This window comes from Primulina huaijiensis, unplaced genomic scaffold, assembly GCF_012295235.1.
Source record: "Primulina huaijiensis isolate GDHJ02 unplaced genomic scaffold, ASM1229523v2 scaffold11357, whole genome shotgun sequence".
Lineage (NCBI taxonomy): Eukaryota > Viridiplantae > Streptophyta > Magnoliopsida > Lamiales > Gesneriaceae > Primulina > Primulina huaijiensis.
This window is the reverse complement of record NW_027342327.1, coordinates 1-226,927: the sequence shown is the minus strand read 5'-3', so window position 1 is coordinate 226,927 and position 226,927 is coordinate 1. Positions and strand designations below refer to the sequence as shown.

The following is a 226,927-nucleotide window of genomic DNA, read 5'->3' as shown; positions in this document are numbered from 1 at the left end:
GACCCAAATAAGAGACTCGTCTCACAAAATACGATCCGTGAGACCATCTCACATAAATTTTTACCTTCTTTTTCTTTAGGCGAATTATGCATATAACTCCTCGTTCAAGTAATTGACATGGGACCAAATTCCCCCGATTATCTCGAGCTCACTTGATAATTCTACCACCAACTCAAGCCTATTTTGGTAAATTCAGTTCCAACCTCCTAATCCCTCGACATACGCCGGACAGAGAAAATCAACGGTCAAGAGTCAAATTCTACAATATTCAAAATGTCAAACTTTGGTCGCAACTACAAGGATTTGAATTCTTGACCGTTCGATTTTTCCAACATTAATTTTTGTATCTTTAAAAACAAAATAATATATATTTTTATTTAAAAAATTAATTTCTCCCAAAAAATATTACAATAAATAAAAAAATTTTAGTCATACACAATAAATTTTTTAAAAACATCATACAGTTTTAAAAGATTTGTTTTCAAAAAATAAAACCCAATATTTATTTATTATAAATATAATATTATATTTTATGATCTTAAAAAATCATTTATAAAATACCAATAATAAAATCAAACATGATATATATATGTAATAATAATTAATCTTTGATTTTTCAACTTTCTTTCCCATCTGACATTTCTTTGACCAAACCCATTCTCTCTTCTCTTAATGCAGGGAAGAGAGAGCGCTTTTCAAATCTTCATCTCTTTTTGTTCCTGAGTTTTTCTGCATTTTCTTCTGATTATTGGATGAAGAGATAATTTCTATGTGTATTTTAGAACCTGGGTCGTGTCCTTTTTGATTTAATATTGGTTGTGGAGAAGGAGACATTTTTATTTTACCTTCTGAATTTCCATCTGGGATTTGATTTTCATATCATTGGTGTTTGTTTGACGAGAAGGGTAAAATGAATATAATGCGTCGTCTCAAGAGCATTGCTTCCGGCCGCTTTTCTGTTTCAGACACCGTAATTTTCTTTCCTTGTACAATTTTTTTGTGAATTTTTGTATTTGATCGTTGGTGCCTTTGTCTAAAATGTTTCGGAAGGAAGTTAGAAAAGGAAATTATTTGGAATGATGCAAAGGTACTACTGAGAGATGTATCCCAACAAAGCTTGTTGATTGGGATGTTCAAATTTTATGCTTAATCTTCTAATTGCAAATTTATTACTATTTATGATTGGATAAGCTTTTACACACACTTATATCAAGACGGATTCTCTTAAATGAGCAAAAAGTATTTTTTTTTTGGCTTGCATTTGATGTTTCCTGCATACCCAAGATGGCGAGCCTGAATAGTTTTTCATTGAGCAGCTACATTGATCATTTAACAAGACAATAGCCGGTTTATAGATTCAAGTTTTTCCAAGAACGGGAGCATATTTTGTTTTGTTTGTGTTATATATGGGATGGGAGAAGGAACGACTGTGATTATGGAAAGTGGGAATGTTGATACTTGTATAGGTGCTGCTTCTAAGTTTCAAAGCTATTATCATCTAGTTGAATATGCTATTTCCAACTCACTTTGTGATTAGATAACGTTACACCTTATACTATTGTCACTTATTTTTACGGGCAAGGCAGGTGGGTGAAGTTTGGGACAAGAGCCCGAATGAAGACTACTCTTTATATCTAACTTATTATTTTCTTATTTTTTTTTCATTGTTAGGGTAGTGTTTTCGCATTATCGTGCTCCTCCCTGAATAATTAATGAAATAGGAAAGGAATATAGAGGCATGCGAACTTTTTTAAAGTTCTTACTTTTGGTGCAGGGTGCCGATTCTAGCATTAAAAGAGTGAAAGCAGAGAAAGAAATGGATCAAAGATTTGCCTGTGAAAATGAGCTGGGAGAAAAACATGCTAGAACTCAAGATAGGCAAGTGGACTCCTCTGAGTCTGCTGCAAGCACATCAGATGTACGTGGCAGGCATGAGAAATCTGGATATGACAACCTTCCAAAGTGCATACAAGAAATGAAAATTCGAGACAATAACCATGATGACATTATAAAGGTTGGATGTCAAAATTTCCACCTTCTAACCTTTGGTATTTGCAACAATCATTTCGTTGTAATCTTGATTTTTAAGTAGCATTATTTTTGTAAACTTATCTCAGATTTTTATTACAGGATATGGAGCCTGCTGTTGTTAGTGGAAGTGGAACCGAAGCCGGTCAGATAATTGTAACTTCTATTGGCGGTGGAAATGGACAACCGAAACAGGTGAGTTGTCTTTTGGTAAATATTACCACATTACAATCGTTTTTTCTCTGTTGTAATTGTATTGGTGTTTAACCATATAACCATAATTTTCCAATTTTTTGAATTTATCTTGCTCTTTAAATTTAAATATTTTTCATCTTTTTCCTCAGACGATGTCTTATATGGCCGAGCGTGTGGTTGGCACCGGTTCATTTGGAGTTGTATATCAGGTATCTTTGCAGGGACTATGTGCCTTTTGATCTATTGTTAAGGGATTGTTTGGGTTTGTTGATTCGATTTATAGATTCTGAATATTAATGGCATTCATTTGATATTCTTTGCATTTTAGGCCAAATGCCTTGAAGTGTGTGAATCTGTTGCAATAAAGAAAGTTCTACAAGATAGGAGATACAAAAATAGGGAACTTCAGATAATGCGCTTGCTTAACCATCCTAATGTCGTGCAACTAAAGCATTGTTTCTATTCTACCACCGGAAAGAATGAGGTCTACCTTAATCTTGTTTTGGAATATGTATCAGAAACTGTTTATCGAGCTTCGAGGCACTACACCAGAGTGAATCAACTCATGCCCGTCTTTTATGTGCGACTATACACATACCAGGTATATGTGCGAGCTGCAGCAAAGGCAGTATGACTTCCATGGGCTCTTTGATTTCCTTGACATTCCGTTAAATCATATGTTGATTGTGTTGTTTTCTTGCAAATTGCAGATCTGTCGTGCACTGAGTTATATACATAATGTTGTTGGTGTGTGTCACCGTGACATAAAACCGCAGAATTTGTTGGTACGATTGTTATTTATAATTTACTTTTCTTTATTCAGTGTCATTTATCACGGCATATTTATTTGTTCTTTGTTATTTTAAGGATATGCTCACTTTTAGTTGAGAGGTGATGTATCATTACCGCAACGATACTCTTAAATTTAAATCGTAAAAAATTATGCAATCGTCTATACATTTTGTTCACCGTCGTGATATTAACTTCTTTCCGGTCCCCATGCAGCGGTTAGATATTGTAAGATAAAAATGATGGTAAAATGAATACCATAATTTTACATGGAAAATTCCTAAAAATATTAGGATAAACACAACAACATGATGGAAAAATTTGACTTTGATATTTTGTGGTTTGCAATCAATCTCTCTCTAGCACCATAATAAAATAATCAAATTTTCTTTTAATAATAAGAAAAACTATTTCATAATAATCTAAAACTCGTGAAATTTTTAAGATTGCTTGAAGGATAAAGATTGAATTTCGCAACCTTCCAAATTTGATTGCGACCATCTCTTTTTCACAAAGGAAAGGGCTGCTACCCACATTCACTTAACTCAAAACTCCTGTGAGACCGTCTCATGGATCAATTTTGTGAGACAAATCTTCAACCCGACCCAATCCATGAAAAACTATTATTTTTTATATCAAAAGTATTACTTTTGCTTGCATGTATGAACTGGGTCACCCGTCTCATGGATATATATCCATGATCCCGTCTCACAGGACATACTCTTCATTTAATGATGGTCAACTTATAATTGTCCATCTCCATCCATTCACATTTTGCCCACTTAGATATTTGATTGAGAATCAGGTCTAACTTTATACAATTAAACCATCTTTTATGTCTCCGATGGAAGTTTGGAATGGTGAGCTAGCTTATTATTTTCGCTCACAAATGTTTGGAAGTCGTGTGTATGGTATGTACAATGAATAAGTAAGATTTAAGTTGGATTAAGAATCCGGAAAGTGTCTCTTTTCGAGTTGTGCTAATGGAATAGAGGGGTATCGCTTGTGGGGTTCCACTACCTATAGCTGTATTATTAGTAGGATGTTGTTTTTTGCAGAAGAAAAAGCAAAGGGAGATAAAAACACGATGAAAGAAATTTCAAATACTATTATGGTTCAGGTGAAAGATAAGTTAAATAAGGATCAAAATTCTTTTGAAACAGTACCAAACCAAGAAACCAATTGAGTTAGACATTTTCAATAGTCCACTAGGTTGGTGTGAACATTGTGTTACTGAAAATGACATTGCTTATTGTTTATTAACTGAGGATGGAGTCGTCGAGTTTTAATGGGGCTATTCAATACTCGGATTTATCTTTCTCGATGACAGTTATGTGAGAATAATTAGAAACATTAGATTGGATCAAGAATTGGGATCTTGTTACACTATTATATGGAAGAAAATTAAAGCCATTGCTAGTGAATGGGTATGCAATATCGAAAGTATTGCTAACAGTCAAATGAAATGAGATGTATAGTAATGCTATTGAAATATGAGTGGATGTGAATGGACAACAATGAGTTGTCCATCATTAAATGAAAGTAGACAACATCTCATTCTTTTGTGAAGAAGATAGGTTTGCAATGGAATTTGGAAGGCTACAAAATTCAATTTTGAAAATGCTTACGCGTTTTGAAAACTATGGAGCTCGTTATAATTAGAGTTCTCCTTTCTATCATTTAAATCATCCCAAAAAGATTTGACTAGACCCGTAATTTTAGTTTGGCTTTTGTTCTGTCCAATAAAGTTTCGTTCATCTACTTTGTCGCTCCATTTATTGGGGCGTGTAAGCCATTGTTAATCACCTCTTGAAGCTATCATGTTGACAAAATGCATCAATTTCAACATGTGATAAAGTTTTGTCCATACTGTCAATCGTTAAACACTTGATCTTTTCTTAATTCAAGTTCTATCCGAGTTTTGAAAATTTTGAAAACTGGAAAAACATATGATTTCTTTTAAATTGGATATTCCATCATCTCTTAGAGAAATCATTACGAATGATACAAATTACCTCGATCATTCTAGGTATACAATTGGCGTTTGTTGAACATCAGAATGAATCAGTTCCATGATGTTGTTGCTCTTAGTGATAAATATTCCAAACTTTAATTTTTTGTTGTATGTTGCTAACATAATGTTTACAAAAGGGTAACGTCACCTTTGTAAGCCTGATGATAATCTCCAACCTTCGTTATGGTACATGTCCAAGCTTCCGGTGCTACAACATTGATGGTTCTTCTCCCGAGCTAGTTGATGCACAATTAGTTCTACCTCTTTATTTTTTTTCCCCAAAAAGTAATTAAAATTCGGTGCAGATAGTCATAGTAGCATCATATATTTTTATCTTGATTGTACCGATTCCTTGGGTTTCTAAAACTTGTTCATTCACCATGAGTTTAGATAATCCCGAGATAAATTCATAATGATCTAACTGTTCTCTGTGAAACATCACGTGTCATGTTATTCTTGAATCCAAATCCATGCGTCGTAAAGTTCCTTCAACAATTATTACCGTTTCGCTAAATAATACTTCATCATCATCTGATGTACTTGCTATATTTTCTTGAGAGTTCTCAATACTTTACTTGTTCCCATATTTTCCTTGAACTGCCCTTTTCCGTCATATCTATAGCAATAAAAGTTCTTACTTCGGGATTAGGATCTACCGTGATTATGGCTCCATTTGAGTCACGCTCTGTGGATCTCGCTGGTTATTAATAAGGTCTCTGCTTGGTTTGAGGTTACTAACGTGTTTTCCTAGTTCTTCCGCTGATTTTCTTCTTTGAGAACCATGGCTCTGCCATTGTTGAAAGCTGTCGTTTGTCAAATTGATGATGAGTTAATTATATGAATTTTGGTAGGCTTTGATATAAAAGATCAAGATGTCCAACTTCCTCTACTTTATTGTCCATAGAAGTGTGTTAGGCAAATGAAGTATTTTATATGTTGATATGGTTGGTAATTATTGAACATTCAGCTATTCAAAGTAAAACCTTCTTTTAAGAAAATCTCGTTTTTTAATGACTTGTTCATGTACAATTTTGTCAGTATCCTAAATTTCTTTTACTTTCATCTTTTCAACAATATTGGATAACACTCCACTAGATAGAGCCAAATGTGAATTGGTAATAACATTACTGACCATATATTCCACTTGCTATGATATTTGATTTCCTTTGGTCTATCTCTGAAAGCCGCTAAGTGGCGATCCTTAAGTAAAGTTTCTTGCATGTTCATTTCCTACAACGTGAAATTGCTTGTATCAAACTTTTCTGTCTCGGATATTGCCACCATCTTGTCTTCAATAAATTTGCTAAACTGAAATTAGATTGGACTCGATGGAAAAAATTCAAAAAAAAAAAATTGATGTTATGTTGCATCTGCAGAACATGCTTAGAAAGGTGAATAGAAATGAACACCATAATTTTATGTGGAAAAACCTATAAAAATATTGAGGTGAAAACTTCGGGCAAGATGGAAAAAGTTTCACTCTGATATTTATGTCAAACTAGAACTCTGTATATTTTTCGGATGATTTAAATGAGACTCGTGAGAGAAGAAGAAGCTCTATTATAGAGAGTTCCTTTACTTTGGAAACGTGTAATGCGTTTTCCAAATTGAATTTCGAGTTCTTCAAATTTGATTGCAGTCTTCTCTTTTCGATAAAAGAAAAGGCTGCTACCTACTTTCATTTACCGATGGTGGCTGTCCATCCCCATCCACTCACATTTATGTGTCCTCGTTTTCGATATGGTTTTCATTGTAGTTTTTAGTTTGTCAAATTTTGTTATCCCTGAGACAATTTGGTTGCTGCAGGTAAATCCTCATACGCATCAGCTCAAGCTTTGTGATTTTGGGAGTGCAAAGATGTTGGTATGTATATTTTATTTTACATAAAAATCTTGATCCAGTCAAACTATACAAGAATCATCTGAGTACTTTTTTTGGGGTGCAGGTACCTGGTGAACCAAATATTTCGTACATCTGCTCTCGGTATTACAGGGCTCCTGAACTTATCTTTGGAGCCACAGAGTACACTACCACAATTGACATATGGTCGGTTGGTTGTGTTATGGCTGAACTACTTCTAGGACAGGTTGGTGCATTTCCTACTTCTCTTCTGATAAAAAAAAGTATGTATGTGATCTGTGAGCCACGACGTGATTGCAATTCATTAGCCAGAATGAAAAACTATACCTTTCTATGGTTTAATTTTCTGTAGGCGGATTCAGTGTATTTATTATGTTGTTGAACTCTGTATGTAATTGAAGGGAAATCTTGTTTTTTTACCTTGTTACTCGTGTTTATAATGGGTCTTGATAGAAGTTGAATTTTGACATGTTATTCGAACATTGCAGCCTATCTTTCCCGGGGAAAGCAGTGTAGACCAGCTTGTTAAAATTATTAAGGTGCGGTTTTCTTAGCCGTTTTGCTTTATTACAATTGGACATGTCAGCCTTTCTTTCTTGCATTGCTGAGTTTCGTTAGTTGGTTGTTTGCACGATAGGTTTTGGGGACACCGACCCGAGAAGAAATCAAGTGTATGAATCCAAATTATCGTGAATTTAAACTCCCTCAGATCAAAGCTCTCTCGTGGCACAAGGTTGGTTGATAGGCGATAGATCAGACATTGCACAATACTTATTTTAATCTCATTCGTGAAAGAATGAGATGAAACAAGTATCTAATCAAAGCTATTTTTCTATAGATGTTTCATAAGAGAATGCCAACAGAAGCAGTGGATCTCGTGTCAAGGCTGCTTCAATATTCGCCTACAATACGTATCACAGCTGTAAGTGATACCCTCTCGGCTCTCCCTTATTTTTGTATTATCGTTCAATAGTGAACCGAGGAAAATAAATAGCATATTCGAAGTTCGGAGGCATCTTTTTTATATTATTTTATCCTTTGGTGATGTTAATTTCTTGATTATTTGGCCCTTTTTTTTCAGTTGGAAGCTTGTGCACACCCCTTTTTCGATGAACTGAGAGAGCCTCACGCATGCTTGCCAAACGGGCAGCCCCTACCTCCTCTCTTCAACTTTACACCTGCAGGTAAGTATATGTTAGTCGTCTGCTGCATCCCATTTTTTAAAATGACACGATTCCCCTTTCAACTCGACTATCTATTGTTTCAGAACTCGCTGGTGCACCTCCTGAACTTGTGCGACGACTCATACCCGATCATACAAAGAAGTAAAAAGTACAAAGTGGCTTCCTACTACTTTTAACATCATGTTTTGGGCTTGAAGCTGAGTGTTTTGTTTGAAAATTGAAACGGCTAGGTAGTATCATACGACACCTCCAATAGAACGAACATATACGTCGACTAGTGTAATTTTGCAGTTGATTGACATGGGAAGTGAGAATTTGTTTCATGTCTTAGTAGATTGATAGCATCAGTTCCATGGAAGGTTTCAGATAGGGTTAGTTGCCAATTTTTTTTGTATGTTCTTTGCACCATTGTGTCTCACAGAAACGAGTGTCCATAAATTATTGACTTTGTATAAATAAACTTTGGGAGTTCTTACTCAAGTTCAACTGAAAACCACAAAACCAGAAGTACAAGTACCCGAATTCGATTGAGAATTAACTTTTTGAGCTCGCACTCTGACTCGAGTAATTTTTGAGTTACTCAAGATCAAGTATTAAAACTTTGCTCACAAAAAAAAGTGTACATTTGTAGTAACGTTAACGGAAAGAGAACAAAGAACCTTGGAATTTTTTTTTCCAAACAAAGTCAGAAAAAGTGGAATAATATTAATTTTACTCCATTTTGTTTAATATATACTCCTTATGAATAAAATTATTATTATAAAGCTATCTATTCTAATTCTTCTTCCCAAATACTTGTTTCTCTTTCTTTCAAATATTTCCAATTTTTTACCCCTTCTAAAAAAAACTATATTTTAAAGTTATATTATATGACAAAATATAATAATTTCAAATTTAAAATAATTTTAGCCAACTATTTCACATGATTCGATATCTATAATAATATTTTCTCCCAAAACAAAACTCAATATATATCTTTATTTATTTATATTTTCCCCCTCACAACACTAATATTTTATCTTATACTATATATTAAGTTTGTGTCTAAAATTTAGTATCATGGTGAATTTTTTCAATCCCCTTTTCTGAAACGACAAATTAACTGTCATTTTTTTTTAAAAAAAACTTATAAAAAATAAAGAAAATTTAAATATGCCATTTTTTTATACTTATGATACATGGGGTTTTCTTTATTGTATATTTTCAATATTATTAAATTATGTGAGTTTCTTGTATATTTATTAGAGTCCATCCTATATATCGAATAATACAATTTTAGGTACGATTGTGAGATGCTCTCACGGATATGATGAAGCTCTGAATCAAGTGAGAAAGGTCGTTCGGACAAAGCCCAAAAAGCGAATAAATAATGCTGGGCCAAGTCCACACACTAGAATACCACAGCCCAAAATGGAGCCATTATCAAAGTGAATCAACCCAAATCGATTCACTTTCGCCGGAGGAAAATGGGAGCAGCGGACACAGCCGAGCAGCCGCCGCCAGAAACGACCTCCGACGCCTTGCTCGAGGTGCTCCTTACCACCTCTAAATCTCTATATCACACTGATTTTTTTTGTTCAGCTTAAGAAAAAAGTTCGCGTCAAAACGTGGAGTTTCTGATGTATTAATTATTGGTTATTTATGGTCCTGTGTTTAAGTGCGTCCTGTGAAATGGATCGATGCTAGAATCTTCAATTACCGAAAAGAACCTATACTTATATACTGAAATCATTTTCCCAAACTGTAAAGGTTGCTTTGCTTAGAGTAGAAACCTCTTAAAAGGGTACATTAGATTGTGTGGCAGACATTTTCTATATATTTTTTAATTTATTCATGCACCCGCTGATTCTTACTATAATCTGAAATTATTGGGTTTATTTGCTTGCCACATGGTGTTTCTAGTATTCCATTGGATTTTGTAGAAAATAGTAATGAAATAGATGTTTAAATTAAGCTAAACAAATGCTATCTTAGAATGGTGAGCTTTTGTTACCTATTTTATAGTTTGCTCAAGTGTGTCACACAATCTTAAAACACTGCATTTGTGATTGGATCTCGATTTCCATGTATTCACGCTGTTTGCATGGTTAATGTTTTATCGAGCAATGGTTTTTCTGAGCAAAACTAACTTATATGCATAATTTCTCAGGCTGCTAGATATGATGATATAGATGATCTCATGAGCATAGCATCCCAGGGTGTTTCTTTAAATTCTAAGGATTCAGAGGGCCGCACAGGTTATAATTTAGTATGCACTATGCATTTTCAAGCTTATTGATGATTTTTGAAGTATTCACTGAATCGTAAATCACAAAAATCTTTCCAGAGCTGAGAAATTGGTTCCACACTAATGTTTTTTCATGTTTATTTTGCGGCACAAGATTCTCTTTAACATGGTCTTCTTCCTATTACTCGTCAATTTTTTTTGTTTCTTTTTTTTTGTCAGCTTATTGGTTGCCAAATTGTTTCTGCTGTTTGGTTTTTTTCTACTTGCTTATCTTGCCTCCTGTTGGAATGTTCAGCATTGCACATGGCTTCAGCAAATGGGCATATCAACATTGTGGACTATCTTATTCACAATGGTGTGGTGAGAGAACCTTGACCTTGTTTTAATACTATTAATTACTCGTCTCAACATGCTTGATTGTTTGTCCTTCTGTTTGCTGCTCTTATGTTTTATGGTGGGAGAATGTTCCTTATTTTTTAAAATTCTTATTTGTCATATTGTATGGTTCAGATAACTGTTTTCTCTTTAGACTGGAAGAAGTAAATTTACGGTGAAATAACAAAAGGAACTGATGCAACTCTACATCTAACCCACATTTGGATGTTTTTAGGTGATTCAATTAATTGTAGCGCAGCTGGCACACTGCAAGCTCAGCTTGTCTAGATCTAAAACAAAATTGAAAGCTGAAAGCTTCATAATCATAAGTCATAACAATATTAATCCAAAATAGTCCGTCCGCATTTGTGTAGATATATGTATGGAAAGAACTTTAATAGAAATCGTGGAAGACAATAACCGCTTGGTCTAGATCTATCGGAGAATTATTCTCCTCTGACCAATTTAGTGACCACCGAAACTCTCGATGGGTGCTTCCCCAAAATTGATTCTACCCAATGAGTGAGAATGATGGCATGTGATGGTGAAGAGAATATTTGTGGTAGGACACAAGAATATATGCATGCATAATGGTCTATGGAAGAGTTTAATGTTTGCAAGATTAGGTTGTCTAGCTTTTGATTGTTTACAATTTTTATTGTTGTTTGGATAAATTAAAATAATCCACCAATGATCTTTAGAATAATCATCTTCCACAAATCTAATCAGTAATCAATTCTTAAATCTTAAAGAAGTTTCATGGGTTTTACAATAATGGTGGTGTTAAAATCAGAAGTGAGGAAACTTGAACTGTAACAATATTGCATGCTTTTGGGCTGAAAGTGACATATATTTAAGTACGCGCATGTGTGCGTGTACATATACCCGCACATGTTTTTTCTTTTCTCTATCCGTATTATATGTGTTGATTATTCAGGCTGTAACATAAGGAAAGAAAAATGAGTTGCCTTTTGTTTGAAAACCAGGATATTAATGCTTGCAACGTGGAGAAAAACACCCCTCTTCATTGGGCTTGTCTCAATGGCCACATTGAGGTAATATATGCATTACATTTTACATTTTATGCCGGCGATGAGCTTGAAAGTTGTGCTGAGAGGAAGGTGCACTTGGTGTAATTTGAAGCGGGAATCAATTTTAAATCACTTGATTACATATCTCTAGTCCGTAACCTGTCCTTTTCAGGTTGTCAAACATTTGATTCTAGCAGGAGCCGATATCTCATTTCTGAACAAGTGAGTGATCTTCAACGTGCTTCTTGTGTTTTAGTTTCCATTAATGATGGATAGTTGCATTTTTCTATTTCCATCTGAAATCTGTTATGTGTTGGACGACAATCAGCCACGAGAGAACTCCCATGGATGAGGCAGTTGGTAGGGGGAAGATGGATGTCATGGACGCCATGAATGAAGCGGCAGCCCAGGTTGAACTTACAGGAACCAGAATTTCATAATTTAGACTTTTTTTTTTATGGATCTTAAGGATAAATTATGTATGCATTCAAGATTTTCTTGTAAATTGCAATGAGGAAACTATGTTTTCCATGATCATATGCTTGTTGGCCAAATATAGTCATGTTCTTCTGTTAAACTTTATTTTTTATTTTTATTCAAATGGCATTTGCGAGGATCATGTTATTGAGAAATACTGTGAATAGCATATATATATATACACGAAACCACCCTATATATATATACGAAACCACCCTATATATATAGGGTGGTTTCGTAGAAAAATAAATGAAAGTTACCAATTTTTGAAATTGAAATTGAAAGAGAAAAAACAATTTTAAAAGAGAAACACGCATATAACACCAAGTGTGATTCAAGGGTATTTAAATTATCGGTTTTTGAAATTGAAATAGTTAGAGATAAAATAATTTTGAAAGAGAAATATGTATATAATATGAAGTCAGGTGATTAAAGTATTTTTGAAATTATAAAAAAGTCTTTTTAGCACGACAAAATTAGTTATTTTATCCTTAAGAAGTTCAAGTTAAATTAACAATATAGATATTATCTTTATCCCCAAAATAAACTGCATATATATTTAATAAATTGCTACATATTTGTTTTATTATATTTGCACTATTATTTTTTAAAAATTTCACGTGTTATCCAAACATAACTATAATCTATCACAAATTGTTTAATGCAATTTTTCATATTTTATTTATAATAATAATAATAATGAAATTAACTTCAAAAACAATGATTTGGAAGGGAAAACGATTATAAATGTACACAAAACGCTTAATGTTTTGTCAAATAGCAACTTTTGATGGAATTAATTAAATTTTTAATCTCAATATTGGAAAAATACATTTTAATGAGAAATTCATTTTCTTTTATTTAACATGTGCTTTAAAATCATACGAAAATTTGTTGCACATCACTTAATATCAACAATCTAGGAATGTGCTTTAATATATGATATAAAAATTTGTTGGGTATTAATTGGTACGAAACATTATAAAAAAAAATTAGATAACTAAGTTTGAAAGTCGTGAGTTCGATGGTTGTGAGATGCTAAAGAAATCAATTTCGAAAAATGAGATATTTTATGAATAAAGATACTTGAAAAAGCCCGTAAAGAAGGAGCTGAAGAGAACTCAACACAACTCCATTCCACATCGGTACTGAACCTGACATATATGCTGACCAATCAAGATCAAGAGTAGGTCTTTTGTGACACGATCTCACGAATTTTTATCTGTAAAACGGATAAATTCTACCGATATTCAACATAAAAAATAATATTTTAATATAAAAAATAATATTTTTTTTTATTAATGACCACGATGAATAAGACGTCTCACCCCAATTTTTGCTCATGATCAATGCCTCTCCATCTCCTGTCCTTCGCATAATTTTCCAAACCTTTTTGGATTTTTCGCTGCTCGTTCTCTTGCGATTCTTCTCGCAAGGCAGCGGCTAGAACCTTGGCCAAAACGACAGTCTTCAAGTGCAGAACAACCTGGATGGCTTGCGAAGAAGGCGATCAGTACTCCAATTTTTTCGTCGCCGTTCACGGCGCCGCGGGATTCCTGGCGCCGTCGAAAGAGAAGGCGCTCCATATGCTAAGAACTGTCTACACCCAATATGCTAGAAGATGACTTGATAGCTGACACAGTTGGAGTAATCTGTGTAGATTCCAAGGGACATATAGCTGCTGGAGCCTCGAGTGGAGGTATTCCCCTTAAGGTGACATTGTTTTTAAAACTTGAATCCAGCCCTGATTAAATAATCAATCTTTCTGTTGTTTCTCACTTATTCATGTTTCACTGCTCGAAACATATCCTGATTACACAAGTTAGGTGTATCATCTTCATTGTATGTTCTTCAATTGGTTTCTTGATTTCTTTTCTTGGTTAACTATCAATATTTATAGAATCTTTAACAATCTATATACAAAGGGGACCGTAAATACTTATCTTTATTGCAGGTCCCAGAGTGGTCCAGTGTCTGCTCGCACAAAAGTTTTACATACTTTTCATAGGGATGATCAATGTGGAGGCGAGAAAAGTGCTGGAGTTTTGCTACAAGCGGAGGTTTCTCCTGCAATGGTGATATTACTGACTCAAACATCTAATATTTAATTTGTGAACCATCAAGTTCACTGAACAGCAGAAGAAAGCTTATACAATGATAATGCCTCATTAACTGGTCGGTTTTGTAGGTTCCTGGTACTTCCATGTGGCTGAAAGCTGTGGAGTTTGTTGCTCTGCCTATACTTCCTCTTCCTTTGGAGTAGGCTATTTTGGAAATTCTATGGAGCGACCAAAGGTACGCTAAAAGTTCTTATGATCATGCTCCATACGAATTTAATCTTTTAGACAATGTAGTGTTTAGCATGACATTTGAGAATGTGAACGTCGACTACTGTTCTTTTACGGGCATTTATTATTTCATTCTTAACAGGTATCCATCCTGTCGTAATACAAGGCTACAGCAACAAACTGGAGTAGACCACTTAGCTGCAAGAGTTAATCTAGCCAGAGATTATTTGTAGACAAAATATCGCAGTGCCTGTACCTCAGAAAGAAATGGTTCTATTTATGATATACATGCTCGAAACATGCTGAACCAAAGATTTAGGATACCAGAAATCTAGCCCGAAATCATTTCTAGATTCCGGTGTTGGTCTATTGTTTGTATTCTTTGGATTCTGAAATCAATTTGGTGCTTAGATATTATCCCATTGGTGATAACCCGACAACCCAACGCTGCAAGCATAATTTTGACGTAATTTCTGTGAGGTTACCAATCAACTAATAATGAGGGCAGTTAAAAATATAAGTCCAGTCAACCAAGGATTAAATGCCCAAATTTCCCATAATTAATGTTTGATTAATCTTTCTGCCATTAGTTCTCAGTGTTCTGAATTTCTGCTGCTGTGTGTCTGTACATTTGTTTTTTTACCAATGTGGTAAATATATATACCATCGTTTTTTTTCTCCCAACCGTCGCAACTTTAAATAAAATCATCTTGTCTCCCTACGCTTATATACTGTTTGACAAGTCATATTGCCAATGCTCCTCCATTGAATTGGTTCTCCTCGGAAGAGTCTGAAGGTTGAGGCTTAGGTTTACTAACTCGAGTAAATCCGTAACCAAGAGAGCTTCCACTTGCCTCACAAAGCTGGAGACACACAGAGAGAGAAGAAAGAATTGTATTAAAAGACATCAATACTCTTCTAAGATCTTTCCGAGCAAAATAATACGTAGGTAAATTACATGAACAAGAGTTTAGGCCTAAAGATGTGACAGACACTCTCTAAGGCAAGCCTAAAACTTGGATTCGCACTACTTGCCATATTGTTGTACGAACGAATTTCTCAAATGACATCAAATAATTTTCATCTTCCGGTTTTAACTGATGTGAAAATCAGAAAAAAGCTCGAGTTTCCAACATCAAACAATGGATAAGAGAAATTCATGTAGCTGACTCCAACATAAATCTGGTAATGAGAATGATTACGCTAGATCTACCATAAGGTGTGTAGATGTAATTTAGACCTTGTGTATAGGAAATGAGACTTCCAACAATTTGATGTTAATTAAATAATGTTGCATACCTCAGTAAGCTCAGATAGATGGCGGGATCTAAACTCGTTAATTGCAGCAGCTATCTCTGACGTCTGCAGTTTAGCCTAAAATAATGTGCAGCCATTAGTGACAAGTTTTTTGAATAAGCAAGCCAAGTAAAAAGCCAATACATGCTTGGAATAGATTAAAAAAAAAACCAATTTATGATCACCATACATAAAGGTTCATCTTCATTTATACAAGGATATAGATCTTAAAACAATTCCCATTTTGACAAAATGTCATTTTTTTAAGAAATTAAATTTGACTAGGGTCAATGACCCAATTTTTCCGTGAGAAGATAGATAGTGGTTTGGCCAAAAAGCCGCATCTCCCTACAAACTCTTTTTAACAAATTAAGCAATAGAGACCAATACGAACTAATTTTCTACACCAAATATGTGATGCCACAAAAATCCCAATGCTCTTAAATGTATGCATCTTCTAATTTGTTTATTTTCAGGAAAAAAAAATATATTTCAACATGTATATTGAACTTATGCATATCCAAAGCGTGTGTCCAACAACCAACTCTCTTTTAAAATCAAATTATATCGACAACCAAAAATATATTATGATGAAAAAGGAGGAAATTGCTCCAACAAAATAACAATAAAACAGAATAACAGTTTTATCGCAATCTAGATGATAACAAATTTATTCCAATGAATCAGCTCTGGTCATAAAGGGTAACAATTCTTTCATGGGTTGGTATACTTACTTGTGCAAGGACAGCAGCTGCTAACTGCAAACTTGGTTCCAAAGTCTCGGGGACAACCTGTTACAAAATTGTTATTTGCAATGATAAAGAAAGATATTTTAAAGAGCATGAATTCCTTTAAAGATTTTAAACTGCCAAAGCCGAAAGCCGAAAGCCGAAAAATACCGCTGTTGCTCCAGCCTTTTCTAAGTTGAGGCCATGATCAACATCATGAGCACGGACAAATGTTTTAACATTGGGAAAATACTTGCTCAGAGCCCAAACTGTTCTATAATTTGCTCCAGGACTATCTAAAGTTACAGCCGCAGCACATGCTCTTTCGGCTCCAATCTTGTGAAGGACCTGGAAACCATAAAAAATAAGGTTACAAACAGACTTATTTTTCAACTGCACCACAATCAACCTTTAATCATTTAAATTACCTCTCGACTACCAGCATCACCAAAATATACAGGAAGGTCAAGTGCTCGACCAACAGTAACTCGGTCGCTGCCGTGATAACACTTAAAAATAAGCATTCAAATGTAAAGTTCATTTGTGGCTTTTGCAAATTAGATTTGTCTTCTTTGACCATGAGCAAGTGGATTTCATCAAGGTTACAAAAATACCCAAGTATTTTAGAGAACATAATATCGTAAAGTATACAACATATATATGAAGGGACGTATGGATTGGTGCAACAGTTTTCGGGATGTGCTACTTTGCCCGTCTGCATAGCACCGTGCATGTGATACATAAACAGGTCTCTTTCGAAACACTTCCTGCTTCTTGAAAACCGAAGTATTGATAGGAATACCGGGGGAGTAGGAATGAGGGACAGTAAGCTTGGGACAGGTGCCTTTTCCAGTTAGGTCTCCAATAAAAAAAACACGACAAGTCGGATGAGCAATATGTGCGGAAACCCTTAATCCATTCATTCAGGATAAAAAACGGGCCTAATTGACTTACTAGTCGGAAGGCGGGAACGTAATGAACATGGCACATCCAATTTAGCTAGTTCGTCGTTCCTATTTGGCGGCTACCTTTTGAATTGTTAGATAGTTCTAGAGTCGATAATGGCAGGTTGCACATAAAGGTGATCGATACATTCAGGAGTGTCATGTCCAAACAAAAATAAACTACTCCCCAAACACAGAACATGTTCTCTCAAGAATCGAAGCAGGAAGATGCTACACAGTACAATCAGATCAGAGCAAAACTCTTTGATTTCATGTGCAACATTAAAATCACAATCCGCCACCCCATATCAACCACCTTTAGTTGTTGAAGATGCTTGTGGAGTTATGACCTTGTCTGTACACAAAAGTTCTTTAACTTGTATAGTTTTATGACAAATACCAGCTCTCTGAAAACTAATCAATGGCAGACAGCGAGAAATTGACTTCTGTCTTCTGGCAATAGAAAGGAGGATTTCTACCCCAATAATTATTTCTGCCACAGAAATTACTTTGCGTATTTAATAGAGTTTGGGAAAAGGATTTACACCTTCTGACATCAAGTGCAACAAATGGAATCAATCTTTCAGAAAGAAGCTGTGCTATAATCTGTAAGATTCACAACAAAAATCAGATAAGCCTAGAACAAAATTAGAATAAGATTCACAGATGTGATAGGTGATAATCACTTCAATGATTTTAAAGAATCATGATTAGTTGGATATATGCAATACCTGACCAACTCGTCCAAAACCACATATAATTATATGATCTCGCAAATCATCTGTCTGAAGAAACCAGGAAAATATTATGATATTTCACTAGGATACATAAAACACTGAAACTAATGTGAACATGCTTGCGGCTACAACATATTGCTTTCTTTATTTATGATATGATCTCATAGGAAGAAATATTTAAGTAGAACACCGACACCCAAGGGACTTCATATGCAGGATTAATGAATAAAAGAGACAAGAAATAATAAACTAAGTTGTGAATTTTTCCCACGTGGTCAGACCAAAATATTTTTCTACCGCCATCATTTAGCAGTCATCAAGGAATACCAACTTGATGGGATACAAAATAAGTTCAAGCAATTCTAAACAAGAAAACAGTGCCAACTGTGATAATGGTGCCATTTTCAGCTGACTTATTCAATATGACAGAATATTACAGCAATCTACCTCACTTTCCACAGGCAATAAACTCCGGACGTCATGTAGCTCAAACCGTGAGGCAATCAATTGGCCTCCAGCAGCTAACAATGGTGTGAGGGCCATGGAAATTCCAACCACAAGAAAAAGCAACGACGACATTTGTGTAGACATTATACCCTGCAAGAAGGCCAGAGAATTGGTTGAATTAATAGACCAAATGGTAATTAGTTTCCCAGATTTTCAAGTCCCATTTTTTGACTCTGCTCTCTATCAATTAGTTATAATTTTGTGAGGAAAGACAGTGCTGCTTGACAGGAATAAGGGAAGAACAAAGAACATTAAGCAAGTGCTTATGGTGCTAATTTCTTTCTGTTTTGGAGAAGAATTATATTTTTGGTGGAAGTGGAAAAACATATCATCAGCCTGATTTAAATATACTAGCTTCATTGTCATGATGCAGTATTTCATTAAGTGTTAAAATCATTAATCAGCAACAAGAAATAAGATTACTACTCTATTTCTGAGATACAAAAGCTACAAAGATATTCCAGAAATTTAATGTTTCATGTGCACCACATTAAGCTAAGCAGCAAAATCTGAAATCACACATAATACGTGAGAATCAAACCTGATTAACTGCTTCACCAAAAGCTACAAACGCAAATTCTCCACCCGGGGCAAGTAGAAGACCAACTCTTATTGCTGATACGATTGAAATACCAAAAATCCTGCCAACTAGCACAACCAAGATTGTCTTGCCGACTATTAGAAGTCCTAATGCTCCAGTAACAACTGGAAAGTTCGAAACTAGAAGTTTTGGATCAATGGACATCCCAACCTGGAACATATTATGCATGCTTTGAGTCATAACGGCTGGAAACTCTGGAGGTACTCTTAGTAAAAAGATACCAAATTAAACATGAAGCAATTGGAGCAACACCATGGAAACATTCAAATGAACAAGAATTGGAAAGATAAAACAATCTCATGAAATGGAACGTTCTGAAACACACATTACGTGAGGCAATATTTTCTAAGACAATGCACTGATACAAGGAATAAATATAAATTTTACAAGAAAAACTCCCAGAGGCAAATGTAAATCAGCAGTGAAATGTAATCAAACAATTGATGATAGGATTAACAGGCATTCCTGATTAAAGAGTATACCGTCATGAAAAAGAGACCCAGTAGAAGACCACGGTATGGAGCAATGTCAGATTCGACCTGCAATGAAAATTCGGTTTCTGCTAAAAGCAAACCAGCCAAAAATGCTCCCAAAGCCATGGAAAGGCCAGCCTGTTTTAATCACAAAATGAATTGTATCATAATTATTTAGAAAACTCACAAGTTACTCAATTAAGATGAGCACATATAATAACATCCAAAAACTAGAGTTCTCTTACCCTGGCAGTTAGGAGACTAGTCCCCAGGATAACAAGAAGAGTATTTGCAGAAAAAATTTCTGCATTTTGATTCTCCGCAATTTGCTTATAAATCGGGCGAAGAAGCTGGAATGAACAGAACACATTTTGTTCGTTATAAAAATATAAGTATAATAAGCAAGTAAGCAGCTACCACATATTAGAGGAGAAAATTCAAGTTCCCTACAGTGCATTAGCATCCCACATTCACGTGATAACGTTGTGCATACTTTGATAACAAAGATATCATACAAGCTCTATTCACACTTGTTGTCAAAATGACTTTGCTAAAGCAAAAACATCCAGCACCAAATGCAAGGGTGCTCCAATGTGTCAGAAGATTATCGTTGCTTACCAAGCGCCCTCCAGCAATTATTGCTGAGATAGCTACAACTGCCTTGATGGCTGCCAATCCAAGTGCTTCGGCAATGGCTTGGAAACCAACCTAAAAACCACAGAAATATCGGCAACCATAACTTCATAGGATGCCATATCAACAAAAAATATAGCTGGTTCTTACAATTAATATAACAAGCATACAAAATCAAGGAGTGCAATAACAACTGTGAAAAAAATTGCTTTTATGAACAACGTTAATTAGCATTACAATAAAAATATGCATATGGGACATCATCTCATTATTCATACGAGTCTTTTCAATCCATATTCAACAGAGCAAATTTATTACCCCTCCTTTAGATGAACTTGGTGATAAAAGTGGAATCAGGATAAGCAAAACTACCACAGCCAAGTCCTGAAAAGCGAAAATGAATAGCATGTATAAATATTCACCACCAAAGCTCATAAATGGGGCTGAGGGAGTGGGAGTAAAAGAAGTTTACAAAATACAAGCAACCGTAAGACGAGGGAGCCCGATAATAGCAGGTCTGAGAAAATATGAAAAATAATACTCAACAGATAAGAATGCAAATACCTGAAAGAGTAAAACAGAAAAAGTGGCTCGGCCATGGCGTGATGTGCTCTCACCACGTTCCTGCAGGACCTATAGATATCCCGGATAAAACATTATAATAGCTCTGAGGCGATAACACTAGAATCTGAAAAGTTGCACGCAAATCAAACATACTGCCAAAAAAGCACAATATTACAATAAAAACCATTAGAAAAGGAGGGTCAATATACAACTCCATAAAGACTTGCACATACACTGCCTCAATGATGTTTACCTGCAAGACAACAGCAGTTGAAGATAATGCAAGGCCATTCCCAATGACAATTGCAGCAGGACTAGGCTGACCAGCAACAAAATGAGCTAACAGGCCAGCAACAACAGCTGTCACCAAGACCTGCATTTGTAGATACACCTTAGAGAAGTATTGAACAGGAAATTTGTGTTCAGAGTAGATATCAGAAGACAGATATGGGGTCAGAATTAACAAGTCAATGCATTTTCGGTCACCTGAGCAGAACCCCACCCGAAAACATATTTTTTCATGGAACTCAGCCTTTCAACAGAGAGCTGCAGAAATGCAATTTGTCATAGATTGTGTCTCATCACTATTAATTGTTCACGTGAAGGTGATGCTTCTGCAAAATTCAAACTTGGAAACTTTGTAGGCCATACCTCAAGACCAATATTGAATAACAAGAAGACAACTCCAAACTCAGCTATTGCCTTCGTTTCATGTACATTATGGATAATAGATAGACCATAAGGTCCAATTAAGATTCCAGCAGCCAAGTATCCAAGAACAGGACTGCCTACATTATGCAGCATAAAGAAGATACATCAGTAATAACAATTATGTTGTGCAAATTCACGCTGGAACAAAGGCTATTTGATTCGTATGACATGGTCGAATTCGAAAACATCACAAATGTGACCAGACATATTACTACATTGGCCTGCAAGAGTAAGTTTAGCAAATTTGAGTATATGATACCAAAAGATAAAAAGAGCATGGGACCAAGATGATGAAGACAGAGATGTTGACATAGGTTGCGATAATTCGCTATTTACTCGGAAAGAATGTATGGAGGCTTCTAGAACACTTCTCTTTTTCTTTTTTCAGTGGGGTCTGGGAGCAAACAGACTCACGTTCAGTTTACCTCCAGGAATTTTCAGGAAAAGTGGTACGAATATAACACTGGCAAGTAGTAACCACAGCATGTCAAATAAGGAAGCTTCCTCCTCATTTATCTGAAAGGAAGATAATTAAAATTACAAACTGGGGTAGTATCCCACAGCATGAACAAAGAAATAAAGGGGTTTTATCCAATAAACCACATGGAAAGGAAACTAAGTCATGCCTCTTGGCGAGGAAGCATTTTGACCAGTTTCTTCATTTTATGGCGAAGCTGTTCAATGCGTGGAACTAGTGGCTTTGCAGTAGCTGATACTTCATCAACACTGGTACTGATAATATCTGGCTGCTGAATTAGCTGAGCAACCCTTCCACCCCGTTGGATATAGAAGGCAAAACTGTATTTTATTTCAGGAGTTCATGAAAATAAAAAAATCTTTTACCATTAAAACAAAGCTAAAATGAAGCAAATTATTTGATTGCATTATTATTAAAACATAATAGCTTCGGTCAACTTAGATAAATAAATTAATGTTTTTTTTAGCAATTGTACTAAAATTGCCGATAACTAATAACCTTACCCAGCTCCAACTAGCAGGGACCCAAACACCAACTTTGGGAGTTGCTTTCTAGCAGACTCTACAAGAACGTGAAGAACTGAAGCTGGTGTGAACTCATCCCCCTCTATAGAAGAGAAAAATGAGGCTGAAAAGAAACGAGAGGATTTTTTTATCAATGCTTTTGGAGAGGTCAAAGGTGAACCCTCTCTTGTTGCTTCTTTCTGTATTTCCTGTATCTTACTTTTAATTGTTTTCAACTTCTCTGCATCTGCTTCAGGGTCTTTTGGAATGTCCAGGCTCAACTTTTCGTTCTCTGTGTCACTCGCATCTGACAAGATTAGTTCCTCTGACTGGCCACGTGGTAAAGGTTCAAGTATCTCAGCAACTTCAGCTAGCACTTCTCGTTCCTCAAGAATGCCGTCTTCAGATTTTTCTTGAGATATCTCTTCAGCAATTCTGTCCTCAACTGTAGAATCTACAGCATCACCCTTGGAAGAGGCAAGTTTCTTTACGGCTCTCTGTAATGCAATATCAGTATCATCAACGTTTTGTGTGGCCTTCAGTTCACACGCAACTGCTTGCTCGGCAAGAAGCATGATGTTTGTAACATCTTCCTCTGCTTTAGACACTCTAATCTGTGTCTGCTCTGCAACATCGTTCAGCCTGTCCAATTCCTTTTGCAACTCCTCTTTCCTGTTTTGTAACCTTTTGAGCTGAGACTCACAATTTTCTAAATGATTGTGACACTCTCTTATTTCATCCTTAGCAGCCAAAAGTGTTTCCTCATCTTCCATCGACGAACTTGATTGTTCAACTCCATTTTCATCCTCTGAAGCACTTTCTCTCAATTCTTTAGGAGAATCGTTGTTCTCTTTCAGGATTTTCAGTGAATCAACTGCCGCTTGGAGTTTTACCTCAGCCAAAGAAAGGCGTGTCATTGCTTTATGAACGCCTTCCTTAGCAATAGCCTCTTCATTCACTATATCTTGAATATTACCAAGAGAAATATTTACCTCGTCCCAAGCCTTTACAGCTTCATCTTTAAGTGCTATAGCGGCTTCTGATATACTCTGGGCTTTTTCCTCAAACATGATACTATTAGAGCTTGAAACTTCCAAATCTTTCAGTGCCTTCTGCAGCAGCTCCTTCAATTCATCCAAACCAAGACTCTCAATTTCTTCTTTCCCTGATCTTTCTTTGGAAACATCAGACATAAGGCTAGCTCCATTATTGCCACTCTCAATCAATTCAATGTCTCTAGCATTATCATTTACATAAGCAATCGAATCATTCGCCTGACAATGAGGCAAACTAACATGCTTTGGCATTTTAAAAATAGGGCCACAGTTGTAAAATGGATGACCATTGGCATCACTATACCACAACCAGGGATTGCCAAAAATTCTTATACAGCCTGTGCACAAAACGCTTTTCTTCAATTTCTTACGTAAATAATATTTAGGAACTAGTCTCATATTTCTTAACAACTTACAACTAAAACCACTATATTTTAAGCTCGTTGACATATTTAAGTTTTCCTGTACCCTCCAACTTGCAACTTCACCACAGTGAGTCACATTGGGTTGAGATATACGGTATGCAACATCCATCATTCTTTTCCTTTTATGATGGAAAACCCATAATCATCTGCATATTCTTCTTTGATTTCCTGAAAGTTACCAGCACTAGATCAACCTGAAAAGGAGTGCAAAGAAAGAAAGAACTCTACCAAATCACAATAAGTACATTAAATAGTCAATTGCATCGATAAAATCTCTTTAGTTTTTATTATTGAACATGGACATGAGTCATATTCAGTATGATTCACACACCACGGGATTGTCTTTTTCCCAAACAGTTTCAGACCTTAAGGTGAAAAAATAAAAGTTTGATTTTTTTAATAAAATCATATTTTTTATTGATCATAATTAAATATATTTCGTGGAGAAAATCTTGTTATATTTTAATATAAAATTCATATTTTTTGAATAACTTTATTTATTAAACATGAATCTCTTAGAGGCTCCACCAATGTTTGTCACAAAATAACCATAATCATCAAACTGAAACAGCCCCTAACTGCTAAAACAAAAAAATATTTTTTTTTTTAAACACGAAAAAAGTAAAATAACCTTTATTGAAAAATAAAAAACACGAAAACAATTTAATCCGCTTAAATGAAAACAAGAAAACTATTTATATTCTAAACGCATGCAATGTGTACTACATGCTCCTCGTAAAAGTTTATATATGTAGACAGCGAGACAGAGATAGAGTTATGGTCATAGAACGTTGAAATCATCAGTTTTGGAATAAGGACAAAGGGCAGAATCTGTGATGAAAAACGCAGGGTGTTCTCAGATTTTTTTTTTTTTTTTTTGTGTTTTATATAATCACAGGGTTTTAGCCTTTTGTGACTCATCAAGGATGAAAGCAATTCGCATTCCACACAACTTTATTGCAGTATACCAATCCAGTTCAATACTATCGTAAATATAAGGTGAAAATACCCCAACTAAATCCTAACCTCACACCTCCACAAGTAACTAGCACAGAGTAATTACACTTACTGCATACACCAATCTAAACACACACAATCTACATCGAATGAATTTCAGTTAGAAGCTTAAGCTCACAATCAGACTTTTTCGTAGTGCCCTTACTCTGTAAACTACATTAAACTCGCAGAAAACACTGGACTTGACGAATCATCAACTCCTCACCAAAAATCCACAAAAAATAACTGAAACTAAAACAATGCGTCGATTAACTCCAGAATGGAGCAAGATACACATACACACACACCTCTGACAAAAATGAGTAAAAATAGGATACCGAAACTGAAGGATTAAGCTTGATGAACAGCCAAGATGCACGGATCCATCTGCAGGTTCACTGCGGAGAATGGGAATATTCGTATATTAATTCTAACTAAACTCAATTTCCCGTGCGGATAAATAACTCATGAATCCAAATATATATATATATAAAAGAAAATGTGCGGAGGCCATGAAATCACGCTCTTTTTGCCACCTTGTCCTTTGCAATTGGTGAGAACGTAGTTTTGCGGAAGAATCTTTGGAGGCAGCCAAGTGTACGTTTCATTTTAAATATCCGATGGAAAGAAGAAATTTAGAGTTGAAATTTTAATACTAAAAAGACTATCTTTTATAAAATTTTAAAAAAAATCAAATTTAACTTAAAACAATTTTATTATATCACCGAAAAAAAATTATTTTTGATTTTTAGCTAAAACAATAATTTTACGTGTCGTAAAACTCATATTCCACGTTAATTTTTTCGAATATGTTTTTCAAGAAGGGATCCGTAAAACTCATATTTCACGTTAGTTTTTTCGAATATGTTTTTCAGGAAGTGATCCTGATAAGAAAAATTAATATTAAAATCATTTATTTATCGGTCTATTTTTGATTTTCAATCTTTTGTTTTTTTTTTCCGAATCGTTGTCCGATTTTATTTTTACTGACTTTTCATAATCTATAAATTTAATGGCTCATTTAAAAACATCAGTCGCTGCAAACACTTTACCTAAAAAATGATAGGTCCATGCAAACCTACTTATATTATACGATTGGGGAAGAATTAATTTTTGTCAGTATTCCAACTTAAAATGATTAATCTCTTGCTAAATGGAATTTTAATAGTTGAAGAATTAAAGTTTCCATCAATTTATTATTTTTATACTTGAACATTAAATATATACTAGAGTATTACTCTGTGTGTACAGTTTTTTTTATCATTATCGATGGACTAAAGTAAAATTTGACAAATTATGGAGAGATTAAATTGATATTTGAATTGTTGAAATAAAAAAATTAAAATAAAAATGTGTGTTGAATTTTAAAAAAAAAAAACAAAAAACAAAAGTGTAATATTATAATCATATAGGGGTAAAGTTGGAAGAAAAAGTTGATTTCATTCATAGGTGGTTATTATCGTGTCCTCAACTTTAATAAAATAGAATAGATATTGATAAGTGCTAAGTGTCAGTCATATAATTTGAATTTTTATAAAAATAAGATTGTTTGGAAGTTGTTCCTCCATATGCAATGTATGATGCCACTCATTACAAGTTGCAAGTGACCATTCAAACTAACATTCAAGATTATACTACAAAATCAGATGTCAAAACATTTTTCGGAGCTCGAGATTCGGATATGGAGGGACGAAAACGATGCTCGAAAATTCTACGTGGACGAAATTTTAAATTTTTATAAATCTCAGAAGAAGTAAAAGTATATAAATCTGTGAAAATGGGAGCGACTAGAAGTGAAAATGGTCATTGGAATAGTTTACCATATGGGATAATATCATAATGGATCAACACTCGCCTTAAAGAGGTCATATTTTATGATAATGCTTCCACTAAAGTAGGTTACAATCACCGTATTCTAAGAAGAGAGAATTCAATTTCTTGCAGTAGTTTTAACCTGTCAACGTGAAATTATCTACAAACCAGGCCAGCTACCCACCGGAGCGAGGTTTTGAGTCGGATGAACGTAGGTTGGAAGATCCATCGAAGGTTTTAGACCTTCCTCCACCTTAGCTTTGATCTTCGAAGAGCGAGGCAGCATACTTCCCACGATAATCTGGAATCGATGGGATAAAGCAAGATCTTCAAAAACCCGAAACAGATAATTTACTGAGCGAATATGATACGACCATGATGATGCGGAATGTTTTAGGAGGACAAAAAAAATTAGAATAATAGCAAACAAGCCATTGTAGTATAGAATCCCATTTCTCAGAATGATCAAAGTTGCAGTTAGTTATTATATAGAGCTACCTGGACCGGGCTAGCTGCAATGAGAACTCCCTCAACACCACCACCTATAACATGCCCATCAGGACCAGCAAGAGTGACATTCAGACCACCACTCGGGCCGTCAGTATCATCATGCATATATGAGCCAGATAAATTTAACATATCAAAACACCCCTACAAGAAGATTAAATGAACATGTTACTGCCAATTAAAGAAGTTCTGCAGGTGAACCATATGTAATCTTTGACCAAGAAAAAGTTGCTACTTGATCAAAACCAACTAATATAGATGTATTTTTGTCCTCTCAGACTGTGTGCAGTACATTGTTATGTATAATTCATGATAGAGGTGTGATATTATTTCACGCAGCTGCAGAGATTTTTACAACTTGAGACTATGAAGAAGCTCAGATTTTACACCTCATACGTGATAGTCCCACCCGAACTTGAGGTTTTACAATTTACAGATGAGATGGCCCCAACACCTGATAATATGACAATAGCCTGTTGTCCCAGCCCGAAAAATGATAGTATTTTTCTTTTGATATCCTGCAGGAAAAGTCATTATGTTGTACAACAGTAAATTCTCCATTCTGAAACTGTAAACAAGAGTAGAATAAAGATTTCTTTCAACAGAAAATGAACAGCACAACTATTACATTTGAGTGGAACCTAGAGCGATGCATATCTATCACACAAACATGGACTGAAGCACAGTCACATACGCCACACTAATCTTATGTAGGTATGACTAAATACAAATGAATATTCATGCATGGAAAATATAATGGCTTATGCAGCTTATGGTGCAAAAAATGTAATTAAAAGTAAGGGATGGTACGTACTTCTCCCTTAACGATGTGGATGACATGTGGAGTCAAAGTTCCACCAAAATTTAACGAAGATGCGCCTGGGATTATCAAAATCACCAGAACAATCAACCAATTAGAACCACAATTGTCGAAGACGGTTATTGAAAATAAACAAAGTTCCATGTTGAATCAATTTTTAGAAAAAACATCTCAATAATATCAATGATATGATATGGCTTTTGATTGACGGACCATAAGTCATGCAATTACCAAGACAAGATAATTTTAGCTTTCGACCAGTCAGTGGTGGCCTTCCTCTCCGTTTTTCAGTCCGGCTTACTGTTAACATAGGATTAGAAGTGGAAGGAAGCAATGCCGATGGAACGGCACCATCCCGCCCATATTTCCTCGGCCTTCCCCGTTTTCGGCGTACGGGTTCGCCTTGCAGCACTGCAGAAGGTGGTCCTGCACTAACTCTTTGTGGTGATATTGTTGATGAAGTATCCAAAGCTAATGTTGAACCAATTAAGCTGCTACCGATGTTAGATGGAAAGTGTAGGTTAGCATTAGATAATGGATTCATAATGGTTGAATCAAGAAAACCCGCCACCGGTTCCGTGCTTCCTCTGTGCATGTAATAGGAACCACCGGATAGTGTCATACGCTCCCTTTGATCCATATTAAATATGAATCCTGCCTGCCTCGGAGCACTATGAAATCCAAACACCTAAACACTCGATGTTAAACAAGTGCACAACTTTTTATTGAGAAAATTTTGAGAAGCCCTGAACTCAATATCCAGTAGCTTGATTGATCCTTGGATTCTAATAACTCGTCAACTTCAGCACTTGGTTAATTGTAATATATATGATCCCCTGCTACAGAATATGGTAGTGAATGAATACACAATTATGTAATTGAAGATCTCCCGTGAAAAGATCTATTAAAATAAATTAAATTAAGACAAGAAAGACAAAAGCTAGCAAGGGGGGAGATAAAGGGAAAGTGTAAACTAAAAAAGGTTAAAAAAAAATTAACCTTACCTAATCAAGAGAGACAAGAAAAAGCCTTTATTCTGAAAATTCAAGCGAATACAGAACTCCTCACCACGCAGCAATCTTAAGCAGAAAACAACTAAAACCCACATAAAAAACAAAGCTCCAATGTCTCACAATAAGTTACATTCATATAATAGAGCAAAATGGCTGCAAGAAAACTGAGAGATACACAAAGTTTGGAACTTCACGTATGGAAAGCTGTACAAAGCACAATATTAAAAGGGTTGGAAGAGAAAAGAATGTGTATCAAGAAAGGTTACAGCACCGACAAACTGCACTGCTCAAAAGAGGAAGAAAACGCCATTGACGATCTCACCAAAGTTAACAAACAGCGAAAGATTTATAATCTAAAAATGCATTGCGTTCTCTTCAAAACTTTCCCTTTCCCTCTTGCACCGATAATTTGGAGTGTCGTGTAGTGTCGTTGTCTGTGGTGTGTGTTGAGGTGATGAGCCGAGGAATGATGCGAGATTTCAGCTTAGTTCCGGATGATGAATGTGAAGCATTAAAGGAGAAGACAAAAATGTGAGCCGGATACCCATGGCGACGTAGCATCACATGACATTGCAATTTGCAGTTGATTTGTCAAACCTTGAATCTCACTCGCATGTGGTGGAGCGTGGAATGGATGAGAAATTCCAAATATCTTCCAATAAATATAACAATATACAAATACACCGACGCACGCATTGAGTGTTGATACGATATTTTTTATAATTTATTTAGTTTATATTTAAATAAGGATCAAAATATAATTATAAGAAATAGTGAGTGACTACACTGAAATTTTGATATATGAAATAAAAAATAAATAGAATAAAAAAAGAATAAAAAAAACTCAAGTAAGAATTGAGCATACAACATCATGGCTAAGAAACAAATACTTTATCCGTTAAACTACATGTGACTTGCATTAATTTTTAACACTTTATTAATATATATAATTAGTAAAACAGCCCATGACACCAAAAGTTAGTTACTCTAAAAGTCTCTTCCTTAATAATATAGTATAGATTTATAATTATATTTGCGTTATGTCAGCAAATTATTGTTTCCAAAATATTTTCCATTCACTCCTTAAAATTAGAGTAGGTCTCTTGTAAGACGGTCTCACAAATCTTTATCTGTGAGACGGATCACCCTACCAATATTCACAATAAAAAGTAATACTCTTAGCATAAAAAATAATATTTTTTTATGGATGACTCAAATAAGATATCTTCTCACAAAATATGACCCGTGAGATCGTCTCACACGAGTTTTTGCTTTAAAATTATGTATCTCGCTAAATGAGATGATCACATTTTGATGTCCTTATTTTTGGAAATACCAAAATCTTTCGAACGATGAATTAGAGAGTGTTTGACTGAATTTATTTAAAATAATTTATGAGTTTCTATAATTTATAATGTATAACGTCTTATTTTAAAAATAAATTATTAAAATGTTTGAAAAAAATAAGATTGTGAATCTTAAAAATGTTGATGGGATTATTATTATTATAAAATCTTTCAATATGATTGCTACCAAAAAAAGACACAACACCATAAAATAATACAATAGTTATCTTAACATGTTATTTATTAAAATTAATAATTGTAAAATTATTATATTAATGATATTAGTATTATTATGATAAATATAAAAATAATTATATTTTAATAAATATTTTAATTTGACTGTTAAATAATTATATTTTAATAAAAAATTAACGGCATAATAAATATATGTAAGTAGAAAAAAAAATGCAAATCTCAAACTTAATAGTTGTTTTCATTTTTGGTGTAGAATGCTTGTGGATACTCTTGTGTTTTTTATATGACGTAGAAACTGGTAGATGTTACTCTTTGTCGTGCATTGGATAAACTTCGAACTACAATATCATGCAAAAACAAGTTAAACCGCACTGGACAAACTCTGTGTGACAGGCTCGTGCGAGAATGTGTTGGGAGGGAGAGTCGAACTCCTGACGACTGTTCAAATACTCAACTACTCTATCAACTCAAACATAACTTGAATAGCCGTACTCATGTGCTATTACTATTCAAATCGCGGATGCATAAATGTAGTATTTTGGGGTCTAAATATAAAATTGTGAAAAATAAGTGATATGTTGTTGCTTGCTTGGAATCCATGATTTGAGCGCTTGGGATGGTGACCTAAATATCGGGTAAACTAAGATGCAACAAGAGGGACCATTTGAGTGGACTTGATTACGGATACGAACCGGGTCTGGGGCTGCATGTGACCCGCACCGGATTTGGATAGTCTTCTCAAGTCTCTGTCTCAACTCTCAACCACATTTGTCTTCTAAAATATCCATTCCATCATTTTGCTTTCCATTTTTATACCTCATGGAGGTTTTTATTCGGATTATTGCAAATTACCCCCCAATTTTTTAGTATATTGCATTTTATGGCAGTTTACCACGGATTATTGTATAAAGATTTTAAATGAATCTAGAACTAGAGACCTCTTTTGAATTGAGACACTGTGATAATAAAACTAATTAAAAATTATTTTCCGTACGTGATGATTATTAATGATTTTTTATAGTTAAAATTTTGGAATAACCTGGTGTCAATATTATATAATTGGAGAAAAAAATATCTCAAATTTTATTGATTATACAATAACCAGGAAACAGTATTAAATAATTTGTGTTATATGGAAACTGTTATTGATAAACAAAAATGAAAATAAAAGACTTGAGGAAAAATAAAAGTTGGAAAAGGGCCCAACCGGGTTCGAACCGGTGACCTATTGATCTGCAGTCAATTGCTCTACCACTGAGCTATGGACCCTCGTTGTGTGCAAGATTTCTTTTTTTATATATAACCCAAAAGTCATCAAACGTTTAAATAGCAGTAAAATATCAATTAGGAATCTAACTTTTTTGACTTATTTTCTAATTAATAATGATTAGTGTAACATAAAAGTTATTGCACTTTCGTTATTTTCAATTACAATGGGAGGTGAGATTTTTTCTGCCTAAAGTTTTATGCCACTACACTTTTAAGTGGGATGATATTACTCTTTCGTTTTATGCTACAAACATCCTATTGCATGAATGCATTCGTATATCATTTTGCAACCATTTTCAATCATACTCCGCTTTATGGAATAAAATGTTCATAAAATACATAAATTGAACTGTACATGAGATTACTCAAATTATAATTAAGCGATATGATAAAAAAAAAATGATAATATTAACCTTTGAAAATTTGAGAATATTTAAACGTGGTATTGGTAACATGATACAATGAAAGGATCACATGAAACCATAACATAAAGAATCTGTGATAGCAGAGACAAGCTTCACCACCACCACCACCACCACTACTACTACTACTACCTCTTGAGATCCGAGAAGCCACACGTAAAACTTGAGAATAATTTGTAGATCTTCCTTCATTCATGATATCGAGCTTGGGATTTGCAGCACGAAAAGACTCTTTCGTTCGCCCATAATACACAGATTTGTTTCCTATGAATGTAAAGAAATTCCAACCAAAAGCTGAACCACCAACGATGTATGTACCTTGGGCCTGATGATCGGAGATTATGGTTGGGTCTCTTCCATCAAGAGGAATGTGTTCAGCAGATTTTGCATTTTCTTGAGGTTCCACAGGCTTCGGTCCATCACGAGTGTCACCAGACGAATCATTTGGCACGGTACTACACTTTTCCAGGGGAGAAGATTCTGCTGTAATTTCTTGGTACAGATCCATCAGAACTTTCATCCCTGCAGATTATATTTACATTTTTGTAAGGTACATTCAGATTCAAGTAGTAAAATGGATTATCCGCGCATTTTTCTTGTCATACTGAATTTTACATCATGAAAGATGGTTTCCTACAATGAATTTTGGCACAACAATGCAAGTCAAGGGGAGAAAAACGAGTTAAACGGCAACTTAGTTGCATTGTTTGTGCTTATTTTCTCGTTATGCCTGCAAAATTTGTCACACTTACTAAGGCCATGTTTAATGAACAAAACTTCTATTCAATAAGTCATTACAGAAAGATAAGAAAGCTAATAGCCTAATACTCACGAAACAGATTAGCAAAGTAATGAAATTCGCAATACAATAACAGGAAGAACAAGAAGTACTCTTGAATGCAAACTTTAATCACAAAAAAGAAAAAAGAAGGAAGGAAAATGGCGTCAGAAGCATAAAAAATAGAAACACACAAAAACTCATGAACCGGGGGATGGACTAAGTTATAAAAGCAAAAGCTAAGGTGTATGCAGTTGAAATACACATCTGGTAAAATGCAAAATTTTGCAGATTACTGGAATAGGCAGGGTTCAAATCAGAAACATGGCACTCAGGAACATAGGGCACCATAGATGATTACAGTTTCGATCACATTAACTAAAAATTGTGGATAACGCATTCCACCATTTCACCCCCAAAGAAACTCTCTTCTCCTCCTGGCTCTGCTAAATTCCAACATTGGTTTCTGAGATATAAACCACATGAATCTTAAGAAGGGATATATATCCAAGAGAACACAAAAAGCTATTGGTAAACATATTAACCCAATTTGGAACAAAAAATAATCCACACCTTCCCGAATCTTATCAGCGGCATCGCAATTATGAAAATCGGGAGTCTTGAGCACCTACAAAATCACAAAAGAATCCATCTATCAATTAGTAAATTCAGATTCCCATCATATAAAAACCAATGTAGTCCAACAATAAGGGAAAAACTATCAACTTGCATCATCGCAAACAATTGAAGTCTACATGGTTCTAATACTTTATCTTATACAAACACTATATGTCAAAGGCTTATGATCCCCTCTTGATAATCATCCTCAACATTGTTTTACACCATTTTTCGTGACAGATCACAATTACCAAAAGTAACAAACAGAATACCGATGAAAACCGAATCCTTAGTCGAATATAGTATCCTTTGGGCTAAAGAATATAACTTCGTGTAATCCTACATATACCCAGTAACCCAGAATATCGAAAAAATCGAAAGAACCACAGGAAAACGTTTACAAACAAAATTCACGGGTGAATATAAGACATGCCACGAGCATCTAGAGACCCACACATACTCCGAAAATTCAAACAAAACCCATCGAAAATTTTAACTAAATTCACAAGAAAATATGGTACAAAAAATAAATGAGGAATGGAGATGAGCCAAAACTTGAGACCTGGATAAAATGGGGTCGAAGATCTTTGAGAACAACACGCAACTTGTAATAAGGGGATTCTTGAAACTGTTCGAGGGTTCTCTTCCTGCCTTGCTGAAAAGGTTTCGGCTCCTCCATTGATGCTCTTCCCACTCAGTTCTCAGCTCTGCGTTTGAGAGAAATGGGGAAGCTGGGGTTAGTTCGAAGAGCCATTAATTTTTTGTTCCTTAATTCCAACTATATTTTGAAAAAAATAAAAATTTCTAAATTTGTTTTCAAAACATATTTTGTTAATTTTTTAAAAAAAAATATCATTACGGTCTTTTAATTTTAAAATACAAAATGTTTTTTTTTTAATACAAAATGTTTTCGACTCATGCAAACATATAATCATTTAAAAAAAATTCATTAGCAAAATGTTATTTTATATCTAGATTTAATATATATGAACGATCTCACGGATCTATATATATATTATACAAATTGATTTGATAATAATTTACAATAAAATAAATATAAATACATTAACTGGGTCGGATCGAAAATCCACCCTGAGATGATCTCATATGATTTTGTGTTATATTTATATATAAATTTATTCAATATATTTTCAAAATATTAGTTGAAATAATTTAATTTAACATATTGATTTCAACCTTTGTCCGATGTTAAATATTGTTATTAATTCTGCTAATTTATAATTTTAGTTATTCTTGTCTTAAACATAGGTAATCAATATATAATCTATGATATCACATTAAATGTTTATATTAATTTTTAAATTTTTGTATATAATTTTTTGTAGCGAAGCCAATTTAGGTCATTAAAATAATGTAATTAACTCATTATTATTATAATATAACAAATATATAGAAATTTAATTTAAAACTAAAAAATGAAAATAAAAGAAATTCTAAATTATGGGGAGAATATAATTTCTCAAACTAAAAGGACTGAATGATAATAATTATGATCATGATAAGAACATGGTCACATGGAAAGCAATCGAAAGTTCCAGAAATCTTGCAGTTGAAATCCGAAACATCGCTTGTCGATAGAATCTTGAAACGGAGCAGAAAACCCTCCATCGTCTGGGTTTCGGTGTCTTAATTTTAAGTGGAAAATTGGGAGAAAATGAACCCAAGAACTGATAAACTGGTGCGGCGCACAGCAATGGTGGCCACTGCCACTGCTTCTTATTTCCTCCTCACGGCTGACTATGGCCCTCAACCCAATCTTCTTGACCCCGTAAGTGTTTTCGGTGACATTGTATTTCATCGATTCGTGTGACATTTGGTGGGTTTTTGTTTAATTTTTCTGGTGTTTAAAGATAACGTGTTCTGTTCGAATTGGTGGTGATGTGCGTGTTTTGGGGCAGATTGTATTCGTTGTTCTTGATTTTATTTCTTTGTTTGTGTGCATATCATGCTGTAAATGCAACAGTTTGCAGAAATTTATTGTGAAGCTTTTGCATTTTATCTGAGATTAAGATTATGAACCACGGGTGATTGAGATGAAGAAACTTGTGGTTGAACTCGTGTAGATATTGTTGATACCGGTTTAAGTTCTTGGCGGAACAACGAATACATTTAGGGGATATTAATGTAATTTTGAGGATGAGGATTGCCTCCCACTGGGTTGGCCCTGGTTAAGTTTTATTGGAAGCAAGATTGTGATTGAACTGATCTCTATTGGTATTGTTGCGGCATTTACGGGACAATCTCGAAAAAAGAAATTGATGATAACGATGGGTTTAGCCGACGAAATGACAATAGAAGGTCGGCTGAAATGACAGTCCAGTATGTCCTCTCTCCGGGGAGAATTTATGTGATTGATAACATAAACTTTGTTGAAAAACCAACCAAGAGAACTTATGTGTAAAGTCATTTTCAGTGGAAGCAAATATTTGATGATTGATTAACGTTGGTTTCTCCTGAAGGGCACCTACAGATGCCTATTGCCTGTATAAGATTGAGGTGTGGCTCACAATCTAATGTTGTCAGTGTTCCTTTTGAAATTACAGATAAAAAATGCGATATTATCGGCTCAACGTTCTGTGAAAGAGTTTGTCTTTGGGAAGGATAAGAAAGTTCAACAAGAGACCAGCAAGCTACCTTCCCCTGCTGCAGAGAAACACCCATAGGCTGTTAAAATCTGTTGTAAGATTTCTTGGTCCAAGTTTGTACTAGTTGTTACTCAGATCTCCTTTCGGTGTTAAAAGCTTTTGTAAACTTCCATAGTGGTGAATGTAAAAGTTGCATTGTAGATTTTTTGCGCCGAATGCCACTTGCTAAACAACTCGAGTTATTTAACAAGATTGAAATCAATTAACTCTTGGGTAAGTTCAACTACATTCATCAAGTATTGGTTGCATGTGTATTCCTAAGTAAGTCGAGTTATTAAGCAAGATTGATATCAATCTCTAGGGTACATATTCAACGATTAAGTGAAACATAAGATTTCCCACCCTTAAATAGCTCTCAACAATTAAGTGAAACATATTTGGTATGTAAAATAGATCAAACGAGTCCAATTTGCATTTCAACTTGAATCAAAACAAATTTTTTTAGCTTAACTAAAACATAAATATCAGAAAATATTGTTCTAAAACAATGACTACTTTTGCTGGTAAATATATTGCTGAAGCATAATATACCGAGTCAATTCCGCCATGAGCTTCCAGAATTTTGCATGTCTTCATGGCCAAAGGTACGAGCATCTGTAGTGGCTGCAATGTATTTCAATATATAACCTGTTAAACATATTCCAGTAAAACTTTTATGGCATATTAAGATAGTAGCATGGTTGCACAGCAGCACATGGTTTAGACCCAAAGAATCTTCTAATGCTATTAAGTTTAGTCATGGATGCAGCCGAAGAGAACTCAACCAAGTCTTGAACCATTCGTAATTAGCCACACTGGATTGTACATAATGGACCTTATAGGTGAGAAATGTTAAGAAGGTGCTCACAGTGCGACCCCAACGATCATTGGAGTTCACATCAGCTCCTTTTTCAAGAAGTAGATCAACTATCTCTGTGCAACCCTCACATGATGCGAAGTGAAGAGCTGTTCTCTTGTCATAGTCGGCTAGGTTGGCATCAACGCTTTTCTCCAGTTCTTGGATGACACCAGCTTTATCGCCCTTGCTCAAACAAAACAGGGGAACGAACCCTGTCCTGGATAAACTTCTGCAAACACTAAGCTGGCGATGTTAAAGGAAAGGAAAAGCTCAAGAACAACCACAAAGCTTAATATAGACAACCTCAAGCATGGTCAACCAACCGTGTTACCGTAGCAACTGCTGATGGAGGACAGTCCAAAAGAGTCCCGATCATTGTCGGACAATCCCATAAATTGTCGCATTGTCTTTTTTGTTAAATTACAAGTGAAGAATCGAAAACTTCGGACAATTCGTCCAAGCTGATTGACTGGATAGTTTTTTTAAAAAAAAGAAAGGAAAGAAATTTATTTACGAAGTTTGGATGTTGGGTTTTTCTTAAAACAGAACACTTCATATCACCGCATTTTCTTTGACTGTGGCGTGATATCTCCGGATGGTTACACTTACATGGGAGTTTCTGCATTTTCGTTTCTGAGCAGTAACTTGGTTAAACTTATAATCAAAGACTAAAAAGCTTGAGGCCTCGACTTGGTGAAACCAATTAAATTTTACAAAAAAAGCATACTAACTTAAAAAAATATTCTTTTTTTTCCATTTGACAGATATATCATAAAAACATATTATGACGGGTGAATTTGGTGTGACGAATCTCTTATCCAATCTAACGAAAAAATATCATTTTTATGTTAAACGCATTGTTTTTAACTATAAATATAAACCAAATTAATCAGTCTCACGATATAAATTCAAACCTCCTACTCTAAATTTATACGATCATTCGTATACATTATCGGTAGAAATTAAATTTCAAAATAATCAATTAGAGGTTTATATAAAAATTAATTAAACTCCGAAGATAATGTCAATCAAAAAAAAAAAACAACAACAACAACAAAAGCACGCTTTTCATATAAATTTAATTTCCTCATAAACTTGAACATTTATATGAAAATGATAATGTAGAGTTATGAACGGTTTCTATCTTTCGGATTATTATGTGATACACAGAAAGTATTTTCTTTTATTATAATATCATTAGATTTTCTGATTCCATAACGTTTTTATGGAAGTTGACACATATGTTGATTAACAAAAAACTAATATTTGACCAAGTTTCAAATTTAAGACGACGTCGTAGGTTTGAGATCTAATTACAACATTTATTTTTTTCAACTAAACAAAATAAAAGGAAATCCGATATCACTTAATTAATTTGGTGAAACATGTCCAATATATTGTAATATAATGAAAATGAACGGAAAATTTGCAAAATAACTTTGGTCAACTATTCGTTTAAGAAAATGATCTCTTCAAATATGTTTGAAATACACTTGAGGATGTCATTTTCTTAAATAAATAGTTGATCAAGGTTACAAAACAAAATACCCCGTATCATTTATCTAAAAAATCGTTACATAAGAGTGAAAGTATTAAATGACCTAATTTTATTAATTTAAAAAATTAAAAATATATGATATTGTAAGCTGTAACACCTCCATTTAATGGAGATATTAAATTGCATTCATTTGATGAAATTAAATTCCCTATTGCAAAAGTCCCTTTTAATCACAATCATAATATAGGAAAAGGAACATGAATTATATTTCTCGAAATTAATAAAATGAAAGGTGCAATGCTTGAAGTTCTTCTTGTCAGCGCTGAAGGCATTAAAAATACCAGTAAAATTGGTAAATTTTTTTATTCCAATATATATATATAGAGTAGGTATGTCTCGTGGATCTTTATTCGTGAGACGGTCAATCATACTCAAGGGCGGAGCTAGATGAACATATACCCGGACTGTCCCAATTTTTTTTTTAAAAAATTATATGTAAATTTTGTATAATTTTGGAATAATATGATATCAGCCCGGGTAGATCAATTTAAAATAGTAAAAGATTTTAGAGTTTAAAATTCTAACCCGAGCAGAGCCATATTTCTGGCTCCGCCATTGATCATACTCATATTTATAATTAAAAAAAATAATTTTTCGTTTGGGACTCAAATAGAATATATTTCTCACAAAATTGATCAGTGATACCGACATTTGAGTTTTTGTGATATATGTAATTAATTTTTTTTTTAAAAAAAATCTTATTCACAGGGAATTCAGCTTACCATGTTAATATGGAATGTTGTGGCCAAATACGTAGAAGCAAGACTGCAACAGGTTTATTTTAGATCATCGATATTTTTGAATCTATCTCGATTGATTTTATTTTATTTTATTTTATCTAATTCGAACTTATTATGAAGATAATATTATTATTTTTAGGCAAAAACTTGTGTGAGACGGTCTCAATGGTACTATTTTGTGAGACGAATCTCTTATTTGGTTCATTCATGAAAAAATATTACTTTTTATTGTGAATATATCGGTAGGGTTGATCCGTCTCACAGATAAAGATTCGTGAGACCGTCTCACAAGATACCTACTCTTATTTTTAATATCGTTCTTTTGCAGTAAATCATAATGTAATTTACTGGAATGAGAAGTTTGTGTTCGAATTATCACGATCGGAGCTGGAAACTCACGGTTACCTCAAACTCAAAATTGTGGACGACGAATACTTTACCGAAGGTGCATTTGTTGGTCAAACAATGTAAGAATTTCACCAAATGGAGTGTGTGTGTGAAATACTCGATTTCGACGAACAAATATTTCTAATAATCAGCACTCTTTAATTTCTCATATGTATTTTTTTTCTAATAGATTTTTGGGTTTATTTTATCCATTAAATAGAATTTTCCTCAAAGGAGTATTTGTGGAAGGAAAATACAAAGCGTTGGTTGAATTGAATCCATCTCCATTCAATGTGGTGCTTGCTGATGACACAAAGGCCAAATGACGCTTGGATTGAAGTTTATCCCAAATGTTAGTTTCACTCTCATCCCCCGATCCCGTATAAGTTCACCTGACATGTTTGATTCGGTTTATAAAATATTATAACATACTATTATAGTAACTAGGAAAAGTCACGTGCGTTGCACGTGGAAACACACTTCTATTGTTGATAAATGTTGTTAAAGAAATGAGTTAAGAAGAGATTATAAGTTTGCAAATAATTAATGATTTTCATCTATTTTATTTAGTCAAACAGTAAAATTCAATGTAATATAATTTATACAACATGTATTATCAAGTGAAAATATTATTTGTTAAAAAAATGTTATGTATTTCAAACAAAAATGAATTTATAATTGTTGCAATATATATTAGTAATCAATCAAAAAATATAACATAGAATTGATGTCATAACAAAAGTATTAAAATAAATATGAGATAAAGAAAAAATATAATCTATAGTGTTGATCACATTATTTTACCACTATTTATTTAATTCAAGAAAAATAAAAATATAACGTAGATAATGCATTCTAAAACTTAAATCAAATAATTGTGTCAACCTTTTCTTCTTTTATATTTTGGAATTTTCTATCTTTCACGAGTTTTTCCTTTTTCATTCGCCCTTTCTTCTTAATGAAAGAAGCAATATTATCATCATCTTCAATAACAATTTTTGTGGTGTTATCGCCATCAATCATTTGCATTTTCATATCTTTATTCTTTGATGATTCTTTTCTTGGACGACCTCTCTTTTTTTGTATTTTTTTATGCAGAAAATCTTTCTTTGCAGGAGAAGCTATAATTTCATCATCCTTAATCTCCATATTTGTATTGTCGTGGTCTTCTATTATTTGTATGCCAATATCGTTAATGATATTTGTTGGAGATCCTCTTTTATTTTTAATATCTTCTTGTTCGAAATCTACAGATCTCTTTTTGCTTGCAACGTTTTTGTTGTTGAAATTTGTGCTTGGATTTTGAATGCCTTCAATTACAAATGCTAATGTTCCGTATTTTATTTCAACCGACTTGTCCATTTTGAGAAGAAATGTATATTCTTCTCTATTTGGTGTCTCTAAAAGCTTGTAGTATATTGAAGTGTTGCCATCCTGTAGAAAAATAATATTTTTATTAGTAAATGGTAATTATATATATTCTTTGGAAAAAAAATCATTATTTGTATACCTTAGTGATGGAATCGATATAATCTTCAACGATGCAGCCAATAAAAACATTTGCGACATTTCCGAACAATGTAACACTTGCAGTGGCAGTGCCATCATTTACGCTCATCGTTATTCTATATCTACAATAACAATTTAATGTAAGGCATTATTATCAACTCATGTAAACTTATAAATATAATGTTTAAATGTAATTTTACCTTGACACAATACTGATATTGAAGTCTATGCAGTTATTACAGCTCCGGGTTTTCATTGTTTTGTTGACTGATTTTGAGCAATTACTACATGCTTCGTACCATGGATTCGCCTTATTTTCTACCTCATATATGTATGCCTTGAAGCAATAGAATTTGTTCTGTATTTGTTAATAAGTGAGATACAGAACGTCAAATTAAATATCAATTTGTGATTCCCTATCTAATTTTTTTTTTATAAATGTCATTAATAAAATATTTGCTCCAATGAATAAATATTAAAAAAAATAATCGTGAAGTAATAAAAATAAATTGAATAAGAAATGGCACGTAACCTTTGGTAGAATATTAATCTGATCGAGAATTTGCCTCAAAGTAATTTCTTCAGCATCTTTAATTTGATGTGTCATCCATAATTCTTCTAGACTTATTTCTTTTAAGTTGTTACCTAACCTGTAGTAGAATGATTAACATAAAGATATTTACAAACTTGAATAGTAAAAAGAAATAATATCAATATTATAGATTTGTTAAAAACAATCGAAAATAATATTACCATATATTTATTGTTTCTTTTTCTATGCAAGATGGATTTGTGAACATTGTTGTTGTTGTTGATTTGAACTGAAACTTTCCTATTATCAGTCATAAGGAGAAGTAGTGAGTAATGCTAATGAATAATTTTTGTAAATATTGATTATAAAATTTTAAAAAAATTTACCTTCAAATATATGTCTTTTCAAGTTACAGAAAGCTATAATCGGTTTATCCATCTCTATCTCTTGTAAAAATAGTCCTTCGTTAATAGCAAGATCATCCCATAGAGTAATTGTTAGAGTATCTAGCCTTTAAGAAGAGGGAAAAATAGTTAAAATCAATAAAAAAAAATATATATCCAATCATATATTGTAAAATTTTAATACTAAAATAAGGCTTTAAAAATATTAGTGTGCTTTTTTTTTTTTAAAACATAAAGAAAGAATAAATACTCACGAAGGATTTATAAGTACTATCTCTCTTCTATATCCGATGATGTTCATATCTTTTTTGTGAAATTTATTAAGCTGTCGAACTTCCTTCAGAACACCAATTATATCTGCAAAATTTTTACAACATTTGATAATTTCATTACATAAATCTAGAAAGTCTTTATTGGTCACATAAATCGATACATATATCTTCATTAGTATGTGATTCTCTGCTCGCATCATCGAACATTGTAAATTCGGAAGTCCCATTGGAACAAGTGAATTGAGTTTGTAGTTCGTCTATTGTCATCTTCGTTTGGAAAATCAATTCTATCTGTTTGTTGACATTCGGATAATTGTTGTTGACTTCTTGAATAATTGGATTGGAGATGATATAAGTTTTGTTTATCTTCAACTGATCTTGAAAAAAATCTATTGTGTTCGAAAACATTATTCCATGTATTTTGGTTCCCTTCATGAAAACGGAATATGTTTATTTAATTATTATAACAACAATTTAAATATAGATGAATATGGATAAGAAGAAATTACCTCTTCGTCCACAAAGATCAGTTTTCTAATAGGCTTCGAATTTGATTTGGCGGGTATTTGGCTTCCCTGTCGTACTACTTTAACCTTTATGGAAGCATTGTTTTGACTCGGTTGCAACGAGATGATAGGACATATGTGCAAGGTGTCCATTCGAACTATATGATTTTGTACTCTTTAATTGACATGACACAAAAAATTTTGAGAATGAAATATATTAAACAACAATAATTTAAATAAATAATAAGTATATTGGAAATAATAGAAATTGATAGATATTGGTCTACCACATTATGATTGAAATATAATATTTTGGCATGGTACACAAATCGAACGGGTTCTTAATTCAAAATGTTTGGAAAATGAAATAAATACAATTATTTAAAAGCAATGGAACCTTGGGTTACAAAAGTCGATGCTTTGATTTCTATGTTTTTAATTCAATTCATCGAGTCTATTCAACACAAATAAGTTTAATAGAACGCACGAAGATTAAAGATCAATACCTGTCAAATTTTTATTTAAGGAGTTTCAACTTTGAATGAATATCCAACCTACCTCCAAGTCCCCAGCCTTCTCTGAATTTCGAAACGCGTTTATGCAAACTTGTAGAGAAAATTCCTGTGTATTTTTGTTGAATACATTTGAAAGTATTACGCTATATATAATTATTAATATAATAATATNAATATAATAATAGAGTCTTAATAGAATCCTTCTTATCTTGTGTTAAACAAATCTTTCTTATCTAGAGTTCTTCTTATCTTGTGTTAAAAAGAATATGTGTTAAAAAGAATCCATCTTATTTAGAGTTCTACCGAAATAATAACTCAATTATTAAAGATAATATAATTTTATTTAAAATTACTTAATAAATTATTATAATCATGTTAAAATAAGTTTATGTTTTTCATAACCTTTCATGCTTATTTTAAAATATAATTATAATTGGAGCATGTGAAATTTTATTATTATACAAATAACATATGTTGTCCTACTTCAGTCGGTCATTTATTAAGTTTTAAGTAGATATATTATAGCTATGACGTATCAAATATAAGAAAAATCAAATCAATATTGCTAATATCTTTTTTGTATATATATAAAATAACTAAATTTGATATTATATTATGTTTTTTGATAAATCAAAAATACAATTTATCTCGAATTACAAAATTTTATCTTTTTATTTATTACAAATTATCATCTCGTATTATTTTTTTATAAACCAAAAATACTTTTTTTCCTCGATTGAAAGAATTACACTACATATATAATTATTAATATAATATTAGAGTCAATTATTAAAGATAATATAATTTTATTTAAAATTACTTAATAAATTATTATAATCATGTTAAAATAAGTTTATGTTTTTCATAACCTTTCATGCTTATTTTAAAATATAATTATAATTGGAGCATGTGAAATTTTATTATTTTACAAATTACCTATGTTGTCCTACTTCAGTCGGTAATTTATTAAATTTTAAGTAGATATATTATAGCTATGACGTATCAAATCTAAGAAAAATCAAATCAATATTGCTAATATTTTTTTATATATATATAGAATAACTAAATTTGATATCATATTATGTTTTTTGATAAATCAAAAATACTATTTATCTCGAATTACAAAATTTTATCTTTTTATTTATTACAAATTATCATCTCGTATTATTTTTTTATAAACCAAAAATACTTTTTTTCCTCGATTGAAAGAATTACACTACATATATAATTATTAATATAATATTAGAGCCAATTATTAAAGATAATATAATTGTATTTAAAATTACTTAATAAATTATTATAATCATGTTAAAATAAGTTTATGTTTTTCATAACCTTTCATGCTTATTTTAAAATATAATTATAATTGGAGCATGTGAAATTTTATTATTTTACAAATTACCTATGTTGTCCTACTTCAGTCGGTAATTTATTAAATTTTAAGTAGATATATTATAGCTATGACGTATCAAATCTAAGAAAAATCAAATCAATATTGCTAATATTTTTTTATATATATATAGAATAACTAAATTTGATATCATATTATGTTTTTTGATAAATCAAAAATACTATTTATCTGAATTACAAAATTTTATCTTTTTATTTATTACAAATTATAATTTCCTACTATTTTTTTATAAACCAAAAATACTTTTTTTCCTCGATTGACAGAATTACACTACATATATAATTATTAATATAATATTAGAGCCTTATTAGAAATCTTCTTATCACCAGAGAAAGCAAATAAAAAGTCGGCAGTCTCTCTGTAATAGAGTATCACGTAGAGTATAAAGAAAAACTCCAAAAAATTGAAGTGGCATAGCAGTTGAAGGCTATAAAATTGTATATATAATAAGTAAACATAAAATTAGTACAAAGAGTACATAATTGGAGTTAATTAAGAGCCGAGTAGCAGCTCTAAGGCCATCGCTCAAGTTCGGCTTGAAAACACACAGGAATTCTCAAGTTCAACTACAGTTCAGTAAATTTAAATTAGATTCAAATATTCTTCAAAATCAGCTCAAAAAATTCGCAAACCAACTCAAAGAAGAAGAATGCACATTTATTTTGATTACTCGAAATAAAAAAACAGTNATCATGTTAAAATAAGTTTATGTTTTTCATAACCTTTCATGCTTATTTTAAAATATAATTATAATAGGAGCATGTGAAATTTTATTATTTTACAAATTACCTATGTTGTCCTACTTCAGTCGGTAATTTATTAAGTTTTAAGTAGATATATTATAGCTATGACGTATCAAATCTAAGAAAAATCAAATCAATATTGCTAATATCTTTTTTTATATATATATAGAATAACTAAATTTGATATCATATTATGTTTTTTGATAAATCAAAAATACTATTTATCTCGAATTACAAAATTTTATCTTTTATTTGTTACAAATCATCATTTCCTATTATTTTTTTTATAAACCAAAAATACTTTTTTTCCTCGATAGACAGAATTACACTACATATATAATTATTAATATAATATTAGAGCCTTATTAGAAATCTTCTTATCACCAGAGAAGGCAAATAAAAAGTTGGCAGTCTCTCTGTAATAGAGTATCACGTAGAGTATAAAGAAAAACTCCAAAAAATTGAAGTGGCATAACAGTTGAAGGCTATAAAATTGTATATATAATAAGTAAACATAAAATTAGTACAAATAGTAAATAATTGGAGTTAATTAAGAGCCGAGTAGCAGCTCTAAGGCCATCGCTCAAGTTCGGCTTGAAAACACACAGGAATTCTCAAGTTCAACTACAGTTCAGTAAATTTAAATTAGATTCAAATATTCTTCAAAATCAGCTCAAAAAATTCGCGAACCAACTCAAAGAAGAAGAATACACATTTATTTTGATTACTCGAAATAAAAAAAACAGTGAAAGTAAATAGATTGAAATCCACCAGAGAAAGACAACAATATAACTCTTGGTGGATAAGAATGATGAATCAAGTCAAGAATCTTACAATCTGAAGTTTAATAGTTTTTCCATCTTGTTCCACCGTGCGTATGTTCTGTGTAAGTTAAAAAAATTAGACCCTGACTGTTGAGAATCTTTGGATTGTTATAAACGAAACCATCACTGAAGGGCTCCAAATTCCGACAAATGTCATAGGAATCTTTGAAAATAAATCAAGATAAGTATTCAAATAATGGTAAAATATACACAAGCCAACACCAATGTCACCCAAATTATACAATCGAGGTCGATGAAAATTTTACGAAGGTAGAATGAAAAAATACACAATAATAATAATTTAAAAGATATATATTTGTATCGACAAGAAAAAAATTAAGGTTTTCGGTGGTTGTGAGGAGATTTTATTCACCCCTTCCTTCCATGTGATTCTTCTTGTTTCTCACTTGGTAAAAGAGTTGATATGATATAATTTTTTAATTTTTATTTTTTACAATATAAATAAATGAAATTTAAAAAGTTACTAATAAGTATCTATCGAGAAAAAAAGTAAAATAAAATTAGAAATGATGACTGTTTTAAAACATTTTAAAAATAAATATTAATGTTTACTCCTTCAAAATCTCCGGGGGAACCTGTTTTATTTTCTCTAAGCCAACCCCTGCATTCAAAATTTATGATATAAAACAAATAACAGCAAAAAATGGCTTAAAATTCAAGTTTAAGCTCAAAATACTCGTGAAGGAAACCAAGCAAGATAATGTTTATAGATTGCATGAAAAAAATATTACATGATTACAATTAAGATGGAAAAAACCACGACATTTTGTTCTCTAGGAACTTCAAGCACTTCCCATGCTCATTCAAAACTTGAACCCGTGCTTTTCAAGCAACACAGAAACATATGCTAATTCCTGAGCAAGATTCATTAGATTTGGACTTGAAGTAAGCGTTTCATATATACTGGGAAGAAGGGGAACCTGAATATTACGCACATAAGCTACTCCAAACATGTCTGAGCGTAACATACCTCAGATACACATGTACAACAGAGATTATGCACATGTGATATGCATAAGTAACATGACTTCATGCTCATAAAAATTTCATATAAGGCATGCAATAGCGTAAAGATTATTTGTGTATCATTAGGAAGTTCCATATATTCTCATATTATTAAATCAGTGAAATAAACTAAATTTGTAAATTATTTAACAAACAAGAATCACTCTTTACAGATGCAAAATTAAACATAACATACTGGAGAGCAGAAGAATTGTAATGGATTTGACAAATTCACAGTTTCTAAACAATTGATTCTTTAAGGAGTTATTCTTGACAACCCTTTACAACACATGAGACTGGTAATTTTAAGCGATTTGCAAATAATATAGCAGTTTGGTATACGAGTGTGTCCCGAAAAAATGCTGACAAGATAGTATATATAGAACCAGGAAAACAGAGTGGACCTCATTTTGTCTGCTTCAACCCTTTTTAGGTTGGGCATTGCTGGGAAAAAGCTCTTGCATGCTTCCATGGCTGTCAATCTGAAGTAATATATAGAGATAAAACATGTTTAAACACCATAATCATGACTTGTCCTACATAAAATAGAATATTCACTCTTGACATTCTGAAAAATAAACAGAAAAGAAAACAAGAAAGTTTCAAAAAGTAAATAACACGGAAGAAATCAATGAGTCTAAAGGTAAATTCTTTCAACTCCCATTTGTCAATATTAGTAATATAGTGTGGCTCAACAAAGCTTAGTTCATTCAGCAATAACCAGAGTCTAATATGACCGGCATATTTCAGAAAGAATAATTTAGTAGAAATTTTTATATGGCATAATTTTTCTATATCAGGATAGCCTTATTGCTATACGTCTTTCGATTAATTCGCAACATGTAAATATGCTATTCCAAAGACTAAAGTAATTGAATCCCACATTGAAACTTAAAAAACATACAAAAATATGTGAGAAACAGATAACATCATTTATGTAGGAAGTTATTCCAAGGATGTAGGACAAGTCAAATAGTGAGCTTTGTTTTATTTGCTGAATTTTTTGTTCGAAAATGGATTTTGATGCTCTTCGACGCCAACTGGAAATTGTTTTAAAAAATTGTGAAAAACATAACGAAAGATAAAACCTTCAAGTCCGACATACTTAAGCTTTGTCCTTTCCCCCACATTTGTTGCAATGCAGTCTCTTTTATTTTTACTCTTTACCCTTGACCGTGGCCATCTCCTGGTCTGCAAATTCAGATTATTTAGTAAATATATCAATTTCATACATGCAAGATCAAAATTATTCTGACAAATAAGTTAATGAAATTATGGACCTTGATGAAGAACTTCTTTGTATACAACATTTTTTGTTCTTGCATCATCAATATTTGTGATTGAATTTGGCTTTATCAAGACTTTTGTAGCGGACATTGAAGTGCCTCTAGATAATGCAACGTATAATTGGCCATGCGAAAACACAGGTTGTGATAGGTATATACCAACAATTGGTATAGTTAGACCTTGTGCCTTATTAATTGTCATTGCAAAGCACAAACGAATCGAAAACTGTTTTCTTCTTAATAATTGGAAAGGATATCCCTCGTTCTCAGCAGGAGACAAGGGTATTCTTGAAATAAAAACATGTTTTCCAGCATGATGTCCAACAGTTATTTCTGCATGGATGACATTGTCTTCAAATTCCTTACAAACCATTCGGGTTCCATTACACAGGCCTTCAGATGGATCTAAATTTCTCAATAGCATAATTGTACAGTTTTTTTTCAAAACCAAACGATGAGGAGGCATTCCATTTGGAGTCAAGGTATTTAAAAATTCTTGGGGATAAAAATTTTGAGTATCGTCAACAGCTTCATCATAGCTTGAATATGTTTTACCTTCACCTGGGAAAAATTAAATAATTTTCTCATTCAACTTGTCAACATATTCATTTTTTGAAGTAAGTATTGCTCGACTTGTCATATATGCTGTTGATTCGGCATTTTCTATTAGATTCGGGAAGGATTTAGAATTGTATGGAGAGAAGATTTTAACGAGGAATAAAGTTTTATTGGAGAGAGAAAGTGAAGATAATAATAAGAGAGAGAAATGGTTTTTTTAAAATTACAAAAAAATTTATTTCAATCAAATTTAATTTTTATTTTCAACAAATATATTGATATTTGTGGGAAAAATTATTTTCATTTTATCTATAACCAAATAAAAAATATATTAGAAAAAAATATGTTAACTTTAGGTATAATAATAAAAATAAAAATATTTTAATATTTCAATCAAACTTTTTTTATTTTCAACAAACATGTAGATTTTCGTCGAAAAAAATATGTTAACTTTATCTATAACTAAATAAAAAATTTATAATAATAAAACTCAAAGTATTCATAGAAAAAATTTGTTCTCAAATTTGATGTTTATCCAACAAACACGTATTTTTCCAATTTTAACCTTATCATAATAATTGATTTTACTAAAACATACTTACTAAATTACTCAAGTGTGTACAAAATAAGGACAAAGTTGACAATACACAATGAAAAACTTTTTTTATTTTCAACAAACATGTAGATTTTCGTCGAAAAAAATATGTTAACTTTATCTATAACTAAATAAAAAATTTATAATAATAAAACTCAAAGTATTCATAGAAAAAATTTGTTCTCAAATTTGATGTTTATCCAACAAACACGTATTTTTCCAATTTTAACCTTATCATAATAATTGATTTTACTAAAACATACTTACTAAATTACTCAAGTGTGTACAAAATAAGGACAAAGTTGACAATACACAATGAAAAACTTTTTTTATTTTCAACAAACATGTAGATTTTCGTCGAAAAAAATATGTTCACTTTATCTATAACTAAATAAAAAATTTATAATAATAAAACTCAAAGTATTCATAGAAAAAATTTGTTCTCAAATTTGATGTTTATCCAACAAACACGTATTTTTCCAATTTTAACCTTATCATAATAATTGATTTTACTAAAACATCCTTACTAAATTACTCAAGTGTGTACAAAATAAGGACAAAGTTGACAATACACAATGAAAAACTTTGACCCTGGTTCACACTTTTATAATATGTATAGATTTGAATTAATCGTTTTCGTAAAGTGATTCTAAGTATTTTTTTTATATTTCCTTCACTTTTATTATTATTATTATTGATTTTTTTTTATAGATAGCTTTGCAAATGAAAAAAGGAGAAATCAGACAAGAGGAGAAGGATGATGGGAAATCAAAATGCTGGACAATTACAAGTCTTTGGAAATTGCAATGGTGGAAGAATATCATTTCTTATAGAAATAAATTTTTTGTTTGACAGAAAACTGAGAAAATTATTAATAATATTTTTTATTAAAATTTACTGAGGTTAAAAAAAAAGAATAATGTGAAATGTACAACTAAAATATCGTACAACGATATTAACAACAATTATATCATAAGATTTTGTTATTATATCGTGAGATTTTGCTATTATTTCGTGATATTTTGTATTGAATTTATCATTAGATTTTAATAAATGAAATTTTTGTACTGAATTTATTGTGTTGTAAGAATTGATGTACAAATTTGGTTGTACATACATCATTACTCTAAAAGAAATTGCTTTTCACGGTTTACATCTTTGTAAAGCGACAGAATTGTATGAGCTAATGGATTATTTTATTTTTATTTATTCCATTACTAATTTTTACCACCCTTAATTATGATAATGATTGATACTGTACTGTACATTCAAGTCATCCTTGTAATATTCTATATCCGAGTTAAATAATAATAGGCTATATCGAGCTCAAGTCAGCTCGATAAACTTAACGAATGATATCGAACAAGCTTTTTATTGAGATGGGCTTCAAATAGATCGCGAACGACTTGGTTCATTTATATATCTATATGTAACACTCAATTTCCATATTAGTTTAAAGAGAAGGAAGATCAGAAATAACTATACTAATATTGTGGAGGACCGATCAGTTCCAACCTATTAATCTAGTAGTAGGAAACTCGTGAAAACAGGTGCGACATTTCCAAACACTTGGGCTTCGAAGATGGCAGCATTGGGCGAATTTATGTTAGGCTTGGAGTAATAGTAGATTAGTAGTGAGCTCAGAGGTGTTAAAACAGACCAGACCAATCCAAAACCTGTTATTTGAACGGGTTACAAAATTTACAATCCAATTTGTCTAGGCGGGTCGGCTCGTCAATTGTTAGTTGTAGTTGGCAGGGATTAAAATATTGTCAATACAATCCACCTATTTAACGAAATTATGAGTGTCACGACCCGAGCCCGAGCTTGAGCCCCGCACCTGCGTGACTGCACAATGGACTCATATAACAACTTCATATTCGTCATCGCTTTACGAAAATGATTAACTCAAGTTGTTATAGAAGTCCATTGTAAGCCCATTATAAGCTCATTTTAAATTTTTAATTTTTAAGATGTGGTACAAAAGGTATTACAATCACTCATCCTTCAGAACGCGACGTCCTCGTCGCGGCCTGACTCCTCGATCCACCAGCGTCAAGAATCTAGAGATGGATCCTATAGGTTCAAGAGGTGACTCCCGTCATGTGGCACTTTGCCCCGCATGTTCAAGAGATGGCTATCATGCACGTAGCACTTTACCCCCACATAACACTTATTTCTCGGTGTTCCTTGCCCGTGACCGCCTCTGATACCATTATATCACGCCCCGAGCTCGGGCTCGCGCTTGTGTGACTGCACAATGGACCCCTATAGCAACTACTTCGTATTCGTCATCGCTTTACGAAAATAATTAATCCGAGTTGCTATAGAAGTCCATTGTAAGTCCATTATAAACTCATTTTAAATCTTTAATTTTTAAGATGTGGGACTAGAGGTATTACAATGAGATTCTAAATTACATATTAAAAAAAATTTATGTTACAATTATAGATTTTTTTACAACTACAAAAAAACCAACATATGATTAAGGTAAAGTAAGTCACTCTGGTCTTTTCATAATTACATGTATATCCTTTATGAGAAATTTTAGCCTACTCATAGAGAAATATCTTAAAGTATAAATTTAAAGGTGTATATTTATCTTAACATGTGGGATCTACTAAAAAAAAGTATGGCCTTCATATGGATAAATATACACATTTAGATATACATTAGGACATTACCCTAAAAATAGGATCATATTTCCCTTTTATCTGCCTATATATATATTTTTTAACATCTTGGCGTCATCTCACCAATTTTTAGTTTTGTGATTTTCACGATTATGCTAACCTGAGAACTCCAAGCCACTTCAGCGACGAGAGATCATCTGTTACATATGGTGTTATATTTCATTCTACAATCAATATATATGGTATAGTTTTCTTTGTTTCGGTAGTAAAGTGTTACATAATTGAAATTATTATACCATATGTACGTATATAACATGAAATGTACGTAGCTGATGATTTGGTCCGACCATATTTTCGCTATGCTTTTCTCAATTATTTAGGAAAAGTCCAAAATAATCTCTTATGTGATATCAATGATAATTAAAAAAAAAAAAAAAAGTGAATGAATACTCTTCTTTCTCTTTTCTTTTTTCCCTCCAGGAGAGGTCAAACAGATTGTCAAATTTGGTCCAAGTTGAATACATACATAAATTAGCTAGTGAAAATATAAAAAATTCCATGACATTTAAAAGTTTTTATTTATTGATTTTCCGTGATTCAGAAATTTTGATCACAAGCATGTCCTAAGTTATATTGCAAACTTTTATAACAAAAAGTATTGGAAAAATAATATATAAATATTTATTTTGAGAAAATATTATTCATAAAAAAATTTAAAATTTCCACTCCATCGCACGTTCTGATATTTCAATTGGAACACATGATGGTGTGCACGTCCATCAAATTGGACAAACTACAAAATAATCATTTATTAAAATAATATAAACCATTTATTTAAAGTTTAAATCAGTTGGGATAAATCATTCATGACATTATGTACATGTTTTAATATTGTTTCACACCTTAAAATCAATACAAATTTAAACAAAAAAATTTTAAAAAAAGAAGAAGAAATATATTTAACAATTGTCCCCGCATCAAAATTATCATATTTCCGTAGGTTTCTGATAAGATAATATTTTGTGACAAAATTTAAAATAGAAAACGATTAATTTAATAAATTTGAAACCAAACTAACAATTTTAATAGAAGAGTAGATCTCTTGTGAGATTATATCAATGAGACAGATCAACTCAGTCTATACATACAATTAAAATTATTATTTTTCATAGGTGAGATCGGGTCGCAGATCTGTCTCACAAAAATAAGGCGTGAGACGGTCTCACATGAATTTTTGTGTTAATTAAAAACTATTATTGACATTTATTTTTTAAAAAAGCTATTTTACATTTGATCAAATTAAAGTTGATGTTTGGCTTTAATATCCTCTCAATGAAACTTCGTCATCTTTAGAGCAACTATGGCTTGTAGTTCAAGAATCTGACCACATGGTATTCGAATGGCGCATGAACAAAATTTGCTTTCTTTAAGGTAAAGTTTTTGCAGATATTATATAGGGGACTGTTTCAATTTCAAACTTCCAACTCTTTGATATTCAAACTCTGTTTGCTCTAATCAAAAGGTAAAAAATGTAATTTATCAAGATTTTTTTTTAAAAAAAAAATCCGAAGTTCTGATATAAACAATGACAGTAGCTCTTTTTCTTGATAAAGATCTTCAATTATAGAATATTTGCTTTTTCTTTTTCAATAATTTCTGGCAGTTCCCGGCTAGTTCCCCGCATTCAAATTTGGAACACAAGATTTTCAGATTCATACCCCTTCTTTCTGTTTAAATTTATTCAAGTGAAACAAAAATATACAAGTTTTCTCTGCGGATTATGCGTTCTTTGTTTCGAGAATCTCGTATCTTGCATGACATGATGATATTTAAGTGATTTATTATTAAAATAAAAATAAAAAAATATTTCGTTGCAGAATTTGATTCCCAACACATTAAATCAGAAGGCCATATATTGAAAAATCAAGAAAATGGACAGAAGCGCATTAAATTCTGATGAGAGCAATGATTTGGGATATCGCCCTACACTTTCTACTGGTCAATCATTCACAGAAACCACCAGTTACTCGGCTTCGAGTGGCGATTCTTTCGCTTACTGCAGGACTAATTCCGAGACCTCGGCGTTTTCGGGGCATACGGACGACATCACCTGTTCTGAGGCAGCCTCTCCATTCAGCTGGCAGGGCCTCAAGTCTCCAGCTAGAGCTGCACTGTCAAGATTATGCATGAAGCAGCACAAGGAAGGAATGAACAAGGAGATACTTGATTTAGGAGAGATTTTTTGTGGTTTTTGATCAAGTAATGCATGAAGCTATCAAGAAGTGGTAACCGGAATCTATCATGGTTGCGGTTCGTGGGTCATGCAAGTTCCTGTATATATAGTACATACGATATATATAAGTATAAGTTTTGCACATTTTTTTTGGTATTAGATGATGAGTTTAGTGTCAAAGGTTTGTGGCTTTGTGTATATTTTACAGATTTTGAATTGATGAAGGAGAGATCTTCAAAGATATTATTAGGAGAGGATATGTCTGGAAGTGGTAAAGGGGCGCCCACTGCTATCACAATCTCAAATGCCATCACAAATCTCTATGGTAAGATTCAAAAGTCTACGGGGATTTTAATCGAACACGGGTTTTATATTTTCAAAATTTTGTTTTTATTTATGGGCTGTATCTAATTGTAGTATCATGTGATGTAGCTTCAATATTTGGTCAGCATCAGAGATTAGAGCCTTTGAACATTGACAGGAAGATGATGTGGAAAAGAGAAATAAATTGTTTGTTATCTGTGTGTGATTACATGGTGGAATTGAGTCCAACTTTGCATAGTTTGAAAGATGGGACTATTTTAGAGGTGCGTCTATGTATATACACATTGAACAACTAGGTTTTTGGGCAACTTTTCACACCATTGGATCCAAGAGTTTGTTTATTTTTTCGCTGACGGCGTATTTTCTTTTTTGAGAGGGACGACTGCTTCTTAATGACGAAGGAACAATGTACTTGCAGGTAATGATAAGTAGGCCAAGACCAGACATTTACATCAACCTTCCTTCCTTGAAGAAACTTGATGCAATGCTACAGGTAAATATTCGAAATTCGGAAGGATAGGCTCTGTCATTTCCCTTTGGGGATGTCTTAAAACGCCGTTTCATATCTTAAAATAGCAATAAAAAAGCGCTTAGTGCAAAATCTGGAGTCAAGCAATCAAGAAAAAGTTTTAATATTCTCACCATCTGTCTTGAACTTTCTACACAAAAACTGTTGTGAAACAAATCTCAAACTTGGACCTTATGAAAAAACATTATCTTTTATATCAAATATTTTAATTTTCATGATAGGTATAAATTAGATCGACCCGTCTCATGTATATGGACTCATGAAACCACAAGAGACCTACTCAACTTTTTATTCATTCGAGCATGAATGTTCAGAGGTGAAACTGAGGATGAAACTAATATATTGAACAGGACATATTGGAGAGCTTTAAGGAGACTGAGTTTTGGTATGCTGAACTTGGTAGCATATCAATGAATTCGATGCATTCAGGGTCGTTTAGGAGGATAATTCAACCTCAGAAACCTGTACACAAAGAAGAAGAGAAGTGGTGGTTGCCTGTTCCATGTATACCCACAGATGGGCTCTCTGAGGAATCAAAGAAGCATTTACGCCAAAAACACAACGTTGCCAACCAAATCCACAAGGCTGCAATGGCTATAAACAGTGGTATTCTTGCTGAAATGCAAATTCCAGAATCGTACACGGCCTCTGTTCCTACGGTAATAAATTCCATTCTAAACGTTAAATATTATTGTCACTTAGAATGTCCTAAATCTTGCCTTATGATTTGGTTTTGTGTTATTGTAGAGTGGAAAAGCAAGTGTAGGAGATGCGCGCAATCTACAAATACATGTACAATCCTGCGAAATTCTCAGCTGGTCATCTTCTTGACTCACTCAACATAAGTTTGGAACAAGAAGCCCTCGAACTGGCGGACAAGATCGAGGCCTCCATGTACACTTGGCGCCATAAAATTTGCACGGCTCACTCAAAATCATCATGGGGCATGGTTAAGGACCTTGTGTCTGACTTAGATCGAAGTGACAAGAATCATCTTTTAGCTGGCAGAGCCGATACCTTATTGTTATGTTTGAAACTCAGATACCCAAAACTTTCACAAACTACACTGGATATGTGTAAAATCCAGTACAACATGGTAAGTCTCTTTTCCAAATTCGTTAATCGAACGACTTGATACTCATTTCGACACAGAAAATATTGATTTGGTTCACGAATGCAGGATGTGGGACAAGCAATTCTAGAGAGCTACTCCAGAGTGTTGGAAAGTTTGGCATTCAACATTGTTGCCTGGATTGATGATGTTCTTTTTGTAGATAAAACCATGAAGAAACAAGACTAGGCTTTTCAAGAACTCCTAGGAACATGAAACAAAAAATGTAAGTAGACACGACTACGAGCCAGTAGGCACACGCCTTGTGTGATTTGAACTCGAGCAAAACGAGCCCTCTTGATCGACACGAGTATTCAGAATGGAAATTAGAAAATCTTTGACATAGTTAGCTCCTTCATTCAATGCCAGAACTATACAACTGTTGACATGGATAGGAGGAAATGGACGCTTATGTTTACTAAATTACGACATGTCTAAACAAATGAAGTTCAGATGGGTTCCATCGAACATAAATTCTAAATAAATTTTACATTTTGCATCCATTTTTTTTAAGTATTGTAGCATGCATAGTTCGATGTTCTTATTCCTATTAAGTATAAGTAATATTTTAAAAAAAAACTCGTTTAAAAATCCTTTTTTCTTCTTGCAAATAAATTTTAAGTGAAATCTGAGTCTAATGATCAGCAATATCAATAACTTGTTTCTTCCATTCTGACATTTTTACTTAGCATACCTGTGCTCTAACTTTCAATTTACAACTCATCTTTTTCGTTCTGTCATTACAAAACCAAACATATACTCCAAACTATAAACATATGAATGCAGACACTCGCTAAAACAGTCACAAAATCAAGAAAAATATAGCACCCCACACCAACACCTTGTTTCCTTCTATCGGGTTAGATTTACTGAACACATATGGAAGTTGTAATCACTCGCAGTATCCCCCATTCATGGGAAAAACTGGAAAAGAAAACGATCATTTATTCGCGAACTCGTAAAATCAAGAAAAATTACCACACTAGTCAGCATTACTGTATGTCCATAAGCTTCACCACATCAAGCTGCTCTCTCCAAATGAGGACTAAAAAGGACTGTTACATTTTCATCCAAGTATCATCAACTCATCATTTATGATAGTATCATTTGTGAAGGTCAGAACAGTATCTTCCACCAGTTCATCAAAAATCATTTCCCCCATATTGTAACAGGTAAGCTCAATATCTGATCGGATGTTCAGGCATTTTCCACATTGTCCCATGTCTGTTTTGACAAGTTGATCCAGAGAATGAGACATAGGAGGCCAAAAGAGATGACATTCGACTCGCTTCCATACCTTGTTAATCAGATCCATACCTGTAGGAACTGGCATTATATTATGTGAAACACTTGATCTCCCAGTCAAGTACTCGAAATGTGTCTCACACGCTTCCTTTAGAACTTCATTAGAACAATCAAAGAGAAGTTTCTGATCATGTCGAGGTCGGCTAGAAAATAACTCAACTTCATCAAACAATGAAGGATCGAGAACTTCAATGAGAGAGAACCATCTTAAAAGAAATTCATCCCAGTTCAATCCAGAACCAAGCAACACAGCTTCCACATATTCAAATGCTGATTCTTCACCCTCAAGCGAAATTTTCATACAAGTTCCTCGTTCACTTGCACAAGATTGCTCTTTGAAATGGATTTGACGAGGTTCAACTTCTTTTCCAACTGAATGCCACATTTAGTTAACATCAAGATGAAAGATAGAAAGCGAAGAGAACCCAAATTATTTATGAGGAATCTAACCTCGTTGAGACGTGCTTGCAGGACTGATATCATCATCTGTGAATAATGGCTCGAGAACAGATATGGGACTGGCTCGATCTGTATTGTCAATTGCATCCTCAGAATCTTTGTTCTCCACGGCTCCTGGAGAATGCACAGGGGGTAATACTGGAGGAGAGAGTATTTGATCCTCTCTAAATAAATCCTTGAAAATATCAAGAAAATGGCACTCATTCAAAGAAAATGGAAAGGAGAACAAGACACTAATGAAATTTTATGGGAGCATAGAATCAACAAATAGGAATTTTCACCAATTTGAATCCTTGGTTAGAATCTTTCAGGCATTGGGGAGAACTTTCTTCACTCTCAACTTCCCGAATGTCTCCTTTCTGAACATCTATTTGGTTTGCATTGCCAGATGGCTCGCTAGAAATACTAACAATTCCATCCGCTTCATCAGACCTTGATTCAGTCATTTCTTCGATCCCCAAAAGTTTTGAAGAATAACTAGGAACTGTAGCTCAAAGAAAAAAAACTCAGCATCAACCAGAGGAGTTACTGGACTTTACAACTATTTTTACTGTATAAACAAAATTCACCTTCATGAACAGTGATATGCTCTGTACAGGATTGAACTTCTGAAGAATTATCGTGATCCTCCCCGCCTGGAACATTGATATTCGTATTGGAAGATTGTACTTTATCACAGAGGGGATATGACATAGTCTCGTAGCTTTTCCTATCTGAACTTGCTTGAGTGATATGATTTTCTTGTGCTAACCCACTAACATTGTTTTTAACTATGCCACGCGGAGATAATCTCATCTGGGCAGTTATGAAGACATCATCTACATGTTTTCTCGGGCCGCAGAAAGGAGAACTATTATATTCAGGTAGACAAAGAATCCCACCTAAGGATTTGGGCAGCTGCTGACTCGTTGATTCTGCATTTACAACTCCATTATTCAGCATTTCACAGAGATGCTTCTTAGCTTCACTATAGATGTTAGATTCCCAAAAATTTGGATATTGGCATGTTTCCTTCACCGCTTGCAAACTCTTATCTCTTGATTTGCTGGTTTGTTCAACCCTTTTAAGAATGGTAGATGGATTCGCAAATCTTTCGGAGTAGAAATGGTTCCTGTTAGGAGAGCTCCAGCTGAAATTTTCTACCACTTGACTTTTATCCTCGTTATTGTTCCTATTTTGTTGCTTAGAACAAGATTCGTGGATAATACTATCATAAGAAAGCCCATGTCTCTCTTTTCCCATTGCATTCTTAAGCTTTCTTTTAATTTCAGAGAAAGAGAACTGGGACCTATTTCTCTCGTTGTGTGCATTATTAGCAACATTACATGGTGAATGTGGTGAATATCTGGTAGCAGTATCAGGGCTCTGTAACCTTTTAGATCCTGGTCTTGAGATTACAATTTCCTCATCTCTCTCAGAAGCGAAGCTATCAAGAGATTTGGTCCTTCGGCGGAAGAAGTTGAGCTGTTTACCGCTACTAAATCCATCATCTTTTAAGTTGGTTGGCTTTTCTTCAGACAAATGGGTTCCAGTCACTGAACCGAGCATTTGATCTTTTTCGAACCTAGCAACTTCTAAATTTTGTATGCGTTGGGCCAGAGCAGAGTTTGGATCGTGTAGCAGTTTTAAGAACAATTCCCCGTTTGAACTGAAGGTATCCATCAATTCTTTCGAACGACATTTCCCTCCTTCCCCTAAATTTATACAGTCATTTACTCTCTGTTCTACAAGTGCCTTTATTGCTGCAACTATATTTTCTCTAGCCACGACAGCATGACCAGCTGGACTATCAGGTTTGCTACATAAATCATGATTCGTGCACTTTGCGTTTCTCTGATTAATCCAGAATGCTAACTCTTCCATAGTCATTTCAAGATCAAGAATGTCCGATGATTTTCGCAAATGGGCTTCACAAGATTCTTCAGGCATCAAGCAAATTTCAGCACCAAATTTGGAAATTCCCATATTGTCTGAGTAACTACCATACGCTTTGTTTTTTCGCCCATGAATCTGTTTTACTTGAGATCCTTTTCGCGAATCATTTTGCTCGAAACCTGTATCAGAAAAATTTGACTGCTTTGTTGAGCCTTGCTCGTTGAACATTTCCTCTACCATAATTTCCTTCACTATAGTCTTGACAACAGCCATTGCAATCTTCTTTTCTTCAACATCCTGAGATTCTGAATGAAATAAATAAAGCAGACAGATAAATAATATTTCAACTAGGAAAAGATACCTAAACTTACAGAAACTACTTCAGATTTTTCAGTATGGCCAGATAGAACTTCAGATTTTTCAGCATGGCCAGATAGAATTCTTTTTGTATTCGAAGGAGCAACTGCAGAAACACAGGGCTTGAGTTAAAATAAAACAGTTATTGGATTAAAAATAACCTTGATTCTATGAAAGAGTAACACTTGCAGGTGTAAATCTTACCAACGCATTGCTTGCTTGTTCGCATTCTATTTCCAAGCAATCTATTGGTGGAACGACCATGACCGAATCTAAATATGCTAATTAAACCCCATATACAACTTGCTTGATTCCTTTCACCCCGTGATGGGCGTCTCTTTGATCTCTTAGCCATAGCAAGTGATGTTTTCACTTCAGTATCATAGTTATCTATCTGCTGAAAGCTAAATAACAGGGACGAAAAATTAATTCACAATTGATTAATTAAGTTGAAAAAAAAAGAGGGAAAAAGGTACTCATAAGCAATATCAAATAATCCAGATAAACATGAGTCCATCTCTAGAAATTCATCATAGGGCTTCAAAAAGGGCTTGAACTTTTGTTTAAATGTTTTAAAAAAATCGCGATATAAAAATGTTGAAGCTCCTTCCAACTAATATTTTCAAAAACAAACTATGTTGGTATCCACAAACAATTGGACAATAAAAATTTCAGCTTTGATTCAGGAATAAATCCGTAGATATGCTATGAATTGATTTCATTATGTCAGCCAACAAAAAATGCTCTGCTTCGTCTTATCTAAAGAAATCAACTTCCATTCCACATCATAACATTTTCATGAAAAAACTTGTATTCAGAAGCAAAATCATGTTCTTATAGAAAATGTTCTAATCATGGCAAAATTTGAAACCGCAATCTCTTGTCATATAAAAATTTCTTCAAATTTCATTCACAGTTGTTTTGAAAATGTAACGCGTACTTAAGTTTTACACCCAAAAACTCTTGAGCTCACAGAAAAGACACAAAAAGAACTAAATCAGCAAGGAAAACAAAGATTCTATGTATGTATATATAGTACTTGAGAACTAAATTAAAATGAAAATTCTCAAATTAGGATTGTTACCTGAAAATGGATCTGACATACAGACAGATGTACAAAAGAGTATAGCTCAAGTTAATGTAACTTTCTGTTTCTGTCAAGAAAACAGCATTTTACCTTCATGGATCTTCTGTTTCTACCTAAGATTCAAAATGCATACTCCAATTAGAACTATTTTACCAGAAATTTCTTGCAATATTTCATGCATTTGAGAAATTTAAGATTTGATTAAAATATGCAAGTCATCCAAACTTGCCTTCAATGAAATCTTATATGAATAATATGATCACATCAAACAATCAACCAGCGACCTATGTGTAAGCATGCTTCAAAGGCTATCACGATGACCAATCTTTAATCCCTTTAAATTCTCAACATTCAACAACATACTCCTTCAAACATAAAATTTGAAGCCCATTTGGGAAATGAAAACTCCCGATAAACTCTTTCTCTGGGAATCCGGTATTTTGTCACAATAATTAGATCACACACATTTTACACTACACCTTTAGAACAAGAACAAAGAGCAAAAGGGAAAAAGATTAAATCTTGGCAGCATTTACAAGCATACCCACAAACGCAAACCAAGAAAAATGCAGAAAGATGGAACTTTACTGCTTAGGTGTGAGCGTATCTAATTCCAAACCGACCAAAAAGAGAGTGGCCCAGCTAGGAAATCCACCAACACTCATTACAATGGGAGCAAAATGATGTGGGAAGCAGCCAGTAAAGTCTGAAAGACGGGAGGAAAGAAGCAAAGGTTGGAAAAAGTGAAAGTAACAGTGCGTGTCTGCGTGAGAGAGAAGACATGACTCTCAAGCTTTTTGTAAATGGAAGGAGGAGTAGAAGCATTGTATTATATGCCATTGCCACACAGGTGGGATTGAAGGGTGGTGGGGCCATGAAATACAAGGAGAAAGCGATGGAGAAAGGGTCTCTTTCTCGTGCAGATTTCTAGGGAACGTATATTTTCATTGTTTTTCCCAATTTTTTTATAAATCCCGGGCATCTTGAATCGAATGTTTTCTTCTTGTTGACACGAAATTTTGCAAATTTGGAACAAGGTTTTGGAAGTATGTACAAACACAGGTGAATGTATAATCTCGAAAGTGCATAGTGAATATTATTCTATATAAACCTATAATCTATTATAGAATACTTTAATGATATTAAATTTAGTTTTAAAGACTCAAAATAAATCATCTTTTAAATTTTTTAGTCAGTTTATTTTTAAAATAATACCTTACAAGTTAGAAATCAAGCTGGTGGTCTTTTTATTCTTGGCTCACTATTTCTTTTTATAATCTCCCCAAGTATAAAGCTCTAGCTGCCCCTTACTCCATTCCTTCATATGACCAACGAGTTGTCGTTGCCCGCGAACCAGCTTTACGATTGTCCTCTAATAACAGGTCAGCAAACTAATCTCTACGATTGACATGCAAGCTTCTTCGTCTTCAAAATCTTAGCCGTCGGAGATGAAGAATGATAGTAAGTACTCTCAGTAGGTGTTTGAGCTACTACATCCCTAATTGTTTTGACCAGGCCAAATATCCATTTTTTTCCGACAAAATATATGCTCAAAATCAAATAAAAATATTTTGTAGTCGTTTTTGGTTTCATTGTATGTTTTTTTTCCTGGTTCATCTCATATGCAAAGACCATGATTAGGAACTGTTTGATCGAATGATAGGATTTTATTACTAATGTGTATGAATTATTCTTTTTCTTAAATCATCAAAAAAATTTATTGAGAACAATAACGCTTGGTATAGTTGCGAACTACCTGTTTATTATCATAAAGTCGGATAAAATCGGCATGTCATATGTCAGGAGTTTCGGATTTAATACCGATATTTTAGCACTTTTAAGACACGCGAGCTTCAAGTTTTTCTAAGTAAATATTAAAAAAATAAATTTAATCAAACACCCATAAAAATAAATTCAAAACATGATAATTGATGAAACTTCCGGACGTACTAGTACGTATTGCGTGCTTTTACATAATTTTTTATAACTAATTGAATTTATATTAAAATAGAAGAAATAACACAGTTATAAAAATTAAAGAAAGTTCATCTATATTTGAAATTATCACATGTTGTAATTTAAATCAATTATATTTCAATGGAATCATACCATAATTATGAAAAATAAAAAATACTGCAATTTTAAAACGATAAATTAGAAAACAAAACAAAAATAAAATGAAAATTAAACAAAATAGAACATGTCATGAAGCTTTTGTTTCTATTATATCGGTTTTTAATAATATATTAGAGATATATGTATACACGAAAACTTAGAAATTATCATCCACCTATTGTCATTTGTCTCCGTCTCCATTCAATTTACATTTACAATTGTTATTACCATGTCTTTACATGTTTTTATCTAATATTAGGATCGGAACATATATTTTATGATGCTAAAAAAACATATATTTTACGCCCAAAAACTTTTGTGAGAAAGAGAACTCTTATTTTGGAACATTTACGAAAAAATATTATTTTTTTATTTCAAAGTATTATTTATTAATGTAAATATAGACAGAGTTGACCTATATCATGAATAAAAATCCGTAGACTGTCTCACAATACACCTGTTATGTTTTTTGTAGGAATGAATTGTTAACTCGAGACAAAATGAATATATATGATATTTAAAATACTTTTAAAAAATTCTGCATAATGTAAGACAACTAACAACTTAGTGAAATATTTATTTTTTTTAAATAATAANTCTTTTGTGAGACGGTCTTACGAATCTTTATCTGTGAGACGGGTCAACTCTAACGATATTCACAATAAAAAACATTACTCTTAACATAAAAAGTAATATTTTTTTTATGGATGATCCAACTAAGAGATGCGTCTCACAAAATACGACCCGTGAGATAATATTTTTTTATTGATGATCCAACTAAGAGATGCGTCTCACAAAATACGACCCGTGAGACCGTCTCACGTAAGTTTTTGCCAATTTTAATATAACAAAACTAATCAAGTTACAAAAATTTTAATTTGATTTTAATCAACATTGTTGAATTTTAGAGATTGATCATCTAAATTTGAAATGTTAAGGTATTCGAGTTTATTAAATATTAAAATCATTTATTTCTTTTGACTTTTCTTTTATAAATATGTTAAATTCTTGATTCATAAATTTAAGATCTTGAGAAAATAAACTCGGGATAAATTTAATTTAATAAAATGTGATAATATTCTTGTCAATTTAAATTATATCGATATAATTTTAAATATCGAAAAAAAAATACAAACCCATTATGAATTCAATGATTTTAATCTTGAAATATATATATAATTGTTGTAAAAAAAGAAAAAGAAAAACCGAGTGAGTGACTTCTTACATGGTTTGAAATTAAAAACAAAATATTAAATAGTATTGAAAACTACCAATTTGCACAATTCAGCTGTGCAACCAATAAATTGGTAGGAAATAGTAAATGAAAACAAATAAAATTTATGTGACTTCATTGAATTTCTCTCTACTGAAAGAGATGTCCATTATTTACAAGAACTATCATAAGATGATTTCTCTCCGATCCGACTCAACTCATAAAAAATATTATTTTTTTATGTCTAAAATATTATTTTTTATTGCATATAGAGATCATATCGACCCAAGAAAAAACGTGTAAAAGAGATTATATAATATTTGAAATCTCTTAGATATGTGTTTCTGTTGTCCGACCGAGATACAAATCGAGAAAAAATGTAGATTATAATTCAACTCAAAGTTAATTTTAATTATTACAATGTCGAATCCTTTATTTATGATTTAAAAAATGTGAAATTACAACAATTTTTAAAAACAATGTTTGTATAAAAAAAATTATTACAACACTATTTGTATAATTTTTTTAAGGAAAATAATTGTGTGTGTTTTTAAGTGAATTCTTCTTCCATGGCCATTATGGGACCACAAAAAAGCCCTCATCACACCCACACCAACTTTTTATCTCTTCACTCGTACGTAGGATTCTTAAAAGCGTGTCCACGAAGCCAAAAAAAAAAAAAACGCGTAAAACGTCAAAAAAATCAACCGCTTTTGAATAAGTCGCATTTATTGTCATTTAATTACTTAGTCATCATTAAATGATTAAAAAATCATTAATTATTACTACCAATTTCTTCGAAATTCTAGCTGAAAATATAGCATTGAAATATAATATACTGGATTGGGGGTATAATATAGTAATTTAATGTATTTATGAAATAGTAAAAAAGTTAAATTGCAAAAGAAACCATTTTTGTTTAATAATGTAAAATAATGACCAATTTTTAACCAAGTCTTGTGAATTGAGTTGTTTCTTGAAACGATTCAAACTTCAATTTGTATGTATATTCTAGGGGTTATTAACGTGATACAATGCTATGGGACCAGGATCCTCTGCTGTGACATCTCCATATTAGAGGATGTAGTGCAACAAATTTTTTTTATAAAGCTTTTATATATATATTTTTTAATTTTTTTGGATTTTTTGTTTTAATCTTTTTTTTTTACTCCCACTCAAAATTTTTATTTTAAAATATTTTTTTGCTCTTTTTAAAATATATTATAATTATTTTTAAAATATATTTTGAACTAACAAAACAACTCACCATATCACAATAACATGACAAGTGGAACAAGCAAGTGAACCTTCACATGCATGCCTCTAAAATATTTAGATGGTTTGATAAGAATAACATGCAAGAATATAATCGTTGATATCTCCAAAAGAATTTTAAAAGTACATAAAATAAATTAAAATCAGATGGTATTGGTACTCGGCTGATAATTAAACAATAAACTGAACTAGAAATGATAACTTACTGAAAACCTTCAAGATATTTAACATGAACTGCAAGATGAAAATACAGCCATGATAAGTTCACCTTCAAGTTCTATATCATTCTCTATGTGCAGCTTCTGACATTGACATTCCTACCAGGACTTCAATCTTTGTCTCTTCACTATCTGTATTCACAAATGTTGCATTTATTCTGCAGAGTCCTCACCAAAGCATAAGAAATCAGATCAATAACAAATCTCCACACAAAAGACTGCCTTTAACCTCAGATGCTTCAGGCCTTATAATAGCTAGAAAGGCAACCATTCTGTGATTAATTTTGCACTCCCACCAAACATTTATTGTATACGGCCTATAGGCGGAAGTAAAAAAGATAGTGGCTGATTTCATGCAATGTCTTCGGAAACTTAGTGTTCGCATGAGATAGATCATCAGCTTGTTTGGCATAAACGATCAGTTCACCAGGTGAAAACTGTTTGAAAGAACACTTAAGTTACAGTTCTCAACGGGTGAAACTTAGAAACTAACATGATCTTCCAACCAGTGAACTCTCCAATGTCAAAGAAAGACCGATAGATAATATAGAAAACGACCCTCGATGATTATAGCTTTAGCCGTTCAAATTCTTGAGGGGAAACATTCGCAAAACAGCTCCAATAATATCCAAGCTAAGCACCGATTTTTATCAAATCCTTTTCATGATAAAAATATATATATATAGGCCATCCGGTCTTTGGTTTTCCTATTGGGCCTCCCAAAAGGATGGGCTTTGTATATAGTTTGTTTGTCTAGCCCATTCTAGACAACAAAAAAGTTAGTAATTCACTGAACATCTTAGATATTTTTATTTCTTTTTAAAAAAAAAAAGATGAAGAAAACTATATTGGGATAGATTGATGGACATGTATATATTTTTAAATTTTTTTGGAAAATGAAACTTGTGATACACTAATACTCATCTCCCACATTAATTTAAAATGAATGTTTGAAATTATACATAGGTCGTTGTAATGTATTTTTATACCAACTTGAGTTTATCATGTAGATAAAATGATTATACATCTTAAAATGACTTGGGCATAGAAAAAATTTGTAAACAAATAAATCGCTAATTACATTTCAGAATTAGGAAATTTGGATGACTTCATATGTACTAGTGCACCGACGCATGCGTTGCGTACTTTTATAATATTTTTTATAATTCATTTGATTTATATTTAAATAAGGATCAAAATATAATTATAAGAAATAGTGAAGAACTACACTGTAATTTTGATATATAAAATAAAAAATAGATTGAAAAATAAAATAATAAAAAAATGATTTTAGTAAGAATTGAACATGTAACCTAATCCCCAAGAAATAATGACTCTATCCGCTAAACTACATATGACTTACATTAAAATTTTAATATTTTATTAATATATATAATTATTAAAACAGATCATGACACCAAAATTAGTTATTTTAAGTGTCTCAAACTTAATAAAATAGTATAGAAATAATATAGATATATATACGAAAGTCAACAAAATTTTAAAATAATAGCAAAGGAGCGAGTTGACTTTGTGGGCTTTCCAATCAGATTTGAGGCTTATAGGGGGCTCATGCGCACACCGGAAGCAGAGGATCATACCTCTGTCTCAGAATACTGTACGGGATCACACGGATGATAGGTCACTCACGATACTCGATTCATGTGGACATTGTCTCCATAATAGGATGGATGACCAAGATTTGTTCATGCATATGTAAGACCCATTTTTTTTTTTTGAAATTGTATATGTGACAAGATCTTACTCATTGAGATGAAGTGAGGGTAATGCCCACATAGATAAGATCTCATCTACCCTTTTCTCTTCTTGCATCAAGCCAGGGCTGTGTTTGGCAATAAACTAGGTTTTCTTTCAAAACACTCCATTTTTTTTAATTAAAAAAATAAAAAATTCAGACAAAATCCTCAAACGAGACATCCGTGCCTATTTTTTTTTTTTTTTTAACACTTTAGATTTTTAAAAGCTTAAATAAAAAGTTAAGATAGATATGATGAAATATTAAGTTATTTGTTTATAGGAATATCATATTCGTCATTTTCACTTTTGTTTGTATTGCGGATAATCTCTATTATATTATTAAAAATCTCTATAATAGAGACAAAAACTTGTTGTTATGGTTTATTTTGTTTTTTCAGTTTATAACTTTAAAATTTTAATTTAATCCCTCGCTATTTTAATAATTATAGTATGTCTGCGTCTAAATAAAATCGATTCAAATTACAACATGTAATAATTTCAAATTGCAGAGTTGGAACTCAATTAATTTTTACAATTATGATATTTTCTCTATTTGAATATAAATCAATTAACTATAAAAAATAATGTACAAACATACCACACGTACGTCGATACAATGACTTTTATGTATAAGTAAGGACTCAAGTTCTTGATGGATATATTAACCTAAAAGCAAATTAGTCAAATGATAGATAATCGATAAATTATCGATTTTTTTTAAAATAATAAATTTCATCACGCAACTTCAATCTATAGTGCCATATGTCTTGGATGAGACTATGCTTCACCATATACACAAAAATTTTTGCGAGACATATTTTTTATTTAGGTCACTCAAAAAATATCTTTTAATGTAAAAAGTATTACTTATTATTATAAATACGGACATGATTAATCCATCTTATGAATAAAAATTCGTGAGACCGTCTCATAAAAAATCTACAACACCAAATATGGATAAAGCACATCTCTTGAATAAATGGGTTCCACATGAAAACATGTGATGACTGAATATGATATTAAATATCATTAAAAAATCTCATACGTATTGTAGAAGGAAACATTTGGAAAAATGTACTTTTAAATATTGTATGGCCAATAAAATATAATAAAATTGCACAAAAATATTTCCATACGCAAATTATTCGTTATTAAGCAAATTGATACACATACTTTTATTAATTAATAGCTTAAATGGATCATCTTTGCCGAATCTCATTCAATTTTTTTTTTTAAATTATTTGATACCCCATGGATGAGCTTACTACCCCTGGACCAAGTGGAAGGCAGACCAATGACGGCCCTATGTATTTCCCTATAAATATTAGATTTGAATGCTTAATTATTCATTCGCTATATTATTTTTCGACAGTAAATGTATAAAACTAAATAAAATAATTATATTAAAACTTCTTTTATGTATTTTGTCAAGAAAATAGAGAATCTCAAAATGAGAAATGAGTTTCATTATGACAAACAAAACCAAATAATAGATCACAAAAACTCATATGAAACGATCTTACTGGTCAATTTTGTGAGATGAATATTCTATTTAGACCACTCATTAAAAAATATTACCTTTTATGATAAATATATTATTTTTTTTATTGTAAATATATACATTATTGATCTTTCTCGAGAATAAAAATCTGTGATATTGTCTCACAAGATACATATTAACACTATTAAAGAGTGTGAGTAGATTAAATAGATGAGCACTTTATAATCATGAGTACGATTTTTTCGATTAATAATTTATTAGACGAGTTTATCATATAAAATTTATAAGATATGGTTTACCTACACGGTTGCAAGCTACCAAGTCAAAATTCACCGGATTGATAACGGTTGCCAACTCTTACGATGATAAGAAAATTAATAATGAAAAAATTATAGTAAAGGATTCGATGTATCACATCAAGCAACGAAACGTGCGGCGCACTTACTGTAAGGGCTGAGATCACGTGCGTACACGCGCCGCCGTTGTGAACGGCCGAGGAATCCCTGAGTGGGAAAGTTCGAGTACCGTTTCAACGATGGAGACAAGCCTTTCTTTGCCGTACAGCGTGGGAAAATCCCGCAGGTAATAAAATCAACCACGAAAGGCAAACAGCCCTTTACACATTTGACATTTCCCATTTATATATTTGAATCTTCCGTGTATATCTCTAATTCTTCTTAATAGTCTCCAGTTTCGCATCTTCAGACAAAAAAATATTTCAACAAGTAGAATTCGGCAGCAATTAAAATTTTGAATAAATATGCCAGCTGACCCTTTGATCCATTCTTTTTCAAGTACGGAAAATTTTATTTTCTTCTTCTGACTTTTGAACTTTTGTATTATTTGAGCTGATGGAGATGAAGAACAGAGCTTTCTACTGTGCAATTTTTGCGTTGTTGAGTGGTTGTGTAGTGTTTGCAGGCGACATTATTCATCAAGATGATGTCGCTCCGGCGAGGCCTGGTTGTGATAACGACTTTGTTCTGGTAAAAATCCTTTGTTTTTTCTTATTCTTGAAGATATATATATTTTGCATTTCTTGGCATATTAGCTGGCTGTTTTGTGCGCTTTCTTGGTGTTTGACCGAGTCCTGGTCTTGGCACCGGTAGAACGGGGGTGTAGACTTGAGATTTCTTTTGTTCACCCATTTATAATCTTTCACATTTGTATCTTTTGAATAGTTACCCTTTATCGTTTTGGGTGTCATATCTTTTTGTCTCTCTGTAGTTATGGAAGTAAATACTTTGAATATTATGCCATCTTTTCGTTGTTTTTTGCTTTTGTCTTGTACTGTTTGCTTATTAATCAGGTCCCATGTAATAGTTGTCTGCTCAATTCGATAGTTTTCACATCGGTACATCGATGTGGTTCTATTTCGTGTCTTTTACACCTTATGTAACAAAACGAGGATGCAATTTTCAAAGGGACATAAATTTTGCTGTACAGTGGGTCATAGGTTCAGCAGCATTCTAAATTTCTATGATACCACATGTTTAATTGTTGTTTCTTCACTTTGTTGCATATAACGGAGCATTCTCTTGTTATGATGCTGAAGTTTTGACTGGAGAAATCTCCATATTTCATAACTTTTGCTCCATCCATTGGTCGAATATTTACAAACAACGTAATTGAGTTAAATTATTAATCTCTTCTTACGAATATTTACAAACAACGTAACTGAGTTAAATTATTAATCTCTTCTTACTTCCATTTATATTTGTAACCTGAATAGGTTAAAGTACCATTGTGGATTAATGGTAAAGAAGTGGCAGGGTTTGTGGGTGTAGGAGCCCGATTTGGCCCCACCTTGGAATCGAAAGAGAAGCGGGCAAACCTTACTCGAGTCGCTCTTGCGGATCCTCCTGATTGTTGTCGTGGACCTAAGAACAAGGTTTGTTCTTTGTAAATTGAAAGTTTATGAGTCATAATATGCATTTTCCTCATAATTCAGCCTTTTGCTATTGTGTAGATTACAGGTGAGGTAATATTGGCGCATCGGGGAAATTGCAGCTTTGTTACCAAAGCAGACAATGCAGAAGCTGCCGGAGCTTCAGCTTTACTTATAATAAATAATCGGACAGGTTTATTTTTTTTATCAGCCTCGTTGGTTGTGGTTTTCTAAATTGGAGTCTAGTAGCAGCCTCTCTGTAACTACAGCATATGTGATATTAAACTTCCATAGGCTCGATACAATTGTGTGAATTATATTTGACTATGTATGTATGTAGTTGTTTTGTTTTCTTGTGATTAGATTACTACATTTTCTTGTAGGAAACTTTTTAGAAGTCATGATTACTCTTCTCATCTTTGAACTTGATGTCCCAGTAAAACAACTATGTATGCTTCCAGCTGATACGCCCCTACATCAAAATTAATATGCTCCATTATGATCTGACTGCTAAATTCTCCAGAGCTCTTCAAGATGGTTTGTAAGGCAAACGAAACCAATGTAAATATTCGCATTCCAGTTGTCATACTCACATCGAATGCTGGTGCAACCTTGATACAGAGTATGAGGGATAACTCAAATGGTAATTAGGTTTTTCGTTTAGCAGTTTAAATTATTATCGTTTTAGGGTTTGTGCCTGTGAGGTATTTTCATAGCATTGCACTTCAAAGATTGCATTTGTCTTAGTTTCCATTCAGATGTACTCTCCAAAACGACCAGTGGTTGATGTTGCTGAGGTGTTCCTCTGGCTGATGGCTGTTGGTACAATATTATGTGCGTCTTATTGGTCTGCGTGGACTGCAAAACAAGCAGCTATTGAGCAGGAGAAGCTCTTGAAGGTAGTGCATTCTCATTTGAAGTTAGTACTCTTCTTCGTGGTAAAATATGGACGTGGCTGATTGTGTAAACATTCTCATGCAACTAACATTTTATACTGATCTGGCAGGATGGTTCTGATGAATACCTCAGCAATGAGGCACATAGTTCCAGTGGTGTCATGGACATCAACATTGCATCAGCAATTTTGTTTGTTGTGATTGCTTCCACGTTCTTAATCATGCTCTACAAGCTGATGTCCTATGTGTTCATTGAGATTCTGGTGGTTGTATTTTGCATTGGTGGCATGGAGGTATTATAATCTTTCGCAACATACTGGTTCTTTTCAGGGTTCATGTGTCAGTAGATAGGTATTTGCATTAATAGAGGATCATGATTTAAAGGTATGTGCATATTTTCAACGAAACTTGGGAAAAATGTTTAAAGTTCTGTAGAATGTAGGACATAATCAGACCATTCGAGTTCTTTAAAGGATTTACAAATTAATACAAAGGTTTTGGCAATTCAATATAGGATGTTTTCACCAAAACTTTTAATGCCGTATGATACAGTGAGGAAGCCTTAAGATGCTTTGTATGAGTTTTGATCATGATTAGTGGTTTGTTTCGAAGAAGTAATTATTGAATATATTCACTAGTGTCAGATAAATGAAGAGTGCATTCATTTGCATGCAAAAATATTTGCTGTTTTACTGAATACTGATTTCTTTGTCTTGTTGTGCTTACAGGGTTTGCAAACTTGTCTGGTGACTCTGTTATCATGGTATGTACTGTGTTTTCCTCAACTTATGCTTATTGCACTTCATGGGATTTGATTTGATGCTTTGGCTTTTGGAACACTGGACTTGCAACGATTCAATATAGTTTCAGATGGTTTGAACGTGCTGCCGGATCATATATAAAAGTACCTTTTCTGGGAGCCATATCTTATCTTACACTCGCTGTTTCTCCTTCGTGCATAGCATTTGCTGTTCTATGGGCAGTTTTCCGACGGATCTCCTTCGCTTGGATTGGTCAAGATATACTTGTACGAGTGCAGTTTCTTTTCTTTTTTGCTTTTTTGTTTACCTTCCATTTTCATCGCATTTTCCTATGGATACATAAGAAGCACGTGTTTCAGTTATGTTCCTGACTTGTTTTCCTCTGAAACAGGGCATTACCTTGATTATGACAGTTCTCCAAATAATACGAGTTCCAAATCTTAAGGTAATAACCAAGATTCGAATTCTTTTAGGGTGCGCTTGTATCGAGGGATTTGAAGCAGTCAATTTCAAATCCATTTGATTGCTTAAATAAATTTATTATGAGTGAATTTCAAATCCACCAATTTGTTAATTTATGTAGAAGTAATGGTAATTGTTATGGATTTGATGAGTACATTTCAAACACATTCTTCAAATCCCTCCAAATTAAATCTTTCTATCCAAGTGCAACCATAGATCAATTAAGTAGTTCACACTGCGGATAAACATAATGTGTTGTCGAACGTTTCCATGTCATATTCAGGTGGGTACGGTTCTACTGAGCTGTGCATTTTTGTATGATATTTTTTGGGTCTTCGTTTCCCAATGGTTGTTCCATAAGAGCATCATGATAGTGGTGAGCACGAATTTCGTTTGTTGAAACTTATAAAGCATACATGATTTTTTATGGGATAAAACTAAAGTTTGTTGCTGGGTCTCATAGGTAGCTCGTGGTGATGGAAGTGGAGAAGATGGTATCCCAATGTTACTAAAAATCCCTCGAATGTTTGATCCTTGGGGCGGATACAGTATCATTGGATTCGGAGATATTATCTTACCAGGACTAGTAATAGCATTTGCCTTGAGGTTTGAGCTCAATGGCTGTCAAGTCCTCCACATGATCGTTAGATTATTAGTGCTTCTTGTTCTACGACCCTTAGTTCCAATAGCTGAGCTCCAAGATGAATTCCTGTCTCCATCGTACTCTTTTAAGAAACAAAGTCTCAGTTACATACATATAACCCAATTCATGATAATAACTTTATGTCAACTTTATTTAAGCAAATCGTGGTTGTATTAAAGTTCGATATTCAGATCTGTGAATTCCTCATAGTGCTTCTTAACTACCAAGATTACACGGCTGAAATATTTCGATTAATTTTTGTAACCCCTTCTTGGGCCTTAAATATTCACATATCACCAAGTCTGTTAATTTTTCCTATGCATCCTTGCAGATATGATTGGCTGTCCAGGAAAAGTCTAAAAGATGGATACTTTCTGTGGGCGATGATTGCTTATGGTTTAGGTATGGTTATAATTATATTTATAGTTTATTTGAAACGAGAATTCCACTAATGACAAGGATTTGTATTCCAATACGTACTTTTCTGGCATAAGCAGCGCATGTCCTAATCCACTCTTTGTTTTCTACTCGATTCAAAGATATATCAAAATTGAATGGTGAGGAATTTTCGAATGTGAACACAGGTAGAATGGCCTAACCTGTATGACACCCTCGTGTCCTTTCTCTTTTATGGTTCGAAATTGAAACACGACAAACTTAGGGGGGTCGATTGAATCTATCCTGAAAAAATGATTGACTCTTTACTTTGGAGAACTTGAACGTTATACATATTGCTGAGGAAATACTCTTGCGTTGCTAATGTGTTTCATTTGATTCACACTAAATTTTGTTGGAAAATAATTGCTTGTAGCACTCATTTCTCAGAGCTTTACTTTCGACATTTCAATCTTATGATCTTAGGGCTTCTCATCACTTATGTGGCTTTAAACTTGATGGATGGACATGGACAACCGGCTTTGCTTTACATCGTCCCTTTCACACTAGGTAGGTAACAATGAAAATGATGGCAAACCTCATTACAAGGAAAACGAGTAGAGTACATGACACCTCTTCTGATAGATTTTTATCAAATCATCAGCTATAACTTCAAATATACCTTTGTAATGGTGTAGATTCACATCCATTTTCACATCCATTTTATGTGATGGTATCAGGCACATTCATAGCATTGGCCAAGAAGAGAGGCGATTTGAATCATCTTTGGAACCGAGGGGATCCGGAAAGAGTATGTCCACACGTTCAACTTCAACAAGATGACCGATGATTACTTCAAATTTAAATTCAATGCGGTTGATATAATGATCAACACAGTACCCCATGTTTATATTTTGTTACATGTGTTTCATCTCCTGTTTCATATATATGTAGATTATAGTGAAACATGTTAACGTGTATATGTATATGTACATATGTATGAAACAGTAGATGAAACATCAATTGGATCACAGGAAGTTTAGACAATGATTAGTATTTCTTGGTTCTAGTGGTAAAGGAAATTAATTTCTTTTGAACGACATCTTGAATTCGAGACTTGTAAACTGAGACATATACTGAGGGACGAGAAATTTCTCCAACTCGATTCGATACTGCATAAAAAATTTTGGCCTCTTTATTAAAAGATACGTGCTTAGTTATTTTCCCAAGTATGGGGACCGAATGAGATTGTGGGGTTTGATTGGTTCACACTTTTTTTTCGTTTTCTTGTTCTAAAACTGTAGCTTAAATTATTTTGGCGCACACGTTGTACACTGATCAACTCAATGATCACCACATATACTGAAGGAAAAGGTGAAGTACAGGTATGATTCCCTTATCTTTATGAGGTCAAGTAATATGATGCATTTGGAAAACCACTGTCAAAAATGATTTTGACATGGAAGGAGCTGAGAATAAACATTTCACAAAATTTAACTTTCAACGATTTATAATGACTGATCCTCGCTTTACCGAAAGGTCGAAGAAGTTTATCGCTCATTGAAACCTGAAAAAGCTTCTTGACGTTCAAGTTACACGATCTTTTGTTTGTATATACAATATAACACTCATTGGCACAAACTGAAAACATTACTTTTTTCTGTGAAGATGGACGAACTCAATTCAAAACAGCAAAATTTTAATCTCTCGGAATGAGGAAACTTGTCTCTGAACTTCAATCTGTATTCTTTGTAACGTGCTCCAGATCTGAGGAGTCCTGTGGGTATGCAGATCATGCATGACTTCTTCGGATATGGGGTTCGAGTTGGAGAACCATGGATCCTCCTTTATCCTGAAGTGCCCGGGCACCATAACAGACACAACTTGTACAAAAAAGTGACCAAAATATATTTTGGCCAGATTTTGCTTCGAAGTTAGAAGGTGTACCTGGATGATCATCGCGGGAACCGATCTAGGCCTGGAAAGGGGTAGGAAAAAAACCACTATAAGAAGCGAATTTTTGGTGCTCTGGCAGAGATTCGGACAGATTTAAGATGGTTATGGTGGGTTTAGTACAAATTGAGTTCCAGTTATAGCACTCTCCACGGGTGCACGCAGCTTCGTAGCAGATGCTTGAACAGGGAATCATTGTATATATATGTATATGCATATTTATATATACACACAGTATTTTGCCGCACACCAGATAAATATAGTTCATATTGGGAAATCAAGGTAGAACACAAAGGGCAGATTCAGGAAAAAAAAACAGTATCAGACTTACTGGTGAATCTTCTCAAGGAACCATTTCCATTAATCGCCAATGGTAACGGTATTCTCTCTTGACCCAGAGATAAAATTTGTTGCATTCTTTCTGGCCAATCCGAATTTAACCTTCTAGCAAAGTCTTCGACCTCCCTGATCAATGATGGTTATAATTCTTATATACATAACAAAAATGAAGTGTAGAATAAGTAGTAAAACAATTTTCTTCTAAATGGCAACAACTCTATGTTTGGTCAGTGCATAACTTCTTTTTACCGGGAAGGTAAGAATTGCATAGGAAGAAAAAAACTTGCGTAAGTGTTGCATAGGAAGCAAAAGATCCCCAAGAGCGACTATAGGAAGAAAAGAATTTAACCTTCTAGCAGAGTCGCTTTTTTCTTTCATAGCTATACTCAAGATATGGCAACCAATATACCAACTATGATTTACTTCCAAACTCCATCACAGAGATACGCTAACCAATCAACACGAGTATTGCATAGGAAGAAAAAAAACTATAGATAGCAGTGTTCAGCAGGACTCTGATGTAACTATTTGTTTTTAAAATATTTAAGATTTGAAAGCCAACACTTCTTTCATAACATTTGAAACGTGCTAAAAAAGTAATATATCTCACCTATCAATTTTTTCTTTTAATGCAGGGTCAATGTCATCATCTATATCACAATCATCAAACTCAATGTCAGGTGAAGATCTATCTTCTTCAATGTCCCGCAGTTTTGTTGCATTAAAATGGGTAGGCAGGGAATCGCTATGACTCATCGGATTTCTGCATGCAGAATTAAGCTCATGTGAATCCTGCAATATGAGAAACTGTCAATCTAAAAATGAAAGTGAATTCATCAGCATGCCTGCTGTGTGGTGCAAGNAAAAAAAAAAAAAAAAAAAAAAAAAAAAAAAAAAAAAAAAAGTAATTACTTCTATTACTAACTCTCATGAATTTTTTGATTTATACTAACTCTCATGAATCATAACGAAATAAAGAACCCATGATGATGCAGCTAATTCAAGAAAGTAAAATCGATGCAAACCGTGTCATTCACATCCGCAGCATTGCTAGTAAAAGAAGTGCTGCTTGAAGTCCTGGTGCAGTTTACAGAAGCAGATTTTTGAAGTTCTTTTCTCCTCCGATTCTTCTTTTTATGTTTGGAATTTCTAGAACCCTTACAATCTGCAAAGCATATATGTATAAGAGTCCCTTCAAAATGATAGAGTAGGGACAAAAAAGAGGGAAGTATGAAAAGAAAATGATGCATGGTCTGAAATGTAAACAACAGTTGCTTCTCACAGCTAAGGCATACAAAAGCAAAATAAAATCAACAAGACGCAGGGAACACAGACCAATACAAAGATAATTCATAAAAATTTGTAAACACAACAAATATAGACACAAGGAGTAACAAATCCACTAAATTAGCACCACAAAGTAAAACACAAAATAACACAGAAGAAATTGAAGATTAAAATCATGATAAATGAACTTCAATGATAGGCAAATTGGTTGAACGGGTACATGGTCAATTTGCCCTTAGAGTTCTCTTCAAACTGGATATTTAATGAATGATAAATCTATCGGGTAATACAACCCATTTCTAAATACTGACAAAAAGAACTGGGTAGCTTATAGAACATTGATGGAACATGGGTAGAGTTGCAATACAAACAACCACCTAGATTTTTTTATTACAGCGGTCAGCGCTAGCTCTGGCACTCTGGAACACAGGCAAACTGCTTGTGTTAATTGTGAATCATTTTTAATACATATATTTACATACAAAAGTTACCAAACTATACACATCCTACAAACCAAAATACAATTACTCTGGAAACAGTGATTAATTATATAAGACTTCAAAATCTTAATCAATAATACAGGGAGCCACATATAGCTTTTTTGTTCATATCTAGGACAACAGACATCAACCCAACTTATTCAGGAATTGTGAATTTAAAGGCATCAATTGATGCAGAAAGAAATAAAGCCGATGATAACTACCTTCACCGTCTCCATTAATGAATGACAATAGATCATCAACTGAACGCTCATCTGCATGCTCCTCTTCTACCTCGACATTCTACAGAAAAGATTCAAACCCATTTACTAAGTCACAGCTCGAATACTTCAAAGAAGCTTATTCTATTTGGATTTGGATAATCTCCATTCAAAAGCACACAAATTTTAAAAAAGCAATAAGTTAGCAACAATAATCCACAATGTAAGGTCGTTATCACCTTTAGTCTCTCCTCCCTTTCTTTTAATTCTTTTCTCTTTCTAGCATACAATCTATTCAATAGCCGAATCCTTGGATCATCCATGGTGTTTTTTATAGGCTCCAACTTCTCTTCCTAACCAATGCAACAAGTTTATATAAGACTGCGAACATGTACACATATATTCTCCCCCAGGAAGCAAACGGAAATTAAGATTGTAACTGCTTGAAATGAAAAGACACCTCAGTGAGATCGTCAGGAAGATGAAATATCTCGCGTATCTGTTCAGGAGTCTTCCCTTCAATCACCCGTGCAAGTGCTCGGCTGGTGAGGTCGACCAGAGGTTTTAATTGCAGGCTGTCAGCTGCAGATGTCAACTCGCACAGCCTTTTAGTATCCATTCGAACAAACTTCTCGTCAAAGGACTTCCTCTCCTGCATCAAAGAAGAAGAAGTCACGAATTTATTTCCCTGCGCCTGATGATACGAACACCTAAAAGACTTTCCTACGTAAATCAAGTAAAAATAAAAAAATTAGAAAGAGTGTAAGGTACTCAAACATGTGGTAACCTTGTTAGAGTGGCCTGGTACTTGATGAAAGTGGCAATAGTCAAGTATTAACCTCAGCATGCCAGGATTAACCCGTGAAGGAAGAGAAATGGGATAATTCTTAGAAGATCCCATGCCAGAGTGGATTTCATGACAAATGAATGGACAAAGCATGGCAACCTCTTGCTCCACTTGCTGTATCGAATCATCAGAAGTTCGAAGCCACACACAAGCCTTCAGCATCTGCTAGGGTGAACCAATAAGTAATCAAAATAAGCAAAAATTAGAAAGTAACAGGAGACAACATAATCATACTGTAACTAAGGTTTCGCAATAAAGTAACTTGACTAATCATTTCCTCCAATGAATGAGCAATGCAATGAAGGTAAAGACATTTTATATTACCATACATAAACACAAAAGAAAAGGCAAATCAAATAAATGTATTCAAAATGTGAGAAGAAAGAAACATCAGATGAGCGAAAAAAGAAATGTAAAACATACCTCGGGTTTGACAATTTCACTATCAGCCTCTGTCATTGAAATGAAAACAATTTAAAGCCAACAAAAATACTCACGGGTATATTCCTGCGTCAAAAGGAAGGGCATTAAACAACAGCCATTTATCCACCATTACTAGAGGAAAGATTGGCTGGCATTGGCATTCATCTAAAAACATAATCTCATGATATCCTTTACAAATAAACTAATGATAGAGAGCCAAAATAAAAGGATAAAAAAATTATCACATTATTGAGTAGCGAAACTTGTCATTCATCAATACAAAATTAATCTAATAGTTTTATACAGTCGAAAATATCCAACTCCTTGAAAAAGATACCAGTTTCTGATAAAAAGCTATTAGAAGATAAAGACAACTATTAAACAAATTTAGTAAAAGTACTCATTGTGAATAAAAAAATTCTTAATAAACGATGGGATGAAACAAATTTCCAGAGTGACATGAGCGTGCAGGTACACATACACAAAAATTCCATGTTCAGATGCAAAACCCAATCCCCATACACTTCTAGCAACCAATGCCTAGGTCTTCCACGTTATTGAGATCACCATAAATTACCAGGTACAAAACTGATAATACACTACTGTACCCAAAATATCTTACAGCCCAAGATCCAGGCAAACTCTGAAAATAGTAGCATTTCATCCGGTCAAGTGTTCTACCTGAGATTTCGGGAGCTTGAGTTGAATTTAAAGAGTGGGCTCCTCAAATCACATGTAATCATTTTTTCATTAATAAGAGTTTTTCAAATGCTTTGGTGTCGATGATTTCTAATTATATTTAAAAAAATAAATTCTACATATTATAACTATAAATTATATAACTTGAAAATCTGGAATGCATTTGGATATTAGTTTCTACGTAAATATATATGTTTCATTTGTATTATTTTAGCATTCATTTAATTGATGAAATTAGATTAATTGATAGCAGAAGTAACCAATTAGTGCATCATGCCTTGAACAACAAAGTTATACATTTTTAAAGCAGCTATTATTTCCTAATCAAATACAAACGAAAAGTCTAAATATGTGAAAAATAATTATTTGTTGGGAGCATAATCTAGAACTCAACATAGACACGTTGAAATTTGCAAACAAGAAGATTCCTTTGGGAATTCTTAATAAAAAATTTAAAAATTAAAAGTAAAATATAATTATTAAATTCAATCACCTCAATCACAGTTTACTGTGAGATCAAAATCAAATTAAAGGAGACTATGAACGATGAATTTTCTTTGTATAGTTTGACGATGAAATTGAAGGAGACAATGAACAATGAAATCCTTTTATCTTTAAAATTGTTGAGCTTAGCGGGATAAATAATTCTTTTGGTTTTTCATTGACACTAACTGAATGAAATATCATTACCAACTATATAGTTTTTTTGAGATCCCCGGTCTGAGGCGGCCGTCTTTTTAGTCTCACCTCAGTTACTTGTTACAGACCTATGGTCAACCTCAACAACAATACCAGTCTTCCATACTGACACATCCAAGCAGGCTTGAATCAATAACAATATGGCTTCACTAATAAGAAATTAGAAATTAAAGAATTAAATCCCAAATTCCAACTAATCACACAAAGTCAACCAGTCTATAAAGCTAAAGAATCCCTCAAAAGCCCATGGAAGAACCCTCTAAATGAGGCAAACGAAAATGCAAACCCCTAAAGCAGTATTATATTGTTTTTCCTTTTGCTGACATGAGCCATATAACAAATCTTGAGACCAACTATGTCAATCCCACTACTTTCAAAACATCAACGAATCATAGATTTCAAACCCTAATAAATAAAACAAAAGATGAGGCGAACAAAGAAAGAAAAAGAGGAAGCCAACAAATCTTACTCTGCAATCAGATTCAAGCCATCATTACCAACTACGACATTAAGAAAAGCCCCCATCCCCAGTTATTACTCGACATCCCACCTCCCTCAAAAAAACTTCGAATTCATCAACAAACCCAACAAAATAAGTTTGAAAAGAAGGATGAATCAATCTACCCAAACCAAGACCCCTCATTTATAGTAATAAAGGTCAAAATGAGTCTGCTATCAATTAAATCCAGACAAATCTCACACCCAAACAAGCAGAAAATCCAAACAATACTTTGAAATTTATAAAAAAAAACAGAAATATAGTACACCCATGTACCTGATGAAAGAAAATTACGCTGGACGTGTGGAATAACGGCTGTTCTGCAAAAAAAATTCCAGAAAAATGCAAATAAGGATTGAAAGGTGGCCGATTAAAATCGACTAAAACAGTAAACTTTCTAGGTTTTCATGGTGAAATATACATTGTTCAGTTTATCTGTGTAAATGGGTTAGATGAGGATTTCAAGATTTATCTATCTACCTACCGACTCTGATTCTTCCTCTTGGAGATGTGAGGGGAGGGGAGCATCGTCGCGGCCTACGCCTTTAGAGGTCGCATTTGCTTCACGCGACTTCAGACTAACAAAATGTAATTCCAACAGTTTACGCAGGCTATAGTTTTTGTTCGTTTTTCAAATATTTTGAAATTAGGTGTTTTGTGCTCTCGAGTTTGGATAATAACATTTCAAGTGTCGATTGTGTTGGTACTTTATGAGGTGCAAACTGACAAAGGCTTAAGGTTGTGGCAGTTACTTTGCAACAATATCTGATATTACAACAGTACGTAAAATCGATGTTATAATTTTATTCAGTGTCTTTAAGACGATTTTTGTCTCACACGATGTTGATGGTATATGACAAAATACAACGATTTTCGTTTTGTAATATGAGCACTTCAAATTACAAAATCGGGTGACTTTGTAAAAATATTTTTAAAACTTTCTCGTATGAAAAACGAAAAAAATAAATGCAATATGAACTTGATGAAAATATCAATATTTTTTAGTTTATGATTGTCTAACATCATTCTATTATGATATAGAGTATATATAATGTTTCAATAGTTGGAGGGACCTTTCTGCGAATAATTGTGTCGATGTGATGAGATTCGATCTGATTCGTCGTATTCATCTCATATGATATAGGTCACATCCATTGGATCGCGTATCATTTCAAGATATTGAATCGGGTGTGTCCATCTCCAAGTCAATGATCTAGATCGCACCCATATTGGATTATCACATTTATTCAAGGCATCCCTCGATCAGAGACATTATATCAGATCTAGAGGTCTAGATTGCACTCTTATGATGGAGCACAACTATTGCATGTACCCGATCGCCAAGCAATGATCATGATCATCAATCATCACACCATTTCAATATCACGTGTCCAATTGCATCCAACGGCTCTCAACCGCCTCCACGTTCTAGTGGCGCCCAATCACATGCCCACGTGTACAATGACTTGAACCATGTGCCACATCATCAAACTCATTTTCCGTATAATTAAAATATCTTCATTGCTCCTCGCGAGGACGTATACGTGCGAAGTGAGCCATCGATGCACCTTTTACGTTCGTATGGAGGCATAGGCTCGGTTCGTGTCTTGCACCTCACTCACTTTTGGTTGACTTAGCTTGGTATGGCTTGACTTGAACTAACCATAACATAACACATAAAATGATATATTAGGAAGACGTGGAAGTCATAAAAGGGGCATTTCTCAGTAAAACCTTAACGGGCTTTGTTGCCAACATTAAATAATTAATTTCTCATTTACCACAAATCGATTTTTAGCAAATTAATATTCCAAAAATATCTACTCAAAATATAGATTCCAATTTTCAAATCAATTTTGGATTTTAACGAATGAATCACACTCGATTAATTTTTCGAATGTTAATGAGTCTCAAACCCATTTTTCCCAACAATCCCCCACATAGATAGAAATTAATGCATGTATGTATAGCAGACTCTTAGAAAATTCAATCGAAAGATCATTGCATCAAGAGAGGTAGCTCGTGGATTTGAACATTCCGTAGTATAATATCATTGGAGTTACTAGCTGATTAATGAACGTGATTTCTTGAACTACTCAGTCGTTGTGTCAAGCAATACAATGATACACACACAATAATCATTCTCACATGTTTATAGTTCTCATGGTTGTTTAATTTTTGTCATGGACATTGTCTTGGATTGCTAAGTGTTTCATTGAAACGGTTCGTCTTCACACTTACATAGGTGACCTCTATAACAACTATCATTACATACTCGAATTTTTCAAGTATGGAATCATGAAAATTTTAATATAACCTAACTACATATAGTAGCAATACGTTTTAATCTTAGGAATGGAAAATGAACTTCGTTACATAGTTCGTCGCAATTGCGATAACAACAACTTTCATAACTTAGTTGTCCAATTGAATCAAGATCTTGAGATCTTCAATCAGCAAGGTTGAGCTACTGCTATGAATGTTTTATCTGTAAATTTTTAGCCTTATTCATCTTAATGAGCAGTAGTATATTTGATTTATATCCGAACCTTTGTCAATAGGTCATAAAATTATCTTTTAATTTAACATTGTCGACTAAGATGACTTTACTAGAGATCAAATGCTTAATGTAATATGTCTAAGACGAGTGTGGCATATTTATTTGTTTGTGGATTTAAAATCTTTCGTGTCACATATGCATTTTGCATCACAATAGCCTTTTAATAATAATGTATATATATATCATATAAATGTTATTAGTTTGTTGACCTTGCGAGCAATATCCTGATGTGTACAATTTGTGATGTACATCAAACTTCTAATTATACGTATATCCAATAAAAAACAATTAATCATTTTTTGTGCATAATTTCATTTGGTTCAGACACTTTTATATTTACAAAACAATTGGTTTGGACACTTTTTCATTTGGTTCATACAATTTTGATAATCACCGTTATTGTTGGTATATCCAATAAAAAAACACTTAATAATCATTTTTTTATGCATAATTTCGCTTATGTTCGAAATAATTTTTTAAATCCTTCCACGAGAGGTGGTTTCTCAATTCTCGTAGTGAATGCTCACTTATCTCCATATCCTCGACATGCAGATCATGCAATACTAATTGCAAGTCTTGGAATGAAATATTTTGGTGTCCTCTAACGTAATTACTCTAAAATCTCAAACTTAATAATATAATATAAATATATTTTTAACCAATAATCATTCTATTTCTAAGTTTCTATAAAAGTTTAATTTGTACTGTTATTTTTTTTTGCAATTTACTTTCTCAAACTTCGAGGTCTTCACGTAATCTTCAATATTTGGCCAGAAAAAGAGGCATCCATTAATGATTAAAAAAAGGTTTATTATGTCTGCTTCTTGTGAAGTTTATCGTATCAACAAAAAGTATCAAACTTTATTTAAATATTAGACATGTCTCTCATGAGATTTATGAAAAATAAAAAATAAAAATAATATTTTATAATATTAATTACACTCCACCAGTACCTCTGCAAATAAAAAATAATACAGATTACTTTTCACAGAATTCTAAATTTAATGTTTTTTTTAAATACCACAAATATAGATGATTGTAAATGTAATTAGCCCTAAAAATCAATAAATCGACGAAGAGTAATACTAAAGGTACAACGAAAATTGTACGACAACTCTTCTATCATAAATATTCAATACAAAAATTTTATTTATCAGATTTCATGAAATATTAAATACAAAATCTCACGATATACTTGTTGTAAATATATTTGTACGATATATTAGTTGTACATTTATCATTATTCGTCGACAAAATCAAATCTTCACCTCATTAGCAAATTCTAGAAAAATATCTATTTCAGCAGTATTTTTTTAATTTATAATTTAAAGAATCGTTTGTATAAAATTGTTTGCTTTGATTCTAGGTGAGACATTATGTATTCATGTTATTTTTCAAGATTGTTCGTTTCCAAATATTGTTCATTTATGGAATCATTTGCTATCCTAAGGCATTCAATAGATACGTAAATGTCTTGTTCATTTCTTGAATAATCCCCAATTCTTAGTCATTTCGTGTGAGACGTTTTACAGATTTATATATTAAAGATGAGTCGACTTTGATATATTTTTCATGAATCAGATCAGGTCGAAAATTCATATCGTAAATTTGAATCCTAAGACGATCTAATAGAAGCTCTTGTGCAAACCTCAAGGATGAATTAGGAATCTGAATCGTTTGATTTTTTCTAAACTTTTGACACAGAAATTTTTATGCATCCATGTATATTATTAAAACACTATTGTGTTTAATTAGGTTCGAAATTTGTATTCGAATTTCTTTCGCACATAAAATAGTTCATATTATTTGGCTTGAATATGATTCGAATCAGAGTTTGATTTCGAATTAGACTTGAAAAAATCGAACATGTTCATGTACTATTCGAATTATGGTTGGAAAACAAATTCTCAAAATAACAATTTGCAGATTATCGAACAAAACAATCTTACATCGTTCAAACATATGATAAGTTTAAGTGGGATTTGATAATTTCGAAAACAAAATAGTGTATCACGTACCAACTTGTTTAGTTAACCAATCAGCACGCAGGAACGGTAGGAGTCAGCGTCCAGGACAGTTCGACGAAATAAATCTCAAGCAAGCTGGATTTATTCATTGCGAGGGTCCCCGCCTTCGCCTAATGATTTGTTCGCGGCCATGACAAGTCCTCTTTCGGATGGTATACGGAGGAGCTCCGCCTCAAACACACCGGCGAAGCTAGCTCGCTCCTCAAGCTGCTCTACCGACGGTTATTCAACCTCTAGCCACCGCTCCTCAGCCCGGAGCGCCGCACGTTCCATCGCCAACGCACTGTTTGGGTGCTTCACTGCTCCTGATCCGCCGAAAAGCTCCAGCAACGTGTTCTCTGATTCTTCAGGTACAGACACGATTAGTAATTGATTTTTATGATAAATTTCTAATCGAGACTTGACTATGTGTTTAGTTATGTTTTTCGAAATTTGATTTGGTGATCAGTAGTGAATTGTAATCTACTAGTGTTAATCTAAGTTGATCGAAGATTTAGATAGGATAGAATCACTATGCGGATTGAGGTATCATTTGATATACCTTTATTAGGCGATTATTCTTAATTATTTCAGGAAAAGAGAAAATATCATGCATAACATTTGAAAATTCCGTACAAGGGCAACCGCCCAATCCCCACTATTACTCCCTGCAAAGAGAACTTGTATTCTCTGGTTGACATGGCTTGGAGCTCTAAAATTGTTGTTTATCGAGCTTGTCGCAGTGCTTGTCCAGTGCGATATACAAGGTTAGCGTGGTTTGACCACTAACACTAAGTGTACGTTCGTGTTCTTTGAAAAACCTGTTAACAATATGAAAAGAAAACACAGCAGATCAAAGCATAAAATAAAGCAAACCGAGGCCTGTACGAAGTACAATGTCCTTAAAACAGATTCGTCCCCTCCTGTATATGCTTCGAAGATCAACTTGGACGTCTGTTTTCCAGCATACAACGGAACAACCAGTAATAACCCAGCACGAGTCACTACTACGACGAACTGAAAAGTACTTGAACTTTATCACGAGGCAGAACAGGAGGCAGAGTAGATGAGCAGCAGCCGAAGCAAAGAAGAGAGTTGAACTAGAAATGAGAGTGTGATGTATGTCTTGAAGGACTTGAGGATGTCTCTATATATAGAACTTTATAACTCATGCAGCGAAGATGCTGATATAAACAGAATGTGGACAACTCATTGACTAATGGATATTGATTTGTATAAAAATTTTACATTTAAGAGAAATTCTGGAAGTCGTAGGACATGGCTGATACAAATATTGGTGGTAGGATTTATTTGAACAGAAAGGGTGAATCTTAGAGCTTGGAATAATTTCGAGTCTATTCAGCTATACAGAACCAAAGGCACAAATTTGTGATTCTCCTTATTTTCCAGCAATATGTTATTCATACATATACCCTTCCATTGCCATGTATATTTCAGCTAGACACTGTGGATGCCAGCCTCACGTAATAACTAAATAGATACACTCGAGCCAATTCAACCACAACACATTTACGCAACTATAATGTTTGTCTGATTTCATCCCCTCAGCAATGAAATCACATGCATATACCAGGGCTTGTAAGTGGAACATGAAGCGCATTAGATCCATTTTCTCGGATCCCTTGGGAACTTTTCAAATAGTACGACATATCAGGGGACTATCAATTTGAAGTTGTTATATGCTTCATTTAATGCAATTGTAGGCAAGAGGAGGTGAATGGAGCATGGTTGATAAATGTTTTTTGCTGTATCAGGTGCTTCGAGTTCCGGCAGTGACAGGAGACGGAGTATCTATGGTTCTTCCAATGATTCAACTCACTCAAGAGAACCTGGAAGTGTCATATTCACCATGGAAGATATTAACAAGGCCACCAAAAAATTTTCGCCTGCCTTGATGATTGGACAAGGTGGTTTTGGGACAGTGTACAAAGGTCAACTTGCAGATGGAACTTTGGTTGCAGTTAAACGTGCTAAGAAGGTTAGAATATGTGCTTGTCTCTTCCATGTTTCCTGTCCATATGAAATAACCAGGGAATGAATATGAAACCTTTGTCTCCCTTTTTACTAGTGTTTCTAAGTTTCTTTCCTCTCCATAGATTGTGTATGATAAGCATTTAGGAACTGAATTTCAAAATGAAGTTGAGACCCTAGCACAAGTGGAGCATCTGAATCTAGTGAAATTGTATGGGTTTTTAAAGCATGGAGATGAAAGGATCCTTGTTGTGGAGTATGTCCCAAATGGAAATCTTAGAGAGCATTTGGACGGTAAGACTTTCTTCTTTCCAGACTAAAGGTTACCAGATTTTGCATCATCAGTTCCTCCCTCTCAATCATCTTACACGCTTTTTTTTTATATCCCTGCATGCTTAGCGGTCAGCCATTTATTGCATATGCTAGTGCTAACATCGGATTTGAATTCAGGTATCAAAGGTGACAGTGTTGATTTTGCTGTGCGGCTAGAGATTGCAACTGATGTGGCTCATGCAGTAACATATCTTCACATGTACACAGGTGTAAAATTTTTGCAGCTTTTTTATATGTTCATTAAAGGAAATCCCGTTTACGAAGATCTTTGGTTTTCTGGAAAATGAGTGCAGATCACCCCATAATTCACAGAGACATAAAGTCTTCCAACGTTCTCCTCACCGAAAACCTACGAGCTAAAGTGGCTGACTTCGGTTTTGCACGACTACGTTCTGACGGTGAATCAGGAGCAACTCACATATCAACCCAAGTTAAAGGCACTGCAGGCTACTTAGACCCTGAATACCTGAAAACCAACCAACTCACAGAAAAGAGCGACGTTTATTCATTTGGTGTGTTGCTTGTGGAGCTTGTCACGGGCAGGCGTCCAATTGAACCAAAGCGAGAGCAGAAGGAGCGCATTACTACAAAATGGGTGTGGCCTTTCTCCCTACTGCCGGTGTTCAGTACATTTTACATAATTGCATTGCTATACATCTATATTTATTCTTTTCTGTGACAACCAACTTGGCCATATATTGCGAGGAAAAGTAAAACAGCCACTGGCTCATAAGTGATTGCATAGTACTTGTAAGTAACAGTTGGTCGAATACTATTTAATCGTGCTTAAAATTTGGCCCTGAGTTCACTCTCCATGATCACGGCCAATGCAAGGAAGGCTCCAATATCAACTACTTTACATCTACCATTTCTTAGCTAAACGGTTATAATTCAAGGCAGAGAAATCTATTTTTGTGGGCTTGTACAATTTTAGAATTCCCACCATGAAAGGGTGTGGGATTAGGATATCATATCATAAGAAAATGTGGAATGATCTGTGACCAACAATAGTTGAAGTACAGTTTAATCATGCCAGTTGTGGGTCTTAAATCTTTCATCAGAATGTGAGTTCGTGGGCACAAAACGTAACAATTTCCCACTTAGTGAAATATTTGCATAATGGTCTCTCTATGGTTTGGGATAGACTCTTATAGGTTTTAGATAGACAGTTATGACAAGCTGACGTTCAGGAAACCATATCAAAGCAACAAAGCTTAAACCGCGGACCAAATTCTTTCCCCACAGCATTAACAAATCGAGGTGTTCTGAAGCTATTTCAGAAGGTAGCAAGTTTTTCAATGCTCTGATAACGCTTCATATGCATGCAGGCGATGAGGAAGTTTTCTTCTGGAGAAGCAATACTCACTTTGGATCCAAGGCTTGTAAGATCTCCTGCTAATATCTTTGCTCTGGAAAAGATTCTTGAATTAGCATTCTGTTGTTTGGCTCCTAACCGACGCAATAGACCTTCCATGAGGAAGTGTGCCGAGATTCTCTGGGAGGTTCGGAAGGATTACAGGGAATTCTCAGCATATGATGCCCCTCCACTCTCATCTAAATCTCCAATGAGTGCCTATATCAGAGAAGTGTAAGTAAAGCAAGCGTCTCGAGGCGCATATTCTGCATAAAAAACTGCATGTTCTCCAAAGTCCGTGGCGGAAATATGGAGGTATCTCAACCATTATCAGACAGTACAAAGCGATGCCACTTATTGTACAGAGGTCGTATAAAGAGAAAATATAGCTTCCAAGAGTGTATGGCGCGATGTCAAGGTGATTTAGTTAATGTGTGTGGGTTGTGCATTTAATATTCTTTTGAGATACTGCATATATTTCCAATATTTTTCTGCATATGTTTTCGATATATTTCTTGAAATTTATATTGTTTATAATTGGCCTGTCTTCATCAAAAAATAAAATAAAATAGGCCTTTGTCAATTATTAATGATATTAAAAAGTGAGAGTATTATTTGTAATTTCCTTGAAATATATGTTATTATTTTCCATTGATATTCTTTTAAATTTTATATTTTTTCCCTGCCCTTGATTTTCACCAAGATTCCTAATTAGATTTAATTCAAATGTGTCACCAATTTGTTTTTTTTTTCTTTTTTCCTTTTTTTATAAATTTAAACTGCAATTACCCATGGACAAAAACTTATGTAAGACGATCTCATGGGTCGTATTTTGTGAGACAGATATTTTATTTGGGTCATCCATGAAAAATTATTACTTTTTATGTTAAGAGTATTACTTTTTATTATGAATATCAGTAAAGTTGATTCGTTTCACAGATAAAAAATTCGTTAAACCGTCTCACAAGAGACTTGCTCTTATTCATGATTCCTAAAAGAACAAATGACAAATATTAAATTACATCAAACAAAGATGAAATAAACTCTATTAAAAAGTTGATAACATAAAAGGTGTTCAATCAAATTAATTAAAAATAGAAAAATATTACTTACAAAATATTTATTTTACACATGTATATTATGTATGAAAAAATATTTTTTAAAATATACGCAACACATACTCCAATCATCAAGAATATATGATCATTTGACAAATAATATTATCTAAAAAAAATTCGTGCGATACGTGATACTTGAAAATTCCAAAAAACAAATTTTATGAGTTATCTGTATTATATGGCGAAAACAATCCGAACTTAAGTGGACCTATTTTAAGTTAGTCAGCCTAAAGATTGATCTCATCAAATAATTAAATAGATTACCGGGTATGTTGAATATAATTTGGGACCGATACTCAAATTATATACAAATTAAATGTAAATATTATATATATTTCAATAAAAATGAAAGATTTATGATATTATTTATCATAATTATTTTGATAAAAACTAAATTAATTTGATAGTCTCTTAGGAACCATTATAATTATTATTAAATTTAAAAGAATGAAAGTTCATTAAAATTTATTGGGATAGTAAAATCATGCATAAATAAAAGTGTTGTACGTTCTATCGTCATGATCAAAATTATCATTTTCAAGTCTCTAAAAGATATCTCAGTTGGTGAAAAAGATAAATGTTTGACTAACAACAATTAATTTGATCTTTACAATCAATACTTTCCGGATACCTGTCGCATAGAGTTTATCCAATGCATTTTATTTGACTAACATAATTTACAGATACTAATTTAACACAGAGATTTACCAAATAATATCAAAATGTAACGGTTGTATGTTCATGATCACAAAAAATGTTTATTATCGATTTTCAAGTTATATAAGGTGATAATTGGATTTTCGTTCGAATGCACAATAGTTATATTGGGAAATATATTATGGAAAATCAAAAAATATAAAATTTGATTTTATTTATTAAATTATACTTAGTCATATAAAAATAATAAAACTATATTATATAGCTAAACATTAAGAAACGTTCAACCAGCCGAGCTCCAATTGCAATATCCCCCCATTTCAAAGATACGTCTCCTAAGCCATCACCCAAAAACCCTGTTTCTTACCAAGAAAGCCACTCTGCAATGGCGTTTCCTTACATGGAAGCAGTCGTTGGTATGTATCTTTGAATGTAATCGGATAAACTCCTCACGCCCATCGGCGGAAGTGTGAACTTGCAATTTCTTAATCGTGTTATTTGTTTTCTTGATTTTTTTTCGTTGGATTTGATGAGCGAATAAGTTGGTATTCTGTTTTTGTCTGGTGATATGATTTAGTTTCTTTATTCAGTTGTTTGCTTTTGCACAGGGTATGGTTTTCCTAGATTTCTCCGTGGTTTATTATTTCGAGTGCGTTCTTGAATATGGGTGGGTTTAGGGTTTTTAATGACTTATAATTATAATTTTCTCAAGGGGTTGTTTACTCAAGTGGGTTTTGGATTCAATGGGAAGAAATGTATTTGAAATTGTAACTGGGTAGAACCTTCGGGAAGTGTGATGGACAATTATGGAAATGTGCAGCTGAGAACTATGGAATGAGTAAGTGTAGTTTAGTATGTTAGTGCTTTCGTTCTAGTGTAAATGGGAATGAGTGCGCAGGAGCAGGAAGACGATGCAATTTTTTATTTGTAACGGTAGAAATGTGCTGCTTTTTTTTGGTGTTGCGAGTTAGGAATGGTACTGCCATATCCTTTGACCCGCGTTCTTTGTTCTAATTCAGCTCTTCAACCATTCAGGTTTTATGATAATGGTGTATATTTTCGAGACTTATCTTGATATAAGGCAACATACTGCTCTTAAGTTGCCAACTCTGCCAAAGCCTTTGGTTGGAGTAATCAGCCAAGAAAAGTTCGAAAAATCCCGTGCTTACAGTATCGACAAAAGGTTGTGGCAACTTTTTTAGTGAGATTTTTTAAGTTCTAGTATTTATTCTTTACTTCCTAAATGTGTATTTTATTACTTTTGCTTCTTTTTTTCAGCCATTTCCATTTTGTTCATGAACTTGTAACCATACTCATGGACTCTGCGATCTTATCATTTGGCGTATTGCCCTGGTTCTGGAAGGTATGTTGTTGTCTCGGGCTTTCTATATCGATCTTGAATTTGCAGCTGACTTGGTTGGTGTTGTTATCATGCATTCTTTGGTTTCTTCTGATTGCAGATGTCTGGAGAATTTTTGCTGTATGCTGGCCTCAACGCAGAAAACGAGATACTGCACACTCTTGCGTTTTTAGCTGGTGTAATGTTTTGGTCTCAGGTGCACACAATACTTGAGTTCCCCTTTTCACTTTGAAAGATAATAAATGTTAATCGACGCTGTTGCTTGCACTTCCGCCGATCACTTTTATTTTTGAGATATATATTTTTTTCTCATACTTTTTCTAACCTTTTGTTTTAAAATCCCCACACAGTTAACTGACTTACCATTTTCTTTATACTCAACCTTTGTGATTGAAGCCCGCCATGGTTTCAACAAGGTATTCATTTTTCTGACCCTTGGTCATGTTTTTTGTTCATATGAATTGTAGTTCTTTTTCCTAAACTTCTTTGATTTTTCTATTGTGCAGCAAACAATATGGTTATTCATAAGGGATATGATAAAAGGAATTGCCTTGGCTGTAGTGATTGGTCCGCCTATTGTGGCTGCCATAATTTTTATAGTTCAGGTCATTCAGTTTGTAGCATTTAAATGTTGTCACCTTCAAGGATAACCGTTATCTTGATGTTGCATCATAATTTCTACCTTCTTCCATTAATTTTATGATGTTTTCAAAATGCTTTTCACGTTTTCTTTTGACTGTCTTTTAATCTACTTCCATTCTTCATGTTACCGCTGATTGACTGAGATATGTGTTTGGATGCAGAAAGGAGGTCCGTACTTGGCCATATATCTGTGGGCATTCATGCTTGTCGTATCTCTTGTGATGATGACCGTTTATCCAATTCTGATAGCCCCCCTATTCAACAAATTCACTCCTGTAAGTTGTGGGAAATTTTTTAGGATAAAGAGCTGGTCATATCAATATTGTTTTTCTATAAGGTCATATGCTGAATAGAATATTTTCTGCTTGTATAATGCCTCTCTCTCTATTTTTTTTGTGAACAAGCAGCTTCCAGATGGAAATCTTAGGATCAAAATCGAGAGCCTTGCTTCATCACTGAAATTTCCCTTGAAGAAATTGTTTGTTGTTGATGGATCTACAAGGTCAAGCCATAGTAATGTGAGAAGTTTTTTGTTTCTCTTCCTTCGTTGTTTGCTTGTAGAAGTAAATAGACCCGTCACCCGTGAAACCTCCAAGTTTTTCATAGCGCTGATCAGCTTAGACACTTCAAATAAATGAAATGGACTTCAAGATTGATGTTTGTAAAAATTTCCCTTCATCTTTTTTTGCTTTGTTGGATCATACATTTTTTGTCCAGGTCTTTAGTGTAGACACATCGTGTTCATGATCCATGGAGTGGGAAATGAAGAGGAATTAGTTTGTGTATCAGGTTGTTCAATGAATGGTTCTAATTTCTATGAAAATTAATGCAAACCATTCGCGTTTTGATGGTTATAGAAATGACTATTAAATTTTTATAATAGTTCAACATAGAAAACTGAAATGGTTTACAAAATGTAGTATAATGAGAAGAATAGGACAACAATGCTAGGATCTGTACTCTCCCTACTTACAAGAGAGAGGAAGATTTTCTGTTTCACTCATTTGATATTTATTAATTAATTTTATTTCTTGTGCCTTTTGATTCGGTCTTCCTGTCCTTTCCATCTTCCCAAGATTATCTTCCGGACTTGTCTAATATTAAACATTTTCTTCAGGCATACATGTATGGATTTTTTAAGAACAAGCGGATTGTACTTTATGACACGCTGATACAGCAGGTATGTGGACCTCCCAAATGAAACTTTAATCTTTTCTGCCTTCCGACACGGTCACCGTTCATTGGAATGATGGTTCATTTCAATTTACTACTTCAATTTCAAGAGTTTGTATTAAATCAAAATCTGACAAATGTTTTTGGTGTTTGCTTGTGATAATGTCTTTTAAGTAACTATTCATCTATTTTCTGTAGCTTAATTAGTTACTCAATGAGTATAGGAATTACTGACACACCAGTTAAACAGTCTTTAGCTTGGTGTGTGCATCACAAATTTACCCATTCATCCAAAAGAGCTTACTTGATCTAGCATGGTGTGCATAATAACAATGTCTTAGATGACTAAAGAAAGGATGTGTTCAAGAAGATATGAAAGATTTATAAGAACAAAGAATGAAATATAATGATGTATTAACATCGAATTAAAGCTAAAAGTGTTTCTTATACTGTTTATATTGTGTCTTTGGCAGCCAATCAGTCTTCTTTCAACCGTACAAGTCTTCCTTCAACCCTAAAATTTGTCCCTTTAATTATCGAAGATTTCCCATCCACAAAACCTAATTGCATTCTGACTTTTTCACATTCATCAATGTCCCCACATAGTTGTAAAAGGCGAGCGACGCTGCACCTGGTGCCTTGAACCAAGGCGCAAGTCAGCACCAGGCGCGGAGGCTGCACCTAGGTTCAAACCCGGGCGTAGCATTTTACTAGGGCGTCTGTGCGTGCCCTGAGCGAACCACATTTTTTTAATAACATGACAAGTCGCATTCTGTGTCTTTTTTTTGGGCCACAAAGCCCATTTAGTTTTAAATAAAAAAGAACGGAAAGCTCACCCTAACAGCAGAAGACCGATGCATTGTAGAGAAGAAAACATAGAGAAAATAACGAACAAAGAAGAAGAGAAGAACGACAAATGAAGAAAGCAACAACACAGAGAAAAGAACAACATAAAACAGAGAAATCATATTTTTCCATATTTATGTCGAGTTCGAAAAATGCAAAAAACTGAAAAGATCCGGGTTAGAACTATGCAAAATTGAACCATCCAAAAAACACTGATGTCGTGGAATGTGTTTTTTGTGAAAAAATTTTAAACGAGGAATTTATCGATTCAAGCAGCATTTTGTTGGTGTTCATCGAAACGCCAAAGCATGTCCAAAATGTCGTCAGCATGTGAGAACCGAAATACAAGAGTTTATGATTAAGAAAAAGAAGTCAAGCAGCATATGGACATGATGCCTCATTTCGATGAAGTTGCATATCAACTTTGGAAGATATGAGTTTTTTCCAATCCCAAGAAAGGTAAACAATCAATCACAAGTTTTAAGGATTTTTGTCGAGCTATGACGTACTACATGTATGATTGGAATCCTCCAACTTATCATGAAGTAAAGATAACTTATTTGAATAAATAAATTGAGCATACAAAAAGTATTTTGAGAGAGCACTATGAGGATTGTGCAAAATATGACTGCACTTTAATGGTTGATGGATGGACATATGGAAAAATTAGATCATTGATTAACTTTTCAGTGAATGATCCAAGAAAGACTATATTTCTAGAATCCGTGGACGGTTCCAGATTTTCTCATACAAGACTGAAGATGTATGATTTACTTGTAAAATATATAGAGCAAATTGGTCATTAGAATGTTGTTCAAGTGGTTACAAATAATGCTTATGCAAATGTTTGACCATATATGACCTCTCATTAATTTACATATATTATCATTTATTTATAATATTAATGCTAGATTTGTTACATATAAATATAACATAAAACTTAACATGCATGAAAACTTTTGATGTTGAAATACAAACACATGTGTTGAACCCACCCCATATGCTACCCATTATTTGGATTTATTGTTTGAAGATTTGTTTAAGATTTCTGTGTTGAAGAAGGTTTATGAGAGGGACATTTGATGATAAATTGTTACATATAAATAGGCCACAAGTCTTGAACATGACGAGAGAATTTTCGCCAAAGAGATATGGTTAGGACTAGAAAAAATCGTTTCACCACTGGTCTTTTGACATTGAAGCAGTTTCAAAAACAGAAGGTGAACTTAAGAATGATGGGAACACAAGTCGATTAACAAAAGAGGCATTAGGTAAATGTGTAACAGAGATTATATTGATTTCTTCAGTTTGTAATCGCATTGTGTAGGCCATGGAAGTTGGTGGCCCGTTCGTTAAAGTGTTTCACTTTGATGGTGAAAGAAAACCTATAATGCGATATATGCATATATAAGGTCATTGATCGAGTTAAGGAAGCTATTGCTTAGGTTTTCAACAACAACAAAGAAAAGTAGCAAAATATTTTCAAAATTATTGATTACAGATGGGCGGTTCAACTTCATAGGCCTTTGCATGCAGCTGGTTATTTTTGAATCCGGAAATATTTTATGCAAACCCCCGAATAGAAAAGGATGCCGAAGTTATGAAGGGGTTGTACGGGTGTATTGAAAGGATGTGTAAAGATGTCAATATTCAAGATAAAGTCATACATCAACTCACAATGTATAAAAATGCTAATGGACTTTTTGGCATGCCTATGGCCATTAGACAGAGAAATAAAGTATCACCAGATAATAATTGTTTTTTGTTGTAAGATCACAACTTGATGTTTAAGTATTTTTATGGTAATTTGAAATTTTGGATTTCTTATTTAAGACAACCACCATTCACTGTAAAGGCCTATGAAGTTGAACCATCCACGTGCCATCAATGATTTTGAAAATATTTTGGTACTTCTCTTTGTTGTGGTTGAAAGCCAAAGCCATAGTTTTCTTAGCTCGATCCATGGCCTCATATATATATCCCACTGCAGGTTTTCTTTCACCATCAACTAAATGAAACCTTTTAACGAGCAGGCCACCAACTTTCACGGCATACACAATGTGATTCCAAAATGAAAGCATCAATATAATCTCAGTTACACGTTTACCTTTTGCCTCATTTACAAATCAACTCGTGTTCCACTTTTCTGAAATGAACATCTTTCCAATTTTTGTTTTTGAAGCTGCATCAAATCAAAAAAGCAGTTGCGAAACGAGTTTTTGCGGTCCTAACCATATCTTTTTGACTTGTCAATTATGTCATCACGTTAAAGACTCTTGGCTTATTATATATGTAACCATTTATCATCATGTCCCTCTCATAAACTTTCTTCAACACAGGAATTAAACAAATTTTCAAACAATAAATCCAAACAATGAGCAACACGTGTGGTCTACTACATGTGTTTGTATTTCAACATCAAAAGTTTCACTGAATGTTAAGTTTTATGTTATATTTATATGTAACAAATTTAGCATTAATACTATAAATAAATGAGAGCGTATATAAATTAGTACGAGTTCGTACCTGTTCAAACATTTGCAGAGGTATTATCTTTTCAAGTAAATCATAAATCATTCACTCCTGTATGAGAAAATCTTGAATCATCTACATATTCTAGAAATACAGTCTTTCTTAGACCATTCACCAAAAAGTTAATCAATTATCTACTTTTTTCCATATATTCATCCAGCTGCCATATTTTGCATAATCTTCATGTTTTCTCTCAAAACGCTTTTCGTACGCTCAATTTCTTTATTCAAATAAGTTACCTTTATTTTACGATAAGATGAACACTTTCAATTATACGTGCATTAAGTCACAACTCGACAAAAATCCTTAAAATTATCATAATTTACAGCATTGAACGGAATGACTGCATCATACATCCATCTAGAAAATTTTTGCACTACAGTGTACCTCACTTTTTTTTTTCCATCATATTGTTTTGAATCTTTGGATATTTTTTACTTTTCCTGACTCACAATTTGATCCAAATTATCGACAAAGAAATAATCAAGTGGACCAACTGTCTTTGTATTCTTAATTGAGAAAATAGGAGGGACGGTGGAGCTCACTGTAGAACTTGTGATTGGTTGTTTTCCTTTTCTTGGGATTAGAAAAAACTCTTCATCTTCCAAATTTTCAAGTTGGTTTGCAACTTATCGAAATGAGGGATCATGTTCATATGTTGTTTAACTTTTTTCCCTTATTCATAAACCTTTGTATTTTGGTTCTCACTTTGGCGTTTCGATGACCTCCAACAAGATTCTGCTTGAGTCGATAAATTCCTCCATTTAAACTTTTACACAAAAAACACATTTCATGACATTAGTGTCTTTTGGATTGTTCAATTTTGCATAGTTTCTACCCGGATCTTTTCGATTTTCTGTATTTTTCGAACTCGATGTTAATATGAAAAAATATAATTTATGTGCTCTATGTTGTTCTTCTCTTCATCGTGTTGCTTTCTTCTTGTGTATTTCTTCTCTCTTTTTCGTTATTTCCTCTGTGTCTTCTTCTATTCACTGCGCCGGTCTTCTGCCGCTAAGGTAAGTTTTCCTCCTTTTTTATTTAAAACTAAATAGGATTGGTGATAAAAAAAAAAAGACCACAGAAGTCGCATTCTAAGAAAGAGATTTCTGTTAATTTTTTTATAAAAAAGGTGGTTCACCAACACTGCGTCTGGGTTCAAGCTCAGGCGGAGCGTCTGCACCTGGTTGCGAGGCTCGAGTCGCTCGCCTTTTGCAACTATGGTGTTGACAATGATATGATAACTTCTGGTATTTGTTAAAAGGAAAATATGAATTTTAGAGTAAAAACAAAATCACTAATTCCTGTGACCCTTTTAGCCTATTGTGAGGCAGATAGTTGGATCTTGTACATATGATGAACCATGGACCGAGTTTTAGCAATAATAGTAGCATTTGGTTGGGCTTTCTGCTTTACCCCAACTTGAAAATTTTGAGAAGAGTTTTTGCAAGATTTTTTTTTAAATGTGTAGTATAAAGTTTTTTTCTTGATGCGATATTTTGTTAATTTGTTTGGTCTATTTTATTCTTTTCTTTTGAAGTGAATGAGATTTTTTGAATTTGAAAATTGTATTTGTGTTGTCTTTTTATTGGGAATGATGAAGTGATACTGGTAATGACAAGGTGGTAGCGAGCAACTAGTGATTGACGTGAATGTTGATTTCAAAATAGTATTAAATCAAATTGCTATGAACTTTCAGTGAGAAACATCTGTTACGAAGTTTGGCAAACAGGGCAAATATATTTTTGTGGTGGACCCACCCATTTCTTGTGCATATTTAAGTTTATAGGTCCAGGTTCAGCAAATGATCATTAAGTTGTTCAATGCCAAAAGTGTCGTAATGGTTGAATGTGAATGATCATTCTGTTTTCAAGCTGTCTTTTGTTTTCGTCTTGCAGTGGTCCTGCATCTGTTTGAAATTAGATGCTCTAATCATTTGCTTCTTTGTGTTTCCTGACAATTCACGTCTTGACTGATTCAATGCAGTGCAAAGATGATGAGGAAATTGTAGCCGTAATTGCCCATGAACTGGGTCATTGGAAGCTTAGTCATACCATGTATTCCTTCTTTGCAGTTCAGGTATTACAGTAGTTGTAGATGTCGCTAATTGTCTTATTGTGCGAGTTGCGGTTCACATATCAAATGCTAATCACTGTGCCCTCTTTAATCTGTTTGATTCAATTCTTGTGCTAAAAAGAATGGGGGTAGAAATATTCTTCTTGGAGTAAGACAGTATCATCTTACCTTTATGGAGTTTGATCATCACCTGAATGTATCCATGAGCAAATATTGGCTGGGTCAATATTTTAACTATTACCATGAGTTTTCTATAGATTATAGAATATTGATTTACACAAGGACAAGATGTTCTCTCTGGCCCATGTACGAGCTAATGTCTGCTTTGTGTTTCATGTCATCATTACTTCTCTGAAAGCCTAGTGATATGGATAGTTTTGATGCATCTTTAACTTCGATGCAGGTCCTCACATTGTTGCAGTTCGGAGGGTATACACTCGTCAGGAACTCGAAAGATCTTTTCCAGAGTTTTGGATTTGATACGCAGCCAGTCCTAATTGGACTTGTTTTATTTCAGGTATGAAAGCAATATACGATAGTAGTCAACTTTTCAAATGATTCAGTTGAACGTGTGGCTAATCTATCTGTACAAATTTGAAAATTCACTCTTTTGGAAATAAAGTTAATCAGTGTGCTAGGACCTGTACATGTGTTGAATCTGTCTTTGTCAATGCAGCATACTGTGATTCCTCTGCAGCATATTGTGAGCTTCTTACTTAACCTAGTCAGCCGGTCTTTTGAGTTCCAGGTAACTTTTTGTTATGTAGACGTGCATCTGTATGGAATAACAAATTCAATGTTTGTTGTACCGAGTTTGTCGATTCATCAGTCAAATCTGACTTCCTGTTTCATTTTTGAAGGCTGATTCTTTTGCCAAGAAGCTTGGATACGCTTCACCTCTTCGAGCTGCACTTGTCAAACTGCAGGTGATTTCTTTTGTTTCCCCTTTTATTTAATATTGAGCCTCACTTTTATCGAACTTCTCTGATTATGAAAACATATAGAATGAGCAAGCTTTCGGTTTTCTGGGTGGGGATTTGTCATGATGGTAATTTTAACAATTTCACTACTCTTCTAAAAGAGTTTTAGCTAATGATTATGCTATAGTTTTTCACGTCTCTGATGATTTGTATCACATGTCGGGCCACCTTTTACCCAGCAACTGCAATTGAGAGTCAACGTAACTGCTTCCCTTGGCATTTATTTTAAATTCATTACATGCAAAAACAGCCAAGTAATTCACCCGTATAAACTACCCACATGTATGACCCATGTAAAGAGTTCAAAGATTAGTCCCAGCCATTTTTTTTCCTTTTTTTTGTTCCCTTGTCACTCCGTACATAGTCATCAAAAGCCTAAAAGGAGTTCAAAGTGGGACTCGTTTTTTACACCTATACATAACTATACGAGCTGGTTTTTTTGACAGGAAGAGAACCTTTCAGCCATGAACACTGATCCTTGGTACTCTGCTTATCACTATTCTCATCCTCCCCTAGTAGAAAGATTAGCTGCCATCGACAAAACCGATAAGAAGGAAGACTAAGCACAAGCATGGACAGTTGGATCATCTATACGCATCATGATAGAGTGGTCTCTGATCACCAGGAATGAATTGTAATCGTTTGACCTATGTCAAATCTATGAGAAATTTTCCATTCACATTAAATGAATGTTGAGCATAAAACAACTTGTGATAATCATTTGAGGTGTTGAAAAGTCCAGAATTTTCCAGATTAGAGTTTCATAGCTCCCCCCATGAAGCGAATTTTCCTTGTTTTGTCTTCAGCTAAAGATCTTGTGGCCGGAATCTTGCCCTTCTCTCGGTTCATGATTTCTTTCTGGTAGGGGGTAAGTTTTTACATGATATCTTTCTTTAATTATTTTTATATTAAAGTTAGAATACAGTCCTATAACATACCTCCATAAATTTCAATAGTAATTGATATGAATTTCTACTATTGATATGAATTTCAAATACGTCCAAGACAAGTGATTTGAAATTTCATTTCATAAATCTTTTTCCCAAATCAAGCCTCTTGTTCCAATTTAAGCACATCAATTCAAACACAATATTATATTATCAATTTACGATAAAGTTAAATAAAGATAATCAATTTATCGAGTATAAAATTTTGAAGGTTATATTGTAATTTGAAATCTGATTCGAACAATTGATTGATTTACATACTAAAATGAGGGAGGGTTTTGCAATTAATAATTTGGTTCTGTTTGATAAGTGGTATGAAATAATAGAAAGATGAGCGATACGAAAATTGATAAATATTGACAATTTACATAGCATATCAGCTCTCATTAACTACACCAGAAATTAATGGATTATTAAAAGTGTGCAGCTAATTAATTAGCTAAATTTATGGACGGGGTACAAAGTTGGTTGCCTTCTTTTATTGCTCCATTGTGAGTATTGATTGCCCGTCAAATGTTTCTTCGACTTTTTTTAGAGTACAACTATGATATTATTTCAGATTATAAAAATATAATATAATTGTTCGTACTATTGACATGATTTGAGTGTGTACTCGAAACTTGTTTATCTCACGTAAAGAAATTACAAAGAAACAGTTAAATTTACCTAAATAAATTAGAAAAACTACCCGAAATCAACATGACTCGAATCTGATACTAATAAATCTCATAGCTTCAATCTTAACTATTGGGTCAAGACCTTATCGACGGTTATTCGGACGTTAGTAAGATTAATAGAACATGAAAAGTTAAGAATTATTGGAGAAAGAATTTTATTATAATACTAAAAAAATTATATAATTTAGATGATAATAAATTAAATTATATATCACTATCATATATTAAGCATCGACCTTTTAGTGATTATTTCAGATAAATGAATTGAAGTATCCTCTTTTGTTTGATAAAAAAGTTATTTTAGTATACTTGTAGTCCAACTATAACTATCACATTCTAAATCAAATATTTATATTTTTGTCAAATTCTCAAAAAGTTAGTTTATCCGTATCTATATTTTTTAATGCGTTGCAATATGATTAAAAACAAAAATGTTGCACGGTCACCATAACTATAGATTTTGTTAAAGTATTGCTCGATTTTATATTTGGTTTTAAAGTCAATGTCACTTATTCAATTCTCGTTAATTGTTAGAGAGCATGCTCACTTAGCAACAAATTAGCTTAAATTTGTGCATGTATCTCTTGCACATATTGATTCGATAATATATTATTGATTTTTAGCACACGACACATTCATTAACTTTGAGTTTGTTTCTTATTTTATATACTATTTTTCATAAAAATAAAAAATAAAAATAGGTAATCACCGAAGATGAAGGATTGAGATTAATCCCTCGTGCTATTGATTATTGAGTCAGAGTTGGGCATTCCGTCTTCGAGACCCTATAAGAGTTGGACTTCAAGAACAATACTTGATTTATTAACTCGCCTTCCTCTTGCTTCTTTCTCAGATAAGAAAGATTTTTGTGTCGAGTAACTGGAATATTCTGAGATCAGATGAACAGGCCGACTCTGTCTTTAAACCCCCATCGGACGGGATCTCTACGGGTTGGAAGATGAATTCCTAATGCTTACATGGAGAATGAAATTCAAAATAAAAAAGAAAATAGGAATTGGGTGAACCTTAATAATAGAGTATATAGTAGGTATTAACTTAGTTGTTACAAAAGTTTCTTGGCCAACGATCTTTTCTTAGCTTTATTTACTTTAAAGTTTATTCATTGACACTATTTTTAAAGCACCAAAGCCTGAATGCTTTTTCTTTTTCAATATTCTTTTGCATTTTTTATGTATAAAGATTCTAGCCCATCAACCAACTAGTGGGTTCGACCACCTTTAGTAGTTATATTTATAATATTTTGACATTTTTAATTTTTACGGCATATTTATAATAAAATAAAACAAAAAAATCCAAAGATATGAAGTTTGAGGAAAAAAAATATTCATGCACATAACTAGATTCATGACATTATAATTTTTAAATGCTTGTAGAATATTATGAATATATGAACATAGAGAAGCGAAAAAAAACCCAAATAGTAGGATGACACTAGCGAGATCGAAGTGCATATCGAATGTCATATAAATCATCTACAATCCATACATATGGATAAAATAATCGATTATCATTTCTCATTCTATACTCATGTAACTTACCATGTCCAAATAAAATGTCATAGAAATCACCTCCAATCGAAATTTGACGATGGAAAAATCAATTATTATTACTTATTTTATGCACATATAACATGATCTAATCTGTTTAAGACGAATCGAATTTGACTGAGGATCCGTTTACCCTAACTAGATAGGATCTAGGAGCCGGATCCCATCCTACCGTTTGAAGTGGGGCCCAACAAAAGTCGCTCAAATTGAGCATACTCCTCACCCATTTTAATTCAACAGCCCCCATTCATTCATTATTCACCGCCGATGAACACGTCCAATATGAAGTAATCACACACGCATTTGTGTTTTTAGCGCATAAATTTTGGTTAATTTACTGTTCTTCAGCAAATATGGGAATTTGGATTTGTGTAATTTGACTCTACCTGCACTTTTTGAATGCCACGAGTTTAATTTCTTCGCTCATTTGATTTTTCGAGCGAGATGTCAGTGTACGATGCGGCGATCGTCGATACTGAGCTGTCGAAGAAAACCTCCGTCTTTGGGCTGCATCTCTCGGTGGTTATTGGAATAGTGATCGGAGTAGTGATTGTGCTCATACTCTTCCTTTTATCTCTATGCTTCACCGCCTATCGCCGCTGCAGCAGTAGAAAGGCGGCGGCCAAGCTCTCTCACAAAGGTGGAGGAGAGATCACCCCAGTTTTGTCCAAGGAAATCCAGGAGATAGTTTATAACGCTGCTCCCAATCACCAGCCAGTCGTCGCTCAGGTATAGTGCGTGTATTGGAAGTGTGTTATTTGTAATAAAAGTTATCATCTTGCTGTGATAATTTATTCCCTTCTTTCTTTCTTTCTTTGTCTAAGATGATACTTTAACGAGAGAGTTAATGATTTCTCGATCTATTTTCTTTGAGTCACTTAACTTCAAATTCTAATCCCAAATATAGTGTTATGGAATTTAAATACACACTCGAAAAAGTTAATAACGTGGTCATGCGAAGTTAAACGGACCTTTGAAAGGAAATAATTGTTGAGCTCCATCCATGAGAGCTGGTAATTGAATGAAACGATGATTCTCCCTTTCGGTGTAAAAACTTGGATTATTTAAACAGTTAGGTTGTTCCTAACCGAATAGTGGTATCAATTGATTTCCATTCTTTTTATTCTTTCAGGTGGTTCCGGAGATACAGATAGATATTGGGAATGTAGAACACAAAGTTGTGTTTTCTGATAGAGGGCCATCTAGTGGTGAGAGCAGAGCTACGTGTGGGACTGAAACTGGGTCGGTTGGAGGCAGTGGATCCTTGCCCGAGGTGTCACATTTGGGTTGGGGGAAATGGTATACTTTACGAGAGCTCGAGGCTGCCTCTAATGGGTTGTCTGATGAGAATGTTATTGGTGAAGGTGGATATGGTATCGTCTATTATGGCGTGTTGGTCGATAGCACAAGAATTGCTATAAAGAATTTGTTGAATTACAAGTACGCAAATTTTTCTATGTCCTTCTGGTTTTCAAAATCATGACACTTGAGAATTCAGTTCTTTAATATTTGCTGTACCTTGCTTTTGCATTGCTAATTGTGTAGCTAAACAAACATGATTTATTAGTATATTTAGGGATTTTCCCTTGCTTCTTGCTGAAGAAAGCTTTGCCTTTTGGACTAAAAATCTGTATAGGTTCTTTTATCCCTCATAAGCTTTATCTCGCATGCTTTCAGGGGTCAAGCTGAGAAAGAGTTCAAAGTGGAGGTGGAAGCAATTGGACGTGTTAGACACAAGAATCTTGTAAGGTTGTTGGGGTACTGTGTTGAAGGAGCTTACCGGTATTGACATTTCATTTTTCAGTTACTCCTATTCATTTTAACTATCAATTGTTGATTACTTTTTAATTTTTGCTTTTTTCCTCCTTAGGATGCTTGTCTATGAATATGTGGATAATGGAAATTTGGACCAGTGGCTTCACGGCGATATAGGAGAAATCAGTCCTTTAACATGGGAGATCCGTATGAACATAATTATAGGAACAGCCAAAGGGTATGATAAAGATTAATTGGTTTAATGCTACAGCAGTGCATGACTTTTTAATTGCTTATACATCTTCGTTTCAGCTTGGCTTATCTCCATGAGGGTCTGGAACCAAAGGTTGTTCATCGTGATGTCAAGTCCAGCAACATACTGCTTGATCGTCAATGGAATCCCAAGTTGTCAGATTTTGGGCTTGCAAAACTACTGAATTCAGACAGACCTTACGTGACAACTCGTGTGATGGGAACATTTGGGTTAGTTAATTTTGCAGAACACACACACATATTATATATGTATTTTCTGTTATGTTTCCTCATAGTGGATAAGTTGCCTCTGTAGTTGGGCAGTAAGCTGATCTATTTTTCTGTGGTGTACTAAGTTACGTAGCTCCCGAATATGCTTGCACTGGTATGCTGAATGAGAAGAGTGATATCTACAGCTTTGGTATATTGATTATGGAAATTATAACTGGAAGATCTCCTGTTGACTACAATCGCCCTAAAGAAGAGGTTAGTTGTGTGTTTTAACAGCAAGAAAATCTCGACAGTTGTCTTTTTTCTCTTATTTCGTTAGGTTATTAATTTCTAATCATTATTTATGGCTAAAAATTGCAGGTCAATCTGATTGATTGGCTGAAGATGATGGTTGGAAACCGGAAATCTGAGGAAGTAGTCGATCCTAAACTTCCCAAAAGGCCTGCTTCAAAGGTGCTGAAACGAGTTATTTTGGTAGCCCTTCGATGCGTGGATCCTGATGCTCAGAAGAGACCCAAAGTGGGTCATGTGATACACATGCTGGAGGCAGAAAACTTCCTCTCTCATGATGTATGGCTTACAACTGAAATGTTACTTTCATAAGAGAAAAACGAGTGGTTTCCATGTTTATTTTTGATATTCTTCCTGTCACTGAAAATGCAGGAACGACAAATTGTTCAAGATTTGTCCAGTTCTCAACGAGAAAGATAATCGTCCTGCTCGAGAATTGATCATCCATTAACAAGTCATTGCAGGTATCTCTGATTTTAACGTAGGGGGGACATCAGCAGAAACCGTGGCTTATAAACAAACTCTCGGTGATGATATCATTCTGTGCTTATTTATGGAATTTCACGGCCACACTTCATTTTTTAAATCAAGATTTTTCCTTCTTTAGTTGCCTAAAGTAGTGGATGCTTCATGTTTGTAAGGTGAATCAATAAATTTATTTGTTCTTGGATAAATTGCAGCACATTGTATTGGCCTTTCTTGGCAGTGAGCAAATTTGAGTGCCACAGAACCCGTTCCCCATGCTCAGTGTGGCTTTAACATTGTTTCATCTTTGTCATAAGATACTCTAGTGCGGACAGAAAATGTGGGCGAGGGGGAATGATTTCCGTGAAATAAATGTGTCTATTCAACTATTTATACTATTATAACGGGTGATCAATGATCTAAAATTGAACGATGTTATATGTACATCAAATCTTACATCACGAAAATAATACCCGACATGGTCAAGAGATTGGTCTTATTTTAGAAACATAATTCTGCGTAGATTTTGGCTGTTCCTTTAGTCCACCAAATCCAAATAAAAAAAAGGGTTACTTACTTCTGTATGCATCCAATGAGATAAATAAATACGACTAACTTTATAAAGATTTATCAATCTTACGTACATTCCCTCTAAATTTAACAATTATATGTATATTCTTTTTGTTTTTTTAAATCTAATTTTCCATTGTTCCCTAATATTCAAGAAGATTATCGTTTTTGAAGTTAATTTGTGTCCATATAAGATTGATTTTTAAATTTTGTTTAGTCTTTGTTTTTTCTGTATATTCAAAGATCATTTTGCAAATTTTTTTTTAAAAAATCATAATTATAAAGAATATTAATCATAATTATTGAACTTTTAACACTAAAATCTAGACAATTTTGCTTGGTGCCTTCTTTCACGGGCAAGTCAACTGTAATTATTACCTTTTTTTTTGTCTCACATCAATATTTTAATTTTGCAACAAAATCTCAAATTTTAAAATAATCCATCTCCCTCAATTGAAAAAAAAAAGTTACAAAAACTATTTTTCTCTAGGGCAATAAAATATTTTATATAAAATAATATTTAATAAAAATCAAAAGACAAAAATTATTCACTCAAATTAAATAAATAAAACCAAAACATTATTTAAACATATAAAAAAACAAAGACCATAAATATCGATATGAGTCAACCTTTGCCAAGGCCAAGTGTGTGGTTGCAGATTCATAGAACCATCCTACCATCCCACCTCTTTCAAATGAGTCAATTAATTTCACGAGTAACCTCGAGTTATTCCAGTTCAAAAGTTCACACGCCAACGCCACTTTCTCTACCTGAAATTATAAAGAGATCGAAATAAAGTTATATTTTTCCACCGAATAACACGGCCCAGAGATGTAAGGGGATCACTTTCTGTTTTCACAGACACCGACACTACCTCCAAAGAAGAACTTGTACAAAGATTCAATCTTTGAACTGGGTTTTTGATCTTGCGTGTTATTTTTTCTTTCTATGGAGTCAAGTTCGGGTGCTGGTGATCATGGTGGGCATAATATCAGAGGGGTGCCCACTCATGGCGGAAGATATGTCCAGTACAATGTGTATGGGAATCTCTTTGAAGTTTCCCGCAAGTATGTTCCGATCAGGCCTGTGGGTCGCGGGGCTTATGGCATTGTTTGGTAAGAATCAAGAAAATAATTTGTTTTTTCTTGATCTCGAGTTAATCTGTTGTGCTTTGTATGTTTTAGTTTTCTGAAATACATTGATTTGGTGTTGATGATTGGAATAAATTTTGATTCCAAGAGTTTTGATGGTTGTAGGTTTGATTTTCTTACAGCTCTTCATGATACTGAATTTGGGAATTTTGAACAACTGTTTCTTTTACTCAGGATACTGAATTTGGGAATTTTGAGTTATTTCTCATTTTTCTCCCTCTCGGTGTTTGCTAGTGTGTGTGAAAAAGGCTACTAGAACATCGTCCCCTGCATCCGGAGGTGCAAAAATTATGGAAGAAAATCTGATTTTGTTATCATTGTTGCTTTCAATTTAGTATTTTTGAATAAAATATCTAAATATTTTTGGTCACTTGTGATTATGGGGGTTGGATTCGAGCACTGGTTAGCATGTCATAACATGTGATGTGTTGCTATTGCTATCTGTTTTACTTCTATTTCCCGTTCATTATAAGCATGAAGGAAAATGTGATATTTCATCTGCTTCAGTGCTGCTGTGAACTCGGAGACACGTGAAGAGGTGGCCATTAAGAAGATTGGCAATGCATTTGACAACATAATCGATGCGAAAAGGACCCTTCGGGAAATTAAACTTCTGAGCCACATGGATCATGACAATGTAATTATCCTACCAGCCTACAGAATTAAATCTTGATAGAGCTTTTTTATCTTGCTTGGGTCTTGGCAGTGCTTCCATTCTCTTGAATGAATTTACAAGTGTTTTTTTTCGTAAATATTTCAATAACTTGTTTTAGTCACGTGCTGTGCAAATTTCCCTGGAATTTATTAGACATGAAAACTTAAAAATGTGATTTGTTCTTGTTAGGTCAAAAAGTTATGTAGCCTACATAACAAATACAAAGAACCAGTCCCCTACTTGAAGTAAGTAAAATCCCATGAATGAAGCAAGAGAATTATTAGATCTATTGATGTATGCTAATGGAATATCATTAAGGATAATCACAAGTAATATTCTAATCCCACGATCAGTGCCTTTTTTATTTTGATTGCCTACAAGACCCTCCAATCTTGTGAATATTCTTAGCTTTCAAGTGTAAAGATCAAAACCAGGTTTTCGAAGAGCTTAATGTCGAAGGTACTTAATGAGAAGATGTGCTTCAGTGATTTCGTAGAAATGTAAGAGAGTGCAATAGTCCCATTTCTATCTTGCTCTTAATGATGCTTTTGTTGATCTTTACGTGCTTTATGTGATCATGCTGAATTGGCTTGTGAGCTACATTGACAGCTGATTGGTTGTCGCTCAACTACCTGATAGATCCAGATAGCAGAAAGTTTCAAGTCTGCCACATATCCAAATGAGTTCATTTGTACTTTGGGCTATTGACATATACTTGGCGTCGACGATGTTTCGTGCAACGACATAGTGCTTTTGGCTTCTCCAAGTCACCGAATCTTCTGGACCTGTGGGGTAATAGTAGACTTACTACCATCTTCAACTTCGCCTGCCAAATCTTCCTCTAAGAAACCAACTACTTCTCTAGCTCCAATTTTTTGAACAAGAAATCACACCAACATATCATTTATAATCTCAGAATTTGATTTTTCGCATCTATATGCCTCTTTGTAGGGGCATGCATAAATTGGCAGAAATCAATTTTTCCCTATCAAGTGTTGATAGCGTTCAGTATTCCAATAGAGACCTTCATCAGCTATCTCTTGCTCACAATGCCGTTCTAATAGCATAGAAGCTAGTTTGCATCCAAGCTTCCAAGGTCTCCTTAAGTAAGTTGGGTGTTCATTTTATGTGAGATGGAAATTCCTTAATGTGGATGGAAGGATTTGATAGAACCAACATAGCGTTTATGAATTTGATTTTTCGCATCTATATGCCTCTTTGTCGGGGCATGCATAAATTGGCAGAAATCAATTTTTTCCTATCAAGCTTTGATAGCATTCAATATTCCAAATAGAGACCTTCCTTAGCTATCTCTTGCTCCCAATGCCGTTCTAATAGCATAAAAGCTAGTTTACATCCAAGCTTCCAATGTCTCCTTAAGTAAGTTGAGTGTTCGTTTTATGTGACATGGAAATTCCTTAATGTTGATGGAAGGATTTGATAGATTTGGATTTCAAATGGTTAATGATGATTTCAATTTGAGTGTCTTAAGATCACCAAACTTGGATATGGTCGCGTGTGACTACCATCTCATCTACACATGCAATCAACGTTGACTGCTTAAAAGACTCACAGTGTTTATAATTGATAGGCCAGGTATAGATTTTGTTATATGATCAGATCCTCCGGTGTCCACGATCAATGCATTTGTTGGGGCCTTTACAAAATAGAAGTGGAAAATACCTTTGTGAATTATTGATGCTGTAGAACTTGACAACCGGACTCCTTAACCGTGGACGGATGTGTCATCGATTTCCGGGAACCTCCATTCATTCAATTGCAAATGCTCGAGGACTAGCACAATTTGTATTCCTATCCTGTTTTTATTTTTATTTTTTCATATTTGACTTCGTAGCTTCGAATCTGAGCTCTTGACCATGGATTTCCCAACTTTTATCTATTGTGTGATTTGTCTTCTTACATCATTCACACCATAATTATGTATATTTCTATGTTTGAGACTTGGAATTGTTGCTTTCACATCTGGACTAGCTGAAGCAGACCCCTATGTTGCTAACTCCATTGCCATGTTTTGTGAAAGTAATGACAGTACTCCCTACTTTCTTCATGCCGGCTTTGGAAAATACATTTTTCAACTTGGGCTCAAGTTTTGTACCGAGTATACGTCCTCCAACTGCATCAAGTTCATATTTCAACCTTGACAAAAATTGAATATCCGACATTTCTCCAACATTTTGTTGGACATGGTCCCGTTCAGGGTGTCTCCATGTGATTTTATGGAATAAATCTATTTCTTTCCATAACTCCAATGGAGTAGTAAAATCCTTGGTAACAGATTTTGTACCTCAGTGTTTCGGAGTATTTCAAAGCTGCGAAATGTTCTCAAAATCTGAGTTAGCACCCAGGTACTAATTTTTCTTGTTGGCTCAATTCGTTAACGCCCTAATCTTATCTGTCCTCACTCACTTGTGGAACCGATTGGTAGAACTCCCATAATCGTTCTCATTCAGTTTGTGTATATCGAGGTGGTGTTTGGATTGATAGATTTCGAATTACTTGACTTGATCTGATGAATGAAAATAAAGTGAATTTCAAATCCACTTCATGTCAATTTATGGAATTTCAGTATTATTTTTGGTGGATTTCAAATACATCTGAGATGAGTATCATTTGAAATTCATCTTTCAAATTCTTCCCGAAATCAAATTCTTCCATCCAAATCAAATCCACTAGTCCAAGCGCAACTTGAGGGATTTTCATGAGAGGTAGGGATAAAAACTTAACATTGTTCAAGTTATCATTAAATTCTCCGGTGAAGAGTACGGATCTGGTAGTGTAGAACATATAATAAAGATAGAAATGTGGTTTTCTATGTTTCTTTCTTCTTGATTTCAGATAAAAAAAAAAAAAAAACCTACAATATATACAAAGAGTACAAACAACCAATTCCCTTAGAAATTAAAATCCCATGAATTAATGAAGGGGTTTATTGACCTACTCTATTTTTGTAGCTAATAATCACACAATCGGAGCCTTTTTTCCCTTTTTTGAAAAATCTCTAACAGTTATTAAACAAGATAAAATCAGGAACTGCTTATATTAGATGGAATTTGGAAATCATGGAGAGTTTTAGGATGTGTACACATATATCCAGAGTCATTTATTTTTCACTTCAAAGTGCAAGAATCTACACTAATTTGGAACAATAATGACAAGGAGGCGTTTTCTTTTCATTTGATAGACTGGCCAAAGAACATTTGGTTATTTAGTTTTACGGGAAAAACTTGTCTTTTTATTTGGTGTCTGTGATCTCAAAAAATTATTGTGAATTTGTGATTTCAAATATAACTTCTTTATTGTTTGGAGACTTGTGGGGTAAGAATCATTTGTTTTTGAAATGGGAAGCTCTAATAGAATAAAAAGTACATACAAAAACTGGTTCTGCTACTTTATAATAATTCTGTTTATCCTTCGACAATCTAGAAAAAAACAATTCGAATCACATTGCTTTCTTTACATTTTTTTTATTATGCTCATCTTACTTCAGTTAGGCCTACTTTATTCAAATTCAATGGTTTCAGGTGGTCAGATTTCTGCACATTAGTTGGCATATCTCGTTGTCAATTGACAGCTGACCAAAGAACCTTTTGCCACCCTCTTAGATATATTGCTATGGTGTTCTTATCGAGTGACTGACATTCTCTTGTGCAATGTCTTCTATTTTAGCATGAAAATAGATTAGTCTGTAATTTTTTCAACTTCTTTCATTTTCCAAGCTGTTTTTTTGGTAAAATTATTAAATCCAATTATTTTCATTTTAAATTTTAACTTTTATGCTGTTACTGTTACCGGAGTATATGTGACTGTCTCCTGTTGATAAACTGAGATACGTAAACATGCCCATTTGAAAGTAATGATTGTTATTCAAATAATGAAATGGATAGATAACCGAGCAGAGAGGTAAAAAAATTCCAATGTTCCTTAGTACATCGCTGCATATCATAAGATATCACTACACAGTCTACACTACACAATAGACACACTAGCACCAGACCCTCAAAAGAAAAAAAGAAGAGGTAGAGGAAGAAAGGAGTAAGATGGCAAGGAAAAAATGCTGAGGATTCTCTCTTGTCATGCTTGGATAGTCTCTTACATCCATAATTTGATCTTGTCCATGCTTGGGGGTGCATGTTCAAGTCGATATTGTTTTCGACCAAGCTAAACAGCATAAAACCGAATTAAAATTGTAATATAACAAAACCAATTTAGATTCGGCTATTCTATCAATTAACCAAGATAAATTTGAAAAATAAAAGAGCTGGAACATTAAAAGTGACAGTGGAAATAGAATGAATGTGACTTGATGATGAAAGCCAAAGATCATCTTGTGAGCTGGTTAAAATTGGAATGCTTGATAATGAGATAAATGCCATAGACAAAAAAGGGGGGTGGGGCATGAGCCAAAAGTTAAATTTAAGAACCAAAAAACCCCACTCAAAATAAGCCTCTTAGGAAAATCAGTGGATTTGGTTTGTTCTCCTTTTTTTAAAACAAAAGTATTGAAATGGGACCTTATTAAATGGAAACTTTTAAAAATGAGTGTCTTTATTTCTTAACAAACCGAATTAAATCAGTTTACTCGAGTGGTCAGTTTGTCCGAATTTTGTTTCTCCTTATCCATGCGTACATGAATTTACGTGGCATACTAATGCCATCAAAACAATGTCCTATTAATGCCTATTTTCATTTTCTGCGGCCTGGAATATTTTAAACAATCTTTAGTTAAACAATTACCTTAATTTTCGGTTTTGCATTCTGCTCAAACAGGTTATTGCACTTAAAGATATCATACGACCGCCACAAAAGGAGAACTTCAATGATGTCTACATGGTTAATGAACTAATGGACATTGATCTTCATCAAATTATTCGGTCCAACCAGCAATTGGCTGATGATCATTGTCGGGTTAGACCTCATTTTCTTGTGGCATACAGAATTTCCTTTTCGGGTGTCATAGTGATAGAACATTGCGAACACGTCATTTCTCCGTGTTATAATTTAAAGCAAAAAATTTTATTTAGACTCTCCTTATGAGTTGCTTTTACATTACCGAGCGCGATCTTCTACTTCGCATGGATCTTTTCTTCTTTGACCACTTCGTTAAATATGAAAGCAAAGGCATCACTGTAGAAACTAAATGGGAGCTACTAGCTACACTGTAAAAGAAAATTTAGTTGGTGTGCTTATAAAAGATATATTTTAATTCACTTTTAATTGAACTTATCTTTGTAATGCTTTAGACTTCTTAATTTTCATCCAAATTTGCAGTACTTTCTCTACCAAATTCTGCGAGGACTCAAATATATTCATTCTGCTGGTGTGTTGCACCGTGATCTGAAACCAAGTAATTTGCTCCTCAATGCCAATTGTGATTTGAAAATTGGAGATTTTGGGCTTGCAAGGACGACATCTGAAACCGATTTCATGACGGAGTATGTTGTTACTCGCTGGTACCGCGCACCAGAACTGCTTCTAAATTGTTCAGAATACACCGCAGCAATTGATATATGGTCTGTAGGTTGCATACTTGGCGAAATCATGACAAGACAGCCTCTTTTTCCTGGCAGAGATTATGTACATCAGTTGACACTTATCACAGAGGTATTTTCTTATGAAAAAATGATACCAGATGTATTATAAATTTTTTTTTTGGCTTATTTGAATTTTATCTTGGGCATTCGGGTTTTCTTGAAAGCTTTAGTATATTAAAACAAACTGATTTGGTTTCTTCTTGTTCGTTTTCATATGGTTTTTTGTAATGTATTAACAAACTGATGTTAGTTTCTTCTTGCGGTTGCTCATTATGTTTTCGTAATCGCAATAGCTCATTGGCTCTCCGGATGATGCTAGTCTCGGATTTCTTAGGAGTGACAATGCCAGAAGATATGTGAGACTGCTCCCGCAATACCCGAGGCAACAATTTTCTGCTAGATTTCCTAACACTTCTCCGGGGGCTCTGGATTTATTAGAAAAAATGCTAGTTTTTGACCCAAGCAGGCGTATTACAGGTATGTATGCCTTTTAAAGTTGTTTTTTTTTTTTAGTAAATAGTGATCTAAAGTTACATTTGCAACCTTTAGCTAAGCCCTGCGCAAATGGTTATAATGTTGTGGTATTGACCATGATTTTGGATCCTAATACTTGAACTATCTAAATCCTTCATCTCTATCAAGGCACGACTTTGGAGTCATCTGAAAGGTGGGTGATATGAAATATGCCTCAATCATGGAACTTCCACATGGCTCTTTACTTCAACAACCTTGTCTGAATGATTCTTTTATATTTTTTCATTGAAAAGCAGAAACTCAAAGTTTAATAACAAATTTAGTTAAACTTTGGTGGCTTTACGTGTTATTGGTATGCTACTCGCAGTTGATGAGGCACTCTGTCACCCGTACTTGGCGCCTCTTCATGATATCAACGAGGAGCCTGTTTGCCCTAGGCCTTTTGTTTTCGACTTTGAGCGGCCATCTTTCACTGAAGAGAACATTAAGGAACTCATTTGGAGAGAATCTGTGAAATTCAATCCCGACCCAACTCATTGAGGGAAGCGATTATGCAATGTAGCCCGTCTCTGAATCACTCTTGACATATGTAGAAATCTACTTTGGACCCCCAATGGAAATGAGAAATAACTTTACTGAACTGGTGAGATACGTTTGTTACCCTTGTACGATGTTAAGTCTGTAATTAAGATGCAAGAATTATAGTTCTCCTTGTTATCTTTGCCGTGAATGTTGTTCAAAGAGCTGTACTAAATGTTTCTGCTGTCCAGAAGGATTTGTTGCTATAAATTGGTGTCACTTGTAAATTTTGCGTGATAAACTCAAGATTTCTTTTCGTTGATTTTGCACACTTCATACATTTACTGTTTTTGTTTCATATCTACTGAAAGTTCCCAGTTTTCAGATTCTCAAATAAAGAAATCTTGACATCGTGAAAAAAAATCATTCAAGAGTCAACCAATTACCGAAGTACATGAGATTAGCCGGTGCATGAGCAACTTTCATTATACAATAAAGCCAAAGAAAGCCATGGAATAAATGGTACACGAGCTCAGTTAACTTTTGGGTTCTTTGTTTCGATTTTGCTTTTGAGTTGAAATTATGAGACTTGAGCTTCTTCTTTCGTACCTCGGGAGCTGAGCCACTACCTTCTCTTAAGGGCATACCCATTAAAGCCAGTAACCTGTATGCTTCTTTATCCGTCTCAGCCGTGGTTGAGATACAAACGTCCCCCCCCCCCCTCCCCCCTCCTTGGCTTACCAAGTACATCATAACTTATCTCAGGGAACACACTTTGTCAATGAATAAATTTTGATTAAAAATTTTAATTATTTTGAAAACATATTAAAAAAATATTTATATTAAATTTAACATACATATAATAATAATGATAGTAATTTACGGACACTTGATATACCAAAAATTCACGAAGAAGTCTTTTAATATGTTGTTAAACATAATATTATATAAAAAAAATTATATTTTATTTAATATATCGTAGAGTAACGATAACTAAATATATAAAATTAATACAAAACTCAAAATCATAACCGATAAATAAAATGATATAATCAATACAAACACTTAAATATAGTTTATATTTTCAAGGGACAACATATTCAAATTTGAATTTCAAAACAGAAATCGAAAAAAGATTGAGTTTTTTTTTAAATTTCCTATTTGTTTTCAAATATTTAGTGTGGTTGGTTAATGCATTAATAACGATAAATAATCCTTTTATAACATATTACTTTTGGCGAAAAATTTCCAAATATAGCTATTAACAATCTTGATTTTGATGATAACAAAACTTGTTAATATATTTATACGAGTATCAACGAACATCACCTTATTGTGATTCCACTTAGACCTTTTATGAGTAGGATTTGTGCAAGTAGATTTTATGTGGCCTCTTTCCAAGCAGTTAGAGCATATGTGTGTCAACGCTTTGTCTTGTAGAAGTCTTTTGCACCTCATTTATTATTTATTACCATAATTTTATTGTTAATATCGCAAATATTTATCATGTAAACTATAAAATTAGTGATACAAATTTATTTAAAAGATTCGCAAGACCGTCTCACAAGATACATACTCAACTAAAATTTACCCAATCTTTATTTATTTTTCAATAAAAATTAAATATTTATAGTATTTTGTAATATATTTATTTAATAGTCGATTTTAAATAATATTCATTATATTTTAAATAATAAATTTAATTAATTTGATTATCTAATAAGTTGTAGTTTTATTTTCTGACATTTAAAGTTTAGAAGAATAAATTTCAATTCAAATAGTAATTTAAAAAAAAAAAAAACCAACTGCCAAAGTACGGAATAAGATCTAGGTAGTCTAATCATGGTTTCAGTTTTTATTGGAATCAAAATCGTCAGTTTCAAACCAAAATAATATCAATTTACTATATTAATATGTACAAGGAGTCAAAACATTTAATAAAAACTTTTACGAGACTGTCTTACATATCAATTTTGTGACATAAATATCTTATCAATTTCGATCCATGAAAAATATAATTTTTATACCAAAGCATTAATTTTCGCTTTCAGTATAAATCGGCTCGACCGTCTCACGAGAGAACCTTAACATAAATTGCTTAGAAGTCCAATTACTTTTATTAAATTCAATAAAATTCACATTTTTATTTTCTATTTTATTTTATTAACTTATTTTTCATTTTTTTTTATTATTTTAAACACATTGATTTCGAAAATCATATATAATATACATATATAACTCTTAAAAGATAACGAAATAACGCGTCGAGCATTCCGACCTAAGGAAAAAAAATTCAATAAGACGCTATCTAAATTATTAATTAAACAAATATTTATCAATTGATAATTATATTATTAAATATAATATATTTAAAAAAATATTTATAAATATATAATAAAATGATATTTTTTCTCAATTAAATTATATATTAATAAATTAGAACTAAATAAATAATTATAAACATTAGTACGCAACTAAAATATATTTTGGTATATCGATAAAAATAATAAGAAAAATAACTTTTTTTATCCATGTTTAAATTAAAATACATGCATTAAAGTCACGAAATTTATCAACGATACCTAAATCAAGTGAATAAATTTTTGGTTATCGGAATAAATAAGAATAATTGGGCTTAAATCAATTTAAGTGAAAGGAAAACTTAATTTTTAATTGAATTATGTATTAATTAAACTATTTAATAATTTATTAATTTGTAAATAGTTAGTATATTAAAATATTTTTTATATGAGTAGGTCTCTTGTGAGACGATTTCACGAATCTTTATATGTGAGACAGGTAAACTCAACCGATATTCACAATAAAAAGTAATACTCTTACCATAAAAAGTAATACTTTTCATGGATGACCCAAATAAAAACTCCGTCTCACAAAATACGATCCGTGACACCGTCTCACATATTTTTTTGCCTTTTTATATATAAGTAAACTAAAATTAATTTTATGTAAACCAAATAACAATTCAGCTCTTAATAATTATTTAAAACATTATTTAAAAATCTTTGGATTCATTAAGACTGCGCGTGAATGTGCTGTGACAATAAATGACGACCATTGCCACGTCAGTGCGGCAGACCGCATGCCCTCAATTCAATCTTTTCGCCTTCTTTCTCATCTCCTTAGCTGTCTGTTTCTCTCTACCAAGAAACCCCGCAAGCATTTTCTTCAATTCTGTAGTACTATAAAAATATTTATATTTAATAGAGAAATAACAAAAATTTAATAGTGTTTGACTTTAGTGATCTATACAAGTTTTGTTTTTAAACCATTTGGATTATTATATGTATCGTATTTTAATTCCCTTTACTATTTTCCTGAAAGAGAAGTCCTTTTTCTTTGCGTAGTAGGATAAATGTTCATATTGCTATTGTTTTTGTAAAGATTGAAATTTTATCGCTTTCTTGATGGGAGTGTAAATGGGTTCACTTGAAAGTGGACTGCCATTGAAGAGGGATCAGCATTTCGTGCGTTCTTCATCTGGAAGGGGCATCAATCATGTTCAGAGCAATGGATTTTTGGGGCACAGGCCCAGATCAAGATTTGCAAGACTTGTGCTTTTCAAGAAGATTGACTATCTACTGTGGATTTGCACAGTTGCTGTTTTTTTCTTTGTCGTGTTCCTATTCCAGATGTTCTTCTTGCCTGGCTCTATAACGGAGGTTGAAAAGTCTCATAAAATCCATGGTTTGTTTAGGCAGAATGGGGGTGTGAGTTATGGGGACTTTTCGTTTTTGAAAGAGTTGGATTTTGGTGAAGATATAATATTTGAACCATCAAGAATCGTCGCCAAGTTTCAGAAGGAAGTCAATGAAGTCAACCGGACTGTTGCTTCAAGAAAGGTTACGAGATACGGATACAGAAAGCCGAAGCTTGCGTTGGTAAACATTTTATTATTCTAAATTTTTTGTTTGTTTTGAGTCTGATTTCACATAGGATTTGCTGAATAACTTCATAGTATCTGCTTATTAGCAGTAATATAGCTTATGGTGGGAGCAGCATTACTAATTGGGTGTCTTGATTTGTGTTCGTAGGTTTTTGCAGATCTGTCGGTCGATCCATATCAGATTCTAATGGTCACTGTTGCTACTGCGTTGCGGGAGATCGGATATGAAATTGAGGTGATTTTCGACTCTGTTATTCTTGCAATTCATTCAAGGAGAGGAGAGAGGACAGTTCTTGGTTCTGGTTGAGCTTTTGAGAATTTTGTCTTGTAGTTTCTGATTGTCTCGCTTTTTTCTTTTATTTTGGTACTGTATTATTATGAATTTGACTGTGGTTATTATTCAAAATTAAGTGTTTTATGAGGAAGATGGACTGCAGATGACCAACATGTTTGCATGCCAATTGTATGAGCGGAGGACAAATGTACATATAGTGACATGTAACAGTTTTCAAAGTTGTGCATTGTCATTGATTCAAGTGTTTAGCTAAATTTTGCTGTGCTCAATAGTAGTATTATTCTTGAAGGCTCAAAGAAAATTTGTCACAATTTTATGCACATTTCTCTAGAATTTTAGCAAGTGATGGTGTTTAGAACTCGAAGGTAATGTAATTTGGCTTGGATTTATTTATATTTGGTATTTTCAGGTATTCTCACTAGAAGATGGTCCTGTACATGCTATTTGGAGAGACCAAGGACTTCCTCTCAGTGTCATCGCGACAGATGAGAATGCGAAGTTTAGTATAGATTGGCTGAAGTATGCACTGCATTCTTGATTTTAAGATAGATGCATTTCATATCAATTTTGTATTTCATTTGTTAAAATGGCTGAGTATCAAATATTTAGTCGCCAATGGAACTGATATTTGTTCGGGCCTATGTATCTTTATGATGATACTCCCAAGAAAGAACAAAAAAGTTGTTTTAAAGAACAAGGGAAACTGTGGGATGATATATAGTCTGATTTTTTTCTACTGCTTTGCAGCTATGATGGGGTACTTGTGAATTCTCTGAAAGCTGTCTCTGTTTTATCTTGGTGAGCACCATCACTTCATTTAGACAACCCCCCAAATAATATAATTCACGATTCATTACCTTTGCATTTATTTTGTGATGTAGCTGAACATTCTTGCCTCTAGTTAAATAATGTTTGTGTCGCTGAATATTTTGATCAATTCACCATTCAACTCGAAAGAATAATAAGATTATCCATATATGATTTTCTTTATTGCACACATAATATATTTCACGAACTTGTTGGTTATAAATGCGCCTATTAGCATTTTTTGGAGACTTGTGGTTTTTGTTACACAGAGATAAAATAAGACTGAGAAACAGCAAGAATGAACCCCATCAGTCTCTCTGTTAATCTTCAAATCTCTCTCTCTCCCTTCCCACGACACACATACAAACATACAATAAAAATCATCGACTACCTGGTGTCTCTCAATGTGGTTTTTTTTATGATGTCCAGAGAATCTACATATTAGACTATATCCCATGTTTACAAAATCTAATCTTGTCGACAATTGCTCGTCTTCTTTCCTTTATTTTTACCATCGTCTTCTTTCCTTTATTTTTACCATGTATAATAGCTTACCTTTAGCTGTTCACAATATCCCTTTTCCATTAAAATGAAAGATTTTACTTTTACTTAACAGTCTTATGCAGGAACCTTTTAGAAATGTACCTCTCATATGGACTATCCATGAACAAACACTTGCTGCTCGGTTGAGACAGTACTTTGCTAGTGGCCAGAGCGAGTTGGTTGATAATTGGAAAAAAGTATTCCGCCGACCCACCGTCGTTATCTTCCCAAATTATGTTTTGCCAGTATGCACTGATTTTCTTCTCAATGCAATTTTATTCATCATAGTTTCACATGCTTGTAAGCATATTGTTCATCCGAATTCAATTAATCAAATAGTAAAAACTTCTCCGTTCCTCCCTTCCTAGTCTGAAAGATAGTTGAGTTGCTATTGGATAAAAAGATTTGGATTTACAATGGTTTTAATTTTTGAGAATTTGGAATCTGTCATGTTAACAAGGGCGGAAATATAAAATATTGAGTGGAAGAGACACTATTTACCCATTGGTTTGCTTAAACAAATGAAACCATACACAAAAAGAAAAAATATTAAAAATCAAAGGATTGAAAGTTGTTTATGTCCCTTCCTGCACATGTGAAAAAAATTCAAAGTTCTCTTTCAGTAACAGAGTGTTTTTGAACCTTTTCCTTTATTTTCATCTTCGTTTCTTCTTCTCTATACTGTTTTCCCTTCCTTTTTCTCTGAACCTCCATGTCATATTTCTCTTTCAAAAAACCACAATATTTTGACCATGGGTTTGAACTATTTTTACGAAATGAATAAGTTTTTTTTTTTTTAAGATTTCCATTCTGTATTTCAGTACACAATTTGAATATCAGAACCTGATTTGTTAAAGCCCAAAATAAATTTATAAAAATATAAACGATAGTAGCTAAACGTATGTAAAGGAAAAAGAATTTCTCTTGTTTTCCAAACCAAAAATGCGAGGCAGTGCACTGGTTGACTATTTGTGTAAAGGTGCACTACTCCTATGCTCGTCCTTGCTTTTTATTTTGCATCATTACCTTTTTAAGGGTATTAGTTTTATTTACTGGTCATCAGCCAAGAAAAGGACCTCTTTAAAAGTTTCAAGGACCTTAGTATAAGTCCCTCCTTAATTTCTGAAGATATTGGAGTATTCTTTTCTGTATTTATCTAAAACATTTAAACTTTAAAGCAGCTGTCATTTGGATTGTGAGAATAGTTCCCATTTCCGTTTAAATATATGTATTTTAAAGTTTTTACTCTATCGAAATGTTCAGTAGAGCCATCCTGACCGTTCTTTAACATACTCGATTTAGGTGGCATATTCGGTATGTGATCCTGGAAACTTCTATGTCATTCCTGGTTCTCCTGCAGAACCCTGGAAAGCCGATAAGCCAATGGTGTCCTCTAAAGTAAGTCCACGCCTGATGATGGGGTATGAAGCTGATGATTTTGTTGTTGCCGTTGTGGGAACTCAGTTACTGTATGGGGGTCTATGGCTGGAACATGCACTTGTTTTACAGGCTTTATTTCCAGTTCTTTCAGAATTTAACGATTATGGTTCTCGTATTAAAATCATCATCCTGGCTGGGGATTCCTCCAATAACTTCAGTAGTGCGGTGGAGGTAGAACGTTTTATCCCCAATTTGAAGTGCACATGATATATATCAGACTAGCACTATTGAGACTGTACAGATTTGATTTCTGCTCCACCATTCTCATCATGTTTGGCACGGATAACCTTTCTTAAACTGAAATTTTATCAATGCTAGTGGTTTGATGAAAGAGCATATGAAAATGTGTGGATTATATCATCGAAATATCCTACAATATTTTTTCTAAAAGAAATAGATTCTTAATGCTCTATTTGTTATTTATTTTTTATAAGGGCACAAAAGTAACTGTGCAGATAGTGTGAAGTGCAGGGTGCGCATTATTCTGTTTCTTACCTTCTTCATCAATGTGTTTCCGCAGACCATTGCTCTAAGCTTGAGATATCCAAAGGACACAGTGAAGCATGTTTCTATTAATCAAGAAATAGACAACATAATAAGTGATGCCGATCTTGTGATCTATGGATCCTTTCGTGAAGAGCAGTCTTTTCCTGAGATTTTGTTAAAAGCCATGTCTTTTGAGAAGCCCATAATCGCCCCAGATCTGTCAATGATCCGTAAATATGTAGGTATTTTGGCATCTTTTTATGTATGTTCTCCACTTTGACTGTTCATTAATAGGTCGAGACATTTCTTGATTATGATCTCTCGTTGCAATCTGTGTTCAATTACTACTCTAAAAAGCTTGGTGGAATTTTATGAATTATATATTGCCTCTTGTTATTCTACTTTCGTAGTGACTTACTAATCGATTGGGTATAACTCTAGGTCAGCAACAGGGTGAATGGCTATCTTTTTCCAAAGGAGGATATAAAGGTTCTGACACAGATTATGTTTCAAATGGTTTCAAATGGAAAACTCTCTCTTCTAGCTCAAAGTGCTGCATCAGTTGGTAAACGAACAGCTAAAAACATGATGGTCCCAGAATGTGTGGAAGGATATGCTTCACTTTTGGAAAAAGTTCTTGTGCTCCCATCTGAAGTTTCCGTATCCCATGCTGCCGAAGATATTCCGGCTAAACTGAAAGCTGAATGGCAGTGGCATTATTTTGAATCTATTGCAGATACCCATTCTCCAAATGAGACCAGTATAATACACGAAGTTTTAGACAAGATTGAGAAGCAATTCAATCATACCCACAAAGAGAACATGATGGCTTCTGTTACAACAAACGATACATTCTTGTATAGCATCTGGGAAGAGCATAAATATATCGAAATGGCCAACATGAGAAAAAGAAGAGAGGATGAAGAGGTTTGCTATTTTTGGTTGTAATCTCTTTTTATGAGCTTAAAAATAAGAAAACACATTAATTATTATTATACTTTTATTTTGTGGCAATTCATTTCATTTTTATATTTATGCAGTTGAAGGATAGAACTGATCAACCTCGGGGAACATGGGATGAAGTATACCGAACCACCAGAAGGGTCGACCGGACATTGCATGAAAGAGATGAAGGAGAACTTGAAAGGACAGGTCAACCACTCTGTATTTACGAGCCTTATTTCGGTGAAGGAACCTGGCCCTTTTTGCACCGCACTTCCCTGTATAGAGGGCTGGGGCTGGTGAGTTCTGCACTTCTGGGACTTTAACCAATTTCCACAAGTTGGTTAAAGAATTTTTCCCTTTAAACTTGTTTAACCTGTATTTTACTTGTGTATTGAAGCTTTTGTTTAAATGCTTATAATTATCATTTTCTCCAAGTTATTTCTTTTATTTGTACCGCAATCTTCTTTACTAATTCTGGTGTATGTACTTTGGAAGTCAGGCCTTATTTTGGCTGTACGTATGTGATTCTTTCCACACCAATATTCATCGCGTAGGAAGCCAATTTTTGGGATTTGTGTATCTTTCCCATTCTCTAACTTTTGATGTTGTAAGGTACTTGACTGACAAAAATCCATAAATTTGGTTGTTGCAGTCTACAAAAGGCCGAAGACATGGAGCAGATGATATTGATGGACCTTCGCGTCTTCCTCTATTAAATAATGTTTATTATCGAGCTGCATTGGGGGACTATGGAGCCATTTTTGCAATTGCTATTCGGATTGACAGAATACATAAAAATGCTTGGATAGGATTTCAGTCGTGGAGAGCGACAGCAAAAATGGTATGTGAGATGAGATTACTTTCTTTACCTCCATCTAGTCATACAATCCCTAGTTCTTTCTCAAGTTGATACACCTTTTTAGTAACTGATAGAAAGGAAATATTCAAGATGACCAAATAAAGGGAGGATGCATAAAGTCTTGTAATCCTTTTCACTGATGTTTGATTATTTAATTTATTTGCTTATGATACATAACAAATTAGAAAACTAAAGGGGACACGAGTTATGTAACTTGAATAATGTTGCTTGTTTCTCACATGGGAAATTTTGCAGAAATCTTTGTCAAAGACAGCTGAAAGATCATTGTTGGATGCAATCGAATCCCGGAGACATGGAGACACTCTTTACTTCTGGGCCTCTATGGTCTCGGACCATATGAATCCATTGAAACATGATTTCTGGTCATTTTGTGATGCCATAAATGCTGGGAATTGCCAGTAAGAGTTGAATCCCTTTTACTCATATTTTGTTAATATTCCCACCCCATATGGTAGTGGAAAACATGATTGTTTTGCAAGGTCCTGAGTAGATAAACCGTCATTCTTCACTTAAATATTTTTGGGTTAGTTTACTGGTGCACGGATGTTGACAAGGCTAGGAATCTGAGCAGAAACATGATATCTTGTTTGTATCACTTCTATTCCACGTTTTTGTTGGTTCACATCAATTGTGCCCCAATTGTCTATGTGGCAGAGCAACCAACTGTATTGTTTGGGCTGTTGTGTTGTTCGATATATTTATTTTGAAATATTACCACCACTTTTAGTTTTGATATAACTGCAAACACTCGATTTTACAGGCTAAAAGTATATCATTTTTTCTTTGGATGGATGTTATATACGTGATTTATTTTTTTATTGAGTTTTTAGGTTCGCGTTTTCTGAGGCTCTGAAAAAGATGTATGGCGTTAAGCACAACTCGAGTTCTCTTCCCCCAATGCCAGCAGAAGATGGGACCTGGGCTGTCACTCATTGCTGGTCTTTACCGACCAAGTCCTTCTTGGAGTTTGTTATGTTTTCAAGGTTTAAACTTTTCCTCAAGCCTCGTTAATGCTATCCTCTTTCGTTGCAACTACGATCTTAATATGAAAATTTTCATATCCAGGATGTTTGTTGATGCGCTAGATGCACAATTCTATGATGAGCACCAGAAGACTGGTCATTGTTATCTAAGTTTATCCAAGGTAACTCTTCCATGCAATGGCTTTGGTCTTTATTAGATCCATCAAAAAGGAGTGAGGCGTTTGGCCGGACCCCTATATGTATATTTTTATGCTCAAAATAACGGGAAAACTCGTCCAGGAACGATATTATGGATAATTGAATATGTAATATACCGTGTGGGATGGCCATGACCTAATGCTATAAGACAATTAACAGGTAAGGTGCCCCTTTAAAAGACGACGAAAAGGAATTTTAATCCTAAATGCGCGAAATCTGTGAGACCTGATCATCGTTAGAAAATGTTATCTGCTATTCAGCTTCGAATATGAGATTAGATATGGTAAGTCAAATTCTCGTCTCTTAACCCCTCTTGATTTGCAGGACAAGCATTGTTACTCTCGTTTGCTCGAGTTACTGATTAACGTATGGGCATACCATAGTGCGAGAAAAATGGTGTACATAAACCCTGAGACGGGTGTTATGCAAGAACAACACATGCTGAAAAACCGGAGGGGTCGAATGTGGGTCAAATGGTTCAATTTCAACACTCTCAAGAGCATGGATGAGGACTTGGCCGAGGAGTTTGATTCTGACCACCCAAGAAGACGGTGGCTGTGGCCCTCAACCGGTGAAGTTTTCTGGCACGGTATGTATGAAAAGGAGAGGAGTTTAAGAAACAAAGAGAAAGAAAAGAAAAGGCAACATAGTAAAGATAAAATTCAACGAATACGGAAACGTACCCACCAGAAAGTGATCGGAAAGTATGTGAAGCCTTCGATAGAGGATTCAAACACGACGGTTCTTGCAGCCGAGGCTTTGAGATAGCACTAACTTTTTTATTTTTCATTTGATTACAACTTCTACAAAAAAATGGATGCCTGGAATTGTTTGTCTGAAATCCCGTGGATTGTTGAGGTCTTTTAGTTGTATACCAATTCATTTCTTTTTTCTTGGTTATTGAATTGTAAAGGGTAGATGACAGAAGTGTTGTTTATGTAAATGAGCTAACTCCTCTGTGAAAACTTTGGTTGTTTCACTATATATAATTATCTACTTTATCTTTCATTTTTTTTTTATTAAATCAATCACAAATTAATTTTAATTTATATGAATTTTAAGTTGTCTAATATGTATTCGAGATCTTAAAAGTTGAACATAGATTTAGTTTGTTTTCTTGGAGATGATGTTGGATCAATTTCATGATCAAATTCAGCTAGTATAGTGGGACTTCAGTGTAATAAATTTGCTTTTAAATGAATATGTTGAATATTAAAAATGATCACTTCAAAATGTTAAGGGTCGTTTTCAGTTTATCGCACCACATTCTGTATCATATTGTTAAATCTTATAATTATATATTAAAATTTGAATTAATTATTTTGTATAAATAAAATAATTATGTGATCTATAGATAATTTCTTTTTAATAAAAATATTATTTTAATAAAAAAAACAAAAATAATTGAAATTTTATACAAAATTACTGTTCCAAATTTGTGTGAGTTCACTAGAACTCAACAAGAAATTTTTTTTTTTGGTGCAAAAAAGATTGGAAGTTGAATGTCGATATAATGACAACTTTAAATCTTATTTTGGAGTTATTGGAGGATCGAGATCCATTTTACCTTAATCTATTTATTTTCATAATTTTTATTTTTATGTTTCGTAATTTCTTTGAGGAAGAGCGAGGGAGGGGGGGAGAGGAAAGACAGAAGTATCATGTCAATACAGGTTACGACATTTGGACATTCCGGGAGGAGTTTCCCTAGCTTTTCTACAGAGAACTCAGCTTTGATATCTACAGTTGATTTGTCGTTCTTGATTGGGTGTGCTGTGAACTTGATTTGTTAACGCATGGACGACGAAAGAAAGAAATGATCCGATGTTCATTTTGTCTTCAATGCGTTTGAACTTATATTGGTTGAGTTTGTCATGTTGGATTTGGAAGTAAATTATACTGCTATGGATAATGAGACGAGGCCAAATTGCATTCAAGATCATTTTCAAAAATGCACGAAATTTAAAATTATGGTGTTTTGAAATGCAATTTGCCTAGATTGATTTCCACTGAGTTGTGCATGTATAGTCAGTCATGGCGAAGAAACATGCTTCAATTTCCATGAGCCTATGACTTGTTAGGCGCTCTCTTCATTTATCTTTTCTTCCTTACGTAGGGATGATATTGTTTTCAAAGACCCGTTCAACACATTTGCTGGTATAGAAAACTACAAATCAATCTTTTGAGATTTCACGGAAGGATATTATTCTTTAGGACCTTGTGGGTTGACATCATAAGCGTGTGGCAGCCTTCTGAGAACATGATATAATGGATCGTTCATGGCATACCGCGTATTCCATAGACAGCCGTTTTGACAAGTATGGAAAGATCTACGAGCACAGGGTTCACAACATCGCTCTGAACGGCCCACAGAAGTCTCATGTCCTAGCTTTGGAGCAGTTGATTCAATCCGTAGGCTGCCCCAAAGCCCACTTATTTCGAGATGTAGTGCCATTGCTGAAGTTTTTGGTGATCAAGCGTTCCTTTAACTTGGTTCTTACCAGTTCTTTGAGATCCAAGACCGAAAGATAATGGAGGAGCATGAAGCTTGTATGTGAGTTTTGGTTATGATTGTGGCAGAATGAAGAAGCTGAGACTTCACATTGGATGTTGAAATGTATCAAATATGTATGTGCCTATACCTTGCTCGAGTTTACAAACTCCGAGCTTATTGTAAAATATAGAATGTAAATTTTCTGCAAGGCCAAGTATCAATTCAATTGCATGACTGAACAACAAAAATAAAATTGGGAAATCATAAATTGAAAACTTGTAATTGAAAACGCAAAGTGACTTATGACATTCAAAGCCTAGTAATAAGTCTAATAAACGGTGAAATAACAAGCGGGAAAATTGGGAAAAGATCACATTCTTCAACCATGTGTGTTAACAGCCTCCCAAAGCAGATTTTTTGGGACCGGGGATGAGTAATCCCGAGCCTCAAGAGCAGCATTCCTCAATGTCTTTAGTGTCCACATGTTGGCCTCGTAGAAGGACAAGCTTATGTAGGGCAAGTTATGCTTCTTGCATAGATCACGCACTAGAGGTGAAATACTCCTCAAATGGCACCTAGGCAGCCTAGGGAAGAGATGATGCTCGAGTTGGAATTGTAGCCCACCGAAGAACCAATCCATCTTAGATGAACACGAGATATCAATCGTCCCGTTTGTCTGTTTCTCGAACCAGTCATTCCCCTTGGGGGCTCCAACATACACATTTGCTGCAAAGTGGTTCAGACAGAACTGTACATGTTGAATTGAGGTGACACAAAAGCTTGTCATGACAAACAGCACCCTTTCATTCCAATTAGGCAAACACGAAATGAGAAGAGGGAACCACGTCCAGAAAACAAGGATTCCGATTATGTTAGTTGCCCTGTCAGACACTTTACGCTTTGAAAACAATAACAAAAAAGTCTGTAGATATAGATTGACTCTTGCACCGCACATAACCGGATAGAATGTGAAATGTTGGTAACTTACAAAAAACCTAGACAGGGGATCGAACGTTAGCTCTCTCCCGTAGAAACGGGAAGTCAACGATTTAAATAGGGCCGATGATACCGCAAACACAGGCAAATGCTGGAGGTCTGGATCGTAATCAAGACTGTTGCAAGAAATGTGGTGGGCATTGTGAGTCCATTTCCACCACGCAATACTGATGCCGGTGAGGCAATTCCCGGTGAGAATCTGCGCCATTTTATTAAATCCTTTGCTTGTCATTATGGTATAGTGACCAGAATCATGACCCAAATAAGCCACCTGAATCCAAGAAAATCCCAATAATGCTCCAGAAAGCATATGAACCCAGAAATTATCAGACCACAAAACACCATAAACAGAAGCAGAAAGCAATAAGGCAACAAAACAAAGGGAATAAATCACCCCATGCCCTTTCTTCTCGAACATCCCCGATTTCGAGAACCTGGAAACCAGGCTTCTATAATCTCTGGAAACCTCAGAAACCTGGAAATCTTCCAGGTGATACCCAGTAAAGAACCTGTCAAGGTATTTCCACGCAGTACCTGGATGAAAAGCGATGAAGGCATCAGTCACGTCCTGTCCAGCCAGATTCAACAGCGGGATATCTCCGCCAGGATGCTCCTTAGCCCACTCTGTCACGTTGTAAACTTTCCCCTGGATTGAAATCCAGAGATCATCACGCTTGTTGTGCTTCTTCAATTCATCAGATGCAATGTATTTCTTCTCGATATCTCCCCCCATTGTTGAAAAATGGGACAAAAAAAAAAGAAAAAGAAAGAATAGATCAAACGATGTGTTAACACAAAAAGAAGAGAAATTCAAGATTCAACCTTGAAAACCAACCCTTCCAATGTGTGAATCAAAGAAAACGAGGCGGCTGGTGAAACCGAAAGGAACCCCTTTTAAGAGGGGCTTTGATTTCGTGAATTCTCACTTTTTTTCTTAAATAAATTAGGGGATTGATTTTATTCGGTGGATCGTTCTTGTTTTCTTCAAAAAACCGAAGTTTTTTGTAAACAGTATTGTTGTTAGCGCGTGTTATTCGGCGAACGGGTGGGTGTATTTGTAGAAATCTCGGACACCTCTCGTTCAAGGAAGTTTCCTCTAACAATTTTCAGGATCATTTAATCTTTCAATTATAAATCTTAATACCCATATTTAATCAATTAATTATGTCATAAAGGTGGATTGTAATAAATCTCCTAGAATTTCGCTCAAACATATACACTTTATTAAGAACTCTTTTATCTTATCTAAATTAAGTTATCGATCATTACAATGATCTACCTTTTTATAATAATAATAATTACGAAATCGGGTAGGATTAAGGGAAAATTGGAGATTAATGAGTTATTGTCAAATTAAGCGTTCCACAATATACTTTTATTTTATGTATAAAAAATACACGAGTCTATGCTATATGAGAAGAAACTTGACTCATTATGATAGCGACCAAATTAACTATAAACCAAAACCCTCTTTGCTACACTTCAAATGGACGAGACCATCTGTGCGATGGAGAGCTGAGGACCTCATAGAGCAAGAACGGAACATTCGATTGCGTACATCCGAGACTTCCTAAGCGTATTACTCGATCGGAATGAGCCATGTCGTACCCGGTCACGCGCTCGTCGCTTGGACCGACGACTTATTACTATTATTATTTCTGAATTCTGGCTTAAAATTTAATGAGATTCTTATATACATGTGACTAGTTACGATATGGTAAAAATAACTTAGATATTTGTTATTATTATTAAGGTTTGAGATATTTACACCATTTTGTGTCTAACAAATTTAGGAATATATGTATTTCGCAACTTTTTTTGACCCAAAAATGATTTTAATTAATAGTTATATTTGGGGTCAAAAAAGATACACAAAAGCAGTCGTCCCCATCTCTTCTTGAAGTCGTGAATTTGCAAGATGGATGGCTCTAATTAGCTAACAAACCATCCTTGTTGAGTTTTCATGCAAATTATTTACTTCATTCACTAATTAAAGGCATTAAATTAGATAATTTTTTTAATTCGAGTCAATTAAATGATATTTTATATTTATCCTTCTTTTTTTAATTTTTGTTGGATAGAATTTCGGGGAACCTGACAAAATTGTGCATATGTATTCCGATTCTAGAGGAGACCTTTGATTCATCCACGATAGGCATGATACTTATTCTTCTATCGTGTTTGGATGGGTCTATGTATGGATATATTTTATATTCGAGTTGATTGAACTAGATTAAATTCATATATTTTTTGGTCGTAAATATTCATCGTCAAAAATTTGATATACCAAGATACATAAGAAATATAATGTAAAATATTTCGAACAAATATATAAAATCAATAAGTCGAAAAATAAGAGATATGAAACTTTTCTTTTATGTCCGAAGTATTATTCTTCACTACAAAAGTATCATTTTTTTATTGTGTTATGAAGAAATATCATGCAATATATGTTGATTTGAGATATCAGATCGATTTGTATAATGAATATAAATATGTGGGATCGTTAGTTTGTTTGATTTTTTATTTGGATGAGAGAGTGTTATCGTGTCCACATTTGATGACCATTGTCATGTGTACGTGGAGCATCATAGTTTGGAACAAGTCATAGTAGTAATTTGTCTCGGGGCCCGCGATTTTTTCTTAAGGGCTAAGTTTTATATGCGGGTGGCGGATAGCGCGTGTATCTCGGCCCGACACCTCTTCTTTACTAAGTAATATGGAATATAGTATTTTTATTGTTTAAAAACCCAATAATACACTTAATTGTCTTTTTCCACATCTCGAATTAAGGCAAAATATTGGTAGGATTGATCCGTCTCACAGATAAAAATTTGTGAGATTGTCTCACAAAAAACATACTACTCGATTAATTATTACAACTCAAGTAAGAGTTAATTTTTCAAAATATTTGAAATAAATTTATTTCATCATATATTATTTCTTTCCTTTAGAAAAGGTAGCTTTCCACCTTATGATTTTTTTCAAATCGAATAAAATAAAACATTTCCCATATCAATTGAAGAAAGTTGGCAGAGTTTGACAACCTCTTCACCATGTTTTTAAATGAGTAGGTATCTTGTTAGAGTGTCTTTTATACATTTAAGACGAATCGACTCGATCTATATATGTCATTAAAAGTATCACATTTGAATTAAAAATCAATACTTTAATGAATTGGATATGATTGAAAATCTGTATTTCAAATTTGTGATACAATCTTATAAGAGTTTTTTTGTTTTCTATTTTTTTATTGTGTTATTTTTAATAATTTATGTATGATCTTTTCCGCCACAAGAAGACAGGAGATGAGTTCAGAATATCTCGCAAATCTACGCACTCTATATTGTTGCTATAGTGTTATATTTGATGCGTGAAACGTGGAAAATGTTTTTTCAAGCATTTCCGATTCTGTAACCTCATGTCCACAAAATTTTAACTGCGAGATTATTCTATACATCGCTGAATTGTAATCACTGACTTTTTTAAAGTCTTGGAATCTTAACATATTTCATTCATCACGGGCGGTCGGAAGTATAACTTCCCTTATATGTTCAAATCTCTCTTTTAATCCTTTCCACAGAGCCATGGGATCTTTTTCGATGAGATATTCACATTTTAAACCTTCATCAAGGTGTCGTCGTAAAAATATTATAGCTTTTGCTTTTTCTTGTGATGAAGATATACCATTTTCTTTAATGGTCTCGCTTAGACCCAATGACTCAAGATGCATTTCTACATCAAGAGTCCATGGCATATAGTTTTTCCCAGTAATATCAAGAGCGATGAATTCGAGCTTTGCCAAGTTTGCCATGGTGGTACTAAAAATTACGATGCATTTTATTAGTTAATGAATATTGCAATACAAAGTAATGGATAAACAACAAGTACAAGTATTCGTAAAAATAAAGAAAACACACGAGGGGGATATTCTCCGATAAATACAAGACTGGTGAGTATGATAACCAAAATAATTAAAAATAACCTCGTGAAAGCCATCTTCTTTTTTTCTTCGAAAATTTGATGAAGAATAATTTTTAGAGAAGAAGAGAAAGTTGGAGTGATTGAATGTATTTGTGAGATTGTATTTATAGAGCAAAAACTAGCCGTTTTGTTACCGTTTATTACCGTTGGTGTATAAGAAAATAAATGTATGTATTTGTATAATTTTATGGTAATAATATGGTGTATATAATATTAGTCATATTTAAATAATTATGTATATCATATCACATTATTATAATTAGGTGTCATAAGTTATTTTGTTTAAAAACATTATAGGCTTTTATACTTGTCGTATCCCTTACCGAGAGTGTGGGATGTCGTCTTAACATCCTCCCAGGATTTATAACAAGTTTTTGAAATAATTATTTTTATTATTTCTAATAATAACATTATATTATGTATTAAATATATAAACAATAAATAAATAACAGTAAAATAAATATTATTACTTTTGTTACCTTTTTTTTCTGTTCGGAGCTTGGAAAAATATGGAGGATTTTTAGAGCTTCGTGCTGATAACGTGTTGTGAAAAAGTAAAAATTTACGGTAAAAAGTAAAAATCTCAAACTCTTAAAATTATCACACTACACACTTTATAATATTTTTCTCTCAACTCAATTGTGATTTTCTTCACAAATGAGAGATCTATTTATAGAAAATTTTTACAAATAATCCAAAAATAAAATACATCATTACATACATAATCACACGCTAATTTTCAATATTCAACACCTAATTTTACCTAATTTTCAACATTCACATTTTCAACACAAATATTTTTCACATTTTTAAATAATTTTTCAACAGAAATAAATTTTTTTCATCATAGATTATTTCTTTCCTTTAGAAAAGAAAGCTTTCCACCTTATGATTTTTTTTTAAAATCGAATAAAATAAAACATTTCCCATATCAATTTAAGAAAGTTTGTTGGCGGAGTTTGACAACCTCAGCACCATGTTTTTAAATGAGTAAGTCTCTTGTTAAACTGTCTTTTATACATGTAAGACGAGTCGACTCGATCTATATACATCATTAAAAGTAACATCTTTGAATTAAAAATTAATACTTTAATGAATTGGATATGATTGAAAATCTGTATTTCAAATTTGTGATACAATCTTATAAGAGTTTTTGTTTTCGATTTTTTTATTGTGTTATTTTTAATAATTTATGTATGATCGATAAGTTTTGAAATATTATTATATTTACAAATTGATAGATTTTGAATTATTTATAATAATTTATGTGTGGTGAATAATTTTGAAATATTCATATGATTTTATAATTACTTATAAATAGTTTTTTTTCCCTCAAAAAGCCCAACCCGCCAAAGCCGCGTGTTTTTGCGGAATAGCTCTTCATTAGTAGTAGTATTTTGTCGAGGTTTGGGTTTTGAAACGAAATGGCCCGAACCACGAATTTTTCTTAGGGGATAATTTTATATGAAAAATATTTTATAAATAAAAGATAATATGTCAAGATATTAATTTATATTCTTTTATTTGTTTTTATTAAATTTGTATCATGCTTTTATTATACTGATATTTTTAAATTTCATATAGAACATTAGATTATATTTTAAAAATTAAAATTGTTTTTAAAAATAATTTTGCGAATCTTATGGTTGAATGAAGAATTTTTCTAACTAGGGTAAAGAGTTTACTTATTTATTATTTTCGTAATAAGTTAATATAGAGAACATTTTTTTTTAAAAATGGTATAAAAACAAAGAATTAATAAATTGTGAAATAGTAAAAATTGAAAAACAAATCTCCAAGTCGAAGTCTTTTTTGATTAAAATGGCTCTTATATGAATCCAGGGGCCAATAAGGGGCGAGCACCCCCTCCCCTCAGGGTGGGGTGGGGTTAACCCAAACATGAAAATAAATAAATAATAAATCAATTTTGTGAGAACGAATATCTCTCGATTTATCAAAATTTATAGTTTGTGATAATAGAATAACTCAATTTTTTTGCAAATTTGATTGCTGAGAAATAAAATATTGAAAATTTTGGAATTTGAAGAATTACAATTTTTGATTTTTTTTATTTTTTAATATAGTACATTAATATACATTTTTAACAATAACCTTTTTTATAATATCTGTAAAAATGTAACGATGACCATTATTTTGTGCATCTACTCGAATATATATTTTCTTTTATAACTATTTATTTTAAAAATTCATTTTTGTCCCCGCTTCATTTAAATTTAATACAAATCAATTCATATTATGAGAAAATTATTACTTTATTTTAGGATATCAAATTGTTTTGGAACAATTACATATTCTTATATTTTTGATTTCGTCTGTGTTCATGTTGGCGATTACTTATGGTAACGATGCAACTAAAATCTTATAAATCATACAGCAGCTCAAATGACAATTTCGATTTCTATTCCAAACAATGACAATTATTTTTAACCCAACTCAGATCTTTTATGATATGATTTCTTACACAATACACTACGTAATAGCTCAATTTAAGTATTCTCTTTCAACACATTTAGATTTATCATGAGCTAATCCATAAATATCAAAAATTGGAAACCCAAAATTAAGGGTATCAAAATCAGACACGACCCAACAACCCGACACGGTTCAACAAAAAAAAAGGTTTTGGTTTGGGGTTTTCGGGTTCGGGTTCGGGTCAGATCAGGCTGGACCAGATAGCTGAACCGAAAAAAAATGATCAGGTTGAGTTGGGTTCGGGTCAACCCGGAAATTTTAATATTTTTTAAAAATATATAATTAATAAATATTGCCGACATTTTTATATATTGTATGTCTGAAAAATATTTATTATATATTTATATCATAAATTTTAATAATTTAATATTTATTTTGAATATTTTTTATTTTTTAAACAATTGTTTATTTGATTTAGTAAATTTACTTTATTTTTCTACAATTAGACTTTCAAATTTAAATCATATATACGAGATAGTTTTTGTTATTATGTGTTTAAATTAAAATATTTTTTTAAAAAATTTTATTTAATTTTTTTAAAAAAAAATTTTAAAAAATTCGAAATCAGGTTAATCGGATTGATCGGGTTGAGAGTTTTTGGGTTGACTCGGGTTCGGGTTTGGTTCGGGTTGATCAATTTTTGAATATAACTATTGCTCAACCCGATCCAATCTATCCAACCCACCCGAATTGACACCGCTACCCAAAATAAATAAATATAGAGCCTACTTTACACACATACGCATAATTGAGGTATACACGATGTGTATTTGGTAAATTTTGATGTTTGGAAAATAAGTTTTTGAAATTTATGCAGCGGTTTTCAAAATAGATCCGCGAGAGAAGTTTTTTCTCTTCGTTACGATGTAAATTTATTTTGATGTCACGTTAATTAACCAAATCGGTTACCATATATGCCTCAAGTTTAAAAAATAATATAGATAAAACCTATAAATATAGAAGGACTAGCCCCCATGATAGGTCCGCCCATGTGGAATTCACATTTTATTAACTAACGATTCATTGGAATTAGGCAAGTCCAAGGTTCTAGAACCAACAATTTATGTAGGATCGAGGACTTCTAGTTTACTAAATATTATAGTTAATGAGAAAAATATAATTCAAATATTTTAAACTGTGTAAAAACACAAGAGTCATATTTTGATCGCCCTCGGAACTTGTCGTTATTGCTTCATAAAAACCCTTTTTCTAGTAACTTCATGTGGTGTATCCACGGGAAGAATCAAATGTGTTACCTTGGCTTCGATATAATTAAAGGATTGAACAATTGTTGTATCAAAATTTATAGTTTGTGGTAAATGTGGAACTTAAATCTTTTTAAAATTATAACAATTCAACTATTATGTTTTTTTATTTTCGATATCTGGTTTGTCGAAGTTGGATCTTAATCCTGTAACTTTGTTTTTTTGTTGGTTTTTACTGATTTTATTTTTCTAGATCGTTGATGCGATACGAAAAATTGTGACATGACACAATTTTTTTTGACATGGCACCATAAAATTGGTGATATAACTGACACCTAGTCATCACCCGACAAAATAAGATAAGAAAACCAACAAAAAAAACTATAGGATTAAGACTCAATTTTGACAAATTAGAGGACGATAACATAAAAGAAGACAATTTAGAGGACTAAATTTGTTATCTTCCTAAAACCCATTTTTTATGATACACCAATAATACTCCATAATTTGATTTATATTCAAATATAAGTAACATCGTAATAGTAAAAATTAACGGAAGTTCATATAATTTCAAATGAAAAAATGAAAAAAAAATAATTTAGACCATGATACCAAATTTGTATATATTATCCGAATCTTAATAATATCAATAGATGATTTAGAAAGAGACGTGTAAAACCTCAACATGCCCAAACTAAACTGGCTGTCCCCTATTTCTCCTTCAAGTTCGTACATTTCCGACATGGCTCTAGCAAACTTCTTGCTTTTCATTCATATCTGACCATAGCTGTGTTAGGTAGCTTAATTAGTTTGGTTCTATATTAAAACAAGATTGTTACTTAACAACATATTTTTGTACGAGCATGTCTTTTGAGTTATGATATCACAAATTTTTATTCTTGAAATGGATCGGTATATATTTGAAGTGAAATAATATATTTGACATTAGAAATTATATTTTTTTATGGATCAGGTCGGTAGAAGATCTATATCACAAAATTGACTCGTGAGACGATCTCATAAGGGTTTTTATGTTTCTATACATGATGTTCATATGATCATCTGAATTCAGAACAAAACATGCAAGTCTTTTATAATATATGATTTCCAATAATATTACGATTCGTTTTCAATAAAACCTTCGCGGAAAAGTATTTTAACAAGATTTTCAGTAATATTCGTAGATGCTATACGAACAACTCGTTTTTTTATCCATATCAACATTTCGTATAGAGGTTATAATTATGTTTTAGAATAAATGTTTTTTTTATAATATATAATAAATATGATTTGTTAGTAAGTAAATATTAAAAACTATAATTCTATTTTCAAACCCGTATCCATTTTAATTTTTTAAACCCAGCCTGGATGGATGATTTCCTGATTTCAAATTCTTTGATTTCATTATATAAAAAAAATTCAAATGAATTTCAAATCTATTTCATATCTAAGTTATACAATTTCGATAGCGATTTCATTGGATTCCAAATATTCAATGTCATTTGAAATATATCTATGAAATCCTCCTCCAAATTAAAAATCTTTATATTCAAGCATAACCGAAGTAAATCTAAAATCCACTTCATATGAAGTTATACAATTTCGATAATAATTACGTGGTTTCCAAATATACCGAAAATAAATATTATTTTGAATCATTTTCCAAATCGAATCCCTCCTAGCTTGAGTCCGAGAAGACTGTACTAATTCCAACGATACGACACAATGGACAAGACTCAGAGTTCTGCCACTAAAATTTGTAACTTTGTTACAGGTTAAGTGACCAACTCAAGCCCAAAAGGAAGAATCAATAAAGCCCAAACAGCCCAAAATCTTCTTGATCTATTAGATACATTTTCTGAGAAAAGAGAGAGCATAACAAAGAGCGTATAGCATGGCTTCATGCATGGGAAAATGAAAAGGCCGCCACGAGCTTGTGCTGATTTTCGGATCACTTAACGACGAAAATCCATGTCTTTTGTGGAGCCTATAAGCGCCATCTTTGAGCTCGGGAATTAGGTAATGGACAGTTTGCCAGTTTCCTCTTCACTTTTTCATCCTCTCATGCTTTGAATCATGCATACCTATATATATACCTTTTGTTCCAACCTCAGAAGCTGGTTGAGAAGTTTTGAGGGTTCTTGAGACTAGAGATCCAAGAACATGTAACATTGTTAAAACCCGTTTTTCGTTGTCGAATTAGATGACTGTGTCTGTTATATTTGAAGATTCTCGACATTTCAAATTTTGCTAAATGTTTACCTTTATCATGAGGAATGATGTTCCGCAATTTCCTTCGAGAATGTCGAATATATCGTCAATTCACATGTCCAAGCACTCCACAGCAAAACGGATTTGCTCGAGCAAATATACAATATAACTATATAAGTGGAAAGAATATAATTTATTTGGAATAAATCGATTGTTCGATATGCTCTGTCTTTTATAGGTATACAATGAGGAGCCACATAGCTTAATTTTCTCAACATGAATGACACCTAAAACGATGAGTCGATCGACAACATATCAGAACTGTGATAAAAAAATATGGATTAGTTCACCCTATGATACACCGAATCTTACAATCGAAATGCCATTCAAATTCTTTTTTTTTTAAAAATCGACTTTTTAGAAAACTATAAATTTGGACGATACACTTTACAGAGAATTTTATGCGGAACTTTTGTAGATGGAATTATTTGACCGATTGATTTCTAGACTTTTGATCCATTAACCTCTCAAAGTATTAATTCTGTGTGCAGCCAGGTTTCTTCTTCTTTTTGTTTTTAAATGAATACACTCGTGGTTTTTCTACTCAAAAAGTCTCATGAGACCGTCTCGCAGATCAATTTTGTGATACGAATATCCAATCTAAACCAACAAATTAAAAAAATATTACTTTTAATGACAAAAGTATTACTTTTCATTGTAGGTATGAATCAGGTTGACTGTGAGACCGTCTTATAGAAAACCTGCATCGTATTTATAATTTAAATAAGTTATAAACAAATATGTCCAAGATCTGATATATCGGGCGATGTCAACTTCACACTGCGTGTTAATTGTAAGTAAAGATTCAAGAAAACACTATCAGTCAGTGCCTAAAAATCATGAAGTGATGTTTGCTAGATGGTAATCACCATTTGGTTGGTTAAATTGAAAGTTAATTCAATCATCAATAATTAAAAGAATTTAATTAATGGATGATTAATACACTTTGCTATTTTTATATTAAAAAAATTGATTTTGATTTATTCCAAAAACCTAGTTAAATTCAAGAAATTGAATTTGATGCATTCGAGCTTAATTTGATTAACTATTTGAGCTTATAGTAACTCAAATAATTCAGTTCTTTCAAAGTTTTTATGAATAAATTGGATATTAAAATCTAAATCGAGTAAATCTCTTCTACTCGGTCTATATCTGGAATGATAAATAATATTTTTGGGATTAAAAGTATTACTTTTTCATGAGTCGAATCGGATAGGAGATTCGCTTAAAAAAAATTGGCCCGTGAAATATTTTCATAAGTGTCTTTTTTTTTAAAAAAAATTCTAAAGGCATAAAAACAATACAACTATAACAAATATATATTTTATAAATTTTCAGCCCAAAAAACCCTTATTCAAGCTTTTTATCCGGATGGTTGGTTTCGAGCCACTCATACATATTATATCATTTTGACTTCGTTTTCTTAAGAAGATTTCAAAGATCTTATTTGTTTAAATCCATATATCTATGAAACTTCCTAAATGAATGTGGAAACGTGCATGTCTTGTAATGAAACACAACAAAGTACCAGAAAACTTTCGTTTGGTTTTGCTACGAAATGTCATAATTGCTTGTGGGGATGGAATTGAACGACGCAAAACACAATTCTAAAGTTATGTTTGGGGGAAATCAACCTTTGCATATATTGTAGCTTTCTTTTTTTATGTTTTCTTGCCCGACATCATGGGGACCCTTGTCTTCTCCTTTTTCCATTTTCTTTTTTTAATATATTATTTGTTGTTATCATTTTTATTATTATTGATTTTCTATAATATCTTGATTAAATATCTAGATATCATCAAGATTGACAACAAAAAAAAATGGCTGACGGGGTTTTCAGAAACATTTTTGACAAAAATTTGTGTGAGACGGTCTCACGGGTCGTATTTTGTGAGACGGATCTCTTATTTGGGTCATCCATGAAAAATTATTACTTTTTATGTTAAGAGTATTACTTTTTATTGTGAATATCGGTAGGGTTGACCCGTCTCACAGATAAAGATTCGTGACACGGTCTCACAAGAGACGTACTCAACATTTTTTTGATTGAAATTTATGTTTTGAGTGTCATTAATTTGGAAACGAAAATATGATATATAGACGCGAGGATTTTTATTTCTGAAACCTTCTTTCTTGTAGTCCGGAGGTGACTTGGGAACCTAAATAAAATCTATACTTGGTCTCAATATATTTTTTTTATTTGAGATTTTAGTCTTTTATATGTTGTCTACTTTTAGTTTTAGTCTGCTATTTTTGTGTTTTTTGTTGTTGTAATTTTGGTATTTTTTTTTCTTACGTGACGGCATTAACGTGTCTGACACTCAAGTGTGCGGAAATTAAAGGACTAAATTGTTGAAAAATAGACGAAAATTATATTATATTTTTTCCCTATATTGAAATATTGCACATAAAAATGTTGGTTATTTATTTCGTGTGTTGGTGTGGTGAGAATTGGAACATTAATCATGAACTTTCACAAACAAATGAAGATAAAGGACTTGCTTTCTAATTTTATTCTTCTGCTTTTATTAAAGTTTACAACTTTTAAATTTGTCATTGCGTAAGCATGCATCTAGAACACTCGCACACCAACATTAAATTGTATTTGAAAGTCTTACATTTTTAATTTTTTTAACAGCAAACAACATTAAATTGTTTATTCATGTAACCTTAGGGACATGTAAATTTTTTTTTATTATATTAGTGGGGGCGGGGGCTTTCGATTGAACCTAGGGTCGACCCTATTTTCTTTTTTTAGAGATATTTATGTCATTACACCACTAAAGATGATAATATTAAATACTTGTTATATAAATCAGACAAATCGTCAAATACATTTCACTTTAAATTTGTAAAAAAATTCCTATTTCTAAACTTTCCATCTCGATGATAAAATTGAATGAAAATTAAAGAAAACAATACATGTTGAAACAATATATATGAGAAGTGAGTATTAAAAGAATTATCAAACGTTTGGTTTGTTCATATTTATTGTGAAAATTCAATACAAAATACAGTTACAAATATATTGACTTTAAATAATACAGGTAATTATTTTCAGGGAAATAATTTTTCTGTGTCCATTAACCTTTTCAATTTTGGGTTTTTGTCCATTAACTTGTGTTTTGGTACAATACTTTTAATTTTTAGTTTTTGTCTAATCGCTGAAGTGAAATATGATAAATCAGTAGTTTTCGACGTCATATCAGCATTTTTTAATTTCATGTCAATATTTTCTAGTGTCATATAAGCAACTAGATCAAAATAGTCGAACATTAAAAGTTGGTGCATTAAAACCAAAACTTCAAAAATTTAGTGAACCAAAATCTAAAATTGAATAAGTTGTAGAAAAAAACGATTTTTTTTTTAAATTCAAAATTTAATAATAATAATAATAATAATAATAATAATAATAATAATAATGATCTTTTTTTTGCTCTGAAAAATAAATACAAACCATACATATTGTCACATGCCCTTGTGATCTTGGGCCCCTAGTTATGGAAGCTTCTTTTACATAACAATAAATATAGGATGATTAACTTGACTGACTTTTAAATAAAAACATGAAAATTTTAAAAGTTGTGAAAATCATTTCCAAAAAGGAAAAATGAAAAAAAAAACAAGCACTCACACTACTTGATCTTTTTTTCTCTAATTGGTCAAAATTTAATAGGAAAATAACTATTTTGCTCAACTATTTTTTCCCATTTTTAGTTTTGATTTACTAACTTATTTTATTGCTTGCTTTGCACTTCATACTTTAATTAGTCCTCTTTTCCATAGAGAGTAGGTCTCTTGTGAGACTATTTCACGAATCTTTATCTGTGTGACGGGTCAATCCTACCGATATTCACAATAAAAAATAATACTCTTAGCATAAAAAGTAATACTTTTTCGTGGATGACCCAAATAAGAGATCCGTCTTACAAAATAAGACCCGTGAGACCGTCTAACATAAGTTTTTGCCTTCCACCGAAGTAATTAACATGACTTTAGATATTATTTATCATCATGTGAGCATTCCGATGAAAAATGTATCAAATTGCAAAGTCAGTCAAGTTATAACTGAGACGCAATTGTGACCAATTCGAAGTACGAATTTTGTTTTTGTTCTTGGAGTTTTTGGATCACAAGAGAATTATCGATATAATTAAATCTCGAACCTGACATTTATAAATAATAGTTGATAAAGTTTAATGTCAAATTACTTGTAAAATGTATAAAACCATTTTCTTAGTCCTCAAAACACTGCACATGACTTGTACCCTTTAATTCTCACCACCATGGAAGATACATCAAGACCTCTGGCTACTGAAAGTTTTTCTTACAGCTGGTTGACACACCATAAACCCTCTTCATCCCATAATCTCCTCGACATTCTTAACTCGATTTCGACCGAAAAATTCGAACAGAATTTCGACTTCGATGTTCCTGCCACTGCAATATCAGCTCTCGTTGATGCTGATGAAATTTTCTCTGATGGGCACATCAAACCAGTGTATGCTCACAGATCAACGAAAGTTGAGGTCTCGACGACTACTACAAGTTCCGTTCCCGGATCGCCCGTTTCATCAATAAATACTCTAGTAAATAAAAACATAGATTTTATCAAGAAATGGAGGAATTCATACAGAAGAATTCTTCACAAGTGTTTCGGGTTTCTGAAGCCATTGTATCAGACATTAGGGTCTTCAAGAAAGAACACCAGGGTCGTTGATCTTGACCGAAAAGTTAGTGAGATTCAAAGTTTGAGCAATTCTCTTGAGCCATCTCCACGAAACAGTTCAGATTATGATTATAATTCAGTTATGGATTTCGATAAATCCACGAAAACGGACGCTCAAAACGGGTTGAAAAGGGCTAAAAGTTGGAGCAATTCACGACAAGTTAGTCCTCCTTCTCAGTCTTTGTGTGATATGGAGAGCTCNGTGTATATATTGTCCGGGAAAATTACATTTTTCGTTATATTCATTCAGTAACAATAACTTTCTTCCCATCCTTAATTATAAGACTGTTACATGTCACCTGCATGCAATTATATTACTTTTAAATCAGTTCATCTGCTTGTTAAATGGCCTTCTTTATTTGGTGTTACTTTGCCAGTACTAATTAAATAAGGTTGGTTTTGGATTAAATCTTGAAAACTGTAATTGATTAGCCTTAATTAACCATGCTTCTCTGTTTGTTTCTTTTTGTTTAATTTCAGAAAAATGAGTGGAACTTGTATGCTTATTATGTACATGCAAAGAAGAAGGAAAAAGAGGTGAAAGTAGAATTCCAGCAATGCATGGAAAAAGTTCGTAGACCAGATTGCAGAAATGTAGACCGTCAAGGCGCCGATAGATTGATGAGGTGCAACAAGTCTTTTTAGCTTGCTGGGATCATCCAAAGCCAAATAAGGCTGAGTTTTCGGTTTTGCCGAATTTTTATGGATTTCCAATGAATAAGAGTAATCGCTTTCCCAAGACTTGCAACATTTTTCGACGAATTTAGGTATCTGGGATTACATTTTTTTTTTCATTTTTAATAATTCTTGTTTTTGTAATGACTTGACATAAGAAGATAAGATTTTGATTCAGATTGTATTTCCTCATCTTGTAAGTCTGATATCATTTTTTAAAAAAATCTTGTCAATTATATACTTCTTATTTTTGTAAATTTTTCCGAATTTTGCTGATTGTATATCCGTCCTATATATATATAGATATATATGGATGTAACTTCGGTTAACAAAGAATCTCAAACTTAAAGAGTCTCAAACTCGTACATATAAAAAATATCCCGAGTATTTTTTGTTTATTTGTCTGATATTTTTTTATAAAGATTTAATTTTACTATGTAAACATTGGAATCTTTAAAACTATAGATGTTATTGCAAATTATCATTTTGTATCTATAAACACGACAAGAAGATTTAATGTTATTTACAAGGATCGAAATGGATGTAATATAACCAGAAGTGCTGTTAAACATCTGATTTTTTTTTTGTGTGGTGGATAGGGCCACATGTTTACAATTTTTCTCTCTTTTTGTTTCTTTGTGGGAATTATTTTATTTTTTTTCCAAGCTGCCCCGACAACATTGATTCTTGATCCACCATATATATGTATATTATTACATAACTTTTATATATAACATGTCCAGGCTTCACCCGACTAATTCTGGTCCTTCCCATCTCTCAGACAATTAATTCGAATGCGCCACAGTCGATAAGTATGCAAGAATTATGTAATAGGAGTGGCAATTATTAACTGTCTCGAGACCTAGTCAAGTTCCAGGTAGTATGTGACAGTAGCTCCGTTGGGACACTATAAGCCAAGAACCGGTAAAATATGAACATATCAGTGGCTACAAATCGAGCACCCGAAACGACCTACTCAGCCCTTAATTACCATGCATCAAACCCTTGGAATTACCGAACGACGACTGCGTGCTCTTGTCTGCTATTGTTGTTACTCGATAGGAGTTCATAATACTATTGTACATGTCCTGCATCGAACATCGCATAGCGTATATCCGGATAGCCACATCAAAAGTTCTAAACATACGCAAGCAAAATGAAAACCCTTGTATTGTGAAGAAAAACATGGAAACAAGAAGGGTCCATGGGACAAATTTTGCCTAGTATAGAATATTCTAAAATTCAATGTTGTTTTGTATTCGAATGAAGCCTTTGCTTATGGGGACCAACCCTAAAAAAACATCTTACTTGTCCTCGCTAAATGTTCTTCCACCTTGTCTTCAACCAAACTCCTATGCAAATTGCCTTTGTTGTCACATGAAATTGTGGAGAAGGATCGATGGTGATGTCCAAGACCTCGATTCTTTCTTTTTGAAATTAATTGGTTTTCACATTGTATCTTTAGGAGTAGTCGATTTATGAATAATTTGTTGACACATTATTTAACTAATAAATTATTTATATCAGATCCAGTGGGACAAAACTTATATTAATTGGGGAAAATTGCAATTATTGGTCAATGGTAAAATAAGTGGGAAAGTTTGCTTCAACAGCGTAACCAATAATAAAAATTAAATACAGTAAGCAATTTCCTTTTTTCTGTTCTTTTTATCAAATAGATTCATTTTTTTTAATCGATAACATGTGGAAAATTGAGATAATTGATAATTTAAATGAATATAGAACTAGAAGCATTATAAGACACAAATAATTTTTTTTTATTAATTTTAATTTGACTCTCATAAAGATATACATGTCGTATATGATATTCTTTGATTTTTGTTTTAAGATATCCCTTTCGTATAAAGTAACTATGAAAAGTGTTCCTAATCATATAGCTTAAATTTCTATGATGTAAGGGGGGAACTCTAAAAATATTAACTTATGATTGAATCAACTTTCCAGATGATTCTGATTCCAGTCTAGATTCTAATTCCTAAGTTTCTAAAACAAGAAACCAAATCACAAGTCCTCAATTCTAGTTCGGATATTTTGGTGGCCATGATCTAGGCTCAATCAAATTGCATCTTAGAAAACCAATATGTATGGACAAGGGTTGTAATTGATTTTAGGTAAACATCCAATACGTAGTGAAGAAACATATTAACATTTTAACTCTTATCTCTAATAAAGAAAAGGAAAATGAAAAAAAAAACTGCAGTAGTTAACATGTTGGACAAGGGGATTGAAAGACCCATACAAGGAAAAGACAGCCAGAGTTGTTCCATAATAGGACCATAGGCATTCAGCAAGAAATATTCTTTAAGCTTTCTTGTATTTGTTCATTAGTCCTGTTGGGATCTTACTCACAACTTTTGCATCGAAGGCTGCATACTGCTTCTTGATTGTCATCATCGCTTTCTCTGCCAATGCCTCAACTTTGTCCTCGTACATCTCATATAAAACAGGCACCGTGTGGAGGAAAACAAATACTTCGTGAAAAGAAGAAAGAAAAGTGTCAGCACGAACTATAGCAAACACGAATCATAATCCAATAAGGGGTAACGAGATCATGGACTCATTACATATATAAACCAGTGTGACGAAGTTGCAGAAGCTGCCCACGATGGAGATAATCCACAACACACCAATTACCTGGTAAATCAATGTCCAATGGCCCAATGCCAAATATCAAATAGATCAATTGTGAATTATGAAAAAGGTGTGATGAATCGTGGGACAGAGTATAGTTGGGACGTAGGGATTGGTTCCAGTCGCTCCTTGTGCTTATGTTTGTATAAAAATTATTCAAAATGCAACGACAATATATGCTCTCTATAACCAAAGGTGATGTGCTAGATCGGTTCTAATATCCAGTTTCTGACCTCGAGGAACTTTTTAAGATCCCTGACAGAAGCAGTTTCTCTAATCGCAGCCAGAGCATTGTTGATCTCACTACAGAGAGTCGTAGCAAACTCAATAAATGGTTCCTGGGGAAGTCGGACTTCCGGTATATGTGACGGTCTCCTGCGAGCACACAAGCGATGATGCCACGTTACAGAACTGGGAAATAGAACCACAAAGAAATGAGGCAAACAACAGAAGTCATGAATAAACTCACTTGTTAATGATGATCGTAACATTGGACCACAAGAATAACATGGAGAGGGCAAAAATCCAAATGTGGCAGACCAGAGTAATCAAATAGTAATCAAGCACTGCAAAAAAGAACCAGATAGCGGTAGCAACCCCGAGTGCGGTAGCAGATATGCTTTTGTCCCTCCACAAGAATAAATCAGCAGCTACAAGAAATCCAAATAAAAAAATGTCAAATTCGCATTAAATCCCAGAACACATACAAACACGTCTAATATGAAATTGAAAACCTAACCTCCACACTGAATGTTCAAAATCAAATCTTTTTTAGCTCAAACTAGAAAAAACAGCCGTACTGCCAAATTAAGAGCCAAAACCATGATACAACTTCGAAACCTAAAATAACATCGCATTCTACTGAAACTTCAGGACTTTAAAACCTCTATAAACCCATAAAAATAATAACAGCACTTCCATCCACATATTCAAACGTAACTTGTAATCGCACAACATTTCAAACATCCCAGCAGTATTGGTCGATTTAAAGCATACAAATACTACCATTAGCTTCTCCATAGAACCCAAAAAAAAAACAAAAAATCAAATAATAAAATCAAAGTACAAAACCGATCGCTACAAAGAGTAAGAAACTCAAGTTGACCTCCACCGAAGGCCTTATTCTCTGCTTTCTCACGGTATAAGAACGGGTCAGTCTTAGCTTTGAAGTGAGGAGGCGATCGCGCTATCTTCTCCTCGGAGTCTGAATTGGAAGAAGCGGACGACGATGAATGGTCCCCGGCGGTGATATTGTCGGAGATCTCATGTACCATGGACTCTCTATCTGGGTCGGAAATCTCTTCCTGTTCCGCCATTGATGAACCCCACCGAAGAAGAAATGATTTGGAACTAAAAATGTTGGGAGCTGGAAAGAGAGGAAGAGATGGAATAACTGTTTCGGTCAACCTTTAAATCGTACCTCAGGTTTGGAACATGGTTCGGAAGCTCTTTAAATTTTATTTTTCCTTCATTTTTTTAGATATGATTTTATATTTGATTAGAATTTATATTTTTGTCTATTCTCTTCTACTAAAAACAAAAATTATAAGGGGTAAAATAGAACTTTCATTTATTTTCAATTGACCTATTAACTTCCAAAGTAGTTGCATCATTTGATAGTATATTTGTTNAAAAGTAATACTCTTAGCATAAAAAGTAATATTTTTTTATTGATAATCCAAATAAGATATTCGACCCACGAAATTGATCCGTGAGACCATCTCACAAGAGTTTTTGTGTTATATATATATTAATGGTACTGTAGTTGCATTAATGATCGGTGATCAATGTTGATGTCTCCTTGTTTCCCAAATCTATCACCATACATTGTATCATGATCAACCTCTTCCTTCAATGTTCGATTCTAAAACTTGTTTCAATATTAGATTTATACGAAATCAGTCTCAGATCATAAAGATTCTGGTAAGATATTCCAATCCCATTTTCTGATCTGTATCAAGAAATGTTTGATCTTTTACATTTTTTTTTAAAAAAAAATTGCATGCATGATCTGTATATTTCTCGAATATACCTTTTGTGATTTTAGGATTTTCTCAAGAACTGGGACGATGATTTCTTTGAATCTATGTATTATTCAGAAACAGGAATTTCCTGAGGGAAGAAATTATGTCGATCGGGCAAACACCACCTCCGCCGCTGCAAAAGCCGCCGGGATACAGAGACCCCACCACCCCAGTCAAGCCGCTGCCACGAAAAGCGGCCCTGCCGCCTTCTCTACGGCTCCAAAAGGAACGAAACACGTGCTGCCGCAACTTCTGCTGCGGAATCTCCATCGTCACCGCCATCTCACTGCTCTTCCTCTTCTCGGCACTCGGCTTTTTCTTCCTGTGGTTCGAACCCCGCCTCCCTGAAATCCACCTCAAATCCATCGATTTCAAGAAATTCAACGTCACCACAACCCCTGATGGCCTCACATTAGACGCACAATCCATCGTAAGCGTGGAAGTCAAGAACCCGAATTCGAACTTGAGAATGGAGTACGACAGGACGAGGATATATGTTAACGCAGTTAATGGGGACACAGATCTTGGACAGGTTACGGTGCCAGGATTCACGCAGGACAAGAACAACGTGACAACGTTGAAATTCACTACAAGGGCAGAAAAAGAGATTTTAGAGAGCAAGATAGCTGAAGAATTGAGTAATGGATTCAAGAACAGGAAACTGGTCATGAATGTTGAGATCGAGAGTGGGATCGGGATAAAGAGCAGCGGATGGGCAATTGGAACTGTTGAGGTGAAGGTTCTCTGCGGTGGAGTGAGCCTCAGCCAAGTTCAAGATGGCCGAGGTGCCGCCGCTCCCAAATGCCGAATCAAGATACTCGATTGGTACGAACATAAATTCTTGGTTAAAAATTTGTTGATAATGATATATGATGGATGATCTATAAATTTTTTTTTTTTGTTTTGTTCAACCTATGTTTCATTGGATATTGCAGGATCTACCTAAACTGAAAGTTTTTCTTGAAGATTTGGTGTTGCTTCTAATTCTAAATGCACTTGGTTAGATTAGGTACTCAGCGAGTCAACTTGTGGTTCGAGTTTTATTGAGACATATATATAAAAAATCTTTATTTTAATAATATTTTACGATTTTATTTAATTATGACATTTATTTTATCTGTATATACATGCAAATTGTATGAACAAAGTCATTGAATATACAACAGGTACCAAGATGTATGTCTCTCAACGTAAGATAATGAAACTCATTAAGAAACATACCGTATATTTTAATCACGTCACTAGTCGATTTAGCTGCCTAAAATAAAGATAAATATCGTTCGATATGAAATAATACCTTGTAGGCGAACTAATAATCAGAAGTATTGTGAATGATATAATTTTAGTAAAAAGTAATATATGCGAAACGTACTAATTATACAAAAAAATAGATATTGATGAAATATTGGTTTTTTTAACCCATCTTTTTGTATTGTCAAGAATGAAATTCGGAAACATAATTGATGGATTTGATAGTAATAAGGAAATAATAGAATCAACTATGAAATAAAATGAAGATGAAATTACATATTTATTATGCTCATGTTATTGGTATAAGAAATGAAAAATAAATTGAATAAAATTATTTATAACTAAATATTATTTTATTAAAAAAATTAAAATGATAGTTATTCAAAAGTTGTTTATCAGTGTGTTTTTGGAAAAAAATGTGATTTTAGTTATGTAAATTTACATGTTTTGGATTCTAGTCATATAATATAAGTTTGATTTTTATTCACTAACTTAAATGTTTTTTGGTCATTTTTTCCGCTCAAAAACAGTAAAATATTGTTTATTTGACACCGACGCTCTCTTACGTGGTTTATGTGTTAAGAATAAAGTCTATATTATATACATCAAAATTCATCTATTAAAAACTAAAAGAAAACGATAAACTTTTTCTCCAATTTTGAAATATTGATTGATGTTTTGTTTTATTTTGCTCATATTGATTTTAATGTATATAACACATGTTTTATTTTTGTCATATGAATTATGAATCATATAAAAATAAGATCAATGTCAAATAAACAATATTCGGTGGATTTAGTAATTTCGAGCAAAAAGACGACTAAAATAAAAAAAAATCAAAGTTAGTGGATGAAAACTAAACTTTGACAAGTTACAAGACTAAAACTTAAAACAACTCAAGTTACAAGACTAAAATTAAAATTTTTATTTTACGATTCCGATCATTAAATCTTTCTACATCATTAAATCATCAATATTACTATTCTCTTTCTTATTATTGTTCAGTACGTCGAAAACGTTATTAGTAGAATTTAATCATTGTTTTTACTATTTATTTCTAAAGTGATATTTAATATTTTTTTGAGCGACATTTTTTTATTTAATTATAATATTTGAATATAAAGTTCAAAGCATATTCTCTCATTTGCATGCTTTTGTTTTACGCGTCATTGGACTCGAAACGCTCATATTCTCCGTGAGACTTATTGAAAAATAATATTGNAATTGGTGATCTTTGATAATTAATTAATAAAAAATAGTCAATACTTTTAATATTTTTTTAAATATGTTTGGTTGTGTTTTTAATATATTTGGTTGGGGGATTGTGCATATATTGCGTTAGTAAGAGGATTAATCAGTGCGCATAAAAGAATAATCGCTGCAGGTTCTCACATCTTAAATTTATTTTGGCCAAAACACGACTATGAAATAAAATAGAAGATGAAAATAAAATGCTCAAACATGCAGTATTTACGCGATTATTAATAAATCTGAAATTAAAAAAAAATTCTGATTACAAATTAAAATGCCTAAATATAAGATACATGTAAATAGATTGTGGTTTCGTATATATTTTTTCCAATTCAAAATTTTAATTGACATTTTACCAAGATCAATGTAGTTGTATGTAAACCCAAAACAATAGCGTAATGAATCAAAAAATCTCGGGAACTATTTTGAATAACTGATTTTTTCAATATTTTCGACCTTGGTTCCGTAGGAGCAAGTCAGAAAGATTGAGAAATAGAACTATCTGATTTAATTCGTTCTCAATGACCATGAAATGATCATCTTAAAGTGATTTTTTTGTCGACGACATGTCAAGCTTTAGTAAAATTCTTGTTTTGAATCGAATTAAACTACATATTCTACCGTTTGTACGGACTCCCTTCAATTCCATATAAATTCACGGTACCGTTTGTACCGTTGAAGCCTTTGACTTGCTAATTTTTTAGTTCCCATTTCCCAATGTATTTGAACAGCAATTAAACTTCTTCCCAAATAATTTTTTAGTGAATTCTATGTCGGCTTTCAGTCGCAGTGTTTTTGGTGAAAGCCATCCAGGTTTCAAATAAATTTTTTTTTCGAGCTTTCTATTAATTTGATTAGCGACGGAAAGATTTGTCTGGTTTGCTTTGCTTTGCTTTGCTTTGCTTTGCTTGAACATAATTTTGATTTCTTAAATCTAAAAAATTATTGTCCTCGAAGTTATGAACGGCGCTTGCTAGCTAGCTAGCTAGCTTCGTACAGAAATATACGATTCTCTTGAGTATTTTATTAGAGGCAACAAATTTTTTTTTTTTTTATAAAAAAACCATATCATATTACTTTTTTTTGTGTTGACTTGGAGTTTTGTCGCTCTCAAACAGTACAACCGCATCTATTACTCCATTTCAATCGTCACCTGCGCGTCTACTGTGTGGAAAAACACGGAGTTTTTTTAACGAAACTTCACCTAAAAATTTATATTTTTCCCCATTTATTTCAATGCCAAGAAATGCATGAATAGTAAGCTTTGTGTGCATGTTGAAGATTAGTTGAAATTTGTAAAAAGAATGTCAGAAACAGCGGAGGTTCGTTTAGTTCGGTGTCCGAAGTGTGAGAATTTGCTTCCAGAGGTTACTGGTTACTCCGTTTACCGGTGCGGTGGTTGTGGGGCTGTTCTGAGAGGTAACTTTTTGATAGATATTAAGCAGAAGACTTGTTCTTTTTGAAATATTATTCGATTTATTTTCTTTTATGGTGTTTTTGGTCCTATGGAAATTGAGAAATTTTATATTTTCGATTTGGTTTTGTTTTTGATCTGGGAGATATTGGGAATGATGGGACTTGAATGATGTTAATCTTTTCTTGATGTTTTGTTCTTTGTGTTTTTTGTTTTTGCTTTGTGGGTTATGTGGTTGACTTTTCAGCAGGGGACAAAGGTGTTGACTTAGACTCGTTCTCAGAAAGGTCTGATGAGGAAAAGGTTGCAATGATTAAAGAGAAGTATCTTGAAAAATATGAGGAAAAGAATACTATGTCTGAGAGGAGAATGGTTGGCCAGGGTGACGGGATGTCGAGCGTTAGTTCATCTAGCCGAGCTGCGGGGAGGGCTTTGCGGGATTCAGCTGAAAATGACGGTGATAGTTTGATGGATGGGGAGAGTATGTGGGACCATGGCGGTGGAACGATCCAAGGTAGAGATTTGGATGAGTTGGGACGAGCAAGTGTTGCTCGAGATTTTGAGGATTTGACTTTATATAACGATGATGAGAATAGGATGCAAAGATTAGATCGTGTTTCGGAGGAGCATGGCTCATCTAATCTCTTGTCCAGGCCAAGTTATGATTATGAGTTCAAGGTGAAGAATAGGATTGGTGTGGATGGATTTAACAAAGATGGTTGCGTTGGAGAAGATCAGCCTAAAATTTTGAGGGGGTTGGATGGGAGGAATGAACGACTGAGTCGGTATGGTTATTTGAATGATAGGGGTAAAGGAAAGACTTTTCTCGATAGGCCGACTGCTTATGAAGATTCCTGTTCTAGTTCTGAGAATTTGTATCCCAATAAACCATTGGGAGTGAATAGCTCATCAGGGCAATACCCATATCTTGGTACACGTTTTAATAGGCCTTCTTATCAGAATCAATACTCTGAGCCTTCTTTGATGCACAGACTAGAAATGGGTGGTGATGGCTTTAATCCTTCACGATACGCATTGAATCATGTCCAAGAACATGAGGGTCTATTGAGATCTCAGATGCTGAGAAGGGGTCCCTTTCGAACGCCTCCTCCTTATCAACAACCTTTGTCTCATCCATATAGTTCTGGATCATACCAGGGTGATGGCATGGTTTATTTGGACCCATTCGAGCAATATAATCCTAGCGACAACCATCACCATCGTCATCCATCTTGCTCTTGTTTCCATTGTTTCAATACGAGACAAGTTCCTCACCCTGTTGCCTTCAGTGATAAGTTCTCTGATGTCTCAGTTGATACAATGTTTAATTATCACAAAAATCCCGGCTCATTCAGTCCACTAGATTATAATTTCCAAGCTATAAATCATCATCCTTTAAGATCTCATAATCCCCTCTCACACACGAGATGGCCCAGTGATGTGAATTCTGAAGTGAATTGTTTTATCCACGGGCATCCTCCAAGGGTGCATTCAGCTTCTGCTGTGCTACATTGTCGCCCTATAGGCGGTGGTGCTCCATTCTTTGTGTGCTTCAATTGTTTTGAGTTGTTGCTATTGCCGAAGAATGTTGCAACTAACGGTGACTGCCGGAAGAAAATTAAATGTGGGGCGTGCTTTATGGTGATTGTTTTTGGATTTTCCAACAATAAACTAGTGATTTGTGATGATGTAGAAGCGACAACAGATAGTCCTGTTAAGCTTGATGACAACAGTAATCTGTCACCAATGCGTGGGGAATTATACATGCATGGGCATCTAAATCAAGTTAAGACCACTTTCTTATCTGATGATTATGATAATACTGGTTATAATCTTGAGTCCATGAATGGAGAACCAGAACAACCTTCACCTGGCCGACGAAGAGGCAGCGATTCTTCCGAGTCCAAGCACCAAAATTCCAAATCTAAGCATACTATTGAGGTGGAGACAGTTACCGAAAGTGTGAATGTGCTGAGAGAAGACTCTAAATTGTCTTGTGAGGAAACAATGAATAAAGAGCCTCCACCTCCTGTGGGGTCATCGCTTCAAGAATACTTTGAATATTCAAATAAGTTTCATGTGAAGAACCATCAGGGTTCCCACAAAAAATATTTGCCAAGCAAGACTACCAGGCAACAATCTTCTATCAATGACTCATCAGCAGCTACTGAGACGGACGTATCGTCCAATGAGTTCTCAAATACTGGCACATCATTTGATTCCGGTGAGGCAAGCAGAAAAGGCAGAAGAGCATCTGAGTCATTTTTTGCTGGAATCGTAAAAAAGAGCTTTAAGGAATTTAGTAGATCAGACCAAAATGCTGAGAAAGAAAAAGCTGATGTGACCATTAATGGGCATCGCATGCCGAATGAAATGATTAAGAAGGCCGAAGAAGTTGCCGGACCCATCCACCCTGGGCAATACTGGTATTCACCCACCTAAACTTAACTTGCCATTTTCTTGTGAATCACTTTCTGTTAAGATTGTTGATGTATAGCAGAATTTGGATAGTAGAAGTATAGTACAAAAAAAAAATACAACACGACGCATAGTTCACGCAGTTCGGCCATGGAGCTAGTCCACTACACAATCCCCATGAGACCAAAAAATCTAATAATCTATCGTATAGTTTATGTTACAATCAACACCTATTTATATATGTGAAATATATTGGCACATATAACAAGTTATATCTATTTCTTAAAATATCGAATCTGATTTTAAGATATATATATATATTTTTGCATTTGATCAAAATCTCATATATTATTTCTTGACCAGGTATGACTACCGAGCTGGATTCTGGGGCTTGATGGGAGGTCCTTGTCTAGGAATAATTCCTGTAAGAATTTTTTTCATCTTCGTTGATGAAACAGAGTCTCAAATTTGGTGAATTTATGATTCTTCCATACGTTTCTTAACAAATTAGCTCTCTCTTCTTGCAGCCGGGCATCGAGGAATTTAACCATCCCATGCCCAAAAATTGTGCTGGTGGAAACACAGGCATACATGTGAATGGTAGAGAACTTGACCAGAAAGATTTGAATTTGCTGAAACGTAGAGGGATGCCAACCGATAGAAATCGATCATATGCCATTGAAATATCTGGCAGAATCATAGACAAAGACACTGGTGAGGAGCTAAAGAGCCTGGGCAAACTTGCTCCAACGTATGTCCCTATTCTGGTGTATACCTCTTGTTTCTTTTGCTCCTGAATCATATTTATGAAAATGTTTCCATTACTGACTCGAGATTATGAACAGCATGGAGAGGCTACAGCGTGGTTATGGCATGCGAGTTCCAAAAGGAGCTCCACGATCATAGCTTCTGAGGATTTGAGGGCTTTCACTGGTACTTCTGTTGCACAATTATTCTTCTTCACTGAAGAATATGAAAGAAATTTACTCGATGCATCGTTTTATTGTGCCTATTTTTTCATATAAAAATACAAAAAGTTGTGAGTACATTTTTGCCTATGAAAATTATCTTGATCTTATATTGAGCTAGGAATACTACAGATAACATACAAGAAAATAAGATACAGTTTTGTATTTGTTTTGGGTTTTTATAAAGTTTGTCTGGAATGTAAAGACAAGATGCAACTCTGTAAATTTGAGATTATTTGTAGTTTAATCATTTCTCTGTTTGTTTGAAGCTTCATTTGTTGATGATAATAGAACGGGTAGGCACTTTAGAGACACGATCCAAGTTGGTCTGTTGATGTTTGATCTTCTTGGATAAACTGAGACGTTGCCAAAACATTTTATCCAAATTTCAGTGAGAACTAAAATGACAAATTATAGCAACACTTATTTCAAAAAATTACAAGCGCAAAGGCTTGATGATACCCCTAGAAATGAGTCGTCCTCATCATTGTATATTCACAACCAGGACAGTAGGGTCGAGAATACTGAATCAGAACACCCAAAGGTAACTTTTGGCCGGCAGCTAAAGGAAGATCCTTCAGCTCCTCGAATGACATCTTGCTGATCTCTCTATCTAGGATATCCTAGATTATTGCCTAGAGTGCAACGAGGCAACCTCGTCCGGAAAGGACTCTCACTCTGAGCAGATGGCTAAAGAAGGCGATGAGGTGAGAGCTGTTCGGAAAGGCCTGACTCTACAGAGACCACCTTCACCTCTGGAGATGCCAGAGTTCTCTGCTCTTGTTTTTCATCCTGAGCTGAAGAGTGGAATCTGAGCATCATGCACTGTCTAAAAACAACAAAGTGGGATAAGGTATCAGACAAGATAAACAAAGAAATTATGATCGAAGTTCAAAGTCTTTGTTCTTTACTTGATTTTACTATCATTATCAGTATTAAACTTTTTTTTTTCTCGAATTTTTCCCGTTATCCCAATTCTATAATCCACTTTCTATAATTTGAGTATTTCTTCTTTGTTTTATTAATATATTCTGATTAACTTAGTCACGAAAAAATATACAATTATTTCTTAAATGTATTAAATAAGAAAAAATATATATTTATAATTTTTTTTCTCATAATTGTTTGAAAAAACAAAAAAATTGTATGTATGAAAGAGTGAAAAGTTATAGGCCCAGAGGGCCCAAAAATATTTTAAAATATTTTTAAATTTGGAAGTCTCCCCTGATGACCCAATGACATGAAGGCCCGACCCGTGCATCCACTGAAGAAATCGGGTCAATAAATACGCTGATTCTTCTGCATCCAAATTGCTTTTCTGCCGAAGCGAAGCGCGAGTAAATCGTTTTCAGAGCCAATCGATCGATCAAAAACCACGCGATGCAGATGATTGGCCCTGAAATCCACCAGCTGTTCGTGAAATTTCTCGATGGCAAGCACAAAATCTTGAATTTCGACACCCCTTCAATATCTGTTTCCATCCTCAAAAGCCGTATCGAAGCTCTAACTTCTGTCCCCTCCCACCTCCAACTCCTCCGATTTAGCAACTCCCGCATCCTCCATGATAGCCAAACTTTGAAATTAGCTGAATCCCGAGAAACTACTGAAATCCCTGAAACCCTGCAGTTGAATACCGATGGTTTGCACCGAAATCAATTGTTTTGTAGTGGATCGTCCGGCTTTCAATCTTGGTCGGATCGAGAGGTGGGGAAGTTTCCAGTGGTGGTTCATCTGTCGCTCAGGCTCAGAGGTGGGAGACGAGGGTTTGGGCCTTTGCTAAGAGGTGCAGCGAAGAAGGCTGGGCAGAAGAAAACGAATAATTTTGATGCTTGCAGGGATATGAGTGGGCGAAGGCTCAGGAATGTCAATCCGGAGAAGAAGTTGGGGGAATTGAGGGCCGCAGAGGATGAAAGGAAGTTGGAAAGGATAGCCGGGGAGTATATCAAGAAGAAGACCAAGGAAGTTTTAGAGAGCGCGAAGTCCAAGGGGGTTGATAGTGCTGAGAAGTATGTGGCAAAGTATAGGGAAGAATCATCTACGTGCGTAGAGGTGGTGGAGAGGTCGGTCAGGGAGTCCATGGTGAATGGGCTGAAGAGGAAGGGTGGTAGAAAAGAGACTGAGAATCATGCCAAGCGGTTGAAGATATGGTATGAAATTTTCGCTGTTTATTTTACTTTTCTTTTTATGTTATTGTATGTAGATGGACATTAAAATAAGTTACTTGAAAAATGAGGAGGTCGATTTGGAGACTTGACTAGAAATGAAGGAGGATGATTTTGAAAAGAAATTTATTATATTAACGAAGTTAAGGTTAGGAGTCGATGCCTTGACGTAACTGTATAATAGGGGTGCTGGGTGAAATTACTGAAAATCATGCGACAATTAGTTCATAAAAAATGTACAAGTGATTGGTTGGAACCATTGTAAATCTTCGATTCATCTTTTGAAATTGCGGCCCTGAATTATATTGTATACGAGCATTGAACAGGGATATCAAGATTCATGCTTCTGCACATAAGTGCTTATCTGGTTTGAGCGCAATTAGATCTTTCTGTAGAAAATTATCATACAATTTAATCTTGAAATTATGAATTTCAAAGTTTCTGCTTTACATGATTTGATGAAATATTAGTATATTACTGAGATATTCATTAGTGTTTACACTAAATTCATGTTACCTTTTGTCAGGTTGGGGAAGAGGAAAATGGAAGACAGTGATAGTGTAGACATGGATGAGGAAGACATTGATGGAGACAAAAGGGTGGAGGACGCGAAATCCGTTATCACGGATAATGGAAATCTTTCAGATTCAAGCAAAGAAGCTGAGGAAACTCCATGTTCAATTACTTGCGAGAAAGTCATATCTGGCTCTCTTGATGAAGGCTCCCCTGGCTACCAGGAAGAGGTTGTTTCTGCTAAAGAGTCTCCAAAATCTGATAATAGTATTGATGGGTGTGTTGATGATGGTAAAGGTATAAGTAGGAATAAAGCTGCAGTTGAGATCCTGGAGGAAATTATGGATCATGCCAACATGGAGGTGCCTCACAAATTTGACTCGAGCAAATTGAAAGAAATGGTCGGTCAGCTCCCTGGTGTCTCTATTCCAGAGGAAATAGTTACATCCACGGCAGAAGTGAGCAGCATTACCAGTTCTGAGCTACTTGAGGAAGTATCAGTGTCTTTGGGTGCAGAAGCTCAAGATTGTGACAAGCCCCTGAACTTTGATGAATATAATTCAGCAGCAGAATTAGAGGTATGCCGTTGACGGATTTAATATCTTTAACGCATATCCATACGTTTATTTTCTTTGAATGTTAACCATGGACGATTTTTTTAGGTTCCTGGCATGGAAAGATTAAAAGCAGAACTTCAAACACGGGGATTGAAATGTTGCAATTTGAATAATTTTTATTCGAACATATTTAACATGTGCTGCCGCAACTTCTGTTGCGGAATCTCCATCTTCACCGCCATCTCACTGCTCTTCCTCTTCTCGGCACTCGGCTTTTTCTTCCTGTGGATTGGGCCCCGCCTCCCTGAAATCCACCTCAAATCCATCGATTTCAAGAAATTCAACGTCACCACAACCCCTGATGGCCTCACATTAGACGCACAATCCATCGTAAGCGTGGAAGTCAAGAACCCGAATTCGAACTTGAGAATGGAGTACGACAGGACGAGGATATATGTTAACGCAGTTAATGGGGACACAGATCTTGGACAGGTTACGGTGCCAGGATTCACGCAGGACAAGAACAACGTGACAACGTTGAAATTCACTACAAGGGCAGAAAAAGAGATTTTAGAGAGCAAGATAGCTGAAGAATTGAGTAATGGATTCAAGAACAGGAAACTGGTCATGAATGTTGAGGGCGAGAGTGGGATCGGGATAAAGATCAGCAGCGGATGGGCAATTGGTGTTGGATCAATTTTATTTATATGGGCTTATATGTGAATAATTATGTGTTGTGGGTTGTCTATTAAAGTAAGCTTAAAATAAAGTGATCAACTAAGGTTTCAGGTTATTGGGTTTTAATGTATCTAATAGGTTGTGGGATTTTAATGTGTAGAGACATAAGTGTAATTTTTGTTTTTATGATGGGCTAGAACAGAAATATCAGAAAATAATAATAAACATTATCTATATATATGGGTCATGGTCTCCAGATCTCGCGTTTTCACGTTCTCTATTCTCTCTCCTATTAAGAAAATAGTTTAGAAAAGAAAAATAAAGGTTTCTCTCAATGAAAGAACGTGTAGATCCGGAAGATCAAGACACGTTCTAAAGAATTGAGAATTATAATTTCAGGTACGCTTCCGCTTAAGTTTTTCAATCAAATTCTTAATGATTCAGCGTGATGGATTCCGCGTTTTATGGTTTTTCTCCAACTAGTGGTATCAGAGCCACTCATGTTTGAATTATTGAGATTTGTTTAAAGTTAAGATATTATTTGGATTCAGATCTGAAAAAAAATATTTTGTTTAAAACTTTTTGATATGGCTTCAGATCTGAAAAATATTTTGATATGGTTTCAGATCTGGAAAATATTTTGGTTGAAAACCAAATCTTTTAAAGTTTCAATTTGGTAAAAAGATTTGGTTGTAAATTTTAAGGATTTGGTATAGGATTTCGATTTTTCTTCCAGTTTTGTTCAACAAAATTATTTTAGAGAAAAATCAAAATTTTGGATTAGTATTTTTTTCTTTTTTAAAAAAAAGTAACAGTAAGGATTCGGGTCGACTTGTACGGATTTGGGTCGAGTCGTACAGATCCGTATGGATTCGGGTCGACCCGTACGGAATTTTCGAAATTTTTTTAAAATTTTTTCTTTTCGGTTCAGGTTTATTCGGTTAAGGTTAAATATTCAATTATTCAAATAATAATTAGGTTATATGTATTTTTAAAATTGATTAATTGAAATAAAATGTCGTCAAAATGACCTCTTTTATGGAAATTAATTTTATTTTGAAATACAGAAGGATTTTGGTATATGTGATTTATATGAATATTAATCGGTCCAAATGAAGATTAATATTTAATATAATTACATATGCACTTGTGGTGGTAAACATGTGATAGTTGTTCGGTTTTTCATATGAATAATAAATCGGCTCAAAGGAAGTTTGTTATTTGACATGATAGTTACTATCAGTGTTTGACTGTTATATCAAGATATCACTTACAAGTTAATCTTTTGTCCAAAGATGAAACATTAATGGAGTGCTCGATATTCTGTTTATGGGGTCTACATTATTTGAATTTATTGATTATTTTATTTGGATATTTGGTTGAGCATGTATATTTGTTTTTTTGTTCTCTATTCAGATTTGACTTATGCAAATATTCATTCCAACATAAATTCTATTCCTATGTTAAATGGCTCGAATTTTAAATCGTGTCAAGAGAATTTATTGATAGTTCTCTGAGTCATGGATTTAGACCTTGCGATAAGAGTTGACTCTCCTCCCGCCATTACGGATAAGAGTACCTCTGATGAAAAGAGGGAATTTGAAATGTGGGAGAGATCAAATCGCATGTGTATGATGATCATGAAGAGGGTCATTCCAGAAACATTCAGTGGTACAATGTCTAGCGACATTGTTACGGCTAAAGCTTTCCTTCAAGACCTCGAAAAGAGGTTTGCAAAAAGTGAAAAGTCTGAAATTGATACACTTTTGGCAAGCCTCGTTTCAATGAGGTACATGGGTAAGGGCAACATCAGGAAGTACATTTTGGAAATGTCTTATCTTGCTTCAAGGTTGAAAGCACTGAAGCTTGACCTCTCTGAGGATTTGCTGGTGCATCTGGTTGTGATATCTCTTCCTCCTCAGTTTAACCAGTTCAAGGTGAGCTATAACTGTCAGAAAGAGACTTGGTCTCTGAATGAGCTCATCTCACACTGTGTCCAAGAAGAGGAAATGTTGAATCAAGACAAGACAGAAAGTGCTCATTATGCCTCTACCTCGAAGGATAAAGGAAAGAAAATGAAAGATAAGGAAGCTGCGGATATGAAGAAGCAGTTCAGTAATTATCACGCTTGGCGTGCTAAGAAAGGTATGCTTCTGAATATGGTTTGTTCTGAGGTTAATTTAACTTCAGTGCCTAGACACACGTGGTGGATAGATTCTGGTGCAACAACTCACATCAGTGTGTCTATGCAGGCTTGCCTGGATTGCCGAAAATCAAGTGATGCTGAAAGATTCATCTATGTTGGTGACGACAACAAAGTTGAAGTTGAGGCAATAGGAAAATTTAGATTATTGTTAAAGACTGGAATTTATTTGGATATTTATGAAACATTTGTTGTACCGTCTTTTTTACTGAATTTGATTTTCATTTTTGCATTGGACAAATTTGGTTATTCTTGTTCTTTTGGAAATGGAATATTCAGTTTGTTTCTCGATTCAAAATTGGTTGGTTCTGGTTCTTTATCATGATACGATAATCTTTATTCTTTGGATGTTATTGCTTCATTTAATGAATCCCTGCAAACAATTAGAGGTACTAAAAAAAAATTTAACCAGTGAGAATTCAGCTGCGTTATGGCACAAAAGATTGGGTCATATCTCTGAAAAGAGAATAAAGAGACTTGTATTAGACGAAATTCTCGAACATTTAGATTACACAAATTTTAATAATTATATTAATTGTATAAAGGAAAAACAAACAAACAAAAGGAGATTTGAACCCAACAGGTGTTCAGACGTCTTATAACTTATACATATTGATATTTGTGGACCATTCTCTTTGGCTTCTTGGAATGGTCAACAGTATTTTATAACGTTCACATACAATTTTTCAAGATATGGCTTCATTTATCTCATTCATGAAAAAGCACAGTCATTGGATATGTTCAAAAACTACAAAGCTGAAGTTAAAATCAACTTGGCTTAAAGATTAAAAGCGTTAGATCTGACCGTTGTGGTGAATACTATGGTAGATATGACGGTTCAGGTGAACAACGTCCAAGACCTTTTGCTAGATTCCTAGAGGAATGTGGTATCGTCCCACAGTATACTATGCCGGGTTCTCCCACCATGAATGATGTTGCTGAAAGACGAAACAGAACGTTTAAAGACACGGTGAGGAGTATGATAAGTCATTCTACCTTACCAGAATCACTATGGGGAGAAGCACTAAAACCGCAGCATATATCCTTAACAAAGTTTCAACTAAGGTAGCGACTAAAACCCCTTATGAACTTTGGACGGGTAAAAATCCTAGTCTTAAGTATCTGCACGTTTGGGGATGTCCAGCTGAGGCAAGGCCTTTCAAGCCTAATGAAAAGAAACTGGACTCAAGGACGGTCAGCTGTTATTTTATTGGATACTCTGAAAGATCCAGGGGGTACAAGTTTTATGATCCTACAAGTAAGTCGATTTTTGAGTCAGGAAATGACCGGTTCTTTGAGGATGTTGAGTTAGCGGAGAGAGATAAAGTCAGAGATATTGTCTTTGAAGAGAAATATGCAAATATTCCCACAGGTGTCTTGTACATCGATCAGGATCATATTCCTCACCTTGACCAAGACACAATACAGGAAAACAATATTAGAGATCCTCCCATTCCAGATGATCAAACTCAAGCACCTCCAGAACCTATGCCATTAAGAAGATCCACTAGAGAGCGGAGAAATGCAGTGCCAGATGATCACTTTTGGGCGGCAGCTAAAGGAAGATCCTTCAGCTCCTCGAATGCCATCCTGCTGATCTCCCTGTCTAGGATATCCTAGATTATTGCCTAGAGTGCAACGAGGCAACCTCTGTTACCTCTCCGGAAGGGACTCTCTCAGACAGACAAGATAAACAAAGAAATTATGATCGAAGTTCAAAGTCTTTGTTTTTTTACTATTATTATTAGTATTAAACATGTTATTATTATTTTCTGTCTCAAATTTTTCTCATTATCCCACTTTCTATCTTTTGTAGTATTTCTTCTTATTTTTTTATTAATATATCCTGATTAACTTAGTCACGAAAAAATGTACAATTATTTCTTGAATGTATTAAATAAAACAATGAAAAATATATTTATAAATTATTTTTTTTCTAATAATTTTTTCACAAATCAAACAAATTCGTATATTTGAGAGAGCGAAAAATTATTGACTTAAGAGATATATGGGCCCGATTATATTTTGAAATATTTTTAAAATTTGGAAGTCTCCCCTGATGACCCAATAACATGCAGGCCCGACCCGTTCATCCACTGAAGAAATCGGGTCAATAAAGGCGCTGATTCTTCTGTTTCCAAATTCCTTTTCTGGCGAAGGGAGGAGCGAGCAAATCGTTTTAAGAGCCAATCGATCGATCAAAAACCACGCGATGGAGATGATTGGATCTGAAATCCACCAGCTGTTCGTGAAATTTCTCGATGGCAAGCACAAAATCTTGAATTTCGACACCCCTTCAATATCTGTTTCCATCCTCAAAAGCCGTATCGAAGCTCTAACTTCTGTCCCCTCCCACCTCCAACTCCTCCGATTTAGCAACTCCCGCATCCTCCATGATAGCCAAACTTTGAAATTCGCTGAATCCCGAGAAACTACTGAAATCCCTGAAACCCTAGAGTTGAATACCGATGGTTTGCCCCGAAATCAATTGTTTTGTAGTGGATCGGCCGGCTTTCAATCTCGGTCGGATCGAGAGGTGGGAAAGTTTCCAGTGGTGGTTCATCTGTCGCTCAGGCTCAGAGGTGGGAAAGGAGGATTTGGGTCTTTGCTAAGAGGTGCAGCGACGAAGGCTGGGCAGAAGAAAACGAATAATTTTGATGCTTGCAGGGATATGAGTGGGCGAAGGCTCAGGCATGTCAACGCGGAGAAGAAGTTGGAGGAATGGAGGGCCGCAGCAGATGAAAGGAAGTTGGAAAGGATGGCCGAGGAGTATATCAAAAAGAAGACCAAGGAAGTTTCTAAGAGCGCAAAGACCAAGGGGGGTGATAGTGCTGAGAAGTATGTGGCAAAGTATAGGGAGGAATCATCTAGGTGCATAGAGGTGGTGGAGAGGTCGGTCAGGGAGTCCATGGTGAATGGGTTGAAGAGGAAGGGTGGCAAAAAGGAGACTGAGAATCATGCCAAGCGGTTGAAGATATGGTATGAAATTTTCACTGTTTATTTTACTTTTCTTTTTATGTTATTGTATGTTGCTGGACATAAAATAAGTTACTTGCAAAACGAGGAGGTCGATTTGGAGACTTGACTAGAAATTAAAGAGGATGATTTTGAAAAGAAATCTATTATATTAACGAAGTAAGGTTAGGAGTCGATGCTTTGACATAACTGTATAATCGGGGTGCTGGGTGAAATTACTGAAAATCATGCGACAATTAGTTCATAAAAAATGTACAAGTGATTCGTTGGAACCATTGTAAATCTTCGATTCATCTTTTGAAATTGTGGCCCTGTATTATATTGTATACGAGCATTGAACAGGGATAACAAGATTCATGCTTCTGCACATAAGTGCTTATCTGGTTTGAGCGCAATTAGATCTTTCTGTAGAAAATTATCATACAATTTAATCTTGAAATTATGAATTTCAAAGTTTCTGCTTTACATGATTTGATGAAATATTAGTATATTACTGAGATATTCATTAGTGTTTACGCTAAATTCATGTTACCTTTTGTCAGGTTGGGAAAGAGGAAAATGGAAGACAGTGATAGTGAAGACATGGATGAGGAAGACATTGGTGGAGACAAAAGGGTGGAGGACTCGAAATCCGTTGTCACGGATAATGGAAATCTTTCAGATTCAAGCAAAGAAGCTGAGGAAACTCCATGTTCAATTACTTGCGAGAAAGTCATACCTGGCTCTTTTGATGAAGGCTCCCCTGTCTACCAGGAAGAGGGTGTTTCTGCTAAAGAGTCTCCAAAATCTGATAATAGTATTGATGTGTGTTTTGATGATGGTAAAGGTAGTAGGAATAAACCTGCAGTTGAGAGTCTGGAGGAAATTATGGATCATGCCAACATGGAGGTGCCTCACAAATTTGACTCGAGCAAATTGAAAGAAATGGTCGGTCAGCTCCCTGGTGTCTCTATTCCAGAGGAAATAGTTACATCCACGGCAGAAGTGAGCAGCATTACCAGTTCGGAGCCACTTGAGGAAGTATCAGTGTCTTTGAGTGCAGAAGCTCAAGATTTGGACAAGCCCCTGAACTTTGATGAATATAATTCAGCAGCAGAATTAGAGGTATGCCGTTGATGGATTTAATATCTTTAACGCATATCCATACGTTTATTTTCTTTGAATGTTAACCATGGACGATTTTTTTAGGTTCTTGGCATGGAAAGATTAAAAGCAGAACTTCAAACACGGGGATTGAAATGTGGGGGCACTTTGCAAGAACGGGCAGCTAGGCTCTTCCTGCTCAAAACCACGCCACTAGAGATGCTTCCAAAGAAAGTATTAGCCAAGAAATGAGATTGTTGTGAAGCTTTTCTTCAGATACCTTTGAACTAATATGTGAACGTGTCTTTCCAGCCGACAAACTGCTGTAGCTTTTTAAATGCACTGATACGGACTTCAACTGTACATGAATGCTCTGTTGGCAAAACTGAATGGCTATACATGATAAATTTTAGAGGTTTTCTTGGTTTTTTAAATGCACTGATACGGACTTCAACTGTACATGAATGCTCTGTTGGCAAAACTGAATGGCTATACATGATAAATTTTAGAGGTTTTCTTGTTTGATCCATGGTTTCTTCCCTGTGCTTTTTTCTTCATTCATCATTTATTAACAGAAGCCAAAGGTAAAGGTGCAGACTTGACAGGTTATATTACATGTATTCTATGTGCTGCAGGGCTAGACTTATGAGATGTGAGAACGTATAGCTGTTGCAACTTGAATTTGCCAGTGTTTTACTTGAAATGAGCTCCCTTGTATGCCATCAAATATATATCAAACATTGTGCAAAAAATTGTTGTATTCCAGTTAAATATTGCATCAACTACTATAATTATGATTTATGAGGATTGCTGCGACGATAGTAATTTTAGATTGCATATCTTATTTTAATTAGTAAAGGGGCAAAGATTCTTTCAAAAGCAAAAAATTTCCCAAAAATTGTGCTGATTGCAACACCCTTTTAATATTATACATCGAAAATTCCTTCCATGTTATTTTATCATCATAAAGTATGTGAGATATATGTAAATATCAATTACATAATAGAAAATGAAAATTTAATATAAGGGTTAAATAAAATAATATAGAAAGTAGATGTCGAACAAATTCAATCGTCAAAGTTATAATTCTCATATTTTTTTTTTTATAAAAGTTGTAATTCTCATAGTCTATGATCTATGCATATATATTTGATGAAAACTAACTTAAATTAAAATATGTGGTTATTGAATCCCAACTTATTGTTTATACTTTGGTCATTTTATTAGAATTTGCCGAAATTTCTTGTATATTATTTAACATGATACATGTTCATGTACAATTCCAATAAATTGATATAAACAGTTATTCAAATAAACTATTACAATAGTTGTTACATACAATTTTATACGATAAATGTTGCATACAATTTTATAACTACTTGCAAAAGTCTTATAATAAATATATGTAATATAACCCCATGAAGACAACTTTATATAATTGTATGGAAGGTTGTCTTCATGGGGTTATATATATAACAAAGGTTTTTCTAAAATTATACAAGAAAAATTTATAATTAATCTTATGGTTATTTAGTAATTGCTAAGAAAATTATAAGAAAACAAAGGTTTTCTAAAATTATACAAGAACAATTTATAATTAATTTTCCCCTTTAATTTATGAAAGAAACAAATATACAATATTATCCTCCTTGTGCAATATAATAATTTTAAAAATCAACGAAAGCTATCTGATGCATCTAAATCAATCATAAAAAAATAATTGTCGAAGTAAAATAATTATCTGTGTTGAGTAGAACGTTCGAACTATAACACTTGGACTATTATGATGTTTAAAATATTTAAATTGCATCATTACTACTAACCATAACTTTTGTCCCAGTGGTAAGCGTTTGATCCTAATAATTGATATCAGAGCCAATGTCACGAATCTGATTCTCATTGATTGCAAGGAGTATAATTATTGGAAGGTGGATTGTTGATGTGCAATAATTGTCCCAGCTAGATAGGAATCATGACGCTTGGGTTGTTATGCAGTTTAAAATATTTGAGTTGCACAATTAACACCAGCTATAACTTTTGTTAAAAAGTCAAACCCTCGGTCTTAAAATTGGTATTAAATCCAATCTCATGATTTTGATTCTCATTAATTGTCAGGAATATAATGAGAGAAAGATTGTTGAGGTACAATAATTATCCCTGGTGAATAGAACGATCGATGAATAAAATGATCGAACCATGACGCTTGAGCTGTTATGTTATTTAAAAAATTTGAGTATACCACCATCTATAGATTTTGGCAAAAAAGAAAGCAGTAAATCCTATAATCGATCTGAGTTCGATTCTCATTGATTGCAATGAGTACAATTATTGATAGAGAGATTACTGAGATGCAATAATTATTGTACAATGATCAATGAAAAACCAAATAGTATTTGCTCAACAAGGGTTGTTTATACGTGTAGGCGATACAGATGGTAATGGAACCCGCTTGCGATATTCTGCAAGAGCCCATAATGGGTATATGTTCCTGTATGCTGCATAATGCAACATGCAGTTTTTCATGAAAACTCCGGTAATTTCCTGCCAATTACGCATCAATAATCATCGTACATGATCATCGTTTCTAACAGCAATACTGAAGAAAGAAAAATAGAAAATGCAAGAATCTTAGTTAAACCTGTTGGGGAAAATCTCCACTTTCTAATTGGGAGTTTGTTAAAAGCTTCGCGGCCCTATGAAGTGGTGTGGGGTCTCTCTCCCCCTGTCATGTATATCATCAATATACATCTTTGGTTATGACTGTTAAATTAATACTTTGTTAAAATGAGGTTAATTACCTGGCCAGAGTGGATCAGACTCATCATAGCCCATGCTGTCTGTACCAAATTTGAGCAATTCACTTCGAGTGGCACATATTCCTATTAGTTGATGAGTCGAAGTTTAATTAGGAACAATGAATTGATGGCTCATACCTACCATTAAACAGATTGTATTAAAAATGTCTACCATCTTGTTACCTTTCTTGGGCAGGAAAGGTAGCTTTCTCCCCAGCCACCATCATCCCTCTGTGAGTTTAGAAGAAAATCAACTGCTTTTCGAATGGTAAGGCAATTCTCATATGTTTTACCAGCTTCAGCAAGTCCTCCAAGCGCAAACCAAGTACCATATGTAAAACAAACACCCCAGTTCCCATACCTACATGCAAGAACATTGTCACTTTACATATACTATTACAGATCCAGGAGAGATCTAGAGGCCTGGTATTGATGCCCAAAGTATATAGATGAAGAGTGAGTTACACAGCACGTGTGAAAGAGAATGAAGGAAATAAAATGAGGCTGAGAGGTGATTATTTGGTATGGTATTCAGAAATTGAGTTACATCTGTGTGCTAACTTGGCCAGGGGGCAAGGATTAGAGTGAGGTCTCTCCTTGTTGAATACAGAAGTGTTATTTACATATCTTTGTATTCCTTTTTTCAATATTAACAAATAAATTTTCTCTGCCTAAATTCTTGTGAAGAGAAAGTCAAGGTGGTCGTTACCATATATGTTTAAAATGGTCCTTATTGTTGAAACGATCAGATATTTACCATGAACCACTTGGATGCTGAATATTTTCAAGGTATCCAACAGCCTTTGTAATAAAGTTTTCTATCTCTTTCTTTCGGTGCTCCGGATACAGCTTCTTAAACAAAACAAGAGCTTGGATTGCTGATCCCGTGCACTCCACGTACCTGTTTTATGCATCAAGGTTTGAATTAAGATCATTCACTTTGTAGTAAACTTGAGTCATAAGATACTAAACCCGTGAGGCGAATAATAATCTTACTCATGTTCGATGACGATGTCAGCAAAAAATTCTGTAGGGTTGAGCAACTGGGAAGAAGAAGAGAATTGTTAAATTCATTCTTTTATAACTGGCTCTTTAATCAGCTCCGATCAATGAAGAAACAAGGATATTGAGAAAGAAACTACCTCCAACCAGTCTGAGGCACCTGCAGGCTCCCATGCAGCTAAACCACCGTTTTTACTCTGCAAAGACAGCAATATGTTGACAGCATTGTACAGTCCCGCAGGTTCCATTTTCTCTCCAACAATTTCAGGAGGCAACATTGACAAGAGAAGGCAACACTAGAGACCAAAAAGCTTTGTAAGAACTCAACTTGAAGTAATTTTAAATATTCTTTCTGACAATAATGAGCCTTGACCATAAATATGGATAGATACCTTCAATCCTTCTGCAGTGCAATCAGATACCTGCCATCCATGATCTTGATCAGAAAACGTCCATGATCCTTTAGAAATATGTCGATACATGCTTCTAAAATCACCAGAAGGATTGTCTTTGACCTGAGACATTTTTATAAAGTCATGCCCTTTCTTTAGAGTTTCTCTTATTTCATCAGTGAGATTACTAGCCAGTAATGCTTGTATTGCAAAACCAGTATCCCACTCTTGGCTGCCAAAACTCTGCATCATAATTGTATACAGACAATAGATTTGTGAAAAGAAAATGATAAAGAACAATGAAAATGTGTCAGTGATGTAATCCCAATCGCATGCACACACCTGCATTTTCATGCCATCTTCAGCTACCCATAAATAGTCAGGAACTCTAGCGAGATGTTTCTTGAAATAGTGCCCATCGGGATCCTCAGCCCAACAAGCAAGCATACAGAGCACCTTCTCGACACACCCAATAGTTATATATCTGCTATTTTCATCTTCATAGTGTATGTGCTCCATTGTAACTTTGAGAGCCTTCTCTCTCAACTTTTTGAAAGGCCGACAACTTAATAGAGGCTCTGTTAATACGTAACAACTGTCCCAGATCAAATCTTGTATGAAAGGGTGAGGATAATAGAGGTCCTCCTGCATTATCGCGTGATCAATTTGATTCAACAATCTCTTTAATCACACAGTATGTAGTACGTGCTCAACTAAATTCTCGGAATTACCTTCGCACACCGATGTCTAATAGCTCTCCAATTAATTTCATCATAAGGTTGATCGTATAGCTCTTCTCTAAGTTGCAAAATGAGAGGAGTAATTGGACCTACAAATCTCTTGCCATATAAATAGGACATGGGCATGTAAACCATTCGACAGTAGCACCACATTTTTGCTGCATTCGAGTAAAGAAAATGATTATCAGATATTCACATTCAAAAAATATTCCTATTCCACCACAATCAATAGCTATTCAGCTTTTTTCCTCCCCAGTACGTGTGATCCCGAGAGTCTCCCAGCATCATAAATACGTTATATTCAACTAGAATACGATGTAATGTCTGTCAATGGACTAATTACCTGGATGCATAGGTAGAAAAGAGGGGAGAAGCCAAAACTCAGGGGGCATCGGGTTGCTTCCTGACCAGTTAAACACTCCAAGTATCTGAATCAAGATTAATATCAACTAGATTTCAGTATTATATTAGCTTTCCTTAAAACATCGGCCTAACTGAAACTCGTGTTCTATATTTGTTTCTATCCAAATATATACCGAAAGCCATGTTTTTCCCCATGAAGGTATAGCTGTGACAGTGCCATGCTCAAGTATCCATTTCCTGGCTCTAGCACACGCATTTTCTTCTCCTCCATCAGCTTCTTCTCCTAATATGCGCATACAAATGTAGCTAAGTGCTGTGCAGAACATTGTGCTATGGCCTTCAATGTGCAAACCCCACCCACCATCTTCATTCTGCCATTATTACATCACACACGACAAGGAATTCAAAAAGCATTACCAGATTATCAATGTATTCAGTAAACAGATATTGCACCTGGTGGCAATACATGTAGCGAAGTATTTCTTTACGGTATTCAGCAGGAAAAACTGCGTTGAGATGGCCAGTGATGTACATAACCATGACCTGCAGAAAATATACATATCATTTCTCATCAATCAAATCTTTGGGAAATTCTTGATGAAGGAGTGAATATTAAGTACCGACCAGAGGTGGAAGAAAGAACAATGGGCCAGCATTCTCCGCCGGCCAGTGGCCATCGCTAGCTTGCAGCGCTGCAAAGAAGTTGACTGCTCGATGCAGTGTAGTGGTAACGGCTTCGTAGGTGATTTCTTCTCCATCGCCCACCTTCACTTGGGGAATTACCTGTTTGAAATTCTTCTCGTGCAAGAACTGAAACAAACATCAATTCCCAAACTCAATCTTGCATGGAACCTGGTTTTTTGGATTAATATTTCGAACCAAATTATTATTAGCATATATAAGCTAGAGTTGACATTTTAAATGCTTTCAGACTTTGGAAATGGTACTACGAAGGAGTGAAATAGTTTAACTTATATATCGATCGGAACCAAGAAACAATCCAGCAGATATTTTAATGCATATTTTTTAGAATTCTAAGTATTGGTTTTGTTTTATTCTTCCATAAGGTTCTAATATCGTTTTGGTTTGAACAAATATTATTTATTCTGTCTAATTTAAATGGTTGTGATAATAATAAGAAGTGAGAAAGAGATCAAAAAATGATACATCTAAAACAATATTTTCTTGAGCGTGACTTGAATCCGAGAATAATTTACTTCTGTTTTTTTTTTTTAAATTAAATACCTGATTCCGCCACAAGAGATCGCTACTGGGCTTGACCTTGTGGCGGTTGTCCCAAAAGTGTCGCCGGATTTCCTTGACCTCCGCCCGCTGAGCCGGTGTCCCGTAACGAGGATCGAATTCCCATGTCTGCCGCCCCACATAATTGTTGGTGCTGTACAAATAAGGGCTGCATGTGCGATCACTGTCGTCTCCTCTCCCAATCTTCAGCCTCCACATGATGATGATATCTTTAACGTACAGATTGTAAGATATATATAGTTTGAGCAAATTATCTCTGAACAATTCATCAAGTACTCACTGTACGTATATCTCAGTTCCAGTGGCTAAACTTTGAAGTAGAGTTGACAGACAGAGCTTGAGTGAACCAAGTGCATGTACAGACACGTATATACACACGTATGAGCACAATTTTTACGTGTAACGAAGGGAGAAAATTACATCTGAACAAGGAAATCTTGAAAATATAAGTGTGATATTACAAATATTAAGGGAATGCATAACTTTTTTGTAGGCATGCGGCAAGAGAAGGAAGATGCACCAGTACACACACACACACATACCGTATATAGTTGTTGGTTTGATCATATACGACTTCTGACATGGCTAAGCGAATCCCGGAGAGGTTATCATTTGGTTGGAAAATTGTCAAAATAATAAATAGATTTTGGGTATTCTAGTGGATTTTGATCCTATTTCACCTATTTTTTTCGTTTGTTTGTTGTTTGATATCGGCTGAATTAATTCTTGAGAGTTGTATATATGAACTTGAGCAATTTTTTCTCTAGATCTATCTTTTAGGTGAAATTATAATACTCTAAGTTCATAATATTAACATGATGTCAGAGTCCATATCTACCGTTAAGTGTTGAACTGCTCTTATGGACCGTCCACTAATATCTTATAAACTAATTCCAGTTGTTTAATCTTGAGCGTGAAAGGGCGTGCATTAGTTGTCTCACATCAATTTTTTGTAAGTTATTGATAGTTGTATATATGGACTTGGACAATTTCTCTCTGAACTATTTGAGGTTAAGTACAAGACCATGATCTTAACGTCGCACGTCATCATGTTTCGATGACACTATATCATCAACATTAAAACAAAATATTATTAAAAATCAGAACTAACTTAAGTCATCAAGATCCGATTTTGACTGTTTATATGACTAAAAACCAAAACTTACACGTAAGTAAAATTATCAAGACCCAATTTTGACGGTTTATATAACTACTAATAAAATGAAAAATAGACGAATTTAGACGAAAGATTTAACTATTTGCTGTAATTTGAAGCTGACTTGTTGGTGGGAGTGGTATGACACAACAAACTGACGATGGAAAATAATGAATAATGTTTTGAAGAATATATATAATATCATAACTGCTGGTTTAATTAAGTTTTTAGGTACTCGCAATGCTCACATGTTAGGTGCAATCCACAATTCGTACCTTCATTCGATCAAAATAAGATTTCAACTATATATTGTTATTTAAAAGATTTTAATGTTCAGGTTAGACATCGTACTGGAATATCAGATATGGACATGATCAAACCGATTCCTCATCAATATTGAATAATCGAATCGAATCCGATAGCATACAAGATTGGAACGATCCTGAATTTACCAGATTGGATGTATAACTAAATCCAAAATGAATTGAACCAGATTTTAATCGAATTNGTGAATTTCTTTATATGTCCTTGTTCATTTAAGTTGACCAATTAAAATATTATGTTATATTAAGGGTTTTTTTTGTAATTCATTGTCCATCTTAAATGAATTTGGACATTATTACACATTCCTCTTTCTTTCTTAATTTTATGCCAAAAAATTTATTTATTTACATTTCCTTGTTCATTTAAATTAGCAAATTAAATTAATGTCTTTTTAAGGGTTTTTTTTGTGATTCATTGTCATTTTAGATAGATTTGGACATTGATACACGTTCTTCTTTCTTTTTTAAATTTTATGTAACCACTTTAATTGTGAATTTTTTTATATGTCCTTGTTAATTTAAGTTGGACAATTAAATTATTAAGTTATTTTAAGGATTTTTTTATAATTCATTGTCCATCTTAAATGAATGTGGACATTATTACACACATTCCTCTTTCTTTCCTAATTTTATGCCAAAAAAATTATTTATTTACATTTTCTTGTTAATTTAAATTAATAAAATTAAATTAATGTCTTTTTAAGAGTTTTTTTTTGTGATTCATTGTCATCTTAGATAGATTTGGACATTGATACACGTTCTTCTTTCTTTTCTAAATTTTATGTAACCACTTCAATTGTGAATTTTCTTATATGTCCATGTTCATTTAAGTTGGTCAATTAAATTATTAGGTTATCTTAAGGGTTTTTTTGTAATTCATTGTCCATCTTAAATGAATTTGGACACTATTACACACATTTCTCTTTCTTTCCTAAATTTATGTCAAAAAATTATTTATTTACATTTCCTTGTTCATTTAAATTAGCAAATTAAATTAATGTCTTTTTAAGGGTTTTTTTGTGATTCATTGTCATCTTAGATAGATTTGGACATTCATACACGTTCTTTCTTTTCTAAATTTTATGTAAAAAAAAGTATTTATTTACATTTCTTAGTCAATTTTTGTGATTCATTGTCCATCTTAGATATATTTGGACATTAATACACATTCTTCTTTTTTTTTTTCAAAATTTTAAACTAAATTTATGATATAATCTTTAACAAAAATTTAATCAATGTAATCCTTATAATAAATATGAATTATATTGATAGTTTATTATCATTTGTTATATATTACAATTTTATATATAAAATTTTTTAACTGAGTATTACATATTATTTTATTTATATATGTTTTTTACTATATATATTTATTTGAGTGGTATTATGTTAAAATTTTATTTCTCTTAAATTATTAATCATCAATATTAATTTATAAATGATTGATTCCGATATAAAATTAATTATCTATGATATGTATTCTAAAAAAAACATAGAAATTAAATAAAATTCGCAATGTGTTAAAAGTTAGCAAAAGCAAATGTGATATTTATCTTAATAGCAAGTTTAATGATTTTATTTTAACATCATTATGATAATTTAGTAAAATAAGAGAATTTTATTTGACGTTTGTCTATGTGTACTCTATTTAAGTAAATTTTAGTTTTGATTTTGGTAAAATTCATTATTCTGTTAATTTCATTTTTATTGTTTTTTTCATTTTGAATGATATTTGAATGAAAAATATTTTTGATGATTTATCATTTAAGAGAGTTGTATTATGTCGCGGATTGAAAAATGTCATATAAATAAGTGAATATATATGATTTATTGTCATGATGTATTTTTATGTATTGTGTTTTGATATATTTAGATTGATAAATACTTATAAACATGATGTTATTCAAACGACTTTAAACATTATCTAATTCTCGTGATTATATTTTTCATTATTAGTCACCTACGTGCATCGCACGTGTACATTCCTAGTATATATATATATATATATCAGTATCTACATAAACATATTATTTATCGAATAATGTATATTGTTATTTGAACTCTATTGTATCAATAAATTTTAACATTAGTAAAATGTGAATAATACAAACTGTTTATTAGTCAAAATTTTATTTATTAAATTTAAAAGTGGGTTATTAAAAAAGAAAGTATTCAAAATCAGTTGAAGTGAATTGGACTGAATATCAAATAATTTAATATGATTAAGTATCCAAGATTTTAATTAGTAACAATAATTAATAAGCTAATTGACTCTCACAAAACTCACAAAGTATATTATGTGGGTTGCATACTATCCTCGTGATTGGAGTATAAGAAAAAGTGACTCATATCAGAAAAAGAAGAATAAAAGTGTAGGAAATGACGACGATCATTGTCTACGACTTTTGACAAAATATGCGTATGCCGCCTCGACTTTAGAAAATTGAGACGCACATTCGCCTCTTTTTTTGACAATCAAGCTCCCGCAATCATTCATTGATGGTATGAGATGCCTATAAATAACAATTATTGAGGTCCCTAAGCACACGCATCATAAGAATAAAAATTCACCATCTACAGAGAGTGTTGAGTGTTTGAAAGATTTAAATCGGAAGAAAAACAGAGAACTTACAAATTTTCAATTGCCGGAGATAACACTCGATTCACTTTCGCGTATTATTTATCATGTTTATAAATGTGTTGAAACATGATTTTTGAGAAAAATTTTAACATGGAGATAGAAAAAATTAGGAGCTACGGATTTCAAATAATTTTTGGTTTTTTTTCTTCTAATTAATCTAAAGTTTCTTCGTATACGTATAATGTACCTTAGGAAAATCCATATAATAGTACAGAGCGTGAAGAAACATCATGGTCTAAATTCAATTTTTAGAAAACAATATTTAGACTAACACAATAATTTACAAACTATATTAATCAAAATAACGACACTAAGAGCATGTATTATATAGTTTATTTTTTTTCGAATTAAATGATAATGTTTAATTGTATTTTGATAATGTCCTTCGATTCAAACTTACCGTTGTAATTAAATTCGACAATGTAAATGAAGCTGTCAAAAAGCCCGCCAACGTTGCGGGTTAAATGGTTCAACCCGCCAATAAATATTAAAATTCAAAAAAAATTTAAATTTTTTGTTTAAAATAAAAAATAATCATACATAAAACAATTATAAATAATAAACATATTTAAAATCCATTAACCATACTTAAAACATTATAAAATAATATAATTTTTCAAAATTAATCAATTATACATAAACTATTATAAATCATATAAATCTTTTAAACTATCATTCATATAAAAATCTTCTAAATTTATCCATAATATATAAGCTTTAGAAATAATAATTACAAAAAATAAATAAATAAAAAACCGGGCCCAACCCTTCATTTAGTGGCGGGAAAGGTTGGGCCCAACCCGAATTGACCGCTCTACTTAGACACGTTAGATGTTGAAAATAAATTTCTTCTCTTTACAACTCCCCAGAACCGAACTCCAAAGATGCAGGCCGAACGACCACCTCTACGGTTTCCTTGCTAGCCTTACTTGGGACTTAGCAAAGAGTTAGCCATGAAAAGAAAGGCTTTGAACTCATCGAGAAGACCCAAGAATCGCGCTAATTCGATTTTGCTAGTCGAATGATATGATATTGTTATACATCTACTCGACATTAGTATGGATTTCCCCAGTCTCCTCGAGTAGTTCTAAACTTGCCCAGATTTGATAAATCACATGCTCTTCCAAAAGTGGGTTAGTAAGTTTTCCACCCAGCTGCCACAAGCAAAGCTTAAATATGCTAGTTCTGTTACACTAGCATGGCAGATTACAGTCGAACTCAAGATCATGGCGTTTCCAATGATATATCGCCCTCAACTGGGAATGCCATGTCCTTGCTTCTCAGAGGATATGATAACGAGTCGCTAGACACAATTAGAAGAAACTTTACCTATAATTCACAAAATACATACCACGGTCTTTTTTTTCCATTTAGGTGACTGCTGACTTGTAGAAAAATTTCTTTATGACGAACATGCTAAAAATATAGAAAATTCAAATGTTAATCAAACCCAGCCTGAATGTTGTATAATTCTCCCAAGGGGGTTGGGATTCTGAACTCGTCCAAAACCATTTGATTTGAAGCTTTAAGGTGGCCAGTGGATTTACATTCCTACGCTAAGGAGACGACTTCTGCTTCTTTGACTAAGAACCGCGTGCCCAATCCTATCATTCCAACAACTAAACATACCTGTATGCATCAATATTTTTTGCCAAATCTGAGTTTCATTCTCTGTAGATGAACAAAAGAGATACAAAATCCACTCACCTCAAAAAACGAGAGGTTACTGTGTTTGAATATGCACTGCCTTCTGATGTCCTACCAATACTCAAAATCATGCCTTGTTCATGGTTTTACTCGCTTTTTCTTCTTCCTGCAATGACAAGAACAAGAAAACCGTATCAGAAAAGGCTGACATTCGAAGTCCAATGAGATCCAACGTGTTCGGAACATGACTTTGCCTTTTCAGCCTCCGAAAAAGGACAGCCTCAAAATATAACCAATGGGTTATTTGATTAATAAAACACCAGTAAAGAGAACCAGAACTTCTAGATGATTTGAATAAAATGTCTGATCAAACACCATTCACACCAAAGCTTAACTAAATGATCGAACAAAGGGTCATACAATATTACAATTGATGTGGTATCATCTTAAAAAGTAATTTTCAATACACAATTTCCCAATAAGCATATCTTAATAACTAATGTTAAAGTACATGTCCATAACCAAAAATGTGGAATTAAAAGGTTGAGAAAGAATCAGAACATTTTTAGCTGGCTAAACTGTAAAACACTCTGGAGTCATACTTTTGTCCATGGCCCAGCATGCCAACATAGTATCTGCCCAAAACAAGAAATTCAGCTTGCTTTACCACTGTAACAAAGTATCTTTGTAAAAAATTCTTAATTTACCAGCAAAATTTTCAACAGATCCCAAAACAACAAAAATTACAAAATTTTAAATTAATCAACAAAATCCCCCACACAAACCTAAGGCAAATAAAATAATCTGGGAGTGGAAGTTGAACAAAATGATAAAAGTAAGTTAATAAATATAAAGCAAGTTGTTTCAAATCCAATCAATATTGGTCTACATTAAATTATCCCGGGTCTATATATCACACCCAGTTTATAATGAATATTCAGTTCTCATATATATAGAGGGAACAAAGTTGTCTTCCTGCAGGTTTCAAAAGCTTATATTTCACGTTTTGAGGACCTCTGCAATAAAATAATTTATCAATATCACAACACATTCAGGGGAAGAAATAACGTAAGACTATAAAACTACCTCTTGGCTGGATGGCTAATGCCAAAAACCCCCTTCATCAGTGCCTTAATATCAACAGAACTGTCCTTCATTATTTTATCATGATAAATCTTACTGCCTATCTCTACGATCATTTCTTCTACTTCTTCCAGTGTTTGATCTATATTCAGCCGCAGCTGACCCTTTCTGACCACAGTTACACCAAAGCCATTCACTTTGGCTTCACGAAAAGCATCCTGCAAAGCGTCAACAAACATCAAATTTCAATCAACGAGTCATCCTCGCATACAATTGAAAGGAAAATGGAAAAATCAAGTCATCTTTGAATAAAACATCTCATGAGCGGTAAGCTAGCACAAGTATATAACTCACATCAACAGTAGAGAGAGTATGGAACATAATATCATTACCTTCGGCGGTCTACTGACAACAAATGCATTCCCATTGCCCAACATTTCCATATGTGCTTGAATAATGTAGCAAAGATTCTTGCAGTCACCAACATCCTCGAATGCAATCACATGATATTGCTTTGGATCCAATTCAAGATCAGCCCCCATCTCTAATGAATAGAAACCAACTTTCTGTTCCCCGTTATCCATAGTGTACAATTCTATGCACTGAAGAGGCGAGATTTCAAAGAAAAAAGGATAATCAACAATTATCCAACAAAGAGAAAGAAACACATGATGTAATAAAGTTATTTTTTTCCATTCATACAAAAATATACAATTTTTTCTCATTAAATGTAGATCAGTGTGTTGATGGTGCGACCAAATTGAGACCAAGATATATTTGTCACTTTCCATATCAGAATATTTGGATAAATAATAAGGGAAAACGTTGCGCACCAGTACAAAGGGAAGATCTAGCCACCACAAGCAATCCTCTTCTTTTTCCTCTGCAAATTCACGATACTTGCTCACTACAGCTTGAGGTCCAAACAATTCCATTTCTCTTTTAACCTTCTCGAGTTTTTGTTTAATCAATATTTGTCCCTTCTCAGGAAGTTTGTCCATAAAATCAGCTGCTTCCTTTATTTCTTTCTCAGTGATCCATCTATCCAAATCCTTACCAATGTCTTTCATAACAGCTTTGACTTCTGGGTCTGTTTCTGCGTTATAAGACTCCAAGAATCCTTCTGACCATTTCTTTGTGTGTTGCCAATATTCTCGTCCAGATTTTTTGCCTGCCTTAACAGAACCATCACTACCTGCTATAACGGTCTTTGATGCTGCTGCAATATCGTCTTGAAATCTTGAACTTTCATTATTGTCATAGGAAGAAGGTTCTTTTGGTTTATGAATGGCATCTCTTCCGTTGTTCTTTGTGCGAAATGAATTTTTAAGACTTTCAGCAACAAGAGCCTTTCTTTGTTCAACAAAATTGTTCAGGAACTCGGGATTCTTTTCTGCAGGGGAGACTTTCCATCGAGGTATGATTTTCTCTGGTGGATCATACAAGCTAATTCCATCTGTGGAATTAATAACGAGCCCCATTAGTTCAACAGTCCCAATGCATTACGATGCAAGGTTAAAATTCTGTCTTAGTAACTAAATAGAAGTAAAAAAAAAAAGAAAAAGAAAAAGACAAGGCTAGTCGATAAGAATTTCTAGCTAGTCTAAATAACTGTGCCAATGAAGGCAAATTGTGAAATTATACAAAGAGAAATTATAAGCTACTTCGGCTCGAGGCAGGGGTACATTTAAATTCGTCTCTCGACTCACTCAGTAATAATAAAACCATAAAGACATGACAAAAAAATCAAAACTTTACCTGCTCCATAGTCAAGGTTTTCAATGTTCTCATGGAAAAATTCATGCACCTTCATCAGCTTCTCATTTTCAAGTTCAACTTTCTTTTCAAGGCCACTGAAAAATGCATATTTATCTTCATCATCCACAAGGTGAAATGGATCTCTTCCAGACAGCTCATTATCTCGAACTTTAAATACAATCTCCCTGAGCCTTTCATCCTTCATCCATTCAAATTCTTGTTCGTCACCATTAGTTTTAAGTTGAGCCAAATCAGTACCTACATTTAAGCCATTATTTGATCTCTCCCTTGCAGCCACGTAGTTATCTCTGAAGCCAACTGCTATCCTTTTAACAAATGGCTCAAGTTCGTGGAAGTTTTTCTCTATCCAGTTTCCCTTAACTGATGATTGCGTTAGTTCCGTGGTTTTACCATCTTCTTTGCCCCCAATTGTAGTTCCAGGTATTACTGGAGTGAAAACTTCTTTTGTCGACATTGAACCTCCACAATCAACTTCAGCGGTCGTAGAATGTGATGTATTATTCAAAGAAGGAATTTCATTTTTACAATCATCTGTCTGGCTATTTTTATGATTAGATTCTCTCTCTCTTCCCATTGGGTCAATAGATACTTCAGCAACTTGGTTGTTGACACCAACCTCATGACCTGAGGATGTTCTGGATTTTTGAAAACCATCTAAGCTATCTGCATTTCTGTCTACTGTTTCAATACCCTTGTAATCTTCATGGTGATGCAAATAATCATGTCCAGTAATTGAGGTTGAACAGTCATATACTTCATCAGTTGAATTTACTGAAGCCTGAATCATGTTACAAGATGAATTATCTACAATAGGCATGGTTAAAGCACTGTCAAGGTCACTAATAGCTTCAGGTTCTCGGTTTATCTCCAGTTTGTGATGCTTCCTTGAAAGGTATTCTCTGGCTTCTCTAACTGATTTTATGATCCTTAACTTTGTTCTCGAAGAACTTCCATGTAACTGATCTGATTGATGGTCTGGATCGTCAGTCAGCAGGTTCATGTCATTTACTCTCCCGCTTTTAGTACCATTAGATTCGATTGTCTCATAAGATTCATGAACAGGCACAGTGTCTTGTTTAGGAACATTCATGTTTCCAGTAAACGATTCATTTACAGTTGGATCATTTTCATCATCATTAGTATCAGGTAAAGAGTCTCCTTTCTCAATGTCTCGTGCATGTCTGGCCATAGCCCTGATTTGCTGAATATCATCCTCAAAATCCTTAGATTGGTATCTAGAATACTCTGCTACTGTCGATTCATGATTCGATCCTTTTGACCTGATAATGCTATTTAGAAGCTCTTCCTTATCAAGCAGAGGTCTCTTAAAAGGCTTGCTTTTAGGCTCTGTTGGATCCTGAATCACCTCGACACCACCCTTCATCATCTTTTCTTTCCCCTCTCTAGCTTCCATCTTCCTTGTCGATGTACCCTTTTCCAACATTGTCCGCTTCTCACCATCCTCAGCAACACCAAAGAGGCCCTTAATCGTCCAAACCACGAAAAAACCACACAATACTATGACTCCTGCTCTCGACATCCTCGGTAGAAAACTTGGTTTCAACATCACACCCCTAATGGCCTCCGTAACACCCGATTCACTGCGGGGCAATACAAACTTGGCCACTGAACTATCTTTCATAATGACGTTACTCCCACTCTCCAACTCTTTAGCCAGGTCTTTTGCAAAAGAAATTTTATAATTAACTATAGCTAAATCTCCAGCTTCACCATCTTCGCGAAGACGTGGATCAACCCCACTTCTTCTCATGATTTCATCCTCATTCACCTCCACACTTTCAACCTTGCCTTCAGAATCCTGTAAAACAGTAAATATATGTCCAGTCCCAATGCCCCAAAACTCGGAATCCTTTTTGTACTGCTCAACCCAACCCTCTAGATCATTCAACAAGATAGGCCCACCAAATTGCTTTTTCATTAATTTGGATTCCGGTTCTTCAACATCACCAGAGGCGCTAAAATTATCATCAAGACTGCTCTTTTCCTCAATATTACCTCTTTGTTCAACGGAAGAATCGACATTTTTTAACTTACAGTCATCATTTTCACAGAATTCACGAACTGGGATTGGAAGGGGTCTCACCTGATGAAATTGCCGATGTTGAGTAAGTTTTTTCCTCAGATAATTCCTTCGGTTCGTGGGTCTGCTAAAATGAGCTGAAATTTCGAGTCTATTCGAAAATACATAGGGACGGGTTAAATAGATTGAAAGAGGGCGGTATAGATAGAGTTTTCTAGAGCTTGCTGATGGGTTTTTGAGAGAGAGAAATGGTGGAGTTGGGGAAATGCGAGGAGTGAGTGATGAGACTGTGGAGTTGAGAAACTCCATGAGCGGTGGCTCAGAAACCAGATTTTCTCACCGGCGACTCATAAGAAAAGACGGAGTGATCAGAGCTAAAACCCCTAGAAAATATGTTTGAAATATTTATAATCAAAATAATTTAAAGATAATTATCTACTGCAAGAAACCCTCCCATCTCAAAATAAAAATTTTTCTAGCGTCGTTGTTCTCCAAAATTATACTCAAAAGAGAAAACATTTGTAACCAAAGAACTAACTCGAGAAAAAGCAAGATTGCAAAATACAAACGTTGGATTTCCAATTTTTATGATTTGATTTTGTTAGAAGATCATGGAATCATGTTGCTCATGTTTTAACTAAGGCTGTTCTTAAAAGTCGAGTTTACATTCAACCTCATGTATTTTAGAACGAGATTCTTCAAGATTTGGTTTAATATTATTAGTATTAAAAAAACAACTAACTCAAGAGCATAAAATTACATTTAAAGCGGTGAAAAAAGCAAGAGGGTGGTGGCATGCAAAAACACTTTATTGAATATATGCTGATTCTTTAGCATTAACGACACTATATTAAGAAGTATTGTTCACGAGAGATTAATGATATAGACGGGTGGCCAGTCTAGGCTTGGCAATAGCCAACAACGGGTGGGCCTTAGGCATGGTCATCCCATATACTTCAGTTGTATCAATATCTTCTTCAGCTGAGCTCCAATCAAAGCAATGGAACAGCCGAGCCAAGGCCATCAACACCAACGTCACCCCGAGCGGAGCGCCGGGGCACTTTCGTTTACCCGCACTGAACGGCAAGATCTTGAAATCGGCTCCATGGCTTATCTCCACTCGGCTTCCGTCTTCTAGCAAGTGCCTCTCCGGCCTAAACTCATCCACGTTGTCCCAAATCTTGGAGTTCCTTCCCAGCCCGTGTGTGTTGATGAACACACGCGTCCTTTCTGGGATGTGGTAGCCATTGATCTTGGTGGGTCGGGTGGATTCGTGGGGGATGAGAAAGGGTCCGGCAGGGTGCATGCGGAAGGTCTCCCGCACGATGCAGCGTAGATAGTTGAGGTTGGCCAAGTCGGATTCCATTACCATTCTATCAGGTCCTACGATGTTATCCAGCTCTTGTTGGAGTGTTTTGAGGACTCGAGGGTGCTTGATCACTTCTGCCATCGCCCATTCATTGGTTACGGCGGATGTATCCGTGGCCGCGGCGATCATGTCCTGAATCAATGCTTTGATCTCTACATCATCCATGTGTTGCTTCCCATCTTCACCAGGCAGACCCAGTAAAACATCGACAAAGTCCATCTCGATGCCGCACTCGTCTTTATTACGTTTCCTGTGCTCCTTTATGATTTTTGTATGAAAATCATCGACCCTTTTCTCCACTTCCCTCATTCGCTTCTCGCATCCATACGGATCAATCCATCTCCAGAAGGGCAAATAATCACCCACATAAATCATCCCCAAAAGCCGGAACAGCTCATGGGTTATGTGCATGAACTCCGTTGCTTCATCTTGCGCAGCGGACTCGGCACCAAAATACTGCTTCCCTAGCAACATCCTGGTCACATTGTTCATCGAAAACTCACCAAGAACTTGTCTCAGATTCACCACCTCTCTTCTTTGAGAAGCCTCCCAGACATTCCTGACAAGCTGTTGTGCTTCATGGGCTCGATGAGTCACAAAGGACTCGAGCCTCTTGGTTGTTAGTAGGTGCTCCATGCATATCCTACGCAACCGCTTCCATTTCGGACCAATAGGAGCCAAAGCCACGTCTCCACAGCCGTAAGCCAGGTGCTCTGCCGCTAATGTCCTTGGTCTGGAGGCGAACACATCATCCTGTTGTCGAAGGATGTCGCGTATGATATCGGGATCATTGGTGGTGATGGCATCTACACTTCCCAGCCGAATGTAGACCAAAGGACCATATTCGTCGCATAATTTCGTCAAGTCCCTGTGAGGCATTGTACTCAACTGGAGAAGGTTGCCCACAATGGGCCATCTTGGAGGACCTGGTGGAAGTACCAGCAGTTTTTCGCCATGCCGGGATTTCTTCTTGAACCATAATTTGATGGTGAAGACGGGGACAAGAATAGCAGAAAGAAACATGAGTGAAAATATTGTAAAATCTATCATCTCGTTCTCGAAGTTAGCTGCTAGACTCATTGTTACTCATTTAACAATATATCACACCTTGTATAGCTAGAACCAATTAAGAAGGTTGATAAATTGAAGTTTTGATACTAAAATATGACACAAATTTATACATGGAAATAAGTAGGTTCACCCAGCGATTTATTAGAAGTTGATTAAAGAAAGGGTAGGTGCATCATCATCTTGGCGCCCTATCTTTTTTGGGGTTGCATGCATATGATGTAATATATTATATTATTCAAGAGTTCCGTAAATCAACTGTAATATTTTTGGTATCAAAATTCTTTGGAATTATAGTAATCTATCCAAGAAGGTTGCCCACAATGAGCCATCTATCGGTTTGTTCCGTAAATTTATTATCGTTTGTATGAATGGATAGTTGTCAATATTGCTTTACGAAAGATACACTATAATATAAAAATAAAATGTCATTAATTTAAGAATTGATATAAAAGTCAAGAGATTAATTAGAATGTAGCAAATTTTAAACAGATATTACTTTTTAAAAAGGATGAGTGAACACATGTTATTGGTTATGCAAATTTAAAAACTAATATTGGATATATTAAAGATAATCAAATGGACAATAACAATCTTCTCAAATTTTTTATTATGTTACCTCCATTAAGTGTTTAAGCATAGTAGAAGAAATTGACATATATTTATTGGGATCTTTATTGAAAACAGCTATAGATAATATTCTTACACGAATAGAAGTTATTTCGGTTGGTTATGTAAGAATATTTCCCATTCATAGACTTTAACATTAAAGTCAGGATTTTCAGCAAGTAGATGTCTTAGCTTCACAGCAGATTCAGCACTTTTAGCAAGCAATAATGCAAATCCACCACCACCAGCACCCACGAGCTTGTAACCACAGCAATAGGAATCCGAAAAGGCAAAGAGTTTGTCGACAAATTCGTTGCTGCAGTATGGATCGAGTTCTTGATGCAACCTCCAAGCTTCCAGCATTACATCCCCGACCTCATCGATGTTGCAATTCATCAAAGCCTCCCTCCCAATCTTTGCCAGTTCAATTAGGCGTTTGATGCTGGACACAAGTAGGTTATCTCGTCGCAAGTACCGAATCACCACCTTTTGTAGGACTTGATGAGCAACTCGGACCTGCACAGCACACAAAACAATTTTAAACATTTATATAATTATATTGAAGAAGAAGACATCAGTAAGAGTTCTTACTCGACCGCTAAACACAACAAGAAGTCGTTGCTGCAACTCACTGATCAATCGAGATGAAGCCAATAGAGGAGTGACCTGAAGGCGCAACGGGATTCCAGGAAAACTTGCAGTAAACTTAATGCCAGGATATAGTCCACCAATCTGATCTTGCCACCCACCTCCAGTACCCATCAGCTGTTCTGAGACTAATACAAGCCGGGTGACGTTTTCATCACTATCATCACCATTAGTTAATTGCAAAAGACCTTTCACAACAGCTGCTGATAAGATGCTGGAAGTCCCCAAACCACTACCACGAGGGACATTGGCCCATGTCTTTATCAGCAAGCCTATGGACTGAAGGGTCCTTTCATTGATAATTCCAGTAACAAGCAATGCAGATTTGACCAGTCGAAAAGGATCGTTGATTTCGAATGGAGGTGCAATGGAGGAAATGTTGCTGATATGTAACTCACTTCCTACATCATCAATGATCCGGAGCCCAGAAACTTCTGTGGTTTCTATTATTGTGCCAACAGGAAGAGAACCTTCCAATGTTATTGCCATGTTCAACACACACCCAGAGCGCTCCAAACTCCACGGAGGAGTATCGCTCCACCCACCAGAAAAATCTACTCGCACTGGTAACTCTACCTTGACCTTCCTACACTGAAAAGATTGATCTAACGTATTACCAGAACTGCTAGTGTCATGAACTATTGAATGAGACCAACTTGAGGACCCCAAGAGATTCTCTGAAAGGAAAACACGTGGATATTAAATTATAAATCATAAAGTTACTTTATACAGTAACAAACTTAAAACTCATGGTCGAAGAAGTTGAATTCCAGAAAACAAAAATCTTTTATTTCTCTGTTGCAAACGTATAAGAGACGAGCTCATTTCGAAAACATTCGGATTTATGAGCTCATTAATAAATTTAAGTTGATCTGACAAAGTCTATATCTATATCAACTTTTGCATCACCAAGGTAAGAGTAAAATTTTTACCACTAAAGCCATATCGCACGGCTGAAGCAGTTTCATCAGCAACTGCAGCCCATACTTTGCGTTCCACTTTTGAAGCCATCACTTCATCATTGCATGCTCGAAGAAGATCAAGGTGCACTTGGTGTGTCCTGCTTTTTGGAAGAATATGTGGATTTTTAAATTGAAGTTTAGGGCAAGCAGACAAAATATTTTTACATAGTTCAACTCCAGCAGCATCCTCCTGTATAATTTCTCGACACAATTGAGATAAATTACGCCCAAGCAAGCCAAATTTAAGGCAAGCCAAAACAATTTCCAATGCAATAACTGCTTGATGATTAGTGGAGTTCAACCACATTTTTGAGAAATCAATTGATTTATGCAACTCCTCGAGACTGATCCGATCAGATCTTTTCCATAAATATAGGAGGGAGCCATCATCTTTGTCGCTCAATCCCATGAGCCAAGTGGCCAATAGAAGCATCTCAGAGTACGAAAGAAGAGGGAATATTTTGGCATTCCACAAGAACTTATCATTACTCTCGTTTTTTCCCCATAGATCAGCATCCTGGATTCCTAAATCATCTAAGACCTTATTCCATGGTTTCCCGCAAAATGTACCGTCCTTCAAAAATGAACTTTTTGGATTGTCATGAAGACCACAGTATACTATGACCCTCTCTATGCGTCCCACCAAAGGAACCTCCCACAGGCAATGGCGATCTGGTAGACTGAACTTGAAGGAATTCCCAGCAATTGTTTGCGCAGGCACATTTACACTGACAACTATTGACTGAGAACCAATCTGAATCCCGGTAGAAATGGAGGAATCATAAACAAGAGAATCATCTCCGACAGATACACCAGGTGCTAGTTTACTAGAAACAATTATAGATGAGGCAGCAACATCGGATGCAGTGGTTGCTGGAATAGAGCACAGATGCCTTCTACCTACAAGGCCAGTTCCCGCGCGACTAAGGTGATCCAGAACTTCACTTGAGGTGCCAAAGTGCAAGAACAGGAGGTCATCTGAACACAGTATAAAGCAAAGTATTGAATAGATTTCGCAGAGAAAATAACACTTTCACCACTGCTACATCTGAAAACTCCGTAAAAAACTGAAATTCAAAAACTGATATAATAGTTGATCTGGTATTAATATGAATTGAATGGAACAAAAAATTTAAGCATGAATTAACATAATAATATAAACTTAAGATCCAGTAACATACAAGCGCAATAGGTGAACATCTGTTGTTTCCCCAATCTTGTGACAAGTTCTTCACCCAATGGGCGTTGCTTCAACCATTCATGCTTAGCAGGCACCCATGCTGCTACTAGATCTTCATATAAGCCCATCTGCAAAGGATAGTAGACAGTCGCCACAAAGATATACAGAATCTGAAGATCTGCAATCCTCAAAACATTACTACAAGAAAACTCAGAAATGCAGAAATTGAATTAAAATGATAAGCAGACAATCAAGGTAGAAGTGACTAACCTCCTGTTTGCTCTGCAGAAGATTTGATACCATTGACAGGCAGGAACAGGCAAGTGTGACAAGATCTACCCACGCTTTACCTTTGACTGCTATGATTCCAGTATCAAGTAATGTTCTGCCATCAGATAGCATCGCTTGGTTCTCTACAAGCTCCTCAATGGTAGGCTTTTGAAGTAGATTCTTCACTAAAGCGGCTGAACTATTGTCATTTGGTAATCCAGATTTAGACGCCACAATGACACCATGATTGGAAGCAATATCAAGGGTCATAGGAACCGTAACAATAGAGGCTGCATCCTCGGGAAGAACAATGCTGAAAGCATCAAAACAAGGTAGAACATCCCCAGTCATGATGAACATCCCTCCTGCTAAAGAAGAGTTTCATTTAGAAGCAAAGCCACGCTGACGAATAGAACAGTGACAATTCTGAGGCAGAACATTACCAAACAATAGGTGATGTTGTAACACAAAATAAAACCACTATTGATTCCTGACAAGTTTATTACAGCTAACAGGCAGAACAAGTCACCTTCATTCTGGAAAGCTTGTCGTGCACAAGAAGCAATTGCAAGTATATGATCAAAAAGCAAGGGAACTGGACCATCAGGGTCATCTTCTGCTAGGTATGGGATTGGAAGGAAAACTTTTCCCATTGGATTAGCCCATGGAACCCTTTTAGAGTCTCCTCCAGCATGAAGCAGCAAGATATGCTTTTTGCTGATTAACTCAACAAGCTGTAGGAGGGGAATTTCATTATTTGAACTCTCACTGGATGCGGAAGAAACAGAGTTGCAGTTCCTTGAACCTGATATCTGTTGATGAAAGATGATATTTGAGATGTACCAGCAGCCATCAACTAATAAACTTCTGATTAACAGAACTCAATTGAGTAGCACCAAGCCTATGTGGGCTTGATCCAACTGAAGGAATGGGTGAGACTATACCTAAGGTACCATTTGGCTTACAGGGTGGGATAAGTGATGGATGTATAATCAGTACGATGAGAAATTGAAAAATAGCGACGAGTAGCATAGAGAGAGAGAAGGTATATGTTTTTTGGTATGCTTTCGATTTGTAGGATTATTTTTGCTTATTTTTAATATGTAGGAAGAGAAGAATTGTTGCAAGGTTAGGCTAGGCTGTGTTATTTCATACAAAACACTAACTTATCACGGGCTATATGATGAATTTGAGCTAACTAAAAAATGAAACAACCATTGGATCCCTCCTTCATTCATAGCACCAAATGACATCTAAGTATATAAATTATGTGGTTGAAGGCTTACTAATATATCATTGGTTCTGTTTAGGTGGATTCAATTCATAGAGATCCCACAATTTGCAACTTTTAGCTCAATGCTGCCGATAATAAATCTAAGCAGTTGTCATTGAGTTAAAAACCGGAGAGTTTCCAATGCATTAATGCATGATTAGTAATGAGCACACAAGCAAAGTGCCAACACATGTAAACTGAGAAAAGCACTTGCATTGCACAAGGTCATAGACTCATCATGTCGATCAATTTTAGAGCATTATCACGTCTATCAATTTACCGATCAAAAAATTTACAGCACTATTATGCCAAATTTAAACCATTGGCCATATTTACTGAACCCTTTCAATACAGCAACGCAAACATTCTAGAGTGACGGAAAGCAGGTAGATGGCCACAACCATTAAGTAATTCTTTTAAGAGTGTTTTATATTGGGGAGCAATACATACGTGGTTTGCGAGGGCTAGAATGGAGTTAAGTGTGGCAGCGCCCGAGCCAATGCGCTGACCAAGGGGGTCAGGAACTGCCAGAGTTACTGTAGATGGGGCGATGCGACCGATTCTTTTAGCGCGGGCGAGCTGCCAGTTGAAGAGCTCGGCCTGCTCTGGGCTGGAGGCCGTCAATATGATAACGTCCCACGTCGGAACTCGGGTTGGGTCTCGCACCGACAGCCTCAAATGGTACCAGGCCCGCCGCAAAGTCGCCACAAGGTTGGCTTTTGATCGACTTTCCATTGGCAGAGTTAGAAGCTTCGATTTGGAGTTTCTAATTCTTGATTATTCTCCGAAGAAGATGATGGGCGATGATGGGACGAGAACGACGTCGTTTGCTGAAGCTGCTCGGTTATTGCCTTATTGTGCTGGTTCAAAGCCACAAAGTAATCCAAACCAACCCAAATCAAATCAAACCAAACCAAATCAAGTTGATTGGTTTTAAAATCAACTAAATCCAAAAAATTGGTTTGAATCAATTTTACATAAAAAAAAAAATAATAATAAAGAGTAATTTTTTGTTAGACGATATCACGAATCTTTATCCGTGAGACATGTCAACCCTACCGATATTCACAATAAAAAGTTATACTCTTAGTATAAAAACTAATATTTTTTTATGAATGATTCAAATAAGAGATTCTTCTCACAAAATACGACATGTGAGACCGTCTCACACAAATTTTTGTCAAAAATAAATTGGACTTATTATTGATTACATTAAAATAAAATTATGTGATGATTTTTATTAGTTTACTTTGATTATTTTGTTATAAAAATATTTTATTTAATTTTTATTTTTTTATTGTCAGTGATCTTCCTAACAATACAATTATATTAAGAATCAACTTTTATAAATCATCAATAGCTAACTTTTTGAATTACAATATCTCATGTATTAATTCTATACAAAACTCAAATTTTAAATTGAGTAATTCAATCTAAAACAAAACGAAATTCATTGTTTTTTTTTATTATAAAAAATTTCTGGTTTGCTTTGAATCATTCAATTAAAACCAACAAAGACAATTATTACACCCCGGATACTTTTTCTCTTGATAATTATACCCTCACAATCAATGAAAATGGAATACTCTATGTTCAATATCAATGTTTAATATCTTAAAAATTATAGCAGACAAATATCATATTTTGATTGNTAACGTGCTCGATTCAAATTTCAAGAATAAGTTTACAAACAATATTGCATGAAAATAACAAAGCACGACTTTTAAAATTACACGTTTTTCTAAATTTTTATGTGACCAATATTCTATGATCATTTATTCTTCTAATAAAATCATGGAAGTTGTCACCCAATTAAATCCACGAAACAAAACGTAAACTTACATTTATTTATTTATTATTTCAATCCAATAGTCAAATGGCAACAAAACATTTCACGTTTTAATAATTATACTAAATTATTACATGGTAAACAACTAACAATATCTATTAGGTACAAACATAAATCAATGTCGTGGCTGAATTTGTAATATAGTTTATCTCACGTGTTGTCCCTTATTTTTAGACTAATATTTGAATATCTTCTCTCCTTTGTACTCAAAAAATAAATAAATCAATGCACCATTCAATTCAATTATAATTACATTACACAAGTTAGCCAGACACGTATTTGAAATCCATGCAACATAAACTCATCTAAGTTACTAAGACTGTATCCGGAGAGATGAATTTAAAGTGAAATATAGTTTTATTGTTTACAATGAAACAATACATCAATTATTAACTTCACTTCTTACTTATTTATACAATAGTATACAAAGTCAAATAAGTTTCAGTGACATCATTATTGGATGAACTTGAAATCCATTATAATTATAATTAAATACTACATAAACATGCAATGGTTACTATATTTGAAATTTATGATATTACTATCTAAACGACAAAAAAAATTTTGAAATTAAATTATACGTAAAAGCATAGTGTGTCATATTTCGTCCGTCGTCCGACACTAACAGCCGATTAGTAACTAATTTGAGTTCTAAACATGTTGATTAATCCGTATTTACATTAATCATCTTTTTGAGAACGTTGGACGACCACAATTTTATTTGTCAAGGTAAGGCATCAGGCCTAACATTATCGGTAGGTTTGCTAAAATTTCAGTTTAGATGTCTCTTTGCTTAATTAATTTGTAATTAACTTGTTAACATCGACGGTAAAATTATTCCATGAACTTGATCTTTTTTTAAAATTTAATTGTAGTTATTTGATCTAATTTCTATTTTTTTTGTCATCTTATATTATTATATATTGTATATCAAAAATCTGTATAATCTCTTGATATGACCAATTTGTTAATTCGTCATTTGGTCTCTATCAAGTTTTGATAATTGTCATATTATTCGCGTAAGATGTTAAATTATCATATGATTCATATCGATCAATTTTGATAACTATCATAATATTCAAATTTTGTAATATAAAAATCTCGAAATTATCCAAAAAAATTATAAAATTATTCACATTTTACAAACTACTTTTTAAATATAAATTATCAAAATTTCGATGGAGGAAGATTTCTCATATTAATTATTTCTTATATTTTAAATAAATGAGATCTGGGTCTGAGTAGAGACCAAAAATACGAGCGATCGTCCTTTAGAACAACTTAAATTTCTTTATTAAAATAAAATACAACAACAAAATACGAAGATCGTTTCACAAAAATTTTAAACTCTTGTGATCAGAATAAATTTTTAAAATTATTTTATTTTAACCGAGTAAATATGCAAGCTAAAATAAAGTGCAAAGGGGTGGTGAGGAGGACTCCTGGAGTAGGTTATCCAGCCACCAGTTTTACGCCATGTGGCGCCGTTCTTCTTGCCCTGCCCACATTTTGGCATCAATTTTCTTATTATTTTAAAATTAAACCCATACTTGTGGCTCACATTTTTCCTTTGCAAATTTCAAGAAAAATAAATAAGGAATTCCTGCTCTCCTTCAATCCATTGCTGTTTCTCTGCAATTCGCAAGCGCTTGCTGTTCTTGCTCGCTCGCTCGCATTATCGCATCTACTCTGGTTTCTCCGGTGGAGTTCTGAGGATTTCGATCCGCTGTTGATGATTCTCCGGCTAGGTTTTGTCCATGCATGGTCGGGTAATGATCGGAGGTTACGGAGCTGTCTCGCGCTGTGTTTAGCGTCGCAGGTATAATGATACCTTCTTGAGTGCTTGTTATTGGTGTTTTGCGATCTGAAGATGGCGATAGTTGTGACAGTTGTTGCTCACTGATTGAATTAGTTTTTTTTTCTCCTTCTCTTTTATGTTTTTGTGCTCTTTCGTGGCCTTTTGGATCGGAAGGAAGGGTTAAGGCAACGCGTGGTTCGTTTTGGTGAGGATTCTGGTTAAGGAATTAAATACAGTTTTACTTTTTACTATTTGCTTTGGATTCTGAAAGTGTTATCTCCTCTCCGTCCTTTTTTTCCTTGTCTCTGTTTTCCGCTAGTTACTGATTCTTACACAGGCCGTTTTTTTTTTTTATTGTTTCTGAAGATAGTAACAGTACTTTTGGTATCGGAGGATTCATGGGATTTAACCGGATTAATGCCTGTGCACCCCATTTTTTGGTGTGTGAAATTGAAAGGATATTTAATCGAAAAGTCTAATGTTAAATCGTATGCAGCAGAAAATGGTGGGATTTGCCCGGGGTTTTAATTTATATGGAAGACTAGATGCTGTTTACAGTGTTATCATTTGATTGTAATGTATATTTGACATCATCGTAAATTATCAAATTCTCAATTTCTAAAGCGGTCAATCTATGCTCTGCTCTATGTCAAAAAACCAAATACAACTCCTTGGAAAATAATGATTGTGAAAATCAATTATCAGAAATAGATCATAGATATCCATTGATTTCTTTGTAAGTTTCTCTTTTGCATTACTAGTGTTACTTTAGCAGGTCGATTGCAATAAAACTATCACCACAGCCCTAGCTATTATGAATTATTGTTGCTAGTGATGAAGGAAAGCCTCTTTATCTGAACCAGCTCCCTGGTCCTTATGATGGACCCTTATTCTTCTGGAGAAGAACTTCTAGTCAAGGTATCCTTTCTACACTGTTTAGTTGAATATATGTGTCCGCATTTCAACATCACAGCAATGAATTTCTGTCTTTGACAGACCAGGAAACCTTATACAATAACAAAGCAACGTGAGCGATGGACTGAGGAGGAACATGATAAGTTTTTAGAAGCCCTCAAGCTGTATGGGCGAGCTTGGCAGCGTATAGAAGGTCACTGTTCTAGTATTAACTAATATATTTATAGATGGCACAATAATTGATTTGAGACAGCTCAATATTCTTATGTTGTCAAGGCCCTTTATTTTCCTTAATCAAGTCTTTTGATCATGGATTTATCATCATTCAAAATGATTGTTATTGTTTTGTCACCTCCTTTTAAGAAATGTTGCTTTTAATGCGTTCTCTTTATGAAAGACCTCTTGGTGGTGGTGCAGAACATATTGGAACCAAGACTGCAGTGCAGATCAGAAGTCATGCACAGAAATTTTTCACAAAGGTTAATCATCGATAATACTTCTATCATGAATTGATGACATCAGAAAACTTTCTACCTCTAGATTTTACCCAACACACTGGTAAAACTATCTTTATGAAGTTCTCACCTGAAATTTTTTTGAATCTAACTTATATGTATACCGTTTTTCCATAAAAAGGAAATACATTTCTAGTCACTTCAACAGGCACAAGTATGTTGCCTGGTTCCTCGAAGTACATCTTTACTCAATGCAGTGTTCTCCATTGTAAGAGTGCTTGTTAGGAAACACATCTTGTCATGAATTGTTGCACAGTTTATTGGTATGTATAATTATATCCGTGTCAGAATGGTACCTTTCCAAGGGTTGCATGCACTTTCTATGCTCGAGAGTGCACATGAGCCAATCTAAATAGAGTTATTGTCAAGCAGAACCTGCAAAATTCATGGCATAGTGCCTTATCCTATATAAATAATATTCCACCTTCCGGCAAGTAGGTTGTTACAGGCTCAAATAAGTTGGGCCTAGAACGCCCATATCACCTTAATTGTGCCCAATATTTTAGATGGGGTAACTTGAAATTTTAGTAATCAAATTCTAGTTTCATTTTTATGCTTCATAATCATCATGGTTAAATTGAAGAATGCTATGAACTCATCAAATGTCATGTTTAGAACCCAAGCTAGTTGCATGACTGAATTGCATCAAGACCCTTTTACTAAAAGCTTTAATTTAGCTATGAAACTCTCCCTTATTTAGATATCCAATGGTTCCTTGAGTTCCAGAGCTTGTGAATTGGGAGAATTATTACCTCACTATTTAGTTCATTAATAATATGCATTATTTGTAGCCCAAAAGTGTTACGAATTTATGAATAATTGTGGTGACAAAGTGTAACGATGGCTATGACTGCAAGATGGTTGAATCACTCTTATCTGAGGAAGATGATCTTATTTTGTATTCTTTTGTGTGATTGCATTTTTCCCATAGACCCCTTGTTCACTTTAGGATTTCTATTTCTTTATTTGTTGGATCAACTTTCTGTTATCTATTATTCTCAAAACAATTTTATGTCTTCATAAGACTGAAGTACAGATCCAAACAAAGACATCATTGGCCAGTGAGTATAGTTTCTTTCTTTCTCTGTTCTTCTCTAAAGGCTGAAAACGATGTTCAAAATGTTTTTTCCCTTAGGCCTCCTTATTTGGCATCTTTTTTTTGCTTAAATACTGTTTTCTCCTTCTTGTTGTCACTACAACTCAAAGTTTGTGGCACATGGTGGCGCTAAGTGTATGTTATTGGTAATTCTTGATTTATGGTTGGTACTTGGTAGACTTATGATAAACATGCAAGTCTTTTACGAACTTAATTACATATGTCTCTAAGAAAGCAAATAAATCTAAAGTAGCAAATCGGTGTAGGACCTTGATCGACTGAATCATAATTATATTAAATTAGAAAGAATATGTTTTCCGACAAGCTCATTTTTACGTTTTACTTATGGATATAAACAACAGTGTGGTGATTAAGGAGAATGAACCTTAGATTCTTGGAACAGTAGTGGGCATTTTCTCTGTGAAACTTTTCAAGAAATTGTGTTAATGATGGTTTCTCATTAATTTTGCACAGTGTGAACACCATTTGGTTAATATTTAGTTTTTCATATTGGGTAATTAAAACTTCCTTGAACTGTCTAACGTACTTCAGTGATAATGCTCCTTCGATATTATATTTTATGTTAATTCTTTTCTTGTATTTGCATTATCCAGTTGGAAAAGGAGTCCTTTGTTAAAGGAATTCCAATTGGACATACTCTAAACATTAATATTCCTCCACCACGGCCTAAAAGGAAACCCAGCAATCCTTATCCTCGAAAGACCAGCGCGGGAGTGAAGGATGGAAAACCATCAGCTCCTCTTTCTTTTTTGTGCCCGGGTCAAACGACACTGGACTTAGAGCAAGAGCCATTGTCTGAGGTATTTCTGAAGTATTTTAGTTGGAATTTTTTTATTGCAGTGCATACCACATTTTTTTTTATAGGATTGCTTTCCGTGCATTTTTGTTCTTTTTTTCGAAGTATGCCATTTGATATTTGTTCTATTACGCATCCTTCCAGAAATCTAGTGATGATGGGAATAACAGAAAACATGTTGATAGAAACCTTGAAAATGACTCTTCGGTCTTCTCTCTTCACGAGACAGGTGCTTGTGCCAACTCATCTTCAGTGAACAAAAACTCGTCAGCGTCAGTTGCGCCAATAAATTTTTGCATCTTTAGGGAATATGTTCCACTCTCAACGGAAACAAGTAATCAGGATGAAACATCTCAAGCCTTTGATTCCAAACAACTTCGGACAAATCAGACTTGTAACAAGCAACTGCTTCAGGATGATGGCTCATTTAACACCTCCAATGTCGGAAATTCATGCCTTTCCCATGAAAAATATGGTCATGGCAACAGAATAGATGAGTTGGAGCAATCCAAAAGTATTGTCAACTTTCCAACCACAAACGATGATGCCTCACAAAACTGTCTGCCTCATATCCCGGTTAACATTCTTGAGGACAACTTTGGAATGAATACACAAAATGTTGTCTTAGAAGACACCCCGCACACAGACTCTGGATACCAAAAAATGGGAGTTCTTGGACCTCCATGTCTTTTCATGAATCCGGGTGGGTCTACTACTCCTGAGCATCATAGTAATGCATCAAGTTCTTCCGTTCATCAATCCTTTCCAGGTTTTCACCCATTATCCGCCACATTCCAACACCAAGATGATTACCATTCATTTTTGCACATATCATCCACATTTTCAAGTCTTCTTGTATCTGCTTTATTACAAAATCCAGCAACCTATGCTGCAGCTAGCTTTGCAGCAACTTTATGGCCATGTGTAACCATGGACACTTCAGGGGAAACTTCTACAGGCACACCTAGGGGACTTCAACCAAAGCAGATGAATACAGTTCCTAGTATGGCGACAATTGCTGCAGCTACAGTGGCAGCTGCAACTGCTTGGTGGGCAGCACATGGTCTGCTTCCATTATGTCCACCGCTTCATCCTGGATTTACCTCTACTGCTCCGTCAACATCTGCAACTCCAATAGATGCCAATACGAGATTAGCAAATGACGATAAAAAAGAAGACATTCCTGATCTTGCATTAGAAGATCAACCTGAGTGTTTGGAGGAATTTCAAGAACAGCATTCAACATTATCCTCATCATGTTCTGAAGGAAGCGAAGGGGGGAAACCAAATCCTGGACCGGCAGTGACTGAAACAGCACCAATGGCAGACACAGCAGAGCCGTTGGACTCAAACAAGTCCAAAAGTAGAAAGAAGGTAGACCGTTCTTCATGTGGATCAAATACACCTTCCAGCAGTGAAGTAGAGGCAGAGGGAAAAGAGGAAAAGGATGTCCAAGATAAAGAATTGAAAGAAGATGAGGAAAACCATCCATCAAGCGACCCCATTAGCCGACGTTGTAGAAGCCTTTGCAGCATAAATGACCCTTGGAAAGAAGTATCCGAAGAGGTGACCAAGAATTATGCTTTGTTTTCTATGAAGACAATTTTATGCATTGCACTAATTTGTTTTCAATTTGCTCGCAGGGGAGATTGGCCTTTCAGGCACTTTTCTCTAGAGAAATTCTGCCCCAGACTTTTTCTCATGCTTCAAATTTCAAGCGAAAGAAGAATAGTGACATGGAAAATCCAGAAGGATGGTTGCAGTTCAACCCCAGTGACCAGATCCGGTTGGACGATAAGAAAGAGTCGACGACCAAAGCTTGCCGGATCGGATTCAAACCTTATAAGAGATGCTCAGTGGAGGCAAAAGACACAAGGATGTCAACCAACTGCAAGGATGAAGAGAAAGGTCCCAAGAGATTTCGTGTGGGAGGTATTGATAAAGATTCCACTTAATTAATGTTGCATTCTCTCATCCATGTATTTTCTGTGTAAAACACAACATATTTTCATTATTGTCGTTTAATTTTAAAACCTTCTTGGAGACCTGGATATTTACAAATGTTCATGAAATGCAACGAGCTTTGACCTCTTCGTTATTTGACATAACATCCTTCCATACCATAAAATTATTGCTTTTGGTTAGAAAAAATTTTGGACTGTTTGAAAAATTATTTGAAAATGTGAAAAATATTTGTGTTGAAAATGTGAATATTGAATGTTGAAAATTAGGTAAAATTAGGTGTTGAATGTTGAAAATTAGTGTGCGATGATGTAGGTAATGATGTATTTTATTTTTGGATTATTTGTAAAAATTTTCTATAAATAGATCTCTCATTTGTGAAGAAAATTACAATTGAGTTGAGAGAAAAATATTATAAAGTGTGTAGTGTGATAATTTTGAGAGTTTGAGATTTTTACTTTTTACCGTAAATTTTTACTTTTTTACAACACGTTATCAGCACGAAGCTCTAAAAGTCCTCCATATTTTTCCAAGCTCCGAACAGAAGAAAAAGGTAACAAAAGTAATAATATTTATTTTACTGTTATTTATTTATTGTTTATATATTTAATATATAATATAATGTTATTATTAGAAATAATAAAAATAATTTTTTCAAAAACTTGTTATAAATCCTGGGAGGATGTTAAGACGACATCCCACACTCCCGGTAAGGGATACGACAAGTATAAAAGCCTATAAGGTTTTTTAAACAAAATAACTTATGACACCTAATTATAATAATGTGATATGATATACATAATTATTTAAATATGACTAATATTATATACACCATATTATTACCATAAAATTATACAAATACATACATTTATTTTCTTATACACCAACGGTAATAAACGGTAACAAAACGGCTAGTTTTTGCTCTATAAATACAATCTCACAAATACATTCAATCACTCCAACTTTCTCTTCTTCTCTAAAAATTATTCTTCATCAAATTTTCGAAGAAAAAAAGAAGATGGCTTTCACGAGGTTATTTTTAATTATTTTGGTTATCATACTCACCAGTCTTGTATTTATCGGAGAATATCCTCCTCGTGTGTTTTCTTTATTTTTACGAATACTTGTACTTGTTGTTTATCCATTACTTTGTATTGCAATATTCATTAACTAATAAAATGCATCGTAATTTTTAGTACCACCATGGCAAACTTGGCAAAGCTCGAATTCATCGCTCTTGATATTACTGGGAAAAACTATATGCCATGGACTCTTGATGTAGAAATGCATCTTGAGTCATTGGGTCTAAGCGAGACCATTAAAGAAAATGGTATATCTTCATCACAAGAAAAAGCAAAAGCTATAATATTTTTACGACGACACCTTGATGAAGGTTTAAAATGTGAATATCTCATCGAAAAAGATCCCATGGCTCTGTGGAAAGGATTAAAAGAGAGATTTGAACATATAAGGGAAGTTATACTTCCGACCGCCCGTGATGAATGGAATATGTTAAGATTCCAAGACTTTAAAAAAGTCAGTGATTACAATTCAGCGATGTATAGAATAATCTCGCAGTTAAAATTTTGTGGACATGAGGTTACAGAATCGGAAATGCTTGAAAAAACATTTTCGACGTTTCACGCATCAAATATAACACTACAGCAACAATATAGAGTGCGTGGATTTGCGAGATATTCTGAGCTCATCGCCTGTCTTCTTGTGGCGGAAAAGAACAACGAGCTGTTGATGAGAAATCATCAGTCCCGACCCACTGGATCAACAGCATTTCCAGAAGTAAATGATGTAAGTAAAAATGAATTTAAACCTGGAAACCAAAATCAAATTCAAAGACAAGGTGTTGGTCGAGGTCGAGGTCGTGGGNTATACAATCAAGAAAATTAGACTTGATAATGCTGGTGAATTTACTTCCCAGACTTTCAATGATTATTGTATGTCTATGGGAATCATTGTTGAGCATCCTGTTGCTCATGTACATACTCAAAATGGATTGGCTGAATCATTGATTAAACGTCTGCAAATGATTGCTAGACCAATGATTATGAAAACAAAGCTCCCTATTTCTATATGGGGACATGCAATTTTACATGCTGCTTCATTAATTCGCATCAGACCAAGTGCATATCATAAATACTCCCCATTGCAGCTTGCATTTGGTAAAGAACCAGACATTTCTCATCTGAGAATTTTTGGATGTATGGTGTATGTGCCTATTGCACCACCTCAACGAAAGAAAATGGGACCTCAAAGAAAGATTGGAATTTATATTGGTTATGATAGTCCATCGATCATTCGATATCTTGAACCACAGACAGGCGACGTGTTCACAGCACGTTTTGCTGATTGTCATTTTAATGAGGAAATCTTCCCAATGTTAGGGGGAGAACAGAAACATACCGAAAAAGAAATTACATGGTATGTATCATCATTGTTACATCTGGATCCAAGAACAAAACAATGTGAAAAAGATGTACAGCAAATTGTGCACTTGCAAAGAATAGCAAATCAAATACCAGATGCATTTGCAGACACAAAAGGGGTAACTAAATCATATATACATGCTGCAAATGCCCCTGCTCGAATTGAAATTCCGAAGAAACAAATTGAAGATAGTCATGATGTCATTAAACGCCTGAAGCGTGGAAGGCCAGTTGGTTCCAAGGATAAAAATCCTCGAAAAAGAAAATTCATAGAGAAACACAATGATCACAAAATAGAGAATGATGTTCCTGAAGAAACACATAATGATCACAAAATAGAGAATGATGTTCCTGAAGAAACACATGATGATGAAAATGTTTTGTCAGAACCACAAACTGACGAGAATCATGAAATCTCTATCAATTATATTAATACTGGAAAAATATGGAACCGAAAAGATATAGAAGAAATTGATGATATATTTTCTTATAATGTGGCAATCGACATCATAAATGATAATGAAGATCATGAACCAAAATCTTTTGGTGAATGTAAAAATCGGCAGGATTGGATAAAATGGAAAGATGCCATCCAGGTTGAATTGGATTCGCTAAATAAACGTAATGTTTTTGGACCTATAGTCCTTACACCTGAAGGTGTAAAACCTGTTGGATACAAATGGGTTTTTATTCGAAAGCGAAATGAGAAAAATGAAATAGTAAGATATAAAGCTCGACTTGTTGCACAAGGTTTTTCTCAAAGGCCTGGAATTGATTATGAAGAAACGTATTCTCCTGTGATGGATGCAATTACGTTTCGGTATTTGATTAGCTTGGCAGTATCTGAAAATTTAGAAATGCGTCTTATGGATGTTGTTACAGCCTACTTATATGGATCACTTGATAGTAATATATATATGAAAATCCCTGAAGGATTTAAGATGCCTGAAGCACAAAGTTCAAAACCCAGAGAATGTTATTCTGTGAAATTACTAAGATCATTATATGGGTTGAAGCAATCCGGCAGAATGTGGTATAATAGGCTAAGTGATCACTTGATGAAAAAGGGATATGTAAATAATTCAATATGCCCTTGTGTTTTCATTAAGAAAACAACATCCGGATGCGTAATTATTGCTGTATATGTTGATGATTTAAACATCATTGGAACGAATAAAGAAATTCAAGAAGTTGTGTCATACTTGAAAGAAGAATTTGAAATGAAGGATCTTGGAAAAACCAAGTATTGTCTGGGTTTACAAATTGAACAAAAAGAATGTGGAATATTTGTTCACCAGACAAATTATACAGAAAAGATCATTAAACGTTTTAATATGGATAAATCAAATCCTTTACGTACTCCAATAGTTGTTAGATCATTAAACATAGAAAAGGATCCATTCCGTCCATGTGAAGATGATGAAGATATTCTTGGTCCAGAAGTACCATATCTAAGTGCTATCGGTGCCCTTATGTATCTTACAAATTGTACAAGGCCTGATATATCTTTTGCCGTAAATTTATTGGCAAGATTTAGCACATATCCAACAAAGAGACATTGGAACGGAATTAAACATATATTCCGTTATCTACGAGGAACGACAGACTTGGGACTTTTGTATTCAAAAGATGCTAATCCAAGTATAATTGGTTATGCCGATGCTGGATACTTATCTGATCCACACAAAGCACGTTCTCAAACTGGATATGTATTTACTCGTGGAGGCACTGCAATTTCTTGGCGTTCACAGAAACAAACACTTGTAACAACTTCATCAAATCATGCCGAGATTATTGCACTACATGAAGCAAGCCGTGAATGTGTGTGGTTAAAATCAATGACTCAACATATCCAAATCTCATGCGGATTATCATTCGACGAGAAGCCTGTGATACTATATGAAGATAATGCTGCATGTGTTGCTCAAATGAAAGAAGGATACATAAAAAGCGACAGAACTAAACATATTCCTCCTAAGTTCTTTGCATTCACCAAGGAGCTTGAGAAGAATAAATGTATTGATGTTCGTCACATTCAATCAAGTGAACACTCATCAGATCTCTTCACAAAGGCACTTCCTACGACAATATTCAGAAAGCACATATATAATATTGGGATGCGCAATCTACGAAATTTGTGAAGAATTGTTCGTGTCAACATGAGGGGAAGTTTACGTGACTGCACTCTTTTTCCCTTACTATGGTTTTTATCCCAATGGGTTTTTCCTAGTAATGTTTTTAACGAGGCAGTATAAAAACACGTAATGTATACAATCATTATGATCATCATCACAAGGGGGAGTGTTGAAAAATTATTTAAAAATGTGAAAAATATTTGTGTTGAAAATATGAATGTTGAATGTTGAAAATTAGGTAAAATTAGGTGTTGAATATTGAAAATTAGTGTGTTATGATGTAGGTAATGATGTATTTTATTTTTGGATTATTTGTAAAAATTTTCTATAAATAGATCTCTCATTTGTGAAGAAAATTACAATTGAGTTGAGAGAAAAATATTACAAAGTGTGTAGTGTGATAATTTTGAGAGTTTGAGATTTTTACTTTTTACCGTAAATTTTTACTTTTTCACAACATGGACTAAAATATACATATTTTTTTCAAGAAAGGTGTGTAATATTAAAAATCATGATTATGTCGCAAATGTAAATGGACGAAAATTATATTTGAAAATAGAAGTGGGATGCTCGATTATTTTTTTGGGTAAATTGAAAAAAAAAAAAAGAAAAGCCAGGTAAATGAATCCCAACCTATATGAGTTGCGAAAACTACAGCTACTATCTTCACTCTCCCCGACCATGCCGTTCTCCACTGCTACCTTACTCTCCTTATTCTTTGGCATTTCAAACAAAATTGTTTAACAAATAAACACCACACGGTTTCTACAACTCGTGAAGGAAAGTAAAACGGCAATGGATGATTTCCTTCGTCTCGGGAAAACAGAAACGCAAATAAGTTACACCGTATCACACTCACACACTCGACATCCCTATAAGAACATCTTATTGATATACATTTTTTGCTTCATCAACTTATCAACAAATGAACATGAATGGAATGCTCAGAGTCATGGACCGAAGACAGTGCAGAGACTGCAGTACAACAGCAGGTAGAATTGATAGCTTAAAACATACTGTATCCATCGTCGTCGTTTGTCCCAAGGTAGCACAGAATGGAGAACACAATTATGAAGAAAGACGAAAGCTCCATCGTCATTGCTCCCCAACCAATCACTCCAGCATGCTTTAGAATAACAGGTATGGCGATGCTGCCAATTGCTGAAGTACCCGTCAGAAACTTAGCCGCATCTATCCAACTGTATGCAGGTTGATGACAAATGCGAGTATGAAGAAGGTCCATGATAAATTTACCAGAACGATTGAGTTGTAGTGAGTAAATCGCATCAGCAACTTTATTTGTAAAGAAAAATTTTACCCGCTGGTTGATTCCGAATACATCAAAGATGTATCTGACCCGGCAAAGAATAGTAAAGGCATTGGCAAGAAAACATACATCAACACTGCAAAAGAAATTGACAAAGCATACAAAAATCAAATCTCTCCAAACCTCAGTAGTACGAAAATCTTAACATAAACTTAAAAGATTGCAACAAACGAAGAAAATTCAGATAAACATTAATAGGGAGCCAGTTGAAAACACAAGTACAGTATTCTCTCACGAACTTCACCAATTAATCTTTGTATCCTGAATACATTAGAGTAAAGGCCCATATTCTTTCAGATTCAGCATAAAAACAAGAATAATAAATTAAACAAACAAGCAACTTTCAACTTGCAAGACATGCAAACTGGATAAATTACGGTCAATTGATAGTTTTAATATAAAGTCTCTCTGTGGCATATAAGCAACTTTTTTTTCGATATTTGTGGCATAGAATTGTTGGTTTCATATTTTTGGTTTAATATATTATCACTGGCTGTTTGATAGACTTGGTTTCACAGAGAGATACCGACTTGGATATGCGTGTCAAATGTCCACGTTATCATTTTAACAGGTTGATTTTCTACAAAAGTTGAAACTCTAGCCTTACCTGATATTTCAAATCCATAAAGAGAAGCCAAATTTACAATTCTCACTGAACCAAATTATCAACACTCAAACACATCATGTGCAAAAGCATAACTTTCAAATATAATTACCTGTTAACATTGGCCACCAATTATTGTACAGAGCGCATGCCTGAAACTCATTTTAAAGTGAGGAATATAAATATCATAAACAAGATGAAATCGCAGGCAAACAAATCAAAGAGAGCGAAGCCTAGAACGGATACCAGTATTTGCAGTACAATTCCCCCTGACACAAGAATTGCTAGGATAGCGAGTTTTCCGGTTTGTAAACAAGCTCTTATATAACCAGGAAGGTCAGCCATCCTAAACTTGCTCACGTATAGCACTCTAAAGATAGATTGCATTTGCAAAGTAAAAGTATAAATCATAAAGATGAAAGGAAAAAATGATAAAGAAACACATTCAGCTGTATATCTACTTTGTACAATCATCACGCAAACCATCTCTAATAACAAAAAACAAGAAATATCTCGCAACCATTTAAAGCTCCTCTTTACTTTTAATTTATATGTGAGTTATGACTCGAACAGTCTGGTCATCACCAAGCTGAAAAACTGGGAACAACCCTTTGAAAAATGAAAAAAAGAGTTGGCTTCCAAACACAAAGCCTGAGCCAATTTAGTGGCAATAACAAGGAAGAAGCAGCTATATGCATCAACACAAAATTTGTCCGAATTAAGTATGTATATTGCATGATACTCAGTAAGATGGTGAAATGACTGTTTCAGTACATCTGATAGAACTTTTCCCAATTTAATCTTCCCAACAATCAACATCAAATACAACCAGAATCAATACTATTAAAAAATCAAGTCTAATACTGTGGCAAGAGAAAAAACAAAAAACAATGACAAAGCATTCTAAAGGAGAAGCCTATAATTTGAACCCACATTCCTTCCACGAGATTAATATCATACTAGGGAATTACCAAAAGCACCAACAGTTCCAATCGATTAAATACTGACTTCCATACTTTCACGAAGGGATTTAAACACTAAACTCCGTTATACATTCTAAAAAGATTAAGCTGTTTACACCACAAAGGACATACTGCAACAGTGACAAATGGTGAGAATCTAGTAAGCCCAACAGTCCAAATGATTTCTCCATAATGAATATTAAAAAAAGTATTCACTCGTAATTTTGTGTAAAGTTGCAAACTTATAGTTACTAAGCCACTATTTTATCCACAAATGAGCTCAAAATTATTGTCATATATCAACAGAAATATAACTTTCTTTATTTTTAAAATTATTCCCAATCAGGTATTCAAACTTTTTAGCATAATTTCTGGGATCCAGCTTATAGCTTGAATTCAAACTGTTGAAATATTAGCTGGGCTAGAACAATAATTCGAACTTGGCCCAAGTCTTCAAAAACTTGAACTTTTAAACGAACCAATCGGGCTCCAACATCAATAACACCATGTACAAGATGAAAAACAAAATCAAGCCTACGAAAGGAGATCAACTCAAAAAATATTGCGAAAAAATATATAAATTTGAACCGAAATTATTGATAGAAAAAGAAAAAGAAATCCATACATTGATCGGAAATTCAATAAACCCAGCAAGATGTGAAGTGCGTATATGCAGGCAAAGACAAAAAGCGGGTAAAAAAAAAAAGATACGCCTTGATTGTTAAGGAGAATCAGGCTGAGGAAGAGCAGATAGGTGGAGACGTAGAAGGCGGTGGAGCAGTCGCCGAGAGGGGACGTGACGGCCTCTCAGATGGACGGAATCGTAGTACGAAGAGTCTCAATGAATGGAGACGGTGGGTAGCGGAGCGGACAGTGGTCGACGGGAATTTTATCTTTTAAATAAAATGCTTGGCAACAAAACATTGTCCCGTCATCTTTTATTCATTAAATTACAATTGAAATAATTATTTTATGATTTATTGACATATATATAATAATTATCTGATAAAATCCACCATTTACACCTTTAAAACAAAACTAGCATTCTGTCCGTGTCATATTAAAAAAAATTTTGTTCGATAATTTTTGTGTAAAAATATATATTATTTTATTTTGATATGATATTTATAAATTAATAATTACATAAGATAGTTTAAATTTTTAAATAAATTATAGATAAGTTAGGAAAAAAATAAAAAATATACAAAAATTACTAATAAATTTACGTCAACAAAATAATCTAACAAATATTATAAAAAATAAAACTGTAAGAAAACTTTAGTGCCAAGTTAACGTACCAAAGTTTTTTTTTAATTTTTTGAACCCAAAACCGATCAAATTTCATTACCATGATCTTTGAACAAAATAAATTATGGTACTTTAACACTTCAATAATTATCCTAACGAAAATAACCGAGAATTTAAATAATTAAAACGAACTGTGGAAACAAAAACAAATTATCCTACAAACTATTGTCCAAACAAAACGACATACAAACACGCAACGCTTGCACATGACTGCTAATGCTAAAACAAACTCTCATAAGTTGGTTCCACCATATGGCGTAACTTACACAATTCGAAGTTCCAATGGAAACCAAATTTCAAGAAGTGATCAACTGCATGAGAAAGAGAGTGGTGGTGGTGGTGGTGGTAGACTACAAGTAGATTAGCTAACGGATTCAACAATACAGAATTAGAGATAAGACATAAGCAAAGAGCCAAAGCAACACGTCAAAAAACACATCTCAAAACAAAGTTCCATATATAATAAACAAAACCAGAGAGTCCTTTAATAACACAGTGAACGAAAAACCAGTAAATTAGTTCTCCCACGTTCTGATGACATGCCCCCAACTCAGGTTTGCATGGTGCTACTGCTGCTGCTTCCACCTATTCGGTTTGGTTCGCCCATTCTAGACGCCATAGCAAAAACTTCAGGAGACATTTCCCAGTTTCCACTCTTCCTACCCCAGCTCGAATGCCTGGGATGTATTCCCACATGATCACCCTTGTCTACTGTAGTCCTGGTAATCTCTGGGGACATTTCACCATATCCCCCGTCCTTTGTGTTTAGGCCGTCACTATCGCTCAATTGGCAATCATGATGATCTAGAACAGAGCCTACATCTCCCCAAACTGCTTTCCTTCCCATCTCAATGTCCTCAGCACCTTTCCCCATGTTTGGACTAACAAAACCACCACCCACAGATCGAGATGATAAAGCATGTTCTTGTGGCACTTTTTTCCTAAAATTGTTCCTTGATGGAGCCGTGGGACCACAAAATATCTCTTTAAAGTTCTGCACTAATCCTTTATTGTAGGGATTGGCACGCCGATCATATCGATATCTAAAATTCTCATATGTTGTCTACAACAGCAAAATAAGTACTTTGTTTTAACTCAGGACGACAGCTTAAAAAACGACAAAACACGAAGCCCATCATAAAATTTCAGATAGCAGTTTACTAAGAGAAATTCTTACCTGATTTGTACTGATCAGATAAAGGTGAAATGCAGTAAGACCACCCACAAACCAAACTGATATAAAAGTGTAGACAATCAAAACAATGGAAGGAGGAGTCTTGATCATCGCTTTCCATATAGATATTCCCTCAGAATCCATTATGTTTTTAATATAAATCCAGCAGAAACTGAAAACATATATACAGAGTAGAGTTGTTGAGAAGACGAACATGAAGAAGAACCGATAGTTTCTCTGCAAAAAAAAGTACTACTAATCAATGCGGCATGAATTTTCGGGGAGCTAAGAATACCAAAAGGCTATAAAGAAAAAGGCTTCAAAATGGAAATTCTTAATGGAGAAAATGTTCAACCATGCATCAAAAAAACTTGCAGTCAGTATTCTTTTGGCAAGGCAAGTAATAAGTATAGATGTAGACATTGAAGCTGACATCTTTCTAATCAGCCATCTATGAATTCAAGCAACCTGACTAAACTTACATGGTAAGACGGCGGATTTATCTTGTATGGATTTAAAAATAGTAAAATTCAACGTCAGATTTATCTTGTATGATTTGTTTTTTTAAAAACTATTTCAATTTTACAGGTATTTCCTTCAAAATTATTGAACTACAAGAAAAGGAATATATTAACCACACTCTCGAAGGTATGAAAGGGGGCTGTATCATTATTATGATATAATGTATTAGCCTGCTCTGTCTGGGTCATAACATGGCAGCAAAGAATTTTAAGACAAAAGATCATGCCGATGACTTCTCCATATCACAGGAATTTAACAATTTGTTTCGGTCCATCATTGTAAAACATGCTGCACACTCCACAGTTAAGTCAAATATTTCATATATTTGAACCGACAAAAGAAATTTTCTAGCACTTTTTACTCGATATGAATTTTTTTTCAATTTCTGTCAACATCTTAACTCTTAAGGTCACAAAACACTGGCTGGATGATTTCAGAATATATCTATTCCTTTCCAATAGAGAGTTTACGTACTGGTATTACTTTGCATAGGCAAAAAATGCATCTCAGAGAAAGCGTAACTTACCAGTCCAATGCACTGACCAACCCAAGGACAGTGATGATCAAACCGCTCAACACAATTATTACATATTGAACAGTGAGAGCATCGGGGAGGTCTATAAAGCATGCAGGTGTCACAATACTTTATCTTCACATTAACACCATTAACTTCAACTTCCTTAATACGAGGCAAACGCAGCTGCGGTGTTTGAGCCCCTTCGACACTCCCATCATAGCCTTCAGGTTCTGGTGGGTGTGCATTTCGAGGAATAATACCTGGATCTCTTCCAGAAGTAAGCAGTAGAAGAATTAAATCCTGCCATATGGACAAAAAACAGTTGAGAATCTGACTGAATAATTAATCATAAAAATACTGCTTCAAAAGATGATATTTAACCTATCGACTGATCGACAATGCATCATGCTTAAAAGAACCCTACTGGTCTTCCGTGTGAGATGAGCTTATACTTGAGTTCAAATACAACACTGCCTAACTCCACACACTTAAGGGATGTGCAAGTCTAGAAAATAATAGATCAAATGTGGCACAAACCGAGAATTTTATAATAAATATTGATCATGTGTGTCTTCTCTTCAGCAACAAGGCATCAAAACCGACATATCAGCAATACAATAATGTGAAGATAATTAATAAATTATTTACAACCTCTTCGTCAAACTTTATGCTTAGCTCAGACAACCAATACCTAATCTACATTTCTGATTTATAGAGCTAAATGTCTAGCTAATCTTACATATGAATAACTCCATGACAAAATCCTGAAAAGCCCAACTATTAGAATTTCCCTTAGAGTCGATACACACAAACAATGAAATATTGCCATGCGATTGCAAATAAAAAAATCATCAAATAATGAAAAAGCCTGATGGAAGTCTTTGAAGCGTAAGGAAATTGGTCAACAGCTCCATCCAGAATGGTCATTTACGTTCAAAACCTTTACCTCAAAATGACCATTTATGTCAACACTCACGAAATATAAAACCATCATCACATCCAAGGTAACTGTTTTTTCACAAAAATAACTCCAATTTACTCGCTTCAAACCAGAAAAGTGAACTCCACCAGAGTGGAGTATGTGATGAGTGTGTATGTGAGAGAAAGAGAGAGAGGAGAGCATACATAAAATGTGAAGGTGGTGGCAATAACCATTACTGATACTCCCCAATGATCGGAAAAATCATTCATTAGCTTTCTAGCAACAAAGATACAAAATACAGTGACAGGAGCCACAATCAGGAAAATTGTGAGTGCCAGTGATCTTACATCTGGTCCAAAAATAAACCTTCCTTGAAGACAAAATTTCTGCAATAAAAAAAGAAAGCTAACAGTCATAGACATAACACAATATCCAGAAAGAGGCCTCAAAATTACAAGGTCCAACACAATCTGCATAGCATTACCGAATGACTTCCAGCTGGGCAACACCAAATCAAAGTTCAGACATATAACTTCTCATTCCTACAAAGTAGTACAGTAAAGTAGAAAAAACATTGCTCGCTAGCAGCAGATTTCCAAGAACCAGAGATACATGAAATTGAGCCACGTCCCATGTTCCCAATCCCTAAATCTTAATGCTAATTAAGGAAACAATAATTAAATTCTCAAAAGGAATCAGATTAGATTAGCAGTTTCAAATGGACATACTAGCACACGATGTTGAACAATGAGCTAAGCCAGCTGCGGTCAGAGAAACAAACAGTACATTGACTATTTACACACAAGCACAGGGGCGGACTGAAAACTCATATTTTGGCCCACCCCTTCAGCCACTGCAAATGTCAATTTAACGCCATAATTTATACTTCTCTCTTCATCCCATTTTCACATTACACAGGGTATTATAACTGCTTCAGAAAAACCCACGTACATTGATCAAGATAGCAACTTTCTTAGGTATGAAGAACCCGGAGAATGCCAGACAGTAAAGAAACAGGTTACCCCAAATAAAAATAAGACATATAGATCAAAACAAGCATTCAGGATTTATCAACTATTACACCATTTCCAATAACTCAGAAGATTGAATCGCCATATACAAGCACTACAATCCTATGTTCCACTCGATAGAATTAAAAACAATTTTTAGAAAACACTCACGAAACAAGAAAAAAGAACCCTAATTATACATAATTACAGCACACACGAAATTCAAACTCCAAGAAGCTAAGCAAAAAACCAGGACAAAAAAGACTTACATTGCTGCCTTTCCAAGTCTGATAAACCCGCTTGTCATTCCACTCATTGGTAGATCCGGCTAACGGATCGGATCTCTTTGGAGGAGGAACCACATACATCTTCCTCTTTCCCTTCTCCCTGAGCTCCACAAGTTCAAACCTTTACCCCAAATAACTGCAAAAAGAATCACCACCGAGGTAGTTACAACAGCTAAATGGTGCTCAGAAGCTACAAGATTCAGTGCTGGAGTCCCCTCCGGCAAGAAAATTGGAGACGAATTTGGTGGAATATTCCGGCGAGGTAGGAGGGAGTGTTTGGGGGCAAACAGAGCGTGGGTACCGAGCGTTGTCTTTATTTCCAGCAAGGACACTGAGGGCATGCTGGGTCTTTATTTCCAGCAAGGACACTGAGGGCATGCTGGGTCGAAAACATTATACGTATTACATTCGAACTTGTTCACTCTCACCCCATTTACTTGGCATGTTTATATTTATAAAATATTTCTTATTTAACTTAAATGACATAAACCTACAATTCAAATTTAATCACGAAATCTGGTGAGCTATATTATTTTGATGTTATTTCACATCTCGATGATGCAAATGATCAATATCCAAAATGACTGAACAAAAAACTCAATTTAAGATAAATCGTATGTCACGTCAGTTAAATTAAATCAGATGTTATCTAGGCAAACAGATGACAGCAAGACTCATTAGTTTGGCTGATCACTAATGATCAGTTTAGCATAAGCAGTTGCGATAATTTGGTCAGCATGATCAGATCGGTTATCCAAATGGAACGATTCAGTATATGTTATGAAGCTAAGACCAATTTCAGCGGACCTCATCAGTTTGGTTCAGTCTAGCTGACAAGCCCAATTGACAGTGGACCTTAAAATCAGTGGACCTTAAGACGGAAATGATTGTTTCAATATCAGAAACAATACAAAAACTTTCCAAACGGTCATATTCTTGTGTCTAACATATATATCACTCACATATATAAATGAGAATTGACCTTCAAAGTTTAGTTGAGTGGGTCTTCATACAAAGACCTTAAAGATTGTGTTTGTAGTCTTGACATAAAAGACGTTAACTATTACGCGGATTGTGATGCCGAGGCCTACAATTGAGAGTGTGCTAGAAGTTTCAATTAGGCAATAGATAAGTCCTAAGTTGAAATATGTTTGTACAATATGTTGTATAAATCAAAGTCTTCTAATGGATCTTTCCTAAGTGGAAAGAATGGTGACATAGGAGTTGTCAATCTTCGAACATCCATATATAAATCTATCTCTATTTATTTATCGAATTTACTTATTATCGCTACTGTTTTTAAAATGCATTGTTGAAACATTTTATGTGTATTTCAAATACCAAAAATATTGCATACCAGATGTTTGGTAAATTGCTTCAACCAAAAATGTTTTATACATTCAACTTGCATATCTTTTAAATATTTTACCAAAATATTTATTCGATTTGTACGAATGATTATTTTGATTGTTTTCCGCTTGATTTGAAAATCAAACTCGATTTAATTCATCGGTATTCAATATTTCAAGAACCGAACTATTCTCTCAATCGATCCTATCATTATTTGACAATTAAAAATAATCTTATTCCATTCATGTTTTATTTTTTTTTGGTACCAATCATTTAAATAGAATAAACCTATCATTCAATTCTTATTCTTATTTTTATTTCATCTCAAAGATGATTCCATTCTTACCTTATCCCATTTCAGTATACCAATCTTGACCTGAGATTCGATGTGAAGGCTCACTGTGGTTGTCTAATAGATGTGGCTAACTTCTATTGCATGTTTTTTTTTTTAAACCTTACTTCTCATCTTACTCGTGGATATTCACAATGGGTTAGCGAAGCAAACCAACCAAACTTTCTGGTGGGTTGGAAATTTTTCAATCCAATTTATCTACTTTTTATATGGTGGAATAGACTAGTCCGGCATCGATATGCCTAGCTCATTATGACATCTCTACTCATTCTAAATGTTTATTTCTACAATTTGTGTGCTTATATTGCGAAGACCTGAATTAAGCACAAAATTTGAAAATAAAAAGGGCAAGGAAATGGCTTCATTCAGTTGAATAGCATGGACTTGTAACATCATAATAAATGTAGAATAATGACATTTAAATGGAATAAATGATCACGAATAGATGACCTTTCAGCTCAGCCTTGAAAGCCTATAAATGGAGGTCTTAAGCTAGACAAAAGTAACACAATGTAACATCAAACACTTCATAATTTTCGAGCTACGCCAGCTGTCAAGGGAGATGAAATTCTATACTACATTTTCGAGCAAGAGTGCTGCCAAAATATCGAGCCAAAGTTTGGTTCAAACGAAGTCCAGATTCAGGCCGAAGTACTAGCCATTTTCAAGCCAATTTCTTTATACATTTTCTATTCAATATTAGGTAAGTGAGCTTTTGTTTTTAAAACATATGTATAGTTCAAAAATATGATCGACATGATATATTTTTTAAATTTGATATATGATTGTTTCACTCGACATGATCATGACATTTGAAAGCATGTTTGAATGCACTGTTATGATTTGCATTTGAAATGATAAATAATTTTCGATGTTTGATTTGATTTCATATGACCCTGATGTGGTAAGATATAATTGTTAACATCTTGCCTCTTAGAGGATCAACAATTATTGATAGATCAGTTAATCATGAAAAACAATATGATTTTCAGTGCCATTTGTTTCGCTTTGTTTTGATTATTGAATTCGATATTCTACTCTTTGAATCGTAAAAGTATGCGCATCTTTGTCATTTGTTATAATCGATCGACCCTATTTACTGATTATATCACAAAACATCCACCTTTACACTCACACCTCATATAAGAATGAAGAGCAAGTAGAAGAAAAAATATAAGAATACTTTTGGTGATGGTGAAGAGTTCAAATTTGATCAAGAATTATCATGTTATTTATGTTATTACTTTGTTTTTACATTGTACTCTTCCACATTACATTTGATTTTTATCAAATTATAAAGACAATAGACATTATTATGATATAGATTGGTTTTTGGCAAGATTTGTAAGACGAGTCGTGTTGTTTTATGATTTTTTATTGTTAAAAGAAGTCGGATGTCATACGTCTCGAGGCGTGACATATATAATCAATTTTTTCAATATGTCTTAATTTTTTTATATAAAAAATTGAAATTACATTTAAAAACTTTTATCTTTTTTATGATCCTTTATAAGATTTTGTGGGTATTCATAACTATTTTGTAGACAGTTGCATTCATGGCTATACCATCGAGCCAAAAGTATCAGTCTCATATCCCTGGCTTAATATAATACATATGTATAGTTTGATACACTGGATAAGAGATGGATTAATAAATAATCCTCCTTATCACACGTTTGGTACCTTTTAGAAAGCCTATGATAATATCATAGGCTCGTGATAAATAATTTTACACAAGGATAAAATATTTATTTTATGAGATGTGATAATTTTAATTTAATGATAAAAAAACATCACAAATGACTCAATTGTCCTCAATATATAAAAAAACACAACAAATGTTTTTTATAAATCTTTGCTAGTAGGTAGAAATTACAATCAAATAAATATTTTTATTTATTTTTATATATTATATAATATGATAATTATATAAATGAACTCGGGTNATCATATTATATAATATATAAAATTAGGTAAAAATAAATAAATCATGCAAGCACTGTCGGAGCATGAACAAATAAGAAATATGAACTCAATCAACAACTTTGAAATTATAAAATTTATTATGATAAGTTTAATTTTGTTATTACAATCTAACATATAAATTTAATCACTCTTATTAAAATCATACCAAATATTAAATATAATATCATACATCTTATTTATTTTTAACTTATCTTTATATAATATATCACATGTTTATCATATCATGATAAAAAACCATGTCGTCTCACATATAAATATTCAACAATGAAACTGACCGGATGACTTGTCGTCAAGATGTGGCTCGCTTTTCAACTGATCTCCTTGTTTCTTCCAAAACATGAATAATGAATTAAATCGTATTTTATCTTGGTTTCGCCCCGTGCAATGGTTTGGATGTGCACCTTTGACATACCTTCAATATTTTGCTACTGAACATTTTGAAAATGACATGAATTTTTTTACTTATAAATTGTTTATTTTATAATAAAAAAACTCCGAACATAATAAATATATTATATTAAAAAAAGGTTTCTTTATATTTTTTTATAAATTTATAAATAAAGGGTAAGGAGTTCGGCCATCCCGTCATCTTACCCATAACATTAATTAATTATTATTATTTTTAAACTAAGAATATTACATTATATATATATATATACACACATATATATATAAACATAATAAATATATTATATTAAAAAAATGTTTTTTATAAATAAACGGGAAGGTGTTCGGTCATCCCGTCATCTTACCTCGACATTAATTAATTATTATTATTTTTAAACTACGAATATTACATTATATATATATGTGTGTATGTATGTATCTATGTATGTATGTATGTATGTATATATATATACTATATTATTAAATTTGAGATCTTTAGAGTAACTATTTTAAAAGACGCTAAAATATTTAATTTCATAATTATCTTTCTTAACATACTAAACAAAACTTCTTTTTTAATTCTAAACTTTTTCATATTTTACATAGAAAAAAATCTAAACAAAATTTTTTTAATATAGAACAACTCTTTTAAATTGAAAATTATTTCATATCAATTATTTTATAATATTTGATCAAATTAAAAATAATAATAATACATATCTCAACCACCGTTTTATAAAATCTAGACTATAATCTGGTTTGAATGGGAAACTCTGTCCATTTAATTAATGGGAGCACCTCGAATTCTTGAATTCCTCCTAACCTCACGTTCAAATTCAAACCTCTGAATGTATTCTTCTCTCCTTAACCCCTCCTGGCCTGTTTCTTGCAGGCGTTTGATGTCTGAAAATGGGGTCCATTGCGATGGAACCCGATGACATAACTTCATATGCAGAGATATATCATCCGCAGGGAAATCTATCATCAATCTGCATTCCGACCGGGATGTTTCACTCGAGGGGCATCTTCGCCAACACCAATCCTCTTGATTTCTCCGTTCCTCTCATTCTGGTACAGCTCTCCCTCTCCTCCACCTTTATTCTCTTCACCTCTCGCATCCTCAGCCCGCTCGGACAACCCAGCATGGTTATCCACATATTGGTAATTGATTTGTAATACTCTAGCTTGCCAATGGGTTTATGGGATTGAAATGTTGTATGGATTGATGATGTTTTGTTCATGCAGGCTGGTTTGGTGTTGGGTCCATCGTTTTTGGGCAGGGTTGCAGGTTTTGCAGAACTCGTGTATCCCTATCAGAGTCTTATCATTCTTGATGCATTTGCAGTGTTTGGTTGCATGTTCTACTTCTTCCTCATTGGAGTGCAGCTGGATCCTTGGATATTGAGCAAGATAGAGAGGAAAGAGATGGTCATCGGGGTTTCCACCGTCGTGCTGCCATTAATGTTAAGCATCTCTGCCTCATCCATCATGGCGCGACTCAGCTATAGTTTGACGACCCCCTATCTTGGTCCGGTGGCTATGGCGTCGTCTGTGCTTAGTTTTCCAGTCGTAGCTCGCTACCTCACGGAATTAAAAATGGCAAATACCGAGTTCGGGAGAGTGGCCTTGTCATCATCCTTGGTCAGCAGTGCATTTGCCTTCTGCATCGTAACCCTCAATATCTTGATGCGGGATGATGGTTCACATTCCAAGATCAAGATTGTAAGAACTATTGCTGTAGGGATTGGCTTTGTGTTGTTGGTGGCTTTCGTGGTCCGACCCATTATTCTATGGGCATTGGACAGAAACCCGGAGGGAGAACCCTTGAAGCAAAGCTTCATTTACATGGTGTTTGTTGGTATTGTGATGGCTGGATTTTGCAGTAAAGCCGTTGGGCTCAACATTTTCTTTGGCCCCCTGGTTTATGGGATGGCGATACCCGCAGGCCCTCCCTTGGGATCAGCCCTCACGCAGAAGCTAGACTTCATCACTTCTTGGCTCTATATGCCTCTCTACTTCGTGAAGAACGGGCTGGTCATCGACATATTCAATGTTACAGTCGGAGACTATTTGACAGTTCAGTCTGTCATACTTGTCGCCTATGTGGGTAAGTTTCTTGGAGCAATGTTCTTTTCCATTTGTGTAGGAGTACCACATAGGGAATCCATTCAGATTGGCCTTGTGATGAATGTACAAGGTGTTCTTGAACTAGGTCTGTTCAAGATGTTGAAGAGCAAAAAGGTTTGTGAAATTTTTCTATACTCTTGCATGCTTCAACAAAAACATATTATTTTTAAAACTGATGATCTTGTATTAGTTAATTTGTTGGCACAGGCAATAGATGATAAATCATTCGTGGTTTTGTGCGCATCAATGTTAATTGTTACCGCTAGCTGCACCAATATACTTAGGTACTTATACGATCCTTTGCGGAGGCACACATTTTACAAGAGGAGAACAATGTTGGACTTAAAGCCAGATTCCGAACTCGGGGTACTAGCTTGCGTGCACAGCCAAGAGAACGTCCCTGCCATAATCGAACTTCTTGAAAGCCTCCATCCAACAAAGCGCACCCCCATTGATGTGTGTTTGTTACACCTTGTCGAGCTTGCTGGTCGTTCTTGTCCACTACTCATTCCCCACAAACTTGCAAAAGTAAACTCTGCCAAGGGTTACACACCGAGAAGTATCATCAATGCCTTCCAAATCTTGCAGCAAAGATACCATGGAGCCATCACGGTGCACCCCTTTACTGCGATATCTCCTTATGCAAGCATGCACGAGGAAGTGTGTGAAATTGCAGTGGACAGGAGGGTTTCACTCGTGATCATTCCATTTCACAGGAGATTCAACACAACAGCTGAATCGTCATCGTCAGGCATAAGGGCGATGAATGACAAAGTACTCCAAATGGCGCCTTGTACCACAGCCATCGTGGTCGACAGAGCACCAACCATTAAATCAGCAGCACCATCATCTCACGGAGACCTATTTAGAGTTGCTATTTTTTTCATCGGAGGCCCAGACGACCGAGAGGCGCTTGCTGTAGGATCAAGAATGGTGGCACAAGCCAACATCCACTTGACCATATATCGGCTAATCCTCAAGGGCGAGGCAATGAGTGTCGACATTCATTTGGATGCAAACATCGAAAAGAAGTTGGACAACGAAGTTATGAATGAGATATTAGTGAAATCCCGAAACAATAGTAATAAGAGGGTGAGTTATGCAGAAGAAGTGGTGAGAGATGGAACCGGGACAGTGGCGCTGATTCGATCCATAGAGAACGAGCACGAGGTTATTATGGTTGGAAGACGACACGACACAAGATCCCCACTGTTGGGAGGCCTTTCAGATTGGAGTGAGAATTCAGAACTGGGAACAATAGGAGACATGTTCGCGTTGGTAGATTCTAAAGCTGCTTCCACCATCCTTGTGATTAAAAACCACATCACCCATTCATTATCTAACCGGTTTACAATGGAAGAAATTGGAAGAACAGATACTATGTAACTTCACTCCATCATTCTTTGTAATACTGATACAGTTTGTTTTAGACCGTCACCATTATACAAATTGGAAGAACAGATACTGTGTGAGCAAAAAAAAAATTTAACCACAAGTTTGGACCACCATTGGAATTGCTTATCTAATTTAAAAAAAGATAAAATAATAATAATAATAATAATAATAATAATAATAAGAAGGAAGCTTTTTCTAGGTAAAAATTTTGATCAAGAATTTTGATCCCGAAATTTTTTGAAATATCACGAAATTAGACAGACTTCATGCTTAATTTTTGTAGGGAAAATTGCTTGTCTGGTCATATATGTTTGTATATTTGATTTTTTAGTCTTTTAGATTGTGAGATTTCGATTTTAATATGTTATTTTTGTTTTTACGTCGTGTTGATATGGCACCAATGCAACATTAACGTTTATATTGTCATATCAATATTCACGATGAAAAATGACTAAAATTGTCAAAAATCGTAAAAATGCAGGATTAAGATAATTTGAAAATATAGAAAGCTAAAATTGCAAAGTAAAAAAATTATAGGACCAAAAATACAGTTTTTATTTTTAAGATCCCAATATTAAAACAATATTATTGAAGTCATAATCAAATTATTATTGAATATTAAGAAATTTCTTTAAATTTTTTTCTAACTACACAACAATAATCAGATTGAATCAGACTATAGTGTTTTGCGCGTATCATTAGTTTTTTTATATATATTTTTTGTGTGCAGAAGTAATTGTTATGAAAGAAATTTAGAAAATATTAAAATTTATAGATGATTTTCTACAATATTTCTGATAATGAAATATTATTTTTTAAAAGTGACTTAGGGCATCCCATGTCAGAAAGCATTTTTTTCTTTTTTAAAAAAAGTCAATTCATCCATGTGATTCTTTTTTTTTCTTTTTCAATTGTTTGCTTCAATTTTTTCAACTGTAATATATTTTTAAAATTAAACTAGTCGTTTTTTGGTATATAAATACACATAAAATCTTTCATTTTTTTCATTCATTAAATTTTTTAATACACATAAAAATTTTATTGGGCCTTTCAGAAACTATTTCAGGTAATCATTACAAACTAGNTGAAAAATTACTTAAATAACCAAATGAAGATGACAAATTATAAAATGAATAAAAGAGTAAAAAAGTAAGCTCACAATTCAAATTCATATATCTATTATATATATAAATATGTGACTTTATATGTGAATTTTCATTTTTCTCCTTATTAATTGCTTGATTTACATTAATTGTTTACTTTAAATGTGTCTTTTCATTCTCTTTATTCATATTTTAAATATGTGTGTTTATTAATAATTAATTTTTTATGTCTATCATCATTATAATATGTTATTGTTATCCAATGATATTGTTTTATTAGGCAAATTAGTATTTGGTTTTTTTATGCCTACCCACATTATATTATGTTATTTTTAATCCAATGATTTATATTTTTATTTATCTTTTCATTATGTAAATTAAATTAATTAAAGTTTAGAAATAACTCATTATAGAATTGTGAATTTTCTTTGGTGTCTTATTAATTTTTTTTCATGTACTCGTGTGACAGTTTGCTAGAATTTATGTGTTTAAATTAATTTTTTTTGCAACAAAATTTTTTTTGCGGTTTATATTTATAAATTATTTAAATAAAACACGGTAAAAGATCGTTGTGATTTGAGCTGTCAATTTGGGTTGGGTCTGTCGGTTTGGCCTGCACCGCCACACAATTTAAGTGAGTTGGGTTGAAATTTTGTCGACTCATTTAAAGGTGAGCCTAAATGATCTCGCACGAGTTTATATTAAATATCTATATATCTAATATTATCGATTTTCAATCATAAATTCTTAATATGAAATGGAAAATATCAGTTTGATTTCAAAATTGTGATGTTACTATCTTGTCCAAAAATTGTGGGTTGTTGAGATATTTTGGCGGTCACTCAAAATTAAGTGTCAAAGTTGACATTTGAGTTGTATTTTTGGATTCCTGACAATATGTTCGTCAACATATTATTTTTAAGTTAGTTTTATCAGTATCGTGAGGGTAAATATGTTTATTACAATATATAAATATTATCATCTCTTTAAATTAATATTCACTTTCATGTTTGACATATTATGGGTTTTGGTAAAATGAGGAATAATAAATTCAAACAAACGAATACACAAAAGTCTGGGGTGAAACCAGAATTATATGGTAGCGGAAATTAATATATAAATTTTTAGTGAATTTATCGATGTTAAGATGTATAACAAATCTTATATCATAATATATAAAATTTCAACCTTATAAATGAAATAAATCAAACATATATGAAATATACAAAATTTTATTACATATACAATCAAGTAATTTATTATAATTATATTTTATTCTACAAGAATTTTTGTCAAACTCAGTTTTTGTGGATTTAACATCAATTAAATCAGCAAACTAAAGAGTGTGTCAATTGAACTAATTGAGTAATCACATATTCTTGAATTTCCTAATTAATTTTTTATCTTGATAATTTGTTTCATTTAATATTTTAAATTATAAGACACTGTTACTATAACTAAAGACACATTTTTTAAATGTTCATAAGGACTCAATCACTAACTCATATGGAAGAACATTTATCGACATACTATATTGAAAACATTCTAATTAATTCATCGCATTTGCTGAAAATTTTCTAATTAATTAAGAAAAATTCATTTACAATAATCATATTTAATCTTTTTGGGCTAACACGATTTATTTTAAAAGATATTCATCTCAATTCTTTTTTGTATGTTAATCTTTAAATCTGAATTATGATATATATTATTTTTCTAAAAGTTCTTAAATAATGATTTAATACATTTATTCGACACTTCAATATTAACATTTTAAAATATATTAATTTTATATTGTATGCATGCAACACTTCTAATCATGATTATAAATTTCAATAAAAATTCTAAAAATGAATTAAGTAGAACATAAAAAAGTACACAATTAATCAAAAGACGGAAAATAAAAACCAAATAATTGTCTATTACATATATACTACTAATAACGACTTCTAATGATTGAAGTCGGTGAGAGTGGAGGCCACTATGTACTAAAAAAATAAATAGTTAATGCTTGAATGAGTTACACTACAACGTTAGTGAAGTAAAAACGAAGGACAAATTGAGTTAATAAAAATATTATAATGTGCTAAGTTGAATTATACTCATATATATAAGTATCTCACTTGGTCTCACCTTATGTTTTGTTACTGTACAAAGCGAAAGTTTATGCAATGTAGTGTTCTACATTTTCTTAATTTTTCTCTTGATTTCAAATCTAATTTCATCATCTATTGGTCTTTAAAGATATATTAAAAATTTTTCTAAACATCTAATCTTAAATGTGATCAATTAACCAAATAGTTATTATACTTTGTATACAATAATAAATAGATTAATATATTTGAAGATAGAAAAAGTAATGTATTGAGAAGAATAAAAAAAAGAATGTTAGAATTAATACTATAATTATCTAATATCAATATTAAATTTAACTTCCTGCATTCGAAAATGTGTTTATTGAGGTAAATGTTATGATGATAAACTAAAAATAATAATTTATTTATCATTGTAACG

General features: G+C 33.9%; 29 protein-coding genes, 2 long non-coding RNA genes, 1 other non-coding gene and 1 pseudogene across 63 annotated transcripts; 18 read left to right on the top strand and 15 right to left on the bottom strand.

Moving 5' to 3' along the window:
• Window positions 1–615: 615 nt before the first annotated feature.
• On the top strand, window positions 616–8,548 carry LOC140965609 (shaggy-related protein kinase epsilon-like). Its single transcript, XM_073425724.1, has 13 exons — window positions 616–970; window positions 1,775–2,014; window positions 2,131–2,223; window positions 2,373–2,432; window positions 2,552–2,824; window positions 2,934–3,008; window positions 6,833–6,889; window positions 6,972–7,112; window positions 7,375–7,425; window positions 7,524–7,619; window positions 7,725–7,808; window positions 7,968–8,070; window positions 8,154–8,548. The coding sequence occupies exons 1-13, from the start codon at window positions 911–913 to the stop codon at window positions 8,213–8,215; spliced, it is 1,395 nt and encodes a 464-aa protein (XP_073281825.1). The 5' UTR covers window positions 616–910; the 3' UTR covers window positions 8,216–8,548.
• Window positions 8,549–9,449: 901 nt separating this feature from the next.
• LOC140965587 (uncharacterized) lies at window positions 9,450–12,240 on the top strand. The gene is made up of 6 exons (XM_073425688.1): window positions 9,450–9,599; window positions 10,220–10,307; window positions 10,593–10,657; window positions 11,659–11,727; window positions 11,876–11,925; window positions 12,032–12,240. Exons 1-6 carry the CDS (start codon window positions 9,537–9,539, stop codon window positions 12,141–12,143), a joined length of 447 nt encoding a protein of 148 aa, XP_073281789.1. The 5' UTR covers window positions 9,450–9,536; the 3' UTR covers window positions 12,144–12,240.
• Window positions 12,241–13,518: 1,278 nt separating this feature from the next.
• LOC140965595 (uncharacterized) lies at window positions 13,519–14,891 on the top strand. Of its 2 annotated transcripts, none has more exons than XR_012173117.1 (4): window positions 13,519–13,879; window positions 14,135–14,255; window positions 14,369–14,475; window positions 14,611–14,891. It is a non-coding gene; the product is annotated as an uncharacterized lncRNA (long non-coding RNA). The 2 variants fall into 2 exon arrangements; XR_012173116.1 differs by having other exon boundaries at window positions 13,519–13,893.
• A 144-nt stretch (window positions 14,892–15,035) lies between these two features.
• On the bottom strand, window positions 15,036–25,617 carry LOC140965594 (K(+) efflux antiporter 2, chloroplastic-like). Of its 3 annotated transcripts, XM_073425701.1 has the most exons (22): window positions 25,458–25,617; window positions 22,864–24,317; window positions 22,644–22,767; window positions 22,289–22,460; window positions 22,088–22,178; window positions 21,603–21,739; window positions 21,438–21,497; window positions 21,205–21,324; window positions 20,952–21,020; window positions 20,706–20,771; window positions 20,373–20,462; window positions 20,000–20,104; window positions 19,764–19,892; window positions 19,222–19,431; window positions 18,621–18,770; window positions 18,168–18,221; window positions 17,984–18,042; window positions 16,921–16,987; window positions 16,664–16,840; window positions 16,499–16,555; window positions 15,768–15,842; window positions 15,036–15,331 (listed from the first exon to the last, which is right to left on the bottom strand). In XM_073425701.1, the coding sequence occupies exons 2-22, from the start codon at window positions 24,233–24,235 to the stop codon at window positions 15,212–15,214; spliced, it is 3,504 nt and encodes a 1,167-aa protein (XP_073281802.1). In that variant the 5' UTR covers window positions 24,236–24,317; window positions 25,458–25,617; the 3' UTR covers window positions 15,036–15,211. The 3 variants fall into 3 exon arrangements, with proteins under 3 accessions (XP_073281802.1, XP_073281800.1, XP_073281801.1); XM_073425699.1 differs by having other exon boundaries at window positions 22,644–24,317; XM_073425700.1 differs by having other exon boundaries at window positions 22,644–24,291; window positions 25,458–25,608.
• A 1,296-nt stretch (window positions 25,618–26,913) lies between these two features.
• LOC140965611 (AT-hook motif nuclear-localized protein 11-like) lies at window positions 26,914–29,870 on the bottom strand. Of its 3 annotated transcripts, none has more exons than XM_073425728.1 (6): window positions 29,263–29,870; window positions 28,490–29,094; window positions 28,253–28,317; window positions 27,828–27,956; window positions 27,430–27,582; window positions 26,914–27,258 (listed from the first exon to the last, which is right to left on the bottom strand). In XM_073425728.1, exons 2-6 carry the CDS (start codon window positions 28,896–28,898, stop codon window positions 27,169–27,171), a joined length of 846 nt encoding a protein of 281 aa, XP_073281829.1. In that variant the 5' UTR covers window positions 28,899–29,094; window positions 29,263–29,870; the 3' UTR covers window positions 26,914–27,168. The 3 variants fall into 3 exon arrangements, with proteins under 3 accessions (XP_073281829.1, XP_073281828.1, XP_073281827.1); XM_073425727.1 differs by having other exon boundaries at window positions 26,914–27,232; window positions 28,490–29,097; window positions 29,263–29,854; XM_073425726.1 differs by having other exon boundaries at window positions 26,914–27,232; window positions 29,263–29,852.
• A 2,139-nt stretch (window positions 29,871–32,009) lies between these two features.
• TRNAC-GCA (transfer RNA cysteine (anticodon GCA)) lies at window positions 32,010–32,081 on the bottom strand. The gene has a single exon. It is a non-coding gene; the product is annotated as a tRNA-Cys (tRNA).
• Window positions 32,082–32,449: 368 nt separating this feature from the next.
• Window positions 32,450–34,656, bottom strand: LOC140965582 (uncharacterized). The gene is made up of 3 exons (XM_073425677.1): window positions 34,462–34,656; window positions 33,855–33,909; window positions 32,450–33,025 (listed from the first exon to the last, which is right to left on the bottom strand). The coding sequence occupies exons 1-3, from the start codon at window positions 34,576–34,578 to the stop codon at window positions 32,490–32,492; spliced, it is 708 nt and encodes a 235-aa protein (XP_073281778.1). The 5' UTR covers window positions 34,579–34,656; the 3' UTR covers window positions 32,450–32,489.
• A 754-nt stretch (window positions 34,657–35,410) lies between these two features.
• LOC140965610 (uncharacterized) lies at window positions 35,411–36,707 on the top strand. Its single transcript, XM_073425725.1, has 2 exons — window positions 35,411–35,688; window positions 36,464–36,707. The coding sequence occupies exons 1-2, from the start codon at window positions 35,575–35,577 to the stop codon at window positions 36,581–36,583; spliced, it is 234 nt and encodes a 77-aa protein (XP_073281826.1). The 5' UTR covers window positions 35,411–35,574; the 3' UTR covers window positions 36,584–36,707.
• A 4,175-nt stretch (window positions 36,708–40,882) lies between these two features.
• On the bottom strand, window positions 40,883–42,221 carry LOC140965580 (uncharacterized). The gene is made up of 4 exons (XM_073425673.1): window positions 42,130–42,221; window positions 41,798–41,955; window positions 41,599–41,719; window positions 40,883–41,522 (listed from the first exon to the last, which is right to left on the bottom strand). Exons 1-4 carry the CDS (start codon window positions 42,202–42,204, stop codon window positions 40,956–40,958), a joined length of 921 nt encoding a protein of 306 aa, XP_073281774.1. The 5' UTR covers window positions 42,205–42,221; the 3' UTR covers window positions 40,883–40,955.
• A 12,612-nt stretch (window positions 42,222–54,833) lies between these two features.
• On the top strand, window positions 54,834–57,557 carry LOC140965615 (rop guanine nucleotide exchange factor 3-like; annotated as a pseudogene).
• Window positions 57,558–57,747: 190 nt separating this feature from the next.
• LOC140965597 (uncharacterized) lies at window positions 57,748–63,143 on the bottom strand. 4 transcript variants are annotated; one of them, XM_073425703.1, is made up of 8 exons: window positions 62,504–63,143; window positions 62,180–62,291; window positions 61,300–61,499; window positions 61,110–61,201; window positions 59,433–61,035; window positions 59,145–59,353; window positions 58,855–59,038; window positions 57,748–58,776 (listed from the first exon to the last, which is right to left on the bottom strand). In XM_073425703.1, exons 3-8 carry the CDS (start codon window positions 61,448–61,450, stop codon window positions 58,166–58,168), a joined length of 2,850 nt encoding a protein of 949 aa, XP_073281804.1. In that variant the 5' UTR covers window positions 61,451–61,499; window positions 62,180–62,291; window positions 62,504–63,143; the 3' UTR covers window positions 57,748–58,165. The 4 variants fall into 4 exon arrangements, with proteins under 4 accessions (XP_073281804.1, XP_073281805.1, XP_073281806.1 ...); XM_073425704.1 differs by having other exon boundaries at window positions 62,180–62,295; window positions 62,771–63,143; XM_073425705.1 differs by having other exon boundaries at window positions 62,180–62,295; window positions 62,838–63,143.
• Window positions 63,144–70,638: 7,495 nt separating this feature from the next.
• Window positions 70,639–76,490, top strand: LOC140965583 (signal peptide peptidase-like 4). 3 transcript variants are annotated; one of them, XM_073425679.1, is made up of 15 exons: window positions 70,639–70,844; window positions 71,111–71,248; window positions 71,995–72,153; window positions 72,232–72,343; window positions 72,674–72,793; window positions 72,898–73,049; window positions 73,157–73,339; window positions 73,775–73,809; window positions 73,911–74,073; window positions 74,199–74,252; window positions 74,553–74,645; window positions 74,733–74,875; window positions 75,244–75,314; window positions 75,774–75,857; window positions 76,028–76,490. In XM_073425679.1, exons 2-15 carry the CDS (start codon window positions 71,114–71,116, stop codon window positions 76,135–76,137), a joined length of 1,614 nt encoding a protein of 537 aa, XP_073281780.1. In that variant the 5' UTR covers window positions 70,639–70,844; window positions 71,111–71,113; the 3' UTR covers window positions 76,138–76,490. The 3 variants fall into 3 exon arrangements, with proteins under 3 accessions (XP_073281780.1, XP_073281779.1, XP_073281781.1); XM_073425678.1 differs by having other exon boundaries at window positions 70,639–71,248; XM_073425680.1 differs by lacking the exons at window positions 70,639–70,844; window positions 71,111–71,248; window positions 71,995–72,153 and having other exon boundaries at window positions 72,588–72,793.
• Window positions 76,491–76,821: 331 nt separating this feature from the next.
• On the bottom strand, window positions 76,822–83,364 carry LOC140965585 (SKP1-like protein 21). Of its 7 annotated transcripts, none has more exons than XM_073425681.1 (11): window positions 83,218–83,364; window positions 83,010–83,053; window positions 80,837–80,920; window positions 80,354–80,578; window positions 80,027–80,218; window positions 79,806–79,919; window positions 79,570–79,648; window positions 78,605–78,744; window positions 78,190–78,371; window positions 77,572–77,705; window positions 76,822–77,265 (listed from the first exon to the last, which is right to left on the bottom strand). In XM_073425681.1, the coding sequence occupies exons 3-11, from the start codon at window positions 80,870–80,872 to the stop codon at window positions 77,243–77,245; spliced, it is 1,125 nt and encodes a 374-aa protein (XP_073281782.1). In that variant the 5' UTR covers window positions 80,873–80,920; window positions 83,010–83,053; window positions 83,218–83,364; the 3' UTR covers window positions 76,822–77,242. The 7 variants fall into 7 exon arrangements, with proteins under 7 accessions (XP_073281782.1, XP_073281786.1, XP_073281783.1 ...); XM_073425685.1 differs by having other exon boundaries at window positions 80,354–80,575; window positions 83,218–83,363; XM_073425682.1 differs by having other exon boundaries at window positions 83,214–83,358.
• A 3,971-nt stretch (window positions 83,365–87,335) lies between these two features.
• On the top strand, window positions 87,336–91,489 carry LOC140965599 (calmodulin-binding receptor-like cytoplasmic kinase 2). Its single transcript, XM_073425707.1, has 6 exons — window positions 87,336–87,670; window positions 89,075–89,298; window positions 89,417–89,585; window positions 89,742–89,831; window positions 89,918–90,219; window positions 90,953–91,489. Exons 1-6 carry the CDS (start codon window positions 87,451–87,453, stop codon window positions 91,214–91,216), a joined length of 1,269 nt encoding a protein of 422 aa, XP_073281808.1. The 5' UTR covers window positions 87,336–87,450; the 3' UTR covers window positions 91,217–91,489.
• Window positions 91,490–93,040: 1,551 nt separating this feature from the next.
• Window positions 93,041–103,153, top strand: LOC140965607 (CAAX prenyl protease 1 homolog). 2 transcript variants are annotated; one of them, XM_073425720.1, is made up of 14 exons: window positions 93,041–93,169; window positions 93,789–93,936; window positions 94,032–94,116; window positions 94,214–94,309; window positions 94,464–94,529; window positions 94,620–94,718; window positions 94,917–95,030; window positions 95,163–95,273; window positions 95,873–95,935; window positions 101,293–101,385; window positions 101,786–101,899; window positions 102,059–102,130; window positions 102,243–102,308; window positions 102,809–103,153. In XM_073425720.1, exons 1-14 carry the CDS (start codon window positions 93,139–93,141, stop codon window positions 102,923–102,925), a joined length of 1,275 nt encoding a protein of 424 aa, XP_073281821.1. In that variant the 5' UTR covers window positions 93,041–93,138; the 3' UTR covers window positions 102,926–103,153. The 2 variants fall into 2 exon arrangements, with proteins under 2 accessions (XP_073281821.1, XP_073281823.1); XM_073425722.1 differs by having other exon boundaries at window positions 93,056–93,169; window positions 93,773–93,936.
• A 2,557-nt stretch (window positions 103,154–105,710) lies between these two features.
• Window positions 105,711–108,939, top strand: LOC140965613 (probable serine/threonine-protein kinase At1g01540). The gene is made up of 8 exons (XM_073425731.1): window positions 105,711–106,283; window positions 106,687–106,994; window positions 107,232–107,336; window positions 107,425–107,547; window positions 107,622–107,792; window positions 107,918–108,047; window positions 108,153–108,362; window positions 108,456–108,939. Exons 1-8 carry the CDS (start codon window positions 105,999–106,001, stop codon window positions 108,501–108,503), a joined length of 1,380 nt encoding a protein of 459 aa, XP_073281832.1. The 5' UTR covers window positions 105,711–105,998; the 3' UTR covers window positions 108,504–108,939.
• Window positions 108,940–109,793: 854 nt separating this feature from the next.
• On the top strand, window positions 109,794–117,787 carry LOC140965614 (mitogen-activated protein kinase homolog MMK2-like). The gene is made up of 6 exons (XM_073425732.1): window positions 109,794–110,234; window positions 110,778–110,907; window positions 115,714–115,851; window positions 116,215–116,547; window positions 116,771–116,954; window positions 117,319–117,787. Exons 1-6 carry the CDS (start codon window positions 110,068–110,070, stop codon window positions 117,489–117,491), a joined length of 1,125 nt encoding a protein of 374 aa, XP_073281833.1. The 5' UTR covers window positions 109,794–110,067; the 3' UTR covers window positions 117,492–117,787.
• Window positions 117,788–120,558: 2,771 nt separating this feature from the next.
• Window positions 120,559–129,143, top strand: LOC140965591 (uncharacterized). Of its 2 annotated transcripts, XR_012173115.1 has the most exons (15): window positions 120,559–121,369; window positions 121,523–121,609; window positions 122,079–122,188; window positions 122,417–122,467; window positions 123,093–123,264; window positions 124,322–124,630; window positions 124,980–125,183; window positions 125,387–125,872; window positions 125,986–126,186; window positions 126,543–126,731; window positions 127,005–127,168; window positions 127,601–127,753; window positions 127,836–127,914; window positions 128,276–128,921; window positions 129,060–129,143. XR_012173115.1 is itself a non-coding variant. In XM_073425692.1 (14 exons), exons 1-14 carry the CDS (start codon window positions 120,908–120,910, stop codon window positions 128,717–128,719), a joined length of 3,111 nt encoding a protein of 1,036 aa, XP_073281793.1. In that variant the 5' UTR covers window positions 120,559–120,907; the 3' UTR covers window positions 128,720–128,959. The 2 variants fall into 2 exon arrangements, 1 of the variants encoding a protein (XP_073281793.1); XM_073425692.1 differs by lacking the exon at window positions 129,060–129,143 and having other exon boundaries at window positions 128,276–128,959.
• A 1,560-nt stretch (window positions 129,144–130,703) lies between these two features.
• LOC140965600 (delta(8)-fatty-acid desaturase-like) lies at window positions 130,704–132,489 on the bottom strand. The gene has a single exon (XM_073425709.1). It carries the CDS (start codon window positions 132,172–132,174, stop codon window positions 130,825–130,827), a length of 1,350 nt encoding a protein of 449 aa, XP_073281810.1. The 5' UTR covers window positions 132,175–132,489; the 3' UTR covers window positions 130,704–130,824.
• Window positions 132,490–148,902: 16,413 nt separating this feature from the next.
• Window positions 148,903–150,861, bottom strand: LOC140965581 (reticulon-like protein B5). Of its 2 annotated transcripts, none has more exons than XM_073425674.1 (5): window positions 150,550–150,861; window positions 149,920–150,100; window positions 149,684–149,825; window positions 149,384–149,453; window positions 148,903–149,290 (listed from the first exon to the last, which is right to left on the bottom strand). In XM_073425674.1, the coding sequence occupies exons 1-5, from the start codon at window positions 150,764–150,766 to the stop codon at window positions 149,121–149,123; spliced, it is 780 nt and encodes a 259-aa protein (XP_073281775.1). In that variant the 5' UTR covers window positions 150,767–150,861; the 3' UTR covers window positions 148,903–149,120. The 2 variants fall into 2 exon arrangements, with proteins under 2 accessions (XP_073281775.1, XP_073281776.1); XM_073425675.1 differs by having other exon boundaries at window positions 150,556–150,861.
• A 351-nt stretch (window positions 150,862–151,212) lies between these two features.
• On the top strand, window positions 151,213–152,591 carry LOC140965612 (uncharacterized). Of its 2 annotated transcripts, none has more exons than XM_073425729.1 (3): window positions 151,213–151,373; window positions 151,550–152,299; window positions 152,410–152,591. In XM_073425729.1, the coding sequence occupies exons 2-3, from the start codon at window positions 151,578–151,580 to the stop codon at window positions 152,423–152,425; spliced, it is 738 nt and encodes a 245-aa protein (XP_073281830.1). In that variant the 5' UTR covers window positions 151,213–151,373; window positions 151,550–151,577; the 3' UTR covers window positions 152,426–152,591. The 2 variants fall into 2 exon arrangements, with proteins under 2 accessions (XP_073281830.1, XP_073281831.1); XM_073425730.1 differs by having other exon boundaries at window positions 151,219–151,373; window positions 151,556–152,299.
• A 2,523-nt stretch (window positions 152,592–155,114) lies between these two features.
• Window positions 155,115–160,154, top strand: LOC140965592 (protein ENHANCED DISEASE RESISTANCE 4-like). 4 transcript variants are annotated; one of them, XM_073425695.1, is made up of 6 exons: window positions 155,115–155,395; window positions 155,638–157,816; window positions 158,172–158,232; window positions 158,336–158,559; window positions 158,654–158,741; window positions 160,023–160,154. In XM_073425695.1, the coding sequence occupies exons 1-5, from the start codon at window positions 155,281–155,283 to the stop codon at window positions 158,712–158,714; spliced, it is 2,640 nt and encodes an 879-aa protein (XP_073281796.1). In that variant the 5' UTR covers window positions 155,115–155,280; the 3' UTR covers window positions 158,715–158,741; window positions 160,023–160,154. The 4 variants fall into 4 exon arrangements, with proteins under 4 accessions (XP_073281796.1, XP_073281795.1, XP_073281794.1 ...); XM_073425694.1 differs by lacking the exon at window positions 160,023–160,154 and adding an exon at window positions 159,068–159,647; XM_073425693.1 differs by lacking the exon at window positions 160,023–160,154 and having other exon boundaries at window positions 158,654–159,044.
• LOC140965593 (uncharacterized) lies at window positions 160,085–162,922 on the top strand. The gene is made up of 3 exons (XM_073425698.1): window positions 160,085–160,923; window positions 161,465–162,029; window positions 162,114–162,922. The coding sequence occupies exons 1-3, from the start codon at window positions 160,157–160,159 to the stop codon at window positions 162,729–162,731; spliced, it is 1,950 nt and encodes a 649-aa protein (XP_073281799.1). The 5' UTR covers window positions 160,085–160,156; the 3' UTR covers window positions 162,732–162,922.
• A 4,084-nt stretch (window positions 162,923–167,006) lies between these two features.
• On the top strand, window positions 167,007–169,367 carry LOC140965601 (uncharacterized). The gene is made up of 3 exons (XM_073425710.1): window positions 167,007–167,868; window positions 168,408–168,969; window positions 169,054–169,367. The coding sequence occupies exons 1-3, from the start codon at window positions 167,102–167,104 to the stop codon at window positions 169,198–169,200; spliced, it is 1,476 nt and encodes a 491-aa protein (XP_073281811.1). The 5' UTR covers window positions 167,007–167,101; the 3' UTR covers window positions 169,201–169,367.
• Window positions 169,368–171,207: 1,840 nt separating this feature from the next.
• On the bottom strand, window positions 171,208–175,918 carry LOC140965608 (beta-amyrin synthase 2-like). The gene is made up of 15 exons (XM_073425723.1): window positions 175,486–175,918; window positions 174,865–175,050; window positions 174,694–174,783; window positions 174,414–174,611; window positions 174,221–174,305; window positions 173,869–174,035; window positions 173,480–173,782; window positions 173,138–173,380; window positions 172,886–173,041; window positions 172,740–172,786; window positions 172,501–172,644; window positions 171,927–172,104; window positions 171,747–171,827; window positions 171,587–171,670; window positions 171,208–171,489 (listed from the first exon to the last, which is right to left on the bottom strand). The coding sequence occupies exons 1-15, from the start codon at window positions 175,699–175,701 to the stop codon at window positions 171,346–171,348; spliced, it is 2,322 nt and encodes a 773-aa protein (XP_073281824.1). The 5' UTR covers window positions 175,702–175,918; the 3' UTR covers window positions 171,208–171,345.
• A 4,515-nt stretch (window positions 175,919–180,433) lies between these two features.
• Window positions 180,434–181,230, top strand: LOC140965589 (uncharacterized). Its single transcript, XR_012173114.1, has 2 exons — window positions 180,434–180,533; window positions 180,585–181,230. It is a non-coding gene; the product is annotated as an uncharacterized lncRNA (long non-coding RNA).
• LOC140965588 (uncharacterized) lies at window positions 181,041–186,668 on the bottom strand. Of its 4 annotated transcripts, none has more exons than XR_012173111.1 (6): window positions 184,112–186,668; window positions 183,187–183,809; window positions 182,746–182,955; window positions 182,357–182,571; window positions 181,331–181,436; window positions 181,041–181,252 (listed from the first exon to the last, which is right to left on the bottom strand). XR_012173111.1 is itself a non-coding variant. In XM_073425689.1 (5 exons), the coding sequence occupies exons 1-5, from the start codon at window positions 186,480–186,482 to the stop codon at window positions 181,409–181,411; spliced, it is 3,447 nt and encodes a 1,148-aa protein (XP_073281790.1). In that variant the 5' UTR covers window positions 186,483–186,668; the 3' UTR covers window positions 181,041–181,408. The 4 variants fall into 4 exon arrangements, 1 of the variants encoding a protein (XP_073281790.1); XR_012173113.1 differs by having other exon boundaries at window positions 181,041–181,242; XR_012173112.1 differs by having other exon boundaries at window positions 181,041–181,227.
• Window positions 186,669–186,889: 221 nt separating this feature from the next.
• On the bottom strand, window positions 186,890–188,851 carry LOC140965590 (cytochrome P450 703A2). Its single transcript, XM_073425691.1, has one exon. It carries the CDS (start codon window positions 188,620–188,622, stop codon window positions 187,048–187,050), a length of 1,575 nt encoding a protein of 524 aa, XP_073281792.1. The 5' UTR covers window positions 188,623–188,851; the 3' UTR covers window positions 186,890–187,047.
• Window positions 188,852–189,264: 413 nt separating this feature from the next.
• LOC140965596 (bifunctional fucokinase/GDP-fucose pyrophosphorylase) lies at window positions 189,265–194,432 on the bottom strand. The gene is made up of 7 exons (XM_073425702.1): window positions 194,003–194,432; window positions 192,809–193,091; window positions 192,280–192,644; window positions 192,011–192,137; window positions 190,800–191,807; window positions 189,811–190,544; window positions 189,265–189,735 (listed from the first exon to the last, which is right to left on the bottom strand). Exons 1-7 carry the CDS (start codon window positions 194,285–194,287, stop codon window positions 189,328–189,330), a joined length of 3,210 nt encoding a protein of 1,069 aa, XP_073281803.1. The 5' UTR covers window positions 194,288–194,432; the 3' UTR covers window positions 189,265–189,327.
• Window positions 194,433–196,958: 2,526 nt separating this feature from the next.
• LOC140965603 (protein LATE ELONGATED HYPOCOTYL-like) lies at window positions 196,959–202,595 on the top strand. Of its 3 annotated transcripts, none has more exons than XM_073425715.1 (8): window positions 196,959–197,220; window positions 197,378–197,404; window positions 198,032–198,117; window positions 198,196–198,307; window positions 198,532–198,593; window positions 200,340–200,546; window positions 200,687–202,108; window positions 202,186–202,595. In XM_073425715.1, exons 3-8 carry the CDS (start codon window positions 198,076–198,078, stop codon window positions 202,495–202,497), a joined length of 2,157 nt encoding a protein of 718 aa, XP_073281816.1. In that variant the 5' UTR covers window positions 196,959–197,220; window positions 197,378–197,404; window positions 198,032–198,075; the 3' UTR covers window positions 202,498–202,595. The 3 variants fall into 3 exon arrangements, with proteins under 3 accessions (XP_073281816.1, XP_073281815.1, XP_073281814.1); XM_073425714.1 differs by having other exon boundaries at window positions 197,374–197,404; XM_073425713.1 differs by having other exon boundaries at window positions 197,374–198,117.
• Window positions 202,596–207,855: 5,260 nt separating this feature from the next.
• LOC140965606 (vacuolar protein sorting-associated protein 55 homolog) lies at window positions 207,856–210,896 on the bottom strand. 3 transcript variants are annotated; one of them, XM_073425718.1, is made up of 5 exons: window positions 210,599–210,896; window positions 209,258–209,381; window positions 209,124–209,163; window positions 208,399–208,483; window positions 207,856–208,279 (listed from the first exon to the last, which is right to left on the bottom strand). In XM_073425718.1, the coding sequence occupies exons 2-5, from the start codon at window positions 209,354–209,356 to the stop codon at window positions 208,087–208,089; spliced, it is 417 nt and encodes a 138-aa protein (XP_073281819.1). In that variant the 5' UTR covers window positions 209,357–209,381; window positions 210,599–210,896; the 3' UTR covers window positions 207,856–208,086. The 3 variants fall into 3 exon arrangements, with proteins under 3 accessions (XP_073281819.1, XP_073281820.1, XP_073281818.1); XM_073425719.1 differs by having other exon boundaries at window positions 209,258–209,379; window positions 210,685–210,896; XM_073425717.1 differs by lacking the exon at window positions 210,599–210,896 and having other exon boundaries at window positions 209,258–210,573.
• An 825-nt stretch (window positions 210,897–211,721) lies between these two features.
• On the bottom strand, window positions 211,722–216,067 carry LOC140965604 (probable protein S-acyltransferase 7). Its single transcript, XM_073425716.1, has 5 exons — window positions 215,696–216,067; window positions 214,620–214,802; window positions 213,504–213,794; window positions 212,459–212,692; window positions 211,722–212,344 (listed from the first exon to the last, which is right to left on the bottom strand). The coding sequence occupies exons 1-5, from the start codon at window positions 215,792–215,794 to the stop codon at window positions 211,832–211,834; spliced, it is 1,320 nt and encodes a 439-aa protein (XP_073281817.1). The 5' UTR covers window positions 215,795–216,067; the 3' UTR covers window positions 211,722–211,831.
• A 4,467-nt stretch (window positions 216,068–220,534) lies between these two features.
• On the top strand, window positions 220,535–223,401 carry LOC140965602 (cation/H(+) antiporter 15-like). Of its 2 annotated transcripts, none has more exons than XM_073425712.1 (3): window positions 220,535–220,859; window positions 221,134–222,029; window positions 222,123–223,401. In XM_073425712.1, the coding sequence occupies exons 2-3, from the start codon at window positions 221,145–221,147 to the stop codon at window positions 223,299–223,301; spliced, it is 2,064 nt and encodes a 687-aa protein (XP_073281813.1). In that variant the 5' UTR covers window positions 220,535–220,859; window positions 221,134–221,144; the 3' UTR covers window positions 223,302–223,401. The 2 variants fall into 2 exon arrangements, with proteins under 2 accessions (XP_073281813.1, XP_073281812.1); XM_073425711.1 differs by having other exon boundaries at window positions 220,535–220,949; window positions 221,034–222,029.
• The last annotated feature ends 3,526 nt before the right edge of the window (window positions 223,402–226,927 follow it).

Coding starts and splice junctions, on each gene's coding strand:
- LOC140965609 (XM_073425724.1), top strand. CDS start 911: ATGAATATAATGCGTCGTCTCAAGAGCATTGCTTCCGGCCGCTTTTCT. Junction 2,825..2,933: donor TGCGACTATACACATACCAG/GTATATGTGCGA, acceptor TGCAAATTGCAG/ATCTGTCGTGCACTGAGTTA. Junction 7,620..7,724: donor AAGCTCTCTCGTGGCACAAG/GTTGGTTGATAG, acceptor ATTTTTCTATAG/ATGTTTCATAAGAGAATGCC.
- LOC140965587 (XM_073425688.1), top strand. CDS start 9,537: ATGGGAGCAGCGGACACAGCCGAGCAGCCGCCGCCAGAAACGACCTCC. Junction 11,728..11,875: donor GTCTCAATGGCCACATTGAG/GTAATATATGCA, acceptor TGTCCTTTTCAG/GTTGTCAAACATTTGATTCT. Junction 11,926..12,031: donor GATATCTCATTTCTGAACAA/GTGAGTGATCTT, acceptor GACGACAATCAG/CCACGAGAGAACTCCCATGG.
- LOC140965594 (XM_073425699.1), bottom strand. CDS start 24,235: ATGATGGATGTTGCATACCGTATATCTCAACCCAATGTGACTCACTGT. Junction 19,893..19,999: donor CTAGTCTCCTAACTGCCAGG/GTAAGAGAACTC, acceptor TGATTAAAACAG/GCTGGCCTTTCCATGGCTTT. Junction 16,841..16,920: donor GTGATGCTGGTAGTCGAGAG/GTAATTTAAATG, acceptor TATGGTTTCCAG/GTCCTTCACAAGATTGGAGC.
- LOC140965611 (XM_073425727.1), bottom strand. CDS start 28,898: ATGGATCAAAGGGAGCGTATGACACTATCCGGTGGTTCCTATTACATG. Junction 28,318..28,489: donor GCTAAAATTATCTTGTCTTG/GTAATTGCATGA, acceptor TGATAATCCCAG/GCGCATCTTCGTTAAATTTT. Junction 27,957..28,252: donor TCCACATCGTTAAGGGAGAA/GTACGTACCATC, acceptor CTTTTCCTGCAG/GATATCAAAAGAAAAATACT.
- LOC140965582 (XM_073425677.1), bottom strand. CDS start 34,578: ATGGAGGAGCCGAAACCTTTTCAGCAAGGCAGGAAGAGAACCCTCGAA. Junction 33,910..34,461: donor TTCGACCCCATTTTATCCAG/GTCTCAAGTTTT, acceptor GTGATTTTGTAG/GTGCTCAAGACTCCCGATTT. Junction 33,026..33,854: donor CGCTGATAAGATTCGGGAAG/GTGTGGATTATT, acceptor TATAATCTGCAG/GGATGAAAGTTCTGATGGAT.
- LOC140965610 (XM_073425725.1), top strand. CDS start 35,575: ATGAACCCAAGAACTGATAAACTGGTGCGGCGCACAGCAATGGTGGCC. Junction 35,689..36,463: donor AACCCAATCTTCTTGACCCC/GTAAGTGTTTTC, acceptor TTGAAATTACAG/ATAAAAAATGCGATATTATC.
- LOC140965580 (XM_073425673.1), bottom strand. CDS start 42,204: ATGACACATCAAATTAAAGATGCTGAAGAAATTACTTTGAGGCAAATT. Junction 41,956..42,129: donor AGATTAATATTCTACCAAAG/GTTACGTGCCAT, acceptor TAACAAATACAG/AACAAATTCTATTGCTTCAA. Junction 41,523..41,598: donor ATATCGATTCCATCACTAAG/GTATACAAATAA, acceptor ATTTTTCTACAG/GATGGCAACACTTCAATATA.
- LOC140965597 (XM_073425703.1), bottom strand. CDS start 61,450: ATGGCTAAGAGATCAAAGAGACGCCCATCACGGGGTGAAAGGAATCAA. Junction 59,039..59,144: donor CTAACCAAGGATTCAAATTG/GTGAAAATTCCT, acceptor GATATTTTCAAG/GATTTATTTAGAGAGGATCA. Junction 58,777..58,854: donor TGCAAGCACGTCTCAACGAG/GTTAGATTCCTC, acceptor TGTGGCATTCAG/TTGGAAAAGAAGTTGAACCT.
- LOC140965583 (XM_073425679.1), top strand. CDS start 71,114: ATGGAGATGAAGAACAGAGCTTTCTACTGTGCAATTTTTGCGTTGTTG. Junction 72,794..72,897: donor TATGAGGGATAACTCAAATG/GTAATTAGGTTT, acceptor CATTTGTCTTAG/TTTCCATTCAGATGTACTCT. Junction 73,340..73,774: donor TTTGCATTGGTGGCATGGAG/GTATTATAATCT, acceptor TTGTGCTTACAG/GGTTTGCAAACTTGTCTGGT.
- LOC140965585 (XM_073425681.1), bottom strand. CDS start 80,872: ATGACAGAGGCTGATAGTGAAATTGTCAAACCCGAG. Junction 79,649..79,805: donor AAAGGGAGGAGAGACTAAAG/GTGATAACGACC, acceptor TCTTTTCTGTAG/AATGTCGAGGTAGAAGAGGA. Junction 78,745..79,569: donor CATTAATGGAGACGGTGAAG/GTAGTTATCATC, acceptor TATGCTTTGCAG/ATTGTAAGGGTTCTAGAAAT.
- LOC140965599 (XM_073425707.1), top strand. CDS start 87,451: ATGACAAGTCCTCTTTCGGATGGTATACGGAGGAGCTCCGCCTCAAAC. Junction 89,586..89,741: donor TCTTAGAGAGCATTTGGACG/GTAAGACTTTCT, acceptor ATTTGAATTCAG/GTATCAAAGGTGACAGTGTT. Junction 89,832..89,917: donor ATATCTTCACATGTACACAG/GTGTAAAATTTT, acceptor AAATGAGTGCAG/ATCACCCCATAATTCACAGA.
- LOC140965607 (XM_073425720.1), top strand. CDS start 93,139: ATGGCGTTTCCTTACATGGAAGCAGTCGTTG. Junction 93,937..94,031: donor GCTTACAGTATCGACAAAAG/GTTGTGGCAACT, acceptor TCTTTTTTTCAG/CCATTTCCATTTTGTTCATG. Junction 102,309..102,808: donor CTGCACTTGTCAAACTGCAG/GTGATTTCTTTT, acceptor TTTTTTTGACAG/GAAGAGAACCTTTCAGCCAT.
- LOC140965613 (XM_073425731.1), top strand. CDS start 105,999: ATGTCAGTGTACGATGCGGCGATCGTCGATACTGAGCTGTCGAAGAAA. Junction 107,793..107,917: donor CGTGTGATGGGAACATTTGG/GTTAGTTAATTT, acceptor TGGTGTACTAAG/TTACGTAGCTCCCGAATATG. Junction 108,363..108,455: donor AAAACTTCCTCTCTCATGAT/GTATGGCTTACA, acceptor CTGAAAATGCAG/GAACGACAAATTGTTCAAGA.
- LOC140965614 (XM_073425732.1), top strand. CDS start 110,068: ATGGAGTCAAGTTCGGGTGCTGGTGATCATGGTGGGCATAATATCAGA. Junction 110,908..115,713: donor GCCACATGGATCATGACAAT/GTAATTATCCTA, acceptor CTGCTCAAACAG/GTTATTGCACTTAAAGATAT. Junction 116,548..116,770: donor AGTTGACACTTATCACAGAG/GTATTTTCTTAT, acceptor TAATCGCAATAG/CTCATTGGCTCTCCGGATGA.
- LOC140965591 (XM_073425692.1), top strand. CDS start 120,908: ATGGGTTCACTTGAAAGTGGACTGCCATTGAAGAGGGATCAGCATTTC. Junction 121,610..122,078: donor AGATCGGATATGAAATTGAG/GTGATTTTCGAC, acceptor TGGTATTTTCAG/GTATTCTCACTAGAAGATGG. Junction 124,631..124,979: donor ACTTCAGTAGTGCGGTGGAG/GTAGAACGTTTT, acceptor GTGTTTCCGCAG/ACCATTGCTCTAAGCTTGAG.
- LOC140965600 (XM_073425709.1), bottom strand. CDS start 132,174: ATGGGGGGAGATATCGAGAAGAAATACATTGCATCTGATGAATTGAAG.
- LOC140965581 (XM_073425674.1), bottom strand. CDS start 150,766: ATGGCGGAACAGGAAGAGATTTCCGACCCAGATAGAGAGTCCATGGTA. Junction 149,826..149,919: donor GTTACGATCATCATTAACAA/GTGAGTTTATTC, acceptor GTGTGCTCGCAG/GAGACCGTCACATATACCGG. Junction 149,291..149,383: donor CGTCACACTGGTTTATATAT/GTAATGAGTCCA, acceptor CTTTTCACGAAG/TATTTGTTTTCCTCCACACG.
- LOC140965612 (XM_073425729.1), top strand. CDS start 151,578: ATGTCGATCGGGCAAACACCACCTCCGCCGCTGCAAAAGCCGCCGGGA.
- LOC140965592 (XM_073425695.1), top strand. CDS start 155,281: ATGTCAGAAACAGCGGAGGTTCGTTTAGTTCGGTGTCCGAAGTGTGAG. Junction 158,233..158,335: donor CTTGTCTAGGAATAATTCCT/GTAAGAATTTTT, acceptor CTCTTCTTGCAG/CCGGGCATCGAGGAATTTAA. Junction 158,560..158,653: donor CTGGGCAAACTTGCTCCAAC/GTATGTCCCTAT, acceptor GATTATGAACAG/CATGGAGAGGCTACAGCGTG.
- LOC140965593 (XM_073425698.1), top strand. CDS start 160,157: ATGCAGATGATTGGCCCTGAAATCCACCAGCTGTTCGTGAAATTTCTC. Junction 160,924..161,464: donor GCCAAGCGGTTGAAGATATG/GTATGAAATTTT, acceptor ACCTTTTGTCAG/GTTGGGGAAGAGGAAAATGG. Junction 162,030..162,113: donor ATTCAGCAGCAGAATTAGAG/GTATGCCGTTGA, acceptor CGATTTTTTTAG/GTTCCTGGCATGGAAAGATT.
- LOC140965601 (XM_073425710.1), top strand. CDS start 167,102: ATGGAGATGATTGGATCTGAAATCCACCAGCTGTTCGTGAAATTTCTC. Junction 167,869..168,407: donor GCCAAGCGGTTGAAGATATG/GTATGAAATTTT, acceptor ACCTTTTGTCAG/GTTGGGAAAGAGGAAAATGG. Junction 168,970..169,053: donor ATTCAGCAGCAGAATTAGAG/GTATGCCGTTGA, acceptor CGATTTTTTTAG/GTTCTTGGCATGGAAAGATT.
- LOC140965608 (XM_073425723.1), bottom strand. CDS start 175,701: ATGTGGAGGCTGAAGATTGGGAGAGGAGACGACAGTGATCGCACATGC. Junction 174,306..174,413: donor GGGGAAAAACATGGCTTTCG/GTATATATTTGG, acceptor ATCTTGATTCAG/ATACTTGGAGTGTTTAACTG. Junction 173,381..173,479: donor AAGATGGCATGAAAATGCAG/GTGTGTGCATGC, acceptor ATTATGATGCAG/AGTTTTGGCAGCCAAGAGTG.
- LOC140965588 (XM_073425689.1), bottom strand. CDS start 186,482: ATGGAGTTTCTCAACTCCACAGTCTCATCACTCACTCCTCGCATTTCC. Junction 183,810..184,111: donor AAACCTTGACTATGGAGCAG/GTAAAGTTTTGA, acceptor TTAATTCCACAG/ATGGAATTAGCTTGTATGAT. Junction 182,956..183,186: donor TAGATCTTCCCTTTGTACTG/GTGCGCAACGTT, acceptor TCGCCTCTTCAG/TGCATAGAATTGTACACTAT.
- LOC140965590 (XM_073425691.1), bottom strand. CDS start 188,622: ATGAGTCTAGCAGCTAACTTCGAGAACGAGATGATAGATTTTACAATA.
- LOC140965596 (XM_073425702.1), bottom strand. CDS start 194,287: ATGGAAAGTCGATCAAAAGCCAACCTTGTGGCGACTTTGCGGCGGGCC. Junction 193,092..194,002: donor TTCTAGCCCTCGCAAACCAC/GTATGTATTGCT, acceptor TTTCATCAACAG/ATATCAGGTTCAAGGAACTG. Junction 189,736..189,810: donor TTGTTGTGTTTAGCGGTCGA/GTAAGAACTCTT, acceptor TGTGCTGTGCAG/GTCCGAGTTGCTCATCAAGT.
- LOC140965603 (XM_073425715.1), top strand. CDS start 198,076: ATGATGGACCCTTATTCTTCTGGAGAAGAACTTCTAGTCAAG. Junction 198,118..198,195: donor GAGAAGAACTTCTAGTCAAG/GTATCCTTTCTA, acceptor TGTCTTTGACAG/ACCAGGAAACCTTATACAAT. Junction 198,594..200,339: donor CACAGAAATTTTTCACAAAG/GTTAATCATCGA, acceptor TGCATTATCCAG/TTGGAAAAGGAGTCCTTTGT.
- LOC140965606 (XM_073425717.1), bottom strand. CDS start 209,497: ATGGTTTGCGTGATGATTGTACAAAGTAGATATACAGCTGAATGTGTT. Junction 209,164..209,257: donor GAATTGTACTGCAAATACTG/GTATCCGTTCTA, acceptor AATGAGTTTCAG/GCATGCGCTCTGTACAATAA. Junction 208,484..209,123: donor TTGGTGGCCAATGTTAACAG/GTAATTATATTT, acceptor TTTCTTTTGCAG/TGTTGATGTATGTTTTCTTG.
- LOC140965604 (XM_073425716.1), bottom strand. CDS start 215,794: ATGTATGTGGTTCCTCCTCCAAAGAGATCCGATCCGTTAGCCGGATCT. Junction 214,803..215,695: donor AGACTTGGAAAGGCAGCAAT/GTAAGTCTTTTT, acceptor TTTTTATTGCAG/AAATTTTGTCTTCAAGGAAG. Junction 212,345..212,458: donor ATCTGATCAGTACAAATCAG/GTAAGAATTTCT, acceptor TTGCTGTTGTAG/ACAACATATGAGAATTTTAG.
- LOC140965602 (XM_073425711.1), top strand. CDS start 220,698: ATGGGGTCCATTGCGATGGAACCCGATGACATAACTTCATATGCAGAG. Junction 220,950..221,033: donor GCATGGTTATCCACATATTG/GTAATTGATTTG, acceptor TTGTTCATGCAG/GCTGGTTTGGTGTTGGGTCC. Junction 222,030..222,122: donor AGATGTTGAAGAGCAAAAAG/GTTTGTGAAATT, acceptor TTGTTGGCACAG/GCAATAGATGATAAATCATT.